The sequence below is a fragment of the Sciurus carolinensis genome, chromosome 15 (genome assembly GCF_902686445.1).
Source record: "Sciurus carolinensis chromosome 15, mSciCar1.2, whole genome shotgun sequence".
Classification (NCBI taxonomy): domain Eukaryota; kingdom Metazoa; phylum Chordata; class Mammalia; order Rodentia; family Sciuridae; genus Sciurus; species Sciurus carolinensis.
The window spans coordinates 54805622-55032388 of record NC_062227.1 but is presented as its reverse complement, the minus strand read 5'-3'; the positions used below and the strand labels follow the sequence as shown (position 1 = coordinate 55032388).

Below are 226767 nucleotides of genomic sequence, written 5' to 3'. Positions count from 1 at the left end.
GAAAATCTCAGAGTGGGCACCCAATTGGCCTGTTTTGATATTAATTTATTTACTCACGGTCAGATTCCAAGAATCCATTTATTTGGCAAAGTGTCAAAAATTCAGATGAACCCAAGAGATTATGAGCATTTGTGATAAGCGGCCTTGGAGCAAGAGTAGCCAAATGCCTTATCCGTTACTCACTGCGGCTTAGTGGAAATAATTTCTCCCATGCAACAAAGGTTAACATAGTCTACACATACAAGACAGTGTTGACTTATTTACTCACTTACTCCACAATTTGATTCAAATGCCTATGGTATGCTCGGTACTTTGCTAGGCCTTGGAGATGCAAATAGAAATCAACACCAGTCTCTGACCTCGAGTTGCTGGCAACCAAGAGGAGGAGACAGACTAACTGTACTGTGTATGAATACTAGGATAGGGATCTGCCTAGAATTTCATCCAGCAAAGTTTATATAATGGCATTGCTTTCAGTAATGTCTAATCCAATCATTGTTATTGAAAACAACAATATTTAATTTCTTTGTATATGCAACTATAACACTGAAGAATGAACTGTCTCTTCCAACTGCCTGATAAGTCAGAATGCATTTTTTTATTTTTATATGAATTTTTCTCTCCCATGGTTATCAGAAATGTAGTTTATCAAGAAATTTCAATAACCTTTTTCTAAACAAGTAAGGACGTAGGAATATCTTCAAGTGATAGTTACTCACATTAATTGCCCCCTAATACAAATTCAGTTTAGCAGCAATACTTGGTTCCAGTAGATTTTTTTAGTTCATCATTTAATTCAGTTTAGCCTTCCTTCAATCTTTCAGTCGTATTGGTAAGTTACTTTGCAGCAATTTTAGAGAGATTATATTTTTAAATGATTTTTTTAAACCTCCTGGTTAATGGCTATTAACCCTACACAGAGTGATGTTGTACTTCTGTATAATGAGAAGGGCCAAACATTGAAGTTCTTAAGCAGCCCAAATTTCCCAGAAGCTAGGAGAATTTTTATCTATAGATCCTGTTAAAAGCGGACCATGCGTAAAACCAAGCCCAGTGGATTGAGGGGATAGTAGTTTGGTCAAAGTATTACCTACTCAAAAATATAAATGACAGCATTTCACTTGCAATCCCAGAGTTAAGGTTTTGCATATCCATTTTGAATAACTTCAGTGAAGTTAAGTGATTTGAAATTGAATGCAGTAGGGTAAGCTGGTAAGACGGCTCAAAGCTATTGCAGGTCAAGGAAATCAGGGAAGTGGAGTCATCCCCACTTTTCAATCCCTTTCACTGTAGAAACCCCAGCACCATCGGACTCCGAGCATGGCTGCATCTTGTTATATGTATAGAAGTTTTAAAATCAATTTGATTTCCACTGGCATGATTCTCTAGTGTACTTAATATGCTGTGGATGGATTTCTTAGAATAGTAAGAAGCAGTTACACTTCTCATGAATATATAGCGGATGAGGCTCTCTGATTTATTATTCCATTCTATTTTAGAACATGCTTATGATTTTTTTTAAAAATGCAAAGGAAAAAGAAGAGAAATTCTTAAAAGCACAGAGTAGTAGATCTAGGTTGTAATTCTCTCACTTATTAGATAAATTCAAGTAAGCTTTGTGTCTCAGTTTATCTGCCTGTAAATTTGGATAAAACCTTTAAACTCTAATTTAGTACAAATTTTTACTTTTTTATAATGTATTTTGAGCTCTTTCAATATATGTACTCAAAATTAAATAATCCTGTGTTTCATATATCAGTTTCTTTTTATTTACAAAATATTCTTTTCTTTCTAATGATTTTTTTAAATTTATATAAAACTCAAAGAGATAGAGAAGGACAATGAGAAGCTTTCTAGAAAAAATATTAAATAGTATTAACTCACAATACCAATTCTAAAACTCAAGAGAAATCTTGAATGGACTCAAGATTCACTGATCAAAGATATTTATTATACTGATTCAAGAAGCAATGTTTATACAATAAGTTTTGATCATGTATTATGAAGTTTTCCATAACTCTTGGGTCTAATCTTAATCTTGCACTTGTTCTTCAGCAACCCCCTAATGGAGTTAATATTTAGTTAGTTCATTCTATAGAATACCCTCTCCAGGGATATTGATTTTCTTTTTTTCTTCTGTTCTGTGACCTCACTAAGTGCCAAACATCACAGGGAAAGTAGTTTAATGTAGAAATTTAACACCAAGAAATTAGCAGAAGACTATATCCCGTTGATAGAGGAGAAAATTATTTAACCTTGCCTTCTATATAATTGATTTTTTAATGTCTTAATGCAAAACACTCTTTACAAACTCTCTAAAACAAAACAAAAAAAAACAATTATTTTTGGTTATAAAAATAAAAATAAAAAATAAAAACTCTCTAAACCATATGTTGTGCTAAATTTTGGTTATTCTTAAACATACTGGTTATACCAACTGTAGATTAATTTTGACCTCCATCCTGTTTATACCTCTAAAATAGATTGTAAGAGAAAGAGAAAATTAAAAATTACAGAAAAATCTTGATTAACTCCAGATTATAGAACTAAGATCAATTATTAAAACTCAATGTTTGTTTGGGAATTAAATGTGTATGAATGGAGTCTGTTCAGCAGAGGTCAGGCCCTGTGCTGAAGTTGCTGGGAAGCAAGAAGGCAGAACCTTAGTCCAGTCTGAAAGGGGTTGGCAGTTCATTGGGGACAGCATGCAGAGACCATTTGCAGCTTCCAGTACAGGATGTATCTGCTCCCCTGACCCAGAACACAGGCAGTAGCACACAATTCCCATGAACTATGGAAACATTTGGATGCTTGACGGAAAGGAACATTCTTTATCCAAACGTTGGAGTACATGTGCATCTCATGTACAGACAAAGCCTCCAACTAAGATAATTTCCTTTACTAAAGTTACCTTGAGTGGGCAATTATATAACATGCTTGCTTTCTATAAAAGGAAATATTTTCTCCAAATATTTTTCAAGTGTTGTCAACAGCAGTACTAGGGGGACACAGAGGCCCTTTCAGTGACAGGCAACTTGCTCTCTGCTGGCAGTATCTCTGAGTACCGGTTGCAGGATCAAGGGAGAATTTAAGAAGGAAATAGCCAAGACAAGGAACAGGCGACCAAGTGGGGGATGAAAGGAGGGGCAAGTATTTCATATTGATCCCATGCACATAGTATACCCTACACACATACAGGCTACAATATTTAAATGATCTGATTTACTGAATTCAGTGATTGGCTTGAGAACAATGGTATCTATTTAATCAACTTCTCCTCCTGCCACATGACCAGAAACAGAACATGTCATCTCACTTACTCATTTGGCAGTAATTAAATGAGCTTGGACTGGAGATGTAGCTCAGTGGTAGAGCCCTTGCATAGCGTGCATAAAACCCTGAGTTCAATCTCTGTCACCATAAAAAATAAAATAAAAGTAAATTATTAAATGAGCTCTAAAAGTGTAAGTTATTTTAACTTACATATATGTTCATTGATACATTCCCATGTTTTGGTTATAATTCAGGACTACGTTTTTATTTTGAAAGGCCAAATGAAACAAACTTATTTCCTTCTGGAATGTCACAAACTTCCCCAGTAAATTGAAAATACAGAGTTAGCCTAACTTAGTCAGAATGTATAAATGGAACAAAATGTGCCTTTTCATTTGTAGAACTGAGTTCATGTTTTAAAACCCTTTATGACACATGAGGATTTATAATAGCACTAGTTGATATTTCTTTCATAAATCAGAATGAGTTAAGTGCAAGTATTAGTGGAATACGTTTGTATCCTTCCCTAGGGTAGGAATGATAGGGTTACCTGTAGGGCAGCATCTCCCTGTTCTCAAAAAACATTTTTTGTGGAGAAGACCAGATTAATATAGGAGAAACACTAAATATTGGGTACAAAGGGGCAAAGGAAAGATGATAAACATTTTGAACTTCAACACAGGAAGGAGGTCAATGGCACTTGCTAAAGTTGAGTAAAGCTTCTAAAAGTCTCATTGAAGTCAGGCTGCTATAACAAAAATACCATAGACTTGGGTGTTTTAAGTAATTTTTATTTCTCATAGTTCTGGATTCTCAGAAGTCCAGGATCAAGGCACCAGAAGACCCAGTGTTCGGTGAGGGCTCTCTTCCTGATTCATAGATGGCTATTTTTTGTTGTATTCTCATGTGACAGAAAAGTGGGAGTGAGCTCTCCAGGGCCTCTATTATAAGGGCACTAATCCCATTCCTGAGGATTCTGCTCTCAAAACCTCCCAATCACTTCCTGAAACATCGCGTTGGAGATTAGGACCTCAACATATGAATATTGGAGAGATGCAAACTTTGGGTCTGTCACTAACAGGGAACTTGGATGGCATTCTGATTTTAGATGAACAGGGAAGAAAGGGTAGGGCACCTTAGGCAAGAGAAACAATGTAAGACAAAACCATCCAACAGAAATGGGAAATAAAGGTCTGACTTTAATAAAGGCTTTGTGTTGGCAACAGACACCTCCATTCAGCAGGTACGACAAAGCTATGGGAGAACCTGGAGGCTTCAAGGAAAGAATTTAGAGTAAATTCTTTGATATAGACCGCTGGGAGCTATTGCAGGTTCTTGAGCACAGGTGTGGCATGATAGTCAAGAGAAAGTAGTAACTCTTGTGCCTTGGAAGGTAGTGATAATGAATTTATTGACTGCTTTTTAAAAATTATTTTATTTTATTTTATTTTATTTGTTCTAATTAGTTGTGACTGCCTTTTCTTTGTAAGTTCCAGTTCCCTCCTCATTCGCTAGTTACTGCCCCTGCCTGCTACAGCGTGACACATTCTCACATCCATTTCTCTTGTGTTTCCACTTCCCAGTGGCTGAGTGAGGGCAGAACCAAGGGTGGGGTGGAGCATTTACCTAGAACCTGGGACCACCTGGTGCTGGAGGACCCTAGAGAGAACAGGAAAGCAGGAACGTTATAGCCCCGGTCCCCTGGTCTCCATAGCACTGGAACGGTGGAGTTTCTCTAATGTAGCTCGCTGCTGCCTCTACCAGCTGGGGCTGTGTGGAAACCACCAGAGCAGAGTGAGCTGGTCCTGTGAAGGTACCTTGGTGGGGGACTATGGTGGACACACCCCAAAGCAGCAGCTTTTAGTCACATCTGTCCATGGGATGCTCTATCACTGAGCATTTAAAAAATTTTTTTTTTTTTTTTTTTTTTTTTTTTTTTTAATTTTGAGACAAGGGCTCTCTAAGTTCCCCTTACTGGTCTTGAACTTGCAATCCTCCTGCCTCAGCCTTTTACTAGGTGGAGTTACAAGGATGCACCACTGTGCCTGGCTCACAGAATCCATTTTGTGTCCTGATTATTCATTATGCTCCAACTTCAAACCACTCACCTGTCTTCTTGTGTGGTCTGACTTAAGACATGTTTGAGGTCAGGCCTCCAAAATTCCTTCCGTGTGTAACAGTCTCTCCTTTAGCTCTACTGCTTAGATTTCTATGGTTTCCCACACTGTCACTTTTTTTTTTTTTTAAGGGAAACTATGAGGGAGAAAAAAACCAGCAGTTTAATGTTGGGATGTCTCCAAAACCATTCATTAATTTTGTAAAAGTAAAATGCATCTAACCTGATGGAATATTTATAAAAATTGGGAGCTCATTGTCAATTAAATCACATTTATTTAATCTAGTATTAGACTGCCTTTTTTTTTTTTAACCAGATGGTAAACATTAGCAGCAATAGTGAACAAACATCCAGGCTCCCAGAGGTCATTTTTAACCACCATTAACAATCTGGTTTTCACGGATTAGTAATATACAAAAGGCAACCGTCCAGTATAAGATGCACACAAGGCAATTGAAGCTGCTTCTGTGCTCCTTATTTACCTAACATCTAACTATTTAAAAAACGCTTTGTAAGAGAAACATTTAAATCTTCTTGGCTCCAAAAGTTTCAGTAAAATATCTGTTTGAAATAGACACTGATATTAATAAAAACTTTGCTAAGCTGATAAAAAGAAAAGCTTATTATTAGTGTCATCAGATTTTCCTGTGGTTAACATTTTCTTATTACCTATTTGTTTAGTGATTTCATACCCATGTAAAGCTTGACTAATTGTGAAGTGGAAAAGAAATGCATATTTGCATATCATATTTTAATTTTTAACCTGAATTATCAAATTGAAGTGAAATATAAAATAATCAGTCCATCAAATATACTAATGAGTCAAAAACAATTCAGTCTTTCATGTGAAGAGAGCATAGAACATGGCTTCTAGAATTGTCTTTTCAGGAACAAATAATCTCATCTACATCATGTCTTGAGTGATCAAGAAAGTTGTAGAATGACACAGTCTCATTATGCCCCATAGATCAGTGCAAAGATATGTGTGTGCTGGTTCTTCCCTCATTCAGATTCAGTATTGTAGGGCTGGGGAGATAGCTCAGCTGGTAGAGTGCTTGCCTCACAAGCACAAGGCCCTGAGTTCGATCCTCAGTACCGAAAAAAAAAAAAAAAATTGATTCCAGATTCAGTATTGTATATGAGTGTGAAATTTCTACACACTTAACTGGCTGACTGAGACGAAACAGGCAAAACTGCACGTGATATACATTTATCTTCATTTCGAAATACCATTATACTTCCTTTACATATAAGTGATTTGTGTCAACCTTCATATTGTTCTTCTTCTACATAATAGTATTATTAGGAGTTACATCAAGGTCTATATTTAAACTATTTCACAGGTATTTCCTTGATATTTTCTCATGATGTGAAGAAGCCAAGGATTCAAGATTAAGAGTGAACTTTCACACCTAGGCCTAGAGAGGTCACATCCAAGAGGGGTGGGAATGAGATTGTGTGGAAGTGACTAGCTAGAGAGAAAATGCCTGCCATTAAGGAACTTAGGAATAAGGGAATGGAGCCTAAGGGTGTTATTAGACTCCACCCCTATCCATGCATGTATTCTGGAATTCTGGAATACACACAAGCATGGATATTTGCATACACATGAGCATGCATAGCATGTACACACTCCTGACAATCACCAGGTGGAATGCAGAACTACCATGTACAGGATCATGTTGAGGATTTTCCTGTTAGTCCATGATACCCAAGTATAAGTTGCTGCTTTCAGGAGAAATTCTGTTTCTCTTTTCATAGAAAATTTTACATTGGCAATGAAATTTCCCAGTATTCCTACAAGTGCCTGGGGCCATTACATTTCGTTTCTTGCTGAGGGAAATGAATAAATAGAAGAGAATTGAAACGATAAATTCTTACCCATGCCATAATTTAGAATTTACAACCTTCTGGGATTCCTTTCAGTAACAACTGAAGATACTTCATTGAAGGGTTATTGTGACTCCAGCACCATGTTAGGCCCCAACCACACAGAAAAGACAGAGCCCCTCCTCCAAGTAGCACATGACTTAGTGGGTGAGGAAGAACAGCAGACAGGACCATGGCCTGTTCAAGATGCTCTCAGGACACAGAGGAGGGATCTAGCCCCTCAGGACTGGGAAGGGGAATCCATAAAACCTTTTCAGGGCACTCTGGCTCAGCCAGCGATCAAACCCAGGGGTGCTCTACTGAACCACATCCCAGTTCTTTTTATTTTTTATTTTGAGACAAGGTCTCACTAAGTTGCCAAGAGTGACCCTGATCTTGCAATCCTTGTGCCTCACCTTTCTGAGTCGCAGGGATTACAGCCCTACCCAATGTCAGAGTGCCTTTATCTCTTCTACCACACCTCTTTAGAAAAAAGTAGAAAACTTAATTACATTACTTGGACATTGCAGAAATCAGTTGAAAGTTTGAAAATACAGTTATCTGCTTAGCTGCATGATTGGATTTCTTTGGTTTATTTAGATTTTCTGGATTATGTAGACTCAATTTACTGTAGATAGAACTTTTACAAATTTTTTTAGCTTTCTTTTATTCTAGACAGTACAAGCAAAATAGGTAAGAACAACAATCTAAAATTTATCCACAACATCATTGGGTTTTTTGGTTTATTTATTTGTGTTGGTGCTGGGGATTGAATCCAGGGCCTTGTGCATGCTAAGCCTGTACTCTGCCATTGAGTTATACCCCCAGCTCCCACAATATAATTTTTATTGGTCCAAAATGAGTAGTTAAAAGACTATCAGCAAGCAAGTAAATATTTACAAACTCGCAGATAACTAATTTCACATCCCTGTTTTAAGTTGATTTTGTTTTTTTAAACAAGCCATCCATTGCCAGGAAATCCCTTCAAGCTCATCGGTGCTCTCTAAAGAACAACCCAAGGCTTTCCCTCACTTTTTCAGTGCCCCACATTTTAGGGACCCAAGAAGTCTAGACGGCTTCTGCCTCTGTGGTCTTGAGGGCCTCCCAGTTGCAATCAGGCTACTTCACTCTTCATGTCGGGGAGGAGAGCAATTCTGATCAGATTTCTGTCAGAAATCTTGACCTGTCCAGCCTGCTCTTTTGCCCATTCTAGCAATTTCTTCTGTTGTACAGGATGAAAGTGGTGGGGAACCTGGTGGGTTGACTTCAGGATCCTGCCTTCACGGGGCTGCCGAGCACAGGCCAGGCAGTTGTGCCCTCACTTTCTGTGGCTCCCTCCACGGTTCAGGAGAATCGTGCAGGAGCAAATGAAAACCACGCTGGGTTCCGAGCAGTTCAAATTTCAGGTTATATTCAATCAACTCTTCTGCAGATATGAAAAGAAAATGAAAAGAAAGACTTTCAGAAAAGAGCCTACACAAAACTAATAATATTTTTCTCCTTTTTTAAAAGGTGAACATACACAAGAAACCAGTTCACCTCATTCACTCAAAAAGGATGTAGAAAATATGGGGAAAGGTAAAGAAAAGTTTTCATCCTGTAGAACTTCTCTTAGCTTTAAAAGACTATGAAGATAATAAGAGGATATTTTTGTTCTACACCATATTTTAAGCTTGACAAGCAACATATGAATAATATATGGACCATTGGGTGGATATAATTGAGATTAATGCATACATATCAATCAATACATGACACTGTAATACAATACTTTAAAATAATATATTACATTGATTTATATTCATGGATTTCTGCACAAAATCTATCCTATGTCTATGCAACACTTTTTAAACTGGTAAAATATTTTGTCTTATAATAATAAATTGCCATATATAACAGTTCTCTAGAGAGTTATTTATAAAGATTAGTAAAATGACTCTTCTTTTTTTTCCTATTAGAAGAACTTCAGAAGGTTTTATTTGAACAAATAGATTTACGAAGACGACTAGAACAAGAATTCCAAGTGTTAAAAGGAAACACATCTTTCCCAGTATTCAGTAAGAAATCACTTTTATTTCATTGAATTTGTGATATTTGATGACATTTCTATTATTAGCCTTAAGAAAGTGATTCTAAGTATTAAGTGATTAAACTCAATCCCACACAGTCTCCCCATGGTCTGTCTAAATGTTCATAAATTATAGTCTCTTATTTGTGCTTTCAATTGGCTCACAGATAAGATTTCTTACAAAAGCCTTTGGTATTTATGTATAGATATGTGTATGTGCGTGTGTATAGTGTCTATTTAAAAATAAGTATGTAAACATGTAATTAAAATGTAAATATATTCATATAGTCAGATTGTATATTTTTAAACAAAATAATTACTTGGGTATTATTATTATCTAAAGTAGGAAAAGCAAATGAACTCTTATTCTCAAATAACTCTGAATGAGTACCTGGTGCTTGCATTACGTATAAATATGAAAATGTAAACTTTAACAATTTAATGCACATGAATATTTTGTTACAGTAGTACCTCTTTATCGTTGGGGGAGACATTCAAAGATTCCCATTAAGTGCATGAAACTGCCTTTAGGACCTACATATACTGATTCTTCCTATACATAATACCTATGGTAAAGTTTAATTTACTAAGGGATTAACAACAATAATAAAATAGAAAAATAACAACACATAGTATAGTGAAAATTATTTAAAATTTATGATTTGTTTATTTCTGGAATTTTCCATTTAATATTTTTGGACCATGGTTGACTTTCGGTAACTGGATTAAGAGGGAACTTAAAGGGACTTAAAGAGGGGACTAATTAAAACTTATATACCTTTAGATGAAAACTGATAAAACTTTAGATGTTTTGCATTCTGAGTCAGCAATGACTATTAAAATTCCATTCCAAATGGGGGGACAGAAGACACTGTAGCCTAAAAATTATTGTTCTGCTCCCAGAGTCTTGGAATTTTGGAAAGATTTTTATGGTAGGTATCCAGAGTTCTAAAATTCATCTGCCCTGAGCTGGGTCACATGGGACAAATGCATCCTAGCAGTATTTTTCAAGCTTTCTGGAGTTTCATTTAGTCATATTCACCTTTTCAGAGAAAGTGGGAAAGCAAACAAAATGTACATTTCTTTAAAAATATATAAATTTAAAATCAATTTTTTCTGAGACAATTCTTTAGAATATCAATGTGAACCTCCCTGCTAATCTGGGCATCACAAAATTAGATCTGGCAGGTCTGTGCCAGAGCCACAAACCAGCATCCAGCATCAGTAAGATTTTTTAGTAACTGTGACCATTTTGATCATATGAGCCTGAAGGTCTGCACTCACCAAAGCTTCCCAGGTGCCATCGTCAGCACAAACGGAAGTGGACCTCAGGAGCATTGTGAATAGTGCTAGGTTCTGGCAACACGTCAAACCGAGTTTCACCAACACTTAATGGGGGCTCAACACAAGGAGGTAGCTGAGGGATGGGGGAGAGCTCTGACCACAGGAGCAGGAGGGTCTGCCAAGTTTACGATCTCTTTGAAACTACAAGGCAGGTTTGGGGCTCAGGGCTTCAGTGTTTTAAATCCAGAGAATACCTCTGGGCCTCAGAATAAAATCGAAAGCAGGAGAACAGCCAATAACTTTTGGTAGTATACTTAGGAACATCATGACATTTGTACCTTCAAGGAAAGAAAAGCATTAAAAATATCTTTGAAGCCTTAAAAAACAGGTACTTGGATAGGATCCAGGATTTGCTAACTTCTAAAGCTATATCTTAAGAAAGATTGTATCCTACAGTTCTTTGCAGCATTGGACAAACAGCAAACGATTTATTTCCCCATGGTTGGTGTTTCTCTAATTGTAGAGTTTGCAAAGCCCTACTTTTAGATCCACTAGAATGGGTCCAAGTCCCGTTGAATCCCTAATGCGCCCCTTTAGCCCCCCCATGAAGACAGTGTAGCCATAATTTATCTCATTAATAAAAAACCTAATTAACAGTCATTTAAGGAATTGACTGACTTACAATAATTTATACATTTACCTTAGTAACTGCTCTATCATACAGTGTGTACAACACATTTCTGTTCAAAAAAATTGCTACAATTGGTCAGTTTCAATTCAAATCTATCATTCATTATTTTGATCTGAATTAAAATGAATCCTCTGTGATTGCCACATATATAAAACACTTCAATTGAATAACAACAAAAATTTCCACTTTTTTATGGGTAACACATTTGACTGACCAAGGAAGTGGCATGTGTGTGCCCAAGTTTGAATAATGTGTGGTTTTGACACACCACAAAGAAGCAGTCAATTTCACACGGATGAAAATAGCAAATGCGAATTATGTGCCTGTTAAGTAAATGTGAGGGGGTGTAAGGCTAGTGGATGGATTTAGATTCTGTCAGATGAAAATTCTGGCCTTTGTAAAACTGCATTGAAAGAAAGCCTAGAGGAAACCCCATGAGCGTTTTGGAAACCTTCTTCCTAAGAGGTGGACAGACACACTCATGTAATTCAAGCTTTCTGGAGTTTCTTTTAGTCATATTCACCTTTTCAAAGAAAGTGGGAAAGTAAACAATATGTACACGTCTTAAAATATATATAAATTTAAAATTAATTTTAATTTTAAAATTAAAACACCCAGGTAGGAGCAGTAAAATGTGACAATAGGAATCCAGCCTCAAAAATCTACCTGACCCGAGTCCGTGCTCCTTGCTAGTCGCCTAACCGTGGAAACTGTTAAATGGGGCAGATCCTTCCTGCTCAGAGGGTGAGAGGACTAAACGAGACCATCGAAGTGAAGTGCTGCACTTACAGAAGCACAACATAAGGGTGCAGTTGACATAACTGCAACAATGGTGGTGATTATGTAGCGGAAAGAGGAAGAACAGGGCATCTAGGAAAGCCTTTCTAAAACTGGAACCAAATATTGAACTTTGAGGATTTCTCATGGTCCTGAGGGTTGGTGAGGTCCACAGGAATTAACCCTGGGTGTGGAGAGGTACAGATAAAGATTAGAGGGTAGAGGAGAAGGAGGAAAGGGAAGGAAGAGGAGGAGGAGGAGGATAAAGAAGGAGAAAGGAGAAGAAAACAGAGATAAAGAAAAAGGGAAGAAGAAGGAGAAAGAAACAAGTCTCTATCCTTGGTCAGGAGGAGAGGTTGGGAGGATGAGAAGGAACAAGCAGATCTCTATTGCTGAACTCGAGGCTTCCATGAGCACCCCTGCCTGACTTGGTGAAAGAGAGGAGCAAAAGATCCAGCCAGGCAGGGGATTCTGAGGGAGGGCTCCAGGTTTGCAGCAGCCTCCCCCACTCATAAGCTAGTGACCTGAGACCAGTTCCCTAAGCTCTTCCCCAACAAGTAAAGCCATGTTGTGCCTACCTCCAGGGCTTGCAGAGAGGATTAAATGAATGAAGTGTTTGAAGTGTTTCCCATGGAGCTGGGTGCACAGTAACTGCCAAGAAATGCAAGTTGTTACTACAAACATGTTTTAAAGTTTTATGCTTACATTCCTGCACAGACTTTATCATAAACCAGCTAAGATCAGAAAAGAGAGCATCTAGAGATTGCTTAGTCTGTACTTAGAGAAGGTGGAGCAGGCAGTGAAGCTTATTTTGATACAGGACAGCTAAAGAATTAACAGACTGAGTAGGGCGTGAAAGGCAGTCAGGAGGCTATCTTAAGAACCATGGGAGAAATGGATTCTAGAATTGGAGAGAAATAGGTGTGTGGGGGGATGGCTTATGGGCACCTCCACTGTGATCAAGGTCACTTTGAGATGACAATAGAATGGCTGATCCAACATGTTCCGCAATGACCACCATGTTGAATTGGACTACAGAAAATGACTCAAGGTGACCCCAAATGCCACCATTTTAAAGTCCCCCACTGATGACTGGTCTGATCATTTTTGCAGCTGTGAAGTCAAAAAGTCATTTTTGTCACCACATCTTGTCCTCCTCTAGCAAATCTGTCACCTCTCCCTCTCTCTTCTCCAACTATGCCTTACTTTAGTATAGCATTCATCCTTTGTAGTTCTTAATTCATTTTGCTTTCTTCCCACATGCCATCCCTATGACCTCAGAGCCTGGCCCTAAATCTGATGGCAATGACTGGGTGCCCCTCACCTCCCTTCCTGTCCCTGCTTGTGGTTATCTCACTCTTCCTCAAACTGCCGTGGCGCCATGTTTTCCATTCAGGAAGCCATAATGGTTGCCCACCTCTCGTCATGTGGTGTCCACATCAACTCCTCATCTATCTCAAGGCCCTCCTGGGCCGGCCCACCCTGCCCCGCCAGCCTTGGATCTCTCCCGGCTCCCAGCTCCAGTTAGCAGGCGGACACTCCCCACCCCTGGCTTTCCACCTCTGCGCTCTGCGTTTCTCGAGCTGGGAATGGTCCCCTTGGCCAGGCCCTCCTCCTCATCCGGGCACAACTCCAGGACGCCTTGTCCCCTCTGCAGTGGGCACCCTGTTCTGCAGTGAGCCCTCCTGTGCGCACTTGGGCTTCGGCGGTGCTGGGCATTGTCTCCTCTCGTCACCTTACCGCAGTGCAGAGGTTCAGAACTGGGCCAGTGGCCGGGCGCCTCCAGCCCTGGCATACCGTGGGTACGGAAACGGACTCTCGGGAAATGGTCGGTGAAGATGTCGACGTCAGATTTAAAGAGATTAACATTGACATTGAGGACTGGGGCTGTAGCTCAGTGCTAGAGCACTTGCATAGTACATGTGAGGCACTGGGTTCGATTCTCAGCACCACCTATAAATAAGTAAAGGTCCATTGACAACTAAAAATTTTTTTTAAAAAATTGATATTGAAAGTGAAAACTGTTATCTAAAGGAGCCAACCTGGGCTGAGAGTTGAGTCCTTGGTTCTGCAGGCATGGGGACAAACTTGCAGTCCCTGAGAGAACTGTGGGGGAAAGTCAGTTGGTTACTCCAGGGAACCGGGACTTCATGAAAAACGTGAGTAGATTTCATCTAAAATGTCATCATTTCAGATTCACATAAGGAATTGCTCTTCCAGATAGCTGATTACGTCCTAATAAAAACAAACTACATCTCTGCTACCTGAATCTGGTTGTCCACATCTTCCCCCTGTGGCTGTTACTGCGGGTTCATTTATGTTCAGTGGTTCCCTCCTCCTTCCTCTCTCTTCCTTCTCTGGAGGTGGGGGGCACTTTCCAAAATACCATAGAGACCGAAAGTCTCTGTAGTTGCTTGAAAATAGTAATAGCAAAATGAAGATGCGTATGGAAAAAGAAGCCCACAGCCTGGTGCTCCCTGTGTAAGGTGTCCTGGGTCACCAGACCTGTCACACAGGCTTTCTTGTACACTGGCCCAGGAGTGCAGGCTAGATACCGCTCTTGTTGTTTAGAGAGCTTTGCTTTCAAGCTGTCCTGTTTGCAGTGCACAGCCTGAGCCACTGTGTTGGCTGGCACGCTGCACTGCGGCCTTTCTCTCTGCTACCTCCTTTTATATCATCTCTTTCCAAAAATAGTTGAGTTTTAAGTGATTCTCATTAGAGAAATAAGCTTAATGATTTCATCTCCAATTATATTTCCAACAACCTTCAGAATATAGCAAAGGTTTTAATATTTTTGTTTCTTTGCCAATTTACAATCTTTGTATCTGAAAAGTTATACCCATGCTTGTCTTTGAAATTTTTAAATGTACAGAAATACAAAAGGAAGAAAACAAAAAAATCACCCATAATCTTGCAAAGGTTATTAACATTTTGGAATTTCAGTCTTTTTAATACATAGTAATTTCTTTTTTTAACAGTGAAATTTTATATAATTTTTTTATCTTCCTCCCCCCCCCCCTTCCTTCTCTCTTCTCCTTCTCCTTCTTTTTCCAAATTTGGGGATTGAACCCAGGTGTACTCTTCCACTGGGTTACATAACCAACCCTTTTTATTTTTCATTTTGAGTCAGGGCCTGATTTAGTTGCCCAGGTTGGCCTCAAACTTTATCCTTCTGCCTCAGACTCCTGAATTGCTGGGATTATAGGCCTGCACCTATGTCTAACTAATCCTCCTTTTTTCTCACTTAAAATGTGTCTCTTGAGGCTGGGGATGTAGCTCAGTGGTAGAGCACTTGTCTAGCATGTGTAATGTCCTGGGTTCCATCCCCAGAAACACACACACACACACACACAGTATCTTTTTATTATTACACATCATTCTATAAATGTCTTGTGTGTGTATGTGTGTGTGTTGTGTGTGTTGTGCTGGGAATCGAACCGAGGGCTTCACATATGCTAGGCAAGTGCACTACCACTGAGCTACTAAGAAGGTCCCTATGAAGTCTTCTTACATTAGGCAGTATGGTTTGTCCAAGCTTCAGACGAGGGACACAATTGTAACTAAAATCTGTGCCCATGTCCATTATTATTTCCTTGGGATAAACTCCTGAAAGAATTGTTATATTAAAGAGTATGAACTTAAAGCTCTTACCATCTACTTTCAAGTTTCTTCCCCCAGAGTCTGTGCCAATTCATGCTGCCATCCCTGGGACCAGGCTTATCATCTTTTCTTTTAGTCTTCACTACCTTAACTGGAAAATGGTGCCTCATGTTATTTTCTTTCTTTTACTACTAATATATTGAACATTCGTTCGTATGTTTTGTAAGCCCCATTTTATATCCTCCCCTGTATTTCTTCTGATGTGTCCATTTTCTTATTGATTTGCAGGACCCCCTCACATACCAAAATATTACATTTTTGACATGACACAAATATTCTCTGCTTTGTATCAATATCTTTAGATGGTACGATGGTGTTTTGTGTTTGGGAAGTTTAATTTGTAATTTATTTTTATATCAAAGTTTTCAAGTTCTCTCTAATCAAATCAATCCATCTTTTCCTCTTTGACTTTTTTGCCTCTGATGCCTTTCCCTACTGCAATCCTTACAAAAATATTCACCATTCATTTTTTTTAGAATAATTTAATGCCTTTGTTTTTCTTTTCATTGTAAGGGATTGTATAATGTATGATAATAGAGCAATGAGTTCGTTGAATTGCCCTTAGCGATTCCCACCCCCTGACTCTCAGAATCTTTTGGAATCCCAAGGAATTTCTCCAGTCAGGTCAGCTTCCGGTTGCCCCGCATTCCTAGTCTATCTAAGTATCCCACACTGGTCAGAGGCACTTTGCACCCCTAGAGAGACAGAGGAGCCTGCGGAGGTTTAGAGGAACACTCTCTCCTAGAGGGAGGTCTGCTCTTGTGGACTGTCTGTGTCTGGAAACAGTGGTTTCCTGGAGGCATTTTGGGCTGGGGCATGGGACCATGGTGTTGGAACCAGGGCAGTTTGTAGAGGACTGTTGCCCTGTCCCAGTCCGTGGGCTTTGACCCACTCTGGACTAGTGTGGCATGGTGGGTGCCAGCTCCTCACAAAGCCCCCCACCCCTAATTGTTATCTGTGTGAATAAAAATCCCCCACTCCTTTCCCAGCATGGGAAAGACGGGGTGGGTGCTTGGGGCCCAGCCACATCCGTTTACCTCATCATCAAGTCTTATGACACTAGAGCAAGAAAGGACCTCAAGAGCACAGCGATGCACACCCTCGTTTCTCCAGATGAAGGCCTGAGGCTGCAAAGTGGGGCACTTTCCGTCGATGGCAGAATCCAGACCTGCTGCTGGAGAGTACTGTGCGGGTTTCATCAGCTTACCCCTGCTGTGTGCCAAGCACCGCGGAGGGCCTGGGGAAATTTAAAAAGTGTCTACAACTTCCCTTCCTGCTTCTCAAGAATTCACTGTTAAGCTAGAAGACAAGTGTGTAACGACTAATAGTGTGTATCGTGGACGCACTGTCAGAGGTCCTGACCGGGTGCTGGAGGAGTACACAAGAAAGGTGACCGATTCTGGCGGAAGGGGCAGGGGAATTAGAGGGCTTTTTTGGGAAAGTGATGTTTGAACTGGACTTTAAAGAAAAGGCTGGTATTTCTGGTGAAGGCAGAACACCGCTGGAGCAAAGGCACAGACCCAGAGTTGGCTGCATGGTTGAGGTTTGGAGGGTGGTTTGCTAGGTGGCAGGTGCAGGGCGTTTCCTCTGTGCCCTCTGCTGCAGCCACTGACGCTCCCGGTCACCGTCTCCTCCCACTCCGTTCTCCCCGTGTCCGTGCCAGCACTGCTTCCTTCTTCCCTCCGCAAGAGAACGAGAGCCCCCATCCTCCCTCTGCACAGATGCTTCTGGCCCTGCGGCGCCTTTCACACCCAGTTCAGAGGAGAGAGTAGAGATCAGGTCTTAGGGGGAAAAAGTAAAGTAAAATACATGCTAGGGGTTGAGGGAAGAATTCAAATAGCATAGAAAGATAGAAGTAATAAATAAATAAGAGCAACAAAGTCTTTTATCTCTAAGTATCCTGAGTCTCATGAGTGCCAAAGATTTATTTATTATCTTGAAAATGACGACCATCGGAGATTTTTAAGCAGGAGAATGAAAGGGATTTGGAAAGGGAAGGACCGGAGGCCTGAGGTCAGTTGGGAAGTTCTTCAGGAAGAGGTGCCTGTGTTTGGGAGGTAACAGTGACAGAGGGAGGATGGAGGGAGGACACACAGGATCCACAGTTGGCTGCAGAGGTGAAAGGAAGAGGAGAGGAAAAGCTGAGGATGGCGTTTCTCTAAGCAGCTGCCCTATTAACCGTAAATGCAAAAAAAAAAAAAAAATTATAATACTTAATCACAAAATCATGATCATTTCTGCTTTAAAGCAGAAAGAGCCAAAGTTAGCCAAGTCTACACTTCAAAAAAGATCGTATGGAGAAGATGCAGCACGGTGCTGTGCATTTGAAAGTCATTTCTTAAATGAAAGAAAATGATGGATATGCAGAATTATAAAGCAGTTTTGTATAACAATATCTCTTAAAGTCCCCCATCCCTGGCTTCGCAGATCAAGGCAGTCTACAGAATGGCATCAGGCCAAAGGGAGACATACCAGAGCTGATGTGGGGTGAGAAGGATGCCAGGGGAGTCAGGCCAGAACACAAGTGGGGTGAGCTGCCGGGAAGCCAGCAGGCGTGCTCCGCAGACTCGGGTCCTCCTGGCCCAGGAGGCATCCCCTGCACATCGGTTCATCCCTTCACTGGCACTGGACTTGCGGAGACAGTGCAAGCTCAAGTGCTGTTCCTTACACAAGTGTGCAAAGGTTAGAGAGCATGAATGCTGTGGACCTTTCTTTATAATTCTTCTGTGCAAGGAATTAGACTTGCTGGGGGCTGAGATACCATGAAATAGAAGACATAGGCCTTACTCTCTCAGAAGTTACTCTCTATTCTAATGGAATCATAGATTGCTGAAAACATTTCTTTAAATAGCCATAATATTTACTTAAAAGTGGGGAGGGCTACAGAGCAGGACTCTCTATGGAACTGTCAGCAATATGTTAGATACAGTGGTCCCTCGGCATCCATTGGGGATTGGATCCCCCTGCAGGTACCAAAATCTGTGGATGCTCAAGTCTCTTATATAATATGGCATAGTATGTGCATATAACCTCTGCACATCCTCCTATATACTTTAAATCATCTCAAGATTATTTATTATACCTAATACAATGCACATGCTGTGTATATAGTTGTTATGCCGAATTGTTTAGGGAATACTGGCAAGAGGAAAATCTGCACATGTTCAGTACAAATGTAGTTTTTTTAAAATGCATATTTTTGATCTTAGGTTGCTTGAATCATGAATGCAGGACCCTCAGAAACGGAGGGCCGACTGTATACTAAAAGTAGATTGTGCACTTTAACTAATTTCCTTCTCTATTCCTCTCTCCTACAGATAATTTTCAGGATCAGATGAAGAGGGAACTAGCCTACCGTGAAGAAATGGTGCAACAGTTACAAATTGTAAGATGAATTTCTACTTAAAAATAGATCCAACCTGATTGGTTTGTTTTCAAACCACCAAATATGTATGAAACTGTTCATGTGTTTTCCAGGGAGTCCTTGGGTCCACTTACCTCTCAGCTGGTTTAGATGCTAATTACCAAGAGATTTACTTAGGCACAGGGTAAACAGATGTGTCCGTATGCTTCCTCTAAATGTAACTACCTACCATGTGTTAATAGACAGATGCGTAAATTGTCTCTGTGGGTGAACTAGAGGTACCTGCATTTCCTTCCACTGGATAAACATCCGAACCTGGTGCTGGGATGCACGGGAGCACAGTGAAGGGCCACTGTTTCCTGCCCACCCCTCCTTTCCTGACCCACACCTGAGCCAGGCCCTCCACAGTCAATAGAGCTTAGTATACACACAATTAACCAATTACATTCACTTGAAGGATAATGAAAAGAAACATTATTTCCAAATAAAGTGTGTTACTCTATCCTAATCATTCCTAAAAGTAATCTATTTATATAGGAGAGTGGTGGGGGGTGGGGGACAGAAGGATGTCTGATAAATGCAGTAGCTTTGTTTGGGATTTCTGTTTGTTTTCTGAATTCCTCTCCCTTTGTCCCCCGCAGACACATCTGGTATTATTCATTAGTGCTCTCAAAAGGGTCTCCCAAGCTTCCTCATTTTCATGAGTACAATGGGGAAACTAATTTCTGCTCAATATTTTCAAGATATTTTTAATCACCTGGATAAAGACATATGCTGATCCTTAGTGGTATTACCAGCAAGATTATTATAATATGGGTTGCTTGACATTTTTGAGCTGATCTGTTACCCTTACATCATTAAGTGTGGGTATCTGTGCATCTCGTTTGGAGAACCAGATGTCTAGTCTCTGTCTGCATTAAGAAATATGTTTCTGCTCATGTAGATTCCTAAGGGTCATTCTTAAAACAGTCTTGGGTTCCATCATGTTTTCCTGAATTCTGAAGGCTCTGTTAACAAAGTGCTGCTTGGATCTTTTAAAACACCCGATTCGTTTTCCTTGATCTCAGTCCCTTGGTGACAACTGTCATTTCTGAAAACCTCTATGCAAGATGCCCCTTAAATAGGACCTTATCTTGTGTTGGTCTTGCTTGTCAGTTTTGTTTGTACCTAAATTCACTGAGGAGAAGAGAATTTTCTTAATCAATTGGCAATAAATCCCTCATAACAGGTAAAAAAAAATGTATCCACTATTCTGTTTTTTTTTTTATTTCCAGATAATTAGAGCTATAACTACTCGCTGTGAATATACTTTGTTTTTTTTCATCCAAAGGAAGAATTTGAATATAAGCAGAGGGATATAAAATTTTTAGACCTTACTTATTTTACATAGGGCCTCATTTTCAGATTTTTTAAAATTGCCATACATGAGACCAAAAAAATAAATGTGATTTCAGGGTGGTGGTGCGTATAAGAAATTGGCATTAGGAAAGGAAACTAAGTATTTATTTCATTTCCCCTTTTCAAGGCCAGTTATGTAAACTTAATGTCTTTTTTTAATATTTGATTTCTTTGGCAAATAAGCAGGTGGTATTGATAGAAGAAAAAATGTCTCATGTCTTTTGAGATAATTGGTACCTGGAAAACATGAGTTGGTATCACTAAACATTTTTTTTAGACTGTATTACAAAATATTTTATCCATGGATCTAGATGAGTCGTATTCATCCCTAATCCTCTGGATCATAAAGTATTCCTGACAACAAGTTAAATAGTTGTGCCAAAGCTAGAATTTTCTCCCCAACCCTACAGTATAATTCCTGAAATTCACAAAACAGGTGACCGACAAGAAAAATTGGTGAAATAGGATTCGTCCCTCCTGCTTCTTCCCCTTCTTTTGTGTCCCCTGCCATAAAATGCCCAGGGGCAACACTGCCTTAAATACCTAGCAGAGTCTAGCATCAATTTAGTTAGAAGTAAATATTTGCCAAATGAATCATCACCCATGGGCCCACCTGACCTAACTCTGATGCTCTCATAAAGCAGTCTCCTTAATTCTTAATTTCCCTGGCTTGGTCCTGATTTCCTCAAATGTTCTTTTACAAGCATGTAAAAGAATGTGTGTTTAAGCAACCACTGCCCACAACTAGCAAAGGAAGACATACCAGTGAGTTCTGGGGCACTGGTGTATTAATACTGCACTGTCTGCAACTAGCAGACATGAGTGCTGAGGTCTATAAACTTGGCTCAAGGCCTATGTTGTCAGTTTGTTTTTTTTTTCTCCAAAGGGAATTATCATAAGGCTTGACCCGATAGGGATATTATAAGGTGCAAGTGAGTGATAAACATGAAATGCACATACAAGTCATAAAATACTATGCCAGTGTGCAAGTAGTCTCTATAATAGTTGAACCAGTTAAAGCTTTGTAGCTAGGGAGATTTTTATGCAGAAAGGATCTGTGTTTGTTTTATACTATCTGCTTTAGAACTGATAGAACAGACTCGATGTTACTTGAACAGTGATTTATCTAGTTCCTTATTCAGCTTTATGTATATCTGCTAACGTACCTGGGGGAAAGTGTCTTTAGAAAATCCTATCTGAAGATTATTAAGGAGTTGTGAAGTATCACAGTTATTGACTTTCTCAATATTTTTGTTGAATGAGCTCATCCATCAGTAAATATTGTTGCATACGTTGCTTTCTGAGAACAGAACAATCCACCCAAAATTATTTTATACTTAAAGTTTACAGAGTACCTATTACAGAATAAGCATTTTTTTCTTTAGATGAAATAAAAACCAATCCTATCTTGCAATCATGGATCATTCGACTATATTAAAACCATCATATTTTGTAATGACTCCCATAGACCCACAGTACATTTATCCTATGTTGTTACACAGTGTTCCTATTCAAAAGACTTAGATGGAAAGCATCTCGGGTATCTTTGTCACAAAAAGAAAACTTGTGAATTTCTTTGGATCCTACATTTTTAGATTCTCTGCTGACTATCATTTCTTTGCCAGAGCATCTTTTTTTCCAGTTTGTTAAACTCAAAATTGTGGTAACCATAGAGTCAAATGATCAACTCTCTTTGTGCATTTATAAATAAATATACATGCATCTCAATGTCAAATTTAAAGCATATGTAGAATTAGTTTATTTAACATTTATTCAGGAACACAGGTTAACACTTTTTTAAAAATAGCTTAAAATTTGAGTTTCAGAGTACTTGACCTAGTTTGTGTTAAAATCCTGAATCTCTGCTCTGGGTTTTCAAATGCTTAAAGCCTTTTCTTTATTAAACTGGATTTATTTACACAAAACAAATAAATTCCTCTCACTATGAATCAAATACAAATTTTTAGAATTTAAGAAGTTCACGAAAATATAAATGTTTAGTATGATAAAAGGTAAAGGATTCCTCATTCACAAAAAAAATTGTGATTCTAGGAGAAATGTGTTCAATTAAAAAAAATTCCTTCATCCCTTTGGATTATGAAGAAGCTGAAGATATTTTATTCAGTGAATAATCCTTTAATTAGTTTTTCCAAGAACTGGATTATAATGATTTACAACATGAACTGGGACTATTAGAATGCCCTGATAATCTTTTATTTTTTTCTATTGCTAATTTGGTGACTTTTTAAAGCAATGCATCTGAGTATCAACTATTACTGCAGTTTTGTTGAAAATATACTGATTTTTCTTTTCTTTTCCTTTAAAAAATTTTTTTTTTTTTTTTGGTCCTAGTCCTTGAAGGACATTGTGAAGCTGCTACACGGAGCTCATGATGAGGGCTAGACCCAGACTCTCGTCCTTGGAACTTGCAGGACAGCTACCACAAAGCACCCAGACAAAGCACATGTCCTAGTCTTGAAGTGCCCTCTGCTGTTTTTTCAGAATGCTGCAGTCACATGCAGCTAGGGGAACCGGTCTCAAAGTTCTTCATTAAAAGCCTCAATTAAAATGATGTTCAATCAATAGATTTAGTACTAATGTTTCATTCACTGTGGACTTGTAAAAAAGCAGTTTACCACTTCCCAGTGGTGAGAGCGCAATGCTTCTTTGTAGGGAAAGGAGCAGTAGGTCTTTCTTATTGCTGGCGAGTGCTGGCTTTTGGACAAGGACTCAGTTCCTTGGTGGTATGGTCTTTCCTTGGAGGATCTCCAGTATTAGTTAGAATGGGAACTTACCCAGATTCCTAGTCTCAACCCAGAGAGTTTGTAAAAATAGGTTTTATGTTTTTTGGAAAAAGTAAATGAAACAGTTACTGTTCTGCACTGTACTTTTAGAGAAAGATTCCTGGCCCTCTAGAGGACTTTGCTTTTGTGGCTCAGTATGTGTCAAAAGGAGGTCCCTGCAAGTCAGGGGACTTGAGGCAAACGTGAATTTCTGTGGAAGCTTCCTTAAGATTTTAAGATTTTCTAACAGCAGATTTTGACTACAAGATTTTAAGATTTTCTAACAGCCGACAGATTTTGACTATTCAACTATTCAGTGTCTTTTTCCAATTATTCATCTATGACTGCCTTGCATCTTAATAATAAACTCAGTTTCCCTTAGTTCTATAGCCTTCTCACCTTTCTTGCTCTGAGATATTGACTCACCTGAGTGAACTCAAGCTAACTCCCTCCTGGCACAAACTAGGGAAATCGAAGAACTCCAATTCTCCAATCCTTTTTTTTTTTTTTTTTTTTTCCCACTTCTAGGGATCAAATCCAGGACCTCCAGGGCCTCATGGCATGCTAAACAAGCACTTTATCACTCAGCTACATTCCCTAATCAACCCCAATACTTTTGCTCAATTAGAGTCAACTGGGTAATTTAGAAGTTATATACATTTTAATTAATTAATTTGTTATCAATTATTTTTTTGTCCATGTCATTCTTGGTGATTTCCAAGCTAGTCAAAATGAAAAGAAAGTATTTTTAAGTTCTGTTGTAGGAGATGTCCATGGAATAATAACTTAAGTGCAGCCTCTAGAATCCTGAGCTCCTGGAAGTTGGGGAGAGTTTGCTGATGTGTCTGTAAATTCAATATTGCATTTTATGAAACCTGAAATATCAATTTTAAGAGGCACGTTATTTGATTAATCACAAGGCAAAAATTTTCCAACTGTCATTTTATGAGGTCATCAATTATAATAATCTGATTTAAGAGATGTTAAAATGTGAGGGGTATATGAGAAGATATATGAGAAACACATATCTTGGAATCAATGAAATAACCTAGTTTTCATGAACAAGTAGGTCATGTGCTAATGTAATCTTTCTTTAATTTTTGCTTTTTTCATTTTTGTTGTTGTTTAGCTTTTATTTAGTTTCAAGGAAATAAATTTAAAAATTAGTGTTTGTGCAGAGATAATTCTCACAGCAGTTTAAATTCCTGTCTCAGGCTTTGGGGAAGGACATTTGGAAATGTCCTTTTTTCTTTTCTTTCTCCACTTCCTACCTTAATGAAATGCGATATTGTTGTTCCTGGAGAAAAAAACACACACACACACAAAGGAAAGAAAAAGGTATTTTGACTTAGCTCTGAGAATAGTGACCTTCTGGCACTTTGGGTTAGGATGAATAGTTCACACACTTGGTGGCCCATGGTGATGTTGACTTATCTCTCTTAGTGCCTGGCACAGAACAGACAATAAATCTGTGGCATCCAATCCTGATGTTGAGGACTCTTTCTAAAAGTGACAGTGACACAGTGGAGGTGCGGCGGTGCACCCCTGCAATCCCAGAGACTCGGGAGGCTGAGGCAGGAGGATCACAAGTTCAAGGGGAGCCTTAGCAACTTAGTGAGCTCCTGTCTCAAAATAAAAATAAAAAAGGCTGGGAAATGTAACTCAGTGGTAGAGTGCTTGCCTAGCATGTATGAGGCCCTGGGTTTAATATTCAGTACTCCTCCAAAAATATTATGGGTAACTGGTTGTACCCAAAAGTTTATGTAATTTATTGTTATCCTAAATAATAGAATTATATTCAGGATTCTGTTATGTTGCACAGCTACTCAGAGAGATGATTCAAGAGCTTTGACTTGTTGCAGCATTCACCATAATGGAAAAGCAAGATCCAATGGTATCTCTGTTAACAGCAAGTGTCGCATAACCTCCAGTGAAAAGAAGAGGTAACGGGAGTAGGTCCCTGTGTAACTGTCCTTGTCATAGTTAGCTAGCTGATCCCAACCCACCTCCTAAACACTGAACTTTTTATGTTGCTACATGAATCATTAATTTCAATGCCACTATCTATGTCCTTTATCAGATCTGTGCCCATCCAATATGGTTAGTTTGTGATTGTGTACTAAAATTGGGAACTGTTTTAATTTTCTCCTTTTTTTCACATTAAAAAGATTATTTGATTCAATTGACCTATTTTTATGGTAAAATGGTCCAGCTCACCTGAGTCACTAGCATCATTGTGTAAATTTGCAGCTCCTTTCCACTAATAAAGGTTTGCATTTATGGGCTGGTAGATTAAGACAGTAAAACACACTATGTGCTAGGAATGCGGAGATGTACATAACAGAATTCAAAAGAATTGCCTAAAAAAATGAAAATAATTTCATTCTCCTTGTTCTTTTTAAGTAACATCATATTTTCATGTTACATTTTTTTTTTGTACCAAGGATTAAACCCAGGGGCACTTAACCACTGAGTCACATCCCTATCCCCCAACACACACATTTTTTTTTTTTTTAATTTAGAGACAGGGTCTCACTAAGTTGCTTATGGCCTAACTAAATTGCTAAAGCTATCTTTAAACTTTGATCCTCCTGCCTCAGCCTCCCTTCTGGATTACGGGTGTGCACTACCATGTCAGGCTTCATGTTACATTCTAAAAGGCCAAATATGTATTTCTTTAAATGTAAAATAGATAAAATGTTTAGACTCCTGAGTTTAGTCTTGTAATGATTCAGGTAGGTAACACAATGATAGAGGACCTTAACAGGGGTTAGTGGAGAAAATAACTAAATAATATTTGTAATCCAAATTCACCCATTTGAATTTTCTAATGAAAAGTAGTATATCAAATGTGATAGGTTTTTATTCACAACCTCGGTATTCAAAAGTACTTTTTGAGTTTATCCAGGTAGAATTCTCTAGGTTCATATTTTCCATTCACTACAATTATTTCTGGTGCTTCTTATCAGTTATTAGGAATTACCCAAAGTAATAGTTGTGTTTAGTCTCACCTGTGATTTATGATGCTATTATATTTTATAAAGAAATCACTCTAACAGACTGAAAGATTGTATTGAACTAGTTTGTAATCAATTCTTGTTATGACTTTGGACATTATTATAGTATTGCAATTCACTTTTCATATTTAAAAAATAATACCACAATACTAAATGCAAAATTTCAAAAACTTTTTAAAATGAAGTACTACTACCTGTTAACCTCAGGGACTAGCTAAAGCAACAATCCAGTGTGATCACCCCTTCTGTCCTTGATGTGTTTTTTAACAGAACTCAGGAATGCTGTACCCCAGAAGTTCCTACTGTTGAACAGATGGGAACCTTCTCCTCGGGGAGGGTCCATTGGCATTCGAATTGTTAGGCATGATGAAAGGGCTCCACTACACATCTGCCTCCAAATTAACTTACCTGAATGGTTTTGCTTTTGTCTTGCAGATCCCCTATGCAGCAAGCTTGATCAGGAAAGAAAAGCTTGGTGCCCATCTCAGCAAAAGCTAAAAGGTGAGATCGCCAGAGAAAAGAGATTTTTAACAATCCATATTGTTATTGCTGACTGTGCTCTTGATTGATGAACTTGAACTACCCCAAGGGATTGGTAAAGTTGTATCCTGTGTTTAAGTCAATACACTGATGAACTTTACTATATCTGGGAATGAGACTTGCTAAATGAATGTCTAAGTGCTTCTTATAAATTCCATGGAAAATTCCTGAAAGTAAGGAAATTCTCTGGTCTGCAGAAGTGATGTTCATTCTATCTTGCAATTTTCTTCTCTTTAGAGTTCTCTCTGCACCCTCATTACTACCCCTTGGAAACATCACCAGTCATGCTTATGGTATCTCATCTTTTCTGTCTCCCCTTTGCGAAGATGGTGATATGAACAATTGGGGGTCAATTTGAGACCTTCTGTTTATTCTTTCTCTAAAACAATAAGAGTTTTTCTAAGCTAAAGCCAGGTTCCAGGTCACAGCTGGCAACAATTTAAAAGACAAATATTCTGAACTCTTAAGAAAAAACAGACAGTGAAAATTCACTGATTTTATTCAGAAAATGCCTAAGCATTTCAAAAACAACTTTGTGATTCCATGGAAGAAGACATATGTATTTATTAGAATTGTAGGAATGCAAAAACTAGGACATGTTTGTTTCTGTAGCAATGTAGTAAGATGCAGCTAGGATTGTGGCCATTTATCAGTTTGATCCATTCCCATCAGAATGATTTTTCCTACTGCTTGCCTCTGGAACATGTTTTCAACTCAATAGAATTTCTTGGCAAAAAAGAATTCCTCCTGATGTAGGCTCGAGGTTCCTTTCCTTCCCTTTCCTTCATGCTTCTCTTCTGCCTATCACATGTCCTCTTCCATGCGCAGATGACAATCCTTCTTCTTGCCATCATCTTTATTTGTGACCATTTTCCATATTTGTCTTAAATAAGTTTAATGATAATGCATTTCATCGGGCATTCTAAGCCCTCTCCAAAATATTCTCACTTGTACACTGTCCCTTAATTTTACAAGGGGGGAACTGAGGCACAGAAAAGGAAGATGTGATATGCTGTGTTCATGTTGCAAAGCCAAGAAGAGATTCCAGGGCTCCCAACTTTAGAAGCTTGCCCCTAGTGCATGGACTTCTTATCCTCATGAGCAGATGTTTCTGCAACAGAGATGCCCAGATAGTAAATCATTCTGTTTCCATCTTCACGGAATGATACACAGATGTGCCTGAGTTTGGCTCTGTTCTATATATTAAAGTATTTTTACTAAGTCTGAGGTTGACTTTGAATGATTTCTTTCACATTATAGTAGACCAGGATTGCACCAGCAGTGTGAAATGAAAATTTTAAAACATTTAGACTCCAGGGAATCTTAACTCTGAGTATCAAGATAATCAAGGCAAGAATGATCCCAATTAATTCTTATAATACCACATGTATAATAGTCGAAAGTGTCAAACTAATCTTCTTTCAAATAAAAGACGAAATATTAACATGTATGTTTCAAAATAGTCTTTCTGTTGAAGCATAACACATTCAGCATAGTCTACATATTATAAAGTCATATAAATCATGAAGTCTCCAGGTCAAAACTCAATGGATTTACACACAATTTTTACATTTCTAGCACTCAGTAAGAACCTGGTGTCTCCCTATCCAGTTTCTCCCACCCTAGACAGGTTAATTTTGTCTGCTTTTGAACTTCATGCAAAGAACATTGCATAGAATGTTCTTGTGTTTGGCTTCTTTTGCTCAGCATTTGTGAGATTCGCCCATTAGAGTGTGGTTTGATTTATGCATAGGAACTTCAATGAACTTTCCTTTTACTCCTTCCACTTCCCCAACTCATCTTCCCTGCTTGTCAGACATGAGCCCATCTTGCACCTACAAAATGAAGACTCGCTGCCCTGAAGCCACACTTGTGATGGTGATAGAGCGTACAGCAAGGTGGAAAAAAAAGAGATTGATTTGTATTTAGTAACTAATGCTTCCTCCATGCTGATTTTGTTTCCATCTTTGCAGACCAACAGGGATTTCTCTAAGTAGACCCTGGTGCTTTCAGAAGATTAGTGGTTACTTAAATGCTTAGCTAAATCAGCCAGGCAGAGAATCATGGCTGTATTGTTAGAGCCAGTCTCTGATTCTCAACATGCCAAGCCTGCAAGGAGTTACCCCAAGAGAGATTACAAAATAAAAATCATTACACCAGGGGAGAGAGACAAATTCTGTCTTGCTGAGTGACCACAGGTTTCCAAATTAGGGATTGATGCATTAATGTCTTATGCAAAAGTGACCCTTAAGGTGGTGTGCTGTGTTCTTGCCACCCAGTGGATTCCAATATGACTATTAAGGGGAGGAAGCTTTTCAAAACCACAGGCAATCCACTTAATAAGCTGAGCAAGTACTGCCACATATCACTGCTCCACAAATCTTTTTTGCCCTACGTTAGAACATAAGAAATTCCATGTTGAGTTCAAGGAAACGAACACTCCAGCCAAGACACTGACTGTATAATTCATCAGAAGAGCCAAGTTACTGTGATTAATGATATCACCCTAAAAATTGAGGCACATACACTTAGTACTCTTAACTTGCCCTCGATAACTCCATAAGTGCCCATTACCCACGGATTTATTTAAGTCTTTCTTCAACAAAGGCATAGTCCCCTTTGGGGCAATGAATTCTATTTGTGTAACTACCAGCTGTGTAAAGTGTACTTTGTTTAATTTATCTTCAAGCCACCTCCTAAAACAGGCCCTATTAGATTAGACGTTGTTCTGCTCTGTGTGTTTGTCACATCGAGAGCTCGTGAGTACAATGGAAAAGACTTGAACATTTCAGAATGTCTGTGTTTCACTCTTTCATCTGGGCCTGTTTTTAAACCCAGAATTATCCCTAATGTTCTTCCTTAACACTAGTTATTTCTATGATGCAGTTCCTGCAAAGACACCCCAATATAATCTGTGAAACCTGTACCCCAAATAGAAAAGGTCATGATGTCAACGCTAATTTATTACTTTACATTTGTTTTCTTTAAGCACCTCCTTTAATCATTTTGCAAATACCATTCACATACCAGGTTGAAACACCCATGTTTTTGACAGAAAAGAATTAAATAATTTTCCATAATGAAAAGAGAATTCTAGAAAATAGCTTGTTTATAGTTATGGAAATAACTATAAATACCCATTGGCCAGGTCGGAAATGATAATTACTATCATTTATTGGGTACTAACTATGCCAGATCCTGGGCTAAATTCTTGACTGCATTATCATATAATTTACTCATCTGTAAGTTCTTATAACTCTATAAGGTAGACTCTGTTCCCGTTTCATAAATGAAAACAGATAACAGAGCCAGGATTCAGTCCTGGTCTGTTTGGCTCTACAGCCACTTCTCTGCCTTGAATCCTTGGGCCGTTCATGAGAAAGACTGGGTTTTAGATTGGATACTTCCTGTGTTATCTTGATAATATCATTTAGTCTCTTTGAATCTCACTCTCATCTATAAATGATGTGTGGATGAGTCCAATCAAAGTCTCTTTCAGCTCTAAAATTTTGGCAATCACTCCACATGCCAGTCTTCTGCCATGTTTTTCCCTGCTCCCCACAAAGGGGCTGCTTTATCAAAGCCAGGTCAAGAGCATGTGTAACAGCCAATGGATGGGCACCTATTTTGCCTCATGTCTGCATGTTTTTCATCACCAAATACTACTTCGCATCCTCTTGGAGAATTTGAAAATATGATTTTTCCCCTATGTTGAGAATATTTACCTCTTTGATAAATTCCCACTACTTCTTCTATTGTGGAATAATTGCTATAAAAGTAGTAACAAGAAAAAAAGTCTTAAAAGGATATGGAGAGATTGTAGCCGAACCTTGTGCCTTCCTTTTGTGTGACAAAAGATAAAAAGGGGGAATAATATATATATATATCCATTTCTCTCATCTTAAGTCAGAAATGACAGGACCAGTTTCTTCCAAGAATCTCTACTGAGAATAATGATGAACCCCCACTGTTCTCAGCACCTTGAATAGGTTGTCTTCTTTAACCTTCCATCAAATCCATTGAAATAAGTACTTCTTCCATCCTACAGCAGAGAGAGCTGAAGAGCAGACAGCTGAGTCAGTGGGCACTGGACCCACTGCTAGGAAGGGGCAGGACTTGGGCAAGGCTGGCTGGTCCCACAGCCCATTCTTCATCTGTTCTCTGGTTTGTAACCTAAAATCGTGGCCTAATTCACATCTTCCATTATCAGTTATAAATATGCAGTTAATAACCTGATGATCTTGTTGATTTTGAATCATAAAACCTCCAGTCATACTTCTGCGGTTTCCCTAATGCCTTAAGACAAGAAAATTAAATAAAACATGGACCATCCAACCAAAGCCAACAGGGCACCAGAGCATGGAATTCTGTCCGCCCTTTCACCGCGGGCTGTCTTCATGTGTGTCCAACAGCAAACCAGAGCTTCTGGAACCAGCCAGATGGCTTTTCGGTAAGGAGGGCATAGCAAACCAGCACACTCTGATTTAGAGTTGGTTTGATTCAGTGTCAGAGAGGCATAACATAAGATAAGCAGACAAACATGTAAACGGGAAGGTGCTTTCATATTTACATTTTTAAAAATTGTATTGAAACTGCACTAACAATGTCTTCCCTTAAGGGTACAGTAACTACTACTTCACGTGTTTGAAAATTACCTGCCTGTATTATGCTCGGTCATCATTCTGTCCTTTGTTTTATTCCAGGTGCACACATCCACTTACTCTTGTACTCTTGTAAAATACAGCCTGCCACTGAGCACTTCTGACCTGCAGAAAGACTGCAAACTGAAAGGGCTTGGGAATCAAATACAAAATCAGGTTCGGGAGAACCCAAGGACAAGTGACCTCAAAGCAGCATGGACAACCATGTAAAATAGACTGTAGCCATTCATTAGTGGGGGGAGGGGGGAGCCAACCAGAGCAGTCAATGCTTGTCGCATCTTTTGGTGGAACCAAAGTTTGAGTATTTGTGTTTTTAAAGGACAACCGAACCCAGAGTATGGGAAGTGCTGTTAGCCAACAGGCTGGGTGGAAAAATCCACGAACGGTCCCAGGAAGTCTCAGTACTGCCCACGAGGAGAGAGCAGCTCTATACAATTGTCTTTTTACTTTTAAAGAAGTGATTCTTAGTGGAAAGAAAACAGAAGACCTGTCCCAGGAGGGGTGATCGTGTTTCGACAGATGGAAAGATGTCAGCGCTACAAACCTGCTTTTCATGGCGAACTAGACAGACACATGTGGCCCCTTTCTTGCTGGTATTTGCCTGCTGTATGAATGAAAATTGTATTCCTCTGGAAATATTTTACAGTTTAATATTGAGTGTAATTAAGAATATAATCATGTTATCAAAAATGGTATTTAACTCTGTTGTAGTTTCTTTAACATTCATGTGGATAAAAAGTCTATAATAAAAAAAAACCTATGGAGTAATAGTTTTGTTTGTGTAGTTAAATGCACATTTGCTTGGGAGCAACTCATAAAAGTCATTGCATTTTATAATTATTTTGGCATACAGTATTTGAATAAATTATTTTTAAAAGTAGAAGTCCTTCAAAAATGATTATTAGAAACTAAGTTAGCCTTTCACCCTAATCAGCATATGGAGACCGCTCCATCATGTGAGGATCTTTGTATAGGTAAAGTCATGTTCCAAATTCCTGTCAGGTCTTCCAAAGCGTTGGTGATAGAATTGACCATGTGATGTTAAAACTAACTCCATGCATTCATGTTTTGCCCAAAATTCAGCTTTTTGGATAAGATAGATAGAAGTACCAAAATAGTAACCCCCTTGCAGTTAAGATTTCTAAGGAAACACTGCCTTGCAAAAAAGTCCGCTATGAACAATCTCCCAACCTAAGGTCACCAAAGACCACCCTAACTGAAAATGCATCTCAACACTGACATCCTTTGGCAGACTTCAAAAGACATTTAAAATTTATCACCAGGATATTTAATACTTTTCCCTATGAACTCTATTATCACAATTTACCCTTGACACAGATAAATGTTTTTATCTTGGCTACCACATTTCATCAGTTAGCTTTTCATTGCTGTAATACATATCTGAGACAAATCAACTTATAAGGAAAAAAGGTTTATTTTGGCTCATGGTTTCAGGGATTTCAACACACAGTCTGTTGGCCCTGCTGCCTTTGGGCCTTCAATGAAATAGTACATCATGGCAGGGAGTGTGGGGAGAAGGAAGCTGTTCACTTCATGGCAATCAGGAAGCAGAGAGAAAGAGTAAGGGGCTGGGTCTTGATACCCCAATGAGAATTCCCCCAATGACCTAACCTCCTTCCATGGGGCCCCACATCCTAAAATTTCCACCACCTTCCAAAAGCTCCACAGGCTGGGAACCACATTTTCAATACATGGACCTTTGGGAGTCATCCAAGATCCAAACTATAGAACACATGAAAAAGAAGGAAGGATACTCATTTGTGATTTTCGTCCTAGCTCATGAAGGATGAGAAGCCATATCAGGGAAGGGATGTAAACCAAGTACTAAAATCTGAGGACAGGATCTTATTGACCACTGGAGGAAACTAATATGAAGACGCTGTGACAAGGGATATTCGCTCTGAGCCACCCTTCCAGGAGAGACTTGTATTTGAACATGGGATGGCACATGTGTTTAAAAACTAACCTAAAATATCATTCTTTTAAATGCACAAATATCAGCAAATAATTTTATAGCAAATGGGAAGTTAGAATCAGATACACCATAACCATGTCTCTAGAGCCCCAGAGTTGTTAACCGTGGCATAGCTCTGAATTGAGTCAATGACCATGACCAGTGCAGAAAAGACCATCGGCCTCCACTGTTGAGAATATAGAACTTCCTTGATGCTTTCCAGCTCTCCATCTAAATTCTAAGCTCCAAAGAAGCCCAGCTGCACATCTCTCCCTGAGGGCTAGAGGACTCCTGATGTCCTTATTCCCATAACCTCAGAACCTCATTAAATGCTTTTATCAGACTCAGTCTGTGGGCTGCTACAAGCACAGGAACCTAATAATCTTCCCTGCGACCATAAAGCAATATACTTTGGGATCTACAGCCTATGATATGAAAATGTGTCATTTACTCCCACACATTTTCTCATCAAGGAGAGTGAACACCTTCTCCCCATTCTAGAAATGCTCGATGATTTTAAGCTGGAACAGAAAGAATTTCTTCCTAAAACTCGATATGACTGGGTATCTGAGCTGCCTTGTAAAAACAGACAAGACATCCATCTACACTCTGCCTGGGGCTGAAAATAAAGCCTCTCTTCAGAAGGACGAACAAAATTCTTGGCTCTCCAAAATGACAGCAGAAAAATGCTGTGCTCTTTTCTTTGACTATTTTATCAGGTCAAAATTCCAAGGTTGACCCAAATACTAGTTAATGAAGAAAAGAGGCAATGCAAGCAAAATTCTCTGTTTTAATTCCAAATTAAATTAGAAGATCAGAAAAGACCGTAGCAAATCAAAGCAAATAATCTGGCCCAACCAATAAAGTATTTTCTATTGGGGCAAACTAGACATTTCAGACTGATGCTTTCGATCCTCAGAATGCCTGTAATTGTGTGTCTGTTTGCCACAGGCAAGGAGAGAGGGACATCACATCCCAATTTCCTTAGATTCTGCAGTGAGTGTGGCTTCAGCCCCATGGAAAACAGGGAGACTGTCTGCTAGCTACAGGGATATAGTCAAACCTACAGGAGCTCTGTCATTTAAGAGTTAAGACAGTCTTGGTTAGCAGTGAAGAAGGTCAGAGAAAAGGACCTGTGTTTGCACGGTAAGAATGTGTGACCGTGTCATCTGATGGGGCCCTCTGGCAGACCCCAGGCCCCAGAGGGTGAGCGCCTTTGTCTCTGTCTTCCAAGTTAAGTGCACAAAGCTGGATCATCCTACAAATTTCCACAGACACCCCAAACCATGTTTATGATTATGCCCTCTTTGGTGGGGAGATCAGGGGTATTTCAGCTCACCATCTTCTCCTAGCATTTAGCATGGCCCCTGTCATGTTGTAGCTACTGAGTGAAGGGATCTCACGTATTTTATTTGAACCAACTCCATAGCAGATCATTCCATGTTATTATTCTGAACTCTCTCTCTCTCTCTTGCTAAGAGTGTCCATCGGTGGCAAATTGTTAGTTGCCTTCCATTGGTTTCCATTCTCAGGTGACAATAAATGTCAATAAAAGACTGCCTTCCTGGACTTCCTTGCAGTTAGATATATTTGGTCCATGATTACCTTCTAGCCAATGGGTGCAACATACAGAACTTCCAGGAGGTTCTCTTCAAAAGAGCTTGCTTTGGTTAAGAAGTGTTTCTTTTTTCCCTTCCCTTTCCCTCTTTCCTGGTATCTGTAATGTGGATGGAGCCCTCGCAGCCATTTGGGGCCATATGCTAGAATGGCACAGAAATATAATGGAAGCTGGGTGCCTGATGACTACTGAGTCACCAGTCCAACTCTGAACTGCCCCTTTCCAAATTTTCTTAATATTGGAAAAAAATTAGGTTCTTTCTTATTTAAACACTGTTATTTCAGGTTTTCTATTAACTCTAACTATAAACCCTTCACCCTATCTGGGGGCTCTGATCAGTCAACAACTTATTTGTGCTTTCCAATATATATTTATGCTGTTAATTTCATTTTCTTATCTCACTGGTCCTTTGATTGAGCTAAAAGAAGTAATTGGATGTAAAGTCTATTTAGTTGCAGAGTCAACCCCAAATCCAGTTCTTGTCAACTTCTTGACCTCATTGTCACACTGAGTCAATCTATAACATCTTTGATATCTCCCATTACAGCATAGGCAGGGGTCATCGTTAGGTGTCCCCTAAATCTCATGCATGAGACAATGAAAATTTTTCAATGGTGGAATAATTGCCTTATAAATGGTATAACCTAATCAGTGGATTAATCCATTGATGTGGATTAACTGGGGGGTAACTGGAGACCAATAGGGTATGTCTAGAGGAAGTAGGTTACTGGGGCTGTGCCTTTGGGATTTATATTTCGTCCCTGGTGAGGGGAGCTCTCTCTCTACTTCATGCCTGTCATGTCCTGAGCTGCTTTCCTCCACCATGCTCTTCCACTGTGATGGTCTGCCTCACTTCAGGCCCACCGCAATGAAGTTGTCCATTTATGGACCAAGACCTCTGAACTATGAGCCAAAATAAACTTCCTCCTCTACCTTGTTCTTTTCAGACATAGTGGTCACAGTGATGCAAAGCTGACTAAAATATCAGGTAAAACGATAGGGAATAAGGATGGACCTGAATTTGGTCTGCTCTCCAGGGCAAGACAGGAACTGGGTTGGAAAGGTACACTGTCCAAAGACTTAATGGGTTCAGGTGTGATACGAGCAAAGATGTGACCAGATGTATAACCAAGATCCAACAGAAATAGAGCTCAACAGTGGTGGTGGCCAGCTCACCAGCAGAAGGCTGTCAGTCATCACTATTCGCAATAGTAACAGCACTGGAATACCCAAATGTGAGCTGGTAACCACCACACAGGACCAGGAGAGAAGAGCTAAGGCTTTCTGTATGCATCCTGTCTCCTGTCTTGATTTGAGCTCCGAAACTGAGTTGCAGTTTGAGAAGAAGGGATGGGAAGTGAACTGGTTTTGACCTGAGAAAAGTGCTGGAAAACTCTTGAGAACTGAAAATGCCTTTCTTCAGATGGCCATGTATTTTCCATGCCAGGACGAATATACAGATAATGTAGAAGTAATAAATTCAAGTTACCTAAAGTAAATAATCATTCTAAAAAGCCTTGTCTCTGTACTGAATTAAGAACTTCCCTGAAAGCATTGTTAACGCCTAGAGTTTTCAATAATAAAACTCATCCAACTTTTACATCATCTCACTATTAAGGACAGTGGCTTCCTGGATGACTGTTAATGATGGTTTTCTTTATTATATTTTAGACCATTTAGCAAAGTTTATTGATTTATACTTCCTTGTAATTAGTTGTAGTGATTAAAATAGCTTTTATGGCCCTCTAGAGATTGACTTTTTAAAAGAATTGACATTTTCCCCAAATTATGTGCTTTAAAACATGGTTAAATACTGTTTGAATTCAGTACTAAATCCTCACTGGTGAAACTGTGATTTTCTATGTAGCTGTTTTCTCCTCCCTCTACTTATCTGGCACTATAATACAATTATTTGGCAGCCAATAATAATAGCAGCAGCCAACTTTCATCAAGTGTTTATAGGAAGCTGAACATTGTGCTAAGTATCTTAATGTATTATTTCATTTAATCCTCTCAACAACCCTATGAAGTAGGGATGATTTAATTGAAACTTGGAGTTAAGGAACTTAGCACGTAAGTGGCAAAACAGGAATTCCAATATAGGACCACTGTGACTTCAATTCTCTGCTTTTAACCACTTAGTTCCACTGCTCACTGCCAAATGAACCAAGCAAAACTCCATCTACACATAAGTGTGTCAGAAGTCCCTAGGTCAACATAATTTTAAGGGTGCTAGAAGACCTGTTAGCAACCTCACTTGAAGCTGAAATTCCATGCTTAGCATGATTCCTAAAAGGATGAACACTCTAAGACAGTGTTACTCAAAAAGTGATCTGCCAAGGAGCTAAAAATATAAACTTCTTAAAAGAGAATATTTGCGTTTATCTTCATGACCTTGGATTTCTTCAATACTATATCAAAAGCACTATAGACAAAAGAAAAAGGTAGGTAAATTGGACAGTTATATACAAGGGTCTCAATTTCCCCACATCTTCACCAACACTTGTTACCGCCTGTCCTTTTGATAATAGTCATCTTGGTGGTATAAAACGGTATTTCATGTGGTTTTGACTTGCATTTTCTGAATGCCTCATGGTGTTGAACATCTTTTTATATACATACCTTCTCTGGGGAAATGTCTATTCAAATATTTTGCCCCCATTTTTTAGTTGGATTTTTTTTATTTTCCAGTTGTAAGAGTTCTTTATATACCTGGATGCAAATCCCTTCTCAGATATATGATTTGCAAAATACAGATACACATTTCTAATAAATGCATAGAGATCAAAAGCAAATTGGTGGTTTCTAGGCTGTAGGGGAAAGAGAAGCGTTAAGAGAGTCTCCCTAATAGATACAGAGCTTTCTTTTTGAGAGATGAAAATGTTTTGGAACTAGATAGGTGGGTAGTTTCATAACATAATAATGATTGAACTAAGTGTCACTGAACTGTACACTTTAAAATGATTAGTTATGTGAATTTCACCTCAACACAAAAATGCTTAAGTATACCAAAAGACGTGCAAGACCTGTACACTAAAAATCTCAAAACATTTTTCAGAGAAGTTTAAAAGACTTAAAAACTAGGGAGATTATTGTGTAATATGTATGAATATGTAACAACAAATCCCATCATTACATACAACTATAATGCACCAATAAAACATGTGAAAGAAAGCAGGGTATATACCATGGACATGAGGTGAAGAACTTATTATTGCTAAAATGTCCATTCTCCCTAAATATATTCATAGATTGAATATGATTTCAATTAAATTCCCAGAAGAACTTTGAGAGGAAGTGGGAAGCTAATTCTACAGTTTAAATATAAGTACAAAGGATCTAGGTTACCCAAAGCATTTTTGAAAAAGAAGAACAAGGTTACAGAAATTTACAGTACCTGATTTTAAAGCTTACTATAAAACCATTGTGATTATTACTTTAACAATTGGCAAAAATATCCTGTAACTGAATAAAAAGTCCAGAAATAAGACTACTTTTACAAAGCCATTTGATTTTTAACAAAGGTGCCTAAGTAATGGAGAAAAAAAAATCTTTTCAACAAAGTAATGTTGAAATAATTCCATATTCATCATGAAAAAAACAACTTCAACCCTTACTTTACACCATATATATAAAATTTAATGTGAGACTGATGATAGGCCTAAATTAAAACTCAAAAGCATATAGCAAAGTCAGGTACAGTGGTATACAACTGTAGTTCCAGGTAATTAGGAGTCTGAGACAGAAGGATTACATGAGCCTACAAGTTCAAGTCTGGTCTGAGCAACATAGACCCCCTTCTCAAAAAAAAAAAAAAAAAAAAAAAAAATCACAGACCAAAATATAGGAGAATATCTTCATGACTATGGGAGCAAGTAAAAATTTCTTAGACACACAAAGCATTAACTGCCAAAAAATGCCAACTCTAATAAATTGGATTTCATCAAAATTAAAATATGCTTATCACAAGTTACCAGTAAGAAAATGAATGTGCAAGCCACCAACTAGGAAGAAAACCTGCAAAACATGTCTAACAAAGAACTTCAACTTAAAAAAATGTTCAATCCAATTTTTCTTCTCTTTCTCTCTCTCTTTAAGTAGTGCTGGGGGTCAAACCCAGGGCCTCACATGTACTAGACAAGCACAATGCTACCAAGCTACATTCCCATCCTTTAAAAAAAATTTTAATTAAATCAATCCTTTTTAGATTGCATCTCCCTGCCCAGACTGGCCTCTAATGCCTGGGCTCAAGCAATCCTTTTGCCTCAGCCTGCTGAATACCTGAGATTACAAGTGCAAGCCATCACATCTAGCTTCGATTTCTTAAAAGTGAGCAAAATAATTGAAAGTTCTCAAAAATGTACAAAACATCAATATGCATATGAAAAAGTGATCAACATCATTCATCATCAGGAAATGCAAATTAGAACCACAATGAGATAGGAGTACACCTACCAGAATGACTAAAATTTAGAAGACAGACAACAGCAAACACTGACAAGGGTGTGAAGCCACTAAAATCCTCGTATCTTATTAATGGGATTATAAGATGTTACACACTCTTTGGGAAATGGTCTGGCAGTTTCTTACAAAATTAAATATGATCACTAGCACTGGGAAAAAGAAAGGTAAATATATACCTGTCCTTGGCAAAGCACTGCTACTCCTGGGTATTTATCCAAGAAAATATATGAACACAATCGTATGAAAACGATAAGAGGGCTGGGGATATAGCTCAGTTGGTAGAGTGCTTGCCTGTCAAGCACAGGCCCCAGGTTCAATTCCCAGTACTGGAAAAAAAAAAAAAAAAAAAGATTGGTATAAGAATGTTTAGAGCAACTTTTCAAAATATTCATAATATTCAAGAACCGGAGACAGTCGAGGTATCCATTAATAGGAGAATGGATAGAAAACAATTGTGATACAATCATATGATGCAATACTAAGTGATATAAAAAAAGTGACTTAATGACCATGCAATAAAATGGGTGAATCTCAAAAGCATTTTGCTGAATGAAGAAGCCCTACACAGGGGTGGGGGTAGAGCTCAATGGAAGAGCATTTGCCTAGCATGTGTGAGGCACTGGGTTTGATCCTCAGCACCACATAAAAATAATTAAAGGTATCGTTTCCATCGACAACAAAAAATTTTAAAAAGAAGCCCTACACACAAGGATATATACGTGTGTGTGTGTGTGTGTGTGTGTGTGTGTATATACATATATATATATATATATATATATATATATATATATATATTTTTTTTTTTTTTTTTTTAGTCTGGTACCAGGGCCTTGTGTTTGGCAGGCAAGCACTCTACCAAGTGAGCTATATCCCCATCCCTACTGTAATTATTTGATTATAATTACTGGAAGTTTCAGAATGGTCCTAACCAGTTTATATAGGGTTAAAATCATAACAGCATCTCCTTTGGGGAGGGTAGAAGTAGGGATTACATGGGAAAGGACAAGAAAGAATTTGAGTTATAAATGTATATGCATTTGTCAAAATTCAGCAAGCATATGCTTAAAACATCTACTTTTTTATATGCAAATTTTATATCAAAGGAAAAATATAAATATAAATATTGACATGTATGTTATGTTAATGATAGGTATGTTCAGATATTTAGGAGAGAGTATGAGAAGTCTTCAAGTTGTTTTGAAGTGCACCCAAAACAAGATGTATTTATGTATGAAGGATAAATGTGATAAAGCAAATATAATAAAATCAGAATGGTATGGGACTGGGGTTGTGACTCAGTGGTAGAGTGCTTGCTTAGCATATATAAGGCACTGGGTTTGATCCTCAGCACCACATTAAAAAATAAATAAATAAAATAAAGTTATAAAAAACAAGATACTTTAAAAAATCTGAATGGTAGAATCTAGGTGGCAGGCATGTGAGTGTTGACTTTAAAATTCTCTCAGCTTTGCAATGTTTGTGAAATTTTCATACAAGAAGATAGCCCCGATTTTCTGTGTGTGCTAGTCAGGAATTACCTGTATCTTTCTTGTATTCTCCACACATATTTTTAAATTCCCCTCACATTCTTCTGGATATTTTCTACCATGTTGGTGCTTAGAATTCATAAAAAGAATCTTTATGAGATATGTCTTCTACTAGTGATGAATGAAAGAAGTTGACAATTTTCCCTTTCACAAGGCCTTCAAGTGAATTGTTGTGTTAAGTCTCTACTTCAAGGAAACAATAGTGTGTCAGATCCCCATTTAGACTGAAGTCCAGTGAATTTGTCACTACGGTTTGCTCCGACTAGGAGAGCATGTGGTGCAGTTTCCATCTCAAATACATGGGCCATGTGGCTGTTCTGCTCAAGATAAAAGTATGGATAAAGTAGGAAGAGAATTCATAAATGTACAATGGAAACCCTGTCTTTCTTATTCCAAACTTACCAAGAGTCCAAACAATTCCCCTTGTTACAGTCTATTTTCTCTTGGGAGCCCTCATGACCCTTAATTATTTTAGCTGTGTGTCTTGGCCAGTATCAACTGCACATGGGAATCTGTGCATCTGATATCTGAGTTTCACTCCCAGAGACTCTGATTTAATTGGGCCAGACTACACTTGAGGGCATGGGCTCGTTATAACCTCCCCAGATATTTCTATTATGTTGCTGAGGCTGATACCTAGACCTTCTCCAGATTCCTCATTCACTTGGAAGGTGAACCCACAATAACTATCCTTGACAAACAAATGCTGAGCATACCATTCATATTAATTTACAGTAGTCCTAGTTTTGCTTATGTCTATGTGTAGACATAAAAGATACTTTTCATGTTCCCTGCTTAGGAAAATAACATTAGAAGAAAACTATGTGGTCTTTCTATTATTTAGAGAAAGAAACACTATTTAATAATAGAACAGGTTTGCACAGCCCTCACCGTCTGCAAATTCTTCTTAATATCTATATTCATCCTTCCTGATATACTTTGGTTTTTTTTCCCCCACCTCTGCCCCCAACTATCTTTCCTGAATGTATGTATCATTGACTCAATGAAGATTAATAAGGCGATGTTTATAAAGAAAGATCTTTTCTTTAATAAGCTACATAAATAACAAGAGACCCAAGGAAACCCTTGGGAGATACTAATTAATTCTCAGAACTCCTAAGAGGTTTCCTTCCTTTAGCATTAAGTAACAATGAAGGGAAACCTCTTGGCAACAACAGATGGGTGCTCCATCTTCTGGAACAGAACTTTTCATTCCTAGCTCTCGATGAGCCAAGGCTAATTGACCCTTGCCGCTATAACAAACTATATGAATTGCTATGATAGTCTCAAATATCCAAAGGATTAAAAACCAATACAGCAAAAAAAGAAATATAGCCTTGTGCTTTGTATCACCACTTTTACGTTGAAATTTTTTATGCTACCTATCTACAAAATAAAAGCCAAATCTTTACCTGTTATCCAAAGCCCTATGTACTTCAGACACAATCTACATTTGCTGTCCTCTATCAGGACTCTTTTCCTATGTTGGCTACCTGTTCCTGGCCTTCCTGCCTTTCTTGACACCATTTGTTCATCTAGAAGTCCCCCCTCCCTCTCTTCTTCCAAAGTTCCACCCAACTCTCAAGATATCACTCAAGTGTACTCCTGACCCTGATTCTCCAGACCCTCAGATTCTCCCCCTTCTCTGCATCTTGTAAGGGCACTTGGTTTTCTGCACTAGTCATTTGGACCCCTTACTTGCTCTTTCTGAGATTTTTATTGCTCTTTCTGTCTTACGTGTGCCCAAGAGATTCTATACTCCTTTAGGGCAGGAACAGATAGTCCCTATCCTACTTTGTGCTCCTCTTGGCTTAGCAAATGCAGCAATTAATGTTTTCCAATGCAGATGACTTGGAGGCCTTAAATATTCTCAACATGTACGCAGGATATCAGAATTCGGGAAGACTCACCACTGAAATGTGGCCAGCCAAGCAAATCTCCTTCCCTAGCATGCTGGTTTCATGATCACCACCTCTCCCTTTCACAGTTGTAGTCTCTCCTCTGCTTATACTTAAAAACACTTCTTGACTTTTGATCTTTCAAACGTTCTGTAAATTGGTTCCAGATGCAGAGTAGATTTAGCCCTGCCAACACCAACACAGAACTGGCAGGAGTTTTACAGTTATTGGGTTTAAGAACAAATCAAAAGCCAGGCGCGGTGGCGCAGCCTATAATCCCAGCAGCTTGGGAGACTGAAGTAGGAGTATCTGGAGTTCAAAGCCAGCCTCAGCAAAAGCGAGGCACTAAGTAACTCAGTGAGACCTTGTCTCTAAATAAAATACAAAATAGGGTTGGGGATGTGGCTCAGCAGTCTGTACACAGTCTTTTTTGAACTCTACCTTCTCTCCAAGCTCCCTTTCTCCCTTCAATCATTACCAATTCCTTTTCTTTTCATTCTTTGCGTATTTATTTGTTCCTTGGAACCAAGTTTTTGCATCATCGAGGGCCACCTTTAATTTGACTTTATATTGGATCAAGTGTTTCCTGTTCTGCATCTTACTTTGTTAAATCCAGATTGTATTTCTTTTGTTTTTTATATAAAGAAACAAAAACCACATTTGTAATTAGGGTAGATTAAGAAATGTTTAATTAATAATTTAAGTAATAAAAATTATGCACTCTCAGTCAGTGGTTTATCATTACAAAAGTTTATTTCTTATATAGTGTGGCTCAGGAGAAAGTGTCCTTCCCTCCTATGGCCCCAGCCTTCCTGACATCTTCCCAGTTTTCCATGGGATCCATTCCATCCAGGCAGCCAACAGAGAAAAAAGAGACTATAGAGAATTATTGTTTATTTACTGCCTTAGCCTGAAAATGAAATTTAAATTCTATTGGTCAGAACTCAATTGCACAGTCCCACCTAGTTGTAGGGAACTCAGAAATGTCGATGTCAGGTGCACCTGGGAAGGATGCAGCTAGATACTGCCGAGGACCATCAGTGACTGCCACCTCATATCACTTATGTCTTCCATAATGCTTTCTCATTTTACCTATTAACGTGAGTCTATTTCAAATTTCTTTTTTCAATAAGAGATTCTTATTGAAGCACACTGATTTATTCTAATTTGGACCAGGGCTTCGTGGACTACAGCATACCTCTCATCTAAGACTTCCCACTGGCTGCTTGGTCTAGTTCTGCCATTTCTTATCATTTGTTTTCTTGTTTTTCATCAATGTGTTGCGGGAGTACATCTTCAAATAACTTTCTCAAAAACAATACATACTCTTGCTTCTCTCTCCCCTGACTTGCTTTCTTTCTCCTCTTCGCTTTCCACTCTTTCTTGCACTCGCCCTTTATCTTTCCCTTTCTTTTCCTCTCATTTTCTCTCTTACTCTGCAGGGAGACACTCTGCTTAATAAGCTCCCTTATGTGATTTCCTGTGTCCAGCATGGTTTTCATGGGATTCCTTACATTGGTGCCATGACTTGGGATGGGTCCTTCCACTGCCTCTTAGGCAAGTGGAACCCCATCCGACGCCCCAGTGCCCCCGGACACGGCCCCACCTTCCATTCTGCCCTGACGCTCTGCTCTGCATCCATCACCGGACTTCAGATTGGTGAGTCCTCTAGGCGGGTTCCCCTAGGCCAGTTTATCTGGGACCCTCGAGGCACCTGAGGGGTGGGGGTACCCCCAGCCACAACTTTTATAGTTACGGCTGGCCCCTATAGTCAGTCTTATCTGCCGGGTGGATTCCTGATTTTATGGTGGAGATTCTCTCAGGGTTGAGGCTCATCTCGCACTCGCACTCGAAAACCCTGGTACCACGTCCTCAACTCTTCTCGGCTTTTGCCTGGCCCCACATTGATGTTTGTGTGACGACACCATCTATGTGCCGCCTTCTCGTCTCCAGTTGACTACCCTGTGGCCTCGGGACGCCGGGGCACAGACTCAGCTGTATCAGCCTCCACCATGGGATCTAGGTCCTCCATTCCAGCAGATTCACCCCTGGGAATCCTTCGCCTGACCCCCAACTAAAAGTGATCAAAACTTGATTACCCTTTAGATAATCAATCCAAAATGGCCACGTAATGGCACACAGCTTCCGTGAGCGAGCCAGCAGATGGAAAGGGATTCCTTATCTTCAAGTCTCTTCTTTCTTGCGCTTCTATGCTCTTCCTGCAAACTCGAACGCCTCCTTCTTCTCCCCCTCTTAATCCCTCCTCGTCCTCCAACTTCAACTCAGCTGTGTCTGCTTCCATTCCTCGGCCCAGCCCACCTAGTCCTCCTGCCATGAGGTCCCACATACGCTGGTGTGGAGGGAGTAACCAGCCCAACCACCAGTGGCATGTCCCAGTAAGGAGTATGATATAGCAGCCCCATTCCCCACAAGTAGTGGGAGATAATGTTTCACAATTTTCTGCATCCAAACCTGAATTGATTACTAACCAGGAACCTGCTAGCCCCTTTCAGATCTCAGTCAAGGCTTAGACCAGCCTCAAACCCAAGAAAAGGAAAAAGTGTCCATTTTAAATTTCTCCTGGGCTGCAACATAGATCACTTTATCTCTCCTTCTCATCTCTTCTCTCTGCCCTTCTCTTTCTCATTTTCTCATGCTATAATTAAAGGCCATTATCATTTTCTTCTAGGACTCTTGTTTTTCTTAAATGCTAGCTCACAATTTTGATCCTACATACCTAGGTTAATGATTTTTGATCAGTTCTTTTTATGCAACTCTAGAGTTATTTTTGAACATCTGTTACATTGCAATGGAGATAAACACTACAAGGCCTTTGCTTTTGTGTTGAATATAAGCGTGCATAAAATTAAAATTTTAAAAATGGATCCAAATATTTTTAATTCACATGATTTAAAAAGGTTCAATTTAAATTGGGTAAACTAATAGAAGCAAAATGTCTTTAAAATTAACTCGCAAGTCTCTAGGTGGTCAAACTCATTAAATGTTGATGTTTATAAAATGTCTAACATCAATTTTTCTAGGACTTTTCTTCCACAGGAAAGAGACGGCAAATACTGTTGGTATATCTTGGTTTTTTTTTACACTTGTCTGATATCTTGTTTTTGTTTTTGTTTTTACAATAAGATGAGTGAATTAGAGTCGATATTAAATATGTTCATATTTTCCAGGTATACAAGTCTTTAAAGCAGAAAATTTACCAAGCTGCTATTCTCCAAATTAACCTTGTCTTACCTATCATCAATAGGGTATATGTAAAATTTGTTACACTGAGAAATTTAAATGTAAATGTATTTCTAAAAATTAATGAGAGCCTGATTTGTTTAAAGGTTAATATCATGAAACATGAAAGCATTTTGCCACTTTGCCACACAAAAGGAAAGTTAAAAGCTCTCTCAGCCTTTCTTTGATTCATGTTTTAGGTATAATGTTAAATTGTGTTAAACTTCTTAAAATGACATATAAGAAAGAGTGTAATGCACAGTAGCAAAAATGGGACAACAGTGATGGAGATTGGGGTCTCTGACCTCATGACTGTGGCATGCCTGGTGCCTGGGAGTGTTCCTGTGCAGGGGCACAAGATGCCTAACTGCTGTGGCAGTATCCTCCCTGGGAAAGCTCTATACAGGAGTTCTATCAGCTCTGACATTAATCTCAGGCACACAGCTCTCAAGCAGGAAGGAATTCTTTTGCTAGATTACCAGTGTTTCATCAGCTCCCTTCTCTGGTTCCTGCCCACCTTACAGTAACTTTGGACAGTGGACTTCCTTGAGAGCTACACAGAGCTCCTAACATTGCACTTTGCAGCTCTGAAAAAAAAAAAAGTTACCTTAATGTCCTAGTCTCTGTAACTTTCCTGAAAACAAAGAATAATGCTTACATACATATATAAAGATTGCTGACATAACTCTTTAGATCTGCATTTCCATCAGAGAACAGAACTCCATCTGATCTCAGCTTAATCTTCAAAATCTGTGTTTATAAACATTTATTTTCTAATACTCCTTTGCCCCTCACTGAACTTGAGAATTTGGTCATGCTGGTCATGGCAAAAGAGGAAAAAATTAGCTTTAGGAAAAGCCCTGCCTTACCTGAGATAAGTCTCTGCCTCACAACTCTGCTGCACGTTAGAATGGCTCCAAAGTAAGCCAGACTTTAACTCATTATAAAGTTGTGTTCAAAAGTTTGATACGTCATGACTGGTGAGACTGGCTTGCTTGATGGTTAAGATCAAACTTAGAGATTGAGATTAAATACAGAGGTCAAGAAAAGTGCATATTTGGGTCTTGCCCTCAAAGTCAGCCTGAACCCAGGGAACAAGAGGACTTCTCTAAGGAGCTCTGCAACTCTGAATGGGTCACACAACCTCCTGATCAAGGGGAGGCCACTAGGGGATGAAAAGTCAATCAGTGTACCTGCTGCAGAGGAGGGTCATGGAAAAAGGGAGACACCCCCTAATGCTTCCAAGGGAAGCCACCTCATTGAGGAGACCCTGCCTAATGAACAGCACTAAAGCTAAGGCTCTCAAGTTCTCTATGAATGACCCCTGTGGGAACTCAGCTGACTCTAACAGTCAGGAACAGGTCACTTTGACCAGCTTGATCTTAAACACCTAGCAAAACAGTTAAAACCAAAATATAGCCATTCTTGGGCATTTAGAAGAAATAATACTTAAATGTAACTTAAGATGTACACTTGTGTTAGCCCACTAGAATAAAGACTAAAAGTTACAAAACAGAGATTCTTAGGCAAATGTCCTTGATAACTATAAAGAGAAACTTCCAGAGTCAGAAGGTTTTAGTCAGTTTAAGGCCTACAGACACAGGTAGGCTTAATCTATGTTTGCTAGTATCTCTACTAAATGTTGTGTTTACATTCCTGATAACCTAGACAATGTTAAAGTTCCCAAATAAAGGCCTTTCCTTTCCAGCCTTTGCTAGGCCTTGTTATGGGAACAACTTCTCAGTTCTTCCACCCCCTGGTGAGGGATTATTGACTTCTGTCATCTTTCTGATATTCATTGGCATGTTCCAGATTCTGCAACATTTATCTTGTACTAATCTCATTTCAGTACTCACATCTTCTTGTTCTTCTCTCATAGAAGCACCCATCCCCAGATGCCTTTACAACCCGCTCTTCCCTACCATGGACCCCTCGATAAACCCGATTTCTAAAAAGGGAACTCCAAACTGCTTGTCCCATGCTGCCCCCTTCAGCTCAAAGAAGCCAGATCAGTCATCACCCCCTTTCCCTAAAGCAGTAAAGGAGTTAAGCCAGAATTGGGTACAGGCAGTTAGTGTAGAAACTGGGGATCAGTTAAATCAAGGAAATGAAGTCCATGAAAGCCATCTGCCTCTGGAAGATGAACACTGCCCCTGGGAGAATGAACTTTTTACATCTGCCCTGCAAAACCAGCCCTAGTCACTTAGGCAGGAAGGAGAGATAAGGCAGGAAAGAACTAGAGAACAAAAGATTTTCTTATTAAAACAGAAACGGGGGAATTTAGTACAAAGCTGCTCCCCCACCCTTTCCGTTGCATCACAACCTAGCTTGTCAGTCTGAAAGCTGCTCTCCCCACCCTTTCTGGTGCAGCCATTTTCCCCGCCTCCCAACTACTATCAGTCTGTGAACATCCTAGCCAGCTATTGGTTCATCAGTCAGCTTGCAAGTATCCTTCTCCATTATTGGTCCCCTGTTAGCCCAGCGGGATTCTTAAAGATAGCTTCACCACCATCTTTTCTCTCTCTTGCTTTTCTCTCCCCTGACTTGCTTTCTTTCTCCTCCTCGCTTTCCACTCTCTCTAGCACGTGCCCTTTCTCTTTCCCTTTCTTTTCTTCTCATTTTCTCTCTTACCCTGCAGGGAGACACTCTGTTTGCTTAATAAACTCCCTTATGTGATTAAAAAAAAGTACATAAATCTTATCTTCATTAGAATATTTCATAAAGGCATGGCCTCTGTTGTATTTATTATGGTTATCACTATTGCCTAAAATTATGCCAAAATGGGTACTCAATAAATATTTGCTGTTTATGTAAAACACTTCTGGCTCTTTTGAATGTTTAAAAATCTTTTCAAAGCATAATTTTTGCTTAAAGAATGTTATTCTTGTCTTTGTTTTTAAGATTTTTATTTTACTCTATTAGTAGATAATTTAGCTATTCATTTTTAGATTCAGAATTATTTTCCTTCAAAACATTGAAATAAGTGTGCTACTGTCTTTTATATTTGGCACTGGTTGGTTGTTATTTCTTTTCTTTTCTCTGGTCTTTTCTTTTTCCTTCCTTCCTTTCTTTTTTCAATGCTGGGGATCAAATCCATGACCTTGTGCATGCTAGGCAAGCACTCTACCACTGAGCTACCCTCCCAGACCTTCTTATGTCTTTCTCCTTGAAGCTTTCAGAATCTTTCTTTTATAAGATCCTTTGAATTTCATAATGATGGGTACAGGTAATGAATTTCGTGTGTGTGGTGCTGGCAGGGGGTTAGCACCTATGAGGCCTTTTCAGTGTGAACACTCTTATTCATCTCTGGAAATTTTAATTTATTGTTTTTTTGGTCCACATCTTTGTCCCTATGAAACCTCCATTTTTCCTGTTTTCTGTCACTGTTTTACTTTAAGAGATTTCTTTATCTTCCAATGCAAGTTTTTAGAGGGCTATAAAGATTTTAATTTTGAAAATTCTTTCTTTTTTTTCATTCCTGTGGTATAAAAGTTGTGTATAAATGCCACTCAAATCACTTTTGCTTTACCATTTTTTCTAAATAATCTCTGTCCCTTTCTGAGATTAGTTTTACTGATTTTTTGTCTCAGCCTTTCTTTTTCACTTTGCTGGATCTCATCACCTGTCCTGCTAGCCTGTCCATATTTAACAACAATGAATGCAAGTACATAGTTATATAATTGATGTGGGGAGAAATATCTAACTGGAAACTCTATGAACTTGTGAAAGTGTGGAACCATCCATTCAACTGTGGTTTGAAGTAGTGGGGAATCAGTAGTGAAGCAATCTGTCTCCCAAATGTCAGCATAAAAACAGCCCTACTACAGAGCAGCAGTACTCACATTAGAAGCCTTAGCTCCTAAGAGGAATTCTTTTCAGTATTGCCCAAGGCAATGCCAGACTGTCTGCCATCTTGTCCAGGGGGGTCTGGGAGTCATTGCAGGGAAAGCTGATTAGTTCATATACAGATCATCAATTGATCCATCTGTTTTCAGCCCTGCTTTTTCTTCTAGACCTCTGTCGCACCTACTGGTTCTGGATCAGGAGTTTTTGTGTAACTCTTCAGGACAATGACTTACACTTTCACTGCAATGCCTCCATGGTTCATCCTGGGCTAAGGTCTTACCCACCTTAATGTATGACATCTATCAATATGCTTCGTTCCTTTTTTTTTTTATCTTTCAGAGATTGTTGAAATTGCTTATGTTCCTTCTTATGTTCCTTCATATCTTTGCATTTCTAAGTGCTCTTTTTAGTCCTTCATAACTTAATAAAGTTTCAAAAGCAATGAAGAAAAATGCATGTACTTTGTGTACCATCTTGGACTAGAAGGCAATCGCATATATTTAAACACCCCAGATGCCTTTAGGGGGACCTTGTCCTCAACTATATATTAGTCTCATGTTCCCCTTATTTTAAGCATTGAGAATCTACTGCTTTGCAACTCCTCGCATTTATGACTCATTTTTGTTAGTAGTTGATCCTTTTAATTAGAGCAGGATTGTGTCTATTCTTCATACTTGGTCTACTGCACCTCACCCAACCCCTTGCATGATGTAAGCACTAAATTCTTGTTGAATAAAAAAATGAACAAATGAATGGATGAGTGATATATTTGAGTTTGTAGTTTCTTGAAATTCTGATTTTATTTACTTAGGTGGTATTTTTTTGAAATAAAATTAGCTCAATATAGCCATTTGGTATTAATATCCTTTTAAATAGGAGCAGTGACTCATTTTTATTTTTAAAGAAACTTTCCATTTCCAAGAGTCCTATTTCCAGAAACACTTCATAATGCACAAGCTTTCAACTTACAAATGGTTTCATTTGAGTCTCCTACCAGAAATAGCTTGTATGAGTCCAAAAACATGAATGAGACTCTTCCTGTGGGATTTTCCTATTTTGGTCCAATGCTAACCTCAAATAGAATCCATTTGGGTAAATTCTGCAAACATAAGCCCATTTAAATTCAAGGTTGCTATGTAAATAACAAGATTAAAAGCAAACATACCTCAGTCATCATTGATTCATATCTCAGACATAGACAACAAAACAAACATAACTAGGAAAATATATTAACAGGATAAAAATGTTAAAAACCATAATCCATTTTTGTCAATCTTCAAAGTGAATCTAAATTTTTAATAAATAACATGCATCATCCTTTTCTTCATGAGTTATTTTTTAATGATTATAGGCATAGAGAAGCTGAGATCTAAAAATAAGAAGAGAAAGAGAGCACAGTCAATGAATTTGTTGAAGAATAATTCTAAGATTTGATTTCTGTATTAGGGTTCTTCAGAGGAACAGAATCGACAGGAAGTATGATTATAAAAAGGGGATTTATTAGATCAGCTTACACGACCAGAAACTGGAAAGTCCACAATGGCCGTCTGCAGCTAGAGAGCTGTAAGAATCAGCAGCTGCACAATCCAAGAAGCAGAAGACCCAGAACAAAAGGGATCAACAGTGCTACCTTAGCCTAAAACCAAGACTTCTGGAAACTACCTGAGAATCACTGGCAGAGCCCGCTTTGGAAAAGTAAAGAAGAAAGAGTTCAGTATCCTCAGACGATTGAAGCAGCAATCAAGAGCCAAACTTGCATCTGCCTCTGCTTCCTTGTTCTTCCAGCTTTTATTCCATCCTATTGGACGGTGCTCCCCACACTTATGGAGGGGCTCCACTTCAGTTCACTGTCCCACATTCCAGTCATTCCTAGACACGCCCTCACGTACACACCCAAAAGCCTCATAATCATTGGTATCTCTCAATCCAATCAAGTTGACAATTCAAATTAACCATTATAATTTGTGATAAAAAAATGTTTTACCACATACCTAATATTTTTTTATTATTAGTGGAAAGATTTTTGTCAGTTTAAATAGTGATTGCTTTCTTTAATAGGCAAGTGTTTTCATTTTTTTTTACAGCTGATTTGAGTATTATGTACAGCAGTAAAAGGGATCAGCATAATCCAGAATATGAGAAGTTCTACAGGACAAATGACCCAGTTCTTTCAACAAATAACTTGCTTTCATTATTTAATTTGAGAAGTACTCCAGGTACTCTGGGGACAATAAACTGCAGAGAGACAAGAACAGAAATAAGTCTTCTACACTAACCTAGACCAGAGATGAGATGGTGGCTTGGACCAGGATTTTAGTTGATGAGAAAGTGGGAAGTGGTCCGCTTTGGATATAGGTTGTCTTAGTCCATATTATGCAGCTATAACAGAATACCACAGACTAGGAAATTTACAATAAGAAGAAATGTGTTTTCCTATGTTCATATATGAATACAAGACCAGTGTAACTCCACATCAAGTACAATCACAAAAATGGGATACTCCATGTATGCATGGTATGTATACATCCTACTGTCATGGATAACTAAAAATAACAAATAAAAAAATTTTTAAAAAGACAAGAAATGTGTTGACTCATGGTTCTAGAAGATAGGAAGTCTAAGACTGAGGAACCAGACTCTGGTGAGAGATGTCTTGCTGGGTCATCCCATGGCAGAAGGGCAAAGAGAAGGTAAGAGAGCAAGACAGCCTGGCATACTTGCTCTTTGATAATGAACTTGCTCCTGAGATAACACATCAATCCATTCATGAGGGCACAGCCTCATGACCTAATCAGTTCTTAAGGGTTGCTGCTTCTACTGTTGTTTCAAGGGCAATTAAATTTCAACATGCACTTTGGAAAGAACATAGAAACTGTAGCATGTGTTGAAGTGAAAGTTAACAGAATTTGCTGATGGATGGTAGGTGGGGTGTGAGAGAAAAAGAACCAATGATGATTCAAGTAATTTTCCCTGAACCACTGGAGTTACTATAAACCGAAATAGAAGTGGGTTTCAGAAGTATAATCAAGAGTTCAGTTTGGGACAAGATAAGTTTGAAATGTCGATTAGACACTCAAGTGGTAGTGAGCTGGAAACATCTGCCAAGAACTCATGAGTGAGTTCTGAGTAGGAGATATAAATTTGGGAATCTTCAAGGAATATCAATGTATTTAGGCCATTAGAATAAATTAAAGTAAATGTACATACAGAAGAGACGGGTTGCTTCTAAAGTGCTGTAAAACCAACAGCACTAAAATTGAGTGACTTAAAACAATAACCACTTATTCTCGTGGATCTGTGATTGAAAGAGTATTAATTGGTCTAAACCAATGGGGCCATGGTAATTTGGTTCTGCTTCACACATCTCTCATTCTTCTCCTGAAGCCAGGGGACCAACCCAGGCTTCCCCATCCCCCATGGAAATATTGAAAGCATGAGAAACCTGTAAGACCTTTTGAGATCTCAGCTCAGACCTGATACAGTATCACTTCATCCTCATGCTCTTAGCCAAAGCAAGTCTTAGAGCTGAACCAAAGTTAAAAATCAGCAAAGTTGTAAGTAAAAGACATCGATACAGGAAAGGGTAAAAATTTTGTGTTCAAGAATACAATTTTGGGCTGGGTGGATAGCTCAGTTGGTAGAGTGCTTGTTTTGCAAGCACAAGGCCCTGGGTTCAATCCCCAGCACCACAAAAAAAAAAGAAAAGAAAACAATCTCACTGGGTACAGCGGCACACACCTGTAATCCCAGCAGCTCAGGAAGATGAGGCAGGAGGATTGCAAATTCAAAGCCAGCCTCAGCAATTTAGCAAGACCCTAGGCAACTCAGTGAGACCCTGTCACTAAACAAAATACAAAAAAGGACTGGGGATGTGGCTCAGTGCTTAAATGTCCCCAATGTTCAATTCCCTGAACGAAAAAGACAAAATAAAATAAAATAAAATAAAGAATACAATCTATCTTGGGTTGGGGTTGTAGCTCAGCAGTAGAGGGCTTGCCTAGCGCATATAAGGCACTGGGTTCCATCCTCAGCACCACATAAAAATAAGTAAATAAAAGTATTGTGCCCATCTACACCTAAAAAGACATTAAAAAAAAAAAAAGAACGCAATCTCTCAAAATGTATAAGGGACATTATACAAGTCCTAAAGCATTTTAACTCTAAAAGGTCAAGTTTGAATCCTACATCTACTGTGTCTCCTGCATCTAATCAGGGGCCAAATGTAAAGATCCTAGACATCTCAACCATTGTTCTCCCTTACCTGAAGGACCCAACTGATCATTAAAGCATCAATTCATTGATTCCTGTCAAAGGAATGAAAACACTGATTCCATTTTAATAGTTAAGAAGAATGTGTATGTCAAGATGGTCTAAGATGACAAAATATTCCATCTATCAGCCGTAAGAGAAAAATTTAAACAAAACACCTCAAGGAAGAAGACCATAGGAGACATCTGTATCTAAATTTAGGAAAAGAAGTTTCATCCCCAACAGGTAGAATAACTAGCATGAATGCTTAAATCCTTATTAAACAGACATCAGAAGCTCAGCATGAAGCAGCCAGTTCTAATTTTAAATGAACCACGACCAGCAATTTTTTTTCAAGCATCTAAGATTCAGAATATGAATTTTACCTATTTTTTGTTTTGAAGCAGTTTTTAAGTCTGTGATAACTACTTTATAAATATAATATGATATTCAGGTTTTTTAATATCTTTGGATATCTTCAGAGTACAATTCTTTTAAACTATATAATCTGCTATCAGCTTAGGCTACAAGCCTACGCTTTTGAAAAATAATGAATCAGATAGCCTGATACTAGCACATGTACACTATTTTATAAGCTGCTTTTGCTAGATCTAGAGGTTTTTCTAGCTCGAAGGGGCCTCAGAAATGGTAATCATCTAATTTTACAGATGAAATAACAGAGGTCCAAAGAGGTTAACTTGATTCTTTTGACAATAAAAGAATCAGATCATGTGACTTGTAACCCAGTGTCAGCAGAAGGGGTATCTATGGAAGACTGTAATCCTACCTCCACTCTATCCACACCATAATCTCCAGTTGTCACCTATTTTCTGTTGATATAACAAAATACCCCAGATTGAGTAATTTGTAAAGAAGAGATTTTGAAGCTCATGGTTCTGGAAGTCCAAGAGCATGATGCCACATCTGTTTAGCTTCTGATGACAGCCTCTTGGTGTAAAAGAGCAATCTGTCACATGTAGAGGAGAGGTTAAGAAAGAATCAAGGAAAAGTGAACTCACTTTATAGCGTCCTGATCTTGTGATTAACTACTCCATTCTCACAGAAACTGCATTAACACCTTAATGAGGATGAAGCCCCCTAATTACCTTATAAATATGCCACCACTTCTTAACACTGTTACACTGGGAACCAAGCCTCAACATGTTTTGTCAGGGACAAGCCATAGCCTCCCCCTTTAATGCTCTTCACCAAGTAAAAACTATAATTCATATACAATGAAAACCTTACCCCCAAATGTTAGGGTATTATAGCCTTCAGTTTTTAGGAGATAATTAGGATAAGATGAGGTTGTGATAGTGGACCCAGTGTTCACAGAGTCCCAAAAGAGCTTGCTTCCTCTCTTCCCACCAGTGGGGACAAAAGTCAGCAACCAGAAGCTGATCTCAGATTTCCAGCCTCCAGAACTGGGAGAAATTCATTCCTATTGAACCCAATCTCTGGTATTTCGTTATAGCAGGCTCAACAGATTCATCAGCAGTGTCTAGCATTATATGGGCCTTGAAGAACTGGAGGATTTGTTAGTATCCTATTTCTTTTATTCCCTTTATTTTATCTTCATGTGTCTCTTTACCTGACTTGCAGTAGGACCAGATTTTAGAGCAAATGTTTATTTACATCTGGGGGAAACAATACATCTCTTCTACCTTATAGGCACTAACTAGTTGGACTTTTTAAACCTCATCTCTTCTTGGGAGTTTAATTATTCCTTTTTCATTCAGTTTCTCTTCCAGCACTACCAACACACAGGCTTCCAAAGTCCTTTCTGGAATTGAATGTGGTACTTTCCTCCTCTTCTCTCTCAAGGAACCTTGGGACTCATCTTCAGGAAGTGTTTACTTTGCATATTTACTCTCAAACAATCTATAGAATTTAAAATAATGTAACTCAGTCTCTTACTGATGCTGTCAAAGACAAAGTCAGATGTTAGAATGATAAAGTCATATTTTAATCAGAAAAATACTATTGGAGGGCCCAGTGTGAATTGAACTCAACTGTAATTTGTACAGAGGTGATTTGTTGTTGTTGTTTTAGTACCAGAAACAGAACCCAGGGGTGCTTAACTACTAAGCCACATCCCCAGTTCTTTTAAAAAATATTTTTTTTAGATACAGGGTCTCACTGAGAAACTTAGGACCTCTCTAAGTTGCTGAGGCTGGCTTTGAACTCACAATCCTCCTGTCTCAGGCTCCCAAGCCCCTGGGATTACAGGCATGCCCCACTGTGACTGGTTGTTGGGGAGTTTTTAGGAGATAATGAAGAAGGGGGACAAGTGGGACTCTGTAGTCAGGCAAATGAAAAACTACATGGGGCTAGTCAGTGTAAATGCAATTAGGCCAGCTCTGTCTGCTAGCTGACACTTACTGAAATTAGGATATCCTCTCAGATAGACTGGGAGACAGAAGTCCTATCCTTCCTGATGGTTACATTTTAAAGGGATGTTTTTCAGGTTCTTGAAGAGTTCGAAGTTTAGGGAGGTACATATACATCTTAAAGAGACAGAAGGATTCACAACTGTAAGTGTTGTAAGAAAGGGTGGTCAGCAGCCTATCCTTAGGTGTTGGCTGTAACAAAACTTTTTTTTGGCAACCTCGAGTTTTGTCGGGCAAGCACTTTAAGGAGGGATAGTTATCCAGCGACTGTGGCCTTGAACAGTTAGAAACTGTTCATTTGCTACAACACTAAGTGGGCGGATGAAATAATTTGTGTTGAGACTTATCGTTCTAGGCCAAGATGGAAACCTAGTCCAGAAGAAGACTTAGAGGACTCTAGCTAGAGTTTGGTTGAGGAAAGAATTTCTCTCATTGAACAATGTTTGTTTGTTTATTGCCATGCTAGGAATCAACTCAGGGCCTTGCACATAATAGGCAAGTGCTGCACTACTGAGCTACGTTCTCAAACCTTATTTTAAATTTTTAAAAATGTTGTCAAAGCCCCCGTTCCCTTTGGTAAAATGGGAATATGAACATCTCTTATAGCTCTTGGGAGCATATGGAGCAACACTGTTCAATAGAAACATAATGCAATCTTCTTATGTCATTTATATGTCTTCACAGAGGCAATAAAAAAGTAAATATTAAGGGTAAAAAATAATATTAGTAAAATATTTTATTTACCTCTATATATTTTAAATGTTATTTCAATATGTAATCAACGTTTTAAAATCATGAGATAGTCTCCATATTTGTTTTCGCTCTAAGCCTTTGAAAACTTACACTTGCAGTCCCTCTTAACACGGACCAGCCACATTTCGAGCGCTCAATAGCCCCAGGCAACCGGTTACTGCATTGGACAGCATCCGTCTGGACACTTCGGCGGTTCTGCCCCGCTGACGTGCACGTAGGGCGGTTCTTAGCCAGACGGGGGCGGAGCTCTTCGGAGAACTTGTTTTGGGCCCCACCGGCTCCCGTAGGAGAGCGGAGGTGGTGGCGGCGCCACGTCCGCTGTGGCGGCGGGAGAAGAGTCGGTTGGGCCTCGTGAAGGCTCGGGGAGACCATGGCCTTCACCCTGTATTCACTACTGCAGGCAGCCCTGCTGTGCGTCAACGCCATCGCCGTGCTGCACGAGGAGCGCTTCCTTAAAAACAGTGAGTGGCCGCGGGCTCGCTGTGGGGCGGCGGACTCGAGCCCGACTGCGTGCGGGGCGGCGCCTCCCGGGGCGAGGGGTCGGCTTTTTCGGGGTGTCCTTCACACCAGGGTTGAACTCAGCACCGGTTAAGGTTGAACAGACACCCACGGGGGCCCGGAGACGGGGTGGGAGGGGAGACTGAGGTGTGCCCGGGACGCTCCTGCTTGTGATTAGTTTAGCCCAGTAATTTGGTTGCATTTCCCTGTGACCGATTATAATGGTCGAAAGGCTGGGGTCTGAGTTTTGATCAAGAGTTGGGGGCTGGGGGAGTGGGTGTGGCTCATTTTGGAGTTTTGATAGTTGGGAGGATGGAAGGCAGTAGGTGTTCCTGGACTTTGAGGATAATAGGTAAGGGAAGGTGTTGGAAATATCAGGACTTCCAGCTTCCCACGTTCCAAGCAGTTATTCACTACAGCTTAGCGGGTGCCTACAATGTTCCAAAGACTGTGTTAGAATCTAGAAATAAAAGGTGACACAAGTTATGACTGCAGGAACCTCACAATCAAGCGATCTTCATGCCAGGCTGGGCAGGCTGCTGCTTGCTTGTCTAAGGCAAAATTGACACAGGATACTGCGTTATGTGAATCATTTGTCACTGTAAAATATGTCTGTGTGAAATCATTGAGACACAAGCGTACGGCCAAGATTGACTCATGTCACTTTTAACTAAGAGATTTATTGAGCACAAATTATGTGCAGGCCCATGTAGTTGGAATTGAAATTACAGCAGATACCCTGACAGTCTAGTGGAGTTTCATTTAGTGGGTAAAAATATCAAGCATGCAGAATAAAGAGATATGCAGGTTGATAGTAATTGATGAATTTGCAAAAGCTTCTTGGAGGAAATGTGTTTAGCTTGAAATCTGATGAGTAAACATTAACTAGGTGAGGGTGAAGGGTTGGAAGAAGTTAGGAATGAGAAGAGCTTTAAGCAGGTGTAGAACTGGTGTGAAAACACCGAGGAAGGTGATAACAGTCTTAAGCAAGGCAGTGACATGCATAACCAGATTTTTGTTATTTAGGGAATCTTTCCAGCCACAGTGTGTAGAAAAGATTAGAAAGCAGAGGGATGGATGTGGGAAAAACCATTCCAAATTACACAAGTAGAGATGCGTGGGTATAAAAATAACAGTAACTGATACTTAGGTGCAGGATCTGTACCAGGTACTTTACATATATTTATTTGTGTAATCCTCACAACAATTCTGAGATAGTTACTGTTTTCATTCCTGCCTTATAGATGGAAAACCTGAAGCACAGAGTAAGTAACTTATCTAAGATCACACAGGTAGAAAACAGTGAAAATAAGCATTCTGAGTCCATCTCTTCACCACTGTACTGTGCAGAAGAAAAGGTGTGATCATGTTATGGGTTGAATTTGAAGACCTACATGTTGGTATTTGTTGCTGTGACCATATTTGGAAGGTCTTTGCTGCTGTAATCAAGTGAAGTTAGGTCATACTGGGCTATGTATTGGGCCCAGATAGATCCAATAACTGGTGTCCTTATAAGGAGAGGGAGATACAGAGGCCCCCCCAACAGAGAAAGAGATTAGAGTGATGTGGCTACAAGTCAAGGAACCCCAAGGATTTCCAACAACTACCAGGCATTAGGAAAGAGGTAGGATGTGAATATCCCTCAGAATTCCCAGAGCAAACCAGTCCTGTTGGCACCTTCATTTTGGACTTTGGGCCTCCAAAACAGAAAAATTTCTGGTGTGTTAAGCTTACTTTTGTGGCACTTTGTTATGGGCAGCCCTTAGAAACCAATACAGCTTAATAGATACTTTCAAGGTTAAAACAGCAGAACATAACTATTGGACATTAAAAATTAGAAAGGATCAGTCAAAGACCTCTTGGTTTTCTGTCTTAAGCTACTAAATGAAGGACAGTACCTTCAGTGTTAGAGAGTATTGGAAGAGAATTGGGGGTTGTGGGTTGGTTAAGGAGGTAAAGAGATAATGAAATAAGTTTTGGACTGGCTGAGTTTGAGGTTTCTGTGAGATATGCAAATGGAGATGTAGCATAAACATTGGATTTAAGTCCATAAAATAAAACGAGCCAGAGGGGAGACTGAAATTTGAGTTTGTCAAGCACAGATGATAAATGAAGACTTGTGAAGAGATAAAATTACTCAGGGAAGGAGTAGAGTACAAAAAGAATCAAGGACAATTCTAGAATCTCTAGTATTTAATCTTTAACAGAGGTCAAAATGCTGACCAGAAGAATTAATGAGAGAATAAAACAGAACTGGGTAAACCTTGACAGTGGGGTTTCAGCAAAGTCAAATAAGGTATGAAGAAGGAGTGATAGTACCATGGTGGAATGTTGCTGAGGAGCCAAGTTTGATAAGTACTGAAAAGTATCCTAAGGATTTAGGGTAATTGGGATCACTGATTTTTTTTTTTTTTAATTCATTGTACACAAATGGGGTACAACTTTCATTTCTCTGGTTGTACACGAAGTAGTCACACCATTTGTGTAATCATACATGTACATAGGATAACGATGTTCGTCTCATTCCTTCCCCTGCCCCCTCCCACCCCTCATTGCCCTTTACACAGTCTATCCTCTCACTGATGATTTTTAAAAGAGCAGTGACAGCAGTGGGTAAAATCCAGAATGGGTTGAGAAGTAAGTGGAAAGTGATAAAATGGAGGCAGCAAAATTATCCAATGTTATCATTAAGTTGAAAGAAAAGAAGAAAAGGTAGCTTGAGAGGATGTATTTTGTGGTGTTGGTTCTTTTGCTTTTAGGCAGGAAGGGCTTGAGATGTTTGGCAGTGACAATGAGAACTCTCCAACTCTCGTCAACAAGTCAGTGCTAGGAAGAAAGTGGGAAATAGCAGGGGTAACCATGAGGCAGATGAACAAAAGAAAGAGGAAAGAGTTATAAGGGAGAAATTCTTAAGCAGTGTGTAGACCTTAATTGAATCCTAGTTCAAAAATATTGACTGTAAAAGGCATTTCGGGAATCTTTGGTGAGATTTGAGTATGGCCTAAGTACTAGATGACATTAAGGAATCACTGTAAATTTTTTAGTGTGATAATGGTATTATATAGAGAAATGTCCTTAGCTTTCAAAGCACATACTGAAATATTCAGAGTATCTAAGCAGAGAAAAAATGAAGGATATATGACAAAATGAGTAATAAATATTTTTAAATCTTCAAAATTAAAGGTAAAAAAAGAATTGCCAATGGAAAAGATCTGGTTGTGAGAATAAAATAAAACATCCCAGAAATGGAAAGGTTGGTAGCTCAAGGATTCTAAAAAGGTAGAAGGGGGAATGGACCTAAATCACAGTTGGAATAGATGGCATTAAGCAGAAGGTAGGGTACTTTCTTCACTGAGAAGAGATAGGAAGAGTTAGTCAAAGGAGGATGGTTCCTGGACATGATAGCAGGAAGTTTTTCTTTGTTCCTTATAATGAATGGGCAATTGCCCTCAATTAGGTGAAAGGGAAATAGAAGTGAACGTAGCAGTGTCCCATATAGCTTACTGCCTAATGGAGGAACAGATGTTTAAAATAATTACAGAAATAGTTCATTGTGTCTGTGCTAAATGCTTTGAAGAAAGCAAACTGGGTACAAACACGTGGGAATGTAAACTGGGTAAATAAGGACAGTGTTATTTCCTAAGGAAATAATTTGTAAAGCTGAGTCCTGAAATATGAATAGGAATTAGTCTAGTTCAGGTACCTTTAAGACTTTTGATTTGAGATGTCATGTAGGCAATTGAATATGCAAGTCTGATGTGCAAAAGGATGTCTAGGAAGGACTTCCATTTAGGAATTTTCAGTACTGACTAGTAATTTGAAATCATTGGAATGAAGGCTGTCTTAGAGATACAAGGATAAAGTTCTGAAATTACTCATTCCTGTTAGAGTTCTTGGTTGCAGGCAACAGAAACTGATTTCTGGCTGATTAAGCAGAAGGGAATTTATTAAAAGGTTTTTGGACAAGTAGAACAATGAAACAGACTGGAGAATCCAAATTGAGAGTCATTTTTGTAACGACACTTTGTGATAAAGGTGATACAGTGGAGAAGGATATAAATAGAGCTGGCGTCTAATATATTAAAAGGATGGCCCTTTCAATAAATGATTCTGGATTAACTGTCTACCCAAGAAGAAATAAGTGATTTATGACTTCTGCATCAGACTGAACACAAAAGCTAATTGCAAGAGCATTGTGAATCTAAATGAGAAAGGTAAAACAAAGCTTCTAGAAGAAAGCAAATTTTTTCTTAAAGGGTCACATTATAAATATTTTAAGCTTTGTGGGACAAGAGACAAAACTGACACATATATACACATGTGTATGTGTGTGTGTGTATGTGTATATATATATGAAATATATGTCTATATGTATTTAAGCCACTTAAAAGTGTGGAAAAATTGACCTAATTATATTGTTATATTGTAAAAATTGGTCTAATTATATTGTTATATTGTATACATATATGAATATATAACATTGAATCCCACCATTACATACCATATAATGCACCAATAAAAATTATGGAGAAAAACCCTCTGATGACCCTTCTAGAGCCAACCAGTATCACAACTTCTCCAATTCCTCCTGGATTTTATCCTATGTGCGTAATGTACTGAATAATGTAATTTAATTTGGTCTGCTTTGCATATATATATATTCATTGTATATATTTTGTGCCTTGCTTTATTGCTAATGTTTATTGGGTTCATCTAGTTCTTTGTGCATAGTTTAAAGATGTATATATATTATATAAAGTAAAAACAGTTTGTTCAAAAAAATAAAAATGTGAAAACTATTCTCAATGGAGAGCACTTTTAATATGATGGTATGAGGACCTACCTGGGCCTCCTTTCTAATGAAACAGCCATACTGGCAAAATTTGTTTTTAAATTGTTATGGTTTGGATCTAGAAGGTCCCCCAATAGCTCATGAGCTGAAGACTTGGTCCCTAATGCCGCAATGTCCAGAGGTCTGGTTTGGGGGAAGTGACTAGTTCATGAGGGCTCTAACCTCATTAGTTCATTTGATGGACTAATAATTTGAAGGGACTACTGGGAGGAGGTGGAAACTGTAGGCAGGTGGGCATGGCTGAAGAATAGATCACTAGCGGCATGCCCTTGGGGGCTTGTCCCTAATGCCTCCACCCCTCTAATGATTTGAGTACCTTTTCCACTGTGCCCTTCCACTATAATGTTTCTCCCATGGAGCCAGCTGACCGTGAACTGAAACCATGAGCCAAAATAAACTTTCTCCTCTAAATTGTTCTCATCAGATATTTTAGTCACAATGATGAAAAACTAACACAAAAACTAAACATTCAAAGTTTTAGGGACTTCTCGTAAGCGCATCAGCTCAAAAACTTTTTTAAAAAAATTTATTAAATCTCAGAACTGTGAGAATCTCTGGCATTTGAGTCTCAATCCCTCCTCTCTCACACCCCTCCCTGAACAAGCAAAAAGAAAGGAATAATAAAGATTACAGTGAAAATTAATGATATAGAATGGGAAAATATTAGAATCAACAAAAACAAAAGCTGGCTCCTTAAAAGGATAAACAAAATTGGCAAGCCTTCAGCTACACTGACTGAGGGGAAAAATAGAAAAGATTCAGATTACTAAAATCAGAAAAGAAGGGTCATCTTTACTGACCTTAGAGAAATGAAGAGGTTTATAAAGGAATGCTATGAACAGCTGTATGCCAACAAAATAGACAATTTAAAGAATGGACAGATTCCTAGAAAGATTGAAACTGACTTGAGAAGAATAGGCAGTCTAAGTAGATCTATAACCTATAAGAAGTTGGAACTTATAATTTAAAAACTTAGCATAAAAAGTTCAGTCTTCAGTGCTGCATTCTACCAAACATTTAAAGAAGACTTAATATCGGTTTTTCAGAAATTATTCCAAGAAATGGAGAGGAACAAATATTTCCCAATTCATGCTGCAAGGATAGTAATAGTTGCATTTGAAAAACAGAAAGACATCACAAGAAAAGAGACTATAGAGCAATACTTCTTACGAATATAAATGCAAACGTTTTCACAAAATGCTGGCATATTAAATCTAGCAATGTAGGATTATTCATCATGACCAAGTAGAATTTCTCCCAGGAATGCAGGATTGGTTCAGCCTTTGAAAACCAATTAATATATACATTATGTTTCTAAAATAAAAATGTTATTAAATTAACCAAAATCATATGATTAATACAGTAGTAGATACAGAAGAAGCATTTGACAAAATCCAATTATCTTTCATGATAATATTTATCAAACTAGAAATAGGTGGGAGCCTCCTCAATTAGATATAGAGCCTTTCTGAAAAACCCCTGGTTAACATCATACATACTGATGAAAGATTGAATGCTTTCCCTGATCAGGAATAAAACAAGGATGCCTTCTATTGCCATTTCTACTTAGCATTGTACTAGAGATTCCAGACAGGGCAATTAGACAAGAAAAAAGAAATGAAGATTTTCATATTATGAGGTCGAAGAGATAAAACTGCCTCTGCTTACAGATGAGATAGTCTTGTATGTATGGAAAGTTCTGGAGAATCTAAAGTTATTAGGCTAATAAGTTTAATAATGTAGGATAGAAGAATAGTATGTAAAACTCCGTTGTCTTTCTGTACATGAACAATTGAACATGAAATTAAGGAAAATTTCATTTATGATATCAAAAAATATTTAGGAATAAATTTGACAAAATAAGTACAAATCTCATGAAAACTGCAAGGCATTTTTAAAAAAATAAAAATTAGATTTTTTTCAAGACTCAATAGATGGGATGGAATCAAACTAAAAAGCTCTTCACAGCAAAGAAACAATAACATGAAGAGAGAGCCTACAAAAGGGGAGAAAATCTTTACCACACACCCCAGAATATATAAAGAACTCCAAAAACTTAATACCAAAAAAAAAAAAAAAAAAAAAAGAATAGATGGGATAAGGAACTGAACAGACACTTCACAAAAGAAGAAATACAATTGATCAAATATATGAAAAAATGTTCAGCATCTCTAGCAATTAGAGAAATGCAGATCAAAACTACACTGAGATTCCATCTCACTCTAGTCAGAATGACAATTATCAAGAATACAAACAATAAATGTTGGTGAGGATGTGGGGGAAAAGGTACACTCATACAATGTTGGTAGAACTACAAATTGGTACAACCACTCTGGAAAGCAGTGTGGAGATTCCTCAGAAAACTTGGAATGGAACCACCATTTGACCCAGTTATCCCCCTCAGTTTATACCCAAAGGACTTAAAATCAGCATATTACAGTGATGCAGCCACATCAATGTTTATAACAGCTCAATTCACAGTAGCTAAACTATGGAACCAAGATAGGTGCCCTTCACCAGATGAATGGATAAAAGAAACTGGTATATATGCACAATGGAATATTACTCAGCCTTAAAGAAGAATGAAATCATGGCATTTACTGGTAAATGGATAGAACTGGAGAATATCATGCTAAATGACATAAGCCAATCCCAAAGAACCAAAGGCCAAGTGGTTTCTCTGATATGTGGATGCTAATTCACAATAAGGTGGGGGGACTAGGGAAGAATAGAGGCACTTTGGATTAGACACAGGAGTGAAGGAATGGGAGGGGATATGGGTATAAACAATAGTAGAATGAATTGGATGTTATTACCCTATGTGCATATATGATTCACAACCTGTGTAATCTACATCATGTACAAACGGAAGAATGAGAAGTTATACTCCATTTATGTATGTTGTATCAAAATGCATTCTGCTGTCATGTGTAACTAATTAGAAAAAATTTTAAAAAGAAAAAAATTAGAGATTTTTTTTAAAGGTAAAGATATACCTTTAACATATATGGATCAGAAGACAAAATCTTGTTGAGATGGCAACACTTAATGTTGCTACAGATTTAATGCTGTGTCTATCAAAATCCCAATTAACTCTTTTGAATAAACTGACAAGTTGATCCCAGAGGAAATGTAATGGGCCCCAAATGGCCAAAACAATCTTAAAAGAGAACAAAGTTGGAGGGATCATTCTTTCTGAGTTGAAAGCCTACTACAACTACAGTAATCAAAACAGTGTGGTACTGGCATAAGAATAGACATACAGATCAATGAAATAGAATTCAGTGTCCAAAATTAACTGTTACACTTATGGCATTTTCAACAAGGGACTTCTATCCAGAATATATGAAGAGCTATTACAAAATGATATATGAGCTAGTTGGAGATGATAAACTTCAGAATTGAATGGGGTTGATAATATGACACCTGCATTAGTTAATTCCATTCCTTCCCCATTGCACATTTAGAAAAGCATAAATTTGTGTGATGTCCATAGCATCTCATTTTATAGAATAGCCTCAGTCATATATTCAAAGCCTTGTCCCAACAAACCAATGGTTTCACCTGGAAGTATATACAGAATTGTTAGAGGTACATTTAAAAAATATAATGCCCAGACCCTACTCCAAACCTTTGTTCAAATTTTCTAGAAGCGGAGTTCAGCACTGTGTGTTTTCCAAAATTTCTTCAGGTAATCTGTGCCCCTAGATGAAAATTTCTTCCACATTGCACTTCTGCCCAGAGGAAGCATAGAAATATTTTTCTGAGCATGTGATTTGAATATGGTCCTAGAACTAAGGGAAAACAGCACAGTGGCTTATCTAAGTGGATAAGCTCTTGTTTTAACATATCTAAATACATTTTAAAATATGGTATTTATTAAATATTATTTATATGAGCTTTTAACTCTTGTTGCCTAGATTTCTGTAGCAGCCTATTCAGGTTGCCCTGCCTCCAGTTTTGCTTGTCTTTGTTCTACCTTCTAGAAAATCTGAGTGTGCTCTTCAGTGGTTTGCAGTTCTGGGTTCTTCAGTATCCATAGTTTTCTATTGTAATATTCAGACTCCCTTGTGTAACTTACTAGCCCTCTGCAAGGTGTCCCTTCCTCAATCTTTCTTCCTCTTTTCCCCTCCCCAATACTTACCATGCAACATTCTTCCCATGAGGCTCTTCCTCACTGCTGAGCCTTTATTCATACTGCTTTCTCTGTCTGCAGTGACTTACCCTCTTGTCTTTGGCCACTCCTCAGCCTGTGCTTTCAAAACTACTTCTTGGCATCCCCTCTCCCACAGACTATCTCTGACCCAACTTCACAGGCCATACCACCAATGCAATTTCTTTTCTGCCTCCTTTAGTTCATTGAGAAGGATTCTTTTATCTTTACAGTTCTGTCAATGTGTATTTTCCGAATAACCAAATAGCTTTATATTATCATATTCTAGCAGTTCCAGATTTAAAGGCTATGTATTTATACAAGTCAGTATTTTGATAATAGTGCAGAGAAATGCATTGCTTCTTCTACTTCTATACAATAATGTTAATTTCTTTTTAGAACAAGAAAAAAAAAAAACCTGGATTTTAATGCCTGTAAAAATTGTTCTTACTAGAGTTTTTGTGGTACTTGGTATCAATTTGACAAATATTTACTGAAACCAGTACTAGATTACATACAATTCAAAAGAAATATTAAACAGTGTATTGGTCAGGTATGATTGTCATAACAAAATATCATAACCCAGAAATTTATTTTCTGACAGTTCTGGAAGCTGAGAGTTCAAGATCAGGGTGCCAGCATGGTCCATTTGTGGTGAGCGCCTTCCTCCTGGCTAGTAGTCAGCCCCTACATGGCAGAGATCTCTTTCTCCTGTAAGACTATAGTTGTATTGGACAAGGATCCCACCCTTACGACCTCTCTTGATCTTAGATTACCCCTTCTTGAAGACCCTGTATCCAGATACAGTCACATAAGATTTAGAGTTTTGACATATAAAAGGGGGCCAGACACCCAATTCAGTGCATAGCAAACAGTTAAAATATCATAAGCTATTATTTGATTCAAGGTCTGACTGCTTTAGACCGTGTAATCATTTAGAGTTTAGAATGTCAAAGTTGTGTGAGCCAGAACAGTAGGGAGAATTCTGAAGAGGGTAGATCTTAGTAATTTGAGTTTGTTTAAATGTATAGGGAATTTCTCTTTAAGTATTTACTCCTAAATAGCATATGTTGAATTTCATCGGGGATTAAATAGAAACTGCTATATGGAACTGGGAGTATCTAGGTTTGTCTAAGCTTACCAGATCGTTTACTTCAGCATTGATCTTTTTGAAGAAGGCAGTTTTTAAAAACATAGATTAGCAAAGTTGTGTGTGTGTGTGTTGTGTGTATATGTATAGTATATTAGATGCTTTTATGATAGCATTTGAATCACAAGCAAACTTGGTGACATTTAAAAAGCAAATCATGCAGACTTTTCCATATATGGAAACAGATTTGTTCAGGGTGTGCTAGCCTTCAAAATTATAGCTACTTTTTCTCAGAATGTGTCTGATGGATTGCATTTTGTGTGTGAGTTTTTGAAGTCTGGGCAACTGTGTTTGATATTTGATATTTGCAATTAGTAACTTTTTAAGTTCATTCTTGAACTTATACAGCAACTATGATAACTAGTCTTATCATTTGTTAGATCCTCTAGCTATGGAAGTGACAAAAAAGCCACAAAATTAAATTTTTCTCTTAAAAAAAAACTTCCTGAAGCTTTGGCTAGGTTCCTAAGAAAAACCACTGAGACTCCCTCTGTAGCAGTTGGAGAGAAAACTATTTGTTACAGTAAAAGATAATCCTTGGCACCTGGTTTTTTACTTTTCACATTTGTACTTGTCTGTGGAATATCTAGACAAATGCTTTGCTTTCTTCACCCAGAATTCTGTTTTTCATTTTCATTCTGAAGGCATAAGAATACAGACTGGGCCAATTAAGAACTTGCCTTTTGTTTTAATTACTTCAGTGCTGATGCTTGTATCACAGTAATTCATGGTATAAAGTTTTGTGTTGTTGAAGAGCAGTTCAGTGTTAGAAAATACATTTTTTTTCTGGGAGTCATTCCTATCTTCATGTTAAAAATAATGAGTTTTAATCTTTTCATTTGGGGATTTGTGGATTAGGTGTCAAATTCTAGATTAAATTTTGGATTAAGTTTTTCTTCAGAGTTCTGAAGACATTTATTTATTTTCCCATTTCCAATGTTGCTATGAAGAAATCTAATGCCATTTTATTTTTTTCCTTATTGATAGCCTAACTTGTTTTAAGACATTAGGCTATTTATCTTTGGGGAATCTGATATTTCTCAATAATTGCCAACATGAGGGTCTTCTTTCATTCATTGTTTTGTGTTTTGATCAAACCTTTTTGGCTAAAGGTTTGTGTCCTTCAGTTATGGAATATTTTCTATTACTATTTCTTTAATAGTTGTTTCCTTTTTTTTTCTTCCTTCTCTCTTCTGGAACTTTATTTTGACAGATCAGTGCTCTAATTTTCTTTAATTTTGCCTTGTAGAATTCTACTTGACCTTTCAACGCCCTTCTTTTGAACTAATTATGCTAATAAAGCCAGAGTTCTTTCTTGATCCCTGAATGATGCTCAGTAGTTTTTCTCTAAGGATGTTCTTTTTTTAATGTTTCCTTTTACATGTTCATTTTCTCTTCCTTGGTCTCCTTTTCTGTTTTTTTTTTTTTTTTTTTTTTTTTGTGTGTGTGTGTGTGTGTGTGTGAGGGGGGTTTTGTTTGTTTTTTTTGGTGTTTGTTTTATTTGACTTTCCATCTTAAGAATTGTTCCCCCTTAGTTGTTAGTTCACTTTTAAGTGTATGGCAATAAAAGACTTGTTGGAAGCTCCACATGTGGTCAGGACTTGTTTACTGATGAACCTCACCAAAATGTGAATGTAGAAGTTGGCTATTTCTCTGAGGTGAAGCCTCTCGTCAGTACCTGAAACCTTTCTTTCTGGGCAGCTGTCCAATTTCCAGAATAATTTTCTTATTCCCTGCCTGCAGAATGTGAGTCTTATACAATCCGATTTACCTGAGAAATAAGCAGAATCTGACACTTCGGTCTTCAGACTTTCTTATATTACACCTTCCTGGTCTATTCAAGGTCTAGAGCTTCTGTTTTGGTCTCTGCAAGGCGACTGAGAGAAAGGGATGGGGGAACAGGATGTAACAGCTCCAACATAGACTCTCGGTGAACCTGATTTTATCCTGGTTGCCCACACGCGGACATTTTAAAGGTTTTCTCACCTTTCCAGGGCTCTCAAAATGAGTCACATCAGTTTTTGGTTGGTTGTTTTCATTATGTGCTCACTTCAGAGTTTAGGTTTCAGTGTTTTCTGCTTAAATCGGTCATCTTTTTCCATTGATTTGTTTATCTGATTTTGATTGATTTCTCTTGCCTGGAGACTCTGTCTTGTTAACTTATTCCTTTATTGTCATTTATTAGTAGAACTTCCAGAAGAAGCTAAGAATAAAGTCTATATGCATCACATCTAACCAGAACCTGACTACTTTCATATTGTTCATAACTTTTATGTTATTAGGTTTATGTGAGTGAGACTGTTAACTAGTTGCAAAACTATCCCATTCTCCTTTGTCATGGATATTTTCCTGTGGCAGTTATGTAGTTTGGAAGATGACACAACTGATAATCATTTATGTGCATGTATGACTAGGAAGACTAACATGAAATAGTTTTTAATGTGCTGTTAAGTATTTGAAGGCCAATGTGTTGAACTTTGAACTTAGATTACAAAAAGAACCCTGCCATATAGTGAAGAATGCCTCATTCAGCTACCTGGAAGACAGACAGCTGTTTGAAAGAAGCTAGACTTCAAATGGGTACTGGGGATGGAACCCAGGTGCACTTAACCACTGAGTCACATCCCCAGCCCTCTTATATTTTGTTTTGACACAGGGCCTTGCTAAGTTGCTTAGGGCCTTGCTCGAGATCCTCCTTTCTCAGCCTCCCAAGCTGCTGGGATTATAGGCATGTGCCACCATACCCAGCTAAAAACCTTTAATACAGTAAAAACAAGTATTGGAGAAGCAACATAAGTATATTTACTTGCCAGGGACAGGCAAGGAGAAAAGTAGATCTAGAGGTAAGAGGTTGATTTTTCTCGGGCAAGATGTAGGTATGTCTTGTGTCCTTAATTCTGCAATGCAAATTATTTCACATTTTAACATTTCTGAAATTATGTTTAGATTGAGTAGGTATGTACATTTAAAATTGGAGCATTTCTTCTTCTACAAAGCTACCATTGAATGCTTCATTTTATAATTCATGTGCCTTAAAAATTAATAAATAGAGCTGTTTGGAAGTCTTATTTATGATCCCAGAATTTGCCTTCTCTTCTCCCACCTTACCCTAGATTAACTCAGTCTACTGTAAATCAGTTTAATTCTACAAACATTTGCTAAGTATTTGCTGTGTGGTGGGGAAAAATAGAAAGATGAACAAAAATGACTAATTGTAGTTCCTGCCCTTCAAATTTATATTCTAATGGAAAGCACTTGAAAACACCTAACAAGGAGAAGAATGACACTGTAATCAGATTATTTGGGGAGAAAGAGAAAGAAGGTATATTGTGACAAGTGGGAGGGAATTAGGAAAGGTCCTGACACTGAAGGCAGATCGAGATCAAAACTGCTGCCTTTAGGTAGACAACAGTTAATGGGTAATTGTGCATAGGACTACAGTCATGCCTCAGTATTCATGGGGGATTGATTCTAGGACACAGAATGTCAATTTAAGGAGTTTGGACCTTATTCAGTAGGCAGTATTTGGGGGTAGAAAGATTTAATTCTTAAGGGAAAAAACTGAAAGGGTCAAATCAGCAAGATTACAAAGGCATGTACTGAATCTTGCGAGACATATAAAGAAAGTGAGAGTAATAACTGATGGAGGCTGCGCTGTGGAAGCTCAGCAGAGTGACACCCTCAAACTGGAAGGACTGTAGGCAGAACCTGAGCTAGGCCTTGAAGTGTGGGCAGAGGCAGGCATCAGCTCTGTTGAGAACTTGAATTTTAAATGTTTTTTTTTTTTTTAATCATGACATTGCAGTGACAAAAAAGAAAAGCAACTGTTATTTAGCCCTTATTTCAACCAAATAAAAGCTGATTAAGCAAAGTGACATCTTGTTTCCTAATACTTGGTTCTGTCGTGTGTAAGATAAAGACTTGTTCTCTGTCTTCAAATTTAGGGTTAGCATGTCAGGAATTAATTAAGCCCTGTAGTCATATGAGAGTAAAAAGTGAACTTGAAATGAGGACAAGAAAAAGACAGATTGCAGAAATGAGGACACGTAAATCTTTAAAAGAATGTCTAGAGTAACAACAACAAAAAGATCTGTCACATAAAGGTAAACAAATAATGGCTATAGGAAATATGACATATAGAATGACATAAAAGGTAAAAGACTCATTTACAGTATAGTGCGATAGAGTCTTCACGTCACAATTGCAAAATGAAGAGGAATGTAAGGAAAAAGGGAAAAAAGATATGTCCTGCTGCAAACTTGAGCATGCTGCAAAGGCCTAGCCAAGCTGTGACCAGGCATATATTAAAATTTTTTCAGATAATATAGACAGTGATTCTTAGCTACAGTTTTTTTATACTGATAATTATGTTGGATTTTATAAATTCTTAATTGAGCAAATAATTACTCAGTTTGGTGCTTTGGTTTTAAATCCTTACATGAAATACCTTGTTTGATATTTCTAAAAAGGAGAAAAAACTTATCAGGTTGTCACTGCAGTCATCTTCATGAAGTAAATGTCATGGAATAATTTGGACTATCCATTATTTTATAAAAATCAAAGTGTAAATGAAGTGAAACATGGTTATTGCTACTATTAAAAGAAAAAAATGAAAATATTTAACTCGATATCATCTTAACTTGTCTTTAAGACATATGACTTTGTTTTATGTCTTTAACAAGGACTCAAACTAATCTTTAAAAGTTGGCTAATGAGGGAGCAAGACAACTGCATAATAAATTTTAACACAGCTAATCATCTTTATGTTATTCAGTTGGCTGGGGAACAGACCAGGGAATTGGCGGATTCGGAGAGGAGCCAGGAATTAAATCTCAGCTAATGAACCTTATTCGATCTGTAAGAACTGTGATGCGAGGTAAGAAGAAAACTTGAAGAGCATTCTGAAGTTTTAATTTTGTGTTTTGATTTAAGTAGCAAAGTTCCTGAGTATGAATAACTATTGCATACCCTTTTGTAGTGGGATTTTTTTTTTTCTCTCTAACCTGGCTTTATTCTTGAAAGTTACTGGCTTCTTTATTAGGTTGCCTAAGAAAAAGCAGTTCCACAAGCCTTCTTTAAAATAAGCTTGAAGTTTTATGATATGGTACATTTCCTAATGTTCCTCTCTTGTAACTGTTTACAACATGATTATGATGACATAGTCTTAGGTATTTCCTTCTTTCCTTGTTAGTTAGTAGTTGCTACTAATCAATTTTTTTTCCTGATTTTTCTTTATAGTAACAAACTTCTTTTTTTCCTTTGCAGTGCCGTTGATAATAGTAAACTCAGTTGCTATCGTATTGCTTTTATTATTTGGGTGAACATCAATGGGAGAAATGGAGACCCAGAAGAGATGCCAGTGGAAGTTATTACTTCAGTCATTACTAGAATATTCATTTCTTAGCAGGCTGACCTTGCATTTGACAAAAATGTAAAGTTGACATTAAAACCAGAGTTTCTATTATCTTGATTTTTTAAAAAATGTTGCATTTGTAGTTTAATTACAGAAAAAAGATCAGGTCACCAGAGGTTGTAGCTCTTCAGGATTGAAATACATTTGCTTGCTGGCTATTGATAATAGTTCATGCTGTGGTAAAGATTGTTAAAAGGGTACAAGATTGTTGCTTCTGGGTTGTTTGTTTATATGTTTTTCTCTCACTTCTCAGGGATGAATTTTTTTCCCAAAGTTTTGAAGTTCCTTGTGACTTAGCTGTGATGTGAGAGTGTTCCCCCTAGATTAAAGAATTTTTAAAAAGTAATTATTACTTTTGGTAAATAATTTGGATAATTTTATTTTGAACTGTTTGGTTAAATATTTAGTCTATATGGTCTTGTTATGAAAAATTCAAATATATATATACTATAAAAGACAATACTCTGATTTCAGGGAAAATTGTAATTTTATAAGTCAGTTACCTGATGATTGTGGTTTGAAGTTCTTTTTTATGAATTTGTTATTAATTGGCCTGAATAATGAGACCAAACCAGTATCTGCATATTTTCATTGGTAGAAAAATCTGTATAGAAACGTCTGTGCCCTTTTTACAATGATGTTGACTTATTTTATAAAATCAGCAAAAATATTAGCCTGCAATATCAATCCTAAACAATCACAATTAAACTATCCAATGAAAGATAGGATATTGTGAAGATAGTTTATTATGAAGCCTTTACCTCCCAAAATATTATCATGTTTCCATTTCTTGATGGAACAGCACATTAAAAAGTGTGATTCTTAATTCTTCATTCTGTCACTAGACCATTCATGCTAGATGATGTTTTTTGTTTACATGTCTTGGATCATCTTGTGAGGTTGTTTGCTCATCCCATAATACAGTTTTATGTAGAAAGGTTAAAACTATGTAAATTGTTTTTGTGAAAATTATCAGTTATTTTGAAGGGGTGGAATGGCATCTTTGCTGATAGTAGAACTTTTGTAAATAAAGTTGAATTTTCAAATCAAGCATTTGTTTTTGTATTTTAGAATAAACCTGTCAGTGTTAATTGAATTAATCTGTTTTGTGTGTAACACCTCTTAAGTGTTCTTTGCTGAGTGTAAATTTAATGAAAGTAAACACTCAAAATCCATTTTTTCTTGGGTGAATTAACTGAATTGCTGTCATAAATCAGCAGGAATACAAGGTAAATTTATTCCATGACTTAAGTTACTTCTAAAACTGGAGCAGGTGGTTTTGAATACCTGTTGGTGACACCTGAGTTAGAAATGGATGATCTTTGGTTTGGAATGTGGCCCTGCAGCTGGACCAAGGAAGTCTACCAAGGAGTGTCAGTTGATACTTACCTCCTGTAAATAACATATTTGATACTTAGAGGCAATGTTCTTTCAGCTTAACAAAGAATTGGTGTATGAGTCAAATTTGAGCCTCTAAAGAGTTGAGGGCATTCCCATTTCTCCACATGCTATGAATCATGAAAAATTTTAAAAGAGAAAAGAGACTTTGGTCTGATGCCGATTTTCATGTAAGACATTACAACACACCTTCATGTCCGGATATTGCCCAAGACATCTCTCCACTGAGGAGCAGTCATAGTGGGCAGGGACCAAGTGTTCCGCAGCAAAGTACTTCTGAGGAAAGTAAAGCACTGGACATTAAAATATTACACCTCTGGAGGCCACTTACACAATCCCAGTTTTAATATAGCCAAAGGGAAGTCTATATGCTTTCAGGTAGCGGTCCTTATTTCCAGAGCAGTTATGATTCACAAACCATAGGATCTTGTTTTAGTAGACTGTAACTTAAGTGCCTGATTGTCTGCTTACATCTTTCCCTTTATCACAGGATTAATAAATTTGTGATCATTCAGAACTCCCATGTTTATGGTCTTTATGTGTTCAGGCCTTATGTCTGTGTGCCTCTGAACTATTTGAAGTGCCTTGGCTCTACTCTGTAGATACTATAAAATCTATACCCTAATCCTTAATCAAATACAATAGTTTTCAAATTTTGGTCATGAACAGAAGAATCAGATTTACAAAGGAATTCTAACATAGAACTATAATATTTAAAACATGAAGGCAGATCCATTTGTTGTTGTTGAAGTTGGGCTGGGGTCCAAAGGGTCCACTGTTTAGCCACCTCTTCCCTCCAGGCTTCTCCCCAAAATTCTAAATTCTCACAAATATGATTAAAAGTATTTTTTTTTTAAATCCTACTTGAGATGTAGCAGGAATAGAAAATGTGGTCTGTGTTCAATAGGTACATGCAGTCACCTGGGTTTATATGTGTTTGCACTCAAACTGAGAGAAAGCAATAAAGTGAATAGTAAAAAATAATAGATTACTAGTGTGCCAAGCAAAACCTTTTACCATTTCACTCAATTCTAACAGACTTCCTAAGAAATCAGTAGTTTAGGGTTGCCTCTTTAAAATTGGTCAATAACTTTCAGAACAGTAGCTGGACTCACATATGGGAATATATATATATGTGTGTGTGTGTGTGTGTGTGTGTGTGTGTGTATACACACTTGACCAATCATTGATATCTTCAGCTAAAGATAGAGATGTTCACCTGAAGTAAATGTTTTTGGAGAAGTAAATCACTTTCTCATTGATTTATTAGTTTCAAGGTTATTACCAAAATAGTTTTGATATGCAGCAAAATAGTTTTTTACCAAAATTTTCCTTGCTTCAATTGTTCATTAGATGTCATGTTATGAAAACATTATTTGTAATGACGTGGGACACCGTAGACAATGTCCAAGGATATTAATGATCAAGATAAGTTTTGGAATCATACTGTTTTTACTTTAGTTCATATACTGTGTTATGTCTCCACTCTTTTGGAGGTTTTGCCCCTCTCTTTCCAAATTTAGCCTCTCCTTTTTTAGGTCTCATTCTTTCATTGCTCAACTTGCCCTTTGACAAGAAGAGCCTTTTGGTGAGGAGGAAGCAATTAAGTCCAGACAATAGTGACCTCATAGTTTACTTGATTGCACAAGCCTGGAACCTAGAGATCATCTTGAGGCCTTCCTCGTCTTTACTCCCAATCTAACCCATCACACATTTCTATTTTACCTCTGAAAACTTGATCCCCTGCCAATAGGTAAGCAAGGCCTGAAGAGAGAAAGCAGGAGGGTGAGAAAGCTGCCAGCAAGATTATGGAATGGCTGGTGTGGGAAACAAGGGTTGTCTTGCCACAGGTGATGAGTAATGGGGACAGCAATAAATACCAGATGCTGTTCAAGAAGCAAAGGAGGAAATGACAACTTGGACACTGGATGTTTCAAGTAAAGTGTCTAGGAGACGAGTTCTGAGTTAGCCCTCGGGAATGCGCAAGAAATGAAGTAAGCAAAGAAAGTTCTCAATAATTCTTGGTTAGCAATGGTCTATGAGATGCAAAACTGCTGAGCAAAAGGCAGAGGTGCATCTGGGCCCAGCCGGCCGCGCCCTTGTGGGAGCCGACCTCCCAAACAACGTACCCTCCTCCCCCGGCGCGGTTTGGTGGAGACCCTAACAGTGGGAGTTTCAAGCCCGAGACACCGGGAGGATGGGCGGAGCCGGGGCGGGACTTCCGGCGCGGCCCGAGCCCAGTCTCCGGTGTCCCTCGGACAGCTGCTGTCGCGTGCGAGGTGGACTGCGGTGCCTTGCGGACGGTGCGGCTGGCCTGGCTCTTCTTGACTACGGCGCGCGGAGTAGGGGTGAGGAGTCGCTCGGAACGGAAGAGGAAGAAGCGGAATTGGGGACGGTGGCGGCACGCCTGTTGGAGGCGGCATTTCTTGTGTCAGGGAAATACAGGCGGCGGTCCTAGACCACAGCCCTCCCTCCAGGCCGGGCCCCACCCGCGCGCCAGTCCTGGGAGAACGTCACACCCGGTGCTCGCCGCCCCTCGACCGCGGCCGCCTGCGCGTGCGCCGAATGCGACCTGGCGCTTCCGCGGTCCAGCCAAGTGCAGTGCGCCGAGTCTCCCACCCGGTGGTGACTAGTGTCGATGTTCCCTCCCCGCCAGAGACGGGGGTTGGGGACAGGCGGCGGGTATCGCTGTTGGTGCGTACTGCAAGATCCTTAGTCTTAGGTCCTCCCAGCTCTAAAGACTAGATCATGAATTCAGTTCACTTTTATTGAGCGTTTAAGTAACGCAAGTGGAAATGGCAACGTAGTCCCTCCATGCAGAGCTCAACAGTTTAGGAGAGACGCAGGCAGTTAACCAGGACAGAATGATGCGTGGGAGTATACGAGGCGCCTAGCCCTGCCCAGGAGGAAAGAAGTTGGATCACAGAAAGCATACCAGAGGAAATGATGCTTAACCAAGAGGACAGGAGTTGACCAGAGGGAAAGAAAGACGGAGCAGGGTAGGAGTGGTAGTTAGGGAGTAAAAGTGATTTCAGATACCTGCAGTGATGAGGGAGGTAGAGTCTAGGACTCTAGGGAGAGTGCACTGCTGATACCTGAAAGCTAGGTCCTTGTCTGTTGCCAATCCAATCATGATGACGAAGGTTTGAGGAAAAGGAAGAAGTTCTACTGATTTGCTAGCAAAGGGGAAATGCAGGGACCTTCTGTCCTAGTAACTGATTCTCCCCGTCAGTGGGAACACAGGGCTTTTAAAAAAGAAATACAAGGACCAGGATCCAAATGTTATAAGTAGATATATAGTTAGTGTCCATCAGGTGTCCTTGAGAGAGCCATTGTTCCAGTTCCTAGGATCGGAGTTTCTTTATTCTCCAGGCAGTGAAGGGCATGGTTGTTTAGCCTGGGGTGGGAAAAATTTTAGTCTTGTTTTCTCCAGCTGTTCGAGAAGGGGAGGGGAAAGAAGAAGAAGAAGAAGAAAAGAAAAAAAAGTCAGTTTTAAAATAAGTCTCCTGGGGAAAAAATAAAATAAGGCACCCAAAGTTGGACAGCAAGGTTTGTACTCACAGCATAAAGTGGACCCATTACAGTGCCGTGGAACCTGGGTGTGGAAGTAGATAAATGAATTGGAGAAGTAAAGGAGGACTCTGTACCCCCGGGTGCATAGTTCAATCTTTAGCCTGAGGGCATTGGGGAGTGACTGACCAACAACATTTACTGAGTGGTTACAGTGATTCCAGACTTTTTTGTACCCATACAGGGAAGTAAAGAGAACTTTTACTCCCTCTAGCATCTAGGAAGCACATTCTGAAGAGCTTCAACCTCCCAAGAGAACATTTTTATTAAAATTTCTTGTTTTATCTTAAGTGTTTACAAAAAGTTTGAATTATATGTCCCCATACATATTTATATTGATGTCCTGTGAAATCCCCAGACTGTACTAATGCTCTCAGACCTTGCATTATATTTGTTCTGTGATTTTTGTAGCCCTTGACACATCATCATGTGCTCTTTCTTCCTTCCCCACCCCCAAAAACATAACCCACCCTTTCTAAGCATGGAATACTATGGACAATAATTTACAGGGATTACTTTCTTAATATTCTTTTCAGTTATTAGAGATGTTCTTTCTATGTTACCAAGAAAGAAACAGACTGAGAGATTAAGGAAATTGCTCAAGTTCACATAACTAGGCAGTCAGGATTCATACCCAGGACGTCACCTCCTTTGTTCTTATATTTTGCTGTACTCTTGAATTCCAGGGAATGGATTCTGGGCTGGAAATAAAAGATGCAAAACAAAATATTTAGAAAGTTGACATAGGTTAGATGAGAGGATTTAAACCTGAGGTAGTTTAGTAAAGATGAAGAAGAGTATGTAGATTCAAGACTGACATGATTTGGCATTGGATTGCTGGTGCTGACATTTGCTCAGTAATTATAGGAAAAAGAAAGCAGCTTTGTTGGATTAAGACACCCGTGGATATTCAAAGGACAGCTGTCCTCTGAAGTATCTGGAAGAGTTCCTCTTGGGATGCAAGGGAATGTGCTTTCCTTTGCATTGAGCAGGTACCCCCGGTTGTTTATGGCTCTTCTAAGAGATATTCCATATAATTCATTCAAACTATGGGAGATGGTAGATGTGGACCCAAGATAAATGAAAAACATGGACTACCTTTGAAGCCTTTATAATTCTTTTGAGGGTAATACTGATACTTTACAATTAAGAGATTGCCCTCCATATCTGCAGGTTCTGAACCCACACAGTCAACTGCAGAGCACAAACATTTCAAAAAAACTATTGTACTTTTTTCCTATCATTATTTCCTAAACAAAATTGTTTAACAACTATTTACATGGTATTCAGTATTATAAGTAATCAAGATATGATTTAAACTATGCAGGAAGATGTGCATAGGTTGTATGCAGATACTACACCACTTTATATAAGGAACTTGAGCTTTCTGTTGATTTTGGAACCAATTCCCTGGGAATACTGAACATAACTGTATATTTTACCAAACACTAACTTGTGGTTCCGGTAACAGGTGTTACAATGGTTTGGCTGAGAATAGATATCATACCAGAAGTGATTGAGGTCTAATGGAATCAACTAGAGAAATAAATGAATTTTGAGTTTCGAGTGGTAGACCTGAGTTTTTTTCTAGGTCTTGGTCAATGACTGTCAAACATGTGATGTTTCAAAAGAGCTATTTTAGAGTTTAAAAGGTATGATCTTTGGAACTGACAAAAAATATTTTGGAAACATTAAGCCTATGTGGATGCTTCAGTAAGAATTAAAACTATCAGTACTTATTATGACAGTTCCCTGGCAATAGTGGACCATTTTGGGTTTTTTAAATTAAAAAAGTATAATTCTTTCTATTGTTGTTTTTCAGTCTTGTTTCTGTTTTGTTCTTTTATTCACTTTCAGGTGATTTTTAAAGCAGTTTTTAGGTGATTCAATAAAAAAGTTTTTATTGAATATTAAATGTTTCATAAAAGTTGGGCTTTGAGAAAAGCAATTTTAAGTTCCTCCTTATATGAAATGAGAGTGCTTTATCTTTTTTTTTTTTTTTTTTTTTTTGCCATCCTTTTTTGTGGTGCAGTTAGCATATTTTAAATTGAAGACTCCTTTAACTGATAAACATCCAAATGGAGACCCTGGAAACAGTCTAGGCTTTTGACTTGCAAGCTGTTTCCCCTCTTAGGCAGGAAATAGTTGATGCCATTGTTGATGTAATCCTTGATTTCAAGGTCACAGTAAAGATCATGAATAGAATAACATAAGGACTATTATAGAAGGGAGGATTTTGTAGTTGAAATTTGATTAACTAGAGCTTTTTTGTATTTTTTTTTTTTTTTTTTGCCTCAGCACTTTTGTTTTTCAGCAGATAAATTATAAAAAAACAAGCAGAATCAGGATTTTTCTTAAAATTTCACAATGCTGTGAGGGTGGGAGTTTTTATGCCAAGTGTATAACAATTGTCCAGCCTGATTTTTATAACTTTATTAAATATAGTTATATAAATATAGAAATGATTGACTAAACTATAACAAGACTAATTTTTTGTGTGAAATAGATATCATGTAGACAAAAGTTTGTGGTATACATCTGTGCTGTTTAATAATTACAGTAAAATTAAAAACACCTATGTACTCACTATCCAGGTAAAAATGTAAAACATTGCCAGTTCCCTTTGTACTCCTGGTTTGCACCTGCTCCCTGTCTTCCAAAGAGAATCTGTATCCTAACTTGTTAATTATCATTCCCTTCTCTTTTTAGTTTTATTGCCTTATGTATTCATCCCTATTTTTTAGTATTATAGGAAACCATACTGTGTATGGTTGTATCTTTCACCCTGTAGTTGATTTCCGAGAGTTGTCTAAGATGACGTGTGTGAATTTACTTCATTCATTTCCACTGCTTTTGGTATTCTGTATGTGGATATACCACAATGTATTTACTCATTCTGTTGCTGGTAGACATTTATATTGTGTCCAGTTTCTGACTGTGTACCAGCAGTGCTGCTGTGGATGTCTTGTTCATGTCTCACAGTACGGTACGCTGAAAGTGAAACAGTCCTTTAAGCATATAATACCTGGGAGTGGAACTTCTGGGTTGTAGAGTATTGGTGTTGCCAAACTGATTTCCAAAACGTTTGTACTGGTAGCGGGATATGCAAATTCCTGTTGACAACATGATATTTTCAGACTTTAAAATTTTGCATGTCTGTTGGTTTGGTGTTGTTATCTTATTGTGCTTTAACTATGCATTCTTCTTTATTACCAGTGAGTTTTGAGCATCTTCATGTGTTATTTACTATTGAGATTTGTTCTTTTGTTGGAGCAGGGTGGGAGGATGACCAAAGATTTACTTCTAAAAGCTAATACCTAACATTTTGTTACTATAAAAATATTTCACATTAAATAGAAAACCCTAGAGAGGGCTTCTGCCCTGTGGCACTTCTCCCCCTGACATTGCACACCCAGTTACCACAGAACCATGGCCCCTGTTTCCATCAGTGAGGCTCACAAGATTCTGCCCCCCATGCCCAGAGGGGATGCTGTAAAGCAGGGGGAGCTTGCCCAGGTGCAAAGCCATCACTGCCATCAGAATCTGGTCCTCTGCCCACCCCCAGGTCCTCACACAGTTATCCAGATATTGGATTCCCAGAACAGGGTAAGGAATCACCCAGAGCACTATCCTTGTCTGTTGCTGAAAAATAAACTATCTCCAAGCTATCTTTAAACAATACCATTATTTCCTTTGCTCGTGAGCCTGCAATTTGGGCAGTACTCAGCAGGGGTGGCTTATCTCCGCTCCTCCGCCTTGCTCAGGGCCGGTGGTCTGATGTCTAGGGCTATAATCATCTGAAGCTCATTATACACACACACACACACACACATACATCTGGTGATTGATGGTTGGTTCTGTCCATCAGCCAAGGCCTTCATTGGAGCTTTTGGCTGGGACACAGGGGCATCCAGTGGGCTCTGTACTTCAGTGTGAGGGGATTCAGCCCATGACCGGTCAGCTCCAAGGTAGAAGCATCATGGTAGAAGGACAAAGCATAGGAAAGCTGCTTAGCCCATAGCAGAGGAAAAGCAGAGAGAGAGCTCAGATGTGTTCTTTCATAAAGTATGTGTTGAGGTCTTACTCCATTTTTCTATTTGGCCATTTGTTCTTTTCTTCATAAATACGGCTTGTATTGCCTGGAGTCTTGTCCTTTCTTATGTGTTAAACACTAGTTCTGAACATTGCATTCTGTTTATAGTACTTTTGAAACATAGTTGAATTTATCTGTCTTTTCCTTTATGGTTTCTGCTTTTACATCTTGTTTTAAACAGCCTGTTCTATCTTCAAGTCATGAAAATACTCTCCTGTCTGAAAGTTTCAGCTTTACCTTAAACATGTGGTTGTTTCATTTACTTAGAAAAAAATTGTTGAGTATGGTGTGATACTAGTCAGTAGCCAGCACTTGCCAGCAGTTTGCTGAGTCAGTTCTGGGGCTGACTCTGGTTTTATTTTGTATGTCTGTTCCTTGTATATAGACATGGCTGACTTGGAATGGGAGCAGGTTCTGGGGACAATGTTCAGCAAAAATGCTAAACACCAGAGGCTGTGAAGGAATCGGGGGTCATCTTTGCCATCCCTCCACCTTCTGACAGGACTGCATGTAAGGGAAAACAGTACTTCAGAGGATAACACTGGACAATTGGGAGTTTTCCTGGCAGCCTTGGGAAGCAGGCCCTGAGGATTAGCATGCCCATGTTAAGAGGAGAAAATTAAGACTTTGGGAGTAATGCCACACTTTGATTCTTTGAGCTCAGATCTCTTGAGCAATAGGTAAAGATCAAGGCTTCATCCTGCCTTCCTGCTCCAAGTATTGAGGAGAATCACAGGCCCAGAGAGGGTAAACATGGCCATCCACAATGAATTTGAGGCAGAACCTGGACCAACCCTTAACCCTGTTGGCCCCAGCTCTCGAATACATCTGAGAGAGAGCTAGGTGGAGAGGTTTTCCTCCCACCAACCTTCTGTCCCAGTGGAAGATTCTATAAACTGCCCAAAAGCCCTCTCTCTCCTTTTCCCCCAAATCTTTGGTAATTATCTGCTTCCACCTCCCAGGTTTTTTCTAGCTCAGCTTTAACCCTTTCCCTCTGCTTCTAATTTTAAAGATGACTCCTCTAGCTTTACTGTTACACCAGGGCTGAACACATAAGTGCTTAGTAAACATTTGCCCTGTAAAAAATAAGGCAACTTGACAATATCCTGCCAGGGTGAGGATGAGTGTCCACCTTAAGACCCAGCAAGACCCTAGAGAAATGCTTATGCATGTGTCCCCCGGGAGATGTGTGCAAGGGTGTTTATAGATGCACTCTGTGGTATGTAAAACTACCTGAATGTTCATGATTAGGAGAGCAGATAAATAAGTTAGGGTATATGTATACAATAGAATACCATACAGCAGTGAAAACTCATGAATGTAACTGCATATGGTAGCGCATACATGACTCACAAAGAGTGTTGAGTGATAACTCCAGTTGCCAAGTACACAGAGCATCCTTAGTATAAAGCTTTGAATATATAAAAGTTAGGAGGGTGGCTACCTTGGGAAGGGAAGGAAGGGCAGTGCTTAAGAGGAGCTATACAAAAGACCCCAGCTGCCTTGTTTCTAAAGCTGAATCATGGGGAAATTGGGTTGTTATAGTATCCTTTCTTTTTTTTTTTTTTTTTTTGTATGTGTGACATATTTCCTTATAAAAAACAACAAAATAAGAAATGACCAAATAAGTAAACAGATTAGTTTTTTTAAAAGTATAAGCCAACCCCATCCTCTTTCTTTAACTTCCACACTATTCTTACCCACCCTTTATTATCTTTAAATCATATTTCTCTTACATTCTATAGATGCTATAACTCACAATAGAAATTATTTAAAGGGAAAATATGCAAAAGGAAAGTTGCAGGTTATAAGGTAAGGAAAATATCTCCTTATTTTAAAATCGCTATGTAACCTGAAATTTCTTCCTTGGTGACCCATAAATACTGTGTGCTCCTTGGCCACATGTGCTGTTTGGGGACATAGCAGTGAAGGTGGGCAATTAGAATATTTTTATTACACATAACCCATGATGAAGAAGGTCTTACTAAGGTAATGCTTCTGCCTACCTCTGCTTCAGAATACATCATTCTCATATTTTAAAATAAAATGAACTGTTCACTAAAGAGTTATTTTAAGAAACCTGAAAGTAGGCAGTAATGTCTCTTCTGTCATTTTCCTTTGTATAGATATAATTCAACATTTTTTAACTAAGCTTTACAAAAGTTTTATGCATCAAATTTTGAGTTCTTGATTTTTAAAAACTTTTTTTTTTTTCCCAAAAGACAGCTTAACACTAAGCAATATCTTTCTGGATATGAATGGTATTTTTGAAGACTTACCAGTTTTTAATTGTCCATTGTTTCTGAAACTGTATTTTTAATTTCATTTGCTCTCTCCTAGGGAATGAAGGATGGCAGTACGCCGTGCATTAAAAGCTGTTTTGGTAGATCTCAATGGCACACTTCATATTGAAGATGCAGCTGTGCCAGGCGCACAGGAAGCTCTTAAAAGGCAAGCTATCCTCCAGGTTCAGCTGACAAATATGTTTGTAAGTGCCATTTTACCAAGGCAGATCATTAGCTAAATGGACGGCCTTAAGATGGCATCTCACCAGCTTACCATATATCCAGGAACTGCCTTGGGTTTAGCTAGAAGATGTATGCATTGTAATATCCTTCGAACATCATTGCCTAAACCTTTATTACGTCCGGCCTTTTGCTCTAATCCCTTTGTTCTTTGTGTGTATCTTTCTAAGTCAATAATGTAAATTCAGAAATGAAAGCTCAAGAATATAAAATGTGAAATAAGTAGCATTTATTTGTGAAAAGTCACAAATAAATCCTGGAATCAGAGTGAAACACAATCACACAACAGGCATTTTCTGCCGCCTCCAGCTTTACCTAACATCCAACACTGAATGTGCTCAAATTGTTTGATTACAGGACTTGGAGTTTTACACATACTGGGGATACACAGAAATAACATGCTAATGTGAACAGAATGTGTCAGTTTGCTTCTAGTTATCCTGAAAAAATATCAGCATAACAGAATAAATAACTGGCATTAAACTTCTTCATCCTAAAAGAAAAAAATGTCAAAATCAGCAGTACTTAGCATTTGGTGCTTATCATTTTCCAACCTTAAAATGTTCACTGTGTGCTGTTAATGAGAAAATCTGATGCCAAGTATCACAGTGCCAGGAGTTAGGGCAAAAGACTGACAAAGACTTAACCCTCTCTCAGAGAGCTTTCTTTCCATTTGGAGAACCAAGAAATATAAACAAATTGGTGTATTAGGAGTTATGATGACATTTTACAGGTAGAAGAATGATGGACAGTGTATTGGTTAAAGCCTAAAGAAAATCAGACAGAACTGAATTTTCTCTCACTGCTTGACATGCTCTTGCTCAGAGTCAGGCTTTCTGGGAATAAAGGTGGATTTCTGTTGATGAGTCTGCTCCTATGGGCAGTGCTCATACTGCTTTAAAAATGAGCTTTCTGCTATAGACTGAAAGAGAAGTGTTTCTGGTGAACAGTGACATCTCTAAAGTAGCTCTGTAAACTCTGAGCCTGCCATTCTTTAGGGGCAGGAACCTATCCATTCTTCTGTCACAGGAGCTGGCAGGTTTCCCTCCCAGAGCAGTCACTGTACTGGTACTGCCAGTTCGGTTTCTATAGAAACAAACAGACTAAGCAAAGTTGAGGGACTAGTAAAAGTTTTTTAAAGAAACTCATTAAAAATGATGTGATTATTTCATATTTATACTTATTTTTAGGCTAATAGCTATGTTGAAGTAATGAATTTCTTTTGTGAGACAAACCACCAGATTTAATGTGTTTTGCAGAAAAGCTGCCACACAGATATTAGAGGTAATCATTTTTACAGTGAATTATTTAATCATATAAATTTATTTAATGTTCTTTGGGTGAATACATAGAAATCGCTTCTGTTCTATTTGCTTGGTTAGTACTTTCATGCCATATGGCTTTTGGGGACAGGTATAAAATAAAAAGCAACAGGGTGTTAATAAAGAATTCTAGGGGTTGGGGTTATGGCTCTGTAGTAAGCACTTGCCTGGCATATATGAGTCCTTGGGTTCGATCCTAAGCACTACATATAAATAAATACATAAAAAATAAAGGTCCATTGATAACTAAAAAAAAAATTTAGAGAATTAAAAAAAAAGAATTCTAAATTGAACTAAATTCAAATTATTTTTAGATTTTGAATCAAAACATTGTAAAACCAAGAAAACTTTTTTCAGTTTTAAAGAAAGCTAAATGAATTCTTTCTCTGATATCATGCTAGTATGTTTCAAAAGCAGGCAATGGAATCAAAACAATCTTGCACATAAGTTGTTCAAGTGTGGAATCCCTTTTGCTGTATAAAAAGGGAATATCTCTTTGAGCTGTCCAGGTAGTTTCTGTTTATAAATTTAATAACTCATTAGGGCTTAGCCAGTCTCTAATAAAATCCTGAGGCATCTGTTCTCTTAATATAGGCAATCACTGTTACAAGACACAGAAGATTCCTGTCTCAGCCCTTCTGCTCCCCAGGTGTATAGCTAGCAAGTCACTTTTTAGGCCTCAGTTTTTACATCTTTACCAAGAGAAGATTGCACCAGTGGCTAATCTCTAAGATAACTGTGTTCACCTCTTATATTCTGTGAGGACAGTGTGGTGTTTCATTTGTTTATTAAAGCTTGCAGTAAAGACGAAGTACAAAGTCCTCAAAAAAAGGTAGAAGTAGACTTTTCTGTTTGCCTTTGCAGTGTTTAGAGGTGGTAATGCCCACAGGGTATAGATATTTATAAGCATTCCAGGCAAAAGAAAAAACAAAAACTAAAAAGCTTTTTATTCATGAAAATAGTAACTTATCTTTTATTTCTAATATTTGGCATAGTTCTACCAAATTAGAAGATTTTATGTACTAGGATGTTAAAAATTTCCCACTGACTTCTGAATTTTCCTTTTCCAGGTTACGCAGTTCTTCTGTAATTGTTAGGTTTGTGACCAATACAACCAAAGAGAGCAAGCAAGATCTATTGGAAAGGTTGAAAAAACTGGAGTTTGATATCTCTGAAGATGAAATATTCACATCTCTGACTGCAGCCAGAAGTTTAGTAGAGCAGAAGCAAGTCAGGCCCATGCTGCTGGTTGATGATCGGGCATTACCTGATTTCAAAGGTGGGAGAAAGTTGGAAAGATTTTAAAAATGAGTCTTTCAGGGGCTGGGGATCTAGCTCAGTTGGTAGAGTGCTTGCCTCATAAGCACAAGGCCCTGGGTTCAAATCCCCAGCACCACAAAAAAAAAAAATGAGTCTTTCATACCTATTTATAAATCATTCATAAGGAGTATTTATTCTGATTTCTATCTGTTGTTATTGAAATGGTCAACAGTATGGATAAGGAGTTTAAATCTGAATCGGTGTTTCTCAAAATTTTGACCATACTCATTGTAAGGGGAAAAATTACATAGTAATCCTGTCTCTGTCTGTGTGTGTGTGTGTCTGTTTTCATGTTAAATAATACTATATGAGGTATGCTCTGATTTCATGCTATTTAGAGCCCTCCAAATTTGATTCATCATCTATTAATGGATCCTGACCCCCGAGTTTGAAAATAAAAAAACACACAGGTCAGAATTATTTTGAGTATTATAACCCTCAGTCAAAGAGCCACTCTCTAAACTCGATTAAGTAAGGTGAACCAAGATCTCCCCATTTAAAAATAGATGTCATGCTGGATGGTACAGAGATTTTGCAATGAAAAGTATTTTTCAACCAAGAAAAAATAAAATTGCTTTCAAAAAACAGACTAGAAAAATGTAGTAGTTTTATGAAGCTTTGCCACATGGCTTTTTTTTTTTGTAACTGATACTCAGAGTGGAATGACACAGAAAAATAGATATAAATATGTTCACTAAAAACGTCATGTGATAACTTTACAGATAAAAGATTAGGGAAGCTTAGTGTAGATATAAGGTAGAATAAGACCTCCAAAATTGTACTAAATGGAATTTTTACAGTGTGTCAATTAGAATTTTTACTTGTAAGAAACAGAAACCAACTTTGGCTGAATTAACTGATAATAAATGTATTAGAAGAATCTGACTACTGATGGGAATGTAAAATAACACAACTCCTATGGAGAGGAATTTGACAGAATCTAACAGAATTGCATATGAAACAGTGACTGGAGGAATCTATCTCTGAGATATAGTTACAAAACTATACAATGACATATGACAAGGTTATGCATTATAGCTTTATTTACAATAACAAAAGATTGGAAACAATGCACATGTTCATTGGAAGGGACTGGTTGAATAAACTATGATATAGACACAAAATGGAAAGCTTTGTAGCAAAGAAATAATGACAGAATTCTCTCTCTTGATAAGGAGTGATCTTCATAGGATATACTGTGAAAAAGTGAGGTATAGAAAACCTTATCATTTTCTGTGTAGAAAAATGAGAGGGAAATTGAATACATATATATATATATATATATATATACACATTTGTCTTATATTGGTAAAAGGAAGCCAAAGAAAGATAAATGAAAGACTAATAAAAATGGTCACCTAAAGGGCAAGGAAGGTGGAGGTCAGGAGAAGAAACTTCTCTAAAATGAACTTAACCGTACATTAAGTTGGTGACAGAATCACTCAAAAAAGAATTACTTCATATGACTTGACAGTGTTTTGACATGTTTATTCATTTTGGGATAAATTTTTAAGGACAAAACAACTACAGAGAAAGCTTGAACTATGTTTAGTAGTCTTCTTGTTATTAGTAATAATGGTATTGTAATTTTTAAAATTATAGATATGGATAAAACAAAGTAGTAACCGTTAGTTTTGTTAGGACTCAAAATTTTAAATGTAAGTAAGAAGAAGTATAAAAAATTAATAATAAAAAGGAGATACAAATATGAAAATCAAGTAAATTAAAAGCTGAGTATTGCTAATTGACTTGAAGTTTCATTACCAACTCCTTTATTCTTTTCCTGAAAAAATACATATCATCTAGACCTTCCACTGAGAACACTTTGAAACAGTGACTACCCAGTGTTCAGACGGTGGTGTCTACTATGATTTCCCACTATAGTTCTTGCTTAGCTTTTTATGTTAGTAAGGAAACTACTCAGATTGATGAGATCACGTCTAAAGAACTCTGGAGCCAACCTGAAATGATAATTTGAGCATCAAAAAGAATGATTGCAGGAGATTGATACACATTTATAAAAAGCCATGAGTTCAAAGAGATGTTCAGCCCCACAAAACTCATGGCTCACTGTTAGAGACTGCAAGGGCAGTAACTCATTATTCTGAAAGCTGATAAATTAAGAGAGTGAAATTTAAGAATTTGTCTAGTCTTCCCTATTTGAGCTGTATTTTAGGGTAACCAAATATTTGTTGAGGTTATTCCAGCTAGGAAATGCAAAAGGGATGACAGAATTAGAGTGCCACCATTTTGCAAGGAAATAGGTAATATCATCAAAATGGAGATATCAGGCTGACACCACTTGAATCCAGCGATCAACCTTAACATCACTAGAAGGCGAATAACCAGAATTCTTGTGCTTCATGATGTAATATAATAAGAAATGTATAGCACTGGCTATGAAATAAATTGCCCCAAAATTGGATGTGAATCAATGAAGACTCTAGATCTAATTACCAGGATATAGGAAAGATCAGGATAAAGGAGCAAATTATACTATAAGTAATCAATCAAATCCAGAACGTGGGGCCTTCTCCAGGATTAATGATCTTATTGTACCATTAAAGGGGAAGAGTAACATTTTAGAAAGAGAAATAAAGATAAAAATCAAATGCAACATTGGGCCTGGTTGGGATGCCAGTTTAATATACCAAATGTTAAAAGACATTTTGTGACATTTGGGGAAATTCAAATATGGACTGTGTATTGGGTAATGTTAAAAAATTATTGACTTTTTTATGTTAAAGTTTTTAAAAAGTCTTTAGTGATTAGACACATACTGAAGTATGAAGGAGTAAAATGATACACTATCTGGTATTTGTTTTTTAAATACTTCCAAAAAAAATTGTAGGGATGATTGACAAATATTGATGGTTGTACCAAGACTTATACTACCAGTCTCTCTACTTACATGTTTTGGAAATTTCCATGACAGACAGACAAACAAAAAGCTGTTTAGCTGACCCACTGAACTGCCAAGGACAGCTGGAGAGTTAGTCTTAAGGACTGTGCAGCCCACAATGTATACCATTGCCCACAGAACTGACAAGGTGCCACTGATGTCCCTGCTAAGCAGTGACTTCTGTGAAGGTCCATGTTGACCCCACTGGCACTGCTGCCTTGGAATCTTTCCGTTTCTTTGTGTTACTGCCTCCCAATTCAAAGCTCTAGGTGGGGGTTTCAGATTGGCAGAACCTCCATTCAGCACCCTTAACTGCAAGGGAGTATAGAAAACCTCCAGTATCCTCAGCCTCTGTTGTGAGAGGAAGCTCCACCCCTCAGCACTCCATACGAGCTGGTGAGTTCCCCAATTGTGAGACTGGCATGCAGTTACTGGGCAACCAAAAATGACAAGTATCTCCTGCAGTCTACATATTTATGTTTCTGGACAAGCTGAAGGACTATAGAACAATGTTTTAATCTGATTTCTCTCTTGACTTCAGGTAAGTGAGGAATATTAAGATTCTGTTTCTACAGTTGAGTTAGAATTGTGACATATAAGCAGAATTCTAGGTCTGGAAGAAATATTTATCATTCAGTCTAGGACTATACTTGCAGCACTTTTATATACATAAAAATAGCCAAGGTAGATGAATTTTGAAGGGAATGGAGATAATTTTGCCAATATTGAGCATCTTTACTCCAGTTGTAGATACAGATAATAAAAAGCATTAACACACATACAAAAATGCATACCCAAAACCTTTTAGTTCTTACTAGAGTCAACAATTTTACTTTGTTCCTTCAACAAGCTTTAACCAATTTCTCAGTACTTGTGGTAACAAGTAAGGAGCAAATTGGAAAGCTTGGGTATCTCCAGGCAATACAGAGGCAAACAGAAATTGGCATATGGATAATCCATACAACTTTTAGTTAGACTTTGAAAAGCCACGTGGTGAGTGTGCATGTTCGGTTGTCATATCTGATGTCCTATTGTCAGATACCAAGGCCTTACAAAGTGTTTTAATTATAAAATGTGTGAAACTAAAAATAGATGAGGCCTCACGTATAAAACCATAGAATCTGCAGTGCTTTCCATATTCATTGTGTGTTAACCTCAACCGTGTCAATTAGAAAGTGTAATTTCCCTTGCCTCTTAGATTCGCAATTCCTCATCAGTTGCTATTGATCTGATAGCTCTTAGGGCTGTTCTTGTTGATTGTAACCAGTCAAGCATTTTGAAGTTAGAAATTACTTGTTTGAGAACATCAAGTTACCATTTTCAATTCAGTTACCGAGTAGCTATAAGATCATGTACAAGGGATGTGGAAAAATATTAGTAGCCCTTTCTACCCCCTTGTCTCTGTTTCTTTCTCTTTCACTTCCAACTATACGTCAGCAAGATAATCTCTTAAACTTCAGAGTGTGGCTCAGCAAAAATGGCCACTCAGTTACTTAATACTACTTTATTATAGAATGTGGCATTGCCTTTAATTTTGCATTTTTTAACAATTATATTTTTTCTAATCCTAGGAGTACAAACAAGTGATCCTAATGCTGTGGTCATAGGACTGGCACCAGAACATTTTCATTATCAAATTCTGAACCAAGCATTCCGGTAAATATACTTCTTTATATTTCACCTAGTCATACACTCCCATTTTTTTCCTCTTAGGTCTTTTTCACATAAGGTTTTGTGTGATTTTCTTTCTGACTGCCTAGATTGTACATAAGGACAGATACCTTCAAATTATTTCAAAGTCAGCATCAAATAATATTGTTTAATATCTTAGTTGTGTTTCTTTTAATCAATATGTTAAAATGTGATGATCATTGGGGTTTTTGTGGTTTATAGAATCAATATTCTGGAGCAGAAATTCATAATAAAATTTGAACATTTTTTTAATAGTGAGCTGACTTTTTAAATATTTTTTAGTTGTAAATGCACTTTTATTTTATTTATTTGTGTGCGGTGCTGAGAATTGAACTCAGTACCTCACACTTGCTAGGCAAGCACTCTAGCACTGAGCCACAACCCCATCCCCTCAACTTTTTTTTTTTAAATATATTTTTAGTTTAGATGTACATGCTATCTTTATTTATTTGTTTTTTATGTGGTGCTGAGAATTGAACCCAGGACCTCACACTTGCTAGGCAAGCACTCTAGCACTGAGCCACAACCCCATCCCCTCAACTTTTTTTTTTTAAATATATTTTTAGTTTAGATGTACATGCTATCTTTATTTATTTGTTTTTTATGTGGTGCTGAGAATTGAACCCAGGACCTCACATGTGGTAGGCAAGCACTCTACCACTGAGCCACAACCCCAGCCCTCAACTTTTTTAAATATTTTTTTTAGTTGTAGATGGACACAATACCTTTATTTTATTTTTATGTGGTGCTGAGGATTGAACCCAATGCCTCACACATGCTAAGCAAGCTACAACCCCAGCCCCAAATTTTAACTCTTAAAGCTAGCAGTTTTGTCCTGTATTATTACTCCTGTGATTCTCCACTGACTATGCTAATCTCGGTACATAGTATCCGAACTATCCTAAGAATAGTAGATGTGATTCTCCCTCCATTGAAAATCCAGGCTATGGAAAAGAACTGCACATATGACTGCACTTTCAAAGCAATTATTCGATGAGTGATAATGATAATCTGAACTGGAATAGTGGCAGTAGGGGTGAAGAAAAACAGATTTCGATAGTGTCCACATGACTTGCTGGATAGTTGGGTTGTGGGGGGTGAGGAAGAGTGAGTTAAGAACATCAGCTTTCTAGCTTCAGCAAGTGAGAGAGCAAGCACTCCGTCTGCGCTCTGGGAAATGATGAGTAGTTGGGGCCTTTTGGCCTGAGACCTCCAAGTGGAGATACTCCATTGGCTGTTGGTAGAAGCAAGTTAACACATAAGATGTGTAAATCTGTTAGGTGTGTGCATTTCACCTATGTGCACTTCTTGCTGCTACTTCCAAAAGGAAGACCGTATACATGTTCTCATACTCCCTAAGATAATTTGGATCAGAATTTACTTGTAGATCTGCAAGTAAAATTGTGACTTTCTTCCTTGAAGTTTCCAAATCTTGGCTTTTATGTCTTGTCAAACCACAAAATACTGTAACTTACCTTTGAATTTATGACAAGAAAATAGTCCAAAATGTTGCATAGGGATATGTTGAGATAGCTTTAAAGTTTTTTTAATAGCATAGTAAACTTTTAGTATTTAACTACAAGAATATTATTTTTAAGATTCCATTTTTCGTACCAGAACAAGGATCTGCAAGAATCATTCTTCCTTATATTTTTGTAGAATTCATTTAGTGGTGTATATATATCCTACAATCAGAATATTTGTAGGAAACTTAAGAGCACAATACCAGTTTTACACATGTGGCCACGTTGTTTGCTGAGATCTTAAAAATGGTGATACTCATGTAAAATCTATGTGGCCAAAAATCGCACTTTGAGGACAGCCACCTTTTCCCTGTGTGCATAGTCACTTTTGATCCTCAGTTAATGGAAACCACAATTACTTAATGCACTTTCATTTGTGATTCTCTCAGTCAGTGTGCTACTCAGCCTTTGTTTAAAACTAATTTACTATAGTTATTGCCTGGACTTCCACTGCTATGCCAGATTGCTTGAAAATATGCTTTAAGAGTATATGGTGGGCTAGGGTAATAGCTCAGTTGATAGAGTGCTTGCCTCACAAGTACAAGGCCCTAGGTTCTAATCCCCAGCACCGCACACACACACACACAAAAGGTATATGGTATTAGCTAGATATGGTAGCACATAGCTGTAATCCCAGTGACTTGGGAGGCTTAGTCAGGAAGATGACAAATTTGAGGCCAGCTTCAGCAACTTAGTGAGCCCCTAAGCAACTTAGTGAGATCCTATCTCAAAATTAAAAATAGAAAGGGCTGTGGATGTAGCTCAGTGTTAAAGCACCCCTGGATTCAATCCCCTGTACCAAAAATTTTTTAAAGTATGACTTTAAAATTTCTATTGCTTCACCTACTTCCATTATCCTGCTTTAGTTTCTTGGAGAATTCCTATCTGCTCCCCAAATAAGGCCTACAACTCTACCAAAGTTAAGTCAGTATTCATTTGAAATACAGAACCTGCATCATTATGCACTGTTTCTTACTTCTGAATTTACCCCCGCTACCTTTTATTCATTCTTTTAACCACAGAATTCAAGGAAAAGGTATTGATTGATTTTAGCTCATAATTTGGGAAGGACATATTTAATAGGAAGTTGGGAGGTCTCTGTCTTAGATGAATGCTAGGCTCAGGGTAATAAAAATGTATGTTGACATAATACTGGCTTTGTAATTGCTCGGATGCTGTCTAATTAGTACACTTTCCTAATATTGATTTTTTCACACACCACATTTTAAAGCATTACAGTGTACTTATAGGTCAACTCTAATTTCACAAATGCACTTAACAGCTGGGTGGAGAGTTAACAAGGATTTTAGGTCTCGCCCTTCTTTGCATATTGATGTTTCCACAGAGACTGTGCCTTTCATCCAGTGACAGCAGCTGTTTGGATTGTATGTGGCAAATATAGACATCTCAAATGAACCAACGATTAAATTACTCTTCATGTTGATAATGAGAATAAACACTGATGTTAAAGCCCGTTGGGTAGCTGCCTCGAGTGCCAGTTTCAGGGGCATGTTGCATTAAGGCAGACAGTCAACCTTCATATTTCACTGCCTCTTTCTTACTGTGTTTTTAATGGGCAAACACCTCCAAAAGTGCACAGTACAGTGCATCTATATTGTGCAAAGTACGTGTACAGATAGGTCTTAGATGCCTGAACAAATTGAGAATGATTTTAAAGAATCTATCTTGGGAAAAAATGGGAACCGTTTATAGGAATAAATATGATTTGAGTTTGGATTGTCTAAAACATTCGAACACTAAGAGCCCTTGGTAGCTTTTTTCCTTTTACCTAATGCTAAAAGATAGGAAGAATAATGTAGTGAATGTTCACAAACCTATCAGCCACTTTAAGAAATAGAAAATAGCAATACATTTGATATCTCTTAAAATACCTCCCCAATTATCCATGACCCATAAGAAATAGAATTTTGAATTTAGTGTTCTCAGTTACATGTATTTCTTTATACTTATAATACATATATGTAGGTAGCCCCAAATGTGATACAGAATTATTTTGCATATTTTATACTACTTATGTTCATCAATCTGCAACTGCAACCCTAAGAATACTAGGTAATTCATCAGTATGACTATCCTAACTCAGCTCATTGATTTTCACAGCAATATTACTTATAGCATGATCTCTGTAAAAATCTTCTGATCTGAATGAAAAACCCAAAGCTGGAGCATCTAAGTAATAGACCAATCATAAATTAAATTTAATGATTACTATTAGGAGGAAGACTATGTAGACAAAGAGATTTCTTAATAATTTTACCTGAACTTGGTATTAAGACTAAAAAATATCTAATCACAAAAATAATATGACTTCATTGTGGAAATGTTTTAGTACTCAAAAAGAATAAACTAAAAAAAGTACCTAATCCTGTCACCTAAAGAGTACCACTGTTAATATTTTAGCCCATAATTAGTTTATGTGTTTCTATGTACATACATATACATATAGAAATGTAAACCCTGTGTAGACTAGGTGGTGACCTGCATTTTGACAACCCAACAATATATATTATGCATGTTTTCTGTACTCTTAAATATTATTCAAAACATTTTTTATTCCTATAGCATAACCCATTAAAAAACAAATAAATTGTTTGACCATGAGTTTCCTATTGTTGTTTGTATTCTGGTTCTTGGAGTTAGTTTTGAATTACTGAGAACTGTTGGTTGACCAGTATTTGTATTTTTACCTTATTTTTGCCCCCTAGAAATATAGTTACCAAGTCACAAGAGTTTTGAGAAAACATTGCATAGAATTACTTAACCTAGAAAAAGTTCAAGGACTTTCTTTCCTAAATTAAAAGCAACTGATCATCAGCTTCTAGAGGAGCCTATTAGAATGTCTTTGTCTGAAGATAAAGGGCATCACAACTGTCACATTTAAAGACACAGGGAAGCCTGTTTAAAAATAATCATTTGAAGCTTTGTGAATGATGTCTTTCCTCTTATTGTTAGAGGGTCTGAGGGTCCTTCAGAAGTCAGCGATAGATTTCTGTGGTTTGGGGATTTGGGGATGGCATTCTTATCATAAATGTTTTCTGTTGAATGTTAGATTGCTTGTTTGGGGGCATCTCTTTCTTAAAAAAAAAAAAAAATAGCAAGTTTAATTACTCCAGTATATTTAATCCTTTAGTAAAGGAAGAAGAAAGAGGGAAGGAAAATGGTCTCTGTTATTACCACATTTGTATAGTAACTTCTGAATCTTTTCTGAGTATTTAGAGCCCCTGCATGAGGATTCAAAACAGTGTGGCAAAAGGGCTCAAATTAGAAATATTTCTGTGGACTTTTTCCACTTTTGAAAGAGCTAACTGCTATGCAATCTTCTTAATTAAAAGTCCAGACAATAAAAATAAAGTACTTTGGAGATGAGAAGTTGTTTTAAGACTTAAGTGCTTAAGGCATGTAAGTATTTCATTAGTACATGCCAGAGAAGAAATTTATGTACAAATCTGAAAATCAAAAAATACAAAATTAAGTTGAGTAGCAGAGTCACCACCATTTACACTTTATAATTTTGGGATAAATTCTTTTATGATTAAGGCAGCTTTTGCTATTCTCTAAAGAAAGATTTCAGGGGAATAAGCCACAAAAATACATTCTTTACTGATCTTTCTAAAGTATACAAATTATAAGCATACAACTCAGTAAAATTTTACACACAGATAACCTGTGTACCCCCACTGGGTTCACAATAAAGAACATTTCCAGCATCCGTGAGGGGTCCCTTTGCCATTCTGTCCACTCTTTCTCCAAGGGGACTACTGCTCTTGACTTCCATCAGTGTTGCCAGCTCTTGATCTTCATAGGAATGAAATCATACTGTGGTAGCATTTTAAAAATTTTGTTCTGCTGTTATTGGGCATCCATTGTTTCCAGCTTTGCTGTTAGGAGTAAAGCTGCTACATATATTCTTCTACATGTCTTTGGAAGACATATGCATTCAGTTCTCTTGGGTATAGATCTGGAAGTGAAATTGCTAGAGGAAAGGATAGGTGATCGTTTAGCTTTAGGAAATACTGCCAAACAGTTTTCCAAGGTAACTTACCACACTATACTTTCTCACCAGCTACAAATGAGAGTTCAGTTTTTCCACATTTTCCCCAAAATACTAAGAATCTGTGTAATCATTGCTATTGTTTGATATAGATAGTGGTGTACTACTGAGTTTCAATTTGTATTCCTCTGATAAGTAGTGTTGAAATCTTTCATATACTTGTTGGACATTGGGTGTCTTCTTTTGTGATGCACCCAGTCAGATCTTTCACCCTTCATAATTGGGTTGTCTTTTTCTATTGATTTGTAAGTTTTTTATGTCTTATAAATGTGAGTCTTTCGATTGGATATATGTACTTGAGGTATTTTTATTTTTATTTTGTGCTGGGGCTCACAGGTGCACTCAACCACTGAGTCACAACCCCAGCCCTTTTTAAAGTATTTTTTATAGAGAGACAGGGTCTCCCTGAGTTGCTTGGTGCCTCGCTAAGTTGCTGAGGCTGGCTTTGAACTTGGGATCCTCCTGCCTCAGCCTCCCAACCCACTGGGATTATAGGTGTGCGCCACGACACCCGGTTCTACTCAAGGTGTCTTATTCCTGCCTGTGGTTTCCCTTTTCACTCTCTCAATAGTATGAGAACTTGAAGTTCTTAATTTTGATGGAGTACAATTTGTCTACCCGAAGAACGTGAAGATGGGTCTCTTGTGTTTTCTTCCATAAGCTTTATTATCTTACCTTTATTAACAATTAGATGTAGTATCTCCTTGAGGGTTGTTTTTTTGGTACTGGGAATTGAGCCCAGTGGTGCATAACCACTGAGCCACATCCCCAGCCCTTTTATATATTTTATTTAGAGACAGAGTCTCGCTAAGTTGCTTAGGACCTTGCTGAGTTGCTAACGCTGGCTTTGAACTTGAGATCCTCCTGCCTCAGTCTTCTGAGTTGGTGGGATTACAGGCATGCACCACTTACACCTGGCTCTCTTTGAGTTTTTATGAATGGTATGAGGTCAGAGTTCATTTTTTTCCCCATAGGCATTTAGTTCAGCAATTTTTATGCAAAGATCCATTCTTTACAACTTCAAGAATGGGATCCTAATTAGAATAAGTTATACTCCACGTAGGTATGATGTCAAAATATATTCTATTGTCATATATATTTAAAAAGAACAAATTTTTCTAAATAGTGGGAAAAAAGATCCATTCTTTCCCTCCCACTGAATTGTAGTTGTGTTTCTGACATAAACTAAGTAACCATATACTATATATGTGACTCTGTTCCCAGATTATTTATCTACAATGTCTTGAATACTATAGCTTTACAATAATTCTTAATATCTGACAGTGTACATCTTTCAACTTTATTTTTCTTTAAGATTATCTTGGCTGTTCCTCATCCTTCTTATTTCCATGTAAATTTTGGGATCAACTTGTTAATATCCATCCAACATTAAAAAAAAAGCCTGCTGGGAGTTTGATACTTAATTAAATCTATGGATCTGGTAGAATCTGCATCTGAACAATAATGTGTCTTCTAGCCTTTGAAATTTATTTCTGTTTGTTTTGTTTTTCTTTTTTACATTATCTCATCCATGTATGGGTTTTAGACATTTTATTAAAATAATCCTTGTATTTCATGTTGTTTGATGCTGTTGTAAATAGTACTTCACTAAATTTTGTTTTCATTTTTATTAATACATAGAAGTTTTGTTGGGTTTTGTGAATTAACCTTGTATTCAGCAATCTTTTTACATTTCCTATCATTTCAGTGATATATTTATAGAATCTTTTGGATTGCATCTTCTACATAGGCACTTGACTTGGACTGTCTATAAATAATAACTATTGTATATCTCTCTATCCAATCCTTATATTTTTCTTTTTCTTACTGTTAGAATCTCTAGTGGTAGTGATAAATAGAACTGATGATAGTAAAGTAGCCTTATCTTATTTCTGAATTCAAGGATAAAACTTTAATATTTTACCACTCACAATATTTCTTACCAGCTCACTAAGCTATGGGAATATATTTGCTTTTCACTTTTGATTCTAACCAGAAATAGTAGTGTTGAGCTTTTCTTAGATCTCCTGTTTTAATTTGTCATTTCATCACTTGTTTATAGTATTCTTAGAAGTTTTCTATTTCATGTGGAACATAAAGTCCTTAAAAACTCAGTTTATGTTTTCAGTAATTAATGAAAGTATGACTGCATCAATGTGGTATTAGAGGTATTCTGGGGACTTCAATTAAATGTTAATAGAGTTTTCCTTAGATGCATTTTATGATTCACTATTATTTTAGTTTAAACCTTTGTCATTTGTGTTTGTATTTTTAGTTTAAAATACTTGAATGTTAATACTTCAAAGTTGTCTTGTCCAGTGGTTCTCAGATGGGAACAGTTTTTCCTCCTAGGAAACATTCAGCAATGCCTGGAGACACTTGGTTATCATAACTTAAGAAGGGTGCTATTGCAATAGCCAGATTGTGGAACCAACCTAGATGTCCTTCAATTGATGAATGGATAAAGAAACTGTGGTGTATATATACAATGGAATATTACTCAGCCATAAAGAATGATAAAATTATGGCATTTGCAGGCAAATGGATGAAATTGGAGAATGTCATGCTAAGTGAGATAAGCCAATCTAAAAAACCAAAGGACGAATGATATCGCTAATAAGTGGATGATGACACATAATGGGGGGTGTGAGGGGTTAGTGTTAGGGTTAGAGTTAGGGTTAGGGAGGGGGGCAAGAATGGAGGAAGGAAGGACTATATAGAGGGAAAAGAGGGGTGGGAGGGGTGGGGGGAGAGGGAAAAAATAACAGAATGAATCAAACAACATTACCCTATGTAAATTTATGATTACACAAATGGTATGCCTTTACGCCATGTACAAACAGAGAAACATCATGTATCCCATTTGTTTACAATAAAAAAAAAAAAAAGAAGGGTGCTATTGGCATCTGGTAGGTAAAGGTCAAGGTGCTGCCATATCGCCTCTATTTTATGGAATAGCATTTTCTGGCCCAAAATGTTAATAGAACTGATATTGAAAAGCCCTGATGTAGTTCAACCCCTTCATTTGCAACTGAGGCCCATAAATATGAAGTGATTTGCTGTTACCTATTTTAAATAGTGTAGATCCTGTACATCCTACGTTTATGAATAGTTGTCATTATTACCAGAAACATATTGTGAAGAAGGTCTGCATGCATCCATCGCCCCTGTTATCTCCCAGGACAGTGTGTATTATTTCCTGTGTTATAGGGCAGGATCCTGGGCATACAGAGTTCATCCAAAAACTGATTTATTCAGTAATCATTTTGTGAGAGGTGCTAGACTATTTTTTTTTTTAAGTCAGAAATGCAGTGATGAGTAAAACTGACAGGCACTGTGGAGATTATATTGTAATGAGGAAGACTGATCAAACCGTTGGAAAGGATTAAAAATTACAGCAAATGATAGGAAGGAGAAAAAAGGTGGGGGGGGGGTGAGACAGAGATGAAATGTGGGAGGAAGCCCACTTTATCTAATAGGGAGACTGGAAATGGCTTCATTGTTGTACCAAGATTTAGTTGAGACCTGTCAAATGAGTGGAAGAAAATTCTGTGAAAAGTGTGGGGCCATTCAGGCAGAGGGATCTCCATGTGGAGGCTGAAGCAGGAAACAGTTGAAACAGTTTGACTTTTTTTAGGAAATGAGAGCAAACTGCTGTGACTGGAGCACAGTCCGCAGTAGGGAAGCGACTTGAGATCCGGCATGTGGACAGGGTGGGTGAAGGCAAGGCAAGCCCCACAGGCCATGCGAAGGACTCTGGGCTTTATTCTGTTTGCGATGAGACATTATTGAAGGATTTTAAGCAGGGGAGCAACATAATCCCACCTGTGCTTTTTAAAACTCCCACTACTGCCTGTACAGTGAACTGGAATAATAGGGCAATAATAGGGCAAGAGTAATAGGGAGACCATTGAGAGGCTGTAGCAGAAGTTCAGGTTGGAGAATAAAACAGATTTGAAATACTTAAATTTTTGTTTTCAAATTATAGATTACTGGATATGATAATGAACAGAGATGGGGATGGTGAGGGAAGTGAGAAATCCAGGGTGGCTTCAGGATTTCTGACTTGTGTGCCTGGGTGAATTTATTTATTATTTTAACTGTAGACAGACACAATACCTTTGTCTTATTTACTTTTATGTGGTGCTGAGGATCAAACCAGTGCCTCACGTGTACTAGGCAAGTGCTCTACCACTGAGCCACACCCCAGCTGAGATCCACTGAACAAGACAACTCTGAAGTATTAACATTCAAGTATTTTTAATCAAAAATACAAACACAAATGCCATAAGTTTAAATTAAAACAATAGTGAATCATAAAAAGCATCCAAGGAAAACTCTATTAATTTTTAACTGAAACCCCCAGAATACCTCTACTATCACATTGATGCAGTCATCTTTTATTAATTACTGAATTGGGGGAGAAACATTTGGGAGAGTGGGGCAAGAGCGACCTGCTAGTTTGATGTTCAACAGATAAGAGGTACCTGACAGTGTCTTAAGCTCGGGGTAATTTCATCTCCACATGCTCCGTCTCGAGCAGAAATGGTGACAAGTTCATCACTTCCCTAGAGAGGTTAAGTGATTTAGAAAGAGAAGGAGTGTGTGTGGCAGAGGGTTGGGCTGGTTTCTGAGTTCCTGGTTACAGCACTGGCTCTGGCGCTCCCTGGTTGGTCTCTGGATGGTCTCTTCATCTGTGAAACAGGGCATGTTGGCTTTGATGTGCCTTAAGGTCCCTTGCAATAATATATTGTGGCTCCGAATTTAAATTGTCCCCATGGCTTTTCTCTCAGTGTTCTGCCTGAGTTTTTTTGTTGTTGTTTGTGTGTTTCTTTCTTTCTTTGTTTTTATGGCCCTGTTCCCTGGCTAGGAATTTTTAGCCTACCTGGAATTTACAGCCAGAGATTTTGGTATCAGACCTCTTTTTGCCTTTTTCCTTTGCTTCTTATACCTCCATAGGCTCATAGAAGATGTCCTGCTGATGTGTTATTTTGGTAACAAAACGAATCCTTTGTTACCAATCTAGTAAGTATAAAACCACATGCAAATATCAGGGTGTCTGTTTTTTATATTTTAAAAAAATATTTACCTGTAAAAGATCTTTTAGTCTGTGCATTGTTTCCTTTTTTGTTCATCATAAATATGCCTCAGCCCTTCCAAGATCCAGTGAAGCTTATGCTGTGCAGAGAACAGTTAAGGCAGGAACCACTTCCCTGGGAGAGATGTTTCTCTCCAGACTAGCGCAGAACCAGTTCCCACTTAGAGAAATGCAGAGGAACCTACTGTTTCAGCCCTTCCAGGGAACGCACAGAAAGAAATACTTACTGCCTTGGAATTAAGTACACACATCAATCAGGCTGATAAGTCTTATCCCCAGTTAATATATAATAAAATATTAACAAAGCTAAATCAAATGAGTTTTTAGTTTAGCTATGTAAGTGGAAAGCAATTTTGAGGTCTGTTGCATAAAGAATTCCAGTTCCGTGGTAGAGAAGCAAATAAATGGGATTGGAGTGGGTTGGAAGAGGGGGCTAGATGAATCACGCATTGCTAACTCATTGCTATCAGCTGTGGTTGAGGCTGAAGGAGGGGCTTTGCAGATTTCCTAATGCTGGATTTCAAGGTCTGCTTTCAAAAATAAATTTGTGTTAATATTAGTGAACAAATTTGAAGGATCTGTGCTGTGAGCAATTTGTAGTAACTAACAGTAAGCCCCTGTAATAGTCCAGTATTGGTTTTTACTTAATAAAATATTTAATCACAAATGTCTGAATTCTGCATCTCCCACAGGAAGTTATTTCCATGCCCACTGACAAGAATAATTTAGCAGTTTCATAGTTGAGCGCTTAATTACTCATAATTGTGAAGGGTAAGATGTGATGAATTCTTTCTCCATGGACATACTAAATATTTTAACTAAGTAGATGACTTAAAGTAAATTAAGCTAGTGAGGTCATTTATTCCGTTGGTTAAAAGCAGTTTGAGAAATATATCATGTCCTGCATTCCATTAGATAATAATTTGTGCATGACTACTTCTGCATGACTAAAGATGACATTGTTGGGCTGGATGGCAGATTTGGGGAGTGGAGGTGGGAGGTGAGTGTTAAGTTCCTGGAGATTCATTTTGTTTTATTTACCCTGAATCACCAAGGAAGATCCTCAGCTATCTGTAGAGTTTTGTTATGAAACTGATGAGAAAACTGTGCCTCCTGTTTGGTCTGAGGGTTATTTGCCCTCTGTTGGAATCAAGGAAGGGACTTGACCACAGGCTGTCCCTTAAACCTCATCAGTGTGTTCTTTGGGAAGATGGCCTGATTTGCAAACACTGTCACAAGTAGGGAGGTAGAATAAAGAAATGAAATTGAAAGCAGAAACTGTTAAATTTCTGAAGTAGAAAGAAACATTTTGGAGGCGAGGAAACAGTGTTTCTGAAGTGCATTTCCTAAGTCCTACAGCAACAGTGGAGCTGCGTTTCCAGGCCCAGGAGCCTCCTGCTTACCATTAGGAAAGGTGGAAACAACACGTCTCATTAAGTTAAGCTTCTTCCCTTGAGTGCCTTATTTAGCGTTAGTTCTCTTAATTCTCTTTCCCTGGTGATTTGGGTAAAGTGTCTGAAACCACGAAAGGTAAAAGGTTGAAGCAATCCCAAATTTAATAATCTATCACCTTTCTTTAGTGTATCTGAGTGTAATTCCCAGCAGTTCTTTGTGAATTCATTAGACAACAGCGAGTCATTAAAAGTTAATAAGAAACTATTTGTTTGAGTGTGAATAAAACCACTTTGCAAGTCAGACATTCTTTTCCACTCATAAAAGTCTTGCATTTAGCCAATTTTTGGGTTTTTTTTTTTTTTTTTTGGTCTCTTTAGGTTACTCCTGGATGGAGCGCCTCTGATAGCGATCCACAAAGCCAGGTATTACAAGAGGAAAGATGGCTTAGCCCTGGGGCCTGGACCATTTGTGACTGCTTTGGAGTATGCCACCGACACCAATGCCATTGTAGTGGGAAAACCAGAAAAGACGTTCTTTCTGGAAGCATTGCGGGGCACTGGCTGTGAACCTGAGGAGGCTGTCATGATCGGAGATGTAAGTAGAAGAGCCCAGGTTATGTCCTGCATTCCCCTGTCATGCTAGGAGAGCTGGCTCGGAAGCACTGCTTTAGGAAAGTGGACTTTTTGTTACTCGAGAGAGTAATAAACCAGCTTTCTTCTAGATGTTTGATGGTATTCAACTAAGCAACTGAAATTTTGATTGTTTCTGACAGTTCTCCATAGTGTGATGGGCATATATAATTTTTTTTTAAAGTTTATATTGCAAGTCAGTTAAATTCTTTTTATTTTTTCTGAAGAAAACTCCTAAAAAGCAACTCAATTCATAATAGCTAGATTATGGAACTAATCTAGATGCCCTTCAGTAGATGAATGAATAAATAAACTGTGGTATATATACACAATGGAATATTATTCAGCCATAAAGAAGGATAAAATTATGGCATTTGTAGGCAAATGGATGGAGTTGGAAAATATCATGCTAAGCGAAATAAGCCAATCTCAAAAAACCCAAAGACCGAATGTTTTCTCTGATAAGTGGATGCTGATACATAATGGGGTTGGGGGATGGTGAGGGAAGAATGGAGGAACATTGCATTGTGTAGAGGGAAATGAGGGGAGGGGAGAGGAGGGATTAGGGGTATGAAAGATGGTGGAATGAGACAAACATCATTACCCTATCTACATGTATGATTACACGAATGGTGTGACTATGGTGTGACTACATCGTGTACAACCAAAGAAATGAAAAGTTATGCTCCATTTGTGTACAATGAATCAAAAAAGAAAACCCCTATAAAAACCTAAAGTATTTTGAGTATTACTTATGCAGAGTACAACATACAACTAAGGAATTTTACCACTAGTGATTTTTTTTTTCTTAGCACATACTTTATGGAACAATTTCCCAGCGCATCACAAATAGCTAAAGATAGTGATCACCTCAGCCCTTCCAGTGGCAGAACTGAGCCGGGACAGTTAGAAGCCCTGACTGGTCACCTATGACCATAAGCACTTTCATCAGTTTCCCCAATGTACTAGGCAAACATTATTTCCCAAGTGTGCTGAGGTGGGAAAAGAGTTGGAAAGCAAGTGCCTCGTGGTAAGTTGGTGGCAATGGTTTATTTCAACTTTGAAAGAACCACATATCAAGCTGGATGGACCACCAAGATTGTCTGGTCCAAACCTCTTTGTTTTACAGAGTAGGAAACGGAAGCCCAAAGAATTAAGTCTCCTGCCTGTTCGTGGCTAATGAATTAGCACAGCTGGAAGTGGATCTCGGGCCCTGGACTCCCTAGCTGTCTAAGTCATGGTGGTCAAGTCTGCCAATCCTCCTACTGTCATCTTCTTCTATGATCTTTTACCAAAAATTGATAGGATAATGATTGAACTCAGTCATATTTTGAAATACCATGTTTTCAGTGACATCTTTTCCTCTTGGCAAGTCTTTAGTTAAATTTGCTAGGAAAATGAGTGTGGAAAAAGTATTTACCTGGGGACAGAGACCAGAATTCTTTTTTTTTTTTTTTTTTTTTTTAAGTTGTAGATGGACACAGTACCTTTATTTTACTCATTTATTTATTTTTATGTGGTGCTGAGGATTGAACCCAGGCCCTCATACATGCTAGGCAAGTGCTTCACCACTAAGCTACAACCTCAGCCCAAGAGCAGAATTCTTTATCCAAGAAGACTGGGGCAGGGACAGGATGGGAAGAGGAAGGGGCCTGCACCAGCTGAGTGAGGTGTTCACTGCTGTGACAAAAACACCCAACCAGAACAACGTAGAGGAGAACAGTTTAAATTTACCTCAGGGTTTCAGAGATTTAGTCCATGGTTGCTAGAGTCCATCGCTCTGGGCCCAGAGTGAGGCAGAACATCATGGCCGAGGGTGTGGTGGAGAAGCACTGCTCGCCTCATGGCATCCGGGAAGCAAAGAGCACGGGAAGGGGCTGCAGGGAAGGTGCACCCCCACCAGGGCACCCAGTGACCCATCTCCTCCAGCCACACCCCTGTCTGTCCATTGGAACTAGGAAGAATCGATTAGGTTACAGCTCTCACAATCCAGTCATCTCACCTTCGAACATTCCTGCTTTAATACAGAAACTTATTGGGGTCACCTCATATCCAAACCATAAAGCAGGGTTGTTTGTAATCCAAGAAAATGGCAATTTTTCCCATTTCCCTTCCTCCTCTCCCTCTCCCCACCCCCATTTCTTCAGTGGGGCAAATTTGACTATTACAGAAAAGGTTTTAAGTAAGACCTTAAACAAAGAGTTTGACATTCTGAAACTAATTTCTAAGGGCTGTTATTGAACAGCATTAATGATTTTCATGGAAAAAACTTCTTTGGGCATAATCTGAATGAATCCTTGCTTGTACATATGAGATAGGAGGACTGATTTTCTTTTCTTTTTTTTTTTTTTTTTTAAATGATTATTTTTTTTAGGACTGATTTTCTTGACCAGGCCTTGGAATTTTAATTGTCTTGCATTCATTGTTACATTCAACGAAGTATTTGTTTTGTTTTATATTCTGTTTTGGTGGGATTTTTAGTATTTTGTTAGTTTTGTGTACTTGTTTTGTTTTGTTGGAAGAGGTCTTAACTTACTATGTTGCCCAGATTGTCCACAAACTCCTACGCTCGAATGATCTTCCTGCTTCACGTCCCCCATGCTGGAAATAAAGGTGCACGCCACTGTGCAAGTGTATTTATCCCTGTCTTGAATAAGGATTGGATAGGGAGCTCTCTTTGCAGATTGATGTGTGATCCCCAAGTGTAGTGGAGTAAACCTAGATGTTGCAGTCTGATTAAGTATACTGCTTTGACTTGACCCTCCCTGTTGGAGACAGTTGGATGGAAAGAAAGAATAATATATTACATGGGCCCCCAAAACGGGATCTTCTGAATTGAGTTCATCACTGTCCACAGTTGGGTTTTTCCCTGTACCAGCTGTCAAATGCATAGAATGCTTTTTTTCCATGATCTGTTTTAAGGTCATAAGAGCATAGACTCTTCACTGCTGTTCGTGTTGAGTTACTGGAATTCCTTACTCTAGTGTACACTTTCCACTCAGCAGCGCTGTCCTCTCCAAATGTGGTTCTCAGAGTATTACATGTGGAGTCACCCTTTTCACCTTCTCCTCTTTCATTTTAAGGAAAAGAAAAAAAAGGAGATTCCAGGTGGCCATTCTAGCCTAATTAATTGTTGGCAGAGTGTGTTGGCAAGCAACAGAAGACTCTGGACTAAGTGCCTTTTTCTGCTTTTCCAGGATTGCAGGGATGATGTTGGCGGAGCTCAGAATGTCGGCATGCTGGGCATTTTAGTAAAAACTGGTATGTATCTTCTGCATATTATGCCTTTCCAAAAACAGGATGGCAGGGTTCACAGTTGCCAATATAATAGCCTTTGCCGAAATGGCAGAGCCCCAGACTCCTTAGTTCTCTTTCTACCATGAAGAAAAACGAAATGGGCTTAGGATTACAGGGGGAAAGGCCACCGGGAGGGCACCCACTGCACAAAGGTGGGAAGAGCAGCTGTCCCAGTGCACACATCGGAGTGGAGCAAGGACCACAAATCGTGGCGCTCTTCGAAAAATCGTTTTATCCCAACTCTATGATGATAAAGTTGATTTCTTTAGGAGCTGACCATCTATGTACTCTGATCCTCCGTTCACATTTGCATTTAAAAAAATACATAGAAGCTGGGCATGACACATACCTATAATCCCAGCAGCTAAGGAGGTGGGAGGATCATAAGTTCATCTGCCTTGGCAGCTTGGACTGTCTCAAAAAAAAAAACCAGAAAAGAAGTGACCTGCTCCTGTTTTTAATCCTTAGTATTGGCAGAGGTGGGGGCGGGCAGGGTGTGTGAAAAGGTATACATACATGCACACACATACAGAAAACTTCCTTATTTTCTTTTCATTTACTGGTTTTGGTGACCAAAAGCTTACGAAGTATTTCCTACACCAAAACTAGGTTTACTCTATATGATCTCTCAAATAAATTTTAGGAAAAGAGAAGGACCTTCTTGGGGAGGATTCAACTAATAGGGTGCTTTGACTGATTCAGTATCCTGTATTGTGGTCTCATCTCTCTGCTGACTTGCTGTGTGAGACTGAGGTCATGGCTCTTTCCCCTTTGGGCCCTTAAATCTCTCATAGTCCAGGATCCCTTAGGTTGTCTGACTTGTAGTTTCTTCAGGGTAAAGAAGAAACTCCCAGGCATGGGAGCTTGTGAGTGGGTCAGATATTTTTGCATTTGGAAACCTAATGGATTTTTTCCACCCCACCCTCAAATGGCACCTGCTGAATTCAAAACTAATAACACATAACAACCAGAAATCTTGTCCGAGAATTGTCATGAGGTTCTTGTAAATCAGATAGCAGATAAACAGTTCTGTAGACATCCGAGCTCATTCACACGGCTTCACGTAATGGTCGTGAACTATTTAACAGACTGTTCAGAAAAGGTAAGATTGAAGAGTCAGTAGAAGTTTTACCATAGGGAAATCTTTTAGAGAAAATGACTGTGACCTGTGTTTAAGAATACGTGATTACAGAAAAGTTACTTTAAATTTTAAAATAAATGGGAAAATCCAGATGGAGCTTCAGTTGCATACGAGGTGCAGAGGGAAACCCCATCTTCCGGAGCCGGTGCTCTGGAGTGGGCCATCCGAGCCCTGCCAGTGGTAACACCAGTCACTCCAGGATTAACAGTGTCTCTTCACATATCTCCATCAAAATGACTGTCCCCTACCCGGGAACATTATGGCCCTGTGACATAAGCGGCATGAGCAAGCGTGACCAAGTCAGGAAACAGGCCACATCATCCTCCCTGCGTCTTAGTGCTCACTCTTCTGCCTGTTCAGTTTTATCTCCTGGTTGTTAAGGGATCCTCAGATAACTGATTTTGCTCGTGGGTATTATTCCCATAAAAATTGCCTTGCTTGAGCTCACATAGTTTAGGCTTTATACCAACCTCAAAACTGGATGTGTACTCTGTCGTGAATGGCCTGTGTCAGAAACATCATTAGTCTTAGACCAACAGCATAATGATCAAATATAAAATGTGCAATTAGTAAAGCAGCTAAGTTCATCTCATAAAAATAGACCCTTTTATACTGTTTGGATTTGGTCACAAAAATCCAGAGTAAGCCCCACTGTTCTAAAACTGTGAGCTCTGTTGATAAAATTTAACCCAGTGTAGTGGATAAGCACTGGGCTTCCCCATGTTTAAAATTACTGAACTCTTTTAATTCATATTCAGTAAGAAGTACTTTGTGGATAGTCTTGCACAGTTTTTTTCTCAGTGGGTAGCATATGGTAGATACATAATATACATTTGCTTAGTTATATTTGTTAATAAAGCTTTAAAATCTCAAGGGTTTTTGTCTTGTTCTAACTAGAATTCATTTCTGTTTAGCATATGAAAGAGTCACACAGAAAGAAATGAGCTTGCTCTTTGTCTTACAAAGGGCCATCGATATGGCTACCTGTGTCCCCCGCTACACCCCCCCTACCCCGGTTCACCCAGGGAGGCACAGGCTACTGCGGTCAGGCAGGAGAGATGCCGCTTCCTCCCCGCTGACGTTGAGCACCTGCGTGTACAGGCAGTGTGAAGTGCTAGAATCGGAACATGTGCTTGAGCTACTTGTATCATCTGTACTTTGTAGAGATCCCACTGGCAAAACCACACAAGCAGAAACATTCTAGAAGCCCTTAACTCTATAGCTAAGAAACTTATTTGCCCCTTAGATCACAGGATCTAGGACGTAGGTGATACAGCAAGTTATTCATTAACATACCTGTGAGACCAAGTAGGAACCTTGAAAAGAAGCTTATACTTAAAGGGACTTAAGCTTGAGCGGGGGAAGAAGACCTGCTGATTGAGTTTCATATGGACCATGCTGCGGAGAGGTGCCTGAGGATGCTGGGGGCAGTGAGGTGTGTCAAGCACCTGTGCATTTGGTGCTGATTTTTTCTGTGTAAGAATTCATTCAGTAGGATAAGATAGTATCAGCACAGTGCAGATACACAGATGGGGTTGGGGTTTCAGGCTTTGTGTTTGCTAGACAAAGCCCTCTGTGTTAGTTAGCTGTTTATCACTGTGACCAAATTATCTGACAAGAACTTAAAAGAGGAAAAATTTATTTTGGGCTCACAGTTTCAGAGGCTTCGTCGATGGTTGTCCAGTTCCATTCCTGTGGATCTGAGGCGGAGCAGCACATCATGGCGGAAGGGCGTGGCAGAGAAAAACTGCTCAGCTCTTGGCCACCAGGAAAGAGAAAGAGAGTACACGCTTGCAGAACCAGGGACGAGATATCCCAAAGGCACACCCCCATCCCCACCTTGACCTGCTTCTTCTAGCCATGCCCAGTCTGCCTACAGATATCACCCTGGAGGCCATTCCCTGATTCACTGATGAGGTTACAGCTGTCATCTCATCCTTTTACCTCCGAATATTCCTGCATGGCCTAACATGAGCTTGCGGGGGACACCTCATATCCAAACCATAACACCTAAAGAGGGGGTTGTAGGAAAGGTGGATGTATTGTGTGGGCAGCTGGATTTAGGCAGAAAAAATTTGGATGAAGCAGAAAAATCAATAGCCGAGATCACAGGAAATGGAAAGAGAGCAAGAAAAGTGCAGAAGCATCCCTGGGTTGCAGGGCAAGTAACCTTCCTGTGGTCCTGCATTTCCTTCCTCTCCACTCTCCACTTCTTTTTTCCCTTCTTCCCACTTCTTCCTTTTACTCCTTCCTGTCATTCGTTCCATTTATTCTTTCTTAAAAAATATTTAGGGAAAGCTTACTGGTGATGACGTTTGTGCTGGGAATCCACAGGGGCACCTAGCAGACACAGTCCCTGCTCTGAGGAAGCCTGCAGTCTTTTTAGATGTGAGGCGGACAGTAGACTTTGTCATAAACGTGGAGGCCAAGAACAGTGTGCTAGGAGAGAATAACAGGGAAGAGTCTTTCCGAAGGGCCCTGGACCCTGTTAAGGATATGTAAACAGCGACCACGCACCATCTGATTTACATTTGCGAAGCTCTCAACCACTGTGGAATGGTTCCTCCGACTTGGGATATTGAGTTGGGTGCCAGGCCCAGGAACAGCAGGCTGCCTGGAATTCCAGGAGAGAGTCAGGCAGCGGACCTGCCACCTAGTGCCTACCTGCAACCTGTCCTGCCTGGTGCTGGCCTGGGAACACCCGCTACTCTCCCTTCGCCCCCCAGGCTCCCAGGGCAGCTTTTTAGCTGCGCCTACTATTCCAGTCACCCTCAGGAGCCTACAAGGTCTCTGCCCTCCCAGATCTGGATTTCCACTTAAAATCATTGGTTTAATCATCATTTCTGTCTTTAGGGCTGGGGTGGGGAAGGAAAATGATTTCATTAGTGTAATTTGAAGGGAACCTTAACCATCAGGCTACCAGTGCCTGAAACTATCATCCATTGTGAATGACCAGAGGGCCTGCGTCAACACTGAGTGTGACATTTCTTTGAACTGCCTCCTTGCATCCTGAAGGCTTAATAAAAGGTGCTTTGGGGGATGTGGATCCCCTAACTTACTAGAATTGCAAGGGTGGGCTGTACCAGCCCAGGTGCTCTGGGGCGTGATTAATTTAGCATTCCAGCAGTAGGCTTGGTTCACTGACTTCGTCTTCATTTCAGGGAAGTACCGAGCAGCAGATGAAGAAAAAATTAGTCCACCTCCCTACTTAACATGTGAGAGCTTCCCTCATGCCGTGGACCACATTCTGCAGCATCTCCTGTGAACCCTCGTGCATGTGAAGCAACTTGACACGCAGCTTCCATTGTCTGGAACGGATCCCTTACCAACTCAGCACTGCATCGCTGCTGCATCAGTAGCCAGGAACCATTCAGAGCTGATTGTGCTTTAACCCTCTTTTATTGTGCATTAATTAGGAAGAAAGGCATTGAATTGCATCCAGCTACTAAGCCTTGCTAATCCCTTTTGTTTTATTTTGTAAAAGAAGATGAGACCCAAAGAAAAGAGAAGCTGAGATTTTTCTGCCATTCCCTCTAAAATATTCATCAGGTTCGCAGGGCTGGGAGAGAGAAGCTCCAGAGGGGAATGATGTTCTCTGCTGTCTCCTGCTGGAAACCGGGAGGGGGTTTCAGACTGAATAAAGTTGAGTGGTGGTTTTTAAATTATAAAGTGATGCGTTGAAAGGTGCAGTAGCCTGATGTTTTAAAATCGAGTTCAACTGTGAAACCTAACAGAAGAGCCAAGTGGAGTACAGGACAGAGGCAGCAAAACGAATTGTCCTTCAGATATCTAGTGAATTTACTTAACAGATGTTGAAAACTAGATTTTCTGCTGTATTCCCAGCACGGGTGACTTCCTTTCTCTTCATTAGCCAGAGATGACTAATTTAAATTTAGAACCTGATTTTAATTTAAAATAATATTTCCATTAATAACCTATTCATTGCAGATACCTATTATACTGTGTAACAGTTGTTTTGGAAATTTTATGTAAAATTAAAACTATCAGTATTTTACAGATGTTTTAATTAGACATTGTTATTAACAGGAACAGTGCAGAAACTAAAATCAAGCCTTTAATGTCTTATAGACCATGCATTTTTGAAGTTAGTGTCCACCAGGGTCCTATTAAATGTACATTTGCAAGATTTCATTATTTTTGCCTCTGACACGATGGGAAAAATCTTTTAGAAGCTATTGGGACAGATTCAAGCTTTTATGTACTTGGTTACTACAGCTGTAAAATGAAATCTCCTCTTGTAGCATGGATTATTCTTCTCATGTTAAACCCACCCAAATGAAGGGGACTAAGTAGGTAATGATTTTCCTAGTGCATTTGCATACTGTGATAATCCTGGGCCTTTGCAATTGTTTTACAGGGCTCTTGGGCATTGAATTATTAGAATGTAATTGTACATCATTGTAGTGTTCACCTTATTGAAGTGCACGCTGATGTTAATGAGCTTCGGGTTTTGATGCTTGTTTAGAGATCAGCTCGGTCTTGGATGGGAGGGAGCAAAGCTAAATAAACAGTAGTTCGGTGAGCACTCTTCTTATTTTTACAAATGCCCCAACTTAGTACTTACGTCTAGAGTGCAAAAGACAGGTGCGGTATGAGCAGAGCTTCTGCACCAGCACATTCCGAGCCCTCTGACCTTGAGAAAGTCACTTCCCCTCGCAGGCCTCCTGTCTTTATTCGTAAGATGGGGATAATGGCAACGCCTACCCACAGGGTTGCTGTTGAGTATTAAATGCATGAAACACATTTAGTACTTGGACTGGAATGGGGCAGACGTAAGTGCTGTGTGCCTGCAGTGGTGCTGATCAGGTGCAGTAGGACTGGCCACAGTAACATGCTGTCTGAGAACGTCTTCCTGAGGAGTAAAGGAGGTAATATGCTGCACTTGGGCTTCCCAGGGCCCAAGCATGCAGGTAGAAAGCACTGTCTGGTGGACTGGCCACAGTCAGCTTTGGCCTTTAACCTGTGCGCTGGAGTTAGTGATTCCTGGCCCGGGAATTTATCAGATGTTTGCCCGTTGCCAATTGCTAACTCCTGTGCTAGCCCTGATTTTTAGGGGAAGTAAGCATAAAAGAAGGATTTGCCTTGATCCTTTCTAATCAAAGAGCTAAGGAGAATGCACAAGACATTGCCCAAGAAGTCAACTCCTGTGTCCTCCCCTCCAGTGTCTTCCCTGCCTGTAGGCTGGAGCAAGGTGCAGCCTCCTTCATGTCCAAGTGGCTTGTTATAGTGCCCTTGTATCATCACACATTTCTTCTCCCCACCAGAGAGGACTGAGTCATTCTTTTCTACATTTACTGCAACACGGGCACTCAAGTTATTGAACTCATAAAAACTAAATACTGTGGGAATGTAATGCCAGAAGACATACCTGTGGGCAGACAGGTAGGAAATGTTTCAATGTAGAGTTGCTGCTTTAAAGATGCATATCAGGGAGGCCCCATTGGACATTTGGAAATAATGGATTTGATGCTCTGGAGACAGGTTAGCGCTAAGACAAGACATGATGGATCAGGAAGTAAACAGTCACGCGCATAGCTAAGACCTGAGCAAACATAGCCAGCCCAGTGAATTGGCTTTCCTCCATTCTAAACTATCCCTGTGGTCCATGGACATCTTAGTTTGAGATATTTATTTAACAAATATTAGACCTGTCCACAGAGAGGTTCATGGACACAACTGAGAACCTCGTCTTAGATCAAAGTAACTGCAGACACTCCAAGTAAGTGTGTCTCAGCTGGTTATAGACCACCTTGAGCCTCACAAAGGAAGTGCAAGTAATTGACGTATCTGTAGGACTTCTTTCTCCACCCATCCCATGATTAGAGGATCATCTTGTGCTGTTGGCCACAAGGACAGTGTCTGCATCATTTTTACTGTAATCCTGTCTTGTGCCAGGAAAGGGACCAAGTGACACCTTGGTTCTAGAAAGATTATGAGAAGATACCCACTGTCAGGAGATGGCTGTGGCGCACACCCTGTGAGTAGGTGTCCAGAGCCCATCTGGCAGAGGACAGGTTCCACCACTTCCCTTGCCCCTCCAGAGCCAGCCACAGGCTTACTGAAGCTCTGCTGCCCGCCATTCTGCATCTGTCAGAGCTGAAAGTAACCCCAAGACAAGGAAAAGGGTCCCGCCTCACTCTAAAGGAGGGCTGCACTGAGCTTTCCCTGTAGCTTTGATGTCAGAAATTCCCTTGGAATGATGTTATTACTTCACCCTTAATCCCGCATTTAAAAACTTCAATAGTGTGTTGGACAGGGAAGTGAAAAACACACCTCTGCTTATTGTGTTCAGTTGCTTTTGGATCAGTGATTCATGTTGGATGCGACTAAAGTCCTTGTGCAACGATAGTTAAGAATTTTAAAACTACATTAATCTGTTTCACCAAAAGGTTCTGTTTTGCACTCGGACAGCAATTTACACAGGGCCTTGTTTGCATTATCATGCTTATTTGGCCTAAGTCACAAAGGCCTTTTCAGCATAAATGCACAAGGCCTTTACTGACTTTCTGATTACACCAGCCACCAAGGCCTACTATCCGAAAGCATGTTGCTCTCTCAAGGAGCAGTAACGAGGCACCCGAGCACCAGAAATCATTTATCATAGCAAACTGCTTATCTCTCGGTTTGAATACCTGACATTTTCCAGTGCTCATCTACATGTCACACACATCTAAACTGTTTGTTTCACTGGCTGATGTATCTGAGGAAATCATATTTTTATTAAATGCTTGGTGGGTGTAAAGCATAAGGAAGACAGTGGAATGCTGCTCTGACTTCTGCGATGTCAATCTAGTTGGGAATCGAAGCATGTGAAAATACATCTAACAATACAAAAGGCTCCAACAAGTTCAGAAAGGCTGTATAAGCCTCTGAAGCAGGAACTCTGCAGCAAGGTAAGTACTAGGGAACAAAAGCCACGAGTTCCGTGGAGCAAACACTGCTCAGATAGCTTTGGCCTTGCCATTTTCAAGAATGTGTCATTCATTCAATAGCAACGAAGAAAAGTACCAGTCAGGGCTTCTATCTGAGGAGGGTAGGTAGGCAACCAAACACCCGCACATCTGCTATAATGAGAGGGACTGCTAGGAGGAAAACCAAAACCAGTGAAAGGGAGGGTGGGTAATCTGGTAATGGCAGACACTCTCTGGCCCATCAGATAAGACTTGTGATGGTGATCTAAATGCAGTGTGGGAGTAAGTCGTGATTTCCACAGGCAGGTGGTTAACCTTAGCTGCCAGCACTTGAGAATCGGGAGATTCCAGTGAAAATCAATTTCTGGGTTTTCTAGGAAGATTGGAAGATCTGGCAATTTTGGATCCAAGTTTCCGCACTCATCTGGGGATGAGTCACTGCAATGCCCTTCATTGTATCCTTCATCCCCAGTGCTCCAGTCCCCTCCTCTGTCTTGTCCTTCACCCAGCTTATTTTACTCATTTGGTATCAACTTCCTCGTTTCTGTGGGCATTTGAGTTGTGACCTCTGCTTTAGAAGAAAGTATCACATTGGATAAAGTCAAATTTTCCTCTAACAGCCAACTTCCTACATAAATTTAGATATAATTTTTTACATATATGTGTGTATATATATACACCACACACGCACACACACATATATATATTTTTTGAGACAGTGTGTTGCTAAATTGCAGAGGCTGGCCCGGAACTCAAAATCTCTCTGCTTCCGCCTCACAAGTAGCTGGGATTACAGGTATGTGCCACTGTACCTGGCTTAATTTACATACACTTCAAATCCACTTTCAAAAAAATAAATATATAGACTCTAGTACATTAAACATGTATGTGTATTAGTTGTTCTTCCTCACAGCTCCACTAAAATAAGAGAAAATGAGTAAAGAAGCTATAAACCCACAAGATCAACCAACAATGGAATATTAGAGGGGACATCAGTGAACAAAAAGACAATAATTTGGATAATGGAAGGTAGATGGGATATTGATCATTAAAATCAGCACAAAGAAAATACAACTAAAATGTATCCAGTGGAACAACCTCAAAGACTCAAGTCTTGGAGGCATCAGGTAGCAAGGAAGAAAGGTTGAAGGCAGGTTAAAAAGTGAAGAATTGGCTAAAAGCTGATAAACATATTAGTTGGAGTCCCAGAAACCCTCCCCTGCTGAGCAGCCAGATGACCACCCCTAGGCAAAGCAGGAGTGTGGAGATTTTCCATTACACTCTGAAAAATGGAACCAGGTAATTTAAGGCCTTGGGGACAATGGGCATGATGGTAGGCCAGGATGGGATGCAGGACTGAAAATGGGGATTAGGTGCAAATCTACTTACTAAGGTACAGTTCCCCTTGGACTACCAGGGCCAGAGGGAGTAAGGAGGGAATTGAAAGTTAATCTGATTGGCCATTTAGAAAAGAATACTGATGAGTATCTGGCAGACTTGGGAATGTGTTGCAAGAAAAAAAGGAAAATGAACACTTAGAAAATCTTTTTCTTCAAAAACGAAGATCCCAGTTCAAAAACGAGCAATGCTACAGGATATTGTTCATCAAAATTTTATGGAGTCTAATTGTGAGAAAAGTCTCCATTGCCTGACCGAATAGCACATATACATGTAATTGAAATCTTCAATACTTTGCTGACATCAATGATGAAAAATTAAAGAACATGTCTCATATTTCCAAAACCATACAGTTGTCCAAATTAATCCAGTGTTCAAGAATAATGTCCTTTTCTGTTCTAATCATGATGTTCTTCTCCCATTTGCACTAATAAGCTAGAGGGCCTCTGCAGATTACCTCTGTAGCTGGGTCAGGATAAGTATGGTTTCAAACAGACTCAAACTCTCTTTGCCAGGCTGAGTATCTCGGAGTGAGATTCTTTGCTGAAGGCTTGGTATGAGCCAGTACATCCAGAAAGTCGGCCGTGGTCACTGTATCCAACTGGATCCCAGGCAAATCGCTGCTCTCTAGATGAAGACAACAGCAACAGCACAACAGTCGACCTCATGGCGATCGATACTCTTGAAAGGCTAGTAGACCTTCTTTCAAGACCATGCGTACTGCTTAATGGTTAATGCAGTAGAGCAAGACGAAAGAAGACAGTGGAAGAGAGAGAGTCTCTAATGTGCAACTACCTTAGCCCCAAAGCCCAGGCCAAAAAAAAAAAAAAAAAAAAGTGACTTAAATGTATTGTTATAAAAGTATTATTTAATATTTATACAGTGCCTCAAATGGCTCCAGCCCAACATCAGTTTGTGCCAGAGAAGTAATAGCCCAAAGCCTAAGAAGTTTATCATCTGTGTGCAAAGCAGACCCAAAACAGCACCCACAGAGACTGAGTGAAGGAGGATGATTTCACCAGCCCGCTCCAAGTGCAAAAGGCCACCAAAAACAGGCACCAGGCTCCATCTGCTGGTGAGAGTTGGAGTTTTAAACACACACTTTGCCAGATCACCTTCACTGTGATCCCAAGCATACCTGAATGGTGATTTTCAAGAGCACTGAAGATCTTCCTCACAGGTCTCATGGCTGCTTCTCTGCAGACCAGCTTAATGTCTGAGCCAGAGTAGCCCTCAGTCTCCTGAAACGGCACCCAAGCCAGCCATTGGTCAGCAGGCAGAATGCAGGTGGCAATTAATCTTACCGGCAGGACCCACCATCAGAGCCCTGGTTTAGATTCTGTGTTGGCCATGAACAAACACTATACAAAGATTCCTGGGTGTTAATGCTCGCAAAAAAGATGCTGCTAAGAAGTTTGGATAACCTCAATAGCTGGGCAACAGCTTCCTAACACCAGCCAAATGCACTGTAAGAGCTGCAGATAACTGGGCTAGCCTAAGGGAGCCCTTGTGCCCAAATCCAAGGATGACCAAATTTGGCAGGCAATTTTGTTCTGGTAAATAAGATTATTCCTGAGGGTAGAAAAGATAGTAGAATGAATCAGACATTATTACATATGTAACTATACAACCAGTGAGATTCTACATCACGTATAACCAAAAGAATGAGAAATTGTACTCCGTTATATAAGATGTATCAAAGTGCATTCTACTGTCATATATAAGTAATTAAAAGAAAAATTTTTAAAAAGGTATTCCTGCCTTTGAGGAACCTCAACATCATGTTCAAGTGTCCACCCAAAGTAGGTAATGTGGCTACAAAACTCTGGGATTGGATATTAGTAGTGATATGGGGGAAAATGATGTGTACCCACAGTTTTTCTGTTTGGAAAGACTCACTTAATCATCACAATAATCCTCTGTGACTTGTCTGCTACCCATTTTACAGATGGAGAGGCTGAAGTTCAGAGTAAGTGACTTCCCTGAGGTCAAAGCTAATAAGCAGTGTGGGGCTGTGGTTCAGTGGTGGAGTGCTCACCCAGCACGTGTGAGGCACTGGGTTCGATCCTCAGCACCACATAAAAATAAATGAATAAAGGCATTGTGTCCATCTACTACTAAATATATATATAAAGCTAATAAGCCCAAGGCCACAGGATTTGACCGTAGGTTATCGGTGTCCAAACTTCAGGCTGTTTCCGCCAGCTTGCACTGCTTCTGTTTGAATGTCCCCAGGTGACAAGGAGTCCATTCTTTCATGAAGAAGGGGCCCACTGCATTGTGGGGCAGCTTGGATCTTTTCCAAGTGTCTCAAGAAAGCAGCTCCTTACGTGACCCTGTCTTAGACTGTTACATGTTGGACCCTCGAACCGAACGCCTCCCTCCAGAGCTGCCCACCTGACTCAGGACGCTGTACTCCAGCTCTGTGCGCAGCTCCAGGGCTCTGCTCTTGCTCACTGGGGGCAGCCAGTGGTGGATCATGGCCTGCCTGGCCTCCCGGCTGGGGAGATCAACCAAAATCCTCTTCTCCAGGCGGCGTAACATGGCACAGTCCAGCTCCCTGAAGTCGCCATAGAAACAGAGGAAGTAGGCAGGGCAGCAAATACACTACTTCAGCAACAACTATAATTTGGGGGTTTAAATATTTTATTATTTGTTTGTGTGTGTGTGTGTGTGTGTGTGTGTGTATTTTGTTTGGGGATTGAGCCCAGGGGTGTTTAACCACTGAGCCACATCCCCAGCCCTTTTCATTTTTTATTTTGACAGGGTCTTGCTAAGTTGCTGAAGCTGGTTTTGAACTTGCAATCCTCCTGCCTCAGTCTCCCGAGCCACTGAGATTACAGGTGTGCATCACCAGGCCCCACTGTGATAACTATATTTTAAGAACAATTTAGCATTGCAGGAAGCAATTCTACATTTTAACTGTCACTTTACACCTGTGCCTGAGTGGATAGGACAATTACAATTATGTCATGTTTGGAGAAAGAATGGTGAAAGGAAGAAAAAAGAAGGAAGGAGAGAGGGAGAGAGAGAGAAAAGAAGAGAGAAAGAAGGAAATGGGTAAGGGAGGGAGGGAATCTTAAAACTCCCCATGTAAAGGAGGTAATTTTAGGTGAAAGTATGGGGCAACTAACAACTAAACTTATGACCACTGCAGCTATAACATGAATTATTGAACCTGATCTTGCCAATCAGCAAATTATTCCTGACGATAATTTGGGCACTCTGGGAAGTACATTAACTCTTCCCAACGTCTCATCCATTCTGGAGTGAATAACCACCTCACTCCAGTGCTCTGGTAAACTCAGCACCAATATGCTCCTTCCTGGGTGCCCAATGCTGACATGACCTTTGAGATTCTCACTCCTGCTTAACAGTTTATGTAATTTTGCATCTGCAGACCAGTTCCCTAACTTCTTAATATGGGATTTTCAAGCAAATCGAAAAGTAAAATAAAATAAGGAATATCTATATACCTACCATCTTGCTTCAGCAACAGTTAACATTTTGACATATCTCCTTCATATATCTGTCTATTCTTGCTAAATTATTTCAAAGTAAATTACATCAAGAAATACAGTCCCAAAATTATTTAGTATGCATTTCCCAGAAAAAGGACATTTTCTCATATAGTTACATAGTTGGGACATCTGGCAAAATTGACACTGATTCCATAATGTGTCTATTGTTCAGTCCATATTCAGCTTTCTCCAATCAACCCAAAAATATCTTTTATAGTTTCTCCAACCTAAATCCAAAGAACATGTATTGCATATGGTTATGTCTTTTAAATCTTTTTAAATCTAAACCAGGCTCTTTGCCCTGGTGCCTTTTTTAAAAAGATCAGGATAGTTTGTAGAATGTCCCTCGTTCTGGTTTTGTCTGGTGTTTTCCTTGTGGTGTCCTGTAAATGGTTCCTCTGTCACCTATCTAAGAGGGAAGTTAGATATAAAAGCTTAGTTAGATTCAGGGTAAACATTTGTGGCCAGCATATTTCTTAGTGATGCGTTTATTCACATGTGCGCATTGCTCTGTTAGTGTTGAAGCTCTGGTTACTGTCGTCATCTGGAAACTGTGAAGCTTTCCGTGGTGAAGGAGGCATCTTCTGGCAAGACAAAGATTCTACATACGAGACTTTGGCACCATATAGGTACCCAGTTCCCATCCTCTTTTAAGCAGTGATTTTAGCATCTGTTAATGAGCTGCATTTGGAGCAATTATCCTGCAAGTAGTAATTTAAAAACAATTTTTTTCATTCCAAATATATTATTTGGAATCATTATTATAGAATTGTATGGCACTATTATGTAAATTAGAACTTTTCCTTGTTAAATGGAACTATCTAGTTACTGTGGATTAGCATTCCTATTATTAATAGTTAATTTTGAGGTTGAGTCTATGAACTGTGCCACCCCCTGGCCCCCAGTAGTGGGGACTGAACCCAGGAGTGCTCTACCACTGAGCTATACTCCCGGTGCTTTTTATTTTTTATTTTGAGACAGGTCTCATTAAGTTTCTAAGGCTGTCCTCTAATTGAGACTCTCCCACCTCAGTCTTCCAAGTTGCTGGGATCACAGGCCTGTGCCACCATACCTGGCTCCTATGAACTCTTTATACGTTAAAAGTTCAAGCTCCTAAAAGGGCACGAACATCTATGTGAACTTCTGGTGTACAGATGGGAAATGCCTGTGTGCTCATCCAGCTTACCCTTTGATACAGAGTAACAATGAAACGTCACCAGATATTTGTCTCTCCCAGAAACACTGTGAAGGCCCAACTCCTTCTATTTTTCTTACACTCATTTTAAATCTATGTCAAGATATTTTCTTTTAAACTGGAAAAATGAGACATATTTTCTGGGAGCATATCTGAACCCCAAATCACATTGAGCAGATCATGTAGAGTTTGTGTCTGTTCTTCACCCTCCCACCCTGAGCTGAGAATCTACAGTCCAGCAGTAACGTGACCTATGTCTTTTCTGCATTTGGTTTCTTTACCAGCCTCACCCTGTCGAAACTCATCCCACAACAGGACCCAGCCCTCATTTCCCTCTCTCAAGGTTAACATTTATGCTCAAGGCACAGGGTCAAGGAAAGAAAAAAATATGCTTCACAGCAGAGCGTTCATCACCTAGCACTCTTGGCTCCTCCTAGCTCACACACAGTGATAATGTGCCGCAGGCAGACACCAAGAGAGATGCCATGACTTTGGATTGGTCAGTACCCCAACCACCGTAGTTGTGCAATATTTTGAACGTCGCCCCTGCGCATAATCAAAATAGATACATTGTCCTTCACACTCAAAGCTGTTCCAACAGACGGCCATCTGTGTTACAAAGGTCAGAATGAAAACGCTTCATTGTTGATGAATTTTAAGATTGCACTTAAACTTGGGGGACAGTGAGCACGGTCACCTCTACTTGCTCCTGAAACTCCTAAAACAATAGTGAAGGGTTTTGGAAGTGGCATCAACCTACAAAAGCAAAGAAAAAGGCTATCTGCGACCCAAAGTCCAGAGGATCTGGTTCAAAAAGAGAGAAATCTTCAGGACGGTGAGGTGAGAGCCCGGGATCTCTACACATGAAACACAGCGAAGGCTCACAGACCTGGGAGCCTGGTCCACTGCACTCTCCAAAACCCGCAGCCACATGGACAGTTTACCTGGACCCCAAAGCCTTGTGCCCGAGCACCTGTGCCAAACCTCCAGGTACCTTCCTCAGCCCTCAGCTAGTCTGCCGGCTGTCCCATGGGGTTCCTGGAACAGGCATCACTGCAAATTTCAAACTTAGAAGCCAAATATAATTCAAGTTTGTTCCTTCGACAGCAAGAACAGGAGGTGGAGAGGACAATCAATTCAATTTGAAGCTGGAAAGAAGGCTTTGGAATACCTGTTTGCAAAATGAAATTGACAGAATGATGCATCTGAAGGTACGGAGCATCAGCATGGACAGCACCCGCTCTGTCTCCACCTACCCCAGAGTGACTTCTTCACTGGAAGACCAGGATGCCTTAGGAGCATCCAGTCATGCCGAGGGAGGTGGGAAGACAATCCTTCACCATAGATGTCTGTATTGATCAACTAATGCCCTAAAGCAAGAGATTCACCTCAAAACTGCTTGTGGGCACAAAATAAGTGCAACTCTCTGACAGCCAGGCCTGATGAATGCACTTTTAATGACATCAATAATAATACAATCATAAAAGGGAGGAAACAAAGGACAAATGGAATGTACCCAGGAATCATTCTTTATGCCAATATATTCGTATAAAAAATGTAACTTGTGGCAACCAGAAAATACTCCCCTTGGCTCCGGGACTTTGATTTTTACACTAGTTATTCTGTTCTCATGAATCCTTTCTTCTGATTATTCAGCACTTCCATTACTGAGAGGGCAGAACCATGGGCAAGCATGAGATACAGAACACACATGAAATACAGCAGAGGCTCACAGCCCTCAGAGGCTGGCCCACTGGGCCTCTGTCCACTGCTGGATAAAAGGTGCAGCACCTCTGGCCACATCAACAGCCTCCATGGACCATTTGAGCACCTGCGCCAAACCTTCAGGTAACTTCCTTAGCCCTAACAAGTCCTCCCTGCTGTGCCATGCAGTTCCTGGAACAGAGATCATTACCAGACTTTAGAAACCAAATTAATTCAAGTTTGTTCCTTCAATTATTAAAATATATTAAATTAGACTAGCTCAAGCGGGGTACAGTGGTGCATGCCTGTAATGCCAGCGCTCAGGAGACTGAGACAGGAGGATCACAAGTTCAAAATCAGCCTCAGCAATTTAGTGAAGTCCTAAGCAACTTAGAGAGACCCTGTCTCAGAATTTTAAAAGAGGAACTGAGACAGACATGATTACCCTATGTACATGTATGATTGCACGAATGGTGTGAATCTACATCGTGTACACCCATACATACGAAAAGTTGTACCCCATTTGTGTACAATGAATGAAAATGCAATCTGTAAAAATAAAAAAAAATTTAATTTAATTTTTTTAAAAAATTTCAAAAAGGGGATGGAGGACTGGGGATTTGGCTCATGGTTAAAAGTGCCCTCCCTTCAATCCCTGATACTAAACAAACAAATAAACTAGCTCAGCCTAGTAAGAGAAAAACATCAATTTTGTAACCAAATTCTTTGTAGCCCATTCATAACCAACAGAAATGAGTAGCCAAGACAACGCTTGAAGAACAGATTAAAGAATTCTAACATTCTTCAGTAGATAACGGGGCCCAGCATTGAGGGTTACTCTGTCTTCCACAGTGGGCCTGAAGGGCCAGAACGCTACCTATGCATTTCCCACTTGGGCTAAACTGATTTGATTGCTGGTCCCTGAATCTACCTTTTGCCATCTGAGTTCTGACTCAGACCATTTTCTTTGTCTATCCAAATTGAAATCACTTTTATTACAGGTCCAGAGCAAGTGCTTTGTACTCAGTAAAGGTTTGGGGTTTATTTTAATATCTGTCATCAAAAATTGCTCTATTTTTATAATTTTATTCTACGTATTATCTGTACCTGCCACCTGGTGTTGACCATAGCTCATAGTTACTGGTGTCTACGTCTCAGGCAGTGTCCCATCTGATCAGTTCCAAGGGCCAAGGATCATGGCCATTTGTCTTGAATTCCCCATCCCTCTGCCAGGCAGCCCGCTCAACAGCTGCTCAAGAAGTGCTGCTTAGATGGATTGAGGATTGGTGTAGGGCGACTGGCTTTTTATAAAATGGCCTGCTTCCTCAAAGTCCTGGAGCTTTTTATAAAGGTGAATATCCTGTTTTGGAGATTAGCACGTCAGTCATCCTCAGTTCTAATGAATGAAGAAAAGCTGCATCAACTGGCAATGAGACTAAATAAAACACTATATTTTCATGTTTAGTGAAAATCAGGGAAACAATGAGACTCTGAGATGATCCATGCAACTCAGCTGGCTGGGCAGTGCTTCTGAAGATGACTTGAAAGACACAGGTCCAGAGCCTCCCTTCCCATTCTGAGGACGAGCCCACAGCATGGGACAAGGGAATCCAGCAGGAGAGTCTGCAGCAATCAGCGCAGGTGTGGCCCACTGATGCATGGGTTAAAAGCACCGTTTTTGTGTAATGAAGAATGCCATTTGTTTCTGATTACTACAATATCAATTAAAAAGATAGTTTCCTCAATTACTCCTGCCAGAAAATTTGTTTCCAATAATCCACAGAAAAACATTGGAAGGCTTTGTTTCCAGTAAAAAAAGTTGAACTAGGTACCAATAAATTCCCCATTACACCTGTAATCCCAGCAGCTCAGGAGGCTGAGGCAGGAGGATCATGAGTTTAAAGCCAGCCTCAGCATCTTAGCGGGGCCTTAAGCAACTCAATGAGACCCTGTCTCTAAATAAAATATAATAAAGAGCTTGGGATGTGGCTCAGTGGTTGAGCACCCTGAATTCAATCCCTGATACCAAAAATAAAAATAAAAAATAAATCCCTAAACACTTTTTCAATGCACAGCTGAGCCCACAGGAGGCAGGGTCAAAATTCTTGAAGTCCAAAAATGAAGAAGCAGAAAATCAAAACTGAGCAGTCAACATTGAAGCCATGACTGATTTGGAGATGTTTGCCTTGTGGTTATAAAAAAAATGGTTGGGTTTCAAAGGTTTCATGTGGGACAACATAGAAAGCCTTGGACCAATTTAAGATGGGAGTGGAGTCAAAGCCACCACATAAAGCAAAAACCCAGGACAGCACAGGCCTGCCATGAATGGGCAGGTTAGGACATCTCCCCACTAGCAGTGGAAGGCAGCAGGGAAACTGGCCTTGCGCTTGGGGTGGGAAGGCTTCACTGACGGCCAAGCATCCCAGGCCTGCCCTCACCGGCATGGTCCAAACTGTCTTAAGTTGAGAAACCAGCTTGGCGTGGTTTCAACACTGACACCACCCAACGAATTTTCCTCCGTGAGGGACACAGGAAGAGTCCACCTCGTTAAAGTGATTTCACCATCTAAAATTACCAGACACGCAACCACGGCCACAAATGTGAGTCGACAGGGAGGACTAGCAACACTCCACCAAGGCAGAGTAGAAAATAAGTTGTTTAAAATGTATGAAGAGGGAAAAGAGGGAAAAGAAAATGTCAGCAAAAGACTTTCGCTTCAGGACACAACAGAGTGGCCCCTTTCTCTCTAGTCTATCCTCAGAGAGCTAAAAATCCCCGGATATCACAAACAAACAGAGGGAGACAATAGAAGATGGAAAGAGGGCTAGGGACCTTGGCACTTAAGAAATGACATGGCAGTGAGGGTCCCGGGTTTTTTTTGGTTTTCTTTTCTTTTCTTTTTTTTTCTTTTTTTTAATCTCCCATTTATCCCTATGAGGTGCTGGAGAAACACATAACTTGGAACTCAGATAAAAATGTCCCAAGAAAAGACTGCTCTCCTTCACCAAAAGACCAGGCAGAGGAGGTCTGGCAGACAGAAAGCCTTTCTGGTCATACCTGCTCTAATGCACTCAAACACCAGTGAACCCCCTCATCCACTTGGAAGCATCCCATGGGACCAGGTTGAGGGCTGAGTCATGGGAATAGGAAGGAACAACAGGTTTATCAGGTGGGAACCATATTAAAACCCTCCAGAAAAAGGAAATTCAAATAAATTCTGATGCGATCATACAGTGAAATTCTATATGGGGTTAAGTAGGTTTTCAAAGTTGTCCACATTGTCTCAAGCCAAGAAAAAAAACAGCCAGAGAACAACATGATATCCACACACAACACAATCACATTTTTGTTTAGTGGGTGTGTATTCTACACACCTACACACACACACCAAAAAGAGTGTAGAAGGATTTATATTCTTTTCAGGGTGTAGTTACAGGACTATTCACTTTCAAAAAATACTGACATACATAATAAACGTGTATTACTTTAATAAATAGCTGAAACAATAAAACATTTTCCCTCTTGGGAAAATAAAGTTACCACAGAAGGATATACAGGCAATAAAAACAACTAACCAAACCATTTTCACCAGAAGTGTAGACAAAGATAGTAAGGTTTGTCATGGTGAAATTATGAGTGTTTTTTCCTAATTCTCAAATTTTCTATCAAAGGCTTTTAATAGTTTTATAATTTTTAAAAAGTTTGGTTTTCAATTTATGATTTACACATCAACCTGCACCCTGCAAGGTAGAAAAAGTGAAGTCGCTGATAGAACCAAACAAACTGAGCAAGGTGTGAATGGGGCCAGGGCAAAGCCATGGCTTAGAAACTTCCTGCTGGCCAGTCGCCTGCTGCCCCACTGGACCTCCCAAATCCTGCTACTCCTTTGTCCTGGTTGTGCCAGTAACACCTGGAACCACACATGGAAGATCATGGACTTGATGTGTTATGGGACAATTTCAAGAAAAACAATCTGACCACCATAGGCACAAAAGTGCTGCAAAAGATAAAACCCAGATCACAGGACTGGAAGCAATTGTAGCAAAAGATGCTTTCGTCAGGCTGGGAGCATTAACGTCATACAGGTCTCCCGAAGGCCTGTGAAGGAACACTGGTCTGCTGAGTTGGTCCTTAAGGAAGGATTGGGGAGTCAGATAAGTGTGAGATGTGAAAAGTACTGCTTTATCGTTTCTCGTTTGGGGACAGTCACCATGTACAATGGCATCTTAAAGACCCACAGCCGCACCATGCGGGAAGCCTGCTGAACCTTTAAGATTGGCATCTCCAGAACGAAACAGACCAATAGACCTGTTTTCTGCACCTGATTACCAACCACATTTGGAGACTATTGATTCCTTCAAGGCATGAGGCTAACAGGTAGGACCTAAGAAAGCACAGAGTCTCCTGGAGCCCAGAAAAACCTGGTGATTGTGGCAAGAACCATGTCTACTGACATCTTCAACTATAGGCATGTCTTTCTACAGAAATATCTTAGCAACGAGCCAGTCCGTAGGCGAGTCTACCTAGGTGAGAGAGAGGCAGCCAAGCCAGCAATAGTCTCCGAGGTGCTTCAAATCTGACTGAAAAGTGAGTAAGTAGAAGTCACACAGCAATGGCACAGGGGACCACTGCTGCCCGCTGGCCCCCAAACACACCAAGACAATTCCACTCCCAGTGCAATCAACTCTTGACGCTCATGCTTTCTCCTAAACATTTAGAAGAAAGTTCTCTTTTGGTTTTTTGAACCAGGGCTGGTCATACCAAGTATCTCATGTTTAAGTGTTCCTGAAATTTCCAGCTCTTTTCCAGTTTCGCCATGCTTCACACAGACGTCTTCACACCTTATTCGTACAAACTACCAGGGAGTTAAATAGACATCTAAAGATGGCATTTGCCTTAATAGCCCTATTCAGTACTTTGTTTCCCTCTGGATTCCCAGGCCTGAGTTTGCAAATATTCGACAATCAAGGCTGGTCACATTAGCCCTAATTGTGCTTGCTAAATCCCTTACGTGGCTATTACTTTAAGTGGTAATATTAAAGATGTGACATTTGTTATGTCTCTTATTGCTTATTTACACATGAGATGACACAGATGAGCTGTTATTTCTTGCCTCCTTGCCCTCTCTGAGAGGCTATAGATGAGGGAGGATTCTATTCAGAAGAGGAAAAGGCCATGTGCCATCTCACTGCAGAGAACAGGAAAACAGTGGCCCCTTTGAGACACAATGGATGTCTCGGGACAATGGTCAGTAAGCAAGCAGGGAAGGAGAGCCTAGTGTCCTGGAAAATGCCATAGATGAGAACCATCACTAACCGGAAGTATTTCTTTTGGGATTTAGGACTGGGTCTTTACAGACTCCGATATGTTTTAGTTCTTTTCCTGCAGAAGGACAGTCTACTTGAATCAGGTAAGCCTCTCCCCTCATCTAAGACCCTGAAGCCAAGAAAGTGGTCTCTTTCAATATTCTTGATAAGGCATATCTGTTCTTCATAGAGTCTTTCCTCAGAGAAGGACTTTGGCAATATGCCACAAGAGATATTCAAAAAATATCTACACCCTTTCTGTGGTAATCCAACTTCCAGATGTCTATCCTAAGAAAATAGCCAGGATGGGGCTGGGGTTGTGGCTCAGTGGTACAGCACTTGCCTGGCACGTGTGAGGTACCAGATTCGATTGTCAACACCACATATAAATATAGATATTGTGTCCATCTACAACTGAAAAATAGAAAAGAAAAAGAAAATAGCCAAAGTTTATATTCAAAAGTTTTTATGCAAAGAAGTTTATTTCAGCATTATTTATAATAAAGCTTGAGAGTATCATATATGTTCAACAGGAAAGGAATGATTATGGTATGTTCACTTGTGGGAATTTTGGGCAACCACCACAAATTCCAGTTTTTAAGGATTATTTAATGACATTGGAAGTGTTCTCACTATAAAGTTAAGTAATAGAAGCAGGACACTTGGGAATGCAAAGCTGCACAACCTCTATGGAGAGAAAGTTGGCAGTCTCTATTATAATTTCACACACATACACATTAACCCTTTGACCCAGCAAGTCTACTTCCAGAAACTACCCCAAAGACAAACTGGCAAATACACCAAGTGATATGCACACTTATTCATTGCAGAATTATCTTTTTTTTTGGGGGGGGGGCGGGTGCTGGGGATTGAACCCTGGGCCTTGTGCTTGCAAGGCAGGTATTCTACCAACTGAGCTACATCCCCAGCCCCTGCAGAATTATCTTTAACAGCAAAAGAGTAGAATTAAGCCAGATGCCCATCATTAGGTGACTAATGAGATAAATTATCATGTACGTAAAATGGAGCACTACACAGCCACCAAGGCAGTAAGGAAGTACTTGTGCACTTTTTAGAATGATCTACAAAAATTTTTGATATTATATTAATAAGAGAAAAAAATCAAGATAGAACAATTTGTGTAACATGCTCCCTTTTGCTTAAGAAAACCAAGTTCAGTTATTTTATGGGATTCTTTAATAAACTTGAAAGTTTAGCTGTGAAATATGTGACAGCTTTCCTCTATGAACTGCCTGGCAAGTCTTTCTGTCCATCCAGTGACTATCAACTGGGGGTGATTCTGCCCCTCAGGGACCTGGCAATGTCTGGAGATGTACCTTCGTTGTCACAACCCAGGGAGTGATGCTACTGGCTTCCAGTAGGTAGAACCCAGGGATAATTCTACACATTCTACAACTCACAGGGCAGCCTTCATGACAAAGAGTTATCTGTCCCAAATGTCAGCAGTGCCAAGGTTGAGAAAGCCCACCTTAGTGGGCTCTTCCTCTTAATTAAGCCAGGTCTATACCATTTTTCTCATCAGAATGTTACTATCAGCTGGGTGTGGTGGTGCACGCCTGTAATCCCAGGGGCTTGGTAGGCTGACGCAGGAGGATTGCAAGTTCAAAGCCAGATTCAGTGACTTAGTGAGGCCCTAAGCAACTTAGCAAAACACTGTCTCTAAATTTAAAAAATTTAAAAAGGTCTGGGATGTGGCTCAGTGGTTATGTGCCCCTGGGTTCAATCCCCAGGAGGACCCATAAAAAGAAAAAAAAAAATGATAGTATTTAAATTAAACTGAGACTGTGCCTATTAAACTATGGCACTCAATAAAAACTTTAAAAAATTAAACTGAGAAATGGATATATACACAAATTTATATGTGTATGTGACCAAATTCATGCTCAAAGTATAAAATATACACTGAATCTCAAAGATTTAGTATGAAAAATATAAAGTAAAATATGGCAATAATATCTATATTTATTATATATTAAAATGATATTTTGGATATATTGAGCTAAGTAAAATATGTTTTCACAATCAATTTTACCTGTTTATTTTTACCTTTCTATTCATATGGCTACTAGCAAACTTGAAAGTATACATGTGCCTGGAATTACATTTCTATTAAACAAAGCTACCGTTGAATAACCCAGTACGGCTCCTCTGAAGAGCTCCAGGCTTGGGGAGTGGGACACACACAGAAGTTCAGCAAAGGCAGAAAGAAAAAGAGGAACTAAAAAGTTCAGAAAGTAAGGAGAGGAGGAAGGGGAAGAGGGACAACAGGAAGAAAGGGTAGGTGGGGAGACTTGTCACAGTGAAAATGAAGTCACTCGTATCAAGTGCAAACAAAAAAGTAATATGAAGCCAGGAAGTTATGGAGGAGGCAATCTCATGCCTCTGTGCCTGACACCAAGAAATATTCACAAGGGCTGGGGCTGTGGCTCCGTGGTAGAGCACTTGCCTAGCATGTGTGAGGCACTGGGTTCGATTCTCAGCACCACATATAACTAAGTAAAATAAAGGTCCATTGACAACTAAAAAAATTTTTTAAAAAAAGAAATATTCACAAAAGACTGTCAGAACCAGAACCTTTCACAAAGGTCACCAAGCCTTACACAAAGAGAATATTTCTGCAAGGACACCTGCCAACAACTGGCTGTTCAATCTTGAAATGACACCACCCTTGTCATTGATCCTTGAACACTCTTTTTTTTAAAAAAAATTATTTTATTTAATTTATTTATTCTTATTCAGTGATGAGGATCGAACCCAGTGCCTTACACATGCTAGGCAAGCGCTCTACCACTGAGCTACAGCCCCAGCCCCCTGAACACTCTTTATTAATCCTTGTGGGATTCTTGTACCCAAATTTCATGCCCTCCTCCTTACTGTGCCTTTTAAAACTCCCCCTTGCCTCAACTCCTTTGAATTTCACATATGCACATTGTTGACTATGCATTCCTATTGCAGTGCTCCGCTGTTCCCAAATAAACTTACTAATATTTGGAGAATTTTTCTTTGTAAGTTATTTAGGCTGACAGAAGGAAGGAACTCATGGCCATGGAGTGGAAGAAAATATTTACAAATCATATATCTGGTAGAAGACTTGTATCCAGAATATATTTTAAAACTCTCAGTAAAAAAAAAAGAAAAAAATTTTTTACATAAACAAAAAAGTTTGAAGACATTTCTCCAAAGAATATGAGCAATTGGCCAATAACTACATGAAAAGATGTTCGATATCATTAGTCATCATGGAAATAATGCAAATCAAAACCACAAGGTACCACTTTTTATCCACTGGATGACTGTACTATAATCAAAAAGACAGAAAATTACAAGTGTTCATGAGGATGGGGGGAAATTGGCATCCTCCTCCATTGCAGCAGTGAATGTGAAATGGTGCAGCACTTTGGAAACCAGTCTGCAGTTCCTCAAATGACTAAACGTAGTTACCACATGACCCACTCACAGGTATAAAATAGGCAAATCTATAGAGACAGAAAATAGATCGGTGGTCGCTTAGTGCTGGGGGTCGAGGGAGAATGGGGTGATGGCTAATGGGTATAGTTCCTTTTGGGGGCAAAGAAAACTTGGTCTAAAATTGATTGTGGTAATGGTTGTAAAAATCCTATAAATACACCATAGTCAAGTACCGCATAATGACGTTTCAGACAATGATGGGCTGCATGTATGACAGTGGCCCCAGGAGAGTATAGGCGAGCTCAAAATTCCCTCTGCCTCGTGATGTCATCACATCACTGTACAATGGGCACTCGTGTGCCTGTGGCGATGCTGGTGTAGACAAACCCACTCCGTCGCCAGTTGTATAAAATAGAGCGCATACAATGATGAACCGCACATGGATAATGATAATAGCTAACGATAGTAAATGACTGCTACTGGTTTATGTATTTACTATTCTGTACTTTTTATTGTTACTTTCTAGCGTATTCCTTCTACTCATTTTCTAAAGGTTTGCTGTAAACAGTGTGCAATGTTTCACAGACAGCCGCCATACATGCCTCACATTTGCCAGGTCTCTGACAGCATCAAGAAGCAACATTGAGGGCTGGGGAGATAGCTCAGTTAGTAGAGTGCTTGCCTTGCAAGCACAAGGCCCTGGGTTCGATCCCCAGCACCGCCAAAAAAAAAAAGAAGAAGCCACATTGAATGGCTAACGGATGCCATCTAGGTTTGTGTAGTACACTTAATGACTTTCACAGAAAGACAAAATCACCTGACTTTGCATGACATGATTGTACTTAACACCATTAGACTATTCTCTTTAAATGGGTGAACTGTGCAGTACCCCAGTTACAGGTCAATAAAGCTTTTGTAAAGCTCACAAAACTAATGGAGTTATACCAAACAATCATAACGAGAACAGAGGGAGGGAGGGAGAGAGAGGTTGATGACTGATCATTGGTCACTGAGGAGGTGGCTAAGGTATCACCTTGCAGCTCTAAAAATCAAAGAGGAAGGATGCTGCTTTTCTAGTATGAACTACACTTCAAGATAACCAGGTAGCCTACTGATGAGGGGAAGTCCTTGTTATAGAGAATAATTTCACCTATTAAGCAGAAGGGATGACAGAATCATACCCATAGTGCAATAATGGATTCCAGCAAAGACCATCAGCAGATACTGAACCATCAATAGGATCAGTATAGCAGAGGAGCCAGACTGATGGACTTGAACCTACAGGCCAGTCTTGGCATAACCAAGATGCCAAGATGGTTGGAGGAACCAACCATCGCAGACCCACAGACAGACACAATGTGATGTATGCAGCATTGTCTATGGTGTTTGCCAAAAAAATCCTATTAATGCTGAATCTAAAATCAATCTAATTTTTAGTCTAGAGTAATTATCAGGGTAAGAGGAAGAGCTAACTACTACCATGAGGATACAATGAGCCAAATCCAGGAAGTGCGGACGTTCTGCAGGACAATCTCCTGGACAGGTGGGGGGTGGTAGTGAAGTCTGTTTTAGATTAAACGAGATTTAAGAGAACAACCAATTATGAAGTGCAAGCATATTTACTACCAATTCAGCAACTCAACTGTAAGGACATTTTTGAAACACACCCATCCCAGTGGACTCTCACGGTCACCCTGGGGCTTGTAAAGTGGTTATGTTCAATCCTGTCTCAAATGGATGAAGGAGATTCCTTCCTTAAAGGATTCCATTTATCAAATCCCATTTATCAACTACAACAAATTTAGCTTAAAAATCTTAATTGGCTTTCAGATTCCAGAATCAGGTAACATATCATAAAACAGAGTAACTGTTCCAGTGAGCTCAGCAGAAGGGCTGGTTTTTATAGACAAAGGTTGAAGAAAGCAGACATGAAGAACAAAAAGTGGATTGATCATTTCAAAATCACATTTTTTTTTTTTTGTAAAGCAGAAACAGGGAGCAGGACAATAGAAAAACAAGTGGTTAACATCATGTTACTTTAAGTTGGTTTTTAGGGTGATTAAAGCAAATTAATTTCATTATTATACCAATCAAAACTGGCCAGTTTGGGAATTTTCACTAGTATCTCTGCCTCTTGATTTCTCAAAATGGCAGATTACAGCTTGGTTCCAGTTTGGTGACTTGGAATTAGCATGGGTGACTCCATTTTGATTTTTAGTTTGGTCTGTTGGGATCCACGCAGGAGTTTAGTCCAAAACAACAGCTTCCAGTTATTTTTACTTAAACTGACATTTAAATCACAGTTCTGTTCAACTTCACTTTAATATTATGTATATCTATATATCTTCAGAATTATATTTTGAATGTAATTGCTCATCACCTGAGCACAATAGATAAAGTCTTAGAAATGCACAGGCAGGTAGAACCATTTTTAAATTATGAATACATTTTAAAACAACAGATCGCATGTGAATACCATGATTTCTTCTCAGTGACTTCTTGTTTAGGATCCCAGATGATCAACACATTCTATGAAAGAGTTTTCTCCTTTTATCTTTGAATGTAGAAAAAGAGATGGGGGAGAGAGGGCAGGTGGGCAGAGGTAGAGGCAGAGTCACAAGTCCCAGCTCAGTTACAGCACTGCTGTTGACTTTGGATAGATTGACCTCTCTTGACCTTGGTCACCCTCTGAGAATGGGAAAAGCAACATTTCCTTTATCTGTCTCCTGCCTCACCTGTGGCTCTAAAAAATAATAATGTATGTGAAAATATTCTTAAAACTATAAAGGGACTATAATTATTTTTTAAATATATTTTCCAAATAGATATTGTTTTTCCCTAGTCAACAGCTCTTATTTCCCAATTCCACTTCTAGAATTGTTCTGAAACCACTCTGGGATGCAGTTTGAATAAAAGACACGGAGAGTAGATTATATTTTCAATTAGAGATTATTTAGTTTTCTATTTACTGTACAACATTAAAGAAAAGATTTTCCTCCTAACTTAAAAGTTTAATTTTAATGCTGATAAAATCCAAACATTATTTCTGGAATATTCTTTGAGACCTGGAGATTTTAAGCATTTCTTTACTTAATTTAAACATAGTACAATCATCCCTCAGGATCCAATGGGGATTGACTCTATTCCCCCATGCCCTGTGGATACCCAAATTTGAGAATGCTCAAATCCCTTATATAAAATGGCACGGTATTTACACATAACCCTACACATTCTCCTATATACTTTAAATCCTCTCTAGATTACCTGTAATGCCTAATGCTATGTAAATGTTAGGTGAGTCACTGTTAGACTATATTGTCTAGAGAATGATGATGAGAAAAGTCTTTACATGTTCAGTCCAAACATAATTTTTCCACAATATTTTCAATCTGCTGTTGGTTGAATCTGTGGCTGCAGTACCAGTGAGTACAGGAACTGACTATATATAATTTAGCTTTTAGCTTTAAACTCAAAATGTCCATTTTAAATATTGCCAGCAGTAGCCCATGCCTGTGTTCCATTAAGGCAGGTTCCTTCATGGTACAGATAGCAAGGACTGGGGCCATGAACAGTAAGCCTTCCAATTAATCTTCCAGGGCTGGAACCAAACAACTAGGCTTTGCCTAAAGCAATCTCTATAAAATCTTCACCTGTACTTAGCGGCTCATGAAAATGTATTCAACATGTACTCTCTTGATTTCTTACCATGGCAGGTTAGAAGCTGCTAAGACAAACACCAGATCCTCCGAGCGCGCCAGTCCATCCATTTGCACCAGTAACTCTGTCTTCATACGAAGGCTTCCTTCGTGTTCTCCCCTACAGAGGGACAAGAAGACGTGATTCTCTCAAGTGGCAGAGGCTTTGCCCTTGTGACAAGAGTGGCACTCACAGCAGTGACCCAGTGACTGCAGAACGGGTTCTGACCTGATAGCAAACGAAGCCACTCATGTCAGTTAAAGAAAATAAGCAGTATGATATTATTTTCACATAGAAATCAATAGAAAAAAAGGAAATAAATAGAACGATGGTATTTAAAAGAAAACCAAAGGTTGGCAGTAAACTGGAAAGTAACTGAAGGATGAACTGTGCCAATGTGTAACTTAGATATAGCCCAGCTATGTCTACCTGCGGCATTGTTCACTGCTTTGAAAAATGGAATAATTGAGAATAATCCCTTTTCCTTATATGGCAGGCGTGAAAGCGCTTTTTTACAGTATTTCTTTTAGTATAATTTATAGATCTAAATTTTTCAAGAGAGATGAACTACTATACTGAATCTGCTTCATTCTCTTCTAATAAGAGGCAAGATATTGACATGGAACCTGTGGTTTCTTTGCATAGCAGAGTGGAGGCACTTTTCTGCACAAATTTGCCCTCGAAGCCCTCCGCAACCCTTGCCTAAGATGTTATCACCAAGAAAGAACAAGTGAGAGAACCTGACCAATTCAAACTGGGTTTCAACACTGACCACATTCCACAGACTCTTCTTCCTCTTCATCTGTATAGATTTAGTTATAAGGACAAAAAATACCTCTCTTGGGCAAAATGGAATTCAATTTTCTGTGCAGGTGTGGGATGGCAACCCAAACAAGGTAGAGTTTGATTATTCCTTATGCCAAATGCTTTGATCAGAAGTATTTCATATTTCAGATTTTTTGGGAATTTTGGAATATTTACATATACATAATGAGATATCCCGGAAAAAGGACCTAAGTTTAAACACAAAGTTAATTTATCTTTCATGTACACCTTATACACATACCTGAAAGTAAGTTACTCAATATTTTTAATAATTTCATGCATAAACCAAACCATGGTGTTGAATTTTCCACTTGTGGCATCATGTTATAGCTCAAAAGTTTCAGGTTCTGGAGCACTTCAGATATTAGATTTTCAACTTGGGGATGCTCAACCCGTATCTTAAGATCTATGCTCCTTAGTACACAACTATTATTTCCTAAGAGAGAGGCTCTTTTATGGTGTAGCGATATGTTTATTTAGCATTTGCCCATAATTATAATTCTTTTCACTTCAGCGTACCTGCCATTATTTCCTGACTCTTTAAAGACTCTAGTTTTAGAATATTCAAACTTCAGACAAGGAAACTGAAACTCAGGGCAAAACTTGAAGCCCATCGGTGCTGTGGGAGACCCTGGGGAGGAAAACCTCCACAGCAAATGTTAAGAGCCAGTACACAGGTCACCACTGCTGGGCAGGCCACATGGGACCTGTCTTTGCAGTGGGGATAACTGAGGTGGCAGGGGCTCCCAGCTGGATGTACAGTCTCCTGCCCCTGGCAGGCTCTATTTAGAGAAGCAGAGTGCCACGGCCTGCAGCTGACAGCAATGGTTAAACCATGGAAAGTGTTCCACTTCAATCAACTGCATGAATCCCACCTGACTTGGGTGCATCCTCCTGCTTGATTTTCCCTGCCAGAAAGATGATTTACAATGTGTAAAATGTCATAAATTATATTCTAGTTATATTTTCAACAAGTATAACTACTGTGCTTTTTATTACTATTCTGCTTTAATGATACACCATTAAAGGTCACTGATAAATGCAGCTGTGTTGAGATTTTTGAGATCTGTTTTTGCAAGTCAGAGATGCCAAAAATAATAAAAAGTTTCAATGAAAAATACATCTGATCAAAGACAGAAAGCCTTAAAATCAAGCAAACACAAAAACAACCCTACTTGGCCTTTTGAGAGAGTAGACAGAAGGTTTATTACAGTCTAAGAAGTGTTCCTTCCTGCTGGGGACATTAGCTGACACTTAATCTTTACAAATAACATATGTGACATATTTAAAATCAGACGTGCTGAGCCACAACCCGATGTCAGAGAAACGGTGGCTTCCTGGCCTCTCACACCGTCAAGGACCACCTCCAGGGAGTGAGATAGAGACTCGGCCCATTGCAGTGGCTGAGTGGGCAAGCCCCATTCCCCACGGGCAGCCCTCTGGCTCCAGAGGAGGCGGTCACAGGCAGCTATTTTGAGCCACAGGACTGCTGTGGCAGCCTGGGATCCTGGGACTGGATGATCTTCAGGCCTACAAACCACTCTGTGGGGTCGGGGGAAGGGAGGCTGACATTTCCTCCGGTTATAAAAACTACTTAAATCAGCTATTCAGTTAACAGGATCTAATTTAAAGACCTTTCCATGTGTCTGCAGAAAATTTGTGGGCTTTTTAATAGGCTCATTCTGCTGGTAAATGTCGATGGGCTTCCGACCATCAAACACACTTACAAGAGGGGAGAAATGATGACCAAAAAAACCCCGTCTGTTACCCAGGAGCCATGCCTCTCTGACTCATCACTGACTCCAGTTCGTCCAGGAAGATCGTGGAGGGGGCGTGATAGCGGGCAAGTTCAAATAATACCTGGGTGGGGGAAAAGCAAGACCAAGTTCAAATTCATAGTCCTCACTCATCATATGCATAAGACAAAGTCCTCAGATGCTCCCAGAGATTAAAAACTTATAGTGACTGTAATAATAAAGCATTCATTCTGCTTTCTGTTATTTCACAGTAACTTTAAAATCATCACCATGATTTTTCCTGATACTACCACCCCAGGGGGTTGAGTGGTCCAATTATTTCCATTTATCACTTGATAAAATTAGAGCCAAAGAGAGTGGGTGGTTAGTTCAAGGTTACTAATCCTAAGTGGGAGAACTGAAGATAAAACTCAGTTTCCAAGCTTCCCCTTGGTTAATGCTGAGGACACCCTGCCAATGGTATGTTCCATGTGGACACAAAGCCTTAGGATTTGTAAAATCATTTCATGGTTTTTCACTTAATCTGTGGGGACAATAGGAAGGTCATTCTCAGAAAGAAAAGGAAAGGATAGGGTTCCAGTCATGGTTAACAGGGCTGAAAATGTTTGCCCCTTTCTGTTCCCTAAACACTCCATAGGGTCCCACATCACCTGCTGCTTGGTACAATCAGGTACGTGAAGGCAATTCTTGATTGAGTAAGATGTGCTATTCCAAGATAAAATGTTATGAACTGAACAAGAACAGGAAAGCAACCAGCAAAAGAACAGACATATAAAAACAAAATAAAGAGCTCCAAAGGGAGATGGGGCGCTGATGAAAACAGTATAAAAATCTAAAGCTTTTTTTTTAAACCCTGAAACGGATCTCTTGAGCACCATATACAATTCTTCACTGGTTGATCGGAGAAAGCAGAGAGATTTAGAAAAGAATAGAGATTCTTTAATAGCCATGGGGGATTTATTCTCTATGTCACTTAGCACTAGCAAAGCACCACAGAACAAACAAGAGGGGAGGGGCTCAGAAAAAGCCGGAGTGTGGCTCTCCTGAGCAGCAGTGCGTCCTCCTCACAGGACTCCCTTTCCTAGAAGGGGACATCCTCACCTTTGCCATCGCTGGGGAAGGGGTACAGCCACAGTCATGTGTCAGTTTTTTCCTTTCAGAGAATCTCAGTCTAATGACATGAGAGAACCAGGGCAAAGCTTGGACGCTTGTGGCAAATGCTTTATTAGATATAGGGGAGCCCACCCAATTAGAAAAAGGTAGGTTTCCTTCCTTGTCACCCAAGGGAAAGTCCCAATACATCCGACACTGGGAATGATTACAACAGCAGCAATCTCCCTAAAGGAAAGCAGAACATTAGAACCGTATGATTTTTAAGGAACTCCCTCAGGTGCAAGGGAACAATCGCCTCAACCAGGCCAACTGCCACCCAGTTGGAAGGAGAAGCACATCGAGAGCCTAAGTCACCATCTTGCTCACGTCACTGTTCTTCCCACTCCCAAAGAATAAATAGAATCCTAGGTAAGTGCTTCTGGAAGCATTAGTCTAAAATTTTCAGAGGTACTTGGAGGAAGTTAAATCATACAGTTGAGGGAGGGGGTGAAAGATGTAAGCACCAACAGGTATATGCATTTGCTAAAGAGATCACTCAACTATTCGATAGTGCTCAACTCCTAAGAGGCATGAACATTAGAACAGGAGGGAGGAACACAGCCCAAAGATTCCCTATAAATAACTCTTTAATTGGAATAGAAAGAGAAACAAATGTCAGGAAAAGCTTCTCTGACTTAGGGGAAGGTCCTAAAGGGCTTTCTTTATCTGAATGCTTCACAGCATGACCAAGATTTTCCAAGTAAGGATCTTTCCAAGATCTCCAAAATAAGGAGAAAATAAAGTTTCCTTTGTTTTTTTGTGGAGTTTCTTTCTTTCTCTCTTTTTTCTTTTCTTTTCTTTTTTTTTTTTTGGGGGGGGGGAGGGGGTTACTGAGGACTGACCATAAGGGTGCTTTACCACTTAGACATCCCCAACCCTTTTAATTTGGTATTTTGAGACAGGGTCTCACTAAATTGCTGAGGCTGGCCTTGAACTTGTGATCCTTCTCTCTCGGTCTCTCAAATCACTGAGATTACAGCGTGTAAACACCATACCCATCAGGATAAAATAATTTATAAAAAGAAAAAAGATAGATCCTTCAAGGTTGGCAGAGGTTACCTACTTGTTCTTGAGTTATTTTTTCAAATAGTCAAGTAAAAATGCCTTTCATTAAAAAAAAAAGAATATATTCTAAGCCTACAAAAGATGCTCAAGTTAATTTCAAAACAGAATGTACATACAAGCCTATTGAAATGCACATTCAATCACTAAAATATATTTCATTCAGATTGACAAAGATTTTTTTTAAAGTTTTGATACTACACAATGTTGGGCAGAGTGTGGGGAAGCAAACACACACACACAAACCATTGATGGGCCTGTAAGTTATGACAATCCCATTGGCAAATAATTTAGCAATCAGTGATGCTCATTCCCTCTAACCTGGCAACTCTACTTTGAAGAAATTGCCCTCTGTACTACATATGCACAGACAGGTGAGTATAGAAGACTGTCCTCCTAGCTCTGTTCATAATCGCAGGAGACTGGAAGCAACCTAAATGCCCATCAATAAAAGATAGGTTAAATATACTTGGTACATCCATGCAATGAAGCAGCATGTAGACATATGAAAGAATGTGTTTTCAATATAGTAGTCTAGAACAATATCCAAGTTACAAAGTATGGGGGTTAGCAAGGTGCAGAAGGGAATGTATAATGTATTCTTACATGTATTTAAAAAGAAAGAAAAATTTACAATAATGTTAATGAAAGTAGATAATGAAAGCATGTTCTGGAAGTCTAAACTGCATCTGTTAATAATGGATACCTCAAGGGAGAGGATTCAGGAGTCTGTTGACCCTTTTTTATTTTTTTTAACTAAAAATTAGTTACATTTAAATATTTGGTAAAGGAGTATGAGGTGGGGAGGACTCAGTTCTTCTAATAAAACAATACTGAAGCCGAAGCAAACTTTAGTTAAATAAAATGTTCACAAAAAATGGAGAGTTCTAATTAATTGACTTTTCTAACCATCCAACATTAAATAAGAAACTCCATTTAGCTTCAAACACTGTTAAGAATATTCATAAAATATCAAAATTAATACTTTTGCCTAGGCAAGTCTTTTCTGGAAAGTACTGTTAATCTTTCTTTGAGCATTTGACAATGTCTTGTGCCTATGGCTGTAAACACTAATTTTTATGACAGGAGATGAACCTAAGTTGATTCTGGGGTACATCTTTCAAGGGTTTTGTTGTTACTCAGAATACATAAATGAAATACCCCCCAAAAAACCTCAGACTAACAAGGATTACAGGTAGTTGAATTTCAGCCAATTAAAATCCAGTGAACCAGAATTCCATGGAAATTGCAAATGTAGGAGCAGATAAATACCAGCACCGTTTTTGGACCTGGTACTAAGTTAGACTTAAGGTAAAGATCCAAGTAGAAGACGTCAATGAATGTTTTCACAAGTTACAACCCTGAAAGTGATAAGAATGTATAGAAACATACACATTTGAAACAACTTGAAAATAACATCAAAATAATAAATAATAGGTTATGTTAGGTAAATCAATTCTTTTAAAATATTCCATTATAACTTTCAAGTAGACCATAATGTTTTGGAAATGAGTCATTTCAAGGGAACGTAATTTCAGAGTAATATTTTAGGGTAATTTCTTTTCAGAAAATACATAATACTTTATATTCACTTAGTATTGATTACTTATCAGTGTTCTACAAAAGGCAATAGTTTAACAGAATTTCTGGAAAGAATCCATTTTACATTGAGGCATAAATCACAAACATAAGTTTTCTTAAGATGGTTGGAAGACACAGTAAATTTTTATAATGTAAAATGTGTCCAAGACTAAGAATGAAACATTGTAAAGATTCAAACAACCCTTTAGGAAGGAATAAGCCCTCCGGCTGTGAGCACTGTGAAGGAAGTTTGCTCAGAGCATCTGAAAGAATAATTAAGTTTTAAGTCTCCTGATTCTTCTATAGAGTCCTTGGCACAGGGAACCAGCATACAGTGGTAGCTTCTGAGTAAATGTTGACTGAAACTACTGCACGTACTTAATAATGAATGCTTCTACAAGAGGCCACTTCAGAGACAATATTTTCCCCAGATTTCATTCCTAAGTTGCATGAATCAAAAGAAGACTGTTGGTAAAATTTCAAAAGAAAGGAGATCATGTTTTCTGATGGGAGCATGATTTATAACCACATATAATAGTCAATCCATATCTCTAGCTTTTGGTAATCAAGACCTAGGACAAAAGCTAACAAAGGTATCACTTAAAAACAAGTAAGTGCTAACATCATTTTGTTTCCTCTGTATTCTTTTTAAAAGATACCAAATTAAGGATTCCTACCCGAACGAGTTTTTCGGAATCCCCTCTCCATTTGCTGACAATGGTAGATGCAGAAATGTTGAAGAAGGTTGTTTTGCATTCAGTGGCCACAGCTTTGGCCAGTAAAGTCTTTCCTGTACCTAGAGACACATGGGGATAAACATGATCCCTGTGCTTAAACTCCATTTCCCGGCTGACAGACAGAAGTCAGTCTCATGCTGGAAGGAGAAGGGGTCGCTCAGCTCTCATCTGCCCCCTCCTCAAGCGGACACAGTGGCAACTCATCCACTGCACATGAAAATGAAAAGTTGTGTTTACCTGGAGGGCCGTAGAGCAGTAGTCCTTTCCAGGGAGAAAGAATTCCTGTAAACAGCTGTGGATACTGTGGGAAAAAGGAACAAGGAACAGTGATAAGGTTTGGTACCAATGCATCAGTCTGTGGCGGCTTAGCATGGAGAGCCGGTACTACTAGAGCAAAACACAGCCCAACTCTACAATTCAGGGCTTCCACAGAGTATTTGGCAATTTTTTTTCCACTATTTTAAAAAAACTTGTTCTTTTTAGATATACATGACAATAGAACATATTTTGGCATATTATACATACATGGAATATAACTTATTCTGACTAGGATCCCATTCTCGTGGTTGAGCATGATGTAGAGTTACGCTGGTCATGTATCCATGTGTGGTATTTAGCAGGCTTTTGAATGTTGTAAAGCAAGTACAAACTAGAAGATAAACAATAGAACTGCAGGGCACTGTGGTGCAGTCCTGTAATCCCAACAGCTCAGGAAGCTGAGGCAGGAGGATCACAAGCTCAAGGCCAGTTTCAGCAATTTAGCAAAGCCCTAAGCAACTTAGCAAGACCCGGTCTCAAAAGAAAAAAAAAAAAAAAAAAAGGCTGAGATGTGGATCAATGGTTAAGTGCCCCTGGATTCAAGCCCTGGTACAAAAAAAAAACAAAACCAAAAACAAACAAAAAGAACAATAGAATACATAAATGAAGGTGTATGTAAGTGAAGCACAAAGCTCTGGTGAAGCCTGTTTTAGGGGTGGGAGTGAGGAGCAACCAGGTGTGGTGGCACTCTCCTGTGATCCTAACTACTCGGGAGGCTGAAGCAGGAGGATCAGCCTAAACAACTTGATGACACTCTATCTCAAAATAATTTAAAAAAAAAAAACAGGGTGTAGCTCAGTAGTAGAGCGCTTGCCTAGCATGTGTGAGACCCTGGGTTCCACTCCAGCTCCACATAAATTAAATAAATAAATAAGGATCATTCAGTGACAAACACATTGGAAGGCACTGACTACAGAAGGGTGTGCATGGACCTCAGTAAAGTCTCTTCCCTTAGTTCAAATTCAAATAATCTGGGCAGTGGGAAGGATGTGTAGAGAACAAAGGAAAGGAAGAATAGAAGCCAAGGGCTGGGCTTGTGGCTCAGTGGTAGAGCGCTTGCCTCGCACAAGCGAGGCCCTGGGTTCAATCCTCAGCACTGCATAGAAATAGATTTAAACAATAAAGGTATTGCATCCATCTACAACCAAAAACAATTAAAAAATCTCAGTTGGCCCTTTTAAAAAATAATAATAACAGTGAAATTATAGCTTGCTCTTAATTTCCTGCTAATGCTGATACCAAATCTGAATAGCATCACATGCCAAGTTTGAAATGCCATGACGATAACACAGTTAAAGAATCTCAATGAGATGGGCCATCCTTTCTAAAAGTGTTGTGCTACGTTTCTACACGCAAATTTCTATTAATTCCCAACACCAGGGTATTTCTTACTTCCATATTTGAGTAGAGGAAGAAAGACGGGGGAAGAAAAATCAATTTATTGGTTTTGCCTTCTCACAATAAAAGCATCCAAAAAACAAGGACTCCATGGGCTCACTGGTAAGAATGAGTAGGTTATTTAATAAAATAACCCTGACTGCAGAAGATTATAGAAAATGGCCACAAACTGTTTACAGCTCCTACCATGAAGAGACAGAACTGTTTCTCCACCCCTGGAACCTGGGCCTGGCCTTGTGATTTGGGCCAATGGGACATCAGCAAATAAAATAAAAGACTTAAAAATATATGAATAGCAAATAAGCAATATAAGAAGAGACCCGAAAAATGCTAAGGACGTAGAACTTACCCTTCTTGCCTCTTTCTGGGGGCCCTCTGTGAACAGGACTGGATTCCCCCACTTAAGGACAGAGGCCTCAACTGTCCCCCTTATCCCAATTTTTCCAGTCTCTCCAACCTTTCCAGCCATGCTGGCTGATGCCCTGGACGTGTGATTGAGCTGGGTCAGTCCACCATGCGGAGAAGAGATGAGCTGGCCCAGCTGAATCTCGCCCAAACTGTCTACCCGCAGAATTACAGACAATAAAGTTAGTGTTTTAAGGCACTAAGTTGCGAATCAGTCTGTTATACAGCAGAAAACATGAGATTCACTGACTTCCTCACCATCCCATTTGGAGAGAACTGTTTTTCTATTCTTCTACCTGTTTCATGAGCCATGCAGAAATTTGTCAGGAATAAGTAATGAGCACAGCTTGCTGGCCCTGCTGGCTCCTGTCTGGAAAGGTACTGTCTACTCTTCACATTTGGCCCAAGCGATGGTAAGGGAGCATCTACAGAAACCAAGGGAGAGGCCCTCTTCTATGGGAGCTATCTCTGCCATATTAGGTTTCTTTTTAGAGAGGAAGGCTCATTTGAGCTAACGTATAGTGACTAACAAATCAAATTTACATGACAGAGTCCTAGATCTTCAATGACCACATCAAGGAGACACCTGCCTGGAACCAATATGAGACATGATTTTAAAGTGTCCAGAATGGACTAGGCCTGATGCTCTCGTGTTGACAAAGCATTGTGACACAGGCAAAAAGTTAACTTGTGGACAGAAAATCAGCCTGCCCTGCCCTTCCTGACATGTGTGACACACAGCTTGTCTGATGGATAATGAGCAGAAATAATCCCCAAACCCCACCCCACCACTGCCATCCTTACCCTTATAGGATACACAACAGCTTCTTTCACTAACTGCTTGGCTGAATCCAGTCCAATAATGTCATCCCACTTTATGTTTGGATTATGGAGATAAATGTCCTGCAATGCACATTTGATCATTTTGTTAAAACTAATTTTTTCCTCCACAGCTGTAATAAACATGGGAGCAGACTAGTTGACCTACAATAGAATATAAAGTGCTGGTGATAAAAACTTTTCATATTAGATATATGTATATGTATACATTGTAATTCTGGGTTATTTACTAAAGGGATACCATGAAAATATTCAATGATGTTTTTTTTCCCTGAAGAAGACATTGATGCTATAATATGACTCTTTTAAGAAGGAAAAAATATCTCCTAGCAATGGACTCTACCTGTCTTCAGTCAATAACAAACCATGCTGATTTATGATCATAATCAAAGAAGTTACAGACTATGCCTTCAAATTACACTAGTTTTTATAGCAAAACCTAGTTCCTTACCGGCACCTGGCTTCTCTCTTGCTCTTTGATCTGGCAAACACTTTCTTAATTTGTTGCATAAAAGAGATAATGCTCCTCTGAAACCAATTTCTCTTTTTTCCCTAGTGATCACTCCCTACTTTCAGCAGGAGCAATTGCTTCTGCAAAATTCAAGGAAGCCGACAACAGAGCAAAAGCAGTTTTCCCTCTTACAGGAGAGCCCTGTAGCAACCATCTAGGGTAATCAATTAAGGTAGCTTTTACTGATAACTAATTTACAGTTTTCAAACTCCAATTTTACAAGACGCCTCAGAACAGTCACTCAGGGGCCTTTCTGTGTAGGAGCTATTTCAGGCAAACAATGTCTAGAGTGTTAACATTAAAAAAAAAAAAAGCCTCCTTCCAAAGTCATTCCGAGTGACTACAGAATGAATCTGGAAACTATCAGTTTATTTATTTAATTTCTAATAAGTAATATGAGCAGTTTTTTAAAAGTACATTTTTAAATGCCAGTGAGATGTCAGGGCCCTACCCCTTTCCCCTCCTCCACCAAGTGCCCCAAACCACAGCAGTGCCTCTTTTATGAGGGAAACTATTTATAGAAGTGATTTGGGTCATGTGTAATGTGCATGATCCATTCCTGGATGGGACGACAAAGAAAGGACTCAGTCTTCCAAAATCTTGGGAGAGCCTACCCTGTCTTTAGAGCCTAGTTGTGCAGGCAAGCCTACCAGCCCCGCATTCTTGTTTCTGCGGGAAATCTTCCCACGTGCTGAGGCTTCATCTAGCTTGGTATTCAAGGCATCCATTGATAATAGTATTTCTTGTCCTCTTCTAAACTGACACTGGGTTTTGCAAAGTAGTGTTTAATTTCCCAACCCAAGTTCCTCTTTGTGTCATTCTGAACTTATCAGTTCAAACTGAACAGGTCTCATTAGGTGGTAATCACTCCATTAGCAGAAGTATTCAAGCAGGAGCTGAATGGCCACCTCCCTTGGTTCCGTGGAGAGAATTCCACACAAAATCCTTGCAGGTCACTTAATATCTGTAGCTCTGGCTTCAGTCTTGTTATTCTTTTGCAAAAATGGTAATGAGACTATTGATTTTTTTTTTTTTTGGGGGGTACTGGGGATTGAACTTGGGCACTAGACCACTGAGCCACATCCCCAGCCCTATTCTGTATTTTATTTAGAGACAAAGTCTCACTGAGTTGCTTAGTGCCTCACTTTTACTGAGGCTGACTTTGAACTTTGGATCCTCCTGCCTCAGCCTCCCGAGCCATAGGGATTACAGGCGTGTGCCACCCAGTCCGTCCAGACTATTGATTTTTGTGAATCTAAAACATACTTTGCTCTGCTTTCTTGTGCATCCCTACAATCTGGCCCAATCCCTCACACCCCTCCCCCGCCACATTGGTAAAAACGTCCCAGCTGGTCTCCCCTTTCAATGGCTTTGCCATCCTTTCACCTCTCTACCACTAGAACAAGTTATCCACAAGCACATTTGATGACCATGGGGTTCCCCCCTGGGGAACACCGGTCAAAAGTTCCTTGTTTCTAGAAGCCAATTCCCAGCCCTGGTACTGCTTGGGTGCCCTGCCTCAGGAACCCTGGCTCTCCAACCCCATTTCCTTCCACTCCCTGCTTCTTACTTGAATTCAGAAACCTGCACAAGTGGCACCACTTCACACAGTTGTGCTTTTATCCCAGTGCCCCCGCCCCCACTCTTCCTCTCCTTTGCTTTGGGCTTTTTCCTAGCATCTTCTTTCTCCACAATACCCGTTCTTCACACTCAAAGCACACTTGCCCACGTGACCAGAAACTCTTGCAGGCAAGGGCTGTGTCTGACTTGTCCACCTTTGTGTTTCCAGACACAGAACATGCCTGATACATCTCAAGCATCTCCCTGAACCTGCCTTCGTTTCAGTCTTCAATTAAAAACAAGATCAGTGTAAACTGAAAAAGAACCTATAATTAGGAATCCATTTTGATCCCAGGAAACTCACCCAAAGTCACACAGCTAGAAAGAAAAGGATCTAGAAATCAAGGTCAAAGACCTATGTCATTAGCCATGAAGCTTCACTGCCTTTATTTAAGATTGTGGGGCATGAGCTCGAGAAGTCTGAAGTCTAGGTGGTAAAAATCTTTCCTACTAATCTGTTTTTCATGGAGATTTCCAATTATGAGCTCATCAGACTCCCAATCTCTATTTGTTTGACTTTTTAAACAAAATGCAGATACGTTCTTTCCTTCTCTGAGAGGCTTCTTTCCTTGACTCTGGGCCCTGCTGTAAAACCTTTCACCTGTCCCTTCTTTCTCAGTCTTTTTGTCTTTTGGTTTTCTTGGCCTCTACACTGAGATAGTGGGCTTTTTATATTGTAATTTTATGATTCTATAATTTATTTATCATGCATTATTGTGCCTCTAAACAATATGAGTGCCTTCGCAAGTGGGGGCACTTTATAAATAAATGATCATATTTATTGTTATTAATAAAAGAAGCAGCCCGCAATACTCCAGGAGCCCCGATCTGCCTCGGTAAATTTGTGAATTGAACAGCAGAGCTTACCCGGCTCACCACCGCTGCCAATTCTCGCATCTCACTGTTCATGCCAATAAATGCACTCAGAGGTTTCAGCAATCGTTCCTGATGAGAGGAACAGAAAGGCTCACGTTACAATAGTGCTTCATAATTTAGGAAGAAAAACAGGATCTTGGTGAAACAAATGGCGACAGGCTGCTGTGACCTCCGACTGGATGACAAGCTTTCAGGGTACTCACTCCCAGTGCTGACGACCCTTCCAGGGTTGAGCTGGATTGGGGCAGTTTGAGAGCTGGATGGCACACGTTGGCCACTTACTGAGGGGTCCGGGTTACAGTCGAAGGTGTTCAAGGCAACTTCACCAGTTGCTCCTCTGATGGCGTCTGTGAGCAGCCCTCGGAAGTCGATGACCGGGCCCTGGAAGGGAGTGACGGTTATTTCCGCATGAATACGTGCGCGAAGATGATCTGCTGTGGGTCAGTCTCAGTAAAACAAACCACATCTACATCTCCTGTTATGTAGGGCAAGCACAACGGCAGGCTTTAAAAACACCTGCGTTGATACAGAAAACCATGACGCCTTCCAGTCGGGGCACTCTGAAGAAACTGTAAATAATTCTTCAGAACAAAGTGGATTTGAATAAAAATTCACCAGCACTTTCCCATTCCTAGCACATGTCTCTGCTTCTTAACGCAACAACGCTCCCTGTTTGGTTTCGTCCTTTTAAAACGTGACAGGGACAGGAAGAACTCACTGGTACGAGAGCAGAGCCACGTCCTGTCTGCTAACTGGATGTGCACGCCTCTCTTGGTAGTGCCTGGTACAAAACATGTGTACAGGACACTGTGAGAGTTGTTTATAACTGTCGAAACACCTCTGCTAGTGGGGAGTGACATCCTGGTTTTGCATTTGTGGAAGCAGGCCAGAGGAGTCAAGGGATTTGCTCAGGGTCATACAGCTAACAAGGGACTTAAGGCCAGGATTCAAACCCACATACCCTCCAAAGCCACCCTGTCTCCTCTAGAGTCAGGCAGGACAAAGCAAGGATGCAAATATTTCCAGTAGCCAACATTTACTGTTATTATGTGATAGGCCCTTTACTAAGTCTCTCCTTTCATTATGATGGACACGACACTTATTGCCTTTTTGCAGAAGAGAGAAGTGAAATTTGGAGAAATTTTTATAGACAACTTGCCCAAAGTTACACAGCAGGGAAACGTGGCAGAGTGAACCCAGCAGGCTCACTGAAGCCCATGCCCTCGAGAACAGCACACCTGTGAAATCCAGTGTGTGGGGGGATCCCGAAGTCAGGGTCCCTCCCATGACAAGGACAGACCCATTAGGCGGCTCAACCCTGGATATACACCCTCATTCGGCCTATGCACATTTAAAATGCCAGGGAGAAAATCATTCACACTTTACCCGGAGAACATTTCTCCTGGAAAGAGAATTTATAGCCAGACGATTTCAAAGGTTAAGTGCTGGGTTAAATAGTCCCTTCCTTGTGACCCAATCAGAAATGTCCATTTATATCAATGTAAGTATTCACAAAAGAAACCAAAGCCACAAAACTGCTAGGCACAAAAGTGACTGAAAACATGACAAAAGCAGAGAGGGTGAAGGACACCTTTCCTTCTGGGGGACATGGACTCAGTGGCTTCATGTCCAGCAATTGCTCAGTTCATTGAGGTCCTTAAAGGAAGTCAGCTCAGGCCAAGGAGGCAGCGCCCCTTGATTTCCAGAGAGATGCTCACTGCCACCTCCATCTCTCTCTCTCTCTCTCTCATTCTCTCTCTCTCTCTCACACACACACACACACACACACGTAGTTTGCCAGAAGAGCTGGCCAGAATAAGGAAACAAATAAGCCCCTTGGAGGTGGGGCAGTTCGCTCCAGACCATTGTTCCACAAAGGTGGTCCCTGTCATCCTCATCCAGTTACCTCACAGCAACCTCTGATCGTAAGGTTTTAACTTCCCTGTTTGACAAAAATACTGCTTATGTTCATTAAAAAAGAAGTGCTCACTTCCTGAGTTCTACTTACTCTTCGTGGGTGGGCATTTTCCTCTGCACTGTCTTTGTGGATTCTTGATATGTTTAAGCCAAAGTCAGCGGTCTCCATGTGAGTATTATGGATGACCTGAAGACAGAGGGACATGGTGAGCAGCCAGCTGAGGGAGTTACTTAAAGTTGCTGGTTATAGTTGCCAGTTCACCCCGCAAAACCAAACGCCAGACACCAGCTCTGTAAATGGGGAGCCACGTTTGTGAACCAACAAACATGTCCTATGTCCTGAGGAAGGCACTACCCCTGGAAGACTTGAGATCACACAGGCCATGAGCTCCAAGCAGCTGTTCCAATGGAGGAAAGAGCTGTTCCTCAACCCATCCCCACTAGCTTGACTGGTCCTTTCTCCTGCACCAGGATATTTGTGGCTGGTGTGACCAAGTCTGGAGATGCAGCAAGATCAACCAGCCTCCTGTGTGACTCACCTGCCCCAGGTCACATCTCCTCCCTCTCAGTCAGACCCCAGTGGCCACAACCAGAGACCCTCCTTGATGGTGAGGGATTCCTTTTCACCAACTGGGTCTTGTGATTATTCCTTTCTATCGGAGGAATCTTCCAGCCAAGAATCTTTTACATTAATTCTTTGCCATTCCATTCTCGATTTTTATTGTTCCTCTTTCTTTGAAAGCCTAGAAAGTTTTCTCCTAGTTAAGAAGGTTCTGGACATGGATCTCCTGAGTCAGGAGGCATTGATTTCCCACCTGTGGGGTTCTCTCCTCTTACTGCCCTTTCCTCCTCTAGAAAGTTCAGTGTGGAGGTCTGGGGTAAGGACAAACCATGGTTCTTTGGAGAAGCCTACCAGGAGATTCTGAGATCCGATCACACCTGAGACTATCCCTGGCCTCCACTTAAGAAACCCAGGATATACTTGGGGACACTGAAGACTTCTTACTTGCAGTTACCTCAGCTGGGCTAAGGGAGCTGTCCAACAGCCAGGCCCTACCTGCCGAGGCCCCTCATCCTGCACTCAGTCTAGGGGAAGTACGGGGGCAGGAAGGAGTCCTCCTGCTCAAATTAAGGAAAACTGAGCAATCTACACATTTGTCCCTGATTTTAATGCAGCATACTTTCATAAAACTTTCAGAAAATTCCACAATTCAACTAAATCATATAGCAATTTTTAAAAGAGAGGGTCCTCAAAAATTAAATAAATATGACCTTTTTTCTTGGGGTTGTTCCTCAACCAAGTGTAATACTACCAACATCCAGCAAAGTCCTCCTCACCTGTTTTGGTTGCTCCTTGCTGAGAGATTTCTTTTCCCCCATTTTCCCTGCTGTGGTTTTGGATCGTGGCCTCTGTTGATTGATCTTGGGAAGATTTTGACAACTGTCACTCATCACCCTAAGGAAGGAGGAGAGAGATTATCCTAACCACTTCACTTGAGGTAAATAAACTACTTGTATAGCATACGTAAAGAAAGTCTCGAGAGATGTACAAATTTACCACAATAGGGCCTTTCTATCTGCTCCACCTTCCCAACTGGTCCCTGACTCCCTCCAGGCTATTCAGTGGACTCTGCCAAAATCAGGCTAGAGGGTCCCAGAGACCCTCTCAGAGACCCCAACTCACCCTCTTCATTTGTCCTTCACACCACAGCATCCGCACTTTGGCAGATGGCTTTAGTTCTCAGGAACATATTGTTTCACAAGAACCCCTCTTTGTTTCTTCCTACTTTCTTAAGAGCATCAGACCCAGGAAAATGTGTAGGAGAAAGGAGTTCTCCTACTCAAATTAGGAAACATCAGAAAAATCTAGGAATTTGTCTGTGGTTTTAATTCAGCACACTGAATATACCTTGCCTGCTTAGAATATCTCTGAGCATGTTGTGTGCAACAAACATCAAGAGAGGCTTGTGGGAGGAGTGAAACTCTCCCATATCTGTTGTCACAGATAATTCACATTTGCAGAACAATTTTTCATCAACTACTATTTACTTCAGGCAAAACAAATCAAAGGAGCTGGAATTGATGGAAGTCATAATAGTAGGTAACTCTGGTACAGATGGGCAGTATTGACTGGGAAGGGGCAAAGGGAGCCTGCTGGTGGCCTGCTTGTGTTGGTTACAGGAGCATATGCATTTGAATATATTTACGTCATACATCACCACAAGGGCAATCCACATCTTCACGGTTAGGCAAACTAGAATTCAACATTGGAATGTCTGTATTTTGTAGTAGAAGGTGACATCCGAGAGCAGCAGGATCTGCTTGGGGGCCAAAACATGAACTCCCATGTCATAAGCTGTGTTTTTCTCTCACTTCTTTTGTCCCTAGGTATGTGAGACATCTGCAGGAGGTTCACTACAAGTATTTCTCCTATGTTCTAAGTGACCTCAGAGAATTGCTGTTTCAACTCCATTTCTTTGTAAAAAAAGAAAAAGTTTCTCATCACTAGTATAAACTCATAGTCATTTAGCCAGCAAGGAAACCATGTCAACAATACCACCAAGGTCCACACATGGTGGGCCCACTGGATAAGCATCACACTAGGTGGACACTGACCATTCTCATTTTCTTTTTTCATCTAAACTAGGAGTAAGAATGTCTGGTCTTTGGGCTTTTGCTGGGACAAAAATGAAAGAACTATGAGAAGAATACCAAGCATCGTATAAATGTAAACCTTTATTAGTAGGGTTTATTTAAATAAGTGAAGCTATATAAATAGTTAAACTTGCCTCAAAATCCCTGTGGCTGGCAAGGAACGGGGACTCTACTTTTCCACTTTGATTTCTCACTGGACGCAACTTATTCACAAGATTTTCTTCAATATGACTAAAGATGACAGCGCTAAAAAATTCTTCAAATATGGAACCTTATGAAAATTCCCCCTGCTTTAACTTTAGCCACCAGTCCTCGGTGGGCCCAGGGAATCCTGAAGAGAAGGCCCACTTCCCAAGAGAGGGTTGGGTTGCTCTGAGGACCATCCTCCCCAGCCCTCTGTTCAAGTTAAGTATCTCCAGTTGCTCATCAGTCCTGAAGTTACCTGGCTTCCAGATGCCTTCTCATCCTGGTCACCTTCTCTTTGTCCACAGCCCTCAGGCCGGAAAGAGTGATCTACTTTTTTGTCAGTGTATTTCTACTGTCAGACCACATTAGCAGTCACAGCACCTTCCATTGAGGTGGACTCGGGTGTAGTCACCTGCAGCTTATTCAGATTGCTAGGTCTGAATTTGCAATGGAGGTGCTATTTGTGGGGCATCTTTGGTTGGGGTTAAACCTTATTCCATTTAATTTCATCTTGTTACTTGGGGCCCATGCCTCCAATAGTCAAGACCTTTTGGAATTCCAATTCTGTCATCTATCACATTAGATAACTTTCCTCCCTTGAGTGTTCAGCAAGGGTGGGAGCTTGCTCTCCGCTGTGACAGGCAAGATTAGCAAAAGACACTTTGATTTGCGGGTAGCCAGTCTCATGACACCAACAGTCACTTAGTAACTGCCTGTGAGCAAAAAATCATGCCCAGAAACACCATTCTTTTCTCTCCTGACTATCCAACCTCCATGCTTGCCGCGTGCAGACATGTACTCATAAAGAACAGAGGAAACCCTACACTGTCCCACATGTCACCACACTCCATCCCTGTAGGGAAACAAAGCCCTTCAAAAACACTTGTTCACAGAATGTCCACCTGGCAAAGAAGACTGAGGACATTCCAGGCATGAACATGTGGCTGAAAAAGAATGAGAATCCATGCATTTGAAAGCTGGCCTCTTAGAATGCTCCTCAGTGTTTCTCCTTGCAAGCAGCTTCATTTAATACTAAATCTGACTGGTGGTACAGAAACTACAAATAAAGAAATAACCCTTGTGTCAAAATAATAAAGCCATGGTGGCATAAGCCTGTAATCCCAGTGGCCTGAGGCAGGAGGATTGCAAATTCGTAGCCAACCTTAGCAAAAGCGAGGTGCTAAGCAACTCAGTGAGACCCTGTCTCTAAACAAAATACAAAATAGGGCTGGGGATGTGGCTCAGTGGTCAAGTGCCCCTGAGTTCAATCCCCAGTACCCCCCAAAATAATAATAATAATAATAATAATAATAATAATAATAATAAAGTCCTAAAGAATAGCCCGTGGTAGCCTCGGGCAGAGTGCCATCATAAGTACCATCCTGAAAGACACCTGGGCTCCACCACCTTTACTGTAAGTGACACCAGGCAGCCCTGTGAGGTATCCCAGTCCCTCCCTTCTCAGGCTGCAGACAGGGATCTGGATCCACAACAGCAGGGAACTTAGTGGTGGCATCCAGAATTTATGCCTCATGAGACATAATAAGTTGCTTTGATGTCAATCTCAGTTTTCTTTTTTTAAATCACATTCCAAGATTTTTAAAAATGTTCTTCTCTGCCTGAATGGTCATTTGGCTCTGACAGGAACCTCTTTTTCACCTGCCTCTGAAGATTCAGCTTTATTACAATAACAAAAATCCATAGCCACTGCTGCCCCAAAGTTGGCCATCCATGTGCAACAGCACCCTGGCACCCCTGGGCATTTCTGAGAGGGCCATGACAATGCCGGGTAGGGGTGTTGAAAGTGGGAAGGGAGGAACGGAAGGCAGCTCACGGCCGCACCACCAACGCTGCCTAGGAAGGGAGAGATGGGCAGGACACTGTTTCAGTCAGCTTTTTCACTGCTGTGACTTAAGGACACAACCAGAACAACTGTAGAGGAGGGAAAGTTTACTTAAGGGCTCATGGTTTTAGAGGTCTCAGTCCATTGACAGCAGGCTCCATTCCTCGGGGCTCCAGGGGAGGCTGTAGGAGGAAGAGTGTGGCGGAGGGAAGCAGTTCCCATGACGATCAGAAAGCAGAAGAGGCTCCGCTCTCAGGATATAAAATATATACCCCACAGCCACAACCCCAGTGAACCACTTCCTCCAGCCACACCCCACCTGCCTCCAGTCACCACTCAGTTAATTCCATCAGGGATCAATTCACTGATTAGGTTAAGGCTGTGACCAATCCTTTCTCCTCTGAACCTTCTTGCATTGTTTCACATGAGCTTTTGGTGGACACCTCACATCCAAACCAAGACAGATACTGAGGCAAGAGTGGGGGACCTTGTGGGAGAATGTGTCTATCCAGAATGGCCAAGAGACAGAGGGGCTCTGGTGAGAAACTCCTAGTCCCACATGAGATTTAGGTGTGAGAGGCTGGGGAAAGGCATGTAAGATGTGTGTGGGAAACGGAGGGAACAGGAGGGCAGGTGCGGTCCACCGAGATAGCTCTGGGGAGGTAGAACCATCAGGCTAACGCCCGGATTACTGATTATTTTTAGTAATCCAGGAGTGCACAGAGAAATTACAGATCCTGTTTAGAAAGGTAAAATAAATTGGACCATGTGCTGCACACATGTAATCCTAGCAACTCAGTAGACTGAGGCAGGAGGATCACAAGTTCCAGGCCAGTCTTAGCAAATTAGTGAGACCCAGTCTCAAAATAAAAAGTAGAAAGGGACTGGGAATCTAGCTTATTTATAAAGTGCCCTTGGGTGCAATCCCCAGGACAAAATAAATAAGTAAAAATAAAAATGGAAAATAGTATTCTTTGGGTGCTCTATGAGCCAGGAACTCAGTATGGGACAGAAACTTGTTCCATGCTTGTAAAAAGGACAGCCAGGAACTGGGCCTGGGTCTTTTAACCTTTGAGGTTCACACTTCACATGCTACATGGCCTAGAAAGACAGCATCACTCAATGCAATTATTTGCAGTTAAACTGGACAAAACACAGACATTGGTCCAAGTCCTGGACAGTTGTAAGTTGAGGGGATTCCATGGCTGGGCCCACTAAAGTCACATAACCACAGTTTGGTATTGCTGGTCATGGGTCACAAAGGGGCGTTAGAGATTCTTCTAGAAAGATGCCACAAACTTCCAGAGTTGAGTTGATCAAGATGAATTATTGTTCACTTTACCTTCTGTTCTTCCCTCCACTTCTTGGTGGTAAATTATTTTCTTCTGTGGCAGGACAAATATTGGGAGAAAAGGAAAGAATTTAATCTTAAGAGAATTTAATCTTAATCTTAAGTATTTTTTGGCATGTTTCTCCCTTTACATTGTTCTAAAAGTTTGTGCTATAATCTTGTGGACAAGATACTCATTCTGATCTAGCTAGAAGTGAAGTTGCCAGGGAGAGTTCCCCAACATCTCCCCCAAGTCCTCAGACAGGAAACATGGGGAGACCACGTGCCCAGAGGCAACTCCAATTCAGACTGGCTTGACTATTGCCATTTCATTGAATTTTCATGAACCTGATACCATGTTGCTAGGGTGCAGAGGAACCCCACATAGATTATGTGAGTCTGGTAAGAAACACATACGAATTATACTCTGCAAGTTTACCTTAAAATAAAGACCTCGTATGCAAGACCGTAGAAGAATGTGCGGACCAAGATGAGAGCCAGTCATCTAGAAATCAGATCAGGTAGGTAACAGTGCTAGCTGCCCCATGCTTAGGAGGCAAGTCTTCCTCAAGGTCCATACCTACCAAACAGTCAAGAAAGCCAAGCCCTGAACCCTGGATTGGAAGGAAGCTCAGATAAAATACCTCTCAGACCCCTTCCAGCTCTGGGTCTCAGCCTCGGCTACTTTTAATTGATGTTCCTCTCGGTTTCCTGGTCCCTACATGAAATGTTAAAGTCTGTGGCTTAACAAGTGCCTTGTAAACAGGACAATGATCTCTCTTGGTTTATAATTACTTCCCCCACTTACAGACTTCTAAGTCAATGTTACTACAAAACCTAGAGCCCTGGTTTTAGATCTCCCCTCCAGCCAGCCTCCTTGAAGGCTAACCTATACTGGGTCTTTGCATTATATTGATCATTATCTGGATTGATGGCTTTCAAAAGCATTTCATTATCTATACATGAGCTATTAGCTTCACCAATACTCATTTTCATGTTATTTTCAAGAGAGATAATAGGTCTTCCTAACAAGAAAAAGTCTTTGTCATTCATCGTCTTCCAAAAGCCCTCTCTGTCTCTGCAGAAATTAATGCTGCCCTTCTAAAAAGCACCTGCGGTACTCTGGGGTTTTACTTTCATTGTCCTAAACATACATTCCTCAAACAAATGCCAACATGACTAAAGGGATGTCAATATCCAGACAATCATGTACAAGTTGTCTGCTCTGGATCTGAGAGAGGAAGAGGCTGCACCTTCTTTCTGGTCTCTTCTTCCAGTGCAGGCTGCAGGGCGCCATCTATCTGAGAATGGGGTGATGAAAACTTATTTCTAGAAAATAGTCATGTACCTGCATCTGATGCCTTTTTAACAATTTTGGGGTATTTCTGGAATTTTACAAAATAATAACTCTCGTATTCCATCAAAATAGTTTCAAGATCAACGTTGTCACAAACTTCAAAGCGTCGTAACCCCAGTTTAGTTTCTTGCTCCAAAGCATTGGCTGCATCAATATATCTGGCAGTTTTATAGAAGAAAAAGAATTAACTCTGGGTATAAAGAACAAAGGAAAATAGGCATTACAAGTCCAAAGAGACTCAATACAAAGAGTAAACCTTAAATAGAACATTAGATGAAAACTAGAGATTTTCCTACAGAGTAAGAACCTTACTTTATGTTTGTGAAGTATATCCAAATATGTCTTTCAAAACAGTCACCTCTGGGAGCTTCATACTTACTCTCAGTGATGTCATCATTGTTCAAAACAATTTAATTTGCTTTAAAGTCAAATAATCAAATCAATTAAATGTCTTATAAATTACCTTTATTCATCTTTAGCCAAAAATGGGTATGTTCCTAAATTTATTACCTGTTTATTCACCAGTATTCATTTTAGGTAACATTTGGAGATTGCTAAAATCCAAATTCAACCCCAAAAGGAAGACTTGCCTCCATTAGGGCAATTCAAAGGTATGCGTCATGAGCCCTGAAGGAAACCCCAAGAATCTGTCAATGAGCATCATTGAAGGAATTCAGTATAAGAAGATGTCATCTGCTTGGAAAGGTTGTTTCTAGTAATTTGAGTTAGTCACATTACGCTAACAGTGCTTCGGTGTGTAAGTAGCTTCGTCACCACTGTTCTGAACTGTCATTTTCGACTTGTTTTGTGGTAAGGCTGTCCAATGTAAGTGGACGGCATGAGAAGCAAGGGTTTTGTCTCAAAATCCTCTGAAAATAGAACGACTCTCCAGGTCTCAATTCTTAGTTGTTAACTTCTTGTTAAAACCAATGCCTTTCTCTCAAAAAGTGTGCACATGTGCAAATACTCATAAATTATTATACAATTTGAGGTCTTATCCAAGCACCTCAGGTTAGAGTTCTTTCTGATTCAAACCTGGGAAGGCATGAGGGGGAAAACTTTATTATTATGCCTTTTTCACTGCACTAGATTGAGGTCAATTAGAAAATTTATTCTTTAAAGAGGTTGCCATGATTATTGCCAATGACCTTTAAATGTATTTCTCTCTCTCAAGCTAATTTTTTTGTAGTAGGAATTGAAGCCAGAGGCGCTTTACCACTGAGCGCTCTTTTAAGTTTTTATTTTGAGACAGTATATCAATGAGTTGCTGTGGGCCTTACTAAGTTGTTGAAGCTGGCCTTCTGCCTCAAACTTCCAAGTTGCTAGAATCACAGGCATACGCTACCATGCCTGGCTCTCAAGTTAATTTCAAAGAATTCACACACCACAGTCAGCCAGTTGACTGGGGAGTTAGTCAGCTTATATACTTACTGATATCTCACCAGGCTTCTTTGCTATGTCTTAATCCCCATTTTACAGGGATTGAAAACAAAATAAGTTTAAAAAACAATTTTGTTTAGTATAAAGTAATACATGTTCATTTAAGAAACAACTAGGAAATACAGATAAGTCAAAAGAAAACTCAACTGCACAGAAATAACTCAACATCTTTCTTTTAAAATGACTAACCACATACAGGCACTTGTAAAGCAATAAATAAGCAAAGGTGGAAGACAGGGACGTGCACTTTAGGTTGCTTGTAGTCCTTTACTGAATCCCATTGCATTCTGAACTATTTCAAGAATTGTGGAGCTTGAACTTAAAATGACTAGAAAAGAGGACTGCAGACCCCATGCTTCCCAGATAGCTGATCAAAGGAACAAAATTGCTTCTGCATGTTTCTAATATATTGTTTGAGCTGGAACCAGGTCTTTTGTAGTGCCACTCGGGTTCTTGGCCAACAGAGTGACAGGACAGCACAGTAGAAAGAGCACTAGTCACTAATGGACAGTAGCAAGCAAGTGAACAGGATGCAAGAGGAAGGCTGTTACATTCCTCAGGCCCCAGAGGATGGACATGTGGGGCTGAAAGGCCAGCATCCACGACCCTCCAGAGTCTACTCTCACTAATTCCCACTCACACATTCAAACGCTGGTCTTAAGTGTTCCGCTCCTGCCGTGCCCCTTCTTCCTCTGCACCTCTGCCCATCACACCTTTCTGTGTATATTCTACATGTCTTTCAAATCCTGCTCACATCACCTCTAACAAGGCTTTCCCAGGTTGATCATTCCTATTCACAATAACCTGTTCTCTTTCCTGAATTCCCAGTACTTCATTAAGGAGAGGTATCTCCTTTCTTATATGCTAACATAGATCCTTTAAAATACCTATAGTCAGGGGCTGGGGAGATAGTTCAGTCGGTAGAGTGCTCGCCTCCCAAGCACAAGTCCCTGGGTTTGTATCCTCAGCACCGCAAAAAAAAAAAAAAAAAAATACCTATAGTCCACTTTTCATCTTGATAATCCTCTCTTTCACCCCTTTCCCTGCAGGTCTCTGGAAAATCATCAACTCTAGTAGAATTCTTATTGATTTGAGAGCAAAGAGCCATCTAGTGGCAAATTGGGGAAATGCATACATTTTAAGTAGTGTACAGTAAATTCTTCTGGCCATAATAAACACTGAAGACGAGTTAGGTATGCTGACTTATTGTTCTTCTTGTTTCTACAGTTCGTCTTTCTGAGACAATTTCTGGAGTGTAAAATACATTGCAATAAAAATCAGGGAATGTCTGTGTAAACATATTTGTCTTGCTTTCTATTCTACCCATCTATATTCTAGTATGTTCCTCAGTGGTTAGTCAGATAACATTTACTGAGCAACTATTAATATTATTCTCATAGTTCTGGGTCCTATCATGATGAGCCTAAGTTTTATATGAGCCAGTTAATCTACAAAGATAGCATTCTCAAAGTGTTCCATAGGAAATTAGTCTCTAAAGATAGTCTCAGAAAAAAAAAAAGTTCCTTGGTCACATTGGTTTGCAGGACCCTAAATACCTATGTTAGCACAAATATTCCCATTGCATATAGAAAATTAGATGGTGTGAGAAGTCCTGAAATAAGGGGACTTGTTTACCTTAGTTTAACCTAATGTTTGTTAAGGTTACCTGAGTATAAAACTAATTTAAATAACGCCTAACAAAATTATTGTTCCCAATATGCTACACACTTCTGGAGTCTTTAGATAGAGCTGATATTCCATTAAAAGGATTGATAAAATGGACCAAATTCACATTTCATATGCTTTAAGTCTGTTGCTAAACCGGGTTGTGTATAAAAATAATAAAATCCAAATCCTGTCTCTTCCATAGTAAAATTAGTAAATACTCATAGGCGCTCACTTTGTGTCAGGCACTATTCTATTCTAAGCATGTCACATATTTAATTCACATTAAACATGTGATCTTGAGGCATTTAACATAAAAGTATTCTGCTGGCCATGGTGACACAGCCTATAATTCCAGTTGCTCAGGAGGCAGAGGCAGGAGGACCACAAGTTCCAGGCCAGCCTGGACAACTGAGAACCTGTCTCAAAATAAAAAAAAATTTGTAAAGGGCTGGGGATGTAGTCAGGGGTGGAGTGCTTAGCTCACGTGTGCGAGGCCAAGGGTTCAATCACCAGCACTACACACAAAACACAAAGTCTGGCTCCTACGTCTATGTGCTTAACCCGGAAAGCTTTTCCTACCTTAAGAAGCCAATACCCCTGCCTTAGAGTAGACATCTGGCACATTCTCATATGCTGCCCTTAGATTTGCTTTCCTTAGGGACTGGTGAATAACTCAGAACAACCCACGGGCCATATCACACTGCTTGACTCATCAATTTCAAGAATATCTTCACATCATAGATGGGGACACAGAAAGGACTGAAATTAGGTCTGTTCTTCTCAGAGTATTGCTTTCTCTCCAGTGCTATGCATGGATACAGAAATTTAGCTGTTGAGCGTCAGTTTATGACCTGCCCACTCATTTCTCTAGTTTAAGACTGTTGGTGATGGGGAAAGAATTGTTATGGTTTGGATGTGAGGTGTCCCCCAAAAGCTCACGTGTGAGACAATGCAAGAAGGTTCAGAGGAGAAATGATTGGTTGTGAGAATCTTAACCCAATCAGCGATTGAATCTCCTGATAAGGATTAACTCAGTGGTAACTGAAGTGTAAGTGTGGCTGGAGGAGGTGGGCATTGGGGCATGGCTTTGGGGTATATATTTATATCTGGCAAGTGGAGACCTCTCTGTTTTCTGAACATCATGTGAGCTGGTTCCCTCTGCCACACTCTTCTGCCATGATATTCAGCCTCGTCTGAGACCCTTTTGGAATGAAACTGACTGTATACGGACTGAGACCTCTGAAACTGAGCCCTTGAATAAACTTTTCCTCCCCTGAAGTTGTTCTGTTTGAATTTTTAGTCAGAGCAGTGAAAAAGCTGACTAAAACAGAATGAACCATTTTCTCAATAAAATTTAAGTCCCAAACATCAGAAAGCAATGTCTGATAAAACTGTGAGCTTCAAAGTAAGTGGGGATGGGGAATGTTTTTGTGTTAAAGACATTGTAGTAATTTCATCACATTTATCAGGGGGGGAAAGTCATTATCAAAACTTTCACATTAAGATCACATTTTGCAATTAAAGAGCTTACAAATTGTCAAACAAGAGAATAAAGTAAATCAACAACAAATTTTGTTCAAGGTGTAGTGTTAAAATCGTTGACCAAAATGCATGCATCGTAAATTTCAGCAAACAAAAACAAAAACAAAACCCCGACTCTTTCAATGACTTAAATAACAAAATGATGCTTCAATACAGTTGCAAAGATTTCATTTTTTTTATTTTAAAAGATTATCATTAAAAAAAAAACTCTTGAAAAAACATGGCCCACGCATATTCTGATTGTTCTGAGATGACCCTGAATCAAAAACAAACCTCCCAATATTTTAAGGAAAGAAAAAATTAAGAAGAGAGTTATTTCATTTCTATGCTATCTTTAAGCCTGCAGGGGAAAGGAGAAGTATTTTGAATACTAAGTAGATCTGTTAATAAAGTTTTCAATGCATAATGAGAAAAAACATGTAGGTAAGTGAGAAAATGAAAGTCTGTCTCACTTTTCCAGTAGGAGGACAAGAAGAGAGAATAAGTGGAGCACAGTGGATTTTTAGGGCAGCAAAATAATTCTGTATGACACTGTAAGTACTGATGCAGGTCACTCTGTATCTGTCAAAACTCAGAACTATACAACAGAGTAAACCCTGATGTAAACTGTGGACTTTGGCTAACGATGTATCAAAATTGACTCATTAACAAATGTACTGTGTCAATTCAAGACATTAATAATAAGAGGGTTGGGGATGTAACTCAGTAGGGGCACCCCTGCCTAGGGATTTGATCCCCAACACAGCAATAATAATAGGGGAGGGGTTGGGGTGCAGCCCAGTGGTAGAGCTTGCCTGGCATGCATGACCCCCAACACCACAAAAAGGTAATAGCAATAATGGGATAGGGGAGATTCAGGGAAGGAGTGGATGTGCGGGGACTTTACATTCTACTCAATTTTTCTATAAATATGAACCTGCTCTTTTAATTGTGTCTGGGAAAGCGGAGGTCAGAGAAAGAGGAATCGTCTCTGTAAATGTTTGTAATGTAACATACCCTTCTTGTGTTAAGTAATGCAAAATCAAAATGAGCAGATTTTTTCGGCGTGCTTCCGTCCTCATCTCGCACTGTGAACAAAGAAGAAAATTTAGATGGGATGGCAAGATCTAAGGTGGCTTTTATAGCAATAAACCCTTGAAGGTAACAGCAACCTATCAAACCAAGTGGCATGACTTAAAGGCTGGAAGCAGTCTGAAGTCTCTAAGGATGTATAAAGTTGTTTTCCACCGTCTTTTCCTTCTTAAAGCTGGCTTTCTGAATTGTAAACTTAAGGGACAATGATTTGAATTAGGATTGCACTTTACCGGTTGAACTTCCTGTCAAGCTAATTGGCCTTTTATTGCTCACAACAGGGAAGAGACAAATACACTCCTGCTATTTGGACCAGGGTAAGGAAAGTGATTATAAAAATAAAACCATGAGCCAGAAATCAGCTGTGACAACCTGCACTTACCAGCCACTATATCTTTAATTCACTCAGTGTCCCACCCAGTCCCTGCACAAATGCAGAGAACTCCAATAAACCATCCAGGGGTGACTGCATGGCTAGATTGCACGCTGAGGATAGCAGAGGCTCATAAGAGGAAAATTCCAGCATAATAAGGTCCTTATCCAACTTATTCAAACTGTAAGCATTTGTACTTTTATTCCCAGTGTTAATATGCTGTGTTTAGTAATCTGGTATCACAAATTCTCCCAAAATGCATCACAAAATACTAAATTCAATGGTACTTTCATTAATTGAAAATAACCAACTTCATCTAAGGAGAACACAGATGAGAACTGGGAAAAAAATGAAAGTCCACAAATTATGTCATGAAATCTATGTACAAACACTCGTGACAGATATCAATATACATATTTCATTGAGAACATCTTAAAGAATAATTTTATAATGAAATTAAACATGCATATAATTATCTAAAAATCAAATAGTACTAATTTTTTTATGTTTAAGGTAGTTTTTATTGTGGTCAAATGCATATAACAAAATTTACCATTTTGGGCTGGGGAGATAGCTCAGTTGGTAGAGTGCTTGCCTCGCAAGCACAAGGCCCTCTGTTCAATCCCCAGCACCGCAAAAAAAAAAAAAAAATGTACCATCTTAACCACTTTAATATACAGTTCAGTGGCATTAATTGTATTCACATAGTTGTACAACCATCCCCACCGTCCATCTCCAGAACTGTTGGGGGCTGCAGACCCCATCCTAGCCTGGCTTTCAGGATTTCAGTGTGGCCCTAATGCCGAGACAGTGGATTGCAACATCAAGGACTTCAGTGCGGAACCTGGCACTAAGCCGGGGCAACCTGGTTTGCAACAAACAGCTGACAAGGACTTCCACACTGGCACTAAGCCGGGGCAACCTGGTTTACAACAAACTGCTAACATTGCTTAAGGAAGTTGCCCCAGCACTAAGCCAGTACCAAAAAGAATTGCTCTGATTGGACGAGGTGACCCATGCCCATCATGAACTCTCTTGATACATTAAATTGAAATCTTGTTCTTCCGTGAAATCTTGTTCTTCTGTGTACCCTCTTTTTACCCCGTTTTATACTACATTGTAATCTTGCTCTCCCCACATCCTCTGTAACCTGATTGGCTCATGATTCATATAAATATGACTGTAACTGCCTTGTAAGATCATCAGAGGATGATCAGAGGAGGAAGAGAGAAGAATAAAGAGCTCTGATGAACAACTGATGTGTCGTGTCTCTCTCTGCGGGCAGAAGGAACGCAACACAGAACCTCTTCATCTTCCCCAACTGACACTCGATCCCATGAGGCTCCACACTCCCCACACCCCAGCGCCTGGCATCCGCCTCTCCACTCTCTGCTTCTATGGATTTGCTTGTTCCGGGACCCTCCTGTAAGTAGACTCACACGGTGTTTGCCTCTTTGTGTCTGGTTTATTTCACTTGGTGTACTGTTCTCAAGGTCCATCCGTGTTGGGCCATATACCAAAATTTTCTTCCTTTTAAGGTTGAAAATAATATACTCCTACAAACCTTGAATGAAAACGAAGTCTTCTGCCCCATTCCATTACCTCACCACTCACTCTCACTCCCTAGAGAGAATGACCTTAATTATTTCAGCTGTTTCTTCTGATATTTAATGCCATACATCTAAATAATGCCACGGTTTTATGATCAACCTATGTAGGCATAAACTATTTACTCCTGTTCAGGTGGAAGAGAATTAACGTGCTTTATACCCTTCTCCTCCTCTCCTCCTCTTATTGTTAAATCAATATTCAACTGATTGTATTATTAGGACCAGGTAAATATTGCTCACTGCTGAGCCAAATATTTCTATGATTATTTTTCATTTCCATACAATGATTCTTTTTGGGGGGGGTGGGAGGCATTGGAGATTAAACTGGGGTACTAAACCTCTGAGCCACATCCCCAGTCCTTCTTTATATTTTATTTAGAGACAAGGCCTCACTGAGTTGCTTTGGGCCTCGATAAGTTGCTGAAACTGACTTTGAACTGGCAATCCTCCTGCCTCAGCCTCCCAAGTCACTGGGATTACAGCTGTGTGCCACCAGTGCTGGTTACAACAATTTTTTTTAATGACTAATTACCTCATTTTTATTGGGTTACTTTCCACATACCTATTACTAGTTACCAAACACCAATGAGTTCTATCACTTTCCCCACTGTTGATTACATCAGATAATGTGTCCATTACCCCCTCAGCCTCACCACGGCTTCCCTCCTGACCTCTGCCCTCCAGCTGAGTTCCTGTATGAGTTTGTTGTAGGGACACAAACCACGGAATTTCCTTTTTAACTTTCTTTAGTTAGATCCCCTAGAAACTTAGTCTTCCCCTTTTCCGCTCACTCCCTTGTTTTAATAGCATACATTCTTTTGAGTAAAAATGGATGGGAAGTAAATGTTGTTGAATATTTGCCTGCCTGAAAGCATCTTCTACTTTCAATCTGATCGTTTGAAAGGGCAGGACAAGGAGCTGGACGCAGTGATGCAGGCCTGTACTACCAGTGACTCGGGAGGCTGAGGAAGGAGGATCACAAGTTCAAAACCAGCCTCAGCAACTTATTGAGGCCCGGAGCAACTATGCAAGACCCTGTCCCAAAATTAAAAGGACTGGGGATGTGGCTCAGTGGTTAAGCACCCCTGGGCTTAATCCCTCAATCTTTGTTAACTAGGGATTAACAAAAACAAACAAAAACTCAAAGTGCATGACATTATCATATTTTTTGACATTATCACATTAGTCAGGGTTCTCTAGAGGAACAGAATCAACAGGAAGTATGATTATAAAAGGGGATTTATTAGATTGGCTTACATGACCAGAAGTTGGATAGTCCACAATGGCCGTCTACAGCTGGTGAGCTGGAAGGACAAGTAGCGGCACAGTCCAGGAGGCAGAAGCCCCAGAATAAGAGGGATCAACAGTGCTACCCTAGTCTGAGACCAAGGCTTCTGGAAACTACCTGGAGAATCAGTGGCAGAGCCCACTTTGGAAGAGTGAAGAAGGGAGAGTCCAATATCCTCAGACGATTAAAGCAGCGATCAAGAACCTGGTCAAGAAGAGCCGAGCTTGCATCTGCCTCTGCTTCCTTGTTCTTCCAACTTTTAGTCCATCCTATTGGACGGAATAGGGAGGGGCTCCACTTCAGTTCACTATCCCACATTCCAATCATTCCTAGGCTCACCCTCATCGACATGCCCAGAAGCCTCTTAATCATTGGCATCTCTTAATCCAATCAAGTTGACAATTCAAATTAACCATTACAGGCTCTTTTTCCATTTACTATGTTGGCCATCATCAAGCTAGTTATTTCCACATTTTCATTCTTGGAAAATTTTGTTTTATTATTTGCTTAAAAAATTACTTATGTTCTATTTTTAAGAACTCCTATTAACTGAATAAAGACATGTTCTGGACTGATCTTTTAATATTCTTTTTTCTTACAGTGTTCAATTTCTCTCTCTCTCTCTCTCTCTCTCTCTCTTCATATTTGTTAGGCAATTTCCTTGACCTTGTCTTTGAAACATTCTATATAATTTATTTAGAGAATATTTTTAATTTCTAGGAACTTGTTCTTATTCTGATTGTTCCTTTTTTATAGCATCCTGCTTTGTTTTTGTTTTTGTTTTGGATATGCTATTATTTTATGATTTAAAATCATAAAAAAGAGGTTCAGTCATGTTTAATTATTACTGTTTAAGCAAGTTAACAGGGGATTGGGGATATAACTCAGTTCATAGAGTGCACACAAGACTCTGGGTTCAATCCCCAGCACTGAAAAAAAAAGATATCTTCATAAAATAAGTTACTATTTTGCCTGCTTCCTTGTGAGATTGTAAAATATATATTTGTTCTTCATCCCAGCTTCTTGCCATATAGCTCTTAAAATCCTTGGAATTTCCAAAGTGACAGGCTCTCTTTGTAGCTAATGAGAGGACTAGCAGCCCATAGGTAGCTTCACCAAGGCAGGATTAGAGGGTTGGGACTTTCAGCCCAACCCTTCCCCAACCTCTGGGGAGAGGAGAAGGGCTAGGGATAGAGTGGACCAAGAATGACCAATGATTTAATCAATCATGTCCACATAATAGAGCCTGCATAAGCAGGGCATGGTTGCATAACCCAGAGACTGAGGAGGCTGAGAAAGCAGGATTGCAAATTTGAGGCCCTAAGCAACTTGGTGAGACTATCTCAAAAGAAAAATAAAAAGGGTTGGGGATGTGGCTCAGCAGTTATGTGCCCCTGGGTTCAGTTTCCAGTATCAAAAACAAAAGCTTGTATAAAAACCCACACTGCAGAATTGGGAGGGCTTCTGGCTAGCAGAACACAGGCAGGTTTCTGGAGAGTGGCATGCCCAGAGTGGTCCTGGATGCTCCACAGTCCTTCCCTCCTGCTTTGTCTTATGCATGTCTTATCTAGATACTTTGCAGTTATAAGTAAATGTAAGTAAAGTTATCTGAGCCCCTCTAGTGGCTCAAACCCAAGGAGGGGGTTGTGGGAAGCTGATCTATAGCTGGTCAATCAGAAACACAGATAAAACAATTTGGGGTTTGAGATTTATCAGCATCAACAATTAAAAAAAACTAAAAAATGGTCAAAACATAAACTGAGTTAAGTAGACAGGCAGCCATGAGCTGTGGGTAGGGGGAGGGCAGTGAGGGTGGTAACTCACAGGGAGGACAGAGGATATGTGCTTCAAAGTGGACTCGGGGGTCTCAGCACTGAGAATCCCAGGGAACTTTTTTCCAAAACAGACAAGCATCTGAAAAACAGGAACTCGTATGCCAAACCTCTCCCAGCCGTAGTTAATTATAAGCCCTTAAGGAAACTATTGTTTCAAGACCACGTTACACCAACCTCTTGGGATCAGGCCATCACCAAAAACAGGTCACAGTCATCCCTGTGACCGGGTCATCATGACCCCCAAAGAGAAAATTTGCTGAGAGTTTCCAAAGGGTAATAAACCACTTAAGGGGAAATGAGGAATCATGACAAGAACAAAGGAACCCAAATCCATTAAACACCCCAGACTCTACAAGAGCTACGCCTTTTTCCCCAGAGCTGGTCCATTCGGTACCTGTACTGGTATCTGTACTCCCTCTTTTTCTAACAAACTCCTATCTGTACTTGGTGTGACTTGACTGAAACTCTTCCTGTGGGATCAAAGCACCAGTGAATGAGAACCCCTGAGGTCACTTCAGCCCAAGGGCAGGTCTAAGACACTGATGCCTCAGGAAAGAAGATATATCAGATGGCAAGTAAGTAAATGAAAAGATGATATCATATGTCATCAAGGAATGACAAATCAAATCAACAATGAACTACCACCATGAACCTGTGGGGTGATTGAAAATCCAAAACGTTGACAACACCAAATGCTGACAAGAACGCAGAGTGACAGAAACTCACCCGTTGCTGGTGGGAGGGAAAACAGTATAACCACTTTGGAAGAGTTTGGCACTTTCTTCAAAGACTAAATGTGCTCTCAGCATCTGAGTCAGCATTCAAACTCCTTAGCATTCACCCAAATAAACGGAAAGCCTGTGTTCACAAAACAATCTGCTTACAGATGTTTATAACGGCTTATTCATTATCGCCCCAAACTTGGAAGCAACCAAGATGTCCTTCAGTAGGTAAGTGGATAAATAAACTCTGGTACATCCAGACAAGGGAATATTTCTCAGTGCAAAGAAGAAAATGAGCTATCAAGTCATGAAAAAGCGTGAAGAAAATTTAGATGCATATTAGTAAGTGAAAGAAGCCAATTTAAAAAAGGATACAAACTGTGTGATTGATTCCAGCTCCGTGGCATTCTAGAAAAGGCAAGATTATGAAGACTAAATGAGTCAGTGTTTGCCATGGGCTATGAAGGAGGAAGCACTGAACAGGAGGAACTCGGGAGTTTTAGGGCAGCAAAATTATTCCATATGTTGCTGTAATAACAGGTACATGTCATGAAGCATTTGTCCAAACCTGCAGAATACATGTAAGAAACACCAAGTATAACCATAAAGGAAAATGGACTTTGGACAATAATAGTGTGTCAGAGTAAATTCACTGATGGACTGATGAGATGTTGACAATAAAGGAAAGGCAGAGGCAGGAGGTATATGAGAGCTATCCTTTCTGCTCAATTTTGCTCTGAAATAAAGTTTCTCTAAAATAATTAAGTATTTTTTAAATAATAATTTGTTTTTGAACAAATTTGTCAGACCTACTGTAGTTGTCCCTTGGTATTCATAGAGGATTGATTCCAGGGCCCCCTCCCCCCACTCCCACCTACCTGCTATAGATAGCAAAATTTGAGGGTGTTCAAGTCCCTTATATAAAGTGATGAAGCATTTGCCCAAAACTAACAATCATACTCTCGTATGCTCCAACTCATCTCTAGACTACTTTTAATAATAAATACAATGTAATGCTATGTAAATTTGTTTATTGTATTATTTAGGGAATAATGAAAAGATAAAGGTCTGTTCATGTACAGTAAAGACAATTTTTTAAAAACTTTTAGTTGTAGATGGATACAATACCTTTATTTTGTTTGTTTATTTTTATATGGTGCTGAGGATCAAACCCAGTGTCTCACACGTGCCAGGCAAGTGCTCTACCATTAAACCACAACCCCACCCCCAGTAAAGACAATTTTTGTCCTAAATATTATTGGACCTCAGTTGGTTGAATGCAAGGATTTGAAACTCTCACCTACAGTGGGGTTCACAGCACATTTAAATGGAGGTTTAACCAAAAAAACAAAGAACCCAATCAATAAATAGGCTAAGTAACTGAACAGACACTTCACAGAAGTACAATCTATCAACAAATATATGAAGAAATGTTCAACATCTCTAGAAATTAGAGTAATGCAAATCAAAACCACACTGAGGTTCCACTTCTCTCCAGTCAGAATAGCAATTATCAAGAATATAAGTAACAATAATTGTTGGCAAGGATGTGGGGGAAAAGGTGCGCTCACACATTGCTGGTGGGGTTGCAAACTGGTGCAACCACTATGGAAAGCAGTATGGAGATTCCTCAGAAAACTTGAAATGGAACCATCATTTGACCCAGTTATTCCACTCCTCAGTATATACCCAAAAGGACTTAAAATCAGCATACTATAGTGATACTGCCACATCAATGTTTATAACAGCTCAACTCACAATAGCTAAACTATGGAACCAACCCAGGTCCCTTTCAACAGATGAATGGATAAAGAAATTGTGGTATATACACAATGGAATATTACTTAGCCTTAAACAAGAAATGAAATTATGGCATTTGCCAGTAAATGGATGGAACTGGAGAATATCATGCTAAGCCAAATGAGCCAATCCCAAAGAACCAAAGGTTGAATGTTTTCTCTGATATGTGGATTCTAATTCACAATAAGGGGGGTAGCTAGGGAGAATAGAGGTACTTTGTTTTAAACAAAGGGAAGGGAAGGAAAGGGAGGGTTATAGGGGTAGGAGTGATAGTAAAATGAATAGGACATTGTCACCCTATGTGCATATATGATTACATGACCTGTGTAACTCTACATCATGTACAACCAGACGAATGAAAAGTTACACTCCATTTATGTATGTTCTATCAAAATGCATTCTACTGTCATGTATAACTAATTAGAACAAATCAAAAAATTGAGAAAAATATTCAAATAAGTGGATGTTTACTCCTTCAAAGTAGTCCCTTGGCAGATCATATTCCTATTGCGTTGTTCAAAACATTTCTGAAAGTCTTATTTTAAAATTGTCTTCAATATAGATTTATGATGAGTTTCACCCCAGTCCAAATTTGCCAAAATAGCATGTGGCCCTTGTAGGAAAGTGACACAATGAATACAGGCAAAAGAGGAAAGGAAACATTTTGGTTATATTCTTTAAGTCTTCTTACAAAGTAAGGGTCTCATGTAATTTGATAATTTGAGTTTTTTTCTTTAAAATATTTTGTAAATATTTTTTCAGGTCATTAGTTTTTTCTAAAACTCACTCTTTTTTTTTTTTTTTTTTTTTTTCTCTTTTGGCACTGGGGATTGAACCCAGTGACTCTTTGCCACTGAGCTACAGCACCAGACCTTTTTGATTTTTTGTTTGTGTTTTGAGACAGGGCCTCCCTAAGTTGCTGAGACGAGCCTCAAATAACATCCTCCTGCGTCAACCTGCTGAGTCTCTAGGATTATAGGCATGCACCACTGTGCCCTGCTAAAACTAGACTTTCGATGACTGTCAAATCAAACATCTGTTGAATAGTCCTATTATTTGAAGGTATGCCTCTTTCAATATACAAAGTATTTGTGAATAGAAGATCTGACCATTTATTTCTAAAATCTGAATTTATATTCAAGGACAGATCTGATAACACTAAGGAGAGCTTTAAAAGCATGTGACAGGGCACTGCAAAACAGCAATCCTGGGCATGTTCTTTCTTCTGTCCATCATGAGACCCCTAAGTCAGAAGGCTAACAAACCTAAAAATAAATTACCAACAAGAGAGAATCAAGAAGGCTATTACAGGCTGCTTCTCACTCTCGAGATGGCTTACATTCTCCCTTAAATGTGCTCCTGCTTTCCTAAATGAATCTGTTTGCACTTCTCAGAGAAAAAAAAAAAAAAAAAAGCAATTGCAGTAATTGTCTTAGTTATTCTTGCTATTGTGAAATATATAATTCATACAAAAGAGCATGTATCCATTTTTAATAATAATAATATTAACAAACACCACACCAGTTGAGATCCAGAGCAACTTCAGTATCTTGGAAACCCTTTTCAGATGTCCTTGCAGATGGTTCCCCTCCCTGCCAACCCATGTTAATCATTCCCTTTTTCTTTATGGTTTTATCGAGTATGTATACATCCTTAAAAATATATTTGTTTAACTTTCTCACCTTTAAACTTTATGTGAGTGGAATTTGCTTTTTTTTTTGTGACTCCTTTTGTTCAATTGCACATAATTTTCCTAACAAAAGTTCATTTCAAAGATAAGGTTTAGATATTAGCTATCTAGTCCATCAAATTTTCACTTAAGCTATCTGTTTCTATAGTTTTCTGGTTTGTGGGAATAACTTCACAGTCTCTTATCAGGCTGCTCTCTTATGTCACTCAAAATGACTTGTCTTTCCCAGGAAATGGAAACATCATTAAAGACCAGGCCACAATACCTGGCATGGTGCCAAGTACTAAGTAAAGGTTGTTCTTCATTAATTTTTCCTATTAGAATATGTATTTGTCTTTTTTCCATCCCCTCAGCTTTTGTAAAGTAAAATTGAAAAATAAAAATTGATGAGGCAGGAGGATCATGAGTTCAAAACCAGCCTCAGCAATTTAGCAAGGCCCTAAGCAACTCAGTGAGACCCTGTCTCTAAATAAAATATTAAAAAGGGCTGGGGATATGCCTCAGTGGTTAAGTGCCCCTGAGTTCAGTACCCAGTACCAGGAAAAAAAAAAAAAGTGTGTATTTATTCACATACCCTACACATTTTTGTGGTTGGAAACTAATATTCCTGATATATTCACTAGATCATTGTTTCAAACTGCAGATCATGAAATCAACTTAATGGCTTACAAGCAACAAAGTTCAATGAAATACAATTATCACAAAATGTACAGCAGGTACAAAAGTTTGGTAGTGCTTCATGAAACTTTTGTTGCTTTTGCATGTGTATGTGTACACACACGTGTGCGTATATGTGTGTGCATACTGAATCCCAGTCTAAGATATTTTATAGTTGGTCACAGTAAAATGGTCCTTTTCCAAATAGCCTGGGCCATCAATGGCTTTTTTTTTTTTTTTTAATTTGATTCGCCTTGCCTGTAGTGCCATCTACTGTAATAAGAGAAGCACGACATGAAGTTCCCAAGTGATTTTGTTGCATAAAAAAGATGTCCAGCATCGTAGCATTCAGTCTAAATCAAGTTTTCAGAAGAAAAATACAACTCCCCATAAACAGAAAGAAACAGAATTGATACTCTGTGTTTCTAAATGTATAAATTCTCAAACCCATGCTTGGAGTGTGGATTCCGGAATTTTAGGGCCTAGAAGGTACCTGGAGACCATTGTCAGGATGCCCTGATTCAGAAGAGTTAAGGGGTTTGCTCAAAAGCCCACTAAGAGTTGGGAGCAGAACCCCAGCTACTGGACCGGGCTCTTCCTCTCCTTTATCAATTCCTTATCACTCTCCACTCTACCCCTCTCTTCAGACCAAAGAAGCTATTTTAACTTACCAAAGCCTGGCTTCCAAATTAGCCAAAAACAACTATGGTTTGCCATATGGTATTTCTTTTTCTTTTTTTTTTTTTTTTTTTTTTTAAATTATTTATTCACTTTTTAATTTTATACAGACTGCACTTTGATTCATTGTACACAAATGGGGTACATCATTTCTTTTCTATGGTTGTACACAACGTAGATTCATGCCATTCATGTAATCATACATGTACATAGGGTGATAATGTCGGTCTCATTCCACCATTTTTCATACCCAGCCCCTCTCATTTCCTTCTACGTAATCTAAAGTTCCTCCATTCTTCTCTCTCAATCCCAAAAAACCAAAGGCCTAATGTTTTCCCAGAATTTTTTTCTTTTTCTTTTTCTTTTTTTTTAATTCATTTTTATTGTAAACAAATAGGATACATCTTGTTTCTCTGTTTGTATATGAAGTAGAGGCATACCATTTGTGTAATCATACATTTACCTAGGGTAATAGTTTTTGATTCATTCTGTTATTTTTTTCTTCCCCCCCAACCCTCTCCCACCCCTCTTATCCCTCTACAGAGTCCCTCCTTCCTCCATTCTTGCCCCCTTCCCACCCCCTATATGTGTCATCATCCACTTATCAGTGAGACATATGGTATTTCTTAATTGATAACAAACGAATGCTGTGTCTCACAATTCCTCAAGCCTAGTATCACACGTTGCTAACATTAGGGACCATTTTTAGCAATGACTAGCTAGACTTCCTTCAAAAAATGAGTCACCTGCTGCAACAGGAGTAGTGTATCCATAGATTATACCTTTTAATTGCTGGAGAGGCATAGGCCTGTTATAAATAAAGCTAATCCAGCCCATATCTGTCCATCTATCTATCTATTGAAAGATCTATATGGGACACCGACTTGCCCATTTCTTATGATATTTACACCCATCCACAGTTAGAGGGTCTGATTTGGCGTCCTGACATCCTGGGGGGGCAAATCCTGGGGAACACTTGGCAAACTGCCAGGGTCTATGCCAGTATTAGAGGCAGTGATTGGTAGATGCACAACTGTGAGTTGCTTCCTTCGAGTATTTCCAGACCTCTCCACCCTCCACTCTGGAAGCAGGTGTTTCTTCCTAATGTCAATATGTACTTATGCAAATGCTCTCTACGACTGGATTGCTGAGAAAAAAAACATAAAAAGAGTACTTGGGTTGTGCTCCCCAACAATGCACAGGACTCATTAACTTCAGCTGAATTTCCTAAAGATGGGGGCGGGGGTGTGGGGAAAGCCAGAAAACTCATTAGAGGGACAAAAAATAGATCTTGGGACAGATGTCTAAAAGGGACCTGGGGACTGCAGATGTGGCCTCAGTGGTAGAGCAATGCCTAGAAGGCACAAGGTCCTGGGTTCAATCCCCAGCACCACAAAAAAATAAAATAACACGGTGGCCCACGCCCGTAATCCCATTCAAAATCACTATGCTAATCATTATGTCTGCATGGAAAATAGCTGCAACTCCACTAAGCATTAATAGTTTCCTCGTGTTTAAGATATGTGACACACCTATAATCCTAGGAACTCGGGAGCCTGAGGCAGGAGAATCCAGAGTTCAAAGTCAAACTCAGCAAAAAGCAAAGCCCTAAGTAACTCAGACCCTGTCTCTAAATAATAAAACACAGAATAGAACTGGGGATGTGGCTCAATAGTCGAGTGTCCCTGATTTCAATCCCTGGTACCCTCAAAATTAAAAAATAATAATAATGAATAAACAAAATAAAAGGGGGATGGAAGGACTGAGGAGAATGAGCAGATGGGGGTGACAGTTAATGGTACAGGGTGTTTGGCAGGGCTGATGAAAATATTCTAAAACTGATCGTGGCGATGGATGTTAATTGTGCATGTACTAAAAGCCACCGACCTGCACACTTCAAATGGGTGAGTTGTATGGTATGGGAATTATACCATACCATTTTTGCATTTTAAAACGTAAGGCAGTTTTAAAATGCAAAAAGGAGGAGGAAGGGGCAAAGGAAAGAAGGTAATAAACTTATTAATAGATAATAAAATGAGCATGGAAATACTTTTTAAATAAGCTTAATTTAATTTAAAAATAAATTATTATTTGCCCCAATATATAGTCTGACTGAAAATGGAAATCATTCTATTCAATATTTTGAAGTTGTTCAGAGTGGAAATGGTAGAGGTGAAAAGAGCTGCTTTCCAGCCACACCGCCTCGAGGGCCTGCTCATCACCCCCAAGAGAGCCTGGCTCTATTTCGGTTTGTGACAATGACCTTCTTTCCTTACTCTGCTTGCCTTACTCCTTACCCTGGACTTCACCAAGCTTGCTACACCAAAGTGACCATAGGAACCGACTCATCAGACAGAAAACAAAACACAAAATCATCTAGATAGACATTTCTCTTTATTGTTTTTTCTCTTTGGTTTTTATAGTAATTTGTAACCCACATAAAATTGAAGACACCATCTTAAGTATTGTTAGTACTTCTTTGGTTCATTGGTATGAAAAGAAGCTTCTTTCAAAAAGAACCTTAAATTTTTATGATGTGCCTGGTTCCAGCACTTGGAAGGCTGAGGTCCAAAGATTGCTCGAGTAAGTTCAAGACCAGCCCAGGCAACTCTTTAAATGACTCCATGGATTCCAGAAGAAGTGTGAAGAATATAATTCTATAATTGAAAAATTATTACTATTTTTTTTACCACGTTATTTTATTTTTTTGTGGAGCTGGGGATTGAACCCAGGGCCTTATGCATCTAGGCATCGCTCTACCACTGAGGCCACATCCGAAGTCCCCAGGCCCCTTTTAGACATCTGTCCCAAGATCTATTTTTTATCCCTCTAATGAGTTTCCTGGCTTTCCCCAGACCCTCGCCCCCATCTTTAGTTCCAGCTCAAGACCCTGTCTCAAAAAATAATAATAAAAAAAAGAAAGAAAAATCTCAAATTTTCAAAAATGTAGGAATTTTTGCATTGTGTCATTAGAAGTTGACAAGAATATGTATGCAGATACCATTGTTAAAAATGTAAATTACATAATCCTTTTATAGAGCAAATCAACAAAAACCTATCACAGTGAAAAATACAGACACCCATTAACCCAGCTATTCATTCCACTCTTAGCATTTGATAATACAGAAGACAAACAGCACTATGTTATAGAAATACCCCATGGGTCCATGGGTGCACACACATGCACATACACACAGACATGGGAATCCAGTGTTACTGTCCACTATCCATGGGTGGTCCAGGGTAAGGAGTAAGGTAAGCAGAGTAAGGAAAGAAGGTCATTGCCACAAACTGAAATAGGACCAGGCTATCTTGGGTGGCTTTCACAGCCTCCATACCAAAACTTGAGCTGGAGCATCATAGAATCATATCCTTCACACTTCTTTTAGCATCTGTGGCATCCATTTAAACAGTGCCATTGACCTAGGGAACATACTTGGATAAGCAGGAAGCCAGAAGATCTAACTCGGGATGGAGTTAAACTGATCTGAACAATGTTGACCATATTCTTCAACCAATATAAGAAGCCTGTATTAGCCAACATCACATCACTGTGACCAAAATACCTGACAAGACTTATAGGAGGAAAAGTTGATTATGGGCTCACAGTTTCGGACTTTCAGTCCTATGAGCTCAACTTATAGGAGGAAAGTTGATTATGGGCTCACAGGTTCAGAAGTTCAGTCCTATAAGCTCAACTTATAGGAAGAAAGGTTGATTATGGGTTCACAGTTTCAGAAGTTCAGTCCTATAAGCTCAACTTAAAGGAGGAAAAGTTGATTATGGGCTCACAGTTTCAGAAGTTCAGTCCATTGTTAGCCAGCTCTATCACTTTGGGCCCGAGGAGAGGCAGAACTCTGTGACTGTTCTGTGCTACTCACCTCATAGTGGCCAGGAAGCAAAGAGAGAGAGGGGAAGGGGCCGCAGGGAAGATGCACCCTTCCAGGGCATGCCCCAGTAATCCACCTCCTCCAGTCCCACCCACCTGCCACTCAATTAGTCCATCCAAACTAGGATGAATGGATTAGATTACAGTTCTGATAATCTAATCATCTAACTTCGGAACATTCCTGCATTAACACAGGACTCAGATCCAAACCAAAAAATATTTCCACAATTTTTTGGTTTTTCTTTTTTACTAAAATCACAGTGTTTGCCGGAGTCCTGACATCTATGACAGATGATGGGAAGTGAAAAACACCCTTTGGTTCAGTCATGTTGAATCCTGTTTGGTAAGGAGGCCATTCAGAAATGACTTTTGTAGTATGGATACTATGAAGCAGCTTGTACTTGGGCTGACCAGGCCTTGAAATGATAATGTGACTTACTTTGAGACAATTTGGATGGAAATTCACCATATAGTAAGAGCAGAAAAGAGTTGGAAATGAGAAGACATGATTCAAATACCTAGCACTAAATATTTAAGACAAGCTTCTAGTACTTCAAACACAAAATGCAGTCTTACAAATTTGTTAATTAAAAGTGTAAAGTTTGCCAGATCTACATCTTTCCACCCATGCCATTCAAATTAGCATAGAAAATCATCTTCTGAATTAAAAAACTAAGAATGAGCTACTAACAAATGGTTGATTTAACTTGTTAAGAGATGGTGAGCCCCTGAAATGGACACAATTAGATGCTCAATTAATTTCTGTCTACCAAAGAAAGGAGGCCCAAAAGTGAACATCTAATCTAGATGCCTGTTTCAATAATCTGACTGTTTACTTCTTCCTTCATTTCCTCTGTGGGCTATTGTACCACAAAAATGTCTCCATTATCAGATTCCAAATTGAATCCTATGATACTGTAGCCTGAGGAAAAGGAAGCATTGAATATCATTCCCAGTCTTAAACCCAGAAGATATTTAGGAAATGTTACTGTATATACACCACATGCAACATTAGTGCTTTTAATTTCCTTTTTACGGGTGCAATGGAGATTAATTTGCATGTGCTTGTTTCAATTTCTGTAATGAGATCTAACTTTTGCACTGAGTTTTCCATCTCCAAAACAAACAGTTAAAAAGGACATATCTCTTCTTTCAAATGTTTTTATTGTAGTTCTATTCTATAGTTCCTGCATCTAATATTCACTTAAAAGCTTGAATATATATATACATATACCCGTAGGTTCTAATTTGGTTTTTGCTTTCTGATTACCTCCTGATTCTACCAGGAAACTTCCTAAATTTCGAATGGTGTACAACCTCACAAAACACTAGAACTATCTGAAGGAGTGTTTGAAGATCCAGGAAAGATATTTACTGCATTTAATACAAGCCAGAATTGATCACCCATGCTCAGGAACATAGCAAGTGCTCCTTGAAGAGGGGCATTTATTTATAATCAGGACTGTGAATTGGTCATAGAATTTGGGCTTTCAGAGAGGAAATATAAAGTTTTGAAACACAGGGGACTTTCCATACCATATTATTGATGTCAAAGATAGAACAAGATTTGTGATTATAATGCCAGGCACTGTGGTGCCTGCCTGTAATCCCAATGGCTCGGTAGGCTGAGACAGGAGGATCTTGAGTTCAAAGCCAGTCTCAGCAAAAGTGAGGCCCTAAGCAACTCAGTGAGACCCTGTCTCTAAATAAAATACAGCATAGGGCTGGAGACGTGGCTCGGTGCTTGAATGCCCCGAGCTCAATCCCCGTACCCCCCAAAAGAAAAAAAAAAGATTTGTGATCATGATATTTATGTTGTTTTCCAAAGCTCGTGTTTACAAAAGCTACTTTCTAGTCTAAGAGAACTGCAGAATGGAGAACAGAGACAACTCGCACAGTAAGAGCGTGATAGTCCCTTGACAATAAGAGTGTGCTGCTGTTATGGAGAGAAAACCTAAATAAACCCTCTAGATTCTCTTGTTTTTTTTTTTTTTTTTGGAGAAGGGGCAGGGAGCTGGGGATGGAACCCTGGGCCTTGTGCATGCTAGGAAAGCACTCCACCAACTGAGCTATATCCCCAGCCCTCCCTTGTTCTTAATTGACTAAAAAATCACTAATTTGGGAGGCCACGCAGTTGGGCTATACATTATTAGTTCCCACTAGCTTTGTAGATGGTATGATAACAGTTGCCTAAGTTACTCCTTAGGGACCTGAAGTCTACTTTTGCTGAAAACAAAACTCTTATCTTGGGCTTACAAGTGTCTCGTGAGTGGCTGAAACGGAATGTAAAGGCTTGTGTCTGTCTCCTCTGTTGCTTTGACTTTTGAGCCAGATTCTAATCAGCTCTTCAGCAGACCTGTTGAACATTTGGGAAATGTTTCATTCAAAACTATAATACAAGATTAACTTGACCTAGACCTGCCTCGGTGCTCTCTCCCTCCCCTCTTCAAGATTAAAGACGTATATCAGATACCATAACTGGGAACACCAAATCACGAAAGAAGTGAAGAGAGGTGGTACCTAGAAGATTTCTGCCTATTCTCAGAAAACATGGGACTGTTCTTTCCCTTATTGCCTCCTCCCTCCCCCTCATTATTCCTGTTCTATATTGTAACCCCCGCCCAAAGCCCCCCTGGAGTTGAGCAACTGAGCTGAGCAAAGCTCCCTCTTTTCTATTTTTCGGCCTTTGAATTAAGCCTTTCTTCCTCCCAACACTCGTCTCTTAGACATTGGTTTTCCTGTGGGATAAGCCTCTGAACCTGGGTTCAGTGACAATGCAGTGTGAAATTTAGGAGGAAAATGAAAAGGTGTAACACAAATACACAAAGTCACCTTCTGGTTCACAGAAGACAGAGCAGCAGGTTAAACCATGAGGAAGTAACCAGACAGATCTACAAAGGTAAATGCTCTGAAAAACAACTGGCATAGTTTCATGGACAAGTCAGTGTCTTTCAAAATAAATAGACGAAGATGGTGCTGTGGTGCACACCTGGAATCCCTGTGACTCAGGAGGCTGAAGCAGGATGATCACAAGTTCAAAGCCAGCTTCAGTAACTTAGAGAGGCCCTAAGCATCTCCGTGACACCCTATCTCTAAATAAATTACAAAAAAGGGTGGGAGTGCTGGGGATGTGACTCAGTGGTTAAGTGCCCTGGGGTTCAATTCCTGATACAATATAGATAGATAGATAGATAGATAGATAGATAGATAGATAGATAGGCATGGTGATGCCTGCCTGTAATACCAGGAACTCAGGAGGCTGAAGCCAAAGAATCATAACTTGCCAGCCTCAGCATCTTAGGGAGACCCTGCCTCAAAAATAAAAAAATAGAAGGGATTAGGGATGTATCTCAGTGGTAAAACACCCCTGGGTTCAATACCTAAGTTCTCCCCAAAAATGAAAAAAATAATTTAAAAATAAAACCATGTGTCACTTAACAGCAGGCTAGTTTCTGATAGCTTTGTCACTAGCAGATGTCCTTGTGTTGCTAACATCATAAAGAGTTCATGAAAACTAAGATGGTCACAGCACTGATAGGTGATAGGATCTTACGGGACCACTGTTGCAGACAGTCTGTTGTTGACTAACGTGTCATCACCTGGGGCTAGGGCTGTAACTCAGTGGCAGAGCACTTGCCTAGCATGTATGAGGCACTGGGTTCGATCCTTAGCACCACATAAAAATTTTAAAAATAAAATAAAATAAAGACAAGCTGTACCTCTACAACTACAAAAATGATTGAAGTCATTATAAAATAGATGACTGTAAACTAGTAAAATAAAAAATAGAAAAGATGGCAGTGAGGGGGAGGAAGCTCTGCTACATTTGAAGATACTTAAAGGGTACAAATGACCAAATACAACTCATATCCTGGGTTGTATCCTATAAAAGAAGCAGTAAGTCAGAGAACAGTATCAGTTATGTGATTTTGTTCTGATAACTCAGATATTTATATGCATGTGCATGTACACACACACATCAAATAAGACTGGAGCTAGGTGCAGTGGTACATGCCTGTAATCCCAGTGGCTCAAGAGCCTGAGGCAGGAGGATTGCCCGTTCAAAGCCAAGGTCCTAAGCAATTTAGCAAGACCCTGTCTCAAAATAAAAAATTTTAAAAAGGGCTGAGGATGTTGCTCAGGGGTTAAGCATCCCTGGCTTCAATCCATGGTACAAAAAAAAAAAAAAAAAGAATAAGATTGGAAAGAATAGATATGCATACACACTTGCTTAACACCTTAATGTATCTACATTGTTGGACTATGATGTTTTATTTTATTCATTCTCTTGCTACCTGTCATTTGTTTAAACTTGATTTATGTAAATTTAATTCCTGACTATCAAAATAATAATGCAACATTACAACTGCAAATTTATACTACTGAGAATACTGAAAGCAATAATAACTGTCAGGAGCTTTTTAATCTAATATATTAATCTAATATATATTGTTAATCTAATATATATTAATCTAATATATATTTATATTAATCTATATATAATCTAATATTATATATATATATATATATTTTTTTTTTTTTTTTTTTTTTTTTTTGGTACCCAGGGATTGAAGGCAGGGGTTTTTAATCCCTGGGCAACATCCCCAGCCCTTTTTAAATTTTTATTTTGAGACAGGGTCTTGCTAAATTGCTTAGGACCTTGACTTTGAACTGGCAATCGTCCTGCCTCAGCCTCCTGAGCCACTGGGATTGCAAACATGCATGCCTGGTTAATCTAATAAATTCTAAGACTTGTGTTTTAAAAAAACGAAACAAAACAACATAAATTGAAGGGGATAATACAGGCTACAAAGTAAATAGGGTTGAGATAACTGGAAAGTTGAGTGAGAAAGTTACACAACACCCTAGAATATATGCCAATAAAAACTGTACAAGAGTTTAAAAATAAAATAAAATAAAATAAATATAGGAAGAGTAATCACTATGCTTTCCTAAGTCTGGGGGAAAGTTCAGGTCAGGTACATTCTAAGAAATCCAATCAGTATCCAATTAAGTTTGCTAATCAAAGGTGATGTAATCAACACTGACATTTACATCTTGGGTCTAATCCAATTTGATCTCATAAAATGAAAAGCAACCAACAGTGACATTTTCAGTTAAGACTCATTTTTCGTTTTAATAGTAATAATAAAATTTAGTATTTCTAGGTTGTTAACCTGAGAGTAGGTGCCCTCAGGACACTTGGAGTGTCTTGGGCTCTTCTAACTCAGACCCTAGTGCTAATAGTCAGGTAATTAGAGCAAAGGGCCATATTCATTCAATTTATTTGATGCTAGATGTACTTTGGAACCAAACCAAAGGAACTACTATTACCGTACAGAGCTAAGCTTCCCCAATTTAAACACATCCTCTTTCTCTGTAGGCCTCAATTCCTGCGCTCACACTCTACCTAGACCATTCAGATTCAGTTTCCGTCTCATCTTCCTGTTATGTGACTGAGTGCAATTTAATTTAATTTCCCTGAACTTCAGTTTCCTCCTCTATAAAACAGAAATAACAGAACTCACTGAGTTAGGTTATGCTGAAACAGCCTGGGGTGGTCACCCCTAATTGAAGCAGTCCTGCTGATCTAATCAATAGGTGTGGGCAGGGCTGGGGTTGTGGCTCAGTGGTAGAGCGCTTGCCTAGCATGTGTGAGGCACTGGGTTCGAGTCTAAGTACCACATATAAATAAGTAAATAAAATAAATGTCCATCAATAACTAATAAAAATATTAAAAAAAAAAAAATAGGTCCGGGCAGAGTCCGGCATCTGGGTGGTGGTCCAGGAACCAAAGGAGTCCGTTAGGGCGTGGCTCAGTCTCTGCAGGGGGTGGAGCAGGGGGCTATATAAGGCCAGGTCTGCGTCTGCGGCTTCCTTCGGTCCTAGACCGCACACTGCAGAGGTGGTTCCAGCTGAGGTCCTACACCCTGGGGACCAGAAGCAGGCCTACCCAGCAGTAGTCAGCATGGACCAGCGAACCCAGACCAGGTGGCCCACTGTTCCTAGAGACCAGATGCTGCCTGTGGAGCGACACCGAACCGAGCCCAGGGAGGAAGCCGAGCCGGGGTCAGTGATGGCAGCCGAGTGGGTGCTGCAAGCGGTGCAAAAACTGCAGGCGCGCCTGGCCTCCAGCACCCGCCCGAAGAAGCTGCAGAAATATCTGAAGAAACTCTCCGCCTTGCCGATCACACCAGGTATCCTTGAGGAGACTGGTGTTAGAAAGACAGTGAAGCGCTTGCGAAAACACGAGCTTGTTGGCGACTTGGCCAGGGACTTGGCGGCCCAATGGAAAAAGTTGGCTCTTTTGGAGCGAAATCCAGGGCCTGGTCCTCAGGACTCTGAGCAGAGCCGTTCCCCAAAGCGCCCCGGGGATGCTCTTCGAAAGGAGGAAATGGACCGGGGCTACCAAGAAAAGTGGAGCGTCCCCAGGAGTCCATCGAACAGTCCCGAGCAAGGACAGAAAGCGCAGAGAGAGCTGTGGCCATCTCAGAGATCTCGAAAGAGGTCTCACAGCCGCAAGGGGAGAGATGCGAGCAAGAAGCGCCCCAGGGTCGCCGCTTTTCCTTCAGGCTGGGGGTCTTCTGATTGCGGCCATGTTCAGACCTCTGTGGGGTCCAACAGTCCTCGTCAGATGTCCGTGGACCACTCCAGATCCCCGGAGGACCTCGAACCCACTGCTCCGGGCCACATGCCTGGACAAGGCCAAGCTATTGCCTTTCAGAACTGGACAGGACTCCGTCAAGAAGGTCCCCTGGATCGACCCCAGGAGAAAGAGGACCTGTTGCCCAAAGCGAAGGAGATTTCCGACAACGTGATGAATCAGAAAGGTAAGTTAGAAACTTCTCATTTAGATAGTGATGGATATGGAATTGATAAACCCCCCAAGACAGTGTGTGGCTTTGGGGGAGGGAGGGAGAGAGATGCCCATACTTTGATCCTTCCAATCAATTTTCTCCCAGGGACAGAGTAAGCCCTGGAAGAGAGATAACCACCAATTCAAGGTAGCAGTCTCTGGGAGAAGGGATCCTTTCCCAAATAAATTCAGTGCCATTTTCTACCCAGAAAGTGAGTCTCTGATGCCTGACTCCTCTGAGGAATAAGAGGCATAGCTGATCCATGAAGTCTGCTCCCATCCCGGTTATCGTACTTTCATTTTGTTGCTGAAACTGTTTTGGTTATTTTTGCTTACAGATAGAAAGTCATCTGATGAAGAATTCGAGGAGCCCACTATGAGTTTTGAGACATACCTCACGTATGACCAACCTCAGAAGAAAAAGAAAACAGCGAAGACTTCAGCCACTGCAGGGAAAGAAAAGGAAATGAAAGAAAATGATTCTAAAAGGTCTAGAAAACACTTTGACTTTGTTCAGAACTTTCCTCTGATGAGTGGAAACCAGTCAGAGAAGTGGCAGCCTGCTGACGTGTACTCGGCCGAGATGGAAGAGTTCTCCACAGAAGTACCTCCAGGACTGCCAGACCCGTCATTACCCCATGAGGAGGCCACCCACAGTCCACCTCCTACCTACGACCTGATGTACTTCTTTCAACCAGATGGAACAGCACTCTCTTCACCAGAGAAAGAGGAAGAAGCTGGATTTACTGGATGCAGAAAATATTCTAAGATGCAAGTATATTCTGGTTCCAAATGTGGCCACCTTGCCCAAATGACCTCGCACCAGCAGTGCAGCCAGGAACTTACGCACAACAGTTCCATCTTGGAAGAAAGTGGACTCCCGCATTCTGTTTTGAAGAAATGTGCACCTGATCAGCTGTACCGCATGGAGAAATACAATCAAGTTTCAGTTGAAGAAACAGATCAGTTATGGAGGATTCACTGTCACAAAGAATTTAAGGAAGAAGTGCCAAAGGAGAATGAGTCCTGGCGGGAGATGTATCTGCGGCTTCAGGATGCCCAAGAGCAGCGACTACAAGCCCTGACGATGAGAATTCAGTCTGCTCATACTAACAATTCCCAAGGCCGAAAAACAAAGATGATCTTGTTTAAGTCGCCTTGTGATGTTCCAAGGAGGCAGGAGAAGTTCGGGACAGTAGCAGCAGCTGCCTCCGAAAAAGCCAAGTTCGAACCAGCCCAGTACCCCACAGGAAGCAGTGACACCCCCTCCAGAAGCAGCAGCAGCAGCAGCAGCAGCAGCAGCAGCTTAAACCCTGCAGCTAAGAGACCAACAGATGCCTCTCTGAACACTGGAAGGGCTTACTTGGCACCAGTGGTCAACATCAGGAACTCCACTGGTAAGAAAGCTGCCCCACTGATGGCGAAGGCAATTAAAGATTACAAGAGGCAAATCTCCCGAAGATGAACTGAGGACTTGTCTTGGAGATGGGATTTCCAGAGGAGGCTTTCCAGTTTTGAAAACTTGTACTCTTAACCCCGTACTTTAATGATGGGTTAACCTATTTGACCTCATGGAATGTTATGGGCCAGGCTCTATGGGCAATGAATAAACAGACTCCATTTTACCTTAAGTCTCCAGGTTACGCAGGACATGCTTCTCCCGTGGGAATGTCCCACCTCGGTACCTGTCAACAGTTCTTAGCACGACTTGTGTGTCAACACAAAATGATGAAATGGCAATTCTTGTATAATGAAAAATAGTTCTCTTTATGATTCCTAGTTTCCTAAATAAATTACCATGTTAATGGTAATGTCAACAGTGATTGTTTAGATGTTGGTAATGGTTCTTTAGGTTGTTCCTAAGTAAGGTCATTTTGACCCACTTCCCCCTCTGCTAATGATTTCAGATCCTGTAATGTTAGTTTGTGATTTTTATTCACAGTAACTGACAATTTTGATTGATGTACTAATTTATGGTATAAAAACTCCTGCAAACCTATGGTCGGGGCTGTTCTCCCAATAGCCATTTTTAGGGCATTGTGTGAGATAGTCAACCAGCTGACTTAATAAAGACTCAAATTTGGACTTCTTAGTGGTGATGGGTCTGTTATTAAATTGTGCCCCATAACACTTTTTGGGTGTTGCACTTGTGAGCGTACCATACACGGTTATTGCCTTTTTAAGCTTTTGTTGTTAACTAAGTTCTTTGTATGCAATGATAATTTTTTAATTAATAAATGTCCCTAAATTGTATATATTAATAAAGATGGTACATGGTATTTTTTTTTAAATCTGGGAGTAGATAAGGCCTTCTTAGATACAGCCCCAGAAGTTGTTAGTTGGAAAGACTGATTAATTTGACTGTAAAAATAAAAAATAAAAAGGGCTGGGATAAGTGCAGTGGTAAAGCACCCCTGTGTTCTCTCCCCAGCACCAGAAACAAAAAGGCAAAAAACAAAACAAAACAAACTCCAACAACAAAAAAGAACAAGCCAGGAGGGATGGTGCACACCTGTAATCCCAGCTACTCAGGAAGCTGAGGTAGGAGGATTGAGAGTTCAAAGCCAGCCTCAGCAACTTAGCAAGGCCCTAAGCCACTCAGTGAGAACTGTCTCTAAATAAAGTACGAAAAAGGGCTGGGAAACTTGGAATGGATCCACCATTTGACTCAGCTATCCCACTCCTCGGTTTATACCCAAAGGACTTAAAATCAGCATACCACAGTGATACAGCCACATCGATGTTCATAGCAGCTCAATTCACAATAGCTTCATTGTGAAACCAACCTAAATGCCCTTTGATTGAAGAATGGATAAAGAAACTGTGGTATATACACATAATGGAATATTACTCAGTCATAAAGAACAATAAAATGATGGCATTTGCTGGTAAATGGGTGAAGTTAGAAAATATCCTGCTAAGTGAAATAGGCCAAGCCCAAAAAACCAAAGCCGAATGTTTTCTCTGATAAGTGGGTGAAAATATATAACGAGGGGGGATGGCGGAGGGGGGAAGAGAAGAATGAAGGAACTCTGGATGGTGTAGAGGAAAATGGGGTGGGAGGGGGTGGGGGAACGGAAAGATAGTAGAATGAAACAGTATTATCCTATGTATATGTACGATTATATGAATGATGTCAATCCACGTTGTGTACAACCACAGAAATGAAAAGTTGTACCCCATTTGTGTACAATAAATCAAAATGCAGTCTGTAAAAATAAAAAAATTTAATAAAAATAAAATAAAATCTTCCTTTCTTATAACCACCCCCCCCCAAAAAAAAAAATCTCTGCTCCCCCCCCAACAAAAACACTGGTACTGGGATAAGAAACAAATAGACATGGGATGGGGTTGTGGCTTAGTGGTAAGAGCACTTGCCTGGCATGTGTGAGGCACTGGGTTCAATTCTCAGCATTGCATATAAATAAATAAAATAAAGGTCCATTGACAATTTAAAAATATTAAAAAAAAAAAAAAAAAACAAATAGACCAATAGCACAGATCCAAGGACCCAGAAACAGTTCCACAGGCACATGGACAAACAACAGTGTGAACATCTTTCTAATAAGTGTTTTGAAAAAACTGTTCCTAACAAATACTTACTTCATTCCTTTCATGTGCACACAGGGTATACACACACACACACACACACACACATACACACACACACTGCAATCAGTTTCACATGGTTTGCAAAAAATAAGATTTTTAGAAGATTCTGTAAAAGAAAAAGAGAAAGATTGAGGGTATAAAAATTACTGACTATAGAGGAAAATGTTGATGGAGTGACCTTTATTAAAATTATAAATTTTGAGACAGGTAGAGTGTACACACCTATAGTTCCAACTTCCAGAGAGACTGAGGAGGGAGGACCATCAAACCCACAAGCTCAAGATAATCCTGGGAAATACAGCAAGACCCCATCTCAAAACACAAGAACAGCAGAATAAAATTAAGAAATTTGTGTTTATAAAGGATGCCATAGCTGGGCGCTGTGGTGCACGCCTGAAATCCAGTGGCTCAGGAGGCTGAGGCATGAGAATCAGGAGTTCAAAGCTAGCCTCAGCAAATTTAGTGAGACCCTATGCCACTTAGCAAGATCCTATCTCTAAACATATTTAAAAGGTCTAGGAGGGCTGGGGAGATAGCTCAGTTGGTGGAGTGCTTGCCTTGCAAGCACAAGGCCTGTGGGTTCAAATCCCCAGCACCACAAAAAATAATAATAATAATAATAAAAGGGCTAGGAATACAGCTCAGTGGTTAAGCACACCTGGGTTCAATTTCCCTTAATCCCCACTCCACCCCCACATCAAACAAATGTCCATACAGAAGGATCACAAATTTTCAGCCAGCCTTGGCAATTTAGCAAGACCCTGTATTTAAAAACAAAACAAAACAAAACAAAAAAAACGGATCTAGAGATGTATCTCAGTGGTAGAGAGCACTTGCCTAACGTGTGCAAGAGGCTCCGGGTTTGATCTCCAATACCGTAAAAAAAAAAAAAAAAAGAAAAAGAAAAGGAAAAAATGCAAAAACACATATGTGCCAGGCACAGTGATTACACACCTATAATCCCAGCGACTCAGGAAGCTTCTGTCACTGGGATTACAGAGCTGCACCCCCCCGACACACACAGCATCTGAAAACATTGCTTCTGCCTTGCTGGTTGTCCACAGACTACTGTTGTTTATGATTTCAGGACCCAGGGCCTCCGCTTCTGACTGGTTGCTGGATGGAAGCTCCCCCGGGGAGTGGGGGCTCTCCCAGGGGCAGCTCACAGCACAGCAGCAGCTTGCTTTCTCAAAGTCACAGTGTGTATCCTGCCTGAAAGGTTTTTGTAACTTCTGGGGGGGGGGCGTGGTTTTGGCCACCTTTATTCTGCGTTTTCTTCTCCTTCCCATCTCCACTCTGGGATGGGAACTGCATGTGTTAGACCACTTCATATTGTCCTTGGGACATGGAGGCTTATTCGTTTGCTTCTTGTCTTCTCTCTGTGTGCTTCAGGTGCAGTAGTTTCTAGTGTGGTTTCTTCAACCCACTCCTCTCCTTATGCCCATCCGGTGAATGTTTCCATTAAGGTACTGTCATTATCAACTCTAGAAGTTCTCTTTGTGCTTATATCTTTGTGTTTCTCTCCTTTCCATAACTATGTTTTTAAAAAAATATTTAAACATATTTATTTTTAAAGCCCTTGACTGCCAATTTCACCTTCTCTGACACTTATACAGCTCCTTTTATTTTCTGCTTTTTGTTCTGATTTTATCTTATTTTCCTGTTTCCTATGACCTTCAGTAAGTTTGACGGGATGCCAGCTATTGAGAATGTCTTGAAGTGTGTAGTTTTGTTTTGGCCGATGGTTTGGTTATTTGCTGCTACATTCTGTCAAGGTTTGTTTTAAAGCTGTTTGGACAGGGGTGTCTGAAATAGACTTTGTTCTAGGGCTAGCTTTGCTTCCTCTTTTTTATAGCCCTTATGAGATCTCCACTCAAGTCCCGCTGTTCCCTAAGATTTCTCTACTCGGTTGGTCAGAGCGCCAATGTCTCCCAAAGCTAAGTCCTGGGAGATGCTCAGCTTACGGTTCCCTGGTAACTGATCTTCCCCCGACTTCCTACCTACATAGTCTGTGTATGTGCCACAAATTAGCATTCAGGCAAAAACGAATTATTATGGAACCCTTTCTCTGTATAGCTCTCTCCTCTCTGAGACTCTTCCTTCTCGTTTCTAACCAACCAAATCTTGCCAAATTCCCATCTCTGTCTCGGCAAAACTCTTGTGCTCTTCTTAGGCTTTTTCCTGTGCCAGGATCCAGTGACTTCTTCCAAGGCCTTCTTTCGTGGTCACATTTTCCAAAATCTATAGTCCAGTTTTCTATGTTTTTTTTTTATTATTAAATATAGCAAGATAGCTATTCTGGTACTAGCAATTAAATTTGAAAGCATAAGGCTATATCAATTTTTTAATTGATAAACTTATCTATATGTATATTAGTGAATATTTGAGAACGCAGAAACACATACTGATGACAGCAATCTGTACTTTGAACAAAAGATGCAGTGGTGGAATGGTATCAGTCCAAGCACTGATTTTAGGAATCAGTCCAAATGTGTTTTTTCCAGTAAATTCCCCAAACCATATAATGGGGTACATTTTTCTTTGAGAGGGTCTTTATAATTTTCTAGAAAGTATAGGTACACTAGTGTTTTGGGTTTTTTTTTTTTTTTTTTTCTTTTTTTATTATTGTAAACAAAGGGATATATGTTGTTTCTCTGTTTATACATGGAGTAAAGGCATACCATTTGTGTAATCATAAATTTACATAGGGTAATGTTGTTTGATTCATTCTGTTATTTTTTCCCTTCCCCCCACCCCACCCACCCCTCTTTTCCCTCTACACAGTCCTTCCTTCCTCCAATCTATATCAATTTTTTAAAAGATTTACAAGATTTTTCTGGGTGATGAGAGTTATAGTTTGATATTTGAAAGTAAAATCTGGGCAGGGGTTGGTGGCTCGGTGGTAGAGCACTTGCCTAGCACATGTGAGGCCCTGGATTCGATCCTCAGCAAGAAAGAAAAGAAAAGAAAAGAAGAAAAGAAAAGAGAGGTATTGTGTCCATTTGCAACAACAACAACAAAATATTTAAAAGTAAAACCCAATAAATGTTATTGTTACAAAAGAAAGACAGTAACTTTGTTTTGGCATCAAACGTGAATATACAAATTCACATGTGTTTATTCTCAGTAGTAAAGAAAGAAAGAGAAGGAAAAAAGGAAGGAAGGAAGGAGTCTCATGAGGAAAGTGTTCGCAGTTGTCTAAACAGTTTCCCTTTCTTGGTTCAGAAACAGGACGAATGTGGCTCAAGAGCAGTCACAGCATTTTAAAAGAAGCCCAAGAGCCCAGCACAGTGGTGCACACCTGTCAACCTGTGGCTCAGGAAACTGAGACGGGAGGATCACCAGGTTCAAAGCCAGCCTCACTAACTTAGCAAGGCCCTAAGCAACTCAGTGAGACCCTGTGTCTAAATAAAATATAAAAAAGGGCTGGGGATGTGGCTCGGTGGTCAAGTGCCCCAGAGTGTAACGTTCAATACTAAAATAAAAAGCCCACAGGGTTGCAGCAGTGGTCAGAAGTGAAGTTAATCTTCAGAAGTGAGCACTTAAAACATGAGTTACTTAAAATTCAGCTTAGCTTTACAGTGATTTAGAGTTTGTTTAATTAGTATTTAGAACTCCACATTGTTTATAGCTATTGGTATTTCAATAGTTGCTTAAATGTTTGAACATTTAAAGTTTAATAAGCCTCAGTTCTTTGAAGAAAATCACTGATGTAATTAAATTTTCAATTACTCTGCTTTTTTTTTAGGGGCCCATGCAATTAATAAAAGCTCAGGCATTTAACAACACTCATTTCAAAACAAGTCAGCCACTTCATTAATTACCAAATACTTATAGTAAATATTTTTTTGATATAAAAGGCTTAACCTAGGCCAAGTTGCAACTTTTGAAGAGCATATACAATAACACATGAGAATATATAAAAGTGACTTTGTTTCAAGGTTATTTGTGTGTACATGAGTGTATACATCAATCACAGCTTTCCAAAAACCACTCCTGTGCATTGATGCCAATTACTGTTTGTTTATTTTTAATTGTGTGGTCAAATTAAAAACACTGTGAAGCAATGCTCCTCACAGCTTGCTTGGACCTAGAGCGGCATTGAGAAGCTTCTTGCATTCAGGCTGAAAAAAAGAAAGTGGTAGAGATTTGCAGATCGGATATAGTCTCTTCTTAATTAAACACTAAATTTTATTTATTTCTGATGATGTACATCTTTTATTTGCAAAATAATTTATGAACTAAAGAGCTAGTAGCAAAATTTATATAACTATTTACAGTTAATACAATGGTAACTGAAATTTTAACCACATACTATGGTAACTGATACTTGTGCATACTGAGAATACTTATACCTAAAAAGAAAAAAAAAATCAGTATTTCACAAAAGTCAACTTTTAAACCTTTATAGTGAACTATTAACCAAGTTTTGTCCTGAATCAAATAAAAACAAAGCTTCTCTCAAAGAGTGCTAGTTTTAAGACTGAATTACTCAATATAAACAATGTTTGGAAATAATTTAAAGAACAACACTTCATATTAGGACTTATAGATGGCCCATAAATATTCCTTTGAGAATTGTGACTCCCCCTTTCATATTCAGTAATGGTGAAGTCTTCAAATAGTGAAGTTCTTATCACATATAAATCTTCAAATTCTTGATCAAATGAATATGACAAATGATGTTCTAAGAAAAACCTTCAATTTTAGTCCTTGGGAAACTGAAGCAGGAGGATTCCAAGTTTAGAGCCAGTCTTAGCAACTTTGCAAGACCCTATCCTTCCCTGCATATTCAGAATTATCTTCCAAGATCCACATGTTTTTTCCATTTCTCTCTAAGAGTTAATTCTTTTGCCCAGATTTTGTCTTGGACACTTGTAAGACACTGCGTTTTATTTGTCCCCTTTACATCCCTTCTCCCCATATCCTCCACTCAGTTTCAGAGATCACACCCTAAGTCCCATCAGCATGCCTCAGATTTGCCTCAATTTTGGCCCTTCCCCTCTGCTTCCTATTCTCAGAATTGGTCTCACAAAACACACAATGGCGCCCGATTGATTCCAAGTAAGAAAACCTGTAGGAAAACAATCCAGTCACAGCTAAACCCACTGTGCACCCGACAGCCAAGAAAGAGCAGTCCAAACACTAAATTTTAAATGCAGGAAGAGAAAGTCCTTCATTCCAGATCTTTGCTACCCAAAGACACCAATGACATCAGTATTATGCGGTGTTTGTGATACAAACCTATGTTAGTAAGAGTTCTGAGAGAGACCGGAACCAGGAAGATATTTTTGTTTATATACATACACAGTCATACTTTAATATCCAAGGGGATTGGTTCCAGAGTCCCCCAAGATATCAAAATCTGTGGATTTCAAATTTCTGACATAAAACGGCATAGTATTTACATGTAACTGCATACTCATGTATACTTAAAGTCATGTCTAGATTATTTATACCTAAAGTAATATAGATGCTATGTATTCTATTGATACTTATTGTTTGATGATTAAAGGAAAAGAGTCTGTACATATTCAGTACAGACACGATTTCTTTTTTCACATATTTTCAATCCATGGTTGGTTGAATCTATGGATGTGGATTCTGGAGATCTGGAATCAAGTTGACACCTGAAATTAATTATCACAACTCCCACCCCAAAACTAGTTTTTTAAATCAGAATCTGAATTTTCAAAACATCCCAGGTTTTAAATGCATATTAAAAACTGGGAGGTCCTGCAAAAACAAGAGCAAGGCACTTGCAGAAAAGAAACTTGCCAGAGAACTTGCCCTTAAGGAACTTATAGTCCACTGGGGAAAGAACCTACAGGTAAATAAATATTCAATTATAGTTTCCTAGAGTAGGATGATGGGGTGACATCTACTCGCTACATCAAGGAGGGGTGCTTTATCAAACTAGTGAAGGGGCTGGCCGAAAAAAACAAACTCAGAGCCTAAAGAACAAGAATTTAAGGGTCAGAGAAAGAGAGAAGCTCATCAGGGAGACCAGGAAGAAAAGGGGAAAACTAGGAGACAAGTATCATGAACTCCAAGGGAAGAGGAATTTCCTAACACCAATCACAGCGTCTGCTTCCATAGGTGGGTCGCTCCGAACACCAGCACCATGTTTTAGAGAAAGGGCACAAATAATGGCTTTTATATGAAATAATGAATAAATGTATATCAACCTAATGTTAAGTGAAAAACAGAAAGTGAATTCAAAAGTATCTAACCACCATTCATTCCCAGGTTCAGCTGACCAGCCCCTCCCAAATTCAAACAAACAACCATATTTAAAATGAAATTTGAATATATAAACACATAAATGACAAATACCTAACTTGAAACCAACCAAAAAAATAATAAAGTCATCTTTTAGGGCTGGGGATATAGCTCAGTTGGTAGAGTGCCTGCCTCGCAAGCACAAGGCCCTGGGTTCAATCCCCAGCACCGCAAAAAAAAAAAAAAGTCATCTTTAGATGTGAACCATACATTAGTCAATTTTTAAAATATTCAATTTTCTGGAACCATCCCATAAAAGAGCACCTAGTATGATTCTTTGTACTCAGTAGACAATAAATATCTAAATAAAATGAGATAGGTGAAACCCCGGCATCTTGCAGGAACAAGATACTATGAAAAAGAAACATTCAGTCAATTAATTTAAAAAGTCTGGAAAAAATATCACATATCATAGCAGATTTGTGAGTGTGTGGGGTACTGGGGGTTGAACCCAGGAGCACTCTGCCACTGAGCCATATTATATTTCCAGTTCTTTTTTTTTTTTGGTTGTAGATGGACACAATATCTTTTTTAAAAAATTTATTTATTTTTATGTGGTGCTGAGTATCAAACCCAGTGCCTCATACATGCTAGGAAAGGGTTCAGCCACAGCCACAGCCCCCAGCCCCCTTCCCAGTTCTTATTTCTTACTTTGAGACAGGGTCTCACTAAGTTGCCCAGTTTGGCCTCGAATTTGAGATCCTCCTACCCCAGCCTCCTGAGTTGCTGGAATTATAGGCATGCACCACATGGTCTGGTTCATAGCAGAGATTTTAAATTCAAAAATAAAATGAAATAAAAAGTTGAGGAAATACCTTGACAAGCAAACCAAAAAGGCTAAGAGGGGCAAAATAAAAAAACAATGTAATTGAAGCCCAATTTGAAAGTTAAACATTAAATGAATAGGACCTCCAGAAAGAAAAAAAAATGGGTTTGAAAAAAGGAAGAAAATTATCTAAAGGTATAATATGTCGGGGGCTGCAGACCCCATCCTAGCCTGGCTTGAGGATTTCAGTGTGGCCCTGATGCAGGACATCAGTGTAGCCCTGATGCTGAGACAAAGAATTGCAACAAACAGCTGACATTGCTTGAAGAAGGAGCCCCGGCGCTGAGCCAGTAGGCTAACACTGATCAAGGACTGTACCCTGGCATTAAGCCAGGGCAACACAGACTGCAACATCAAGAACTGACACTGAGCCGGGGCAGCATGATCTGCAACATATGACTGATACTGCCGTTAAGAACTGGCCCCGGCATTAAGCCAGAGCCAAAAAGAACTGCTTTGATTAGACAAAAGTGACTCGTGCTTGCACACGCCCTTTAGTTGCTCTGATTGTATTATATTGTAATCTTGCTCTCCCCACATATTCTATAACTGATTGTTCTTCTGTACCTTCTTGTATCTGTGCCCACTATGTACCTTTTTGATATGTAATACTGTAATCTTACTATTATACTCTGTAACCTGATTGTCTCATGACTCATATAAATATAACTGTAACTGCCTTGAAAGACCACCATCATCATCATCATCATCATCATCAGAGAACCAGAGGATGATCAGAGGAGAAAGAGAGAAGAATAAAGAGCTCTGATGAACAATTGAGGTGCCGTGTTTCTCTCTGCGGGCAGAAGGAACGCGACATTCTGGTGCCGAAACCCGGGAATGAACCAGGCCAAGACTCGAGATGTCAAGCCAGCAGCAACTACCTAGGCAAGTTAAATTTTTAAAAACTATTAATATTATAATAGTTTTTAAAATTAATATTATGGGTTTTTAAGGGTTAGTGTTATAAAGATTAATATTATAATAAAATTAATATTATAAATTAATATTACAAATAAGTTATATTAATTAATGTTATAAATAGTTTTTAAAAAATTAATATTATAATATGAATAATTTTTAAAGATTAATATTACAAATAAAGTTATATAGAATAATATTATAATAATTTTTAAAAAACTATTAATATTATAAAAGTTTTTAAAATTAATATTATAAAGATTAATATTATAATAAAATTAATATTATAAATTATTACAAATAAGTTATATTGATTAATGTTATAAATAGTTTTTAAAAATTAATATTATAATATAAATAATTTTTAAAGATTAATATTACAAATAAAGTTATATAGATTAATATTATAATAATTTTTAAAAACTATTAATATTATAATAGTTTTTTAAATTAATATTATAAGTTTTTAAAATTAATATTATAAAGATTAATATTATAATAAAATTAATATTATAAATTAATATTACAAATAAGTTATATTAATTAATGTTATAAATAGTTTTTAAAAATTAATATTATAAGTTTTTAAAATTAATATTATAAGTTTTTTAAATTAATGTTAAAAACTATTTCTAAGATTTATGTTATAAATAATTTTTATAAATGTTATAAATTTTTAAAAATTTTTAAATTAATGTTATAAATAGTTTTTAAGATTAATATTATAATAAGATTTATGTTATAAATAATTTTTATAAATATTATAAATTTAAAAAAAATTTTTTTAAGATTACTATTATAATAAAATTAATGTTATAAATAATTATAAATAATTTAAGGTTAATGTTATAATAAGTTTTAGAGATTAATGTTATAAATAATAAACATAAAAGTAATAAAGGCAGCCTTACCATTACATCACAATAAAGCAACTAAAAGGGTAGTCCAAGGACATCACAATAAAGTAACTAAAAAAGTGGTCCGGGGACATTACATTACAATAAAGCAATTAAACAAAAAAGGGTAGTCCAGGGACATTTCATTGCAATAAAGCAATTAAAAAAGGACACGCGAAAAGCGGTCCAGTTTATAAAGATATCACAGTAAAGTAACTACAATTACAAACAAGCAATCAGGACTCACTCCTTGTGTGTCTACCGCAGTTTTAAACTTCAGTTCCAATTTTTGTGTCTTAATTCAACTATGGCCTAGAATTTCCTATTTAACATCCAACTATGTGTTAGGGTCTTTTGTAGGACGGACTCGTTATCCTAGGGAACCTATAAATATGACCATTGCCCTCCTTCTGGGCATAGGTGGGATAGCTGCAAGCATAGGGACTGGAACTACTGCCTTTGTACATGGAAACCAGTTATTACATCTCCAACTAGCTATAAATAAAGACCTAGCTGCTATGACAAAATCTATTACAGCCCTGAAGAAATCTCTTACTTCCCTCTCCAAGGTTGTGCTGCAAAACAGGAGAGGTTTAAATTTACTCTTCCTGCATGAAGGAGGCCTTTGTGTAGCTATAAAAGAACAATGTTGCTTCTATGCAGACCATACTGGAGTAGTCAGAGAAACCATGGAAAAAGTCACTGAGAGATTAGCTAAGAGACAAAAGGAATTTGAATCCCAACAAGGATGGTTTGAACATTGGTTTTATAAATCTCCTTGGCTCACCACCCTCCTATCCACTATAACTGGCCCCCTTATCATCCTACTCTTAATTCTGATTTTCGGGCCATGTATTTTTAATAAACTAATCCATTTCATAAGACTTAGACTTGACACTATTCAGGCCATGATGATAACTCACCAACACAAAGTTTAATCTTCTTTTGATAACTATTTTCCAGCTTCAGTCTCTCCTGCAGGTACGGCCTTGCCTCTTCTTTTTTCCAGCCACAGAGAAAAGCTCCAACTTTATGTGCCTTCAACAACGTTTTCCTACACCATTGCCTTGTTCAGCATCTTACCTTCCTGATCCTGCCTGCCTTTGCGGCTAGAGGCCTTTTACGGCTACAAGCCTCCCCCCTTTGTGGCTCAATGCTAGACCAGTAGCCGATAACGGGTAATGTAGGAGGTGGCCATGTACCAACCTAAGACAGAAGCTGTAGCATGCTCTACAGTATTCAATGATGGGTAAGGACATGTGCTCGACCCCTCAACCTAACACAGGCACGGTCTCAAGCCTTTTCTTTTTGATAAAAAGAAAGGGGGAGCTGTCGGGGGCTGCAGACCCCATCCTAGCCTGGCTTGAGGATTTCAGTGTGGCCCTGATGCAGGACATCAGTGTAGCCCTGATGCTGAGACAAAGAATTGCAACAAACAGCTGACATTGCTTGAAGAAGGAGCCCCGGCGCTGAGCTAGTAGGCTAACACTGATCAAGGACTGTACCCTGGCATTAAGCCGGGGCAACACAGACTGCAACATCAAGAACTGACACTGAGCCGGGGCAGCATGATCTGCAACATATGACTGATACTGCCGTTAAGAACTGGCCCCGGCATTAAGCCAGGGCCAAAAAGAACTGCTTTGATTAGACAAAAGTGACTCGTGCTTGCACACGCCCTTTAGTTGCTCTGATTGTATTATATTGTAATCTTGCTCTCCCCACATATTCTATAACTGATTGTTCTTCTGTACCTTCTTGTATCTGTGCCCACTATGTACCTTTTTGATATGTAATACTGTAATCTTACTATTATACTCTGTAACCTGATTGTCTCATGATTCATATAACTGTAACTGCCTTGAAAGACCACCATCATCATCATCATCATCATCATCAGAGAACCAGAGGATGATCAGAGGAGAAAGAGAGAAGAATAAAGAGCTCTGATGAACAATTGAGGTGCCGTGTTTCTCTCTGCGGGCAGAAGAAACGCGACAATAATACAAGAATTTTTTTCCACAACCGAGGGCATAAATGCCCTTGATTTAAATGACATTTAACTTCACACCAGCACTGTGAATGAAAAAAGAACCTCAATAAGCCTTATCTTTATAAAAATTTAGAACCCAAGGATGTTAAGGAGAAGATTCTAAAAGTTTTTACAGAAAAAGAGAAAGAATAACATCAGACTTCTCACAATCATACTGGAAGTTAAAAAGTAATGCAGCAGGCTGGGGATGTAGCTTAGTTGGTAAAGTGCTTGCCTCCAATGCAGAAAGCTCTAGGTTCAAACCCTAGCAAAAGTAATGCAGCAAGTTCTTCCCAGCTGAGATGAAATTAATTCAACCCAGAATATTATTCTCAGTCAAACCATGAGTCAAGATGAGAGGAGCTGGGCACAGTGACCCACACCTGTAATCGCCCAGCAATTTGGGGAGCCTGAGGCAGGAGGATCTCAAGTTCAAAGCCAGCCTCGACAATTTAGTGAGGCACTAAGCAACTCGGCGAGGCCCTATCTCAAAATAAAAACCATAAAATGTCTGGGGATGTGGCTCAATGGTTAAGTACCCCTGGGTTCATTCCCTGGTTTAAAAAAAAAAAGTAAGAGGAAACTAGAGTTTTGTATATGCACTTTACTTCCCAGGTATCTTTTCTCAGGCAGTTATTGATTGAGGGTTATAGGAAAAGGAGGAAGATGGGAACTGAGGAAATGAAATTTCTAACACAGGAAAGAGGAAAGGAACTTTTCAGGAAGAAAACTGTAGAGCTAGTTCATGGAGCAACCACTCTGCACAGCAGAAGGTGTGGGAGATCCAGACAGGATGTAACCAAGGGGGAAAACAATGGAACTTGGAAATTATCTGATGAGCTTTGCCATCTTGAAAGGAGTTTTATAGTTCTGTCAGAAAGTTTGGGGGTGGGAGTGGTTAGCATTAGGGTTAGGGTTAGGTTTAGGGTTAGGGATAAGGAGTGAGGTAAGAATGAAGGAAAGAAGGACTGTATAGAGGGAAAAGAGGGGTGAGGGGTGGGGGGGAAGGGAAAAAATAATGAATCAAACATCATTACCCTATGTAAACGTATGATTACACAAATGGTATGCCTTGATTCCATGTACAAATAGAGAAACAACATGTATCCCATTTGTATACAATAATAATAAAAAAAAAATAACTAAAACTCAAAAAAAAAAAAAAGAAAGTTTGGGAATGAAGTGGTATTAAATATATAGGAAACTAAGCTAAAAATAAGGCATTTGTTAAGATATGATTAAGTCTTGTCCTGAGTTCAATAAAAAATAAAATAAACCACAGTGTCTATATAGCTCAGCTGTAAATTATATTCACACGGTCAGATTAATATAAGTAATGAAAACTGATTTAAGAAAAATTGTGATAGAATTTCTTTCTTGGGAGAATGTGGGAAGGGAAGTATGTGTTCATGGTGGGAGGAGGGAGAGGGTGGGGGAAGTCAAAGAAAGCTAAGTGCTCATCCTTCATACAAGTGGGGAGACTAACAGAATGAGAAAGCAAATTTTAGGAGTATAAGTGTGTTTCTTAAAAGCAGCTGCTGAAAGAGGTGCATTGGTTGCTTCTGGGGAACAGTAATTGAGGGCAGGGTGAGGGAAGCAGGAGAGTCATTTCTTAAAACAGTTTTGTTGAACTATTAAAATTTTAAACAATATGCTGACATTACTTTGTTAAAAATAAAAATAAAATTGACAATAAGGGAATAAATAAATCATTTGAAACAATAAAAATTAATCAAATAAAAAGGAAATTCTACTACAAGAACTGATATAGCTTCTCTGTAAATCCAGTTCACAGGCTCACCTTCTCCACCTCTATCTTCTTCCCTTCTCCAGATCCCTAATCAGCACATTTCCTTGCACTTGACCCCAAGAGACCCCGCCATCAGTGAGCATACCTAAACTGTTCTCAGCACCTCTAGGGACTACAACGAAAAATAAGGTTTGGATCTCTGCCTTCAAGTTTTAAGAAATCTGTTTGAGAGTCTGTTAGATACAAGCAACACAATTAAAGATTCAGTTGTGTGGTGTAGACCACATGGAGTTCAGAGACATGTCAGAGATGTGACTGGAGCTGTGGGAAGCAAAGTGGAAAGTGGTGAGGGGACAGCCTGGAGGCACATGGTGGGACATCATTGCAGAACTTTGTAGGGCCTGTCAGGGTTTGTGGTTTATCCCAAGCATAATGGAAAGCCATTAAAAAGATCCTATGTATCCACATGCCGTGGTGCACATCTGTAATCCCAGCAACTTGGGAGGCTCCGGCAGGAGGATTGTGACTTCAAAGCCAGCTTCAACAATTTAGCAAGACCCTAAGCAACTCAGTGAGACCCTGTCTCTAAATAAAGTACAAAAAAGGGCTGGGGATGTGGCTCAGTGGTTAAGCACCCCTGGGTTCAATCACCATACCAAAAAAAAAAAAATCCTATCTATCCAGGCATGATGGCCCACTCCTGTAATCCCAGTAACTTGAGAGGCTGAGGCAGGAGGATTACAACAAGTTCTGGGCTAGTATCAGCAACTTAGGAAGGCCCTAAAGAACTTGGTGAGAGCCTGTCTCAAAACAAAACAAAAAGGGCTGAGGATGTGACTCAGTGGTTAAGCACCAGTATCCTCCCACCAAAAAAAAAAAAAAAAAATCCTATATCCTATCTAGAGAGTGACATCTTTTTAAGAAGACTACTCTGATCATTGGCTGAAGAAGAAACTGGAGAGAGGCAAAACCCAATAGAGATTCGCTAAGAAGCTATTGAAGTGGTTCACAAGAGAGATTATGGCGGCTCAGATCAGGACGGCAGCTGTGGAAACATGAATTATTAAAATTGCATTATAGGAGTAGAATCAATTAGGTTTGCTGATGTCTTCCTTATGTAAAGGATGGCGGGGAAGGACTAGGAGGAAAGAGCTTCAGATGACTCAGAATTCTGATTTGAGCAATTGGGTGTATCATGGATTCACATTCCCAGACCGGGGAAGACTGGAAAGAGTATAGGTTTTAGAGACGAGGATTAAAAATTAGGTATTGAACAAGTTAAGATGCAGAGACTTGACATATTCACAAATAATCGACATATATGTCAAGTATCAGGTGATTCATTGTCCTTTCCATCTTCCATCTTCCGAGACATGTTCCTGGGACTCAGCAAAGAAGTCCAATCTAGAGTTAGCTTGGAGGAGTTTTTGGTATATGAATAGTACCGAAGTCATGAAAAGTATGAGACCATTTAAAACTGGTTTTCAAACTCAGAGTGCATGTTTACAGAGTTTCTTTCTTTCTTTCTTTCTTTCTTTTTTTTTTTTTTTTTGGGGGGGCGGGGTAGTGGGGATCGAACCCAGGGCCTTGTGCTTGCAAAGCAAGCACTCTATCAACTGAGCTATCTCCCCAGCACCGGCAGAGTTTCTGATTCAGTAAATCTTGGTGAGGCCCAGGAATCTCTTTATTAAAAGGCAACCCAAAAAGATTCTGATGCAGGGAATTTAGGCTCAGATTGAAAAGGGCTTAAGTACAATTCATAGGTGAGAAAGTAGAAAGAGAAGCATGGCCAACTTTTTCAAGAACTTGGAGAAAACCAGAGAGAGGTTGGTAGGTAGGGGGGAATGCCAAATAGAAGGGTTTTGTTTTGTTTATTTTTATCTTTTGTATTATTGGTTTTGTAAAGGTAGAAGATTCTAGAGTTCATAACTTTGGCTACACATTACAATCACCTATTGAGTTTTTAATAAATACTGATGTACAGAGCCCATCCCAAACTAGTAAATCTGAATTGATCCCAGATATCAGCATTTTTTTTTTTTTTTTTGCGAATCGAACTCAGGGCCTTGTGCTTGTGAGGCAAGCACTTTTACCAGCTGAGCTATCTCCCCAGCCCAGTATTTTAACTTCTAATTGTATTCATTGCCTCCCCCACTCCAAAAGCATTGTTTTTATCTCCCTAGTGCTGACGTATACAGCACGATCTCAAATTATGTCATCGTTGGAAAGTTTGCTGGGTGGTAGCAGAGGATACAAACCACAGGAAGCCACAGAAGTTATTGTAAAGTTCTGTAATCTTCACATGAAAGGATCAGAGTCGAATTCCCTTGCTTTCAAATGGAGAAACGGAAGCCCCCGAGGGGAATTAAATGCCTAAGGTCTCTAGCTGGCAGTGGAGAGGCGGGACTAGAATCCAGAATTCTAATTCCAGGTCAGTGGTTCCGGACCTTTCGACGACTTCATTTTGACCATTCCCCAAACCCACGACGACATCCAGGCTAACAGTACCGCCCCTTCGGAACCCCGTTTAATGTCACAAGCGGAACCTGCCGTCCCTTTTGTCTCCCCTAAACCCGCCTCTGGCCCAGGTTTAGCCTTCCCCCATCACCGCCTCAAGCCCAGCCGCGGACTTTAACAGTGGGGCCTGGGGCCTCTCACTGCGCCGGCGCCACTAGCGTAGTGGACTTTGTGGCCATAGCAACCGGAGACACGCCAACCGGCTTGCGGCGACCAGGGATGAAAATTTCCCGGTACAGTTTTGTTTTGTTTTGTTCCCACGTGTGCTTTCCTTACCGCTTCCCGCGCCTGATGCGTGAATTTGAGGGTCTGATAAGAAAGCTCCATCAGACATGTGTTAGGACGCAGAGCAGGGAGAAGAGGAGCCAGCCACTGACCAGTAAGGACATCGCAGAAAGGCGGCTCGGGGAAACCTGACGCTTAACTGGCCCGCCCCTCTGGGGATTGGGTAGAGCCCAGACAGCTCAGCCTATCACTGGCCACAGACGGATTCTGTAGCGCGTCAATCAATGTCAAATCAAGTTTTTTCTAGAGCTTGTGCATGGTTCTTGCCAATCAAAAGACAGAGAGGATGATTGCTAGAGCCTAGGGCGGGATTTGCAATTATTTTGTTTCTCTAAAATGCAAGTTACCCCAAATTTCTTTCTGGTAGTTGTGCAGGCCTTTGTGACTCAATGACTATATGTTGACATCCCGCCACCACCATTTAGGGTAAAGGTTTGAAGTTACTCCTTTTCTTTGAAATTGTCTCTACATGGCCCCCACTGCAAGAATCTGCTATGAACACTTTGGCTGTCAGGGACTTTCAAGAAAGCAAACGGTACATTCGAACTTTCCCTCCTTCTCCAACTTCCTTTGCATCAGCAAAGCTTTCATCAGGAATGCCTCCTTCCCTCCCTCCCTCCCCTCTCCCTTCCTGATGGATGACTTCAATGGCTTTCTCTTGTTGTGAATCCTATTCCAAACCATCCGCTCATCATTATCTTCAACCTTCTCCATTCATTTTCTCCCCTTGAGATACAAAATATTTGTTTCCTCAAACTAAAAAAAGGCTCTCATCTTATAATTGTTGAATTGGATCCCCCCTCTCTTATTCACTTCTCTTTCCTCACCTTTTATTCACTTCTCAACACATTCTACCTCTACTTTTTTGAAACAGTTTTTGCCAGTAGTCCAAAGTTTCTAACTGGGAAATTGAACTATAGAGTGTTTCACAATCTTTTTTTTATTTATGAAAATTGGACACTTGTTTTTTAAAAGTGAAAATGTGCCCAGACAAACCAGTCCCGATCCGGGAAATCACGCAAGAGATTTTATTAGGCAGAGAAGAGAGATTAAGAAATGAGAGAGTGAGAGAGAAAGATATTGAGAGATGAGAGAGAGAGAGAGAGAGAGAGAGAGAGAGAGAGAGAGAGAAAGAGAGAGAGAGAAAGAAAGCAAGAAAGCATGGCGGGAAAGCTTCGCTTTAGTAATTGAATTTCCCGGGCTAATGATGATTGGGCCAATTGCTGAGCAGTTAAAATTCCCGGGCTAGGGATTAAGCCAATGGCTGCCAAGCACAAACTGACAAGTGGACCAATGGCTGGCTAGGATCGCAGACTGACAGCAGGGGTGCTGTCATGCCCCTTTCCTTCTCCCACAGACGAGCCCCGCGCCCTACAGCCAAGGAAGGAGCCCCACGAGGTCATAGGGTGTGCTGGTCATAGGCAGCCTGAGGACCTAGGTGAGACTGCAGGGCAAACCTAGCCCGCCTGCTGCCTGCCATAGGGAGCGGACACCTGGCGGGTTCACGCGGTCAGAGCGCTGCCTGGGCAGCTCCGAACTTGCCCCGCTGCGTCTGCCCGTGGGGCAGCCCACCGAGTATTATAGTTTTAATTATAATTATTAATGCAAATTAATTGTACAACTTTATAAGATTTCACTGTACATTTTACGATCGTTACTTTATTCCAAGTTGACTTATTTTGAAATCATTGACTACTTTTTTGTAATAATAACAATAGTTTATTAAACAGCTATGCTGCCTGTGATGGTGCAAGCCTGTAATTCCAGCAACTCTGGAGGCTGAGGCAGGAAGACCTTAAGCCCCAGCAACTTAATAAGACCCTAAGCAACTTAGTGAGACCCTGTTTCAAAATAAAAAGTAGAAAGGGCTGGAGGGCAAGTGGTTTGTTTGGTCGCTGGTTGGAGTAGCTTAGCGGCTAGGGGTCTTCATTGGGGCAGCTTGGCTCGGAGGTCGAGTGGCCTAAGACTTCAGCTTTGAGTAAGACAAAATGGCCCAAACCAAGCAGATCCCTCATAAGTCCCCTGATGGAAAAGCCTCCCCACGGAACAGCCTGCCACCAAGGCTGCGGGGGAAAGCGCTCCCCCTACCGGCAGGGTGGAGGAACCTCATAACTACAGGCGGCGGACGGGGCACTTCCAGAGATTACAGGATACCAGAAATCCGACAAACTTCTCGTCCGGAACTTGCTTTCCAGGGGTCAGTGAGAGAGATCACCCAGGATTTAAAAACCGATTCAGAGTGCACCCATTGGCGCCCTTCAGGAGGCTAATGAAGCGGCCCTGGTGGGTTTATCTGATGATACTAATCTGTGTGCCGTCTAGGCTAAGAGAGTCACCCTCATGCCCAAAGACGCCCAGATGGCTCTCCGGATAGAGTGAGAGAGAGCTTATGGGGTTTTGTAGGAAATTCTGTGAAGAACTTTGCTTGAACTTGTACTTTTTTGTAAGAGATTGCTTATAATATATTGCATTTGTGCTTCAATCATTCCATCTTTCACTCAGGACGAATGCCAAAAGTGACTGCCCACAGTCCTCTGAGATGTGAGCCCTGTTGCTCAGGAGTGACAAGTTGCTAATATGCAGAAGGGTGGGTGATACTTCTTGCTTCTCATGATGCATATTTCTGTATATTAATGAGTTGTTGGGTAAACTATTAAGGTTCTTGAATCGATAAATGTGTACAGAGTCCTTCTGAGCTAAAACTGGTTATGACTTGATCCAAGTGTTTAACAGTTGGGGCTGTTAAGTCTGACGATACATCACTGTGATGGAATGTAGACTTTTTCAAGGGTGAAGATACAAGTCTTAACCACAATGTTACTTACAATTTCAGAAAGAAAGAAGGAAAGAATGAAGGAAGAAAGGAAGGAGAGAGGGAACAAAAGGAAGGAAGGAAAGAAAGAAAGAAAAGTAAACCTGGCAACTATAGTGTACACTGTGTGCTATTTTATATATTGTAGTGGCAATATTTTTTTAAATATTTTGTTTTAGTTGTAAGTGGACACAACACCTTCGTTTTATTTTTATGTGGTGCTGAGGATCAAACCCAGGGCCTCACACATGCTAGATGAGCACTCTACCACTGAGCCACAACCCCAGCCTAGCAAGTCTTAAATTAAATGTTTCACATTAAAAAAAGAAAGAAAGAAAGAAAGAAAAAGGGAGGGTGGGGATATGACTCAGTGGTTAAATTTATCTGGGTTCAATCCCTGGTACAAATAAATAAATAAATAAATACACACACACACACACACACACACACACACACACACACACATACACACACACATAACTAGACAACCAGATAATGTGCTATGTGTAGGCATACCTCGCTTTGTGGTATTTGTGGTATTTCACACTTTATTGCATTTGGCAGATACTGTGCTTTCTACAAATTGAAGTTTTGTGGCAACCCTGGGGTGAGCCAGTCTATTGAACCCATTTCTCCAACATGTGCTCACTTTGTGTCTCTGTGTCACAATCTGGCAATTCTCGAAATGTTTCCGGCTTTCTCGTTATTATTTTATCTGTTATGATGATCTGTGATCTGTGATCAGTGATCTTTGATGTTTATCTAATGGTTTGGGGGCACCAGACCTGCCTAGATAAGGCGGTGAATCTAATCAGTAGGTGTTGTGTGTTCTGACTGCTTCTCTGGTTGGACCCTCCCTGTCTCTCCTCTGGGTCTACTTATTCCCTGAGACACAAAAATGTTGAAATTAAGTCCATTAACAACCTGTAATGGCTTCTAAAAGAAATAGTTTAGGGACATCAAGATGGCGGAGGCAGGATACTAGAAAAATACCAGCTGGAATACAAAACAGGGGATGTGTCATCCTGTCTCTGTTTAGGTAAGTCCCATTACCATGAAAATTTCCAGCAGAAGAGGGTTTTTCACATGGCAACTCCCGCCACAGGTTCTGGATTCCAATCAGGCAAAATCAAGTAACCAAAGGAAACTGTATTCTAATTAGGCAAAAATAAAACTAGCAGCAGGGTGTGGTGGCGTGCACCTGTAATCCCAGCGGCTTGAGAGACTGAGGCAGGAGGATCTCAACCTTGAGGCCAGTCTCAGCAGTTTAGCAAGGTCCTGTCTCAAAATAAAAAATAAAAAGGGCAGCTGGGCATAGTGGCGCATGCCTGTAATCCCTGCAGCTGGGGAGGCTAAGGCAGGAGGATGGTGAGTTCAAAGCCAGCCTCAGCAACAGTGAGGCACTCAGCAACTCAGTGAGACCCTGTCTCTAAATAAAATATAAAAAAGAGATGGGGATGTGACTCAGTATTGAGGGCCCCTGAGTTCAATCCCTTGGTACCCCCAAAATAGAAAATAAAAACCTTAAAAAAATAAAAAGGACTTGGAATGTGGCTCAGCCGGTTAAGCGCTCTGGGTTCAATTCCCAGTACCAAAAGTAAATAACCAATGGGAAAAAATGGGGTAAGATTTTCAATAAGGTCCTTGGGAGAGGATCAAGGTATATAAAAGACAAGATTTGTTCAGAAGTCAGAGCCTTGAGCTCCTCCCTTCCCCACCCCCACACAGTCTGTTACTTTCTCTTTCACTTTCAGTAAATCTAGCTTTACACACACACACACACATACACACACACACTTGCTTGTTCCTCTAGTGTCTTGCTCAATTATTTATTCAGGAGGCAAAAAACCTGGACCCCATCTGGGCACCTCACCCATATGGTAAGTGTTCAGGTGAAAGAAAGAGTCATGGTTCATTCATTTTAAGTAAAAAAACAAACACAAACAAACAAACAAACAGGGCTGGGGATATAGCTCAGTTGGTAGAGTGCTTGCCTTGCAAGCACAAGGCCCTGGGTTCAATCCCCAGCACAGCCCCCCGAAAAAAAAATCCTAGAAATGATTAAGCTCGGGAGGAAGGCATTGCCCAAAGCAGACCTCTTGCATCAAGCAGCCAAGTTATGAATTCAAAGGAAAAGTCCTTGAAAGGAAGTTAAGAGTGCTACCCCTTCGAGCTCAGAAAGCAAAAGAGCCTTATTGCTGATCCCCGGAACATTTCAGTGGTGCAAAATGGCCACATTTCTTTAAGTTATACCCTAATCCAGAGCAGGCCTTAAACCTCTTGAGTTCCATGAAGGCTGAGAGAGATGAGGAAAATGCAGAAGAAAAGAAACTAGTGGAGGTGGGTCCGTTAGGTGTTAGGAAAGGAGCTGGCTCCATAATTAAAAAGTGCAAGGTGGAGCCACAAGAGCTTATGTAGAACTGCAGCAAGGTGTCTGGAGGGTCTCGCTGAGACACCTGAGGAGTGTGGCCGTGCTCAACAGGTTTTCTATGTAAATGAAACGATCTGCTGCTGGGAGCAGAAGCCAGCAAGGACTTTTCATAGCTGAAAGGGAGAAGCTATTGCCTATTTCAAAGCTTAAAGAAAAGGTGGACTCTTGTTAGAGGCTAGTTCATTTACCATTGTGAAAATCCTAGGGGTTTAAGGATTATACTAACTCTCCTCTCCCCGTGCTCTGTAAATCCAACAGTGAAGCCTGGACGACAGCACATCAGTTGGTCTGTGACATATGTTAGGCCTCCGTCCCCTGCCTGCTGACAGTCACCATTCTACCTTTTTTTTTTTTTTTTTTTTTTTTTGGCGGTGCTGGGGATTTGAACCCAGGGCTTTGTGCTTCTGAGGCAAGCACTCTACCAACTGAGCTTTCTCCCCAGCCCTCACCATTCTCCTTTCTATCTCTGTGAATTTCACTACTCCAAGTATCTCCTAGAAGTGAAATCATACAGTATTTATCTTCTTGTGACAAGATTATGTCACTTAGCATATTGTCTTTGAGCTGAATCCACATCTTACCATGTGTCTGAATGTCCTTCCTTTTTATGACTGGGTAATATTTCATTGTATGGATAGAGTACATTGTGTTTATCCCTCCATCAATGGGTACAGATTCTGGACTTTTTAAATTTTATTTTTACTTTTGGTGGTACTGGGGATGGAACCCAGGACCTCATGTGTACTAGGCAAGCACTCCACCCCTAAGCTGCAGTACCAACCCTCTGGATGTATTTTGAAGAAAAAGTCAAGAGGATTGCTCCACAAACACCAAGGGACAACTGTACAAATTACTGTGCTTCAAAACTGTAGATGTGGTTAGGTTGAATAAACTACTAAATTTGTTCTGTTAAATAAATATATAAATATTTTAAGTCCACTGTTGACAACTACTGCTCAGAAAAAAAGATTGTTTTCAAAACAGTTATTGCTCACTTGCAGTATACTTGGCCACCCACGCTTGGATGGAGATGTAAACTTGTGTCAGGGACCAAGAAGTTCTCATTCTGAGAACATTCTGACCTTTACAATAAGCAGCAGCGCCCCTCCCCCCCTCCTGGCTGATAATTCTGACAGTATGGTGCCCACGGCTTCTCTTCCGGGACTACTCCTTCCCGCTGGCGCGAACTTGCAGCCTATCAGGAGCCCAATAGAAGAACACAGCCAGCCAGCCTGCACCTCGTCATACCCCTCATTCCCTCAGCATAAATACCCTGAGAACAATAAAAATTTGCAGCTTGATCAGAATTCTTGTCTTGCTGCCACTCCCTGTGTCTCTTGTCCCTTTCATTCCTTCTCTCTTAGGTTCACCGTCCCCCGTTGATGTCCCGCGGGCCCGGACAGTTGGCGCCCAACTTGCTTTACTTGCAAACATCCTGGCCATTTTGCGCGAGACTGCCCAACAGGGAGACTGGGTCAAGGACCCATATCTCCTCAAACAGGGGCTAAACCACCTCTGTTCACCCTTTGCCCGAAATGTGGTAAAGGTCGCCACTGGGCCAAGGAGTGTAGATCCAAGACCAATGCCCTTGGACAGCCTATTCCCTCTAACTTCTGGGGAAACAAACCCAGAACAAACCCAGGGGCAATAAGATTTGTTCCCTCTCAGACTCCCAACCCAATCCAGGCCCCCTGTCCTTCTCCACAATCACCTCCCTCCAACGCGCTACCCCAGGCAGTGCAGGATTGGACCTCTGTGCCTCCACTGATACAATATTAGACTCTATGCAAGGACCCCAAATAATACCCACTGGGGTTGTAGGCCCCCCTCCACCTCATATGTGTGCTCTTATTCTTGGGAGAGCTTCTACCACCTTACAAGGTGTTCAGGTCTTCCCTGGCATCATTGATAATGATTACACTGGAGAAATTAAAATACTGGCCACAGCTATTAACGGAGTAGCGGCCATCCCTGCAGGAACAAGAATTGCACAATTAATACTCCTTCCCCTCAATTCAGGAAACACTCCTGCCACCCAAAATTCACCATGAAACACAGCCTCTTTAGGTTCCTCTGATGTGTATTGGGTCCAACCTATCTCCCACAAAAGACCCACTCTCTTGCTAGTCCCGACTCTTTAGTCACTCATCAAATGCTCCGTATGGGCTTTATCCCTGGTACAGGCCTTGGGAGGCTAGGACAAGGACAGGTTGAGCCTGTACAGCCCATACTAAAAACAGACAAATTTGGACTTGGGTATTTGGATTTTTAGTGTCGGTCCCTGACCCTCCTGTACCCCATGCAGACAAAATTATTTGGGAAACTCAAACTCCTGTGTGGGTGGATCAGTGGCCCCTTACCCAAGAAAAATTAGAGGCTGCCTCCATGTTAGTACAGGAACAGTTGACAGCCGGCCATGTGGAACCCTCAACCTCACCTTGGAACACTCCTATTTTTGTTATTAAGAAGAAATCAGGCAAATGGTGCCTTTTACAGGATTTGCGCGCTATCAATAAGGTTATGCGCCCAATGGGGGCATTACAGCCAGGCATCCCTACACCGGTAGCTATTCCTAGGGACTATTATAAAATGGTCATCGATTTAAAAGATTGCTTTTTTACTATTCCTTTACATCCTGAGGACAGATCCTATTTTGCTTTCAGCCTCCCCCGCATCAATTTTCAGAGCCCTATGCAAAGATTTCAATGGAAGGTCCTTCTCCAGGGTATGGCTAACAGCCCTAGTCTTTGCCAAAAATATGTTGCTCAAGCAGTAGACCCTGTGAGAGAGCGGTGGCCACAAGTTTATATATTACATTATATGGATGACTTGTTAATCGCTGCACCTAATACCTATGATCTTAACAATTGTTATTTGGATCTCTATAAAGCCCTTACTGCCTTGGGACTTCAGATAGCCCCTGATAAGGTTCAGACACAGGACCCCTACACCTACTTGGGCCTCAAACTTCAAACTAATCAAATTCAAATCCCTAATATACAATTGCGTGTGGAGCATCTCCACACTCTTAATGATTTCCAAAAATTAGTAGGGGATATCCAATGGCTAAGACCATATTTAAAACTACCCACCTATGTGCTTTTGCCTCTTAATGATATTTTAAGGGGAGATTCTGACCCTTCTTCTCCTCGAGAGCTTACTCCCGAGGCGCAGCAAGCATTAATTCAAGTCACAGAAGCCATAGCTCAACAATTTGTTACACAAATATCTTATAACCTTCCTTTGGTTTTGGTTATATTACACACCCCTCATACACCCACGGGACTATTCTGGCAGCAGGATCCATATTTTAAAAATAAAGGTTGCCCCTTGCTTTGGGTTCATTTGCCCTCCACATCCTCTAAATTATTGCTGTCTATCCTGCTCAGGTAGCTTCTATCATATCCAGACAATTGATTTCTGATGTACAGATACTCTCAAGCACCATACAAGATCTTCAAGATCAGGTGGATTCCTTAGCAGAAGTGGTCCTACAAAATAGGAGAGGTTTAGACCTTCTAACTGCCGAACAGGGAGGCATTTCTCTGACTTTGCAGGAAAAATGCTGTTTCTATGCCAACAAGTCAGGAATTGTTAAGGACAAGATCAAACAGCTGCAGGAACACTTAGAAAAACGCCAACGAGCACTGGCTGATAATCCACTATGGACTGGATTCAGTGGACTCCTTCCCTATCTCCTTCCCTTCCTAGGTCCCCTCCTTTGCTTGCTGCTTATTGTATCTATAGGTCCTTTGATATTCAACAAGATCATGGCTTTTCTTAGAGCTCAAATTGAGGCTATACAGGCTAAACCTATTCAGGTTCATTACCATCGACTGGAGATGATGGATCGTGATGGTGCAACATCTGATCAATATTAGATCTTAATAGACCATCACCCCTGTGAGCTGAACTGAACAGTCAATGACAGGTAAGATTCGTGAGAGCTCATACCAACCTAAGACAGGAAATGAGGGCTAGAGCCTCATTATCCAATGACGGGTAAGGATGTTGCTCTGCCACAGACAACCTAAGACAGGCGCAGTTCCCGAGGGATTGTCACTCCAGTTCTGTACCTGTTCGGGCAAGCCTCGCCCCCGCCTCTCCACATAGCCTCTATTACCCCCTTAAAATATGGCTATCGAAATATGGTCAATAATTTTATATAAGAAAGGGGGAAATGTCAGGGACCAAGAAGTTCTCATTCTGAGAACATTCTGACCTTTACAATAAGCAGCAGCACCCCTCCCCCACTCCTGGCTGATAATTCTGACAGTATGGCGCCCACGGCTTCTCTTCCGGGACTACACCTTCCCGCCGGCGCGAACTTCACCTTCCCGCCAGCGCGAACTTGCAGCCTATCAGGAGCCCAATAGAAGAACACAGCCAACCAGCCTGCACCTCGTCATACCCCTCATTCCCTCAGCATAAATACCCTGAGAACAATAAAAATTTGCAGCTTGATCAGAATTCTTGTCTTGCTGCCACTCCCTGTGTCTCTTGTCCCTTTCATTCCTTCTCTCTTAGGTTCACCGTCCCCCGTTGATGTCCCGCGGGCCGGGACAAACTTGGATTAATGTTGTTTTCATACCTGCTAACACATGTCCATTCTGCAGTCCGTGGATCAAGGAGTAAAGTCAACATTCAAGTCTTATTTAAGAATTACACTTCATAGGAATTCCTTTGATGGATCTGGGCACAGTAAACTGAAAACCTTCTAGGAAGTACTTGCTATTCTATGTGTCACTAAGAATAGTCGTGATTCATGGGAAGAGGTCAAAATATAAACCTTAACAGGAAATGTTATAGGGCGCAACTTAAGAACAGACCCATCACCACTGAGAAGTCCAAATTTGAGAGTCTTTATTAAGCCAGCCGACTGACTGTTTCACACAATGCCCCAAAAAAATGGCTATTGGGAGAACAGCGCCGACCACAGGGTTGTAGGGGTTCTTATACCAAAGATCACATCAATCATAAGTGTCTGTTGCTATGATTCAAAATTACAAACTAACATCATGAGATCATCGACAGAGGGGGAAGTGGGTCAAACTGACCCTTACCTAGGTACAAATTAAAGAATGGTTGCTAACATCCACGCAATCACCATTTACATGGTACATTGGTTACTACATAGGAGTTGCCATTGTATATTATTAAACATGTCATGCTAAGTAACTGATGATGGGTACAAAGGCAGGGTGTTCCCATGGGAGAAACTTATTTCCTACATAAACTGGAGTCTCAGAGCAAAATGGAGTCTGTTTAGTCATTTCCCTTAGAGTCTGGCCTATAACATTCTCATGGAGCCAGATCTGTCAGCCCATCACATTCCCCACTAGTTTTTTGTGCATAATCAAATTATTGATTCATTAGTAGTGCATAGGTGATTACGGTGAGTGTGCAACCCCATTAGCTTAACAGATTGGATTCTATCTTTAACATATTTAGTTGAACAGTTTATCATGCATGCCCTGATTAAAAGTACAGGGACTACTCATTTAGATCAATGCATGAGTCCCATATGTTTCCTTTTTGGAACCCATTTGACATTGATGTAGTCTTCTGACTGAAATGGGTGTTGGAAATCAGTGGTCTCTTGGGGCTGGTTCTCTCATAAGTTGATCCTGTTGGAGAGACTTAACAACAGGTTAGAACAGGAGCAGGTTCTTGGGAAGGGTGGAGGAAGGGCTCTGGAAGCATTAACATTTTCAGAATCTTTCAGAAGTTATTTGCCTCCAACTTTCTGAACCCAAACTGGCCCTTATTTTTGTGATTTAACCCAATTTACCTATCTAGATTGACTGTCTTCTTAAATTTTTTATTATTACCCCTCTAATTTTAGGGACTTCTTACTGCTGTAAGGAAAAAGGGCGATGACCGCTCTTGCTGCTTCGAGCTGAGAGGGGGTGATGTGGGGTGGGGCAAGCAGTAAAAAGTTCCTTTTTGAAAACTGGATCTTTCTAGGGGTAAAAGTCTTGTTCTATGAAAGAAACAAAAAACCATGAGTACAAAATAAATAGCATCTGGAACATGTCAATGAATATCATGAAGCTGATAGAAATTAATAATCTCTTACCAGGAGGTGGAAGAGCTGAGGCATTGTTTACATAAAAGACCTAACAAAGTCTAACAAGGCTGGAGAGGATAAGGCCTTAATTGTAAATCTTAACACTGTTGGAGTTATCAGGAATGTAAGCACAACATTTAGTTAAGTTACTCAATGTCATCTGATTTTTGTAAAATATCTTTTTGCTGGTATGATCTTTTTGCTTAGTAGAGATCTCTTTATTTGTGTTACTCAGGGCTAGAGAATCATACCAGCAAACATGGATTAAGTCTACCTGTACTGGAGGTTATGATGATCTGTAGGCCTTAAACTGACTAAAAACTTATAACTCTAACAGTTTCTCTTGATAGTTATCAGGCATTTTTGTCTAAGAATATTTTTTGTTACCTCCAGTTTTATTTATTTTGGGGCTAACACAAGTGTACATCTTAAGTTACATTAAAATAACAATTGTTTTATTTTTTAAATGTCCAGGAATAACTGTTTTGGTTTTAACTGTTTTGCTAGGTGTTTAAGATCAAGCTGGTCAAATTGACCTTGTTCCTATCTGCTGTTAAGAGTCAGCTGAGTTCCCACAGGGGTCACTCTTGGGGAACTTGAGAGCAGCTTCTTAGCTCCTTTAGTGCCATTCACCTGGTAGGGTCTCCTTGATGAGGTGGCTTCCTTTGGAAGCATTAGGGATGGCTCCCTTTCCCAAGGACCCTCCTCTGCAGCAGGTGCACTGATTGGCTTTTCCTCCTCTAGTGGTCTCATTAATCTCCCTGATCGGAAGGTTGTGTGGCCCAGAGTTGCAAAGCTTCTTAGAGAAGTTCTCTTGTTCCCTGTGTTTAGGCTGACTCTGAGGGCAAGAGCCAAATATTGATTCTCTTGACCCCTTTGTTTTAATCTTAATCTTTAAGTCTTGATCTTAAACATCCAGCAAGTCAGTTTCACCAGTCATACAGTAAGAGTACGGGACTTTAACTTTAATGTCTATGACTTTATAGTCATTTACTGAATTTTATTAAATTGGGGACTATATTATCTGTCCCATAGGTGATGGCTTATTATCTCAAATTAATTTAGATTGTTCTTGAAGCAGTACCTCTGTAAAACATTAATCAGTCAACAGTTACAGAGTTTACAAGGAAAATACAAAATGGAATTAACAACAGTAAAAACATATTTAGTTTTGTAATAGCTATCTTAAATTTTGGCTGAGCTATATATTATATTTCCTGTTTGAGATCACAGTAATTTTATAACAAAAAATTAATCTTTAGAGTATAGGAAGCAGAGCCTTATCTCAGGTAAGGCAGGGCTCTTTATAAATCTTAGGTAAAGTAGTCCTAGTTCTGAAGCTGACATTTATCTTTTTGAATATTACTTTAAAAAGCTTACATATATTTTTCCCAAGTCTATTTAAATGTTAGTTAACACAATATGATATTACATCTAAAACATGAACCAAAGAAAGCTGAGAGAGATTTTAACTTTTCTTTTGTGTAGGAAAGTGGCAAAATGTTTTCCTGTTTCATGATATTAACTTTTAAACAGATCAGGCTCCCATTATCTTTTAGAAATACATTTACATTTTTATCCCAGTGTAGAATGTTTAGGTCCGGTTACAGAACACTAAATGATATAAATAAATCCCCAATAAAATTCCTTATTTTGATAAGTTTAAATTTACCATTACAACTTTAGGTGAAGAACACCAGCATGATAAAATGTTCTTTTAAACCTTTTAAAGACTTGTATACCTGGAAGATATGAACACATTTAATATATGAATAAGAATAATAGAATCATAATTACATTGATGTTTTTGTATTAACCATGTTTAACTTTTAAAGAAAATTTAGACTTTGTAATATAGTACAACACTCTAACATTTGCTGTTTAACCAGAGTTGTACAAATCTCTAATTCTTAAAACTAGTTGCTCTAGAGAATAAAACATAACAGATACAATGTTAAGAGTAAATTAATGCTTTCAGAATTATTGGTCATTTTAGCATATAGACTGAAATTTGGTTTATATGAGTACATTAATATTTGACCTTAGGAAAAAAACCTTGAATAGTTTTAACTGTTGTATTACTTATATATACACATAACCCTTTTAAAATTTACCTTAATTAACACTTTTTATCACTTAGACACTCTTGTTGTTTACTTATATGTATTACAGCCTTATTTTATCACATAAAAACAGTTTTACATGGAGACATTTTTATTAAATATATTTTATATCTAAAACCTTGTAATGTTTTAATCTGTTGATCCCCTTTTTAAAATTTATATTCTGAAACAACCCTTATAAATTTCTGAATTCAGATAAATTACTCCATTTTAATCCAATGAAATATTTTGTTACTTATAGAACTCTATTTAAATACACTTGAAACTTTTGGACCCTTTATATAGAATAATACCTGTTAAGACTTTTAGTAATCATGTTTTTAGTGATAACATAAAGTAAATTTAAACCCTTTTTTATTTACCAATTTATGAAAACACCAAAAATGTTTTAAGTATGTTACCCCTGTAGAATTTAAGGAGTTAAGAGTACTTGATGTTATATTTAACAGTTAGCATTTTAACTCTCTGAACCAATCCGATGTCTCTAACAAACATATCCATGATCAATCCCTTATGTGTTAAATCTAATTTAGTTATTTTTTAAAAGCCAAGATATCAGAGAATTGTATTGAGTCATATCAGTCATTTCTTTCCTGTTGAAGAAAAACCTAGAAACAATGAATATTAGACATTTTATAAAATTAACATTTTATTTATTTTTTTGACCACCTGGAAACAAAACTGTTAGTAACTTGAAAGCCATACTTTTGTTTACCCAATTTAAAAACCTTTTAAATCATGTGAATCAAAAATATTTGGTTCTATTTTTTAAAATTTTAATTTATGAGATCACATGTCAACTTTGGTACCAAATATATGTAGACATGACAATACACCAGTGTACATATACATAAAATAAACAGATGGACAAAGACCTTACAGCTTATTTTTTAAACCCATTAGATTGAGAGTTAACCCTTGTAAACTGGCTTCTGAATGAAACAGATAATTAAGAAAACTTTATATTTGGATAAAATAGGTCTGATTAAAAATTAACTTATGTGCACCAGATCGAAATTATGAACTCAAAAACAATAGAATTTTAAAAGTTTTTTTTTTTTTTGGCCTTTATCCTGAGATGAAAAAGAATTAAGAGAATATAGACAAGGTTATGCCCTATCCCTTCCTGAAGGAGTTTCCCGAAGAGACAGCAAGGGAGCTGCTTCCATTGCTCTCCTGGGAGAGCCCCCTCAGGTTGGGGTCTTGTTCTAAACCGGTTTTTCTGGTCTCTTGGATAGCAGCCATCAAAATTTTAGCCTGGCATTTTGGTGGACCAAGTCCAATAGTTGGAAGTTCCTATTGGCAGATGTTTACATTTCATTGTAAGCTTCAGTGAACATGGTTAAAAACCTTTTTAACCATTTTTTTTTTCCAAATTTGACTATAAAACATTTGATCAGATTGTTCAGGCTGCCCAAAGACAATTTGGTGGTCCCCTGAGGGGGCCATCTGACCTCAAATTTTGGTCATTCTCTCTCAGAGAATTTAGAGAGAGAAAAGACATCGCAGCGGGTTCCATAGTCACTGGCTCTCTTCTGGAATTCCTGGAAATGAGTTAACACGCACTGGAGGGGAGCACATGACTGACGTGAGGGAGACTGACCCATGCTTACACTTAAAGGCAACAAAAAACAGAAAAGGACAAACAAACACAGAACAGATAAAACACCAAAGACACGGGCAAGTGGCCACTCCAGATTCCAGACCAGAGGAACTGAGCAACGTCTTGCCAGCCCCGGACTCGGGAAGTAATGCTGCGTCCAGCCTTCCTCAGAGTCCCCAGATGCGGATCCGCCAGAAACAGACTTACCTGTCCCCCAGGGGTGCAGAAACAGGTGACTCTCAGAGAATTTAGTTCAGTCCTGGGGCAGGGCTCCACAGACCGTGCAGCCTGGGGCTGAGGAACCTCTCTCAGAGGCCTTCCCCTAGGAGCAACATTGTGGCCTCTCCCCTCCGCAGGAGTTTCCAGGTCAGTGGTGAGTGGTGGTTACCCACCAGGCAGCGAGGATCTCGCTGGGGCCTCCAAATGTTATAGGGCGCAACTTAAGAACAGACCGATCACCACTGAGAAGTCCAAATTTGAGAGTCTTTATTAAGCCAGCCGACTGACTGTCTCACACAATGCCCCAAAAAATGACTATTGGGAGAACAGCGCCGACCACAGGGTTGTAGGGGTTCTTATACCAAAGATCACATCAATCATAAGTGTCTGTTGCTATGATTCAAAATTACAAACTAACATCATGAGATCATCGACAGAGGGGGAAGTGGGTCAAACTGACCCTTACCTAGGTACAAACTAAAGAATGGTTGCTAACATCCACACAATCACCATTTACATGGTACATTGGTTACTACATAGGAGTTGCCATTGTATATTATTAAACATGTCATGCTAAGTAACTGATGAGGGGCACAGAGGCGGGGTGTTCCCATGGGAGAAACTTATTTCCTACATAACATGGAGTCTCAGAGCAAAATGGAGTCTGTTTAGTCATTTCCCTTAGAGTCTGGCCTATAACATTCTCATGGGGCCAGATCTGACAGCCCATCACAGAATATGGAACAAGTTGACTTCATCCCTCATGGGTAACTTGGAGGAGTTCAGGGCTTCACTGGAGTAGAAAATCCATATGTGATGTAAATAGTGAGAAGTCGTGAGTGAACTGCTGCAGTCTCATGATAAAATTTTAATAGATGAAGTGTTGCTTCTTATGAATGAGGAAAGAAAGGAAAGTGGTTTCTTTTTCTTTTGTCTTTTGCTTGCTTTTTTTTTTTTTTTTTTTTTGGTGCCCAGGGGTGCTTAACCACTGAGCAACATCCCTAACCCTTTTTTATTTTTTATTTTGAGATTCACTAAATTGTTGAGACTGGCCTTGAACTTGTGATCCTCCTGTCCCAGCCTTCTGGGTCACTGGGATTACAGGGGTGTGCCACTGTACATGGCAGAAAGTGGTTTCTTGAAATGGAATCTAATGAAGATGCGGTGAAGTTTGTAGAAATGACAGCAGAGGACATAGCATATTACATAAGCTCCGTTGAAAAAGCACCAACAGAGTTTGAAAGGACTGACTCCAATTTTTAAAGCAGTTACTATGGGTAAGATGCTACCAAATAGCATCATATGCTACAGAAAAATCTTTCATGAAAGGAAGTCAATCAATAAGGCAGATTTCAATATTGTCTTAGTTTAAGAAATTGCCACAGCCACCCCAGCCTTCAGTAGCCACCACCCTGATCAGAGAGCAGCCATCAACATCAAGGCAAAATCCACCACCAAAAAGATTACAGCTTGCTGAAAACTCAGATCGTTAGCATTTAACAGCAATAAAGTCTTTCTAACTAAGGCACGTACCTATTTTAGACAGAATGCTATGCACACTTAATAGACTACAGTCTAAACATCACTTTTACATGCACTGGTGTTATAGTTTAGATGAGGTGTCACCCTAAAGCTCACATGTGAGACAATGCAAGGTTTGGAGGAGAGCCCGGTAGGGTGGTGCTCACCTGTAATCCCAGCTGCTGGGGAGGCTGAGGCAGGAGGATGTGAGTTCAAAACCAGCCTCAGTAACGTGAGGTGCTAAGCAACTCAGTGAGACCCTATCTCTAAATAAAATACAAAAAAAAGGGCTGGGAGGTGGCTCAGTGGTCGAGTGTCCCTGAATTCAATCCCCAGGAACCCCCGCCCCTTCCCTCAAAAGAAAACAAAACAAAACCCACAAAGGTTTGGAGGATAAATGAAATGATTGGTTTATAGTTTTAACATAATCAGGGGATGAAGGGATTAACTGAGTGGTAACTGAAGTGGTAGGTGTGGCTGGAGGAGGTGGAAACTTGGGTGTGGTTTTGGATATATATTTGTATCTGGCAAGTGGACACCTCTCTCTCTCTGCTTTTTGATCACCATATGAGCTATTTCCCTCTGCCACACTCTTCCTCCTGATGTCCTGCCCATATTGAGCCTTGAGGAATGGAGCCTGCTATCCGTGAATTGAGGCCCTGGAAACCATGAGCCCTCGAATACACTTTTCCTCCCCTAAGATTGCTCTAGTCAGATCCTTTAGTAGCAGCAGTGAAAAAGCTGACTAAAACAACTGGGAAACCCAAAAAATGTGGGTGACTCACCCTATTGCAGTATTCACTTTATTGTAGTGGTCTGAAACCAAACCTGCAAAATCTCTGAGGTATGCGTATACATCCAGAAAGTGCTGGAAAAAAAACTATCAATTTAGAATTCCACATCCAAAGAAAATACTCTTCAAAGATTAAGGGAATTTTGCCAGTGTGGTAGCAAATACCCATAATTCCTGCTTCTCTGGAGGCTAAGGCAGGAGGATCAGAAGTTTGAGGGCGGCATGGGCAATATAGCAAGACCCTGTCTCAAAATAAAAAATTAGACTGGGCATGGTGATGCATGCCTGTAATCCCAGCAGTTCTAGAGGATGAGGCAGGAGGATCATGAGTTTAAAGCCAGCCTCAGCCACTTAGGGAGGCCCTAAGCAAATCAGAGAGACACTTTCTCTAAATAAAATATAAAAAAGGACTGGGAATGTGGTTCAGGGGTAAAGCACCCCTGAGTTCAATCCCTGATACCAAGATAAATAAATAAATGAGGACTGGGGATGTAACTCAGTGGTAGAGCAGCCCTGGGTTCAATCCCCAGTACTAAATAAATAAATAGGATTTTGAAAGAGCAAATGCCAGACACTGGGAAATCAGAAAGGTTGTGGAGCATGTCCTGATGACAGATGAAGGGACAGAGATGGTGTGTGGAAGGAGGGACTACCAGAGGTGCCCTCCTGATCCCTAGGTTGCTTCCAGAGTTAGTTTTCTAGGGTTGAGATCTTGCCTCAGTTCTTTTTGCGACATCTTCCTGTGGTGTCCTAGAGCATCCCCATCCCTCAGCTGATATATAAGAGCTTCGCCAGTCTCATCTCGATCTGTTAAAATTCCTTTAAAACAGAGCCACTTCTTTAGAAAGAAACAGCATAGGTATGAGTTGTTTCCATTAGGCTACTCAGTTTTTCTCAGGAGGTTTCCTGTGAGCTGGGTTTACTAGGCTGGCACAGGATCTCTTGCCCTTGTCACTATGGGCATTTGGGGCAAGATAATTCTTTGTTATAGGGGCTGTCCCATGCATTGTAGGAAGTTTCCCTTGCCTCTGTCCACTAGATGCCAGTAGCACCCCCAAAACAGTAACAACCAAAAATATATTCAGGCATTGCAAAATGTCCCTTGGTGTGCAAAATTGGCCCTCCATGAGAACCACAGGTGGGAGAAAATGAAACAGGTCTTATGCTTAGATAATTAATTTTAAAATATCAATTTATTACTTCCTAAGCTCCTTTTTTTTTTCTTTTTTTTTGCGGTGCTAGGGATCAAACCCAGGGACTTGTGCTTGCAACGCAAGCACTCTACTGACTGATCTGTCCCCCCAGCCCCTTCCTAAACTATTGATACCCACAAAGGAAATAAGAACTCTGTGCTTTTAAAGAAAGTTGTTTCTTTCTCTCCTTTTATAAAACATCATTAATTTAAAATTTTTTTTATACTGGTGATTGAACCTAAGGATGCTTTACCACTGAGCCACATCCCCAGCCCTTTTTAGTTTTTTATTTTGAGACCAGTTGTCACTAAGTTGCTTAGGGCTCTGCTTAGTTGCTGAGGCCGGCCTCAAAAATGTGAGCCTGTGAGCCTCCTGCCTCAGCCTCCTGAGTCCCCGGGATCATACCCAGTCACTCATTAGAATTCCATGGTTAGAGAACCAGGCACAATATCTGCAGAATACCCCTGTGTTCAACTGTCAATACCACAAAAAGTCATGTCTTTAAACATAATTGCTTAAACCATTGTTTAATTATTACCAAAGTAACAAAGCCAGGAGCAGTGGTGCACCTGTAGTTCCAGCTAGTTCCAGGAGGATCACGTGAAACCAGGAGTTCAAGGCCAACCTGGGCAACATAGTAAGACTGTCTCTTTTCAAAAGGTCAGTATTTTAAAATCATTTGTGCTGGGCATAGTGGCACATGCCTGTAATCTGCTCAGGAGGCTGAGGCAGGAGGTTCTCAAGTTCAAAGTCAGTCTTGGAAACTTAGAGAGGCCCTGGGCAACTTAGTGAGATCCTGTCTCAAAATAAAAAATAAAAAACAACCTGGGGGTGCAGCTCAGAGGTTGGGCGCCCTTGGGTTCAATTCCCATTTAAAAAAAAGATATTTGGCTGGGGTTGTGGCTCAGTGATAGAGACCTTGCCTAGCACTTGTGAAGTACTGGGTTCGATCCTCAGCACCACATAAAAATAAATAAGATGAAGAAGGTATGTGTCCATCTACAAATAAAAAAAAAATTATTTGTGATTGGGAGTTGTTATGGTTTGGAATGTGAGGTGTCCCCCAAAACTCATGTGTGAGGCAATGCAGGAAGGTTGAGAGGAGAACTGATTGGGTGGTAAGAGTCTTAACCCAATTAGTGAATTAATCCCAGATGGGATTAATTGAAGTGCTAGGTGTGGCTGGAGGAGGTGGGAATTGGAGTTGGGCTTTGGGGCATGTATTTCATATGTGGAAAGTGGAGTCTCTCTCTGCTTCCTGATCACCATATGTGAGCTGCTTCGCTCTGCCCCTCCTGCCATGATGTTCAGCCTCACCTTGAGCCCCAAGGAATGGAGCCAGCCTTCTATGGACTAAGACCTCTGTAACCGTGAGCCCTCAAATAAAACTTTTCTCTTCTACAGATGTGCTGGTCAGGTCATTTAGTCACAGCAGTGAAAAAGCTGACGATGACAGAAATTGGTACTGAAAGTAGAGTCATTGCTGTGACTAACCTCACCCTTCTATGGCTCAGAAGCTTTTGGAGCTTCCTGGAATTGGTGGAAGGAATTTTGAGATGCTTAGCAGTACAAGCTGGAAATGCTTTAGATTGTTGTAAGCAGAGATTAATGACTGATTCTGGTGGGAGCTCAGAAGACCTGAATGGCAATAGAATCGTGGTCAGTAAAGACAGGGCTCAAGAGGATTCAGAAAAGGAGGATTCCGTTGGAATTTGGAGTAGAGGTCATTCGTGTTATGTTCTGGCTGAAAAGTTGTCTGCATTTTGCCCATGTCTAGAGACTTTCTATGAGGCTGATTTTATTTTTTTTTACTGAAATTTTTTTTTTATTTTTACAGACTGCATTTTGATTCATTGTACACAAATGGGGTACAATTTTTCATTTCTATGGTTGTACACAATGTAGATTCACACCATTCATGTAATCATACATATACATAGAGTAATACTGTTTCATTCTATCTTTCCATCCCCCACCCTGTAATGTATAAAGCTGCTCCCCCGCCCTTTCTGTTGCAGCCATTTTCCCCGCCTCCCAACCACTTGTCAGTCTGTGAACATCCTAGCTAGCTATTGGTTCATCAGTCAACTTGCAAGTATCCTTCTCCATTATTGGTCCCCTGTTAGCCCGGCGGAATTCAACCGCCATCTTTTCTCTCTTGCTTTTCTCTCCCCAACTCACTTTCTTTCTCCTCCTTGCTTTCCACTCTCTCTTGCGCTTGCCCTTTCTCTTTTCCTCTCATTTTCTCTCTTACCCTGCAGGGAGACACTCTGTTTGCTTAATAAACCTCTTATGTGATTTCCCGTGTCCGGCATGGTTTTCGTGGGATTCCTTACACACCCCATCCCACCTCACACCATCCAAAGTTCCTTCATTCTTCTCTTCCCCCCACCACCCCCCTCATTATATATTGTCATGTACTTATCAGAAAAAAACATTTGGCCTTTGGTTTTTTGGGCTTGGTCTATTTCACTTAGCATGATATTTTCCAACTTCATTCATTTACCAGCAAATGCCATAATTTTATTGTTCTTTATGGCTGAGTAATATTCTGTTGTGTATATATATATATATATATATATATATATATATATATGCCACAGTTTCTTTATCCATTCGTCAATTGAAGGGCATCTAGGTTGGTTCCACAATCTAGTTATTGTGAATTGCTGCTATGAACACTGATGT

General features: G+C 39.7%; 4 protein-coding genes across 8 annotated transcripts in view; 3 read left to right on the top strand and 1 right to left on the bottom strand.

The window, feature by feature from the left end:
• The window catches only part of Skor2 (SKI family transcriptional corepressor 2), a 42308-nt gene extending 10090 nt beyond the window's left edge, over positions 1-32218 (top strand). Inside the window, exons 5-9 of the mRNA XM_047526675.1 lie at positions 8771-8836; positions 9217-9315; positions 19056-19123; positions 26736-26801; positions 31544-32218. Coding sequence (XP_047382631.1) covers positions 8771-8836; positions 9217-9315; positions 19056-19123; positions 26736-26798 — 296 coding nt within the window. The 3' untranslated portion in view covers positions 26799-26801; positions 31544-32218. The remainder of the gene's footprint in view (positions 1-8770; positions 8837-9216; positions 9316-19055; positions 19124-26735; positions 26802-31543) is intronic.
• Positions 32219-57754: 25536 nt separating this feature from the next.
• On the top strand, positions 57755-74596 carry Ier3ip1 (immediate early response 3 interacting protein 1). The gene is made up of 3 exons (XM_047526440.1): positions 57755-57941; positions 72908-73009; positions 73399-74596. Exons 1-3 carry the CDS (start codon positions 57851-57853, stop codon positions 73452-73454), a joined length of 249 nt encoding a protein of 82 aa, XP_047382396.1. The 5' UTR covers positions 57755-57850; the 3' UTR covers positions 73455-74596.
• A 2567-nt stretch (positions 74597-77163) lies between these two features.
• Hdhd2 (haloacid dehalogenase like hydrolase domain containing 2) lies at positions 77164-114060 on the top strand. Of its 4 annotated transcripts, none has more exons than XM_047526434.1 (7): positions 77164-77292; positions 84948-85058; positions 87525-87733; positions 92248-92332; positions 104834-105050; positions 108283-108346; positions 112685-114060. In XM_047526434.1, exons 2-7 carry the CDS (start codon positions 84958-84960, stop codon positions 112786-112788), a joined length of 780 nt encoding a protein of 259 aa, XP_047382390.1. In that variant the 5' UTR covers positions 77164-77292; positions 84948-84957; the 3' UTR covers positions 112789-114060. The 4 variants fall into 4 exon arrangements, with proteins under 4 accessions (XP_047382390.1, XP_047382391.1, XP_047382392.1 ...); XM_047526435.1 differs by lacking the exon at positions 77164-77292 and adding an exon at positions 77299-77638; XM_047526436.1 differs by lacking the exon at positions 77164-77292 and adding an exon at positions 83026-83117.
• Positions 114061-117952: 3892 nt separating this feature from the next.
• Katnal2 (katanin catalytic subunit A1 like 2) lies at positions 117953-205423 on the bottom strand. Of its 2 annotated transcripts, XM_047526553.1 has the most exons (16): positions 205306-205423; positions 164721-164791; positions 159066-159232; positions 157730-157772; positions 153042-153159; positions 151795-151890; positions 150069-150167; positions 149778-149855; positions 146744-146842; positions 144056-144119; positions 143759-143877; positions 139298-139389; positions 136714-136824; positions 120251-120413; positions 118992-119094; positions 117953-118480 (listed from the first exon to the last, which is right to left on the bottom strand). In XM_047526553.1, the coding sequence occupies exons 1-16, from the start codon at positions 205354-205356 to the stop codon at positions 118341-118343; spliced, it is 1614 nt and encodes a 537-aa protein (XP_047382509.1). In that variant the 5' UTR covers positions 205357-205423; the 3' UTR covers positions 117953-118340. The 2 variants fall into 2 exon arrangements, with proteins under 2 accessions (XP_047382509.1, XP_047382510.1); XM_047526554.1 differs by lacking the exons at positions 157730-157772; positions 159066-159232.
• Between the last annotated feature and the right edge of the window lie 21344 nt (positions 205424-226767).

Excerpts from the sequence above, each read along its gene's own strand:
- Ier3ip1 (XM_047526440.1), top strand. The coding sequence starts at position 57,851 with ATGGCCTTCACCCTGTATTCACTACTGCAGGCAGCCCTGCTGTGCGTC. Across the intron at positions 57,942-72,907 it reads GGAGCGCTTCCTTAAAAACA|TTGGCTGGGGAACAGACCAG; the intron begins GTGAGTGGCCGC and ends TATGTTATTCAG. Across the intron at positions 73,010-73,398 it reads TGTAAGAACTGTGATGCGAG|TGCCGTTGATAATAGTAAAC; the intron begins GTAAGAAGAAAA and ends TTTCCTTTGCAG.
- Hdhd2 (XM_047526434.1), top strand. The coding sequence starts at position 84,958 with ATGGCAGTACGCCGTGCATTAAAAGCTGTTTTGGTAGATCTCAATGGC. Across the intron at positions 92,333-104,833 it reads ATTCTGAACCAAGCATTCCG|GTTACTCCTGGATGGAGCGC; the intron begins GTAAATATACTT and ends TGGTCTCTTTAG. Across the intron at positions 108,347-112,684 it reads GGGCATTTTAGTAAAAACTG|GGAAGTACCGAGCAGCAGAT; the intron begins GTATGTATCTTC and ends TCTTCATTTCAG.
- Katnal2 (XM_047526553.1), bottom strand. The coding sequence starts at position 205,356 with ATGGAGCTTTCTTATCAGACCCTCAAATTCACGCATCAGGCGCGGGAA. Across the intron at positions 159,233-164,720 it reads CATTACTTAACACAAGAAGG|ATATATTGATGCAGCCAATG; the intron begins GTATGTTACATT and ends TAAAACTGCCAG. Across the intron at positions 151,891-153,041 it reads GCAAGGAGCAACCAAAACAG|GTCATCCATAATACTCACAT; the intron begins GTGAGGAGGACT and ends CTCTGTCTTCAG.